The sequence below is a fragment of the Moschus berezovskii genome, chromosome 10, assembly GCF_049115385.1.
Source record: "Moschus berezovskii isolate FMDL1 chromosome 10, NW_MosBer_1.0, whole genome shotgun sequence".
NCBI classification, from domain to species: domain Eukaryota; kingdom Metazoa; phylum Chordata; class Mammalia; order Artiodactyla; family Moschidae; genus Moschus; species Moschus berezovskii.
In genome coordinates this window covers 30,182,885-30,471,242 of record NC_142469.1, presented here as the reverse complement: position 1 = coordinate 30,471,242, position 288,358 = coordinate 30,182,885, and the positions used below count along the sequence as shown (strand labels likewise).

Sequence of the window (288,358 nt, the reverse complement as noted above, 5' to 3'; positions counted from 1 at the left end):
ATCTTGCCCAAGTTAAAAAAAAAAAAAAAAAGGACAGAGCCAAGATTCAAAAATATCCAGTCTGCCGCCTCCAGAGCCTAGACTTTTCATTAGAATGATGCCATGTGTTCTAACATTCTCCCTGCTTAAAATGGGATTTCCCGCCACATCAGATACATGTACAAAGCCTCTCTGATTAGACAGGCCACCCTGGACAACCTGAAAAGATTCAGGAATCTGAGTCTTTGATCTTCTGGGCTCAGGGTGTCATTCACATGTAACCACATATTCTATGAGGTGGTAGCACCAAACAGCCCCTGAGACCACTCTGGCATAAGGAACATTTACTTCACACACTGCTATATTTAAAACAGATAACCAGCAAGGTCCTACTGTTTACCACATGGAACTCTGCTCAGTGTTATGTGGCTGCCTAGATGGGAGGGGGTGTTGGGGGAGAATGCATACGTGTATATGTATGGCTGAGTCGCTTTGCTCTCCACCTGAAACTATCACAACAGTATTATAGGCTATACCCCATAAATAAGCAGGGTGACAATATACAACCTTGACGTACTCCTTTTCCTATTTGGAACCAGTCTGTTGTTCCGTGTCCAGTTCTAACTGTTGCTTCCTGACCTGCATACAGGTTTCTCAAGAGGCAGGTCAGGTGGTCTGGTATTCCCATCTCTTTCAGAATGTTCCACAGTTTATTGTGATCCACACAGTCAAAGGCTTTGGCATAGTCAATCGTGCTGTGATTCATGGGGTCACAAAGAGTCAGACACAACTGAGCGACTGAACTGAACTGAACTGAACTGATACCCCATAAAAGGCTTCCCTGGTGGCTCCAATGGTAAAGAATCTGCCTGCAGTGCAGGAGACTTGGGTTCCATCCCTGAGTTGGGAAGATCCCCTGGAGGAGAGTATGGCAACCTACTCCAGTATTCTTGCCTGGAGAATCCCCAAGGACAGAGGAGCCTGGCAGGCTACAGTTCATGGGGTCACAAAGAGTCGGACATGACTGAGTGACTAAGCACACAGCACATACCCCATAAAAAATAAAAAGTTAAAAAATAAAGACATTTACTTCAAGAATCCTGACAGCACAACCTAACAAAGCCACATTGCAGATGTTTCTACAAGCTCTTCCCCCAAAGCTGACTTTTCATCTTGTTGCTTATGGACATGTATCTTTCTTTTCTAAACTTACATTCTCTTTTCTACAAAAATAATTTGTCATCATCAAGTGTATAACAAAGCTGATCTGTGAAGATTAAGCCTATTGAGAGGAAACACAAGAGCTTTATAATCATTAACAGTATTTGGGAAAATATTAGAATCACTGGTGTTACAAAAACAAGTTTTTAATAGCACCCCCACTATACTATGAAAATGAGACTTCTACTCCTTGCTCACATATGAGGAAAGACACAAACAAAACATGGTAGAAGGAATCCCCAAAAGCGAGCTGGCTTTCTCCAGAATGGATATGTAAAGGCGACAGAATGACACAAAAGGGGTTTTAATCCATGGGGGCTGGAAGGTGGGAAACAGAATGCAGCCACCGAGGGGGAGACTTGGTACAAAGGCAGTGCTGGGAGGTCATGGGACCCAGCTGAAGAAAGGAGAACTTGAGATGGGTATCAGTGAAGACTTCCTGGTGGTGAGAACTGTTGCATTAGAGAATAGCCTCCCCAGGGACGGGCGACGAACTCGTTCCTGCAGGACACTAGGAACCAGACAGAGTACGACAGTGAGGGCCAGACTGAAGGGGGAAACACTGCAGTAACAGAGGATGAACTGGATAACCTGCAAGGTCTTTTCTATCTGGAGTTACTTTGATTACGGTAATACAATCCTTCAGGGACGTAGGAGAGGCGGTAGGGGCAGAGTGTTTTAAATTTTTGAGTGAACTGAATTCTGATGGAAGGTGCTGGACCGACATCCTAAGAGACAAACGCTCCCTGTTGATCCACACAACATTGACAAGAGATACATCTCCCCACTGGGCTTCACCAAATGTGTCCCCAGTCCTGGCATGAAAGGAGAAGGAAAGCTGTGTCCTTTAGCCCCTTGACTCCTGGCTTCTCCTCATTGCCTTCCAACAACAAAAGGGCTGTCAGTTTTAAATGCTGGCCCTTATACTCCCTCCCCTGCTCACCCCACCCCAACAACCACAACACTACGTTTTGCAGGGACCACAGAGAAGCGTTTAAAGCATCCATCTGGGAAGTATTAAAATAAGCAAACTGCTTTCAAAGGCTGCTGTGTGGCAGCATGTCTTGGCCTCTGTTGTTCCCTTCCCTACATGGACAGATGTAAGGAACGGATGAGTATTAATAAATGGATTGGGCTGTCATTCCTCCCTACCCTCCGCTTCTATGTCTTGAATAGGAGCTTTCAGAGCAGCTTCCTGCTCCCTTCCCATTCTTCTTTATCTTCCACTTCCTTCCGCACCTCTCCTTCCAAGGAATACTTTTTGTCCTTCCTTAAATTTGTTTGGAATGTGCCGGAATGGGGGGGATCTCAGTCACAGGAATTTGGAGTTTAGATCTTCACCCACCAGACACTGTGCCAGTTAATTCAGATCTCTTGTGTGTCTCACGCATTTCTCCTGAGTTGCTGGTTTTCTGTTTTCTTTACTTGAATTTTTGCAGAAGTAACCTCAAACTGTTGGCCAGGTTCTGCACGAAAACCAAACAGGAACATTCATCTAAGACCCAGGGCTTTGATCTTCTCTTCTGTGTAAATGTGAGGGTTTAGCTTTCTATCTCTCTCTTTTGCTCAAGCAAGACACCCCTGGTATGTCCACATAGTTACCCATCTTCCTCTTATAGAAAGCCTTGGTCTCTCTATGTCCCATTTTATCTGCTTTTCTAGAAGATGTGTGAGCAGGATGAATGCTGCTTGTTCACTGTTGGGCTGAGTAGACCTGACCAACCTTGCCTCCCATCCTTGTGGATTCAAATCTCAGAGAGGTGAAACTTTTGGTTAAAACAGCCGTGCAGCAGGTGGGACAGAGCCTTACCCGGGTCCTAGTACTGAATTCAGAGATACTAGGGGTAAAGAGAAAGGCTCCTTTTGACTGCCCCCCATTTTGTTCAGTGATTGTTAACAAAATTCCCTGCATGTTCTGACAATGAACATATCCAGTTACTTATTTCCTATAGACAGTTTCTCTTACACCTCAATGGACTTGGGTGAAAACAAGGCCTGACATGTGGCCTCCAAAGGATTCAGAGGGCATCCTGGCTGCTGCTTGCCTTTGGAAGTTGGAACTTGTTTCCCCCTCTGTGTTTAAATAATCAAACGAACATCTACTCCATGACAGAGAGCTGAATTGGTCAGGAAGTAGTTGTTACCTTTGATTTCCTGCCCCTTCATTGTAGACAAAAGCCGGCTATATAGTTACCTCCATGGCGTGTGGTGTGCATTGCAGACCACAATGTAGGTAAGTAATGAATCCTGTGAGAATCTGAGTGACCCGACCCAAGACCCCACTCACAAGTGGGCAGACAAGCTGGAGCCTGTAAATACGCTGATTTTAAGTTACTGAAAAGCAATTTTTAAAACATTAAAAATCACCTAAGAGTAGAACACAATGGCTCTCCAATGAAGAGTGATTTTTTGCATGGCAAATAAGAGGAAAGTAATTCGACACATACAACACCCAAGGGTAAAGCATCATCAAGTACAAGAAATACACCTCTTGAATCCACTTACTGCCCGAGTCTCCTGCTTCAGGACTTGTGTATCTCCAAAGCTTACCCAGCTAGCAAGAGAAAGTTTCCTTGAAAAAGGACCTGACGTAAACTTTGTAATATAGACGAGCTATGATAACCTCTCCATGACCCCAGGAAGAAATGTATCACTCTGTCTGCAGACACTTGGCACACAGACTCCCTTGTACAGCACTTTCAACATTGCGGCCGAATTGTTGGCTTATCGCTTGGTTAGTCCTTCAGTCCCTAAACAGAAGTGCATTTTGCCAGGAGTGCCTCTCCTGAACTCCAGGATCACATCCTTCCTGGGATATAGCAGGGCTAGTACAGCCTGTGTGCTGTCTGTTGGTCAATGAATCTATCCTATGTTGTGGGGTAGATTCTACCCTGGCCCTGCATGTCTAGATCTAGTGCACCAGCCATGAAACGCCTGAAGTCGTATCCTCGGTCTTTTACACAGGGACCAAGTTCCTGGCCAAAACGATCTGATGCCTTTCATTATAATCAATCATTATCACATGGTCTTTATTTTCATTTTAACTCCCTCATAAAGTAGACCTCCCATTCAGCTGGGTCTCCTACATAAAGAAGCTCTTATTATGAGTATACAAAGTAAGTCATAGGCTTATAAGAGATTGCCTATTGCCCCAGAGTCCTTTTGCATCCATATACTCAACCCACATCAATATAATCCCCTTCCTATATAACTTGGGATGGCAAGACCCATTCTGGACATGAAGGAGTTAGGTTCTCTCAAAGCTTTCTTGATTTGAACTAAGGGAATCCACGGAAGCTTATCCACAAGCCTCCCAAGACACCACCTGCCTCATGTCTTAATTGAAAATTTCTTCCTAGAGAAAACTATGCATAACCAGAAGCTCACGGTTAAAATACTGGCTACTTGTCCTTTCCTGTTAGTGTCCAACTTAACCATCCTCTCACTCCCACGTGCAGCTTTTCTACATTGTTTCACAGAAATAGCTTTTAAAATGTTTTATTTCACAGAAATAGTTTTAAAACAATTTTCTAAGACACCTGAAACATGCATACACACACATAAACACGCACAGAGCCTTCCTTTAAAGGCCACTGAGTGACTTAAAGCAGTCACTTTGTTTTGCTCAAAGTTTTGTGGGGAGATCTTGGCTGTGTGGTTCTTCTCTGATCCTGATGGCATCCTTGTGGGGTATTAAGCTAAGAGTTAAGACTCCCCTTCTTTAATGATTCTTCATTCTAGAACCTAGTAACTCCGTGCTCCTTGGACTCTCGCCACATGATGTCACCAGGGTCTCTCCATGTGGCTTGCACTTTTTATGAATGATGGTCTTGAGATGTGCTTTTACATAGATGCTTAGAGTTATAAGATCATTTTCAGTTCAGTTCAGTCGCTCAGTCGTGTCTGACTCTTTGCAACCCCATGAATCACAGCACGCCAGGCCTCCCTGTCCATCAACAACTCCCGGAGTTCACTCAAACTCATGTCCATCGAATCGGTGATGCCATCCAGCCATCTCATTCTCTGTTGTCCCCTTCTCCTCCCGCCCCCAATCCCTCCCTGCATCAGAGTCTTTCCCAATGAGTCAACTCTTCGCATGAGGTGGCCAAAGTATTAGAGTTTCAGCTTTAGCATCAGTCCCTCCAATGAACACCCAGGATTGATCTCCTCTAGAATGGACTAGTTGGATCTCCTTGCAGTCCAAGGGACTCTCAAGAGTCATCTCCAGCACCACAGTTCAAAAGCATCAATTCTTCGGCGATCAGCTTTCTTCACGCCAACTCTCACATGCATACGTGACCACTGGAAAAACCATAGCCTTGACTAGATGGACCTTTGTTGGCAAAGTAATGTCTCTGCTTTTTAATATGCTATCTAGGTTGGTCATAACTTTCCTTCCAAGGAGTAAACGTCTTTTGATTTCATGGCTGCAATCATTTTAAAAGACCCCAAAATGAAAGTGTCAAGGCTTCTTTCTGACTGAGTCTCAGAAATCCCTGAATATCCCTTCTTCAACATCCTATTAATTGAGTAAGTCACAAAGGTCAGTCCAGTTTCAAGCGGTTGGGAGAAACAGATTCCACCTCTTGACTGGAGAATGACATATAGGGAGGAAAGGGATCGATGGTGGCCATCTTGGATATAAACTACCACAGAGAGAATGCCACACTTCCTCCACGAGCGTCACATTTTCCCACAGAGGTGTAAAGAGCAATGTCATTTGTGCCTCACTTTCTTTCAAAGTTTTATTTTGAAAGGGTTGCTTTTTTTTCTCGTAGAGGTCCTCTTATTCATAGACTACAGATATAAATCCACGAGAGGCTGGACTTGGCTATCTATCTGTCAATGACAAACACTATGCTTGACTTCGAAACGCCTCTCTGCTAAGAGTATGTTAGAGAACCAAGTTGTCTAATGAACTTGTTCTTCCCTCAAGATAAGTTCTCTTCCCAGGTGCTTCTAAGTTCTCCCAAACTTCTGGAAGATCCATTTTGCCAGGTCACCAAACGCACCTAGACATTGCAGGCTCCAAATGGTGATGGTAATCTGGGTTCAAGCTGAGACATGCTACACAAGTTAGCCAGCACACATTCTGGCACATCTGCAGATGCCCAGCAAGCATGATGATTCTCTTTCCTTTCCTCCTCTGACTATGTACTAAGACATAAGTTAAATATTGGATTATGGTTCCCACTTGCTTGTGCTCGTGCTAAGTCACTTCAGTCATGTCCAACCCTTCCTTACTCTATGGACTGTAGACTGCCAGTCTCCTCTGTTCACAGGATTCTCCAGGCAAGAATACTTGAGTGGGTTTCCATGCCCTCCTCCAGGGGATCTTCCCAACCCAGGGATAGAACCCACATCTCCTGCGTCTCCTGCATTGGCCAGCAGATTCTTTACTACTAGTGCCACCTGGGAAGCCCATGACTCCCACTTACAGATGGTAAAAAAAAAAGCTAAGAGACCTGCCCAAGTTACCTATTCGGTATGTAATACAGTTGAAACTTGAGCCCAAGTCTTCCGAAGCGTAGTCTAGAATTCTTTCAGCTCCACCAAGGTTTAGCAAAGTGCATTTATTCCTTGAATTCCAAGGTAGAAAATAAAGAACAGATTCTTCAATGGAAAGGAATATAGTATTAAGAAAAATGGGATGCTGGGGTTGGTGGAGATGGTCATTAAAACAGAAGTAGCAGGACTTTCCTGGTGGGCCTGTGATTAAGAATCTGCCTTGCAATGCGAGGGACATCAGTTCAATTCCTGGTCCAGGAAGATCCCACATGCCACGGAGCAACTAAGCCCATGCACTACAACTACAACTCTGAGCCTATGCTCTGGAGCCCTTGAGCCGCAACTAGTGAGACTATGCATTGCAACTACTGAAGCTCGCCGCCTGGAGCCTGTGGTCCACATCAAGAGAAGCCACTGCAATGAGAAACCCACACACTGCAAGGAAGAGTAGCCCCCACTCTCCACAACAAGAGAAAAGCCCACACAAAGCAATGAAGACCCAGCCCAGTCAAAAATTAAAAAAAAAAAAAAAATAGAAGTAGCATACTATAAAAATCACATCACCTACTCATCCGTTTTGCCTAGCAGTAACCTTATTACATTCCCCAGAAATAGTATTCCAGAGGATTTGATTCCCGCAAGTATATACCAAGGGTGCTTTTGATGTTTCCAGTGGAAAATATCAGTGATTCTAGTAGATAATTTTTAGCCTTGTGCAGCCCACTCCAACTCTCTTTTAATCTCTCACATCCTGCTTACAGTGAATGGAATGCCGAAGTCCATCTAGCCCTGTTCTGCAGATCTCCCGGCAGGACGTCACAGCTGTGTATCAGTTACTAGGTGTGGGTTTCCTTTTGCACCAGCTTGTCTGCTTTCCCAGGGATGAAATGAAGCTTTCCCCAAGGAAAGAACCCAATATCATTGCCTCTGGCCTGGTCAGCGTTGCTGCAAGGCCAGTGGCAGCCTTTGCTTCCAGCAACAACAGGCTGCGTATCCATAACAAAGGTGGCAGGAGGCTGTGATCTGGCCATCTTCAACTCTGTCATTTAGCCAAGATGGTTTCCAAACCTTGCCCAGAGCCGTCAGCCTGTGGTCTTCGGTGGCCCTACCACCTGGAGTATACTGATGGGCATACTCAAGAAGAGTCTGGCTTCACCCCTCCTTGATTCCCCAGCTCCCTGTGACTACGCTGAATAAAGGTTACTTCCTTTCTTCAAATGGACAAAGGAATGGCAACCCACTCCAGTATTCTTGCCTGGAGAATCCCACAGACAGAAGAGCATGGTGGGTCCACGGGTCACATAGTGTTAGACACGATTGAGTGACTAAGCACACACACACCCTTACTCAAACATCCAGAGGATATCTGCAAGAGGGTGAGTGACCTTAGACCACAAATGTATATATCACTTTGAAAGGCAAATGCATAAAAATTGGCCAAAATCACAGCATTTTTATGCTATCCTGAAGCAAGAAATTAAGTGTTTCATATTCTGTGATGACTTTATTTTTAATTATAAATTATATTATTTAAGTACACTGTGCTTATTAAAATATACATGTTGAAATTCTGGAAAGAAGTATGAGAATTTTCTCCTTGAATTAACTTAACAGCTCCTTCCTAAGGAAATATGCCTGGTAGGGCCTGGTGTAATAATAAAAGTAGCTCCAACTCTGCAGACAAAGTATTTAATTTTACTTTCATGAAAACAGGGAGGGGTGAAAGCAGAACACACACACAATGTTCACGGATATAAAATAGACAGATCATCAGTTGCAGCCCATCCAGTTAACTAACTTTTTAAAATATACAAGTGAAATGGAATCATTATAAAAATTAAGGAAAACAATCAAATAAAAAAAAATCACCAAAAGTCAAGAACTACATATAAGTGACATCTCACATATATGTGACAACAATGTCACATACAGACATAACAACTGTAAATGCTTTGGGACTTATATCCCTCTAGACCTTTCTGTCGGAGAAGGCAATGGCACCCCACTCCAGTACTCTTGCCTGGAAAAATCCCATGGATGGAGGAGCCTGGTAGGCTGCAATCCATGGGGTTGCTAAGAGTCGGACATGACTGAGCAACTTCACTTTCACTTTTCACTTTCTTGCACTGGAAAAGGAAATGGCATCCCACTCCAGTGTTCTTGCCTGGAGAGTCCCAGGGACGGGGGAGCCTGGTGGGCTGCCGTCTATGGGGTCGCACAGAGTCGGACACAACTGAAGTGACTTAGCAGCAACAGCAGCAGCAGCAGACCTTTCTGTGTGTGAAGCACTTTTAACAAAATTGAGAACTTTGCAGTTCGTAATTTTCTATTTTTAATTAGTAGAGCATGAAAATCACTCTATATCAATAAACATACATCTGCATTTCAAAATATCAGACCACATTAAATTGAAAATGTGCCTTTAAGTAAAGGCACTTACTAGTCAAGCCAAACTTTGCTAATAATTTGATTGCCTCATAATATGTGCCTCCTTACATAATGTTATAGGAGGTACATACATCATCTATGAAGTATTCTTGCCTGAAACATCTAACCTGAATTTAATTACAAAGAAACAGATTAATCCAGAATTTGAAGCTTTCTGTAAGAAGGCTGAGCTGGACTGTTCAAAGGGTTTGATATCATGGAAAGACAGGGGAACAGTGTTCTAGACTGAGGGGAACTGAAGATAGACAGCCGTCGAGACCATGAGTGAAACTTCATCGGAATTTGGGTCAGAAAAAGAGAACAACAAGAATTTTTTTACGACAATTTAAATGATTGTGAATAATGTAATTGAATTAATGATGATTTTATTAGGTGTGGTAATGATGTTGTGAAAGAGAATACTCTTATTCTTGGAAGAGGCATGATGAATGAAGTAGTAAGAGATACAACATCACGATATTGGTAGCCTGCTTTCAGTAGGGTTAGCAAAAGGAAAGAATGTGCATATACATATCTAAGTAGACAGAGAGAGAGAGAAGGAGAAGGTATTGCAAGTTGTTAACAGATAATCAGTGTACCATTCTTTCAACTGTTCTGTGTATTTGAAATATTTCAAAGTAATATACATATTTACCTTTACATACAAATATATAATAAACATATCTCTATCCCATCATATTTAATGACCAAATGTGATTCTATTATGTGGATTTGCAATAATCTAACAAATTCTTGATCGTCAATACTTCATTTATTCTAATTTTTAACTAAAGAGAAGTTTCAAAGAATCCTTGTAGTAAATTGTTTGCACATATTTTTAACTATTTAGGATAAATTCCTAGAAACAATTGCTCAACCAAGTCCAAGGACATTTTTTAAGTTTTTGGCACTGCAACCTACAACACAATTATTTGATTCAGTCCTGAATATTTTCGGTGGCCCTCAATTCCCAGGACTTAATAATTCTTAAAATGGTTAAGTTTGTCAAATGATAAGACTTCTAATGCTGGTATCCTATTTTCTGGGTTGTTTGGTAAAATCAGAGCTCTCAATTCTTGACAACACCTAGTAACTTTATGTGCATAACCATGGACATTTCAATCTCTACCAAAAACTGCTTTGTTGTAACCTCAAGTCTCCCTGTAGAACTTAGGAATTGTCAGTCACCTTTCCTGTACTGTCCATCTGTTCTAAAAAATGTCTGTCTTAATTATTGGCAGTAACATATCTTTGGACACTATCCCAACAAATGTGGCACTACCCTGACCCTACCAGAGATTAGACCAAGCAGTGTGCCAGATTCATTGGCACTGTGTGAGACATCCCTGAAGACAGAGTCTAAATCGTGTCACAGCCTCAACCACTGCTTCCAAGGATACATCTCCCAACACTCACTATGTCATCCACACATCATGAAAATAACACTTACTCGGCAGCCTGAATCGAACCTTAACCAGTCTCAGTGCTGTTCCTAACAGGTTTGGTCTATTGAACAAGCCATGCTTACTGCTATAATTCATTCAGATGCAGCTAATTCATTTGAGTGTGTGCTCTCTCTCTCACAAACACATGCACCCACACATTTTCCCCACACTTGAGTATGTGGGAAATATTTCCCAAGACCTCACTCTGGCTAAGTGACCAAAAAGGAAAGTTTGAAAAAAATAGATGCAATCCTTTTAAGTAGTATATTTCTGCCACTAGAAGTGAAATTGTTGACCCAAGAATCCAGGCAAATTCTGTTTTAGCTGGATCCTTTTCAAATAACAATAGTCAAGAAGCCTTCAAATAACTAGAATCAAAGTCGCCATTTATGGAAGCACTGAGATAAACCCATGCCTGCTTCATGCTGCTCACAAGCTGTAGGATCAATATTTTTTTGTTACTGGTTCTAATGTGGTACCCAAGCCCAGGTTACGTTGACTAATACTAGAGTTCATCCAAAGAAAACAGATAACATGTTCTATTGAAACTCTTAGTGCCTTTCCAAAGCAACTATTTTTCCTAAGAACTCATGGTAGATCCAAGTTCCAGTGCCTCTTTGCAGTGGTTTTGGCTGAAGCTTTTGCATTGAAAGTACATTGGCCCTGGTTCTTTCATTGACTCAATGGTACAACACATAACTTCCTAGATACTAAGGAGCCATGGTGAAATGTTCCTTGGGGTTAGGCAATGTATAAGGAGCACACGGGATATTCATATCCAAGAAAGGGATACGTGAGGCCTGGATCACCTGCATGAATTATGTAACCTCAGGTAAATCTCATAACTTCTCAAAATCATAAATTCCACATTTATGTTCTGGCCACCATTTACTCATACCCACAAAGTTATTGTGTGGAGAGGATGGAAAACTCTCAACTACAATAGTTCAACATTTATTGTGCTTATTATTCATTATGATTATACAGTGGAAGTGAGAAATAGATTTAAAGGACTAGATCTGATAAACAGAGTGCCTAATGAACTATGGACTGAGGTTCGTGACATTGTACAGGAGCCAGGGAGCAAGACCATCCCCAAGAGAAAGAAATGCAAAAAAGCAAAATGACTGTCTGAGGAGGCCTTACAAATAACTGTGAAAAGAAGAGAAGCAAAAAGCAAAGGAGAAAAGGAAAGATATACCCATTTGGATGCAGAGTTCCAAAGAAGAGCAAGGAGAGGTAAGAAAGCCTTCCTCAGAGATCAATGCAAAGATATAGAGGAAAACAATAGAATGGGAAAGACTAGAGATCTCTTCAAGAAAATTAGAGATACCAAGGGAACATTTCATGCAAAGATGGGATCAGTAAAGGACAGAAATGGTATGGACCTAACAGAAGCAGAAGATATTAAGAAGGGATGGAAAGAACACACAGAAAAACTGTACAAAAAAGATCTTCATGACCCAGATAATCACAATAGTGTGATCACTCACCTAGAGCCAGACATCCTGGAATGTGAAGTCAAGTGGGCCTTCCAAAGCATCACTACGAACAAAGCTAGTGGAAGTGATGGAATTCCAGTTGAGCTATTTCAAATCCTAAAAGATGATACCGTGTAAGTGCTGCACTCAATATGTCAGCAAATTTGGAAAACTCAGCAGTGGCCACAGGACTGGAAAATTTCAGTTTTTATTCCAATCCCAAAGAAAGGCAATGCCAAAGAATGCTCAAACTACCACACAATTGCACTCATCTCACACTAGCAAAGTAATGCTCAAAATTCTCCAAGTCAGGCTTCAGCAATACATGAACTGTGAACTTCCAGATGTTCAAACTGGATTTAGAAAAGGCAGAGGAACCAGAGATCAAATTGCCAACATCCACTGGATCGTTGAAAAAACAAGAGAGTTCCAGAAAAACATCTATTTCTGCTTTATTGACTATGCCAAAGTCTGACTGTGTGGGTCACAATAAACTGTGGAAAATTCTGAAAGAGATGGGAATCCCAGACCACCTGACCTGCCTCTTGAGAAACCTGTATGCAGGTCAGGAAGCAACAGTTAGAACTGGACATGGAACAACAGACTGGTTTCAAATAGGAAAAGGAGTACATCAAGGTTGTATATTGTCACCCTGCTTATTTAACTTATATGCAGAGTACATCTTGAGGAACGCTGGGCTGGAAGAAGCACAAGCTGGAATCAAGGTTGCTGGGAGAAATATCAATAACCTCAGATATGCAGACAACACCACCCTTATGGCAGAAAGTGAAGAGGAACTCAAAGGCCTCTTGATGAAAGTGAAAGAGGAGGGTGAAAAGTTTGGCTTGAAGCTCAACATTCAGAAAACTAAGATCATGGCATCTGGTCCCATCACTTCATGGGAAATAGATAGGGAAACAGTGGCCGACTTTATTTTGGGGGGGATCCAAAATCACTGTGGATGGTGACTGCAGCCACGAAATTAAAAGATGCTTACTCCTTGGAAGGAAAGTTATGACTAAGTTGGACAGCATATTAAAAAGCAGAGACATTGCTTTGTCAACAAAGGTTCATCTAATTAAGGCTATGGTTTTTCCAGTAGTCATGTATGGATGTGAGAGTTGGACTATAAAGAAAGCTGAGTGCCAAAGAATTGATGCTTTTGAACTGTGGTGTTTGAGAAGACCCTTGAGAGTCCCTTGGACTGCAAGGAGATCCAACCAGTCCATTCTAAAGGAGATCAGTCCTGAGTGTTCCTTCCGGTCCGGTCCGTCGCTCAGTCGTGTCCGACTCTTTGCGACCCCATGGACTGTAGCCTACCAGGCTTCTCCATCCATGGGATTCTCCAGGCAAGAATACTGGAGTGGGTTACCATTTCCTCTCCTTGGAAGGACTGATATTGAAGCTGAAACTCTAATATGTTGGCCACCTGATGCGAAGAGCTGACGCATTTGAAAAGACCCTGATGCTGGGAAAGATTGAAGGCAGGAGGAGAAGGGGATGACAGAGGATGAGATGGTTAGATGACATCACTGATTCAACAGACATGAGTTGGGTAAACTCTTGGGAGTTGTTGATGGACAGGGAGGCCTGGCATGCTGTGGTTCATGGGGTCACAAAGAGTTGGACACGACTGAGCAACTGAACTGAACTGATGAAGTATCTTAATTCAAGTGAGAGTAGTTAGTGTAAACATTGAGATGATTTTCTGGTCTATTTTTAAGAGAAGATCAACTGACATAAGACCTAAAAGAAGAGTCTTATGTGAAGTTACTTTTAAATCATAAGTTATAAAGGAAAACTTTAGTGGCAAAGAAAGTTGTTTTGAAAATTTTATCAATAAAAGATGATTTTTAATAAAGTATGTGCTATTACCTATTATATTCAGTTCAGTTCAGTTCAGTTCAGTCGCTCAGTCGTGTCCGACTCTTAGCGACCCCATGAACCACAGCACGCCAGGCCTCTCTGTCCATCACCAGCTCCCGGAGTTCACTCCAACTCATGTCCATCGAGTCGGTGATGCCATCCAGCCACCTCATTCTCTGTCGTCCCCTTCTCCTCCTACCCCCAATCGCTCCCAGCATCAGAGTCTTTTCCAGTGAGTCAACTCATCTCATGAGGTGGCCAAAGTATTGGAGTTTCAGCTTTAGCATAAGTCCTTCCAATGAACACCCAGGATTGATCTCCTCTAGAATGGACTGGTTGGATCTCCTTGCAGTCCAAGGGACTCTCAATAGTCTTCTCCAGCACCACAGTTCAAAAGCATCAATTCTTCGGCAATCAGCTTTCTTCACAGTCCAACTCTCACATCCATACATGACCACGGGAAAACCATAGCCTTGACTAGACGTATCTTGGTTGGCAAAGTAATGTCTCTGCTTTTTAATATGCTATCTAGGCTGGTCATAACTTTCTTTCCAAGGAGTAAGCGTCTTTTAAATTCATGCCCACAATCAGCATCCACAGTGATTTTGGAGCCCAAAAAAATAAAGTCTGACACGGTTTCCACTGTTTCCCCATCTATTTCCCAAGAAGTGATGGGACCAGATGCCATGATCTTAGTTTTCTGAATGTTGAGCTTCAAGCCAACCTTTTCACTCTCCTCTTTCACTTTCAAGAAAACATATGCATATCAGATAACTTTATAAAGAAAATCAGAGGCACATTCATTTTACTTCTTAGGTGGGCCAATGGAAGACCTTATTCCATCCTCTTCCACCAGGGCTGATGTATTATCTGGCTGTGATCATGGGTCTACAGTTCAGTGGCAGCAGGACCAGACCCCAGCTATTCCACTTAGAAACTGTGTAACTTTCGGCACTTACTTTAACCCTCTGAATCTCTTTACCTGCATAATAGGGGTAAAAATCCTTTTTGTGTGTATCCTGAGACTGATTTTTATTCAGAACTGACATCTGGGCCCCCAGTTGGAATAACTCTCAAGTATTACTCTAGCCGCAGAACTCCCAGTAGGAGGAGCTGAGGCCTTTATTGCAAAAGCATTATAATTCAGTTTCTTCTCTGCCTAAGCCACTTTCCTCACCTCTCAAAGGCATTGTTGCCAAGAGCACTTCCCAACACATTTACTGTTTATAAATCTCAGAACTTGTATTAGGAGAACCCAAACTATGACACATCTCTTCCATAAACATGGAGGAGACATCTGTGTCATAGGGATTTGTGATGCTAAGTATACCTTCCAGAATACATCAAAACCAGGATAAACAACAAGAAAACCTTGGTGATCTGGTTTCTAGCTTCTTCCGCAACTTCTGCTATAGGACCTTAACAAACAACAACTTAACGAGATATGAGAGCATCTGCTATCAACTGGAAGTCCCCACTCCCAGAAGCAATTTCAGTGTTACTTGTTTCTTTAGATTTGCCTTCCTTTCCCATATAATTTATTCTTACTTTATCTTCTAAATATACAGACAATGTCTGTGGTGGGATCTTGGTATAACCTCAAAATCGACTCACGGTCCATTTTCTACAATTACACACCTGGTTCTGGCAACACCTGTTCTGATTTTATTTCTCCCTCAAATCTCTGTATGCCACAATTAATCCAGTCTCACCACTGTCTCTATCCTCAACCAAGATCAGAAAGCTACCTGACACAGAGGATGGGAAGATTTCAAGGCTGATTTCAACTGGCTCAGGGAACAAGTGCCTCAGAACACTGAGAATGCCGAAAAACTCCCAAGTGGCATATAAAACCCTCTGTTTAGAAATAGAGCCTTTAGGACTATATTTAGCCCAGGACATTATCTCCTCCCATTTTACTGTTAGTTTTTGTCTGTTCTCTCTGAAATCTGGTTCTATCAGCTATCCAAGAAAATGATGGAACTGTCTCAAAGGTATTGCTGATATCCACCTTCACCACTGTTTCCACATTCCTCAAGTTCCAAGTGCTTCAGTCAATTAGGTGACAACAGATGGTGACCATCCAGACACCTTCTGCCCCAGGTGCTGAGCCAGCCATGCTTTTCCAGATGAAAAGTGTAAAGTTGAAGGAGTGCCCCTTTGACAGCACTCATCTTGGCAGCAAAAGGCCTTTTAGAAGCCCAGGTATTGCCAGCTGAACTCTCAAACTGTGGGGTCCAATAACAGTCCAGACAAACCACTAGTAGATTCAACATGTTTTTAAAAGGGTTTAGAACATATAAACTTTTAAATAAACACCTCTGTGGTACAATCTTCATTTTTGAAGTGCCTTTGTGAACACTAGCTTATGTTCCCTTCTGCTCTGGCCACACCATAATGGAGGTGTCCTGTGAACTCACTTCAGGACTGAGTCAGATCCATCCCTGAAGCAAAGTTTTGAACAATGTAGTCGTGGTTATAAATGTCTTATTGTGTATTTTCGCTCACAACTTTAAACAAAGAAATTCCAATGTTTCCAGCTTGTTTTTCTTTTTTAAAAATTTAAATTAGTGTCTCTCTCAACAAAATTTCTAGGATGTCAAGATTTTTCATTATCTCCAGTAAGTAGCAAAAACAGAAAAAGAAAAACCCAAGAGTATTTAGATGAATGCAATATTAATTTTCCATGAGAAACACTGGGCTGGATGAAGCACAAGCTGGAATCAAGATTGCCGGGAGAGATATCAATAATCTCAGATATGCAGATGACACCCTATGGCAGAAAGCAAAGAAGAGCTAAAGAGCCTCTTGATGAAAGTGAAAGAGGAGAGTGAAAAAGTTGGCTTACAGCTCTACATTCAGAAAACTAAGATCATAGCATCTAGTCCCATCACTTCAAGGCAAATAGATGGGGAAACAGTGGGAACAGTGGCTGACTTTATTTTTGGAGGGGCTCCAAAATCACTGCAGATGGTGACCTCAGCCATGAAATTAAAAGATGCTTACTCCTTGGAAGGAAAGTTATGACCAACCTAGACAGCATATTAAAAAGCAGAGAAATAACTTTGCCAACAAAGGTCTGTCTAGTTAGGGCTATGGTTTTTCCAGTAGTCATGTATGGATGTGAGAGTTGGACTGTAAAGAAAGCTGAGTGCCGAAGAATTGATGCTTTTGAACTGTGGTGTTGGAGAAGACTCTTGAGAGTCCCTGGACAGCAAGGAGATCCAACCAGTCCATCCTAACGGAAATCAGTCCTGAATATTCACCGGAAGTACTCATGCTGAGGCTGGAACTCTAATATTTTGGCCACCTGATGCGAAGAACTGACTCATTTGAAAAGGCCCTGATGCTGAGAAAGACTGAAGGTGGGAGGAGATGGAGACGACAGAGGAGGAGATGGTTGGATGTCATCACTGACTCAATGGACATGAGTCTGAGTAAACTCTGGGAGTTGGTGATGGACAGGAAGGCCTGGCATGCTGCAGTCCATGGGGTCACAAAGAGTCAGACACAACTGAGTGACTGAACTGAACTGAATATTAATTTTTATGATGTGTACAGGTCATGGCACCTCTTCAGTTAAAGTAAATACTTTCTGCATCTTCAAAGGGATTATTTTCCTAATTTGCCAGTAATATTAAGTCATTAAGCAAAAAAAGTTGCTTGAACATAGCTTGACTAGGACTAAGGAGACATTACTACCTGTGTTTAAAATCACCTCATGATTAAGAATCAAAACTGGCATAAGATTCATTGAGCTGAAAGAGGTTTAGCAAGAGGAATTTTTATCAGGGATTATCCCTGATAAAACTGTAAACTATATCTGGCATGTAAACTATATCTGGCTCTCCTAAATGTAGATGGAATGTAACTGAAAAATGAACATTTCTGAATGTCACAAAAACATTTGCTTCCATTTTGGCCAGAAACAAGTCTAAAACATTTCCCTGCTTCTTTTCCAAATCCTCTGTATGTAATTTATAAAGTATTAAAAATTAAATAATGTATAGTCCTGACTCTGATAAATGTGAATCGATTGCATTTACAAGATTTACATTTCCTATTCCTGCTAATATCTTTTGATGTTACATCAATATTTTATAATAGTAAACATTGCATTATGGAATGGGATTTTGTGCCCTTAAGGTGAAATGAGAGGGAAAAAAGTTTGAAATTATCCTCCCAACCACTCCTATAATTGCATGTTTATAATTATAGGAAAATGTTCTTAGAAACCAACTTGGGTAAATCTTGGGGAGTTCTATAAACCTTCCACAACTTTTTGAAATGGAAACAATAATTAATTTACAGTAAATGTTTGTTTCTTCATGCTTGTGTTTAAAGTATTTCTCTGAGGGCAGAGCTATAGAAAAAAAGAAACAGGTTAAGAAAGTTTAAAATATCTCATAGAGGTAATTTTAAAACCTTTTAAAAATATTACTTGTAGCTAGAATTCAGTGTCGTTTAATTTTTCATCTAGGGTGTAAGTTACCATAGCTGTGCCTAAGAGATGCAATGAGTTATATCACAAAATACAATAGAACAGGAGTCAGTAATAGGTGGGCAGGACAAGGGACCTTACCATGAGCAAGTTATGAAAGCCAGCTAAGTCCTCGGAGCCTTGATTTCCCATCATTATCAAGCTCTCCTCGTGCTCCAACATTCTGCAATTCCTTATCCACTTGACAAACTTGGTGTGCGTGTGTGCATGCTCAGTACACTCAAGACCCAGAGGACTCAGCTGGCTTTCATAACTTGTTCATGGCACTTGTCATACCCCCATTTCCTGACTCCTGTTCTATTGCTTTATCTGATATAACTCATTGCATCTCTTAGGCACCAGGAGTTTATTAAATGCCAGTTTGCTTTGAAAAGATAATTTGTTACGTTGCCCTTGTTTAATATAGAGCCAATACGCTAGTGGTAATGAACCTGCCTGCCAAAGCAGGAAACATCAGAAACTCAAGTTCAATCCCTTGGATGGAAAGACTCCCTTCAGTAGGAAATGGCAACTCACTCCAGTATTCTTGCCTGGAGAATCCCATGGACAGAGGGGCCTGACAGGCTACAGTTGATGGGGTCCCAAAGAGTCAGACATGACTGAGCACTCATCCATAATGCCAAATATTACATCTTATATAACACTTCACTTTTCACCTCATCTCCTTAGAACCTTATTCAGATAGACAGATCAAGTATCACCAAGCTCATTTTTGGATGAGTAAACTGAGCCACACAACTAAGTGACTCGTCCAGCACCAGTACAGTTAGCAACAGAATTAGTTCAAGAATTCAGGTCTCCAGAGTCCAATGAAATAACCTCTCTATTTGAGCACTCTTCGCACAAATTAAAGTGTGTATCTGGCCATATTACTGCTCCTTTGTTTCTTTCCCACAAGGATATCTTGCATCAGCATTTTAGGGGCGCTGCAGACAGTTATTCGTACAGAATTTGAGATCAGGGCTGTGGCTTGGTCCCAACCTCTCCTTCAACATCCTGGTGACCTTGGGCTAGTGATCCACCCGTGGAATAAAGATCTACACCCATGAGGATACTCTTGGCATTAGGTTATGTTACTGCTTGGGTATGTTGTGGGAGCAAATGTCCATGGAGTCCTTGAGTAAAAGCAACAAACTTTATAAATAGACTTCTACCAAAGTTTCTTTCAATAGAAAAACCGAGGTTTCCAATCGTTGCTTTCTCAAAGCCATTTTTGACTCACATCTCTTGTTTTCCAAGGACACAACAAGGTCATGAAGACTGTTATCATGCTTAGTTCCATGCTATATTCCCCAAAAGGGAGAGCTGGTGCCAGATTCCTGGAGATGCAGGGAGAAGAACAGGAGACTCACAAATGCTTGTGGAGGCACTGAAATATTTTGTGTGCTTTTCATATGTTGAAAAGTTCAAAACAAGTCACACTTTTTCTGTAGCAAAAGATTTCAACAGAGAAATTCTCTAGACTCTACATTGAAGCTAAGATTTATTCCCCAGAACTTGGCTCATAGTTTCAAGCCTATTTTGAGCAATGTCCCCTTCTTCAGCCCCAAGTGGGGAAACTGATCAAACACATTCTGCACATACCTCTGAGCCCACAGACTCAGCCTCCCAGCTGTAGCATTAACCTCACAAATTCAGAGACCATCTCCCATTTTAAAAAATACAGTGGCTTTCTTGACTTGAGATGCACCCCCAGACACACCCACTATTCTCAGCTTGCCTGACGTTTGCATCTCCGTCTCATTGTCACTGACACCATGTTCCTGTCCAATCAGGCCATTGGATAAAAAACGGATTTCTCTTTAGTATTAATAGAAAGAACTTTCCTTCAGTACTCTTGATCTCTCTCCCCACATCACAATTTCATCTTCATATTCAATCCTGCATTACAACAGTTGCCTTATTTCCCTGTCAAGGTCCTGACAGTGATGAGGTGTCAGGACATTGTCATGTTTTAAGTTGAAAAAAAAAAAATTGGCTTTATGTCGTTTGTATGTGAAGAGTTTGGGAGATGAACATTCAGAAAAGCTGCCAATGGGGCAAGTGTTTAATCTTGGAGAAAGCCCTTCACACGAATGCAGCTGACGTAGAGGAAGGGAAACCACAAAAACAACAGGGTAATAATATTAAAGACTGGTTACTATACACCAAAAGAAAAGGAAACTCAGCTGAATTCCATATCCCTTCTTATAATTCATCATAACAGGATGAAATATGCAAATGACGTTTCCTCTATGAAACTTGAAACAGAGCACAAATTTCAAAATCAGATGAACCCAAATGTAGCAAAATGTCTGGCTATTCTTTGCACTTTCATGGTTATCATCCACTTAAGGTTCTCATAACATTTTGTAATAATGAGTCTCCACATAGCTGAGAAAAGTGAGATCCATTCCAGCAAAGTAATTCCTTCAAACAAACAGAAAATCAAAGCCACACATTGAGTTGCACCTCCTTTTCTCACACCTGTTATAAAAGTAACCCTTGGTAGAGCGCTTTCCTCAAAAAGAAACTGGCTTTCACTCAAAAGCATTTAAAACCATTCTATCAGTCAAACAAATTTACTATAAGATCCTTGTAACAAGGACTCTGAATATATGTTTTAAACCAAATCTTAATTCATTTGTAATAATTTGAAAATTATTAATAGGTCTTTCCCAACTCATCTTCTAGTTTCAATGATTCAATAAATTTTCATGGCATAATCACGTCTAATTATTCTGAGAAAAAAGTTTTTTTACTTCTTAATACTGAGACATAAAAATCATAAAACTTAGGCCTAAATCCCTAAAACAGGGAAACAAATATTTCAGATAAAACGTATATCTACTTAAACAAGGTTTTGTATATATACGTTGGAAGTTTCATTTGGTTTGTTCTATGTTTAAATTTTTACCTTGATAAATTGTGAGAGAACTTCTCCCATCCACCTCAAGTTCCTCTCTGTTCCTTTTTTAATTAAATGTATCATCAACCAGCATCTGAATTTTTTGAACCAACTTACCAAAAGTCAGCACCAATTCATGCTTTTGAACTGTGGTGTTGGAGAAGACTCTTGAGAGTCCCTTGGACTGCAAGGAGATCCAACCAGTCCATCCTAAAGGAAATCAGCCCTGAATATTCATTGGAAGGACTGATGTTGAAGCTGAAACTCCAATACTTTGGTCACCTCATGTGAAGAACTGACTCATTGGAAAGACCCTGATGCTGGGAAAGATTGAAGGCAGGAGGAGAAGGGGACAACAGAGGATGCGATGGTTGGATGGCATCACTGACTCAAAGGACATGAGTTTGAGTAAACTCCGGGAGTTGGTAATGGACAGGGGGCCTAGTGTGCTGCCGTCCATGGGGTCGCAAAGGATTGGATACAACTGAACTGAACTGACCAAAAAATCATTCCCATAAAAACTGTACCAAGGTCAGAACTTCCATGATCCAAGGCTAACTCGGAGAGAGATTTCTCCAGAGTGGCTAGATACAGCAGAGCTGGAAGAGAATTTGGGTGACAGTCGAGCAGGGAGCCAAGAGTGTAGCCAAGAAGCTGTGCCAAGCCTGGTCTGAAGAAGCAGAGCAAGATTACTGAAGAGGAGAATGTGAAGGGATGTCAAAAGGTAAGAAGAAGAGAAGGACATGAAAGTCTAGAAGATCAGTAGGTAGACCCTCTATATGGGACAGGGAAAGTCAGTGAAGAAGAGAGAATGAGGGTGGAAATGATGAAAAGCTGCTGAAGTTCCCATTTCAGTAGAGCCAGATGGCTGAATGTGGCACAAAAGAGCCAGTCACATAGGGCCATATAGGTCCAAACAAATAACGCTGAAAAAGAGAAAGTCAGGTGAAGGTCAATAAATGTTCACGTGAAATTTTTTTTAAAAAAACACTGCTGATTCTCAATGCAGAATAAAGATAAAATAAAGACGTTTTTAAAATAGGAAGAAGAACTCCAAAAGAACTCACCACTAGCAGACATGCATCAAAGGAATTCCAAAGGCTGTTCTTCAGACAAAAGGAAAATGGTCCCAGATGGAAAAATAAAGATATAAGAAGGAATAAAGAGCATCCAAAAAATGGTATGTTGGTTAACCTAAATGATTGTGAAAGAATATAACAATGGTAGAGTTAAGCTCAAAGCTCACAAAACATTAGGATTACAGGGAACAGGATAAAATTGAAGTCATTCCAAGAAGGTGAGTGAAGGGATATCCCAGGATGATAAGCAATACTGGAAGGAGAGGGCAATTAGCTAACACTGGAACAATGTGACTCAAGATCTTCTTTTCTTCATGAGCTGAGAATATCTGAGTGATTCCAACAAAATTATTATCTGTACTTGGCTTCTTTTGACTACATGCTGAGTAAGTTACTGCTGTCCACCCCATAGATCAGCTGAAGACACTCAGTTCATTCCAGGGAAGTGTTCTGCTTTGACCTGCTCTCAAGAGGAGGTAAGCTTAGAAACTGAGCAGCAGTAATTAGCTGAGAAGCAAAAAAATAAAAAGCAACTCCCTTTACTATGATTTTCCTGCTAGACATCTAGAACCCAGCTCCCAACACAGTCCTGGTTGCTGGCCCATCTCCACTAGGCCAGCTCAGGGTTTCCCAATAGTCACACAAGACCTTGCCCAAAGACTTCTCCAGATGAAGGGTCTTGTCAGCTTTCAGACAAGCTGTAGCCAGATTGTGACCATGCAGTCCTGGTTACTCATCTCCTCCCAGAAACTTCTATCTCACAGTAGCAGGATTAGGGTAAGGATGCATATATCACTGGTAAATCTATAAAGACGCATAGGAGAATGATCAAAACAAGGCAGGACGATGGTTAACTCTGGGAGGCAGGAGAAAGATATGATTGAGAAGAGGATCACAAAGACTTTTAAGGTATTGGTCCTATTTTTATTTTTTAATCCAGCTGATGAACAATCAAGTGTTCATTTTAGGATAAATCTTTACACTGTTCCTGTGAATTCTATAAACAATCAAAACTAAAAGAAGTATGTCACTTAGCTGCTGTATACTTTCATTTTTCTCTCACCAACTCAAACTAACGCATTTAATGTTTCCCTAGAAGCACTTTCCCTTTTACTATCGTAGTCTAAACCAGCATCATCTCTTGCCTGGAGTATTAAATAGCTTCCTCATTTGTCTCTCTGTTTCTATGCCTGTCCCTCTACACTGCGTTTTTTCCACGAAAGCCAGAGTAACCCTTTTAAACCATAAGCTGGATCTTGTCACGGCTCCGTTCAAAACCTCCAAGGCTCCCACCCAACTCAGACAATGCTGGGAGTTCTTACTATATGCAGCCAAGGCCTGAAATGATCTGGTTCTGTTATCTCTCTGCTTTCACCTGCTGGTTTACCTCTTCTGTCTCTAGCTACACGGGGCTCCCTGTTGCTCCTTGAGTTTTCCCAGCAAACTCCTACCCCAAAGGCTTGCTTTTTCATCTCAAGATAGTCATATAGCTCACTTTTCACTTTATTCTGATTTCAAATCAATGACTTCTAATCAGAAAGGCCTTCCCTAAATAAACATTCTGTTTCAATATCATTCCCCTGACCTGCTTTATTTTTCTTTTTAGAACTTATCAACACCAGACACACATATTTATTTGATTATTTCTTTACCTGTATTACCTTTTTCCCATAACTAGAATGTAAGTTCCATAAGGCCAGGAATTTTGTCAGTTTTGTGAACTGTTGAACAGTGCCTTGCAACATAGAAGGAATTCATTTAGTATCTGTTAAACAAATGAAGGGTAATCCTTATTTATACACCTTCAATCTTAGCCAAATTTCCCCCAAAATCCTAAGTTTACTGGACTTTCATGTTGAATATACTCAGATTCTTATAAATGATAACTGGAAGAATGATGGTATGTCAAATAAGTCACTTGGCGAAAAAAAATGATAGTTCACAAAAGCAAGGGAATATAAAGATATTGGTGAACTTTGAAAAACTCAAAACTCAAATATTAGCATGAAAATGAATAAAATATAAAATAGAAAAATCTGAATTATGTATTTAAGACTAATAAAAAAGAGTATAAAAATATAATTAAAGAAAATAAAACAACTATAAAGCCATGCATGAAATGTGTGACTGACTTTAGTTTAAGTCCACATCTCTAGAGAAACAGGCTGTTGGGCTTACAGAACAGAAAAAGACACAATTTCAGCTATGCCAGCCCAATAACTATACTTAAGTAACTATGAAAAAACAGTGAAAATATATTTGAGATTTAAATCACTCTAGATCTTAATGTATTTAATTGAGATCATAGACTACTAAAAAAATAAAGTTTATTTTAAGAGAAAGATTCATAGGCATATTGGGAACACACACATATACAAAAAAACACAACATACCAAAACGTATGAGATGCAATGAAAGCACTGCTCAGAATAAAATTTATGAAAGAAACTAGAAAAGAGCAAATTGAACCCAAGGTGAGAAAAAAGAAATATTAGCATGCAAATGAATACAATAGAGAATTGAAAAATAGAGGAAATCAACAGAACCAAAAGTTAGTTATTTGAAAAGATCAATAAGATCGACAAACCTTGAGGTGAAGTGACTGAGGAAAAAGAGAAATGACTCAAATTACTGAATCAGGAATAAAAATGGAGGTATTATTTAGTCTAACAGAAAAAAAAAAAAACTATAAGGAAATACCATGAACAATTACATGCTAAAGATTAATAACTAGATGAAATGGAAAAGTCCTAAGAAAACACAATCTAACTAAACTGACTCAAGAAGAAATACAAAATGTAAACAGGCCTATAATAAATTAAGAAATTGAATTAATAGTTAAAAACTTCTCACAAAGAAAAGCCCAGAACCAAATGGCTTCACTGGTGATTTCTACCAAATTTTGAAGAAGAGAATTAACATGAATCCTTCACAAAGTCCTCCAAAAAATACAAGGAAGGGAACACTTTCTAAATTATTCTAAAATCAGACAAAGATATCACAGAAGAAAACTGTAAACCAATATCTCATTCACAAATACAGAGACTGGAAATTCTAACCAGGGCAATCAGACAAGAAAAAGAAATATGATGCCTTGAGATTAAAAAGGAAGAAATAAAATTGTATGTATTTGTAGATTACACACTCCTGTATACAGAAAATCCTAAGAAATCCACACACACAAAAAATTTACTAGAGCCAATAAATGAGTTCAGCAAGGTTTCAGGGTATAAGATCAGTACACAAAAAGCAACTGTATTTCTATACATTTTCAATAAGCAATCTGAAAATAAAATTATGAAAACAATTTTATTTATAAAAGTGTCAAAGAATAAAATACTTAAGGAATGATCTTAACAAAAAAAAGTGTAAGACATACACATTGAAAAATATAAAACATCACTGAAAAAAATTTAAGAATATCTAAATAAATAAAAAGATATTGCATGTTCATGAATTGGAAGACTTGATACTGTTAAGATAGCAACACTTCCCAAATTAATTCAATACTATCCTTATCAAAATTTCAGCTAGCTTTTTAAAATTTTTATTTATTTTCATTGGAGGATAATTACTTTACAATACCGTGACTTGAATCGGCCATAGGTGTACATGTTGCCCTCCATCCTGAACACCCCTCCCACCTCCCTTCCCACTCTGTCCCTCCAGATTGTCACAGAACACCTCAGCTAGTTGATCCCCCAATCTGTAATGGAAATACTCATAATAGCTAAAACATTTTGAAAAACTGTAACAAAGTTGGAGGACTTAACTTTCCAACCACAAAGCTATAGTAATGAAGACTGCATGGTACTGGTGTAAGGATAAACAGATCAAAGAAATAGAATAAAGAACCCAGAAATAAACCTAAATGGTCATGAATAGTTGATTTAGACAAGAGTGCCAATCATTCACGGGGGAGAGAGGGCGGAGGGGGAAAATAAGCTTTTCAACAAACGGTGCTAAAACAGTTGGATAATTTAAAAGAATGGAGTTGGAGCCCTACCTCACACTATATGCAAAAATTAACTTAAAATGAATCAAAGATCTAAATGTAAGAGCTAAACTATCAAACGCCTAGAAGAAAACATGAGATTAAATCTTCATGATCTTGAAGTAACATTTTCCTAGATATGACACCAGAAGTTCAAGCAACTAAAGAAAAGAATAGGTAAACTGGACTTCATCAAAATTAAAATATGTTTTCATCAAAGGACACTATCAAGAAATGAAAAGATAAGCCACAAGATGGGAGAAAATATTTAAAAACTATATATCCATAAAGGATCTAGTTTCCAGAATACATAAAGAACTCTTACAACAGTTAGACAATAAAAGACAATCAAATTAATAAATGAACAAACAATTTGAATAGACATTTCTTCAAAGAACATATGCAAATGACCAATAAGTTCATGAAACAATGCTCAATATCGTTAGTCATTATAGAGATACAAATCAAAACCACAAGATACCACTTCATAATCATTAGATAGTTATAATAAAAAAGACACACCATAATAAGTGTTGGTGAGGATGTGGAAAAATTGGAACATTCATACTTTGCTGCTGGGAGTATAAATGGTGCAGCCACTCTAGAAAATAATTCAGAAGTTCCTCAAAAAGTTAAACATAGAGTTACCATTCAGTTCAGTTCAGTTCAGTCGCTCAGTCGTATCCGACTCTGCGACCCCGTGAATGACAGCACACCAGGCCTCCCTGTCTATCACCAACTCCCGGAGTTCACTCAAACTCATGTCCATCGATTTGGTGATGCCATCCAGCCATCTCATTCTCTGTCATCCCCATCTCCTCCTGCCCCCAATCACTCCCACCATCAGAGTCTTTTCCAGTGAGTCAACTCATCACATGAGGTGGCCAAAGTATTGGAGTTTCAGCTTTAGCATCAGTCCTTCTAATGAATACCCAGGATTGGATCTCCTTGCAGTCCAAGGGACTCTCAAGAGTCTTCTCCAGCACCGCAGTTCAAAAGCATCAGTTCTTCGGTGATCAGCCTTCCTCACAGTCCAACTCTCACATCCATACATGACCACAGGAAAAACCATAGCCTTGACTAGATGGACCTTTGTTGGCAAAGTAATGTCTCTGCTTTTTAATATACTATCTAGGTTGGTCATAACTTTCCTTCCAAGGAGGAAGCGTCTTTTAATTTCATGGCTGCAATCAGCATCTGCAGTGATTTTGGAGCCCAAAAAAATAAAGTCTGACAGTGTTTCCACTGTTTCCCCATCTATTTCCCATGAAGTGATGGGACCAGATGCCATGATCTTTGTTTTCTGAATGTTGAGCTTCAAGCCAACCTTTTCACTCTCCTCTTTCACTTTCATCAAGAGGCTTTTTAGTTCTTCTCCACTTTCTGCCATAAGGGTGGTGTCATCTGCATATCTGAGGTTATTGATATTTCTCCTGGCAATCTTGATTCCAGCTTGTGCTTCTTCCAGCCCAGCATTCCTCATGATGTACTCTGCATATAAGTTAAATAAGCAGGGTGACAATATACAACCTTGACGTACTCCTTTTCCTATTTGGAACCAGTCTGTTGTTTCATGTCCAGTTCTAACTGTTGCTTCCTGACCTGCATACAGGTTTCTCAAGAGGCAGGTGATATGACCCTGAAATTCCACCCCTAGGCATGCATACCCAAGAGAACTGAAAATATATGTTCACACAAAAACCTGTATGCATCACCGACTCGATGGACATGAGTTTGAGTGAACTCCGGGAGTTGGTGATAGACAGGGAGGCCTGGCGTGCTGTGATTCATGGGGTCGCAAAGAGTCAGACACGACTGAGCGACTGAACTGAACTGAACTGAAACATTCAGAACAGAATTATTTATAATGGCCAAAAAGTAGAAACAACACAGATTTCCATCAACTGATGAAAGGTTAAATAAAATGTGATCTACTATGGATTATTATTCAATCATAAAAAGGAATGAAGTTCTGATACATTTTTACAACATAAATGAAACTTGAAAGAAGCCAGTCACAAAAGGTAACAGATTGTGTAATTCCATTTATATGAAATGTCCAGAACAGGCAAATCCAAAGTGACAAAAGGTCAATTAGTGGTTGCTTAGAGGAGGAGAGGAGATCAAAAGTAACTGCTAGAAGGGTAGGGGGTCTAATTTGGGGATAATGAGAAAATCTTGGAATTAGCAATGATAGTTGGATAACCTTCTGAATACATTAAAAGCCAATTAATTGTATTGGTTAAATAAAATTTAAAAAATGAATTTCATGATATGTGATATGTGAATTAACCTCAAGTTTTAAAAAAATCTGAATCTAGAATGTAGCAAGATGTATCAAATGGACTGTATATTCTGGAGTATATCTGCTGTATTCCAGCACATAGTGAGGGTAAGGTGGAAGAAGACAGATAGAAGTATATCACTTTAAAAAGGAACAAAATTAATAATTCCCCCGCCTCAGGGAGAAAAATTCTTAGGCACCCATGACAAAGAGGTTAGTGACTATTTCCAGAACTGACATAGACTTTTTGAAAAATGAAATGATTGGTGCTTAGATATGCCACTGGTGGGTTTAAGACTAAAAATGCAAGGTGATTTGATACCTAGATCACACTTTTTTATTAAGCAAGCAAAAGTCAGGGCACAGTTATGTTTAATTTTAAAACTGTACCCCTCCCCAGTCAGGCCCTCTAGCCAAAGAGGTGCTGTGACATTTTCCATTGCCCTAGTTAGCATAGTCTTCAGAGCTGAGAGAAAAAAACCATGTCACCAAAAAGAGAGAGAGAGCGAGAAAGTTAAAAAAAGACTTTGCATTTAAAAAGTCTCTACTTTTATTAAAAAAACTTTTTTAGTAGTTTTTTGCTTTTACTATAGAGAAAATAGATGCCATTTCAGTATAGCAGTTACCTCCAGAGAGGAAGAGAAGGAAAAACAAAAAGACCAGAGAAGTAGATGGTGGAGGCCTCTAATTTTAACATTATGTTTTCAGAAAGATATAGAGAAAGCTGCAGCATGCATCTCTATTTATTTAATTTTAGTGACTGATACACATGCATCTGTTATTTTAATTTCTGAGCTTTTCAATTCTTGAAATGTTTCAAAATTTAAAAAGTATTTTTAAGTGATTTGATATTAAAACTTGACATATGTATCACTAATATTTTCTCAACCCGAACACATTTTATACTTAATTTTATTTTTAAAAAATTTTCTGGTTGTAGTTAATAATAGCTAAGTACTGCTATCAGCTGGCAGAAAGTCCTTAGAAATACAGTCAGTCATGAAATATTTACTCAGGATCCACGTGGCACCAGGTTCTAAGTGCTATAAAAGTTGCTCACAAGACAAAGTTAATAAGACACAGTCTCTGTTCTCAAAAAGCTCTCATCCTAGTGGATAATTCAAATAGATGAATGCATGATTCCAATACAATTCAGAAAGCACTACAAGAGATATATGCGTGGGAGGCATGGATTCAGAGAAGGAAGTGAAAAAGCAAAATCCATCATATACACTCCCAATTCTCCCCAGTGAGTTAACAAGCACCAGATATATCAACCCTGGGCCGGGGAGAGGGTGTAGGGAGACAACAAAAAAGTGTTAATTCTATCTAACATAATGACACAGGTGGTGCAAGTTGCAAAGAATCTGCCTGCCAATGCAGGAGCTGCAAGAGACCTGGGTTCAATCCCCCAATTGGGAAGATTCCCCTGGAGAAGAAAATGGCAACCCACTCAAGTATTTCTTGCCTGGAAAATTCCATGGACAGTGGAGCCTGGAGGGCTATAGTCCATGGGGTCACAAAGAGTCAGACATGATTGAGCACACATACGCTACATTACAGACAAAAACACAGCATAATGACACAACCCACTGAATGTGGGCTACAACTATAATTTCCCCCCCGCTGTAATTTTTTAAAGCTTTAATTTTATATGTTTATTTTAATCGAATGCATTTAGCCAGCTGTAAAATTTCTGGATACTTATACCAAGGAAACGTTTGCAGCTAACACGTATTTTTCACTATAGAAAGCATTGTGCATGGATTATTTCATTAAATCATCATAACATATCTGGGAGACAGATGCTGTCAGTATGCCCATTTTACAGATGAGAAGACCGAGCCTCAGAGAAACTAGAAAACATGTCCAAGTTTGCAGTTCCAGTTATACAGAGCCCTGAACCATCTGTCCATGCTACATCAATGTTACTTACATAAGGGAGAAATTAAAGATCTATGGAACTCTCTACTAGCATAGAGAATATTTTCATCATGATGCTTGGAATTCCATCCAAATTTTAAAATGAAAAAAAAAGCCCTTGAATTTTTTTGCCTTCTTATATCTTAGAAATAGAGTGCTTATATATTTAATCTTTAGCTCTGTAAGTGTGCAAAGGGAAACCAACTAAAAGCATTCACTTTTTCTGATCATTAACTGGATTTGGTTCTAGTCAATTAAAATGGTCTGCCCAAGGGAATTCCCTGGTGGTCCATTGGTCAAGACTTGGGCATTCACTGCTGTGGACTCAGGTTCCATCCCTGGTCAGGGAACTAAGATCACACAAGCCACGCAGTGCAGCCAAACACACACGCACACATCAGGGGAGAGTTGTGATTCAGTCATGTTCAGCTCTTTGAGACCCCGTGAACTGCAGCACGCCAGGTTTTCCTGTCCTTCACTATCTCCCTGAGTTTGCTCAAACTCCTGTCCACTGAGTCAGTGATGCCATCCAACTATCTCATCTTCTGCCGCCCGCTTCTCTTCTTGCCTTCAATCAGAGGGGAGGGATGGGATGACTTGGGAAATTGGGATTGACGTATATACACTCCTGATACTATGCATAGAGTACTAATAAGAACCTACTGTATAGCTCAGGGTATCCTACTCAGTGTTCTCTGGTGACCTAAATAGGAAATCCAGAAAAAAAGAGAAGGGATATATGTATATGTATAGCTTACTCACTGGAAAAGTCCCTGATGCTGGAAAATATTGAGGGCAGAAGGAGAAGAGGGCATCAGAGGAAGAGATGCCTGGATGGCATCACTGATGCAATAGACATGAACTTGGGCCAAACTTGGGAGATGGGGAAGGACAGGGAGGCCTGGCGTGTTGCAGTCCATGGTGTCGCAAAGAGTCAGACACGACAGGGCGACTGAACAACAACATAGCTGATTCACGTTGCTGTACTGCAGACACTAACACAACCTTGTAAAGCAACTATCCTCCAGTAAGAATTAAATTTCTAAAAATTGGTCTGCCCAGGCTTCTCAGCAGGCTGGTGGTTGATGTTAAGAAAGAGTCCTTACTGAGACCTACAGGCTGCGTTCTAAGGAAAACTCACTCCTCAGTGGTGTTTGGACTAGGGGGACACAGTGCCATTGGCAACCAGCAGGGTGCTAGGAACAAACAAACAGAAAAGGCACGTATAGTTTAACAGAGATCTTCCACTGAAGACTCTTATCAGCACCTCTATGTTCCCAAGGCTGGGAGGATTTGCCGCAGACTCACCAAACAAGAACACAAGCACATCAAACAGAAGAAAAACACAGAAGCCACCCAGGAGGCCAGGGAGATAACCACCTCTGAGTTGGAATGCAGATGATGATGGTCCCAACTGCTCCCGAACTTTGGGGGATGCTCTCGAACTTTGGACTGAAGCCTTGGGGCTGACAAGAGATGCAGAAGTATAGACATTTACATGAAGCCTGAAAGAAAGGGCCAAGCTGCTATATATTTTTATTATTGTAATGGGTTTTAGTTCAGGTCCAGGCTAAGTGGGCTCCTGTGTTTCTTGGTGACCCAGCCACCTTTGGGCTACACACCCACGAGATCCCTTCCTATCCTGCCAAGGGTGGGAACAAATTGGGTTGATTCTCCTCCAGAGACATCTTGGTGATCACACAACAGGTGGTGCCTCTCATACAAAGGCTACTTCCTTGTGTTGAAGTGACCTCTGCTTTTACCCTTTGCTTCCCACCTCTGCATGCCTCCCTCAGATACTCAGCTACATATAACTTTGCTTTGAGGGCTCTCGCGACTTCTTCCATTCTCCAATAAAGAAAGCTTTGACTGAGGCTGTGGGTCACAATGATGATGGTAACTGTGCCCAAAGAGGCCAGGCCAAGGATGAGGGGGCATCCAACTTCCTGACAATTCATTTCACTGGAAACAATGCATAAAGCAGGAATTCTAAGGGGGTGTCCTGAATTTGAAAACTTTGCTTCCCTCCCTTCCCTTTTTTAAGAACACAGATCAAAGGCTAAATTTTGCTAGAGTTTCAGAAAGCAACACTTCAATGGTGAATTACCTAAGCAAAGTGACACGTTTATTCACAGGGACAACTATGGAACTATAAAAAGGAAATCCAAAACAAACAAACAAACAAAAAAGGGATATATGTATACGTATAGCTTACTAAGATCATGGCATCTGGTCCCATCACTTCATGGGAAATAGATGGGGAAACAGTGGAAACAGTGTCAGACTTTATTTTTTGGGGCTCCAAAATCACTGCAGATGGTGATTGCAGCCATGAAATTAAAAGACGCTTACTCCTTGGAAGGAAAGTTATGACCAGCCTAGATAGCATATTAAAAAACCTTTGCCAACAAAGGTGCATCTAGTCAAGGCTATGGTTTTTCCAGTGGTCATGTATGGATGTGACAGTTGGACTGTCAAGAAAGCTGAGCACTGAAGAATTGATGCTTTGAACTGTGGTGTTGGAGAAGACTCTTGAGAGTCCTTGGACTGCAAGGAGATCCAACCAGTCCATTCTAAAGATCAGTCCTGGGTGTTCATTGGAAGGACTGACGCTGAAGCTGAAACTGCAATACTTTGGCCACCTCATGCGAAGACTTGACTCATTGGAAAAGACCCTGATGCAGGGAGGGATTGGGGGCAGGAGGAGAGGGGTTGACAGAGGATGAGATGGCTGGATGGCATCACCAACTTGATGCACATGAGTTTGGGTGAACTCCGGGAGTTGGTGATGAACAGGGAGGCCTGGCGTGCTGTGATTCATGGGGTCGCAAAGAGTCGGACACGACTGAGCGACTGAACTGAAACTGAACTGATAACTTACTCATTGAAAAAGTCCCTGATGATGGGAAACATTGAGGGCAGAAGGAGAGGAGGGTGTCAGAGGTTGAAATGACTGGATGGCATAAAAGCACTCTGTGAAAATGCATATAGCATTGGGAGTTAGGAATGGAACTAAATATTTAGTTTACATTCACTATTTAAAATGCTGAAACCTACCAGGGATAACTAAGATCAGAGTCTAATCATAGTTTGTTTGTCCAATAAGGATGCAATTCAGAAAATGATACTGTGTATGTCGAACAATCTCAGAGAAAATAGGACTCCTAGGTTTGTAGTTTCTTAGAGAGAGAGCTCTTCTATAAAGGCTTAGGAGTCCATGTGGTTGTGATATTTCCAGACTGAAGGACTAAGTCAATCCTGATGAAACTTTGAAAGAAGCCACCAAGTCTAAATGTTTCAAAGCCAACACTTGAACTGCTAAGTCATTCCCTCTGTTTTAAAGGAGTGATTATTTGATTGACAACAGGGGTGGAGAGAAATCCTTCAACAGTAATGCATCTGGGCATATCATCTCCCTGATTACATATGAAAGACTATGGGATGTGGGGGAAGCCTCCTGATTCATTCAGACACACAAATCATCCAGAAGAGGGGCGAACCCCATTTTCTCTTGAACTTTAGTAGGAAATTTCCCATGCCATAATTGTATTTGTTATACTGCAGTGATCAAAGTCCATAAATTCCTCCATCTATCCTCATTCAGAGAAACCAGATGGCATTACTGGGAGAGTCACATGTAAGGCTGGTTTGTTGTATTCATGATTAAATATCCATGTGGGAAAGGAACACTGGGCAGAGCAAAAACATTTAAAAGAAGAGGCTAAAAGCATGAACTCTAAGAGATACGTGGATATATATTCTACTCCTGTAGGATCTAAACTGTTAGGGCTATACAGAAAACATAACAGCAGTATGATCATGAAGGGAAAGGAGGAGGGATTTCTGAAAACAAGTGGTTTCTCTCAGCAGCTGTGCACATAAAGCATGTGTGCTTAGTTGCTCAGTCCTGTCTGACTCTGCCACTCTACAGACTGTAGACCACCAGGTTCTTCTGTCCATGGGATTCTCCGGGCAAGAATACTGGAGTGGGTTGCCATTTTCTCCTCCAGGGGAATCTTCCTGACCCAGGTATCGAACCTGCATCTTTGGTGTCTCCGGCATCGGCAGGTGGGTTCTTTACTACTGAGCCACTGCAGAAGCCCCACATAGGTCTTCATCAAAAAATCTAGAAGGCAAATATGGTCATTCAGAAGTCTATGGATTATCAGACAGTCCTATGATCTTGTGCTCTGTGCAAGGAAAATGATAACTGAAAACAAGGAGGCAACTTTTTTTTCTATCAGATTAGTGAAGATAAAAAAGTTTGATAACGCCCAGAATCTGTGTGGATACAAAGAAATAGATACTTTTGGAGTAAGCGATTTTTTTGAAAATGCTATTCAACCATATTCACGAAGTTTTAAAATTTGCATAAACAATGGCCTCCACATGGTTAGGCACAAGATATAAAAATATATATACACCTAGAGCAGTCATTGTCGGAGAAGGCAATGGCAAGTCACTCCAGTACTCTTGCCTAGAAAATCCCATGGATGGAGGAGCCTGGTAGGCTGCAGTCCGTGGGGTCGCTAAGGGTCGGACACGACTGAGTGACTTCACTTTCACTTTCACACATTGGAGAAGGAAATGGCAACCCACTCCAGTGTTCTTGCCTGGAGAATCCCAGGGACAGGGGAGCCTGGTGGACTTCCGTCTATGGGGTCACACAGAGTCGGACACGACTGAAGTGATTTAGCAGCAGCAGCAGCAGAGCAGTCATTGTATCATTTTTTATTCTAGCAAAATGTGGTGTAAATCTGAATATCTAATAGTAGAGGAATGACTGAATGTATTAGAATAATCCATTCAATAAAAGTACATGCAGCCAGTAAGAAAAAGGTAAATCTACCTATTTCTGTGTCCAAAAATTTTTGAAGTCATAAAGTAAGAGTCTTCTTGTGAAAGGAAAATGAGGAAGGAAGGAAGGAAGAAGTAAGGGAGGGAAGGTTGGAGGGAGAAAGGAAAGAAAAAATTTAAAGCATAAGGCACATCTGATAAACGTGTGTTTATAACAAACAATAGAAATAATGGAGAAAATTTCTGAAAATTTTCTTAAATTGTTTTTAGCAAAATGCCCAAGAAGTGGTATTTGAAGAGAAAAAGATTTTTGCTTTACATTTTATACCCTTCTATTCCATTTTTTTCTTTTAAATAAGCATGTAAACATATAATTTTTAAAAGATAACATAAAAAATCACCTATAGCCTAAATTTTTCTTTCTCCTATAAAACCTTGATTGAAGTACAACTTACATACAATAACATTCACTGTTTCTAGATGAAGAATTCAATGATCTATGACAAATGTATACAGTCATAGAACACCATCATGACTGTAATGTATAGTAACTCCATCACCTCTAAATTTTGCTCTTACCCCTTTGCTACCAATCCCATAACTGGATCCTTTTCTCTCAGGGATTACTGTCCTGAGCTGCCTTTGACTGTTGTCCAAAAACCATTGCTTCATATATTTTCTCTGGTTTTCGAGTTGTTTAAGGTGGACTGTATATCCAGCCCTTCACTCTATAATGACCTATACAAAGATTGATAATTTGTAAATAAAAGGAATACAGATAACACCAAAACTATCTGAGTAAATTTTACTTTTTATGAGACCTCAAAATCTTAGATAGCCTTCTGGTTATATTTTTAACAACCAGTTATCATGCATTGTAGTTCCACAGGATCACATTGAATATATATAAAACTCTGAAAGTGAAAGTCACTCAGTCATGTCCAACTCCTTGTGACCGCATGGACAGTCCATGGAATTCTCCAGGCCAGAATACTGGAGGGGGTTGTCTTTCCTTTCTCCAGGGGATCTTCCCAACCCAGGGATCGAACCCAAGTCTCCCGCATTGCAAGAAGATTCTTTAGCAGCTGAGCCACAAGCAAAGCCCAAGAATACTGGAGTGGGTAGATTGTTCTCCAGCAGATCTGCCCAACCCAGAAATCTGGGAGAGACTATTACATGCTTTCTCCACTATCTCACTGTCATCCCGGTGAAGCCAATACCTACAGACAATTGCTGCAGCTCTGTTTTCACAACACTTTAAAGTGTTGTTTATTTTCTGAGTACCTGTCAGACCCACCTTCTGAGCTTCTCTGCTTCTTTCTGCCTCCTGTTCAGATTTAACCAACAGGAGGTCTTGGCAGGATATCCAAGAGCAGAAGAAGACAGCGATCCCATCCTCACACATTCTTTTCTAACCAAGATTTTGCCAATAGTTTCATTTATCTGGTTATGGCCAGAGTTCTTAGGAACAGTACCTCTCCCATGGCTGTGAAAGTGAAGTCGCTCAGTCATGTCCAACTCTTTGCAACCGCATGGATTGTAGCCTACCAGGCTCCTCAGTCCATGGGATTTTCCAAGCAAGAATACTGGAGTGAGTTGCCATTGCCTTCTCCAGGGGATCTTCTCGACCCAGGGATTGAACCCAGATCTCCAGCATTGTAGGCAGACACTTTACCGTCTGAGCTACCAGGGAAGCCCTCCACCAGCCAAATGTCACTCCTCCTTGATTTTTCAGGCCTAGGGATGAAAATGGCTTGGTTTTCTGTCTCTTTTGTATGTGTGTTAGTTGCTCAGTTGTGTTTGACTCTTTGCGACCCCATGGACAATAGTCCGCCAGTCTCCTCTGTCCATGGAATTGTCCAGGCAAGAATACTGGAATGGGTAGCCATTCCCTTCTACAAGGGATCTTCCTGACCCAGCAATTGAACCTGGCTCTGCTCATTGCTAAATACATCACCATCCTTTGTTGTGGTTTTTTGTTGGTTTGTTTGTTTGTTTTACCAGCTCACACCTCTTGTAAACACTCCTTTTATTAAACTCTCTCTGGTTAATCATTAGTAGTTTATTTCCTGCTGCAGCTTCCACAACCCCAGGCCATACTATTTATGCTTCACCTTTGCCATCATAGTTTCATCGAGTTATAAAAGGCTGCCGTCCATGGGATCAGATTGGTTAGTTTTCTGTGATTGTGGTTTTCAGTCTGTCTGCCCTCTGATGGAGAAGGATAAGAGGCTTATGGAAGCTTCCTAATGAGAGAGACCTACTGAGGGGGAAATTGGGTCTTGATCTGATGGTCGGGGCCATGCTCAGTAAATCTTTAATCCAATTTTCTGTTGAAGGGCGGGCCTGTGTTCCCTCTCTGTTATTTGACCTGAGGCCAAACTATGGTGGAGGTAAACGAAGATAATGGCCACCTCCTTCAAAAGGTCCCAAGCCTATACTGCTACAATCAGTGCCCCCAACCCTGCAGCAGGCCACCACCGACGCACGCCCCCACCAGAGACTCCTGGACACTCACAGGCAAATCTGGCTCAGTCTCTTGTGGGGTCACTGCTCCTTTCTCCTGGGTCCTGGTGCACATAAGGTTCTGTTTGTGCCTTCCAAGAGGCTGTTTCCCCAGTCCTGTGTAAGTTCTGGTGGCTCTATGATGGGGTTAATGGCGACGTCCTCCAAAAGCGTTTATGCCATACCCAGATCTGCTGCACCCAGAGCCCCTGCCCCTGCGGCAGGCCACTGCTGACCCGTCCCTCTGCAGGAGATGCTCACACACAGCTCTGCGCAGTCTCTGTGGGGCCTCTGAGTCCTGGTGCACACAAGGTTTGTTTGAGCCTCTGAGCGTCTCTAGCAGAAAAGGGGTTTGATTGTAAATGTGAATTCGCCTCTCCTACTGTCTTACTGGGGCTTCTCCTTTGCCCTTGGATTTAGGGTATCTCCTCACAGCCACTTCAGCACCACTCAGCTGCCGCTCCAGGCGAAGGCTAATAGAGTTTTGTCAAGAGAATGCACTGATAATAGCAAACACCCTCTTCCAACAACACAAGAGAAAACTCTACACATGGAAATCACCAGATGGTCAATACTGAAATCAGATTGATTATATTATTTGCAGCCAAAGATGGAGAAGCTCTATACAGTCAGCAAAAACAAGATCAGGAGCTGACTGTGGCTCAGATCATGACTCTTTATTGCCAAATTCAGATTAAAATTGAAGAAAGTAGGGAAAACCACTAGACCGTTCAGGTATTGTTATGCCCTGAGTCTGGTCCCCCCATACTGGTAGAATAAGACACTTGCAGCAATGCAAAAGCAAGAATGGGGTTTATTTCTAGCTCGAGCTAGGGCTCATGCCTCCTCCAGCTCAGTGGAGTGGGACAAGAGCCCGAGCCCAGGTCACAGCGGTTTTTATAGTCTCAGGTTACATAAGCACCTATTTCTGTTCAAAAGATCAAGCTGGCAGAAGCTCATTGGCCAGTTCATGCATGCGCAGAAGCTCATTGGCCAGTTTATACACGCGCGGGGTTTTCTCTGGGGGATTTCCCTTTTTCTTCTGATTGGCCCAATTTTGGCACCAGCGGGATTTTTCTAGGGAGGAGTTTCTTAATTTTGGCGATGGCGGGATCTTCTTAGGGAGGAGTTTCTGTGAACTTAGCCTCCACCCTGTCTCCAGAAATTGAAACTTAGGCCTAAGCAAGGTCTCAGGTCTATCCTGGCTACTCAGATGTTAGGGCTCCTAACAGTATGACCTAAATCAAACCCTGTACGATTACACAGTGGAAGTGAGAAATAGATTCAAGGGATTAGATCTGCTAGACAGAGTGCCTGAAGAACTATGGATGAAGGTTCGTGACATTGTACAGGAGATAGGGATCAAGACCATCCCCAAGAAAAAGAAATGCAAAAAGCAAAATGGCTGTCTGAGGAGGCCTTACAGATAGCTGTGAAAAGGAGAGAAATGAAAAGCAAGGGAGAAAAGGTAAGATGTACCCATTTGAATGCAGAGTTCCAAAGAATAGCAAGGAGAGATAAGAAAGGCTTCCTCAGTGATCGGTGCAAAGAAATAGAGGAAAACAGTAGAATGGGAAAGACTAGAGATCTCTTCAAGAAAATTAGAGATACCAAGGGAACATTTCCTGCAAAGATGGGCACAATAAAGGACAGAAATGATATGGACCTAAAATAAGCAGAAGCAGAGGCAGAAGATATTAAGAAGAGGTGGCAAGAATACACAAAAGAACTACACAAAAAAGATCTTCATGACCCAGATAATCACAATGGTATGATCACTCACCTAGAGCCAGACATCCTGGAATGTGAAGTCAAATGGGCTTTAGGAAGCATCACTCCAAACAAAGCTAGTGGAGGTGATGGAATTCCAGTGGAGCTAGTTCAGATCCTGAAAGATGATGCTGTGAAGGTGTTGCACTCGATATGCCAGCAAATTTGGAAAACTCAGCAGTGGCCACAGGACTGGAAAAGATGTTTTCATTCCAGTCCTAAAGAAAGACAATACCAAATAATGTTCAAACTACCTCACAATTGCACTCATCTCACATGCTAGCAAAGTAATGCTCAAAATTCTCCAAGCCAGGCTTCAACAGTACGTGAACTGTGAACTTCCAGATGTTCAAATTAGATTTAGAAAAGGCAGAGGAACCAGAGATCAAATTGTCAACATCTGCTGGATCATCAAAAAAGCAAGAGAGTTTTGGAAAAACATCTATTTCTGCTTTATTGACTATGCCAAAGCCTTGACTGTGTGGATCACAACAAACTGTGTAAGAGATGGGACTACCAGACCACCTGACCTGCCTCTTGAGAAACCTGTAAGCAGGTCAGGAAGCAACAGTTAGAACTGGACATGGAACAACAGACTGGTTCCAAATAGGAAAAGGAGTACATCAAAGCTGTATATTGTCACCCTGCTTATTTAACTTATATGCAGAGTACATCATGAGAAATGCTAGGCTGGAAGAAGCACAAGCTGGAATCAAGATTGCCGGGAGAAATATCAATAACCTCAGATATGCAGACGACACCACCCTTATAGCAGAAAGTGAAGAAGAACTAAAGAGCCTCTTGATGAATGTGAAAGAGAAGAGTGAAAAAGCTGGCTTAAAACTCAACATTCAGAAAACTAAGATCGTGGCATCCAGTCCCATCACTTCATGGCAAATAGATGGGGAAACAATGGAAACAGTGAGAGAATTTATTTTTTTGGACTCCAAAATCATTGCAGATGGTGACTGCAGCCATGAAATGAAAAGACGCTTGCTCCTTGGGAGAAAAGTTATGATAAATATAGCGAGCATATTAAAAAGCAGAGACATTCCTTTGCCAGCAAAGGACCATGTAGTCAAAGCTTTGGTTTTTCCAGGAGTCATGTATGGATGTGAGAGTTGGACTATAAAGAAATCTGAGTGCAGAAGAATTGATGCTTTTGAGCTGTAGTGTTAGAGAAGACTCTTGAGAGTCCCTTGGACTCCAAGGAGATCAAACCAGTCCATCCTAAAGGAGATCAGTCCTGAATATTCATTGAGAGGACTGATGCTGAAGCTGAAACTCCAAACTTTGGCCATCTGATGCGAAGAACTGACTCACTTGAAAAGACCCTGATGCTGGGAACGATTGAAAGCAGGAGGAGAAAGGGACGACAGAGGATGAGATGCTTGGATGGCATCACCGGCTCAATGAACATGAGTTTGAGTAAACTCCGGGAGTTGGCGATGGACAGGGAGGCCTGGCATGCTGCCGTCCCTGGGGTCACAAAGAGTCGAACACAACTGAGCGACTGAACTTAACTGAACTGAAATTTGCCATCATAAACTCACTGTCTCCATCTTTGCCCACAACTTCCTGTCCTTTCAGTTCTCTGTTTCCGTGACTCAAGCTGTTTGTTCTTTCTTCATTCCTGCTCCTGATCCCTCCCTCTCCTGCTTTTCCCCATCTTTCAGCCTCTTTCTGGATTTACTTTCTTCCCAATTCATCCTAGACTCAATAGTCCTTCATTTCACTCATCCTTATGTTCCCCCTTTTATAATAGTTTTCTTCATTTCCAAGAGTGCTGACTCCTCAGCTTAATGTTCAAGTTTCTTAAATGCCATGGGTCTTTCTTTATCTACAAATCAAGGGTTGGATAACATAATCTCTAAGTAGGATAATCTAAGTAGGGCTTCCCTGGTGGTTCAGATGGTAAAGAATCCACCTGCAATGCAGGAGTCCCAGATTTGAGCCCTGGGTCCAGAAGATCCTCTGGAGAAGGAAATGGCTACCTACTCCAATATTCTTGCCTGAAGAATGCCATGGACAGAGGATCCTATGGGCTACAGTCCATGGGGTTACAAAGAGTTGGACACTAACAGGTAGGACAATTATCGCCCCCATCCAGATTGCTTTTGAGGATGAAAAGGAGGAGTTATTCATTATTGCATCAGGATACAACTGAGCATGTGACCATCTATCACTATAACCCTTCCTACTCCAGAATATATGATTATGTTACATACATTAAAACCATTTCTTCTGAAGTCATGAGCTTGACGTTTAGAATACGTTCTGTTTAGTAAATATAACAAAACATTTGGAAAAAAAAAAGATAAGAAAAAGAAATCAAAGGCCAAGAGGTAAGGGTTGTGAAGTGTGAAGACAATGCAAGAAGAAAAGACCCACAAAAACATGTCTCCTTTCAGATCTCAGGCTTACCAGACGCTTAGCCTCAAGGAAAAGCCCTGCTTTTTCAAATAAGCAAGTGGAAGTGAGTGCACAGAATAACCTACACATTCGGGTAAAAATCGAATGCCTTCTTGCCTACTTGTCTCTTCTCTTCCATTTTCAGTTTTCTGTTTCAAACCACACAGAAGCTGATGTTCTGCCCTGTGGGCTGCCTCCCATCCCACAACACAAAGGCTCTTCCGACTGAATGGCCATGGTCACCATGGCAGCTGGGGGTCATAAACTCCTGAGCTGTGGGTCTTGGCACAGTTCCATGCATTATCTGCATCCTGGTGCAGATTAGTCTCTTTATCTAATTAGTAGCCTTACAAATAGCCACCTGCCCCAGAGCTTAACCATTAAAGATGCAATGTTGCTGAATAGCTGGAGACAAGGAGTGAGGATAACAGAAAACTGAAAGCTGATCTTAGTGAGGTCCTTCTCTCCTGGCTACAGACACCTGCAAGCCCTGGCCCACCCACATAGCAGAAGTTCAAAAACAGGCAGAGAACAAATCGCTTCTGTGTTCTTTTCACTGCTCACCTTGAGCGTCTCTTGATCCACCAGCCTCTCAGAAACTGCCTATAGGACATACTTGACCATTCCTGCTCAGAGGCCCAGCCGTTCCCTGCCTCAGAGCGTTCTACCTGAAGCATCCAGGTTGGTCACTATTTCTAGAACTTGACTAATTGCCCTGGCCTGATGTTTCCAAACCCTGGTATGGATACTTCAGAGCTATCTCCCGATTCACCTGAAAGGCTGTATCCTTTCTCATTTGTTTAAGTGCTAAAACTTCCTTGTGCTAATGAAACATACTCCAGACACATATTATCTAGGTGTTTTTCAGGTTCATCTTTTTCCCACCCAGTAAAAACAAAATTATTTTTTTGTTATTTACTATGTAGAAGTAAATATCTATAAAATAATAAATATAGAAGTAAACTTATTTGCTTCTATATTTACTATATTTACTATTAGAAGCAAATATCTTCCTACATTCATTCTATAAATAATAATAAATCTAAACTTATAAAAAATCGAGACCAATGCATTCTGAAAGCGTATAATGCAGTCAATCTAACATTTGCATCCTCGACTGAATTTTAGAAATACCATCAAGTGCTTGGGATGGACAGGGGGGTAGAGAGCTGGCAAAGGAGTCCAGCTACTAGTTTATAGTTGATGCTGTGGAGTCACATTTGAGTGTTTCTATTACAAAGGAAAAGAGAATTCTAATCAGTGTATCCACCATGAGCTTCTGGAATTAAAACAGACTTAAAGCCCACCCAATAGTCTCTTTTATTCTGGGGAATATTTATTCCAGATGTGCAGAGCAAGAACATGCCTCACTGTACTTTTATCGTCATGTAACGATTTCAGACTTTCTTGCTTTTTATTATTGTGCTATGTGTTTATGAGAATATATATCCAATAGAAACCTATTAAACAAGGAAATGATTATTATGAGAGCAATGGTCAGTCAAATATGAAAACTATAGCAGAAAACTTACAGTAGAAAATCTTTAACAAGCCTTTTTATCTATTTTTTTTGTTGATGTAAGCTATTGTTTCTTTTGGTTTACTATCAGATAAGTCACTCCAGTTTGAAATAATACCAAGCACAGGGTTTCTTATACTTCCTGAGACATGCTATTTCAGAGTCTAGCAGATCTGACTGATATCTTGACATTCAGGTATAGTCTCCTTTCTTGAAGTTTCCCTTGTTGCTATTTATTAGTTTATATTTCTAAATAAAATCCCTTCAGGGTCTCTGAAAAGAAGTCAGTGTTTTGAATCTGTGCAAGCAAAAATGAAGCCAGGCCCACACTCCCTCCGTGCCCACTATGACCACCCCCTAGGCCATTCCAGGAACAACCAATTTAAATAGCTATGCCCCGAACCAAAGCCAAAAGGTGATTATTTAGGTTTCTTCTGAGAAAGGGAGAAACTACACACTTAAAAATAAAGCTATCTTTGCAAAAGCTTTTCACTTCTCTTCTCCAATTTTCTTAAGTGAGGATTGCCAAGCAATCACCACTGTACTCAACACAGATTGAAATATTCTTATGTGCATTTATCTCTTTGGCCGCTTCTAATCATTCTTACCTGGTATTAATGTAATCTTATCAAAGAACAGCATTCAGTACTCATGGAGGTGATGTCTTCCTGATACATAAATGAGTATTCAAGGTCTGATTTCTCTCCGGACTTTGAACTCCATGGGAGCAGAGACAGTTCATTCCTTAATCACCATTCCATCCCTGTGAAAAGATGTTTATAACAAGAGAAAAGTGTGCCATGATCTCTTTATTATTTAGGAACTATGAAGAAGAGTGAGCTAAAATTCTTTGGCTTTTGAGAATTACAAAGTATCATTCATATTCTTAGTAACTTCTTAATAATATAAACCAAGTTATCATCAATTAATGAGCAAAAGCAATGTCTGGGTTTCAAATAACAGAAAAGATATGTTTGCAGAAGCTATGACTTCAAAAATGAAAAAAAAAAAAATCCCAAACAACCATTGTGTTGAAAGGATTCCCCATTTAAAATCTGTTGAGTTACCTACTCACTGTTACATGGCAGCCTGGATGAAGGGGAGTTTGAGGGGAGAATGGATTACATGTACCTGGATGGCTGAGTCCTTTTGCTGTCCACCTGAAACTATCACAACATTGTTAATTTGTTATATTCCAATTTAAAACACAAAGATTAAAAAATAAAATAAAATCTGTTGAGTTATTCAAAGAAAGCTGTGTAAGCCTAAACTACATCTTTCAGAAACGTCTGAGATAATCTGTAATTTCTCACATACATGGTCTCTGGGATCTAACTTTTGACTTAAACCTCCCAACTTGACAAATTTATAATTATAATTAATGAATACAAAATCTTTTTTTTTTCCTCCAGACTGTCTTGTCCTCCTCTACAAATCCCGCAGAGGAAATAGCAGAGAGGGCAGGAATGCAAAAGAGGCCTGAAGTTTGGAACTGGCCCAAGCCAAACTGAGTTTTCCTAATATACATTAAACTGTCAGTAAAGAGCACCGGACTCAGAACTTGAACCAAGGGGAAACCCCACAGCCCTCTGACGTCACGAGCTCTGTGAGCTGTTTTAGAGAGAGGGCACACAGCCAGGGATTATTCACGTATTTAAAACGTGTCCTTCCAAGTTCCAACAGAACCTCCTCAGGAGAACACTGAAACGAGCTCCCTTTCTCTAACCCAGCTTCAGTGGCATTCCTCTGAGCAGCGCATCTTTGAGGGCACTTGCTGGGTCTGTGGCTTCCCAGGTGGTGCCAGTGGTAAAGGATCCGCCTGCCAATGCAGGAACACGTAAGAGATGCAGGTTTGATCCCTAGGTCGGGAAGATCCTCTAGAGGAGGAAATGGCAGCCAACTCCAGTATTCTTGCCTGGGAAGTCTCACAGACAGGTGAGCCTGGCGGTCGCAAGGAGTTCTTGGGGTCGCAAGGAGCTGGACATGACTGAAGCGACTTAGCACACATGCAGGCATGCTGGGTCTGTAGATTCTCATATCTGCTCTGAGACTTGCAGGATAGGGTCCCACCTTCACTTTAAAAGAAGGTCTCGGGAAATTGATATCTGAGATCTGGAATTGCAGGATGGTCAGAACCTGAAGGTAAGCAAAGGACCCCAAGTTTTCCTGAAACAACCCCTCTCAGAGACAGCCTAGCCTGCTGTGGAGGTCCCTGGCAGAGGTGTACAGAGACGAGAGAAAGGAGAATGGAGACAAAAACAGCTTCCAGCTCAAGACTAGCCCATCTCCCCTCATTCTGGGAGGACTAATTGGGAAAACAAAGGGCAAGTGAAAACCATCGCCACTCATGTGTTTATTAAACTCTTAAAGAGTAATTCTCTGTTGACTCTATTGGTTTATTTATTTATATCTTATGAATATGAACTTAAGATGGCATCATTGACACAGATAATAAGGAACAGACAGAAGCACAGAGTTAACCTTTATCATCAGAATTCTTTTTTTGCTTAAGTAGCTGTGTGAATATGAGCAACTTAACTTCCCTAGGAACCACTTCTCCATCTTCTGAACAAGACAGATGAGGCCAAAATTTTCTGAGATTACTTCCTGCTTTGCCCTGGTAATAAAGTTTTACGAACATTGCTTGTAAGCCAAGTAGAAAACATATGCAGTAAGTAATAGTTGGTAACAGTACAAGAGGGAATCATGTGGGAGGTGTGTCAGTGAGATTTGCTGCTCTTTTCCAGTCATCCCAGGGAAATCTATGGAAAAAAAAAAAAGAATGTTCTAATGCGTAAGAATGTCTGCTGAACTGAAGTGTACAAGCTTCACAGACATGAGTTGTAGCCAAGGGGATAAAACTTACGGATGGAGTAGAAGTGTTAAGGAATTTTCTTCTAGAAAACAGCAAGGGTAGGGGAAATAGACATTAGTAAACTCACAAGAATCAGAGAGCTAAAGTGTTTTGAAATAGGATGTGAAGGCCCAGACATATTTGAGAAGATATGTTATAATCAAAATGAAGGAAAGGAAAGGTGACTTGAGTCCATCATGATGGATTTATACAGAAGGCTTATGGTGATGGCCATGAATCCAGTGAGGATGAGGAGGTAGTAATAGTAGCTACCATTTATTGAATACTTACTAAGTATTAGAACTTTTTGCTAGGAAATTTATAAAGACCTTGCATAATTTCTAGAACTCTAAACGATATTGTGATATTCAACATGTAGATAAATAAATTAAGGCTCAGGAAAAGTGACTTCTCCAAGGGTAAACTCCAGTCTATCCATGCTATTTTCATAGATCATTACTTTTTGCCCATGAATAAGAAAGCCCTTCATCCAGGGCTTTGGGCAATTAAGAATTATTAAAAAAAAAGTTAACCATTGATGGATCAATTGATGGAAATGTTTCTCCTTGAGCAAAGGGACTGTGTCTTCCTCACCCACTTGTTCCCTCCACTTTGCTCAGGGTCTGGCCCAGAGATGCCCTTTCAGTGACAGATTTGCTGCCCAGCTGCTGGGACTAGGATCTCCTTCCAACTGTCAGCTCCATCCAGAATATTTGAGATGAAATGAAAATGGCATGTCCACTTTCATATACACTGATTTGCAATCTCAACCTCTCTTCAGGCAACTGAAGGGAAATATCTTCTACAACTGAATAGCTAAATGATGTTAAGTTACTTCAAGATACTTTCCATCATTTCTTACCTTGATCTATGGAAGACTGTCACTTCTCAATGTTTCTCCTCTAAGGACAGCGTTAAAATATGAAATAGTTTTGTAAAATACAATGAATTTGTTTCTATTCAGAAAATGTTACAGGTTTTACCTTAGTTTGTTTTATCCAAAGTAGTTTTTTAAAAATATGAGTATATACACGACAGAGAATGAGATGGCTGGATGGCATCACCGACTCGATGGACATGAGTTTGAGTGAACTCTGGGGGCTGGTGATGGACAGGGAAGCCTGGTGTACTGTGATTCATGGGGTCACAAAGAGTCGGACACGACTGAGGGACTGAACTGAACTGAACGGATATACAAAGTAGTCGGAATTAGAAGAAGGAAAAATCACTCTAAGGACTTTGGGCACCCTCATGTCTACTTTGTTCTCCCTGTTGAAACAGTGGCTGGTGATGCTTTTGCCATTTTTTTTTTTTCCTTTCAGCATTTGGGATCTTAGTTCCCTGGCCAGGGATCAACCTGCATTGGAAACACAGAATCTTAACCACTGGACTGCCCCCGGGAAGTCCTGATGCTTTTGTCATCTTATTCATCCTTAGAATTCTGTCCAACTCTCCCTATCACAACCACACTATCACCCCCTGCCATCCTCTATCCGTTCAATATTCCTTTTCACCAATGGGCGCTTTTGCTCCCATCTCTGATACCAGGCTTTGAAGGAAGAAAAAATTTATTGATTTCTTTAACTCTGTATTCTCATTTAAAATCTCTCCCCTCTTCTTCTTGTTCTCACCCACTCACCACATCTCCAGCTCACCTCTGACCCCTACACCTCCCCAGCCATTTCATCACTAACTTGGCCTGAGTCAGACGAATGATTCATGGAATCATAAAACTCAGGGTGGAAGAGACCTTAAAGGTCAGCTAATTCAACCACCCAAATAAGTGGAAAAACCAGCTCTTATTTTCATTTTTTCTCTCCTGACTCCCCAAACTCAATTGCAAACATCAGAACAATGTCTCTAGTTGTTATGGAACTTCTACTTTGGATATCATTTTAATGAAGGATTCCCCTCTCTCTGAGAAAGCTTAGGTAGAGGCTTATCAGTGGTACACAATGGATTACAGATGTGGAAACCTACAATCCTCTGAATATAGAGTTGGTTACTCACTCAAAAAAGTGTTTAAAGATGAGCATGTTTATTTCACTTACTTAATTTATTCCATGGGACAACTGAATATTGGCCCAAGAAAATATAAATAGATTACTTGACAAAAAGAGATATACAAATGGCCCATAAAAATATTAAAATATGATCAACCTAATTCATAGTAAAATAAATAAATGTCAATTAAAATTACAATGAGATTTTATTTCTCATCTATCATACACAAAGATATAAAACAGGCGCACATATTTTGCTAATGGTTATGTACAAAATCTGCATGGACAGGGATTTGCAATATCTAACAAAACTATATGTGTATCTACCTTATGATCCTGCGATACCACTTCTAGGAATTTGCCCTGAAAATACACCTCCAAGAATATAAAAATATATTTGTAAAATATTATTCAGATTATTCACTGAAGTATTGTTTATCATGTTTAAATACTGGAAACAGCCTAAATGCCCATTTATAGGAAAGCAGTTGAATAAACAATGGTGCATCCACACAATGAAGTAGTAGGCAGCTATAAGAAAGAGTAAATAAGATCCTTATGGAAACAACATGTAGTGCCCTCCAAGATACACTGTTAAGTGAAAAAAGAAAAGCATGTCTATAGCAAATTATTTTTGTGTAAGAAAAATTTAGAAAATACACATATATCTGGCCTATATAGGCAAAGAACCTAAAAAGAGTGGATCTATGTATATGTATTACAGATTTACTGTGCTGTGCACCTGAAACTCACACAACATTGTAAATCAACTATACCTCAACAAACTCCTTAGAAAAAGAAAAGATGTATATATATATATAGGCTCTTCACAGCTAAGTCACTATGTATACTCAGACATATAAGGAAAAAAATAGATCAAATGTAAAAAAAAATGACAGGGAGCTCCTATATTACGTTTATTTTCTCCAACAATGCTTATGAACTACAATTTTAAAATAGTAAACATAAACAGGTAAATATATATGAATTCAGAAAAGAAAAAAAAAATATACATGTATCTACTCATCTGTATGTAAACACAGGATAAACTAGAAACCAATGATATTGGTGAAAATTATAAACGGAATGGTAGGAAATTATACCACTTTTTATATAATCCTGACTTTTGGAATCATGTGAATGCTTCACACATTCAAGAAAACAAGGATGAAGGAAAAACTAAAATGGAATACAAACAGAAACAAGCAAATGAACCAAACTGGAGGACAGGGGAGAACAGTAACTCAAGAAACTTTTAAGTGGAATAGCTGGACTAATACCTTCAGGCCAAAGACAAAAAATGTTAACAATTATTGAAGTCCAATTAGCAGGGGTTTCTTGTTATCACTGAAATATAGGTATGGGACTATTTTCTTTATATATATATATTTTTTTTTTTAAATATTTAAACATTTATCTATTTATTTAGCTGCGTTGGGTCTTAGCTGCAGCATGTGGGATCTAGTTCCCTGACCAGGGATCAAACCTTGGCCCCCTGCATTGGGAGCAGTCTTAGTCACTGGACCACCAGGGGAGTCCCTGAAACTATTTTCTGTATATTCTAGGATCTTGCAAAAAAGTAAATCTATGGTGGTCAGTGGAAGCCTGATTTCTCACTGATAATGAAGAGTTACATATGTGGAAAGAAGGAAGGTCTAAATGATCCCTGTGGTTTTCTCCAGTTCTGTCTACTGAGAGGGCCAAAAGGCAATACCTCCTCTCCACCTGCAAAACAAAACTAGTCTGGGGCAGGGAAAGTACAGCTTGAAACTGGAAAATCTTTTTGTGGCAGAAATAAGGAAGTGCTCAAAGAATGGTGGGAGCATACCAGAAGGACAAAGAAGTTAGCTTGAAGAACTTCCCAGGAGTCAAACTCTGAAAATCTGAGCATCAAATGATGATAACAGTAACTTATTGAAACCCATTGAATAAAATAAAAATCCATGAATCTATACTGTTATTTACACATACACACATATAAAGAGAAAGATCTTCTCTACAGTAGAAAATCAACTAATAAATTTAGAAGAAATAGTGGACTTGGAAAGTCACTATCAGCAACCATCATTGAAATAATTAATTCAGGCCAGAAACATTAACGGGTGCTAAACTAGTGTGCGTGAATTTAATGAGTAGCAAAAGTGTTTGAAACAATGTGAGTCGTTCAGTCACGTGCAACTCTTTGAGACCCCATGGACTGTAGTTCACCATGCTCTTCTGTCCATGGAATTCTCCAGGCAAGAATAGTGGAATGGGTAGCCATTCCCTTCTCCAGGGGATCTTCCCAACCCAGGGATCAAACCCAGGTCTCCTGCATTGCAGGCGGATTCTTTACCATCTGAGTCACCAGGGAAGCCCAGTAAGAGTGTTTACATAATTTTAAGTTTCTCCTGTAAGTTTCTTCATTAACTGCAATGAAAAAAAAGCAACTTTTTGGTAAAGAAATCTGGCAGACACCTCTTAACCAAATGATCAGACATTATCATTAATGGTGCATATCAATATCACATGCCTCCTGGTATGATACCTTGGAAAGGAAACAGCATCACTACTGTGGAATTCCTGCTGAAAGTGCATACCCCAAATCTAATCATGAGAAAACGTCAGCAAATTCAAATTGAGGAACATTCTAAAATGTAACTGGCCACATGTTTCAAAAATGTCAGTGTCATAAAATAAAAAACAGTATTGAAGAACTATTCCAGGAAAAAGGAGACTAAACTGTATGCAATGTGAGATTCAGCAGGGTTTTTTGTTTGTTTGTTCTGCTGCTACTGTGTTTTTCCTAGTTTATTTTCTATAAAGGTAATTACTTGGACAATTTGAAAAATCTGTCTGTATCTTAAATAAGAGTTATGTGTCAATGTTAACTTCCTGATTTTGATAACTACACTTAGTTATGTAAAAGAAGGTCCCTGGGACTTCCCTGGTGGTCAGGTGGCTAAGACTCTGTGCTTCCAATGCAGGAGGTGCAGGTTCGATCCCTTGTCAGGGAACTAATATCCCATAAGCCACAATTAAGCCTCAGCGCAGCCAAATAAATAAATATTTTTTAAAATGTCCTTGATTTTAGGATACACAAATAATTAGAGGTAAGTGACCTCATGTCTGCAAGTTTCAGTTTTTATCTTTTTGAGATTCTAAGTGAAGGATATAAGAGAATCCTTTGAAATCACCTTGCAACTTTTCTATGAGTTTGAAATCACATGAAAATAAAAATATATAAGAAGAAAACAATTATCTTCTTGAGGTTGATCCCCCCATTACTTATAGAGCACTTATCACATGCTCTCTGATCTACTTCATTTTGTGTTGCATTCTAAGGGAGCCACCCAGACATCCCAGTAACAAAGCTGGGTTGGATGGGCAGCCTTTTGATTCTCCTAACTCTCAGATGTAAAAAGCAGACATAGCCCCATTTTTATTTAACATGTACCAAAATCCTTCATACACAGTAGTAGTTGTTACAGGTACATGTGCTTCTCTCATTATGTCATCTACCAAAGGTGGCTGCAAGAATACGATGTGAGACATTTGGGCCAATTCCAGTCCTTTTCTATAAATCCATTCTAAAGCAGGAACCCTTAGACACCTGTATAGTCGGTCTAAAGACAACTAAGGGAGACTAAAATAGGAACATTTGTACTTTTTGAAAAGTATGTATACACTTGAAGAAGAGCTTGTCCACACTGTATTTAAGGCACTGTGAAAATGTGTATGACTCATTCATTCATTCAGAAGGCCTTCATGGAAAAACGAGTACTCACCAAGTTTTACGGGTAAGTTCTACAGATTTTAAGGCCAAAGGAAATGTTCCTCTTCTGGAACAGTATTTTCTGGAAAGAATAACATGGTAAGTGCTAAAACTGAATTATATACTAAGTATTATGGAAACACAAAGGAGAGCATGATTAACCTCAAAACAGTTGATATTAAATCACAGAAGCAAGAGTCAAAAAAACCATAAAAGACACCTAAGCTACCTTCCTTTTCCAGATCAATGTCCTAAATCTTGTCCGTGGTATTCCTGACCCCTAAACGTGGAAAGGGACAAGTATCAGGCCCACAACTTGAAACTGACTCAGAGGCAGAGGAAGGGAAAGACGAGGCACTGAGCCTTCTAACTCCACCCATGCAGAGGGCCTCCACCTCAAGCTTTATACACTTGCCACAAAATAATATTTCACTTGGTAAAAAGATTTTAACAATTGATCTGAACATGAATTTTAGCACATGATTTCTCACACTGATATGAATGTGTGTGTACACTGCCAGATGGAATGTGTGTGCACGCTTCCAGCTCTCAATATCTGGCATCTAGGTACACAAAACAATTTGAAGAGGCTGTGCTATTAATAACAATAGTTAGTTTATGTTAAAGGATAAATACTGCCTCAATGTTTATAAGAGTTAAATGCTGATACTACAACTTAAACATCCAGCAAATGGTTAGATAAATGCTACACTGAGCCATATTTTGAAGGGATATTTCTTAGAAGCTTGACTCATATGTGTTCGTCAAAAAGATTGTTCCGAATATGTTTTGAAATATACATACAGTGTTATTATCATTACAATGATAAAGAAATATGAATTTCGATTACAAATTCAGATAGACAGGAAATGTCATTTTTTTAAAACAATGAACTTATTTTCTGTTTTAGCCTTATTTTTATGTGGTCATAGAAAATTAATTCCTGATTCTGCAATTGTGCTCCAGAAAGGCTTATTTAGGGTCAAAATATGGGTAAAGAGACATCTTGTCCTTGATTTTGTCTTCTTGTCAGTACTGGTATCCTGGGGACTTCCCTATAGCTCAGATGGTAAAGAATCTGCCTGCAATGCAGGAGACCTGGGTTCAATCCCTGGGTCAGGAAGACTTCCTGGAGAGGGAAATGGCAACCCACTCCAGTATTTTTGCCTGGAGAATCCCATGGACAGAGGAGCCTGGAGGGCTACAGTCTATGGGGTCACAAAGAGACACAACTAAGTGATAACACGCACACACTGGTATCCAGGGATCCATTCTTACCCTGACCCGTCAACCATGTTAGGATTGTGCCAGTCACTTCTGCCTCCTCCCCTTCCCAAGTCTGGCTTTCCCAGCTTCTTCCATGCCTTTCCCAAGGGTCATTCCATTCATACTACACTGTAGGAAATTCTGAGAGAATGTCTAAAGTCTAGTGGGTCTAGACACATTCCACTGGCATTTCCTGGGGCCTTGACACCAGCCCTGCCTGAGGGACTACCAGGACAGCAGGCATGGCCTGTCCACCTTCAGATCTGCTAAACCTGCTTGAGTCCTGTCTCTCAACCACCAAGTTCATCTGCCTTGAGGAGTCAGGGCAGAGGACCTTCTTTCCCAGGAACCCCTAAGAAAAGATGCTGCAATACGGTTGTGTGAGATGAACACCACACAAAAGTACTTGCTTGAGTATGAGTAAGGATGAAATCTACAAAGTCAATGGCATGGGGCCAAGTTTGCTGGAAGTAGGAGGGGCTTGTGTCTTTATATGAAGGTGTTGTCAGCCACCTAAGCCACTGCCCTGAGAAGGATCTGCTCAACAAGGTACCTTATTATAATTAATTCACCAAAATGTGGTCTTTCTCTAATTTTCAGAATGAAGCTGTGTAAGCTGCTAGAGATCCTTTTTTCCTCTCTAAATCGCTCTCTTCTTCCAAGAATTGATAGCTTTTTTAATCTAGTCTTGAAAGCTCTAAGGCTTCTTTGGACTTATCACATATTCTCCCAAATCTCTTTTTATTCCGTTTCTTTTTCTATTCCCACAAGGGCTCAAAATGTTGAGATTCAAAAGTTGTTGACTTCCTTTTAAAATGCATTCAGTTGGGTCATCTTTTCCCTGAGGCAGTGAATACAAAATGTTCTAGTTTATGGAATGGGTGAAAGGCCAGGACCACCAGGAAATACAGTGAGAAAAAAATCCTCAGTTAATATCTCAAAATGTCATCTTACCATTGCATGGGCATACACCAGTTCTGGAAGGCTGCTCTTGTCTAAACTGTGAGCAGTAATTCTCCTCAGGAGTGAAATTTGGGGATGAGAGCTTTTTTTTTTTTTTTTGCTATATAAATTTCTGCATTTGAATTGTTTTTATAAGAAGTTTGTATGAATTTTGCAAATTTTTTCCAAAGACCGACTTTTTTAAAACTGGGGGAAAAAAATGTTCCAGTGTGCTTTTAGTGATGGTATGCAGAATGATAGCCTGTTTGTTCTCCCTTTTCGTAAGTTCTTTGTGCTATACCTACTTCTCTATAGTGGAGTTAAACTATTTTTAAGTTCTGGATCATTGCATAAATGGTGACATTAGTGTGAGGTACAGAAATGGCGGTGTTAACTGATGGAAACAATTCAGATTAAAATGTACATAACTGACATAATTTAATATGATATATCTTTCAGGTGGGGCCACAAAGGGTCCATGACTGGAATTCTGATTTTGCACTTCCTTTTGTAGATGAGAAAGGGTCAACACTTAACAGATAACAAGAATAATTCCAAAAAGGTAGCCCATAGGAACAGAGTTGGGAGAACCGGGACAAAGCCCCTGGCTCACTTTGGGCTACTTCTTTTCTTTAGTGAATATAGAGAGAATGGTGAGCAGAAGTGAATTTAAGGGAATAAAGTTTAAGCTTCAAGTACCTAACTTGCACGGGCCCTTTCTGAGGCCCTGAGAGGGCCAAAGCATTGAGTTCACATGAGTACATGACTTTGTAAAATGTTCAAAGTAATATGTATATATTTTTCAAGAGCAAGAGGTTCAGGCCACAGTCTCTTTCCACTCCAACTTTCCCTCCTATTAGGTAACACTGGATGGCCATATGCCTTTGGAGGATATGATTAAGGGGTTGTTGATTCAGTTACATACAGATACAGACAGTTTCAGTACATTGTCATATGTAGATGGTTCACAGATATTTCCATGAAAGTCATCACCACCATACAGGTATAGATTCTAAGAATCCTCTTACAACCCATTGTGTCAGCTCTCCTGGACTGCTGACATAGAGGTTCAGGACCAGAGGTGGATTCCTTCGTAGTTCAGGTCTGACAGCATGTGATGGTGGCATGATGAGGTTGAAATGTATGGAGCCAGAAGCTGATCTGTAGAAAATTCTTCAAATATCAAGTATCTAATATTTTAAAAGAGGATTTGGTTCTCATTAAAATCTAATCAGAAAGAGATGTTTTCTCTTACCAGGAATACATTTTAAGAAGCATTTAAATACAATTTTTTTATTTTCCTAGGCTTCAAATTCACTGTGGATGGTGATTGCAGCCATGAAATTAAAAGATGCTTGCTCCTTGGAAGAAAAGCTACGGCAAACCTACACCACACAGGAAAAAGCAGAGACATCACTTTGCTGACAAAGGTCCATATAGTCAAAGCTATGGGGTTTCCAGTAGTCATGAACAGATGTGAAAGTCGGACCATAAAGAAAGCTGAGCACCAAAGAATTGATGCTTTTGAACTGTGGTTATGGAGAAGACTCTTGAAAGTTCCTTGGATTGCAAGGAAATCAATCCAGTCAACCCTAAAGGGAAGCAAACCTGAATATTCATTGAGAGGACTGGGGCTAAAACTGAAGCTCCAATACTTTGGCCACCTGATGCAAAGAGCTGACTCATTGGAAAAGACCCTGATGCTGGGAAAGACTGAAGCCAGGAAGAGAAGGGGGCAACAAAGGATAAGATGGTTGGATGGCGTCACTGAGTCAATGGACATAAGTCTGAGCAAACTCCAGGAGATACTGAAGGACAGGAAAGCTTGGCAAGCTGAAGTTCATGGGATCACAAACAGTAACACATGACTTAGAGACTGAACAACATACAATTATAAAAGGTCCATGTTTCTCACAGTTTACGATAACAGTGTGAGACAGAATTTATCAGAATTCTAGATTTAAAGAAATCCTCAGCTATGTTAAAAATAGAGAGCAGGTTTGTCACAGTTCAACAGTATGACAAAACGTTTTCCCAATTTGACGACAGTTGTAAAAATTTATGACATTACTAACAATGATGGTGCTAAAATTTTAACTAAGCAATAATATTTTTAAATATTCAATCAAGACTAAAATAGCTTTCTTATCTCCCTACAGAGCATAAAATTGATACTTAGTAAAGAAGCAAAGAGCATAGAGTCAAAACAGTAGTTTTTCTTTAAGTAGTATAGAGGAGTGGTTAATTTAAAAATTGCTCTTTCTATAGCTAAGGAAGCAGTTACAATGGTTCCACATCAAGATGATGGCTATGGGAGGTTTCCATCCCATCTTGACTTAAAACAAGGTCCTTAAAACAAGGACCAATTATATCCTGCCCCTGGGGTCCCTAGATCAGGCATTCAGAGATTTTTACTCCCTGACAGGCAGGGTCAACATCCCTACTTGGCCTTGAAGCAATTATAGAAGATGGACCATCACGCTGCTGCTTCCCATAAGAATATGGGAGTAAAACTTCTGAGGGGGGGGAATGAAACAGGAGGGAAGAGGGCAGGGCAAAACCTTTAAAAGAATGAGATAAACTGAGGACACAACATGAACTCATTAGAACCAAATAAGCCTAAGATAGCGAGGAGTTGACTTCTACTAGACCCTGAACCTCAGTATAACACATGAGAGAGCTACATGACGCACCCACAGGCACCATGACAGCTCCAAGGCCCACCATCAAAGACTAAAAAATGCACAGTGACCCAGTTCCTGGAACTCTCCACCCATTCCCCAAAATAGTCGGAATAATCCTTCCATTCATTAGCCTATGAAATTACTTCACGTTTCAAGGCCACTCTTGCCTTCTGAGATGGCCTGTGGAGTGTGTTTCTCTCTACATACATCCACTTATTACTTACAAAAAAAAAGGTTGTTCTTTCTAGATTGTTTTCTTTCTTTTTTGGTATTTGTGGCTTCATAGGCTTTAATAAATTTGGAATTTGCATGTGTTTTTAGAGATATTGAGTTGTTTATGCTTTGGAAAGCCATTAAGCCCAGCTTCACCCTGACAGGGAACATAATTTTAGATTTACTTTTGATGCTTGCCTCTAGAATTTGTTAATTCCTGCCTTTTCCTGACTTCCCATCCCACTTCCCCCTACTTCTTCAATCCCTCATTCCTCATTCTTGAAGGTAGCAGGCACAGAAGTCTTCCCTAGATTCCTCAGCTCAGTTCAGTCGCTCAGTCGTGTCCGACTCTTTGTGACCCCATGAATCACAGCATGCCAGGCCTCCCTGTCCATCACCAACATCTGGAGTTCACTCAAACTCATGTCCATTGAGTTGGTGATGCCATCCAGCCATCTCATTCTCTGTCATCCCCTTCTCCTGCCCCCAGTCCCTCCCAGCATCAGAATCCTTTCCAGTGAGTCACCTCTTCGCATGAGGTGGCCAAAGTATTGGAGTTTCAGCTTTAGCATCAGTCCTTCCAATGAACACCCAGGACCAATTAATGGTTCTTTTCTGTAGGTTTCACAGCAACCAATATTTGCCTCTTTTATCACACTTATCAGAATCTGCCTCTGAATAATTTATATGTCACATATATATTGAGGACCAATTATATACTGGGGTCTGTGCTGGGGCTTAGTACCTGCCTTGGCCTAGATCTTGCCCAGGGCCCTGAATTTTAGAAGGCCCTCCAGCCACAACCCTCCACATGGGCTGGAGTCTGTGGGCCTAGACTATCTGGGCATGTTCACCCACAGCCCCAGTCTACTTTCCTAAATCACATACCTGGGACTCCAGAATTCTTCACTTAAGTCTACACTGAATCTGCTTTTGCATGGGCCTCTTACCCATGCAAAAGCAGATTCTCTGGTTCTTCCTCCAGAGAGCTGATTTGCCTTTGGTATGCTCACTCCCAGAGTCAAAAAGAAGTTATTATTGCAGTGGGGTAGAAGGTATAGAGCTTGAATATAAAGGGGGAGCTCCTCTGTTTTAATGGGAAAAGACAGGAAGAAGCTAAGAGCTTCATTTCTATCTAACTTCAGACCCTACAACTGTCAGTTATGGGCCTACTAAGACTGTAGTTGGATGTCTATGTCTTATTTTTATCCAAGAAGTTCCTAGACTTTTCTGCCTCTGTAATCTTTTAGTGTCTTTATAATTTTTTTCATGGCATAACTAGGACAAAAGAAATGTCTAATGGTTCTATTCACTTGAGTAGGAACTTCCTTGGAAAAGACAGTGTTTCATTCATTATGGCAAATTTTATTTTCCAAAAATGACCACAATCCAGTTCCACATGCTTTTTTAGAAACTTAGCACTCCCATGAGATACGAAGTCTAATATCCTTCTCTTTGAATTTGAAGGGACTGATGACACTCTTATAATCAATGACATGCAGCAGCAATGATACCATATGACTTTTAAGGCTAATCATGAAAGGCGATACAGTGTCTACCTCGTTACCTTAAACTCTTGCTCTGAGCTGTCATGCAAGCAATCCACCTGCCTTGATGCTTCCATGCTGTAAGGAAGTCCAACCTATCCCACTCAAACAGACCACATTGACAGGCCTTAAAGCCCCTTGAAGGAAAACAGAGGCCTTAACTCCTCTAGCTATCTTGCTCTTCCAACTCCAACCACTATCTGACTGCAACCATATGAGACACCCAATGCTGAAACCACCTATCTAAGCCCCTTCCTGAATTCCTGCCCAAAGAACCTGTGGTCATAATAAAATGACTTCTGTTATTTTAAGCCATAAGTTTTGGAGTGATTTCTTAAATGACAGTGGTGACTGGAAAACTCTTTTATTTTAATCACCTTGATAGCATAGTAGCTTGAATATTTTGGGAAGTTAATAAATGTTCATCAAATTGCATGGAAAAATGGAAAATCTCAAAGTACTAGTGATTAATCCAAACATCAATAATGATTGATAAGGACAAAGTTACACATATATATGCTGAAAATATAGAACTTAGGTTATATGTATTCTGATTTCATAGCAAATATAAGACACTAGGATTTGATTTTTTTAGACTTTTAATAAATCCCTTAAATGAGTTCATTTCTTTGTCTTTTGTTTTCGTGTCTTCACAACAAAGGGTAGGAAAATAATTCTAGATACTCATTAGTAAGCTCACTATATCTTGAGGTCACTGTAGGGGTCATGTATGCTGAATTATCAATTCCAGTTAATTGAGGATTTTAATTAGTCAATTCAGATTAAGCAAGGTACTACAATAATTGGTGGGTTCCACGGGCAGCCATCTGTTCCCTTTGCATTAATATAATGTCCTATAGAGTCCATCAAGGAGAAGAATTTGTCAAGTAGAAATCTTAACATGAGAAAAAGGAGAATGCTTAGGAAATGAAAGGGAAGAGCTGGAGAGAAAATAGACTAAAGACAGGACACGAAAGAAAAGAAAAGAAAAAGCCTAGGAAGAAAGGAAACAGTCCAATTATTTGCTATGTGAAGAGAATCAAACTGAATTTAACCTTAGACATCTGTTTCTGCCTGATATATTTTTTCCCCCACTAGAGTGGAGGGAGGTAATTAACATGCCATGTAGCTGCTTGCCTTGTATGCATTTCTAAGCATAATTCAGACTCTTATGAATCTGCCTCTCAAAGAAATAGTTGATTATAGAAACAGAACAAAACCTCTTTGATCCCTCTTGTGATACAACTAGGTCATAAGAAGCAGAATTCCAAATGTATTCTGTTTTGGATGATTCCTCATGAAAAGTCTGACTTGGGGAAGTTTTGAAATGAACAGTGATGGAATCCAAGGCAGAATATAAAGCAAAAGACTTGTTGACATGAAAACAACAACAACTTTGCAAAGGTTACCTAAATGGACTTATTGTTGACATGCCTTTTCTTTTTCTAGCCTCCTTCATAACAGGGTTTTTAACCCCTAAAAGACAATGCCTAAAAGGTGCAGTGATAAATATCAGGTGCTTGTAATAATAGATGAATTGTGCCATGCAAAATCCCATAACATCTCGGGTACTTGTTGGGGGAAAAGGACAACATTTAGGAGTTTCTCATAAACTTCAGCCTGTTTTTCTAGTGGTTTTGTTACCTAAAATACACAAAAGTATCTTTGTCTTCCAGTCAGAGGAAAATTATTGTGCCTTTCTAAAAGCAAAAGTTAAACTATTTTGCAGAGAAACTAGTATTTTTTTAAACATTTCCCTGTAAAATAATATAATTAAGATAAGGCTATATATATCAATTAAGGTGGTTTTTCTCCCTTACAAAGAACAGACAACCTCTAATAAACTAGTTTAAAAACCAAAAAGGACTCACATAACAGTAAAGGTCAGAGTTAGGGATGGCTTCAGGTGTAGCTCTGTCAGGAACATGATTCTTGTTTTTCTACAGTTTTCTTGGTTTTGCCCTTCTCCATAATGTCAAGTTCAGCCTTCCCTCATGACTCCAAAACAAGTCTCCCAGGAAGTTTGTTTCACATGTTCTCACACACATCTCTTCAATCAGCTTGAGACTGAATTTCTGGTGCACCAAAAACAGTGACCTGGGGACTGCTGTACACGCACATGTAAGCCTATAGCAAGCCACAGTCAGGGATGTTCTGATTGGTCTAGACCAATGCAGGTCCAGCCCCTGTACTGCAGGCAATTCAACGCCATCCAACTAAGGGTTACTACACAGTGAGGAGGGGTGGCTCTTCCAAGGAAAACCTGAGTACTGCAAGGAAGGAGAGAAAGGGGTAGGTAATTGATGTTCATTCACCACAGGTAGTTCGTATGAACTGTCATGGCAGCTCTTACATTTTCTGGGCAAACGTAAGTATGGGAAAGTATAAGATTTTCACCAGAAAAAAAATGATCCTTCTAGTCTAAATTATGTTCTTTAAAAATGCAGAACCAATGAGTTTATCAGAAATCAACCGAAGAATCAAATTAGCGAGGATTTCAACTACGGAAAATGATTTATGTCAGTAGCTCTGATTCATTTAGCAAATATTAAGTATTTACATGTACCAGGTACTGTGCTAGGTTCTAGACACCAAGGATATCTTCATAATTTTTCTACACTAATTTTTCACTGCAAAAAAAATTACCTATCAAATAAACCACAAAAGCATTAACTTGCTTTCTCATTTCAAAGATTAACCAGACACATCAGTTATAGGAAATCCTAAAAGGTAAAAAAAAAAAAAGAAAATGATACAATTTTAGATTTAGAGAATGACGTTATGGTTACCAGCAGGGAAGGGTGGGGAGTAGGGATAGATTGGGAGTTTGTGACTGACACGTACAAACTGCTATATTTAAAACAGATAACCAACAAGGACCTAGTGTAAAAAAAAATTTGTTTAAGTCCTAAAAGGTAAACAATGACCAGTGCTGAAACACTGAAGACAGATGATATCTTTACCAGTCTATTCAGCATCATTATGATACAACAGATAATATAATTTCTGTTACTCCAAAAAGCATTATTAAAGTTCAAATAAATAACATACAGGATTTCTCTTAGGCTTTTAGAAATAGTTTCTCCCCCCTCCTAAAAAAATATTCATGATGACCATTGTGAATCACTAGTGATACAGGGTCCAAGATTAGGGGCAATAATCAAAATAAAACAAGCAAAAAGGGTAGATACTAATAAATATGCATAAATCATATACATCCTATAGTGGCAGTGGTTTAGTTGCTAGGTTGTGTCTGACTCTTGTGACCCTATGGTCTGTAGCCCACCAGGTTCCTCTGTCCATGGGATTTCCCAAGCAAGAATACTGGAGTGGATTGTCATTTTCTTTCCCAGAGGTTCTTCCCGATCCAGGGATCAAACCGGCATCTCGAACTTACAGCCCCTTCATTGCAAGCAGATTCTTTACCATTGAGCCACCAGGGAAGTCCATAAATCCTATACACTCTTGGTATTAACTTTAAAGTTCAACCCTCCACTAAATCATTCTATAGCAGGAAGTTATACTCTGAAGAAGGGCTTCCAAATTTCTTATCTACCATTTACTTCTCTACAGGAGTCAGAATGAGCCACCTGGACTCAATTTGAGTTCAACCTGGAGTTGTTTCTTCATGCTATGACATGGGACAACTCAACCCCAGACCTCAGGGTACCATTGAATACACAGTATGCAGAATCAACCCTAAGAATTAATATCTTTAATATGTAAGTAGCTCATGTGCTGTGCTTAGTCACTTCAGTCATGGCTGACTCTTTGCAACCCCATGGACTGTTGCCCACCAGGCTTCTCTTTTCATGGGGATTCTCCAGGCAAGAATACTAGAGTGAGTAGCCTATCCCTTCTCCAGGGGGTTTTCCCAACCCAGGAATCGAACCGGGGTCTCCTGCATTGCAGGCAGATTCTTTACCAGCTGAGCTACCAGAGAAGACCTAAGTAGCTCATACCACTCAAAAATTTTTCTCTCACAGATAATAGCCTGAATTTTATATATTACTCAAAGTCCTAGCAGAGGTGTACACAGCATCAGCCTAGCATGCAGCTGACTTTGTATTAGCAATGAATGCTCTCTGAGCACTCACATCCCACTTTCCAAATTTTCGTCCTGCCCCCACACAGCCAACCTCTGTTCAGATGATCATTTTTACTAAACACTTCACCTCCCACAAAGCAATAGTGTATAAGATTTATCTAATTAATGTTTGTAAGGGACTGCTAGAGCCTGGTCTGAAAGATGCCTTTGAAGAGGAAAGGATTGTTGATGCTATGATGTCCTGGGTTTTTTATCTTGATCAAAACTGCTTCTATGAGGAAAAGCTACAGAAATGATAGATGGGACCATTTTTATTTAGCACAGTTACAGGTGGCAAAACAGTACTGTAGGACTCAGGCAAGAATATGTCCCTAGGCGACATCAACTGTATAAACGTGTATCCTGTCAATCACTAAGAATGCAGGTCCGACACTTTATAGACCAGGGATAATGTTAATTCCATCCTGCTTACAGTATTCTTTGTACTGGAAAAGCTCAAGGCGCTTTGCAAGCACCATAATTTGGCGAAGCATAAAATGAAAGCTACACATAGGAAAGTTGAGGCATTTTGAAAAATTAAGACATTATCTTTATTCAGCCATTAAACAAGAAGAGTTGAATTTTCAGTGCTATAAATGGTTCCCCTATACAGACTATTTTTATTGTTTAGGTAAGGAAGGGAGGAGAAAATGGCAACCCACTCCAGTATTCTTGCCTGGAAAACTCCATGGACAGAGGAACCTGGTGGGACAGTCCATGGGGTCGCAAAGAGTCGGCCATGACTGAGCACATCATCACAGGGAAGAAAGGAAAGGGAAACTGATCTTCACTGAGTGTTACGTTGCTAGGAGGTCTCACACTATTTATCTTGTTTGAACTTTAAAACAACTGAGTGAAGTATATTTTATAGTTGAGGAAACTAAGGATTAGAGGAAACATTAATTTCACCAAGATAACATAGGCTACCAAGTGACAGAACCAAGAACTTAAGCCATTTATACACAGTTCCAAAGCCACTGATCTTTCCACTACACATGCAGCAGTGGACTAATAAACATCATCAGTCTAATAGTTTCTTTCTTCTAGAAGTTTGTCCTTACCTTTGCAAAGACCAGAAGAAATGTATCTTTTTCAAATAAATTATTCTTGAAATACCCATGAAGCTGTCCCATACCATGCCAGCCCTCATTTCTCTTTTCCTTCCCTGAACTATGTACCAGAATACACAGTTTAGTATTTGATTGTTTACAAGAGATCTCTGTTTTAAAATAATACCTGATTTATACCGACTCACTGCCAATCAGACACACAAACTACATCCAACACATCTACTGTCACTGGAGTCAATAATGGTCCTTACTATAGTAGGAAGTCCAACAGAGAATTAAGTTCATATTTCACAAAGAAAATAGCTGACAAAACAGGGATGCCTTATCATACTGTGGATGGGCAGGCAGACTTAAAAAGCTATCAACTCAAAAAAAAAGCTACCCTCCCATAGACAAAAATTTTAAAAGATATTTTGCTATGTTATTGTAAATTTTTAAAATTTATTTATTTTAATTGGAGGCTAATTACTTTACAATATTGTATTGGTTTTGCCATATATTAACATGAATCCGCCCCGGGTGTACATGTGTTGCCCATCTTGAACCCCCCTCCCACTTCCCTCTCCATCTGGGTAATTTTTTTTTTTAAAAAGCAAATCATTTAAATTACAAATAGCCTTTTCCTAAAATACACATTCCACCAAGAGGCATTTAATTTTCACAACTAAGGGATAATTCAGATTCTTTTCCAAATACCTCTATGAGATAAATTGCAAATAAGAAGTTGTCCATTTTTATTGGAGAATGAAGATGTAACGAGTTAACTGTGAAGCATGAGGCAGCTTGAAGGAACTTCAAGGATCAAGGTAGAGTGCTGGCCTGGGCCAGTATGAAGGCATTCTGTACTAGTAACCTGGGAAGACAGGCTTAATAGAACAAAAGGTAGATAGAAAGGGACATGAAAGAATGTTAAGAAGACATTAGAGGAATTTGGGAGAGGAGTTTGACAAAATGATTCCAAAGTTCTTCCAGAAGTATAATACAAGGGACACCACCACTGAATGGATATATGCAGTGTTACATTACCTACCCTGGAATATTATCTAGCTATAGAAAGAAATCAGGCTCTGATACGTGCTACAACATGGATGAACCTTAAAACATGCTAACTGAAATAAGCCAGACATAAAAGGACAAATATTTTTATTTAACTTACATAAAACCCCTGGAGAAGGGAATGGTAACCCACTCCAGTATTCTTGCCTGGAGAATTCCATGGATAGAGGAACGTGGTGGGCTACAGTTATGGGGTCTCAAAGAGTTGAACACGAATGAGCAACTAACACCTTCACTTCACTTTCATATAAAATATCTGGGATGGCAAACTTATTGAGAAAGAAAGTACGTTAGCAGATGATACCACTCTTATGGTAGAAAGTGAAGAAGAACAAAAGAGCCTCTTGATGAAAGTGAAAGAGGAGACTGAAATAGTTGGCTTAAAGCTCAACATTCAGAAAACTAAGATCATGGCATCCAGTCCGATCACTTCATGGCAAATACATGGGGATACAGTGGAAACAGTGGCTGACTCTATTTTGGGGGGCTCCAAAATCACTGCAGATGGTGACTGCAGCCATGAAATGAAAAGATGCTTACTCCTTGGAAGGAAAGTTATGACCAACCTAGAAAGCATATTAAAAAGCAGAGACATTACTTTTGTCAACAAAGGTCCATCTAGTCAAGGCTATGTTTTTTCCAGTGGTCATGTATGGATGTGAGAGTTGGACTATAAAGAAAACTGAGTGTAGAAGAATTGATGCTTTTGAACTGTGGTGCTGGAGAAGACTCTTGAGAGTCCCTTGGACAGCAAGGAGGTCCAACCAGTCAATCCTAAAAGAGATCAGTCCTGAGTGTTCGTTGGAAGGACTGATGTTGAAGCTGAAACTCCAGTACTTTGGCCACCTGATGTGAAGAGCTGACTCATTTGAAAAGACCCTAATGCTGGGAAAGATTGAGGGCAGGAGGAGAAGGGGGTGGTAGAGGATGAGATGGTTGGATGGCATCACCAACTCAATGGACATAAGTTTGGGTAAACTCTGGGAGTTGGTGATGGACCGGGAGGCCTAGCGTGCTGTGGTCCATGGGGTCGCAAAGAGTCAGACCAACTGAGCAACTGAACTGAACTGAACTGAGAGTCTGCGGAAAGGGGATTATAGGAAGTCATTGCTTAATGGACACAAAATTTATGTTTGAGGTGATAAAATGTTTTAGAAAAAGATAGTGGTGATGATATCACAACACAGTGAATATAATTAATGTCACTGAATTATACACTTCAAAGTTGTTAAAATGGAAGATTTTATGTTATATATGTTGTGACACAAGAAAAAAATTAACAAAATAAATAGAAGCGACAAGTCAAGAAAAAAATTAAAGAACAAAGCAAGAGGAATGAAATTAGTTCTTGCCTTGCTATTTATTAAAATGCATTGTTTTAAGATTATGATCATTAAAACAGTGAGATACTGGCACAGAAACAAAGAAACAAATAAATGGTATCAAATAGAAAGTCTGTAAGCAGACCTGATTATACATATGTATTTGGTGTGTAATGAAGGAGGAATTTAATTTCCTCTCAGTGAGAGGAAAGTAATGTACAGACATCAACTAATGAGCCACTTGAAGGAGGAGCTCCTCCTGTGGGCAGGAATTCTGCCTGTCTTGTACACCAATTGTTCACCAAGCAAAATCATACCTGGTACATTGTAGGCATGTATTAATAGTTAATGTTTATTGAATGAATTAAAATTCATTTCTATATAATAAAATATACTGAAACAAATTCTTGATTGGATACAATTTTAACTGAAAAATTTAAATGAAATTTTAATTTCATTTTAGAGACATCAAATTTCATGAAAAAAAATCAAATAGTGATAAACTTGAAAAAGTAAAAACCTCTACACATACATATCAAAAGGTACATAAATAAGATTGAAGAGAAAATGAGAAATTTAAATAACTATTTATGTACACTTGTAATATATGAGACAAACATTGTACCTTAATTTAAAACAGCACTTTTAACTCAATAATGAAACGACAACTATCTCGAGAGAAAAATAAAGTTTATCAAGTCATAAAACCTACTAATAGCCAAAAAGATTATGAAAAAATCTTACATCATTAATAACCAAAGAAACTAAAATTAAAATGATAGATACTATTTCACCTATCAGGTTGGCAACTATCATACCATCTAGTGTTGGTGATAATTCAAAGAAATGAGTATTCTCACACATTGCTGAAAAGGATATAAATTGATCCAACAGTTATGTAAGGTAATTTGTCAGGGAATACCAAAAGTGTTTAAAATGTGAATACCATTTGGTCACCTGATTCTATTTCTAATGATTTAAGCTGAAAATAAAACAAATACACATTTTTTACCTACAAGGTTGTTTATTTCAGCATTGTTCATAATAGAAAAGAAGGTTGTAAACATTTAAATGTCCAGAGATAATGAATGGTTAAGTGAAGTTATGGTACATCCATAACAAAGAATTCTATACTATCAGGAAAAAAATGTTATTGACTAATGGAGTGAGGGAAATTCTCATTATATTTTTAAGTTTAAAAGCAGATTATTAAATATTATGAGGCAAAATGATTCCATGTTTTGTGAAAAGGAAAAAATACCAAAACTGAAGAATAATTATCTAAATATCAATGGCGATTGTCTCTGATTGTCAGGTTAAATGGCAATTTGAATGTAATTATTACTAATAAAATTTACTAATTTTTCTGCAATGAATATATACTGCTGCTATAATATAAAAGCACTGAAAGATGTCCTTAATTTTAATAAAGAAATAAAATAACAAAGTTGGTCCCCTGTTCTCAAAACCCATGCTAATCTGCTTTAAAACCTGTCTCTTTCCCCGTGTCAAGCACATTACTCAGCACTTGGCACTCTTTATTTTATTTGATCCTACTCTTTTATTAGGTATCATTAACCTCGTGAATGAGGTCCTGGGTTTAGAAAAAGGAGTGTGTTCAAGGCCACGCAACCAGTGGCAGAGGTTGGAATTCCCCGCTGTTGTCTGATGCCAAGGCTTATGTTCTTAACCACAAACTTTCCTGGGTTTGTTAGGAAGTAGTTAGGCTTTTTGAGAGTAGACTCAAAAAACTAACCACCAGATATCATAGTTTCTGTAAAAAAAAAAAAAATGTTTGGCATTCTAAACAACACACTTACAAATGGCCTTTGGGAAACAATTTTTTCTTTTTTTGTTTTATTTTATTTTTTAAATTTTCCTGGAGTATAGTTGCTTAACAATATTGTGTCAGTTAACAAATTTTTCTTCAAGTGTGCATCACTTCTACTGATTTGCACAATCTATGTGTCATGTAAATTCTTTTCAAAGGTAATGTCCAGTAATGGGTAAAAGCACTGGCTTAGAATAGGATTTCCTGGGTTAAACCTGGCTTGACCTGTCCCTTAATATGTATAAAATCTTAGGCAGATATTTAACATCACTGGGTCTGATTCCTTACCAATAAGATGAAGACAATGAAACATCTAGTTACAGGATAAGTACTAGGGATGTGATATACAACATGGTAAATATAACTAACACTGCTGTATATTATACATGAAAGTTGTTAAGAGAATAATTTCTAACAATCTCCATCACAGGGAAAAAGATCTTTTCCTATTTCTTTAATTTTTTATCTATATGAGATAATGGAAATTCACTTAACTTATTGTGGCAATAATTCCAAAATATATGTATGTTGAATCATTATGCTATGTACCTTAAACTTATACAGTGGTCTATGTCAGTTATATCTCAATAAAACTGGAAGAAAAAATATAAATAGATAACTCTAAACTCACAAGCATGCAGGCATACACACATACGTAAAATGATAGTCTTACCTCAAGGAGTTTTGGTGAGGATTAAATAAACTAATCCATGTAGGACTTTGATAGCTAAATATCTGAAATAAATCAAGCATTTGATAAATGGCAGTTATTCACATCATTAATGTATTCTGTAACTAGTCAACTCTCCAAGGGCAAAAATTAGATGTCAAATTGCTTTTGAATTTCCTAACGAGTACACTAGATGTTTGTTCAGTGGCCTGAAGTTGAATGTGAAATATTATCTGAAGACAAGTCTCTGCACTTCACGTTCTCTGCTCTCATTCAATTTCAAAGAGAATCCTACCTTGCTAACCTTTGTCCACTAATAGGAACTTTGTTTTATTCTCATCTGCAATGAAGTGACTAAAAGAAAATCACAATGTTAAGACTCTCTTGCATTTCTTAAACAAACATCATTGCTGTTTACTGATAACATATCCAATATTTAAATACAAGTTACTTTCATTTCAACAAGGCTTCTCAGGGAAGGATGGAATTTTACTAGTCTAAAAAATTGTTAATCAAAACTCAAGTTGTAACATCCTTGAATATTTGTTTCTGTCATCCTCTAGAAATGTAACTACAACCTATTTCTCTCCTTCAGCAAGAAAGTAGCAGGAAAGTATTTGACTCAATCTTTCACTGAAAGTATTCAATCTGTATAAATCTAAAATAGCTAGCAACTTTCATGTGATGTGTTGTTTTGAAGTCAATGAAGCTGAAACCTCACTTTAGAAAGTTCTCTTAATCCTTGAGAGTTTAACAGTGTGCTATTTTAATTATGACATGACAGATTGTAAAACAAATGTATAAATATTGACATGCAAGTCCTGGCATAATTCTGTGAATACTCCGCAAAACAGGTAGTGAACATGTTCTTTCATCCAAATCAGGACATATTAAATAAACCCAAAGAACCCAATAAAAAGCAATGAGTTTCCCAAGGACTGAGTTAACAGTCCTATCTGACATTGTTCTTTGGTGGCTAAATGACTTGCACTGAGAAACAAAGATGAAGAATTCCATTTATGAGGGCAAACCACCCTGGAGTTTTTCTTCTATTATAATGTTTTCAACACAAATTAGTGACAACTAAACCAAGGAACAGACTTGACTGGATCAATCTAATGAATTATAGCTCTAAATGTATCACTTCTCTTAAAATCCTCTAGTGCCTCTCAAATGACGTCAAGACACCCATTTGGCATGCAAGCTCCACCATGATTTGGCTACAGCCTAATTCATTTCCCCAAACAACTCTTTCCCTTCCACCCACTTTCCTCCTTATCTCTCACGTCAGCAGAGAATCATCCATCTTCCCCTAAAAATCTAATCGCTTGCACTCTTCAGGTGTCTGGGCGATTCTGATCCCTCTCCATGAGACTGTATTTGTGACTGTAGCTATTCTGCAAACCCCTCAAGGCTCTTTTCATTTTCTCCCTTAATCTCATGATTGCACCAAAGGATAGATGAGGGCTTAGAAACCTCTGCTTCTCGCAATGTTTAACAGCTACACAAAGACATCTCAATAAATACAACATGTAACTAAGAAGACTGTGATTGTTACATAAATGGAAATTGAACACCAAAGTCCTTGGGCCACTCCCACCCTTCCAATGGGGTTGCTGCCCTTAATCTTATACAAAAAATCTGGCACAGACACTGATTCGATCTCCCTTTAAAAATGAATCTTCTTTCACTTTGTGCCCATAGCATGCGGTTTTCCTTTTTCTTTGGCCTTGACTGCATCCCATCTTGGTAACAGCTGTTTGTGTTTAGACACCTGTGTTATTTCCCTTGCGCTTTCCTGAGAGCAGGACTAGAGGCTTATTCACCAGGTAGCATCCACACTGCTTAACAGAGAGCATCACTCGAAGTGGATGTTCAACATTTAGTGGCCTGGAAATGAGAACAAATTATGAGACCAATTATGAGAGGCATAGTCTGAAAAATCAGGCCATGACTAATGAGTTAGCCTTATTCGTTTCAAGTACACACACTAATAGTTCTGTCAGCAATCTCGGTCTATAATCTCCTTGGCTTTACTTTCAGATTATTTCCTCCCACAATTCTGTTTATTTAGTCCCCACTGTGATGTTCCTAATGTACTAGTTCTCAAACTACAGTTTTCAATGAAAATAAAGAGTTTCTTTGCTAAAATTAAAGTATAGATAAGCTTTTCTCAATTCACATAGACACACACAAATAAATTTATGGTTAGTATGTTTCCATTTTAAATCTTGCTCAAATCTTTATTCTCTTAACTAGAAGCTATGCATGCAAATATAGTTATTTATCAATATTTCATGGGTTCATGTAAAGAGAACACGGTTCTTCAGTTGTTCACCTGAATGCCAGAAAGAATCACTCTCCCAACCATTTAACACAACAAAACCCTTTAACATAACTTTGCACCAAGAGGCTCAACTACTACTTTTCTAAGGATCTACATTTTTTAAATTACATAATGAAGGGCTTCACTGGTGGCTCAGTAGTAAAGAATCTGCCTGCTAATGCAGGAAACATGAGTTTGATCCTTGACCCAGACTTCCCTGGTGGCTCAAAAGATAAAGAATCCACCTGCAATGCTGGACACCTGGGTTCGATCCCTGGGTTGGGAAGATCCCTTGGAGGAGGGCATGGCAACCCACTCCAGTATTCTTGCCTGGAGAATCTCCATGGACAGAGGAGCCTGGAGGGCTGCAGTCCATGGGGTCACAAAGAGTTGGACATGACTGAGTGACTAATACACATGCCGGGAAGACCCCACATGCCACAGAGCAATTAAACCTGTGTGCCACAACTATTGAGACTGTGCTCGAGAGCTGGGAACCACAACTCCTGAAGCCCTCTCATCCTAGAGCCCGTGCTCTGCAACAAGAGACGCCACTGCAATGAGAAGTCCATGCACCGCAACAGGAGAGTAACTCCTGCTCACAACTAAAGAAAAGCTGGTACAGCAATGACGATCCCCCCCCAGCCAAAAATAAATAAACTATAAATTATATAAGGAAACACTTGAAATGTAGACAATAAAATTTTTTTAAAAATTCAATATCTAAAATATCAACTGGAATACAGCAAATGTAATTTTTTAAAGTGCAGAAAATACACACAAAAATACATAGTTTGTAAATATCGTGTTACAAATAGTGGTTTAATTACAAAATGCAACATTTTCCTGTGACGTGAGCTACTGGTCATTGCCAGATTATTACCATAGACATTTATAAGTTAACAATGAAATCATGTCAATTAAAAAAAAACTTTATTTTGCACCTTTTATATCTGTATATATAGAGAGATAATATTTATTGGGGTATAATTGGTCTACATTGTTGTGCTCATTTCTGTTGTACAATGGAATGAATCAGCTGTAAGTATACACACATCCCCTCCCTCTTGAACCTCCCTCCTACCCTACCCTCACCCCACCCCTCTGCTGCTGCTGCTAAGTCACTTCAGTCGTGTCCGACTCTGCGTGACCCCATAGACAGAAGCCCACCAGGCTCCCCTGTCCCTAGGATTCTCCAGGCAAGAACACTGGAGTGGGTTGCCATTTCCTTCTCCAATGTGTGAAAGTGAAAAGTGAAAGTGAAGTCGCTCAGTCGTGTCCAACCCATAACGACCCCACGGACTGCAGCCTACCAGGCTCCTCCATCCATGGGATTTTCCAGGCAAGAGTACTGGAGTGGCTTGCCATTGCCTTCTCCGACCCCACCCCTCTAGATCACCACAAAGCACCAAGCTGAGATCCCTGCACAGTCTCAGCAGCTATTTTTAAAAATAGAAGACCAAGTTATGGATAGAAAACAGAAAATCAATATAAACAAAGTACGTAGGAATATATGTATCTGTCTATTTATATACAATTGGTAGATAGATGAATCTCTGTATAATATAGAGATACTTAGAAGAATGTGTAATATAGAGATACTTAGAAGAATCTCTGTGTAACATAGAGACACTTCTATCTATCCATTTGTATGTAGATAGATACATATGCTCCCACATACATCCTTTATATTGGTTTTCTGTTTTCTATCCATAACTTGGTCTACTATTTTCAGACTCTATTTATGTTCCTACTGAGACTGTTATTCTAGCGAAATCCTGATAGCCGGCCTTGACAAGTGTTGCAGTGCTGTGAGTTTAGATTCGCGATTCAATAAAGCCCTAGGATTCTCAGATTCAAAGTGCTATGGAAATGTACATTTCGTGCACTTTTCTCGCATATTCAAGGCAGTACACAGCCCTTCTTCATGCTGTAGTTGAGCAAGGTTGCTCTCTACTAAGCACCATGGCCTTTGCTTCCAGACAGATTGCATTGCCCTGATGAATACTGCAGTTGCTCACAGAACTGTTATTTTCTTTACTCATTTCCTGGGAATAGAATGAGCTATTACTTAAAACCAAAATCTACCTCTAAAAAATTTTAGTCATATGTTACCAATACATTATAGCATTTTTAAATTATTTTAAAGGCTAAAATCAGAAAAAGAAGAAAAAACTTTGGTGATGTCCCCTCAACCAATAGATGCCAAAACTTGCTATTTTCTATGTTTCATGTAAAATATTACTTCAATAGGCTTACAAAGCATGAAGGTCCAAAAATAGCCTGTATTCTTCCAAAATAAATCTAAAATTAGCAACTTCTTATTTCAGTCTGTAAGGGGCTTTCCCCATAAATTCTCTATCAATTTAAAAATAAACAGATAAGGGCCTAAATGTGCACACATCTAATTTATATTCTAATAAAAGTGTGAAGAAAAATATACGTGGTCTGCATTCTAGTGGGAAATGCTTTTAGTCCTAAAATTTTCCATAGGACTTGCTATTTCAGAAATCTGTAGACTCTCTTTCACTTTTATCAAGTAATACCAACCAACCAGATCCAGGAATCTTTGATTTAATTTTTTCTAAAACTGAAATTTTCCTATGGAGAATCCATATTTTCATAACTTTGTGAGGCACTGGTCCTATTAATCTCACTTTATTAAACTTGAGAGCATAGAAAATGACTTATTCAGCTAGTAGGAGATAAACTATTGTCTTCATTTATATATCATATGAATGTTCATGTAATAATTAATGTAGATACTTGGGGAAGAATTTTAGATACAGAAAATAATTGTTCTCAACAAAATTAAATCTTAAAACCTGTGAACAAAGCAATTATGTAGTTGTTTTAGAATTTAGCATTTGGATAAAGTTTTCTTTGACACATAATATGCTTTCTCTTCTCTGATTATAAGAATTAGAAAACTCACTGTTTCCCTTTCTGACTTGGCTGCCAGGAAGCTCAGGGCTGAACTAATGGTCCATCATAATGAATGCTTTCCTGCTCATATTTAAATATATTCTCATCATTTTTTTTCATGATTTTTCACTTCACAGTTGTTTATTTCCATTTTACTATTCTGATGTATCTAATAGATTATATATATGGAAAGAAGCCAAGAATTCATTCATTTCAATTAGAAATTCATTCCAAACCATTTATTGTGCGTCCATTAGGTGTCAGGCACTGTTCTAGTCTACAGGATGGAGATGCAGTTAGTTAAAAAATGATGTCCATGAGAGGAGTGAATATTTCTTACTGTATTCATGAGAGGAAAAATTTGTCAGTCAAACCAACTTCAAGAAAATGAAAATTTAAAAGAATTTTCTTACAAGAAAAGCCTGCCAACATTAAGCTAACCCTCACAAAGAAGAAGTTAATACAGTCAGTATAGTTATCTTTTGATTGTTGCTTTCAGGGATATGGAAAACTGGTTACTTAATTATAAAACCCTCTTTTCAAAGGTCCTCGAATAAAACCAGCCTTTATACTCGGACATGTGCTAAGTACTAATAATATCACTCATGAAATAAAAGTTTTTAAATAAATTGCTCCTTAATAACAGATCAACTTAAACATTCTAACTCCCAAGAAAGGGGATTTTGGGTCTTAAGACTCCCTACCTTAAAACTTCTGATGTAACAAATAACCAGTACGTACTGGGTCAAACCAAGGAATACAATGCACTTTTTGTGGCTAACCAGGCAAGTATCACTGTTAACTGGTAAAGCAGTTCCTTTTTAGAGATGACTTCAAGGTTGGTGGGCCTAAATTTGCCCTTGTTTTCAGCTTTGTTTTGCTCTACCAGCTTGCACACTGACCCTAAGGTGGCCTGCCTGCTGCTGGCCTGATGTTGGAAAAGCTATTGAAATTTACAAGGATCTTGCCCTTGGCCTTCACTCTCAGGGTGCAGCGTTCTCACACACTATACAGTGTTGCCAGCTCACAATAACCTGTAGTCAAAGAAGCCAGCCCAGCAAGGCTGCCTGGAGATGTGGGTCACCTGCCCCAACAATTGCAAATACACTAGCACGCACGTCTACACAACCTGCTTGTCTTCCATTTGCAAGAGAAAGCTGTTAAATAATTATAATTCCCGAAAGGCAAAATATTAGACTTCTCAATTTGAACTATGTACACTTAGCCTTCTCAGACTAACACAAGGGTCTTTAAATGACAGAGTTGTTTGTATTTCAGTAAGAAGTTAAACTAAAACATTTTTTAAAAGTGTGCCATGCCTTAGCGACTTTCTAGTGAACCCAAACGCTGGAGTGGCTGACACTTTTTAATTAACTGTAAGCAGCCTCTCAAAGGATTCAGAGAATCAACAAATAAGGAAGTATGACCACTGATCTTGAAAAATCTGAGGGCTTTAATGAGGAAAAAAGCAGACCAAGAATAAAAAAAGATCCCAGATCCCTTCCCAAAAAATGCTGCAAGAAGAATTTTAGGATGCTGCAAAGTAAACACTTCATTAATTTATGCAACGACTCAAATTTTGTGGGACAAGAAATAACAGGGTCAAGGTGGCCAGGGGTATATAGGTGCAAAAACTGCAACTTTATATTAAATGGTTGAGGGAAGACTTGGGGAGGATGGGTACCACTGAGTCTGATGTTTCCAGATGTCGGCATTGGACATCTCACTCACGTCATTAAGTGAGCTGAATCACAGAAGGACAAAAAGGGACGAGAGGGCCAATTTCGAGAAGGCAGCTGAGTCTCCCCTCCTCCGTTTCGTTCAGACTTGTCTTTCTGGCCTTTCTTTCCTAATGGCATTTCTTTTGTAGGGAAGTTCCTCACATCTTTCGGTCTAATTATCTCATTGTACAAATCTTTGAAAAGGAACGAACTGCAGTTTGCTCTGCGCGCGGACATCTTTTCTTCTGCCGGGGTTCTTAACTAAGCCTTTAACCAACTTTCGCTGAAAAGGATGTCGCTGAGGAGCGATGAGGCTTGAAATTCCGCGGTTTTCTCATTCTTTTTTCTTTCTCTCCGAAGACGCCACCCCTACACCTTGGCCCGCTCCCCGCCACCTCCCGACTCGCGACAATTCACCGTTTTTAAGTGTGTTTTAAGGCATCTCTGTTTCTTCCTCTGACCCGAGAAGCTCTTTCAGTGTTAGGGCGCCTAACTAGGGGATAGGCAAATAGGATACTTAAGGGGAATAAAAGACCTAATTGAAAAATCTCTTGCTGCCTAATTACGATTAAGTATGTTGCAAATAAGTGATCATATTATTAATTTGATCATGTGCAAAACGCCGAGGTCTTTTGCCTTAAGCATTCATGTTTATTTAGCAGATGTATACAGCGCGTACCATATACCAGACACTGTTCCAAACGCTTTTAAAACACGACCCTCTTTGGTTTTAAAAGTATTTCTAAGTGACATTAAATCCGCGTGTGCATTTCGAACGTCCTTGCCATAGTTTTCTTTATAACATGGGTACAGTGGTTAAGTCTTCAAAGACAAATACGGAAAAACTTTAACCAGTTGCAACTTTATTGCAAGTCAGTCATTTCCCTCTTTGCAATTTTTCGCAATTATTATAATTAAATGCAGCCGTATAGAGAGAAAGAACTTTTTTTTTCAATGACGATTTTGCCCCCCGGGCGTTTGGAAGCCCCGGCTAATTTGATCGCGTGGGCAAGGTTAATGGCACCTGTAGGCATTCACTTTGAGAAAAATGCGCAGCCTTCGCTGAAGCTTGCGAAGGCTGAGTTCGCAGGTCGGAGAGGATGTGTGCCCCAGTGGCCTGTGCAGACTGGATTCGGGCGCACCCGCCGGGGAGGAGCGATTGGCCACCCGCGCACACCCGCTCATCCTAGAGGGGCTTTGGAGGACCGGGAGCCGAGTGGCGTCGGGGGAGGTCGGAGCCGGAGGGACGCGAGTCCGCTCGGCTCCCCGCAGCGGGCTCGGGCAGCCGAGCGGCAGCGAAGCAAAGGCCGGGAGACCCGCACAGAACAGAAGCCCACAGCCGAGCTGGGGGGTCACCGTCCCCCGCGGCCCCGAGTTGACCCGGTCCAGCCCCATCAGGCCCCGCCCGGCCTGCCCCCTCCACCCCACACCTCCCCGAGACTGTGTGCTTTGCCGGGTGTTAAGTTTCAGAAGTCAGAATGGAACGTTTCGGGTTTCTGTTCACACGGTTATTGCAGGCGCCGCGGTGGGGACCGCACAAAAGAGACGAGGGCTTGTGGGGAAGGGGTTTTGTGGTTTAACGAGGGCTTAACCCACGGACTGCAGGTCCTTCTCGCTCCCCGCCTGCCCAGCTCCCGCCCGGGCTCGGCCTTCTCAAGTCGCGGCCCTTCCTTTTCTCTTCCCCGCCCCGCGCCGGTCTTGTGTGAGGAGAGAGAATGCAATGTGAGAGGGACACCCTAAGCAGATCCCCAGAAAAATAAGAATCCCGCCGTGGCGCAGGCTTCTGGCGATTGATTGACGCCTCTTTCTCAGAGGCTTTTCCGCACTTAGCACAGCTGCCCGGACGCGATGACTGCAGTCTCGGCTTGACCCCGACCGACCCGGCGCAAGCCTCCCGGTACCGCGGCCCCGGGGCGGGCAAACCGACTCCGGCTGCCCTCGCAGACACAGCCGCGTAGCCGCCGGTTCCAAAGATACTACTTCAGATCATGGAGAGAAAGAGCAGCTTGAAAACGTGTTTTGAGGGCACATCTAGAATGGTATACAACCCACGCTGTCCACTGCACAAAAAAACTGGACACGAATTCGTCTTTTATAAAACAAGTTTCCAAGCCCGATTTTTCTTCTTTTCTTTCACGTAGGTATTCTAATTAACTCTACCGCTGTGACTACCCAAACCAGAGACTGTGGAGAATTGCAATTATCTGGATCATCTAAGCCCGAAAAACTCGAACCTGAAAAAACTACTAAATTTGTGTCCTAAAATACCCGCACCATTGATTTGTCCTTCCTGTCACCAGAGTAGACACAACTCCGACCCAAGGTCTACTCAGCGGGATCTATTATCTACAACCTACAGCCCGGGTGGCCAAATGGAAAGAACTGATTCAGAGCAAATCGAAAATCGTTTGGTGGCCTCTCAGACCCTCCGACCACCAGCGGTTTTAAGTACCTGGTCGGGGAAACTCGCGTCCTTATCTGTTCTCGGCCCAGAGGCCGCGGAAGCAGCCGTGCGAGTTGCCAGGGAGAAAAGCAACTTTGATTTAGGGTTTCCAAAAACCCCAGAGGGCAAATGTGACCGCCAGGGTCAATCAGTCAGCAGTTTTGGTCCAGACAAGGGACAGTCGAGTAGGGCGGTTCGGTTAAGCCACGGCGCCTCCCGACGTCACACACGTTCGCTCACACTCAGCCACGCGCTTGGGGTTATTCTTTAAACACAGGGCTGAAACTTCACGGGCAGACGGCGGGGTGCGGAGGAGCGCCAAAACCCGAGGTCCAGAGCCCGCCCCTCTCCGGCCCGCCCCCGCCGCGCCCGCGCCGGCGCCCGTGCCCACGTCCGCGCGCCTCCCTATCTAGGGTTAGCAACTTCGCGCTCCCGCTCGCCGCGGCGCCTCCCAACCCGCGCTCAGCTCCCGGGCCGCCGAGGCGCTGCGGCGTTCCCACGCCTCGAGCCCGAGCTGCGCGGCCCGCATTGGCCCGCGCGGCCCCGCCCCTCCGCCTCAGCCAATCCCAGGCCACGCAGGCCCCGGGGAGGCGGTGCCCGGCGGAGCGGGCGGGGGCCTGCGCGCGGGTGGCGGGCGAGGGGGCCCCGCCCGCGCGGGGAGGGAGGCGTGGCCGGCGCCGGCTCTTGCGGCCGAGCTGGGCTGCGGCGTGGGAAAGAGCCGCGAGGAGCCGACCGCGCCGCCGCCGGAGCCGCGCCTGCCGGGGCCCAGGGAGGGCGGGCGGGAGGAGGCAGGCAGGGAGGGCGCTGCGTCCCGCTCGGCGTCCGCGGCTCCGGCCCGGCTGCGCCCCGCGCGGTCTTCTCCGCGATGAAGCGCCCTTGCGAGGAGACGACCTCTGAGAGCGACATGGACGAGACCATCGACGTGGGGAGCGAGAACAATTACTCGGGGTGAGCGCGGGCTGGGCGGGAGCTGTCCGGAGCGCGAGGCATCGGGAGCTTTGTGTGCCAGTGGCTCTTTGGACGTCCCGAGGTTCTTCGCCGCCGCCTTCTAGCCGAGCGGGGGAAAGTTTTGCCTGGAATGCTTCTGAGTGGTGGGCGCTCGCGGAGCGCGTGTTGGGGTGGGGCGAGGCATGTGGGTTTGCACTCGAGGGGTGGGGCGAGAAGACGGGGGACGCGGCTGGAGGTGTGCAGGGTCCCCCGGCTGTCAGCGCTGGGCACGCGGACTGGCACGTCCGGGCGACCCGCGACGCCCCCGCCACCGAAACTGCATTGGGGAGCACTTTCAAAATGGGCCAGGAGGAGAGAGGTGGGGGGGAAAGATTGTTTTAATTTTTAAAAGATGACTTGCTTTTTGGAGAAATTAAAGCAATTTGCTACGGCAAGGCTAAGTAGGTTGAGATTTCCAGGTTGGTCGAGTGTAATTTGGTTGACGGAGGTGTGAGTGACAAGTCTTTCGGGCATCTTCTCTCTTACTACTTATTCCTAAGTCTGGAAAAGATCGGGGTCGTGATCACAGAAACCAGACCTCCATTCTGCAGTGACAGAGGTTATGGAGGCGTTTTAGTGCCAAGGCGGGTCAAATGATAATTGCTTCTAATTGGCATCCCCAGAAGCACCTTAATTATTTATCTGCAGCTGTCACTCAAGAGTAAAATTCTTTGTACCTTTGGAAAACTAGTTTTCTTTCAATATTATTCTAACATGTACAGACCTTAGCTTGGAATCAGCAGAAGCAAAGATATTTACTTGAAATATTGTTTCCAAAGTATCTTATAATTATTAAAGTGTTGTTGTGTCATCTTAAAAAAAAAAGAGATCTGAAAAACAAAAGACGTGTGAAAGGTGAAACCAGTTGAGAAGGGGTGGGAATGAGAGGAACAGTTGATTCAGAAATAAGATCCAGAAGTGAGAAGGTGAGGTAATAAGAACCTGGTGTGTGCAACATTTCTAAAATGAAAGAACAAATAACAGGAACCTGGAGAATTTGAGAACATGAAAAAGCAGAGTATCCATGAGTTATGAAGAGAAACAGTTACCAACTAGAATGTATCATAAAAAATTATGTGACATTGTAGTGATTTGATTGAATTTTTGATACAAAGTATTTTATTAGCAAACTCAAGATGGGTTACAACTCAGAGTTTTAAGCTTACATTGAAGGCTGAGGGATACTCACCCAGAGTTCCATTTTCAAAGTAAAATATTTACCTAATAGTTGATCTAATTTTAATTTTTCTATTGGTGGCATAGTTAATTTGGGGTCATTCTTTTGGAAAATTGACACAGAAAACATTGAATTTGTCTTTTTTTTTTTTTCCTGTATGACTAATTGGAGTTTTGAAATAGTAACTTCTGTTTATCTGAAAGACTGCATCTAGGGACAGCAGTTTGACATACGGTGACTATATATCTGTTTGATAATACTGCTAAACATGGTCTTTATTTTACAATAGCATTGCTTTGTTTAGTTGTTCTGACCTCAGGGAGGAGGAGGGATGCTATTAGAGATTAGCTGACTTTTAAGAAACATTTATGAGTGGAACTAGGAAGTACTAATATCTAACTTCTCACCCTGACTGCCCATAATTATTTCATTGGGAGACCAATAAAACTTTAGAGATGATTTCTGCCAGTAGATTTGGCATCTGGATTACTCATTAAAAGAAAAAATGGCGTGATTCTTTCCTGAAAAGATATGAAAGGGCTGAAAACAAAGTTTGTTAAGAATTAAGAATAAAATAACACTGATCTGAACTATGCTCTCTCTCTGAATTATTTCGTGGGTGCCTTCAAGCACCCAGAAGAAACAGTTGTTATGTTCATACAGCACCTGACAAACTCTTCTTATCTTGTAGGCAAAGTACTAGTTCTGTGATTAGGTCGAATTCGCCAACAACAACATCTCAGATTATGGCAAGAAAGAAAAGGAGAGGGGTATGTGATTCTTAATTTTTTTCGTTTCCTGTAATCCTGCCTAACGTGTAGCAGTTGTATTTTTCCATTATGAATCATTTTATCATCTGTGTATTCATAAATTTTTGTTGTTGTTTTGCTTTTTGGGGATAGATAATAGAGAAAAGGCGTCGAGATCGGATAAATAACAGTTTATCTGAATTGAGACGACTGGTGCCAACCGCTTTTGAAAAACAAGTAAGCTGCCCCCACCCCTGACCATCCCACTAAAGAGCTCAAAAAATCTGATTCTCTCATCTGGGAATGTGGGTTCTTGTTAAAGCTCATTAAAATAATGGTGTATGTGCCCTGATCTGGCACACAGCAGCTATTTCAATAAAATGCTTTGTTGTGGCAAAACTATTAAAAACATAATCCATCATGAAGTTGAAAAACATTTCCATTCTCTAGCTTATTTTCCCCTTCAGGGTAACATGTTCATGCTTTCTCTGTTCTTTCTATGAATACCAGTAGTGGTTTAAAACCGAGCTGTATGTAGTAGACTTCTTAAACAAAAACAAAAAAGATATCTATGTGAAATTTCATTTTTTGTCTCAAACTATTTTTAGCTATTCTTTTAAGTAAGCTTTTTATTAAAAAAAAAAAAAAAGCCAAAGCCAAGGAAGTAACATCTCTCGTTCTATTTCCTAAATAATAGTACTAACAAAATTTATTTACCAAACCACTTGGTTTCATTTTTAATCCCTGGGTTAATAGAATCATGTTTATTTTGAAGCATATTTGTGAAAGTTTGGTAAAAGTCAAACTGGCCATAAATTCCCCTTTTCAGAATTCAAGTGTTTCTTTACCAAAAAAAAGAAAGAAAAAGGAAAAGATATTTTGCACACTTGATAAAGTAGGAAGCCAAATGTTTAAATCTTCCTCTGTCATTTTGGAAAAGTTGTGGTTTTCCCTCGGCCTCCATGGTTGACGTTCAGATTTTTAACAGCATCTTTCAAACAGCATGGCATCATACCCTTGTTGAAGATGTTATACTTTCAATTAACTTCAAATAGGACATAAGACATCCATTGTTTGTTTATTCCACTTTGTTGTTTCATGAACCACAAACATTATAAAGCAAGCCCCACAAAGTCCTTGGAAATTATCCAGAAACTACAGTTTTGTTATTAGTCACTTTCACTGAAACTTCTGTTCATCTTCACGAAAAATTGAACATGGACAGAAGTACAAGGTGTCGTATGTTATTGATTATACATTTTTAAAAGAAAAAAGGCACCCACTCTGTATGCTAAAACTGATAAGCTAAATATAATGGGCAAGTTGTAGTTTTGATTAGTAGCATTTCCCACAACACGCTGAAAATGAAAATAGCAGTAATCAATGACATTTTTTACTTTCAGTACTGAAATGTCGACAGTTATGAGGAACAGTTCAGTGATTTTGGGGGAAGGAGGGAGGGTTGTTAGATTTTTCCCCCCCTTAACTGTCGACTTAAACCTTAAAAGCAGACCTCAGTAGTTTGGCAGTTAGTTACCATAAACACAGGCTTTCCCATTTGCTGAGCTTGGCGACCAACCCTGGTGAGCTGGCTGTGTCACAATATGATTAGAAGAGTGTTCTTTTGAGCAGTTTAAATAACTCTGGCACTCTCACCATGCACTTGGTGCTGACAATTTTCACAAAACAAGTAAAGCATAGGAACCTGAAATAAACTTCAGTTTCCTTTTCAAGAAAACATACTGATTTAATTATTTAGCTCTTCCAAGAAATTAGAAGCCACCCACAGCCCTCTGAGACAGCTTCAAGTGGCACATTTGTGTTCCAGTTGGTTTCCAGAGGTGCCTTAAAATGGGGGAATGGGCATAAAATATATTTCCAAGACAGTTTTATTAAGAGCCGTTTTAAAGCGTTCAGATATCCTTAAGCATTTTTGATGCTTACTAGATAAAGAGGTAGATTATGCTTCCTTGTTTATGATCTTGGAATTTACAGTGACACCTGCTGGTAGTTATTGGAGGAAAAAAAACTTTGAAAGTCTCCCTTTTGCACTTTTGGTTCTACTTACAGTAGTGTAGTATGAATTACCTTAAAGGCACCTTAGAATTCTATTTTTGAAAAATATGCTTTTAACAATAATTTGCTGAGATCCTATCTCCTTTTCCTCCAGAGTTGGATTCAACTGATCCAGACTTAAGTGTCAGTTGCCCTATAGTGTTAGTTGCTCAGTTGTGTCCAACTCTGTGACCCCATCAACTGTAGCTCGCCAGGCTCCTCTGTCCATGGAATTCTCTAGGCAAAGATACTGGAGTGGGTAGCCATGCCCTCCTCCAGGGGATCTGCCCCACCCAGGAATCAAACCCGGGTCTCCCATATTGCAGGTTGATTCTTTACCGTCTGAGCCACCAGGAAAGACTATTATATATCGCTTAATAAAGTATATTATTAACCAGGGCAGAGATTGATGCAAAGTTTGAGAATTTTGCAGTTGTAATAGTTTGGGTGGAGTGATCTTGGAGTGTAATTGTTTTTGTGATTAAAAATTACTTATCACGCCTTTTATTCTTTAAGAGTTAAAATGGCAAATATCTGTCACTAGGTGTGACATAATTAGTGTCTTCATGTGAAATTTGGAAGGAGTTCAGATTTTTTTTCTGGTTGAAAAAATTAAACTGAGAATTCCTTAGTGGGAGGGAAAATGAACATTCAGGATAAATTGTTCCAAATTTGTTTCCATAGGATTTATGAGACTTCATTATTTGTTTATTCAGGGATCTGCAAAGTTAGAAAAAGCTGAAATACTTCAAATGACAGTAGATCACTTAAAGATGCTGCAGGCAACCGGGGGTAAAGGTAAGGCGGTGACTTCATTCCACCCCGCTTTCTGCCTTTCTCTTTTCTTTTTTTTCTCCTTAAGATTGTAAGGAAGTCATAGTTGAACAGTTCTTTAACAAGCTGAGATAGGAGGTCCCAGATTAAAGCCGTGGAAATCAATGCTAATGGCAGGATTGAACTCGTGGGAAAGAACTTCTGGAACAAAAGAAGCACTTGACCCTGGGCTTGTGTTTGCTTTCATAGTACTGTGGGAGTAAGGCTTCATTCACAGCAGCCTGGTCCGAGATTTGTTTGGGACTTTCAGAAGTGCATGCTGGAATTTGTACCAAAGACAAAACAAACACGCAAACATCCAAACATAAACAGGAGGTTAGAGGCAATCTTTTTCTCTTCTTCTTTTCCTCCCCCACCGTCCTCCTCTCCACCCATTAAATCAAGGCTGGGATTCAGTATCATGCACCTATTCCAAAAGAAGTGAATTTTCATTGTTGTTTTCAGAGTCTGATTGGTCTTGGATTTAGACCACACAGCGCATTTGAAGTTTAGGTAGTGAATCTCTGACCTGGAAACCACTGATGGAACAGTCATTCCTGCAGAGAGCAAACAGGAGCAGGTGCCCTGGCCCAGTGCCACGGAGAGATGTCTTTTGTACCAGATAGTGATTTAGGGAAGAATAGTACAGGGGTCTCAGGGATGGACCCTCACTTCATGGTATAAATGGACTTGAGATCCTGAACGCTGATTCATTCAGATTTCATTATCTTACTTCTCACATATCACTCAGACTTGATTTTGCCCATTGTATCTTTTTCACCCTCAAGAAGGCCTTCAGTATTCGTCTTACCCAAGGGTGCTAGTTCGTATATTTGATAACTGGCTGAGGAGAGGGTACCAGAAAAACTAAGCCCTGCAGCTACACCCTAGAGGCTTCTCTCTGTTCAGCATTAGCCTTTTAGTGCAGAGCACCAGAGTTTCCCCTAGATCAGGGCAGAAGCAGGGCACTGGAGAGAAATAGCTGTTTACCAATTGGTGCCCAAGTATTTCAGTATTTAACTCCAGCTGAGGACCTGTGGAACATCAGCTCTGAGCATCACCATCTTTCTACCTGTGTCAGGTGGAGGGTGATTATGGTAAAGGGATGCCCTCAAGCCCAGTGTGACTTACCCTCTGTTGTCCCTGGTCAAGGAACCATCCTGCATGAATAAACATACTGAATGGGTTTGGAATTGTGATTTCTTCTCATTAAAATGTAACCCTCCGCAAAGCATGCAAATATTCTTACATAATAGAGAACTGGATGAAATTGTAGATGCCAGTTATCTAGCCCAGCTTAGCCACTGCCCCCACCTTTAAACTGAGACAGAGGTGCTGAGCTCCACGGGGAGGCCTGTACCAGCAGCACTGAATTCTCAAGGGTTCCCGCAGCCCCATGATTCTGTCTCTACATGTGCTCCCTCAAGATATTAGGAGACCAATTGACTTAGAGATGCTACAGGGGAAAGCTGTTTGATTGCTTTACCTCTCTTGGCACTGTTAGCTGTAAAGCTAAGAATTTTTATCAGCGTTTCAAATAGTTGGCATGAGCTATACTTCTAAAGAGTAATATTGTTCTTATGCCTTAGTATAAAAACGGAGTTCCATCTTGGTTGCTATTCTCAGCTACCTGAATGGTCCTAAAATCCGTCCCAAAATAGTCTGTGAACAGACATTTGCGAGCAAGTTCCATACAAGTCGTCTGGCTGCCCGGTCATTAGAGAGGTCACCTCAGCAGAGAATGTGTGGGCCTTGCGGGGAGGGGAGCTGGCAGTGTGGGCACAAGTTGTTAGACTCCCAGCAACTATGGGGCCTCAGAATGTACTGGCGAAGGGCAGAGACTCTGCGATTAGGTTGCCTGGTTTCAAATCCTGGCTCTGCTATTTTTTTTTTTTTAAGCTCTGTGACCCTGGATAAGTTACTAACCTTCTCTGAAGCTCAGTTTCTTCATCTATAAAGTGAGGACAGTGAGAGTGTTTACTTCACAATGTTGTTGTGAGTTTACTCACTTAAAGGCCATAGAGCAGTGATGGCAGTAGTGTGGACCCCTCTGCTATTATTATTGGCCCAAGAGCCAGTCACAGGAAACAGCTGCTCATCATGGTTTCCCTCTGCATTCAGCAGTAGAATAGGAATTATATAATTTATATGCCTTAAGATGCAATAGAGAACTCAGCCATGTGCAACAACATATAGCCAGCAAATCACCAATTTCAATTACTTTGTGCCTAGTCATGAAAATGCTTGGAAGCTCTTGGGGTTCAATTCTTTTGATCTGTTCTTTAGTCTGTTTTGCTAAGGCAGTAGTTTCTAGAGAAGATTTAGAGTAACCGAAATTTCTAGATCCCTCTGGGTTTCTGGACTCTGTCTACTCTGATGATTACCTCCCTTCTCTCATGGAAGTCAAAAGTCTGCAAAGCCTTACAGAGAACCCTAAGGACACTTAATGTGAAATCTTTCTTTGGGGGAATCTTCTTCAGGAAGAACTTTACCTCCTAATGTCAGGAGCTTTATTGCTAACTGTGCTGCAGGCCTGGGATGATAACGTGTTGCTATCGTCCACATTTCATAATATTGTCTTATTTCAGCTTTGTGCTGTTACCTATCTTAATGTATATATTATTCCCCAGATTTCTTTTTTGGGACTTCCAAGTTTCTGTTGGAATTCTAGCTCTTGGACTTTGAAGGCTGTGACTACTATTTTTCCAAAGTCAAACTATAGAATAAGTTAGTTTAAATGTTAATAGATGATAAATGAAACAGGTAATACTTTGATCTATAAAATAGATGAAAATAACCTTGTTTGAATGTGATATTTGTCATTTATATATACACACATCCCCAAAGTGAGTAGACTAAATTTTAATTTGAAAATTGTTTTTAAAAAAAACTTGCAAATGAGAAAAAAAAAAAATCTGGGAAGGATATGTTTGTACATACTAGAGGTAACTAATTCAAAGTGGTGACATTTCCCCAAATCTCTGATTATTATCAGTACCCTAAATTGGCACTGATACTAGTCAGATGTTATTATTTTCTATTCTAATGTATTATCTTTGGAGAAAAAGAGATCCTCATGAATGTGATGGACTTTAGCCATTTTTATGATAATAACCTTATGTGTAGGGGTACATGCATACACACTGACATAATTAACATACATTTTTTTTCTTGAATAAATGCCAGAAAAAACTTAAACTAAGCTAACCAATGAAAGAAATTTATATTTGAGCTTCAGGAAGACTAGGAGTTATAGTAACCTCATGTCAGCCAAGGAGCCTCATATTCAGTTCAGTTCAGTTCAGTCGCTCAGTCGTGTCCGACTCTTTGGGACCCCATGAATCACAGCACACCAGGCCTCCCTGTCCATCACCTGATAGAAAAATCCGACCTTCAAATTAGTACCACATTTTAAAAAATCATTTTGCTTTCTTTAAATTTTTTCCTACAAAAAATGGCGTTTTCATTTTGTTGATTAAAAAAAAAAAGCACCATGGGCCACGAAGCATGTATGACTTTATTAAGCAGTTCTAGCACATTTCTAACAATCTGCTTGAATGCTTTTCACATCTCTGCTACAAATGCCAAGGGAGTGAGGATGTTTCCGATAAACCCTTTAATCTCTAACTCATGTGACAGAGACCGAGAGACTGGTCCTCTGTAATACCGCTGTAGAAGTTTACTAGAGAATTTCACTGCCACCATACAAAAGACACACTATTTTTTTGTTTTTCTGGAAGTGTTTGAAACACAGATGTTCTTAATTTTTCTCCCCACTGTGATATTTGGTTGCAAGAACAGCTATAGTGTATAGCACTACCAGAATTGTCACACATGTGAATTGCAAAGTACACTTTCTTAACGTCTGCAAAACTTACGGCCATAAATAGCTGGCAGCATCTTCAGAAAGGATCGCTAGTTGTACTTAAATCTCTGAAGGAGAGGGTGCAACGTAGTCGGTGGTTACCCTTCGTAATGGTTATCGTTCTGTCTCCCTCGCTGTCTCTCCTGGCCCGCACTGTGCTCCAACCCCCTTGTAGGCTACTTTGACGCGCACGCCCTTGCCATGGACTTCATGAGCATTGGATTCCGGGAGTGCCTGACGGAAGTGGCGCGGTACCTGGGCTCCGTGGAGGGCCTGGACTCCTCCGACCCGCTGCGCGTGCGCCTGGTCACGCATCTCAGCTCGTGCGCCTCGCAGCGGGAGGCGGCGGCCGTGACCTCCTCGCTGGCCCACCACCACCACCCGCTGCACCCGCACCACTGGGCGGCGGCCTTCCACCACCTCCCGGCGGCCCTGCTGCAGCCCAGCGGGCTCCACGCCTCGGAGTCCACGCCCTGTCGCCTGTCCACCGCTTCGGAAGTGCCCCCTGCCCACGGCTCGGCCCTCCTCACCGCCACGTTCGCCCACGCGGATTCCGGCCTGCGGATGCCCTCGACGGGCAGCGCCGCCCCCTGCGTGCCGCCTCTCTCCACTTCCCTGCTGTCCCTCTCCGCCACTGTCCACGCGGCCGCGGCGGCGGCCACCGCAGCTGCGCACAGCTTCCCTCTGTCCTTCGCTGGGGCCTTCCCCATGCTCCCCCCAAACGCAGCCGCCGCCGTGGCAGCTGCCACAGCCATCAGCCCGCCCTTGTCGGTATCAGCCACGTCCAGCCCTCAGCAGACGGGCAGTGGAACAAACAGTAAACCTTATCGACCCTGGGGCACTGAAGTAGGAGCTTTTTAAGTTTTCACGGAACTCCTCGCAGTAGCAACTGAATGTCTTTCATTTCCGAGTCAGCTTCAAACCTCTGCAACCCTGGAAGTAGCCATAGAGATGTCTGCAAACCCCCAAAGCAACAGTCAAGCTGTTTGAGACACAAACCTCACAAGTGGAAATGTGGTATTATCTTTTTTCCCTCTGTTTTGGTTTAAGGCAATTTGGTAACTTGACATCAGCAACTTTTGAAAACTTCACACTTGTTTCCATTTAGAAGTTTCCTGAAAAATATACGGACCATACCATCCAGCAGTGCATCAGGATGTGTGAATTGGGGAAGAAAAATGACCTGACTCAATTCTGTTGAAACTAGATGGGAAAAAATATTTGTGTTTCATAAGTGCCTGAGCTAGTAAAGTTTTCTTTTGAACAAACAACATTGCACAAGTAAAGAAGAATGTAGCGGTTGGGTTAAGAAAGGATAAGGGACAGAAGTCCTGCATTAGGCTGCAGATACTTTAGTACAGTACAAGAGAAGAGCACTCTGTTGAAACCAGCAGGTTTTTATTGGCCAAAAGGATTGATGAAAATAATTTTCAAGTTGAAAGTCCTAGTTTTATCTTAGTTTGCTTTCTTTGTACAGACTTGCCAAGTGGTGACATTTAGCAATGCATTAGTGTAAGCAATTATTACATAAATGCTCAGATTAACAAGCATTTCTGCCCTGCCTGCAAACCCCCAGGCATTTTCTTTCATGACTCAAAACGTGGTGCTTCTTTATATAAACCATGCATTTATAGAGTGCACCTAGAAGCAGTTGCTTACTATGTGCCCCCAGAGGCTATCTGACTCATGCCAACTTGAAAACTCTCCAGTTGTAAAAGTTTAATTTATTCTGTACCATTTGGACAGTTTTTACATATTTATCTTCTTGATTTCATCCCAATAACATGTAAAATCTGTCACCTTTTGGAGAGAAGTTGCATTTCTGGAAGTGATGAGGCAGGGAGAGAATGATGGTTAGAGAAAAGCCACGATTTTTAAACGTCCTTTGTCAAGCTTGTGATTGCATTTGATCCCAAATCAAGATGAATGTATTCAGTGGGATGTACATAAATTATTTTTGTCCATGCCTAGACTAGTGCTACATAATGTGTTTTGGTTTTGTTGTTTTTGTTTTGTTTAACGACAAAATAATCTCTTAATACTTTGAAATTGAGCACATGAGATTTTATGTTTGAAAGACAAAGACACAGCATGTATTATTATGCACTTCATTTCTCTGCTGTGTGGAGAAAGCAATAAACATATGAGAATGTTAGACATTATGCAAAATTATACTTTTAAAAATTACTGTACCTAGTCTTCTATGCATTACTTTGTAACCTTTTTCTATGCAAAAGTCTACATATCACTAATTAAATGAAGTCCTTTTTGACCATTTTAATGTGGATGAGTTGCTTTGCAGAATGAAAGTTTACAGGAATTTAAAGAAAGGCCTTGTTTCACTAACAAATTAAGCCTTGGCTTTTCTTTTTCTAAGTCATTTGGTATAATTCACAGCCTTGAAAATAACGGGTATTTGAGTTTGTAAATCAATTAAGTATAGGTGAGTATGACACCATTTGGAGGCAAGAAGTGATTGGTTTCCTCTGCCTTTTATTTTTAGCATAGTTCTTGGAAAAGTGCAAATACCAAAACGTCAAATAATAGTATACTGAACGTAGGGTAATAAGTTTGTGTCATATGTTTTGTAACTCAAATATTTATAGAGTGTTTTTAAAACATCACATGCATTCATGATAGGTGTATATATATATATATATATATATATGTTGATAAATCCTCTGTACCTACCTCAAGATTCTTTTGATGCTATAGAAGCTATGCAGGGATCCCTCCGTCAATGAAGCCTAAACTAGACTATCTCAGAGTTTCTGAAGCTATTGGGCCAAACATGGGAAGAATTTTTTAATGTTCTTATTCACTTATGCTTAGAGTTAAAGTAAAAAGTGGGAGACCTCTTAAATAATTTTATTTTGAAAAATCAAGCATATAGTTTATTTATTTTTCCTTTCTGTAAGTGGGTGAAAAAAATGAGCCAAAACAGATCACCTTTGTTCCTTGTCTGTAAGCTCTGTGGTTATTTTATGCCAGTTAGCTCTGATGGGATTAGGTAACAACAAAATGGGTTTAGTGGTATTTGGAGTTTGTTTCTTGATCATGATTTGTGGATAACAGGCATAGAAATAATTTTGATTTAGGATCTAATAGTTGATTCTGTGCCTGTTGTAATGACAGCATTCAAATAACTTTTTGTAGATTGTAAACTTTTAGTGATCAGGATTTTTAAAAATTTGAATTAAATATTGAAAGTAAATCCTCTCTTCCTTCTTTCATCTTTTTCTCTTCCTGTTTTTTCTTCCTTATGCTGTTTTCTTTCCAGTTAGATATTGGTTATTATTTTTCGGTTTAGTTGATTAAAATATTTGCCAGCCAACATGTTACATAATTGCTGAGGGTTGTCAGTATTCCTAAAGATAATTGTTAGTAATTTCAATCATTTAAATTTCATTGGTTCTTGATCAGTGTTTTACATCTTCAGTTTTACATCGTATTTCATTCTATTAACTTTATCATTGAGTTTTCCCTCTCTGATTCAGTGTTCTGTAAAAGCAGTGTTCTGCATTTAAGGGTGGGAATTTTCAGCATTCACTACCAAAATAGTAAAAAAAAAAGTTTTTAAAGTTTAAGGGAAAAAGAACTTTTAGGGTTTGATTTATTGGTGGCTTTTAGTTGGGTAAAAGTTGGTCCCAAAGTTAACTCAAAGGATTTTTGATGGGGGAAGAAAAATGAAAAAAAAAGGACATTTTTAGAAATTTTGTTTTCCCCAGATGATGAAAGCTATATGTGTGACTAATTAGAGCCCAGTTTTGTATTTCACATCAGTGAACCAGAAAGCATTTATTGAATAGCTCCCGTGTGCCCAGCGTTGTGCTATGTAGACTCACTTTCTAATGCTGTGTGATCTTGCAGCCTGACAGTGGTGGGTACGACTGCCACCCTAGCTATTCACAGGGACCCTCAAAAGAAACAGGTGCCCTGAAAATGAGGAAAGGGGTTTCTAGAAACTAGCTGGGGAGGCTCTTTCTCTCCTTGGGATCTTTTGCAATTACAAATACGATATTTCCTATCATTTGGAGAAGTCTAAGGGACTTTTAAAGTAATATTTAAACATAGAGTCCAAATATTAACTAGACTGTTGGCTTATAATCCACATGTACAAATGTATCCTCAGTCTTAAAGATGCCTTTTAAATTATCTTTCTTATTATATATTTAACTTGTCCCTTTTACCAATAATTAATGCAAGGTAAGAGTAATCACAAAGCAAGATGATTTTAGAATTTCATCTCTGTAAGTCTAAGACTCCATCAATTACAAAGTACACTAAAGTAGCACCACAACATAATTTTGTGAAATTTTTAAAAATTGCATCTTGTATTTGAGGTGATAGAATAATAATATATTCAAATGTGATTTTAAAGATCTGTGGCTAGAAATGTACATAGATTAAAACGTGGGGGATTTAGCTTACTTTAAAAATATCAGCAAGGGTCTTAGTCAAATCAAAGAATCTGAATTGACCTTGTAATGGTTTAATGATCTAAAGATAGATCTAGTTTTTTAAGCTTTTCACGTTTTTATTGCCCAATGGAACTATTCCTAGTTCTGCATTTTACTGAAGAAAGGAGTGTGATTTCCCCTTGTAATTCCTTTAAGATATAAGCAATAACCGAAGTTGTGAATATTTTAGCAACTACACCAAAGCATTACAGCAAATACGACATCATAAACTATGACTATAGCTTGTGTTCTTTGGAATGAAGGATAAGTCTTTGAACTTGAATGAGATATCTTTAAAAGAAGAAAAGTCCCGTAGCTTCCATAGACAGTCTTGTACAAGAGGTCAGAGGCAGATGGGAAATGGTTCTTCAGGTACCAGGTGGCACTTTCTCCCCCTCTTCAAACTTTAGAAGAACAGACTGGAATGGGGTTGGCTGGTCAGGGAGTCAGGTCCTCTTTTAAGACTGACAGAATCAACAACACACTGTAAGTCACTAATCTAAAAAGAAATATAAGACATAATACTATTAATACTGTTCCATTTTCTGTGCTAAGCTCCATGTCAAGTGCTTGAAATCTGTTACCTCATTGAAGCCTGGTTAAGTGTCCTATAGAAGAGATAGTCTTATTATCGTTATGTGTTAGGAATGGAGAAGAGGTTGATTTTCAAGGTCAAACCTAGCAGTCTGAGCTGTGAGTCAGCCCAGGCCTCTGATTCTTAGGCCCATACCTTTGACCTCCAGGCAGTAGCTTCTGGCAGTACTTTTGGACTCACTCATTCAGACTAACCAAAAGTTTCAACCTGCCTGAGATCACTTTAAGCTAAAGATGAGTAAATTAGCATAAAAATCACTATTCTCTCTCCTGTTTAGTATATGAAAGGATAAAAAATAATAACTGCACTTTATAATAATGCAACATAAAAGGAAATTATTTTGGCAGTTCCCTGGTTTTAACTTTCAACTGTCAAGCGGTTGAGAGTTAAAATTTTAAACTGCTTATCTTAATCAGTGAAGTTACCCTCTGTAAAAGCTATCAAAAAATATTCTATGATCTCAGTCAAGGTGGCTGACAAAAGCGAGGCAAAGTAGTGACTAAATAGCTGAGAGAATTGAATTTGAAAAAAATTCCTGTCTTCCATTAGAAATAAAAGTTAAGGGATTTTTTTTTGTGGCAGGAAAAATGATGGATTATTCTGAATGTTTATACATTCCAAGTCCATCATGTCATAAAACAACGCTCTTTGTGTGGCCTATGAAGACCTGCTCAGTAATCCACTCACTTTAACAAGTCTTGTTATCAGGAAGGGCTTTTTAAGTAACCTAAAATTTTCCACCTGCTGTTAAGCATGCTTTCTATAACAGTTAACAGTTTATATGTGTATGATTTTTCAAAAATCTTCTATCCAGAGACATGTTTATATGCCTCTAAATTCTCAGCCTTCTGAGAACTGAATATTCTGTATCCTTGACCTCTGTTGTCATTCTGTTAGTCTGTGGGAATGAAGAGATTTATGCATATGAAATGAAATATGCATGTAACAGAATGCCTCATAAGCTTTTTTTTTTAAGGGACCGAAAGAGGCAAGTTAACTCTAAAGTTTCTTGCCTTAAGCTTGCATTGCAGTCATTTTGTGTTTTCATTGCAGTGAAAACAAAGTCAAATTTTCTCATGTGGAAGAAAAGCTATTTTGCAAAGAATGGCTATTATTCATAATGTTTCACTTGTGTAAATGGGATGATAAATTTTATATTGCTCAAAAATTCCTAAAACAACTGAGTATTTTGAGTTAATACTGCCTGTTCTGATTATGAATTGTTGAGCTGAATATTATTTACCACATTATAAAACCAAAACTCTGCCTGCTTCCTAGGTCTTTCGTTGCTTTTTTTTTTTTAACCTTTTCCCTTAAGTGCAGAGAACCAAAGACTTTTTTCCCCCCAGCAAAACAACATGACCAGAGCTTTATGTAGCTGCTTGTGTAGACTTTCTCCTGGGCCAGCAAAGTCTGTCGTCTTCCCATATCCTAGCCAGTCTGTCCCAGGACAGCTGCTTTAAATAGGCTTCCCATGGAGATGTGGCCACAGTCAGGAGGGCAAAACACAGAGGTACAGAGACCGTATGTCAGCATCGTCATAACACATTTTTCAGTCACAGTCACCAGCCACCTTCCAAACAGGAACTAAGCCAGCCACTTTTTTGTCTCAGAGGCAGCCACTGTCAAATTTATTTTGTTTTTTGGACATATTTCTGACAGCAGAAAGATAAGCACAGCATAGTGCAAATGGTTGAGGGTGGTAACATCAAAACCCACAGACAGCCCGATGACGTTAGATAAGGGTACTGTTGTCTCATGATACTATCAAGCTCATCGGGCAAGCATTGTCTCTGGTGACAACATCCTTTACTGCTACAATAAAGAGGCTTGATGGGACACTGAGTCCCCCTTCAAGGTACAGAAAACCCCCCAAAAGATATCCAAGAGTCCACAATTGCTGAGGCTTTAAGCAGGCTTAAGGCATATGTGTTACGCCAAGTGGGCTTACCTAAACACCAAGGACCACCTGACCTTGACTATCAGAACAGGTCTCAGCAATAACCCCATGAATTATCTGGCTCATGCTGACCAAGTCTCTCAACACAGTCTACCAACTTTGATGTGACCTTCAAACCCCAAGTGTGCCCGGCAGCGGGAGCCACAGACAAAACAACACAGGAGCAGTAACTCAGGGTAAGTGCCTTTAGTCAGTTCCCAAGACTCTGACGTCCGGCAGCCAGCTTTCTTGCTTTGGGTATCAGGAACTTAAGACAGAAGGATAAACAAAATTCAGTACTGTTTATTTTCAAGATATGACAAGCCAGAGAAGTATAAAAGTTATTTGTTTAATGTTCCCTTTAAATGTATGTATGCAAAGTGCAAAGTTTTTTCAGTTGTACCTGACTCTGTGCGATCCTATGGACTGCAGCCTGGCAGGCTCCTCTGTCCATGGGATTCTTCAGGCAAGAACACTGGAATGGGTTGTCATACCCTCCTCTGGGGTATCTTCCTGACCCCGGGATTGAACCTGTGTCTCTTATTTCTACCTGCATTGGCAGGTGGCTTCTTTACCATAGCGCCACCAGAAAGTTTAAATGTATAGCATAGCCGTTTTCTGTAGGCAAATCCCCGATTGATACAGAAAAGACATACTAACATATATGCTAAATGACACTGCCACTTCACAACACTATCCAGTTTACCATATGTTTAACTACTTAAGTCTAGTAAGCAGTTTTAAGATGTGGTAGCTTATTTAACTGGAGAAGGAAATGGCAACCCACTCCAGTGTTCTTGCCTGGAGAATCCCAGGGACGGGGGAGCCTGGTGGGCTTCCGTCTGTGGGGTCGCACAGAGTCGGACACGGCTGAAGTGACTTAGCAGCAGCAGCAGCTTATTTAACGGAGAAGTTAATGGCAACCCATTCCAGTACTCTTGCCTGGAGAATCCCATGGATGGAGGAGCCTGGTAGGCTACAGCCCATGGGGTCGCTAAGAGTCAGACACGACTGAGCGACTTCACTTTCACTTTTCACTTTCCTGCATTGGAGAAGGAAATGCAGTCCACTCTAGTGTTCTTGCCTGGAGAATCCCAGGGACAGAGGAGCCTGTTGGGCTGCCGTCTATGGGGTCGCACAGAGTCGGACACGACTGAAGCGACTTAGCAGCGGTAGCAGCAGCAGCAGCTTATTTAAAATGTTGGTACTTACTCAGATCACTTATTAATAACTTGAAATCCATATTTATAAGTCTAGTCAGTTTCTTTCTATTCTATCAATATTGGTCAGTCATAAAAATCTCACCTCTTCAGTGAGTAGAGTACATAGTATAATGACTAAAAGGATGAGTTCTGAAGTCAGATCTTGAGATGTATTGACTGTGTGACTTTGGACAAATGAGTGTATCTGTGTCAGCTTTTCCTCATCAGTAAAATAAGATTTAAAAAGCAGCATCTGGGGCTTCCCTGGCAGTCCAGTGGTTAAAACTTGGTAATTCCACTCCAGGGAGCGGGTTCAGTCCCTGGTGGAGAAACTTAAGATCCTGTATGCTGTGTGCAATGCCCCCCAACCAAGAAAGAAACACCTATCTCACAAGGATTTTCTGAGGATTAAATGAGATACTGTACTAAAGACCTGGCACATGGTATACTATCAATAAATAGTAGTGTTGCTCATTCAAATGTATTTTGTGAAAAATGTCTTAAGATCCAGAATAAGTCTCACTTGGCTCCATTCATACAACTTTATTCAAATACGTGCCCAGGTAGGCCACCGAGACCTATTCCCTTTACATTAAATTAGTGGCGTGTACATATTTATTTTTGAATGTATTTACAGGTGGATAGAATTTCAGACTTAGAAGAACATAATTTAGACCAGTGCTTCATTTACCGGGTGAAAAATACAGAGACTCAGCCAAGTTAGATAATTTTTCCCACAGTCATGTAACCCAGGTCTCCTGATTTCTAACACATGATCATAAACTAAACCTTTTCTTTCATACCTTTTATATTTTAGGTGCCGAAGGTTTTTATTCTGTTGTGGATGTGCAGAATCGGCCTATTTATTTGTTAAGAAGTACACTTTACATTTCCTGTCTTCAAAAGCAATGGTTTTTAGTTTGGTTCAAAACAAATATGATGGAGTCATGTTTCTTTAAAAGAAAAATCTGAAATCTAACAGCTGAGATTGAAATTGTATTACTGTTTTTTAATGAGGGGACTTCCCTGGTGGTTCAGTGGTTAAGACTCCACGCTCCCAATGCAGGGGGCACAGGTTTGATCCCTGGTTGGGTAACTAGATCTCACATGCTGCATGGTCCAAAAGTAAATAAATAAATAACATCCTTCACTATAGAAAAACTAATCACTCGTAGGTGAACAGAGTCGTGCCACCATCTAGCACTTAAGGCAGAATCTGTCACACACACTGATGAAGCTATCTCACTAGTAACGGAGCAGGGGCTTTGAGCAGCTGGCACCCTCTTTGCTATGCTGCCCTGTTGCTCTTGGAATGAAGACAAAATCCTTAACCTCAGGCCAGGAGGCCATGTAGATCCGACCCCAACCCACTTTTTAGACCTCTCCTTACCTCTCTAGAGCAGGGCATGGCTGCCCACTCCAGTATTATTGCCTGGAGAATCCCGTGGACAGAGGATCCTGGCGAGTTACGGTCCATAGGGTTGCAGAGAGTCCGATGTGACTGGCGCGTCTTAGCAAACACACACACGCCCCGTCTCTGCTACTTCTGACTCACCACCCAGCCATCTGCCTTTTTTCCAGCCCTTTTCTCATTGCTCTCCCCTGCTACGAGGTCTTGTACATATTCCTTCTACTCGGAATGTTCTTTTCTCTCCTTCTTACCTAGGTAACTTATCTTACTTTTCAAACCTTGAGAGATGGATCACTCCTCTTAACAGCTCCAGTTGGTTCAAAACCATATTGTGAAATGGCTTGAACCACATCCTTCCCCTTCACCCAATGTATGAGTTGGGATTTAAATTTGTTACTATATGATTACTCTGTCTCCACCACCACACGGAAAGCAAACAGTAGTGACTATGTTCGCAGGTAGCACAGTGGTAAAGAATCCGCCTGCCATTGCAGAAGATGCAGAGATGCTGGTTTGATCCCTGGGTCAGGAAGATGCCCTGGAGAAGAGAATGGTAACCACTCCGCTGTCCTTGCTGGAAAATCCCATGGACAGAGGAGCCTGGTGGGCTACATACATGGGGCCGAAAAGAGTCGGACATGACTAAACAACTAAGCACAAACATGTTTTGTTCACCATTAAGTCTCCAGGGCCTCTTTGCCCTGTGTCTGGTATAGAAGAGAAGCTCAAAAAATACGTGTAACATTGGATGAATAACTGAACACACAAATGCATGACTGAAGAATAAGTGAATAAATGGCATACGCTAGACCTGCATTCTTGTTGCACTGAGTTTATCTGAATAGTTTTCCCCAAACTTTAATCTGATAGCACAATATATATGCAGGTAAAATCACCCATACTTGATGAAACAAGATGAAAGACGCTAAAAGAACTTTCTGTTGCTCCTTATGAATATAATAAACTCTAGATTTTGACCAGGTCCAACATTCTCAACTGGTTCCAAATAGGAAAAGAAGTAAGTCAGGGCTGTAAATTGTCACTGCGCTTATTTAATTTATATGCAAGAGTACATCATGAGAAACGCTGGGCTGGATGAAGCACAAGCTGAAATCAAGACTGCCGGGAGAAATATCAGTAACCTCAGATATGCAGATGACACCACCCTTCAGGCAGAAAGTGAAGAAGAACTAAAGAGCCTCTTGATGAAAGTGAAAGAGGAGAGTTAAATACTTTGGCCAGTACTTTGGCCACCTGATGCGAAGAGCTGACTCATTTGAAAAGACCCTGATGCTGGGAAAGATTGAGGGCAGGAGGAGAAGGGGACAATAGAGGATGAGATGGGTGGATGGCATCACTGACTCAATGGACATGAGTTTGAGTAAACTCTGGGAGTTTGGTGATGGAGAGGGATGCCTGGAGTGCTGCGGTCCATGGGGTCACAAAGAGTCGGACACGACTGAGCGACTGAACTGAACATTCTCAAAGTAACTATGGGGGGTGTGTGTGTGCTAGCTGCTCAGTCGTGTCTGACTTTTGTGTTCGACTCTTTTGCCACCTCCTGGACTATAGCTGCCAGGCTCCTCCCACAATGCAGGCAGATTCTTTACCCGCTGATCCAAGTATGGATTACTTGGATTAAATGTGTCTGAATGAAACACATGAGGCTAGGGCGCCACCTTGTGGTTTATTTTCACATTTACAATTTTCAATCTTCCCAGAACTTTTCTGTTAATACTTGACTAAGTTTTTTACTTTAAGTATTAACTTTTCTGTTAATACTTAAAACTACAGCAACAGAGAGGAGTGGAATTTTTGGTCAAATAAATATTGCTTTCATATCATTATCCCAAAGACTTTATTCTAATATTATCATTCATTCCTTTTTATTTTAATTAAATATTGAACTGATAGAAAAAAATAGTGTAACATATGTTATAAATAATCAAATGAGAATTAATACTTGTGCACTCACCTCCCAGATCAGCACTGCCAGTCCTTAGAAAGACTCCTGTGTGCCTGTGCGCCTCTCACTGAATCCTTTCTCTGTTTTCTCCATTAACCAGGCATACCCACTACCTTGTTTTTATGTATAGTTTACCATCCATGTACCTATCAGTGGGGCTTCCTGGGTGGCCCAGATGGTAAAGAGTCTGCTGCAAGGCAGCAAACCTGGGTTCGAACCCTGGGTGGGGAAGATCTCCTGGAAAAGGAAATGGCACCCACTCTAGTATTCTTGCCTGAGAAAACCCATGGACAGAGGAGCCTGGCGGGCTACAGTCCATGGGGTCAGAAAGAATCGGACTCAACTGGACAACTAAGCACACATGTATATATACATATCATTAAGCAATAGTTTTCATTTAGCATTTAAAACTTCATATGAAATGATACATTCTGTATTGGATTTGGTTTTGGAATTATACAGTATTTTTCTGCAATTCATGTTGATAAGAGAGGCTGTGATTCATTTGTTTTCACTACTCTGTAGTAGTTCATTGAATGACTATACCACAATGTATCTAGATGTTGTACTCTTTTTTTTTTTACCTTTTTATTTTCTCCTGGAATATAGTGATTAACAATATTGTTATAGTTTCTGTTGGAGCATAGCCGATGACAGTGTTGTGATAGTTTCAGGTATGTCTGCCAAGGGAATTCAGCCATACATATTCATGTATCCATTCTTCCCCAAACTCCTCTCTCATCCACGCTGCCGCATAACTAGTTCTTCTACTCTTGATGGATATTTAGCTTGCTTCCAGTTTGGATCAATTATGATGGTGCTACTATGAACATTCTAGTATGTATCCTCTGGTGCTTACGTGAAGATTTCTCCCAAGGATTTGAGTTGCTAGGTATGAGAACCTCCAACTTTACTAGATTATAAGTTATTTTTCATTTATTTTACTGCACCAATTTGTACTCCTACCACTGGTGTATACACATTTCAGTTCAACATCTTTAAAAGCACTTAATATTGTTAGATTTTTCTCTAGTTTTTATACTTTATGGGTATAAACGGAATCTCTTTTATTTTAATTTGCATTTCTTGATGACACAAGAAGTCCATCCTCTTTTCAAAGGTTTATTGATGACCCATGTTTCTTCTGAAAAGTGCAAGTTCCGATTTTTTGCCTCATTCTTTCATTTATCCACTCGAGTCATTTTAACTGCTACTAGGTGCCAAGTACTGTCATCATTTAGAGGATACAAAGATGACTATGATAATCCAAGTCTATGCCCTACCCAGTAATGCTGAAGAAGCTGATGTTGAACAGTTCTATGAAGATCTACAAGACCTTCTAGAACTAATACCCAAAAAAGATGTCCTCTTCATTGTAGGGAACTGGAATGCAAAAACAGGAAGTCAAGAGATACCTTGAATAACAGGCAAACTTGGCCTTGGAGTACAAAAGGAAGCAGGGCAAAGGCTAATACAGTTTTGCTAAGAGAATGTACTGGTCATAGCAAACACCCTCTTCCAACAACACAGGAGAAGACTCTACACATATACCAGATGGTCAATACCAAAATCTGATTGATTATATTCTTTGCAGCCAAAGATGGAGAAGCTCTATATAGTCAGCAAAAACAAGACCGGGAGCTGACTGTGGCTCAGATCATGAACTCCTTATTGTTAAATTCAGACTTAAGTTGAAGAAAGTAGGAAAAACCACTGGACCATTCAGATATGATCTAAATCAAATCCCTTAATGATTATACAGTGGAAATGACAAATTGATTCAAGGGATTATATCTGATAGATAGAGTGCCTGAAGAACTATGGATGGAGGTTCATGACATTATACAAGAGGCAGTGATCAAGACCATCCTCAAGAAAAAGAAATGCAAAAAGGCAAAATGGTTGTCTGAGGAGGCCTTACAAATACCTGAAAAAAGAAGAGAAGCTAAAGAAAAAGGAGAAAAGGAAAGATATACCCATTTGGATGCAAAGTTCCAAAGAATAGCAAGGAGAGATAAGAAAGCCTTCCTCAGTGATCAGTGCAAAGAAATAGAGGAAAACAATAGAATGGGAAAGACTAGATATCTCTTCAAGAAAATTAGAGATACCAAGGGAATATTTCATGCAAAGATGGGCTCAATAAAGGACAGAAATGGTGTGGACCTAACAGAAGCAGAAGATATTAAGAAGAGGTGGCAAGAATACACAGAAGAACTGTACAAAAAATTCTTCATGACCTAGATAACTACAGTGGTGTGATCACTCACCTAGAGCCAGACATCCTGGAATGTGAAGTCAAGTGGGCCTTAGGAAACGTCACTACAAACAAAGCTAGTGGAGGTGATAGAATTCCAGTGGAGCTATTTCAAATCCTGAAAGATGATGCTGTGAAAGTGCTGCACTCAATATGCCAGCAAATTTGGAAAATTCAGCAGTGGCCACAGGACTGGAAAAGGTCAGTTTTCATTCCAATCCCAAAGAAAGACAATGCCAAAGAATGATCAAACTACCACACAATTGCACTCATTTCACATGCTAGCAAAGTAGTGCTCAAAATTCTCCAGGCCTGGTTTCAACAGTACGTGAACCATGGGCTTCCAGATGTTCAAGCTGGATTTAGAAAAGGCAGAGGAACCAGAGATCAAATTGCCAACATCCGCTGGATCATCAAAAAGCAAGAGAGTTCCAGAGAAACATCTACTTTTGCTTCATTGACTACGCCAAAGTCTTTGACTGTGTGGTTCACAATAAACTTTGGAAAATTCTTCAAGAGATGGGAATACCAGACCACCTGACCTGTTTCCTGAGAAATCTATATGCAGGTCAAGAAGCAACGGTCAGAACTGGACATGGAACAACAGACTGGTTCCAGATAGGGAAAGGAGTATGTCAAGACTGTATATTGTCACCCTGCTAATTTAACTTATATGCAGTACACATCATGAGAAATGCTGGGCTGGAAGAAGCACAAGCTGGAATCAAATTTGCGGCGAGAAATATCATGGTAACCTCAGATATGCAGATGACACCACCCTTATGGCAGAAAGTGAAGAAGAACTAAAAAGCCTCTTGATGAAAGTGAAAGAGGAGAGTGAAAAAGTTGGCTTAAAACTCAACATTCAGAAAACTAAGATCATGGCATCTTGTCCCATCACTTCATGGCAAATAGATGGGGAAACAATGGAAATAGTGACAGCTTTATTTTTCGGGGCTCCAAAAATCACTGCAGATGGTGAGTGAAGCCTTAAATTTAAAAGACGGTTGTTCCTTGGAAGAAAAGCTATGACCAACCTAGAGACCATGTTAAAAAGCAGAGACATTACTTTACCAACAGAGGTCCATGTCGTCAAAGCTATGGTTTTTCCAGTAGTGAGAGTTGGATGTGAGAGTTGGACAATAAAGAAAGCTGAGTGCCAAAGTTCAAAAAGTTCAAAAAGCTGATGCTTTTAAACTGTGGTGTTGCTGGAGACTCTTGAGAGTCCCTTGGACAGCAAGGAGATCCAATCAGTCAGTTTTAAAGGAAATCAGTCCTGAATATTCATTGGAAGGACTGATGCTGAAGCTGAAACTCCAGTACTTTGGCCACCTGATGCGAAGAACCGATTCATTAGAAAAGACCCTGATGCTGGGCAAGGTTGAAGGCGGGAGGAAAAGGGGACGACAGAGGATGAGATGGTTGGATGGCATTACCGACTCAATGGACTTGAGTTTGAGTAGGCTCTGGGAGTTGATGATGGACAGGGAAGCCTTGCATGCTGCAGTTCATGGGGTCGCAAAGAGTCGGACACGACTGAGCAACTGAACTGAACTGATGACACAGAGCCGTCCTCATGGAGATCCTGACTTTCTATCACTTCATTGCCTTCAGGGATCTAACTGATTATCAAGACCAAGAAAACAACTATAATTTGAAGCACAATTCTGTGATTATCACTTTGGAAGACAGAAGAAGTATGTTTTATGAACTCTGAAATTCAAGGAATTTACAAAGTCATAACTTACACAGAAGAATAGCAAATTATTGAAAGTACTATATATTATTGTTTTTTTAAAAAAATTTTATTTAATAAATGGTACAAAGCACAATGCCAAAAACATTAACAGTTAAAATTTCACCAAATGTGGAGAAGGAAATGGCAACCCACTCCAGTATTCTTGCCTGGAAAATCCCATGGACAGAGGAGCCTGGTGGGCTACAGTCCTTGGGTTGCAAAAGAGTCAGATATGACTGAGTGATTGAACAACAAAAAAATAATATAACTACAGTAATCAATTGCAATTAACCACCTTTTATCCCCTCCAGCTTCCATGACAGATGCATCTACTACTTACTCTCTTTGTGCTGGAGCTCAACCTTTTTCTCTCTTATTATGGATCTAGGGTAGAAAGTGAATCAGAGAGGAATATGCTAAAAATATGTTCTGATTTATAAATGGTACCCCGGTGGAAACCTTGTTGATTATATTAATAATGATGGGTTACTTGTCACACAGTTTACAGCTATTGACAAAAAAGCTGGTAAGACTTTCATGTGACTCCATGTGGCAGAGCTCAGACCTATGGGAAAATCAGGGTAACATCTGGGGAGATGTCATCACAGAACCATCCAAAGAATGAATGGGCAGAGAGGCAAAGTCATGAGCTCCCAGACTTCAGATATACTGAAGCAGAGATAACAAGGGGTGAGGTTTAGAGAGGACAGTTGGGTTGTGGTCAGGCACATCATCACTAAAATCCCTTTAAAATATAAACTTTTTGGACTTTTTAAGTCCTACCTCAGTTTACTGTGACATTATCCTTTGGGAAACAAAACTTTTCTGTAAAACTTTTTATCGGAATGTAATAAATATCACTTGCTTAACTTTTTCTCCTCCTTGAACAGTCTCAACCTTTGTCAGGACCCCAGTATATGGAAGATGTATTTTTTTCTTCCCCTGCATTAAGAATGCAATAATTTTTAACTAATGAAGTTCATTCTATGTCACACAAATTAAGCCCATAAGTCCAGGCAAGAGAACTGCCATGCCAATCGGTAAATAAGAATTAGTCCAGCACTATCTTTTCAATCCTGGATTGTGCTGGAATGACTTGAGGTGGGGTCTAGCCATGAGGGATTTTTAAAGTCGTCTTGATTCTGAAACACAGTCCTGAAATGGGACACCATTATTTTATTTTCATAGTAGCCTGTAAGGTGAATGGTGTTATCCTAATTTCACTTAGAAGTAAACTGAAACTCAAAGACCAGGGGTCTGTGTGACTGGAGGTACAGCAGTAGTTGGGGGAAGGTCTGGGACTAAAAACCCGTAATAGTTTTCTGCAGATACAAAAATCTCCCTACCAGGCAACTTTTTATACAACACTATAACTTTAGGACTTATTTGGAGATTGTTAATTATTGGTTATGTGTGCAAGTTCTTGTGTAATTATAATAAAAACAGCATTCTTTTATTTAAAAAAAATTCACCAAATGAAAAAATACTATAGAATACACAGTTGTAAAAAGCTACATTAAGTTTTGTTTATTATTGTAATATATTATAAAAATTGAGAAAATGTAATGAGCAGAAAAAATAATTGATCAAGTGTGTCCATAGTGAAACAAATTGCTTTTGTTTTGTGTAACCAATGTAAAAACATTTTTTTCTATAGCCTACTCATTAAAGGAGGAAAATGAAAAAAAAAGAACCATTTTTATTTAAGTCAATAATAGTGATCTACATGGAGATGTGGCAAAGATTAGTTTTAATTAAATAAAAATTAAATTGAAGAAAAAAGCACTTTCACAAATCAATGTGTTTATTCAAAAACTGCAAGTATGCTGTGTTTTCTATTAAACTTATTTCTTGATAAGATTTCCTCAAGTTTTAGGGAATTTGGTAGCTTCCAGTAAGCAGCTGCTAGGGTTGACTCTAACTAAAGTTGTAATGCGTAGAGTTCAATTATACATTTGAAAGAGAACCTTAAATATCAAATACTTTCTTTTTCTTTCTATGGAACACCCCCCATGAATCACCCTATTTGTAAAGACTGCTCTAAAGAACACTCCATAGCATGACCAGAAAATCGATTATCACTAGAGAATCTTAAAGAACACACAACTTAGGCTGGGCAAGTCCAGGTTGGAATCCTGGTTCCCTGACATAATTGTGGACTTTAAGTTACAAACTTTCTAAATTTCCTAAACTACAAACCAAGGATAATTATAAGAATTGATTCTAATATTGTGGATAAAGTGTTTAGTTCAGCGTTCAAAACCATAACTTACACAAAATAATAGCAAATTATTAAACGCACTATTGTGTTAAATATGTCATAGAAAATCATAGAAATAATTTAGAAATCATCTGAAAGAACATAGTAGCGATAGCCATTATTCAGGATGATTCAGTTGAATTCTTTTTCTACTTTCTGCTCTCAGTGGAAATATAAAGGTGTGATTCATAAAAAAGTGTGTTATGAGGGGTTAGGTTTTAAGTGAAGACTTAGCAACCTACTTCCTGGCTCAACTGATTAGTTAATTCATTCATCTAACACCAACCACATGTCAGGCACTGTACTAGATGCTGTTGAAAGTCCCCTCCCCCATCCCCACCTGTGGTTACTTTCAAACATCCTTATAATTTTAGAATTTGTCAGCCCAAGTTAAAGTCCATCTTTGGATGAATGACGATTATTTAAATAAAGCAATTTGACAGAAATACATCTTTTGGTATACAGCAAATAACCCTTGCTATATTTTGTGCACATTCAGTTCAGTTCAGTCACTCAGTCGTGTTTGACTCTTTGCGACCCCATGAATCACAGCACGCCAGGCCTCCCTGTCCATCACCAACTCCCGGAGTTCACTCAAACTAGTGTCCATCGAGTCGGTGATGCCATCCAGCCATCTCATCCTCTGTTGTCCCCTTCTCCTCCCGCCCCCAATCCCTCCCAGCATCAGAGTCTTTTCCAGTGAGTCAACTCGTCGCATGAGGTGGCCAAAGTATTGGAGTTTCAGCTTTAGCATCAGTCCTTCCAATGAACACCCAGGACTGATCTCCTTTAGAATGGACTGGTTGGATCTCCTTGCAGTCCAAGGGACTCTCAAGAGTCTTCTCCAACACCACAGTTCAGAAGCATCAATTCTTCGGCGATCAGCTTTCTTCACAGTCCAACTCTCACATCCATACATGACCACTGGAAAAACCATAGGCTTGACTAGACAGACCTTTGTTGGCAAAGTAATGTCTCTGCTTTTTAATATGCTATCTAGGTTGGTCATCAGAGAAGGCAATGGCAAGCCACTCCAGTACTCTTGTCTAGAAAATCCCATGGATGGAGGAGCCTGGTAGGCTGCAGTCCGTGGGGTCGCTAAGGGTCAGACATGACTGAGCGACTTCACTTTCACTTTTCACTTTCACACATTGGAGAAGGAAATGGCAACCCACTCCAGTGTTCTTGCCTGGAGAATCCCAGGGACGGGGGACCCTGGTGGGCTTCCATCTATGGGGTCATACAGAGTCGGACACGACTGAAGTGACTTAGCAGCAGCAGCAGCAGCAGGTTGGTCATAACTTTCCTTCCAAGGAGTAAGCATCTTTTAATTTCATGGGTGCAATCACCATCTGCAGTGATTTTGGAGCCCAGAAAAATAAAGTCTGACACTGTTTCCACTGTTTCCCCATCTATTTCCTATGAAGTGATGGGACCAGATGCCATGATCTTAGTTTTCTGAATGTTGAGCTTCAAGCCAACCTTTTCACTCTCCTCTTTCACTTTCATCAAGAGGCTTTTGAGTTCCTCTTCACTTTCTGCCATAAGGGTAGTGTCATCTGCATATCTGAGGTTATTGATATTTCTCCCGGCAATCTTGATTCCAGCTTGTGCTTCTTCCAGCCCAGCGTTCCTCATGATGTACTCTGCATGTAAGTTAAATAAGCAAGGTGACAATATACAACCTTGACGTACACCTTTTCCTATTTGGAACCAGTCTGTTGTTCCATCTCCAGTTCTAACAGTTGCTTCCTGACCTGCATACAGGTTTCTCAAGAGGCAGGTCAGGTGGTCTGGGATTCCCATCTCTTTCAGAATGTTCCACAGTTTATTGTGATCCACACAGTCAAAGGCTTTGGCATAGTCAATGAAGCAGAAATAGATGTTTTTCTGGAACTCTCTTGCTTTCTCCATATGATGTATAATAGAATCCCTCCTAAAATTATTTTCCTCCTCTTCTTAGTCAAAGGAACTCCAAATGAACAAGGCTCGATAAATTAATGTTTGTATACACATCCAAATTATCTTCCAAAGCTGGAAAATGCAGTTTTCTAAGTGGCTTAAGTTGTATTTAGAGTATTTTAGAATCAGAGATCACTTTGTTGTTTGATTGCAATTATCTGTTAAAAGGTATGGTGTGTTTTAAGTCTTAGATTTAGTAATATTAAAAAAGAAACGAATTGAATTTTTATAATGAAAAAAAATCGGTAACAACTATAGTGGGAGAGAAATCAGTAACTCGAAAGAGCAATAATTAGGGGGAAAAAATCAGTACAGTCAACTGCAAGTAAGAAAACATGTGTTTCCCTGGCCGGGAATCGAACCCGGGCCGCGGCGGTGAGAGCGCCGAATCCTAACCACTAGACCACCAGGGAACCTAAATAGGTTTTCTCTCCAGGCCTATTTGGTTCTTTAAAAGTCTCTACGTAAACCGGACCAATGGCGGGAAAGATTGTTGACTCTAAACCCTGCCTACTTCTTTCCGGTTTCGGATTTCAGTCTCTGAAACTCCGGCAGATTCTCGGCGCTCTCAGGCTAGCTCAGCGACGGCTCTCGAGGGGACCTGCTGGAGCCTCCAAATCGAATCCTTTTCTGACTGCCACGCTGCAAAAGATGCCTGGGATTGTATCCGAATTACGTGACGTGTAAATATCTCTACCTGGACAATGTTAAAAGTACTGCCCAGAACCTTGTATTTGCTTTCTTATTTTCTCAGTCATCTAGCGGCTCCTTCTAAATCTAACCTCTTTCGGTATATGTCTTGCTGTCGTTCCTTCTCACGCAGTTGTTAAAATCCCACTAAACTTTTTAGGAAATCGAACGTTTGGTTGCCGCGGGCGGAGAGCGTTTCCCGGCGTAGAGCTCGGTGCGACCCTGCACACGACCTCGGCCCAGAGCACAGGCGTGTCCGCCTGGACAAGGAAGGGCTGCGTGGCCTTTTAGGACGCGACTGTTTTATTTACTGGGGAGTCAGATTAACGAAGCTAGGACGGCTGCGGATGTCTTGCTTAGTGAAGAACCCGGGCCTGTGCACTCGGGTCCAAGTAAACCGTTTTGCTTTGTGCTTCCCTTGCCTCCTGTTTTTCAAGCTGTTATTATCTGGGCAGTTGCTTCACTTCTTATTATGTCGAGAAAAGGCCAGGGAATGATGCAATTACCAAAGGAATCAAGATTTCAGCCCAGCCAGTTCAGAATCCCTCATGAAATAGGAGCAGAAGGCAATAGCATGTAACTCAGCTTTGCAAGTGACAACCGTTCAGGACTGATGTAACCCTAGAGACCCCGCTCCGCTGCAAGATGGAAGGAGGCTTAAGTAAAACATATAAATTTGTAATGAACTTGCTCGCAACATCCGGCGCCACTTAAAATTACAGCCTTCTTTCATCACCGTAGACGTTAGGATTTTTTCTTGTTTTCAGCAATTCAGAAATGGAGTTTAGATTCTTGATAAAATTTGTCAAAAATTATATAATAATACACTAACAGGAAGATTAAAATGACTTAATAAATAAAGATGGCAACCTCACCAGAAGAAATTTCTAAACGTAATTGCTATATTTTAGATGGGACCCACACTCCTTTCCTGTATCCAGGAATTTTTCGGAAATCGGGCGCTGTAGGTGGAGCTCTTACGTCTCAGTTGGGGATTTTCAGCGCTTACATGATAAGTATCTGGTTTTGGATAAAAAGATAAAGCAGATATTACTTTTAGAATGATTTTAAGTTGTAATAGATTTGGTCACAATCTTGTACAAAGCGTTAGAAAGAGCACAGCAAGAAACATCATTCCTCTTTCATCTCTTAATCATGTTTTCTGTCCAGAGCTGACCATTGTTAACTGTTTCTTCTGTATCCTCCTGGAAATCGTCTGTGCTATTTTAAATTGTTTTTATTTTCTATTTCCTGGAAATATCTATTTCTTTTTCCTCAAACTCTTGAAACATTCCAAACCTACAGAAAACTGCACGTATGGAACAATGAACACACATTGACCCTTCATCCATCTTGTGCTGATTTAGTGGCACCAGCATCCACTGTGTGACTTGTCCACTGAAATGTGGCCAGTCAGGGTTGAGGGGTTCCATAGCTGTTGAATGGATACTGGATTTGTAAGCTTTTGTATGGAAATAATTGTAAAAACTCATTAATAGTTGAGTACATTTTAAATGCTAATTGAATATATGAATTAAAATATTAAAACTTAAATTATTAATTTCTCTTTATTTTTTGTTTTTAATGTAGCTGATGGAATATTTAAAATTATACCTATAGCTTGCATTATATTCTAATTTATAGTACTAATCTGGATTCAACCATTGTCAATATTTTGCCGGAGAAGGCAATGGCACCCCACTCCAGTACTCTTGCCTGGAAAATCCCATGGACGGAGGAGCCTGGTAGGCTGCAGTCCATGGGGTCGCTAAAAGTCGGGCACGACTGAGTGACTCACTTTCATTTTTCACTTTCATGCATTGGAGAAGGAAATGGCAACCCACTCCAGTGTTCTTGCCTGGAGAATCCCAGGGACAGGGGAGCCTGGTGGGCTGCTGTCTATGGGGTCGCACAGAGTCGGACACGACTGAAGCGACTCAGCAGCAGCAGCAATATTTTGCCATGTTTACTTTCTGTTGATCTTTTTTCTGAACCATTTGAGGGTAGTTGCAGACACTGTGATATTTTCCTTTAAAATACCATACCTAAGAACAAGCAGTACAATTATCACACTTGGGGAATTTTAATTTTATACAATATTATTTATTATACAGTTCATAGTGAAATTTTCCAATTGTCTGACACCTTTTATACTTTTTTGTTTTTATTCAGGATCCACTCAAGGATTATACATTGTATTTGTCTTATTTCTGTAGTCTTCCTTTAATCTGAAACAATTCCCCAATTTTTTTTTTTTAACAGCACTGAATACTGGAGGACAATTGCTTCAGAAAGTCCTTCCGTTTAGATAAGTATTTCTTTTGTCAGGAAACTACCTTAAGTGATGTGTTATTCTCAGTAGGTTACATCATGATTCAAATAATGCTAATGCGTTATTTCTAATGGTAATTGTGGTAGACAGGATAATGAACCCCATGGAGATGTCCCTGTCCTAAGCTCCAGAACACATGGATATTACTTCATGTGACAGTAGGAATTTTGCAAGTATGATTAAATTAAGGAATTTGTGAAAGAGGGAGAGAGAAGATTATCCTGGATTTTACTTGGGTGGGCCCAGAATCATCACAGGGGTCCTTTTAAGTCCAGAAGCACTTTTAAATTCCAGTGATGTGATCCTAAGAAGACTATACCAGCCTTTACTGGCTTTGAAAATGGAGGAAGAGGCCCATGAGGAATGCAAGGGGCCTCTAGAAGCTGAAGAAGCCAAGGGAAAGGTTCTCCCCCAGAGCTTCTGGAAAGAAAGACAAACACCTGGATTTTAGCCTAGTGAGACCCATGTCAGAATTCCGCACTCCAGAACCATGAGATAATAAATTTGTGTTGTTGTAAACCAGGAAGTTTGTGGTGATTTTTTCACAGCACCGGTAGGAAACAAACACAGTAAGTTGGATCATTTGGTGAAGGTGTGTGCTATATTTCTCCTTTGTAAAGTTACCCTTTACACTTGTAATTAACAAATATTTTTTAAAAGAGCAAACATCACCCATGGGAGTAATATTTTGAAAATGTATGAATTTTCTCTTCCCCTGCAAAATCTCACCCAGTGGCTTTAGCATCCACTGATGATCCTTGCATGAATCAGTTACTACTGTGGTGACTGCAAAACGGTGTTATCATTCTCATGTAAAGAACTTTGCTTTCTCTCCTCTGTCTTTTTATTCTTTATTTTTAAAATAACAGTTTGGACTCACATTTTTTTATTTTTGTGCTTTTAGTCAATGTGTCATAATCTACTGCTGTCGTTATTCACTTAATAATTAAATTGTCCCAAATATGGCCACAATGAGTCCCTTTAAGCTTTCTCCAGTATTCTTTCAACATGTTCTACCTGTAAATTTTTTAGCATTTATTTGCTTTCTGACATAAGGTAGTCCAGGCACACCCAATACTTTGTAAATGATTTGGAATATTAACATCTTTAATGCTTATATCTTTTTAAATTTCCTTGTTTAAATTTTTACATAAGAATGGGCATCCTCTACATACTTTTCTGTAACCTTTTTATTAATTTCTTTTGAAAAGGTGTCCATTCTTTACATAGTTTTTTGATTATTTTATTAACTGTATTGTATTCCATTGTATAGATATTTTATCAAAGCAGTTTTATATCATTGGCCATTTAGATTATTTTCAATTTATTGCTGTTAAAGTACTACAGCAAATAACCTTGGCCTGATGTAATTTGGCGTTTATTTTTTATTGATTAATTGAGCCACAAATGACTTACCTTATAGAGTGCCAATTTCTAGCTGGAAAATGTTATATATTGGAAAAAAATCATGGTATCCGGCTCAAATTCAGTTCTAGTTATAATTTATGGACAACTCAATTTTTCACTTTGATTTCAAACAGATTCAGCTATTCTTTTTCTGTTCATTAATTTGTTGATTTGCTGAACAAATATTTACTGACGGTCTAATATATGTTAGTCACTATATTAGGCACAGGATGCCTGATCTTGAAGTTTAGTCTGTCAGGATTCAAGTAAACAAGCAATTACAGTTAGCAGAGTAGTGGATAGTATTGATAAAAGAAACATTTGACTGTACTTCAATTTAATAAGTTCATTTAATAGATCATCAATACACCATTTATCACACATATTTTGCTGATAGGAATATAAAATGGTACAACCACTTTGGAAAATAACTTGGCAGTTTCTTATAAAACTAAGTATGCACATTATATAATGACCCAGTCAGTTGTACCCTTAGGCACTTATACCAGAAAGTGAAACCGTATGTTCACATAAAATCTGCACATAAGTGTTTACAGCAGCTTTATTCATAATAACCTAAAACTGGAAACAACTGAAACACCTTCAGTGGATGAATGGTTAAACTGTGGTACACCCACACAGTGAAATATTTATTTAAAGAAAGAAAAACTATTGATACATATAATAACTTGGATAGATGTCAAGGGAATTATGCTGAATGAAAAAAAAGACAATATAAAAGGTTATATACTATAGATTCCATTTATATAGAATTTCTGAAAGTATATAGATGGGAACAGATTAGTGATTTACAGGAATCAGATGTGGTGGGGAGGAAGATGGAGGTGATGGTAAAGTATCTTTGTGGGAATGATAGACTGGTCCTGTATCTTATTGTGGTGGTGGTAGAAGGATCTGTACCGATGATAAAACTGCATAGAAATCACACACACACACATAAACACACAGAGGCAATGAGCTCTAAAGATTAAACCAGTGCCATTTTCTTGTTTTCATATAGTACTGTAGTTACACAAGATGTTATCTTTGGGGGATAAATAGGGGAAAACCCGGGCCTTCCCCGTACATTTTTTGCAACTTTTTATGAATCTCTATTTCCTTTGAAAAACTCCCTTTTCAACTTGAAAAAAGTGAAAGTGTTAGTTGCTTAGTCGTGGCTGACTCTTTGTGACCCCATGGACTATAGCCTGTCAGGCTCCTCTGTCCATGGAATTCTCCAGACAAGAATACTGGGGTGGGTGGCCATTCCATTCTCCAGGGTATCTTCCCAACCCAGGGATGGAATCCAGGTCTCCTGCATTGCAGGAAGAGTCTTTAGCATCTGAGCCACCAGGGAAGTCCCCTTTTTAGCTTACTGCACTGTAAATTTCTTTGACTCAAGTCCAAACAACAGTCACCACTTAACATCACTTTGAGTTTAGGGATTCATTTCAGAATTTTAGCACTATGTTATTTAAATAAGTTTTTCAGAAATTACTGAAAAATATAATGAATTCTTATATTTGGGCTTATTCTAAATAATCAGCTATAAGTTCTGCTCGCTAACAGGCACCTAGACAGCAATTCATTCCTATATATGTCAGTATTTCTTTCCCAATACGCTCTGGCAGGCTCTTCCTCTTTTAAAATGACAAGAAAATTTCCCGCTGCTCTTTAGACCTCCTCTTTATAACAGGCTGAGAGAAGCCCTGAACCTAGGCAGACCCACAAAAGAAGCTGTTTGCATTCTCCTCAAAACTCAAGATGGTTATCTATAATATTCTGGACCAATGACCCCAGTTGTGAAAAAGAGCCACTGCCTTCAACACTGTTAAACAGTGAACTCTAATCTGCTTCTGTAGGTGCAAGTTAACTTTCCAGCAGACCTCCCAGAGGTGGTATTTCCCTCCTATGGAACTCCTGTGTCTCAACCAGCCTAAGGCAGATGTGTGAAAGCAGGTATGTTTTTCTCTGTGCTCGAAAAAGCAGGATTGGTTTAACCACTAGAGAATGAACTGTCTTAGTGCTGGTAGATTAAATTTACTACCCAGTAAAAAAATCTCTTCAGGCCCTGTCCAGAGAATACTCCCAAAGAAGTTTCTTTCTGTGGTTGTGAGCTCATTACTTACTAGGGGGTTTTCATTTTGACAAAGTGCTGCAGCAGTATTTGCTTCTGTTTCTGGAATTCCCATTTCATGAGAGGTTACTAGTGTTGTGGTTAGAAACAGACACACTGGTCATACTTCATTACAAAACTATTCTTGGATAACTGTATAAGAAAAATACAGAACACAGTTGCAATAATGGTCGCTATTGTTTGGTGATGTTCTCTTAGCTGTGGAGTTCCTACTCACACCTCTGGAAAGTCCCTTGGGAGAACACCTGATGCCAGAACTCTGGGATAGGGGTCCCACTATCCCATTCCTACCCTGAGGAGCAAAAAAGAGGCAGACAAGTGACTCTGTTTTCCTCCTTAAGGGCTGAAGAAATCTCTGCTTCTATCTGCCCCAAAGTCTCAGCATACAGGGTTCTTTACCCCAGGAAAAACAACATGATAGTTCTACCTAAATTGTTCTATAATGGCCTCTACCCTGCAATAGAGATGAAAAAGACTGTTTTCATATTTAATAGAGGCCCTCAAAGACATAAAATCAGTGTTGCCTTATAATTTCTCATCAACTCAGTGTTTACTAAGCACTTTCTATTACCCATATACAGTGAGGAGAGTTAGGGTATAATTAAAAACAAAACAAAAACTTCCTTATAATAATGTATATTATAATAATACTATAAAAATACCTTTCTTGGAAGTCATGTTCTAGAATTTAGTCTAAACATCATTCATGGATTATCTCATGTAATTCCTATTGTTTTTGCTGTTGTTTAGTTGCTAAATTGTGTCTGACACTGGACTGCGAGGAGATCCAACCAGTCAATCTTAAAGGAAATCAGTCCTGAATATTCATTGGAAGGACTGATGCCGAAGCTGAAACTCCAATACTTTGGCCACCTGATTCAAAGAACTGACTCATTGGGAAAGACCCTGATGCTGGGAAAGATTGAGGGCGGGAGGAGAAGGGGTGACAGAGGATGGTTGGATGGCATCACTGACGAGATGGACATGAGTTTGAGTAGGCTCTGGGAGTTGGTGATGGACAGGGAAGTCTGGTGTGCTGCCATCCATGGGATTGCAAAGAGTCAGACACAACTGAGTGACTGAACTTGTGACTCAGTGGACTGTAACCTGTCAGGTTCTTTGGTCCATGGGATTTGCCAGGCAAGAATACTGGAATGGGTTGCCATTTCCTTCTGCAGGGTGTTTTCCTGACCCAGGGATTGAACCTGCTTCTTCTGCATTGACAGGCGGATTCTTTACTCCTGAGCCACCTGGGAAGCCCTTAATCGCTATGTGTGCTGTGCTGTGCTTAGAATTAGAAGCTCAGTCTTTTCCAACTCTTTGTGACTCCATGGACTGTAGTTTGCCAGGCTCCTCTGTCCATGGGGATTCTCTAGGCAAGAACACTGGAGTGGGTTGCCATGCCCTCCTCCAGCAGATCTTCCCAACCCAGGGATCAAACCCAAGTCTCCCACATTGCAGGTGGATTCTTTACCATCTGAGCCACCAGGGAAGCCCTATATTAACCTTGATATTTGGTACTGGTATCATCTGCCTTTTACAGATAACAGCAACAGAGGTTAAATTATTTACCCAAGGTCAGCATGTGATGGAGCTGAAGTCTGAAGCCAAAGCCTGAACTCTTAGAGATTACCCTGTTAAGAAGTACACATTCTACTGAGGTTTGATTTGTACTGTACTAAGACTGTACTAAGATTTCTGCCTAGTCAAGGCTATGGTTTTTCCTGTGGTCATGTATGGATGTGAGAGTTGGACTGTGAAGAAAGCTGATCGCCGAAGAATTGATGCTTTAGAACTGTGGTGCTGGAGAAGACTCTTGAGAGTCCCTTGGACTGCAAAGAGATCCAACCAGTCCATTCTAGAGGAGATCAATCCTGGGTGTTCATTGGAAGGACTTATGCTAAAGCTGAAACTCCAATACTTTGGCCACCTCATGCGACGAGTTGACTCACTGGAAAAGACTCTGATGCTGGGAGCGATTGGGGGTAGGAGGAGACGGGGACGACAGAGAATGAGATGGCTGGATGGCATCACCGACTCGATGGACATGAGTTTGAGTGAACTCCGGGAGTTGGTGATGGACAGGGAGGCCTGGCGTGCTGTGGTTCATGGGGTCGCTAAGAGTCGGACACGACTGAGCGACTGAACTGAACTGAAGATTTCCCAAATAAGTTTATATACTAAATCTTTTATCTCAATTAAAATTTCACTTTCTACTTAGAGCAGTGCTGTCCAAAAGGATTTCTTGTAACAATGGAAATTTCTATTCTCTGCTGTCCAGTAAGTCGTCTCTAGCCACGCGTGGCTCTTTAGCACTTGAAATGTGGCTAGTTGAATGAAAAACTACATTTTAAATTTAGTTTAAATGGGCACATGTGGCTAGTGGGCACTGTTTGAGACAGCACAGACCTAGAGCATAAGGAAATGGTTTATTTCTTTGGATTTCTCTGTAAAGACAAGGCTTAGGCAAATCAGTAAATGTCGAGTAAATGAAAAAGAATGAACAATAGTTAAGGGGGAATTTTCTCCCTCTTTAAACTGAAGGGCAGAAGTCTTTATTCTACCGAGACTTTCACTGTAATAAAATGTTATAATAAGCATGTGATATAGCCTGTAGTTCTAGAGCAGTTCATGAAGATAGTAAAGAGGATCCTTAAATTAGAAGCAATGTTTTTGAAAGGCTGAGAAACATTTTATAATTGATGGTTATTACTTTTAAAATATGTTTGTCTAATAAAAAAGATCACTGTTTAATTTTTTTCTTGACAAAATCTGGGGTCCATAGAGAGTAAAACAAAAGGGGACTCTTGGTGGAAGGATGGAAACAGTCCAGAATTGCAACTCAAGGGACATTTCCTGTACAAACTACAATCTAAAGCAGACCTCTTTACAAATGTTAAGAGTAAGCAACTGCCAAACCTCACTGAGTGACTTCATTCTTTCACTTATTCATCACATATATACGTATGTTAGTCAAGTCATTCTGAATATGGGGCAAAATATCATGAATAATAATAGGTACTTTTGAAAATAAAATCGGGCTGAAGATCAAATCAGAGTGTCTGGATGTGACCAAGTCTTGTGGCCTGTGTTTCCTGACCCATACACAACGCAGCTCCTACCCCGCTGGAAGTCTACTTAGAAGAATTCATCTCAAAAATTTTATCACGATTTTATCACAGCTTGTACTGCTATGGAACGTGTCTTTGCCAGTTTTTACATTAATCTTAGATTTCAAAAACGTAAAAGAAATGTGGGAGCCTCTCCGTTTCTCTGGAGGTCCCAAACCACGTTCTTCTGATTCAATGAAATCAGCTCTTTAAATTGCAGAAGTCTTATTTTCCCTTGGAAATCATTTACAAATAACATAATGCCTAAAGAAAAAAAAAAAGAGGAAAAATTCCAATTCCTTACATTCAAAACAAAAAGATGTAAACCCGAGGTCCAGTTTTATACATGTTCGGTGCAGAATTGGGTAATTATTCCATATTTTGCAAGACAGTCTAACGTGACAAGTGGCAACTGAAATTCCAAAGCCATCTCTGTGAAATGCTTCGCTTGTCTTCCACGAGAGGCTGTTACAGCATAAGCAGCAACAACAAGCCAGAGGAGGCCGCTATCTCTTGGGCCTGTGTGTTTGGCCTCTGACACACTAGTGTTATCGCAGCAGCTGCAGGCTCCACCATGAAGTCTTTTCCTTACATAAGGGTCAACTTCACGGCCAAATCCTCCTAGTCATCTTGCAGTGCTGGTCATGGGACCTTAGAAGGAACAGCTCCCCAGTGGGGATGGGAAGCTCACAGGCACTGGCCCGCAGCTGATGCCAAGCTTCCCAACCCAGGCTCCCTCGGGTCTTTGCCAAGAGTCAGCCTGGAGGGCTCAACTGCTGCAATGACAGCAACTTGGCAGCACCCCGGATGCTGTGCGGAGGATGGGAGCGGGAAGGGGGAGGACATGGGGGCCCCTCTGCGAAACACAACGCTGGAAAGGACAGAAGGATGAATTTATCGTGACCAGCAGTCCCCGAGCTACAAGGAACCTCAAGGCGTTAATGCTCGGGGAGACAGGAACTCGAGCTCTGCTCTCGAAGCCGTATTCACACTAAGAGTGGTGGCCAGCAGTAGGGGATTACCCGCCGGGGGCGAGGTGAGAAGACCTTCTTAGGTTCAGCCGCCGGCCGGCCGGCCGCGGGAAGCGCCACGAGCTCGCTCCCCCGGAGGCGTCACAAAGGGCCGCGGCCTGCGGAGGCCGCGGGCGCCGCAGCTCTCCGGGGCGGAGCCGCGGGGCCGGGGCTGGGGCTGCCAGCCGTCGCGGGTGCCCCCCGCCTCCCGGCCCGGAGGTCGCCGGGGCGGGGAGCATGCGGCAGCTGCAGCCCGAGCCGCCGCGCCGAACCGCCGAGCTCCCCGGCCCCGGTCGCGGCGGAGGGGCGCCGAGCGTGGCGCGGGCCGGGCGGAGCTAGAGGTGGGCGTCTGCCCCGCGTCGCACCACCCGCAGCTGCCCGCCTCCGGCCGGGCCCGGCAGCCTGTCGCGGCCGCTGTCCGGAGCCGCGGGCGGACCCGCAGGGCTGGCGCGAAGGGGAGCGGCCTGAGGAGTCCGGGCGGCGCTGGCCGCCGCGTCCACGAGCCCGGGCCGCCCGTCCCGCGGGGCGCGCGCCCGGGCGCTCCTCCCTCCGGCCCGGCTCCGCGTCACCGCGCGGTCCTCCCCCGACCCCTCCTCCCCACCCCGGAGGATGCGCTCCCCCGCGCCCAGCGGCAGAGGCCACGGCTCCCAGAAATGCGAGCTCCCGACGCCCTGCTCCGGGACCCGAGGAGCCGGCGCCCCCGCCCTGTAGTAGGTAGGTGGCGAGGCGGGGCCCAGCCCTGGCCGCCGCCCGCGGCTGATGCCGCCGCTGGGGAGGCGCGGGGGGCCGGGGCCGGGACCCGCGAAACTTGCCTCCCGCCGGAGCTCGGTGCGGCGCCCGGAGGTGTTCTAATGGCGCTGGGCGCAGCACCCCCGCTGTTAACCTGACGGCCTCCTCTGGAGCTCCGGAGGCCGAGCGGTGGCGAAGGAAAGCGTGACCCTTCCCCGTGCAGCCCCTGGGCCCGCAGGGGCCCGCGCTGCTTGCAGGGGCGGGGAGGATGGATCGGTGTGAGGGTTATTGGGGGATGGAGAGGGGGAGCAGCGCCGAATTTTCAGCCACTCAGGTGGATAAATGCCACTGTATTTTTTCGGCCTGATGAACAGATGCCTTCTTCCTGTTTTCTCCCAATGTGCAGCCACGCAAAGAGGTATTCTAGCGGCAGGTAGAAATCACTCAGGATTTTGATGTATTTCGGAGCTAGCTGATTGATACGTGAAAGTGACGTCCCCGATTCTTATAGTCAGTCATTTAGGGCCAGTTGGAGAAGGCCCCTTTAGAAATCAGATATTCAGGAGCGAGATGAGGCTGGGGAATTCTCGTGCTGCCTACCTGGGAGCGAGCCTTCCAGCTTTCGTGAAGAGATGTGTTTGGGAGCATGGCAAGTTTGATACAGGTGTAGGGAGTTTAGAATCTGCTGGAAAGATGCTCGGAGTCGGCCAGCAGAGGCAGCCTTGGGCGCAGCCTAGCTTCCAGCTAGATGTTAATAAGGTTTGTACTTTTGAGAAACTGGCTATAAATTGTTTCTTCTCTCCCAGGTGTAAAATCGTACATCAGAACGAACGATAACCTTTTGGCAAGATTATCTCTTCACAAGCTATCATTTTTAAATTGCGCATTAAACAGTAAAGTTTAGAGTCTGGGAAAGTGGATCATTGTACTCTCCGATTTTATTAACGTATTAAGGTTGAGAGCTCCAGGAGGACAGACTTCCTCTTGTTCGGTCTCGCAATCCCCTGGTCTGGTGCATAATTGGTGCTCATGGGTTATTTGTTGAATGAGCTGTGTTTCAGGCTTCATCTGAAGACAGTTTAGGTTTAAAACATATTTGTTTATTCTATGGTGGTTGAAGTTTAACTGTATTTTAAAAATTACTTCTTTGCATAAATAGTCAAATCAGTTATCTCAGCATTTAAGTTGAATTTTGACATTTTTAGGACCATATGTTTTCCTTTTTTAATATGTTATTAAATAAGGTTATTCTCCCCAAATGGTAATATAAGTTGATTTCATTTTTGAGCTTGCACTTTTTTTCTAATGGGTAATCAAACCTATTTTAATTAAACTCTAAAACACAGTTAAAAAGTGCAACTTGTGTAAAGGAAATTTCGGGTTACTCCATGAATAACAATGATTTGGTTAATAAGTGACATATTAACTTATTTTTCGGGTTGAGTTGTTGTGGTTGACCTAATTATAATGTATTTATTACAGGTAAAGGTAAAAATAAAACATTTAGAAGAGTCTGTGATTCCTAAATGATTCAAAATACATGATATAGATACGCATTTACTACAGTATGGGTTTCTCTCACTATATAAACATATCAGTTTTCAAGTTTGAGAACCAAAGTGGTTGTGAAATCGAGCGTTGGAAGGTTTGTTTCCTTTCTCCTTTTTAATTTTATGTTATCTTGAAATCATCAAGGATAACTGCATTACATTTCATTTGCCTTATTTTTGCACTATGCTATTTCCAGTTTTGTTTTTATTTTTCCATTATGTAAGTTTTATGAGTCAGTATTAACCTTTTTTCACTTTAACAAAATTATCTGAAATGATCCAGTCACTTATTATCTTTCCTTTTTTATCATTTTAATACTCTTCACCATCCTTATTACATATTACCCCAAAGACTTATTTCCACAAAAGTATGGTAAACCCTAGTTTATTACTATTGCTCCTCCAGCCTGCTTGGGGCTCTTCCTAGATGGGGAGGAAATAACACTTTTATGTAAAAGGTGGCGAGACTGGGCGAGCCAACAGTAGGAGGGAGTTTATGAAAAATACGTTATGATTTATTTGAACAGAGCAAAAATTCTCCCATGACATAAAGATAGCTACGTTTTGTGCATGTTAGATTTGTAATAAAGAATATTGAGCAGTTAATTTACATCAATCTTTTTTTGCTCATTCTAAACTTCTTAAAAGAACCCTCCCCTGCAGTTACATTAAACTCTCTTTGTTGCAGATAGCTTGATTGTGCTGGCACTCTTGGCCTTGGAATCAGTTCCTAATGTCAGAATGAAAGAGGCGTTTTTCTCTCTGAGACCTGCATCCCAGTGCACCGCGCCTCTGCAATTGAATGACTCAGTACCTGGGTCCCGACCACTGAGCCCCCTGGCACCTTGCCTCCACACGCACCACTGTAATTCAACCCTAAGACCTGGATTTACTCTATCTTATTTTTCTTTCTTTCCTAAGGTTTTATTACCAAAACCCCTATCTCTTCCTTGCTAAATGTCACTTGTGTGCATGCGTCCTAAGTAGCTTCAGTTGTGTCCAACTCTTTGCGACCCCATGGACTGTAGCCCTCCAGGCTCCTTTGTCCATGGGATTCTCCAGGCAAGAATACTGGAGTGGGTTGTTATGCCCTCCTTCAGGAGATCTTCACAACCCAGAGATGGAACCCACATCTCCTTTGCCACCTGCATTGGCAAATGGGTTCTTTACCAGTAGCGACTGCTGGGAAGCCCACTAAATGTCCTTACTGTCCTTTTTTTTTTTTTAAATCTCAATCCATAATTTTGTTATTGTTTACATCCGGTAACATCCACTCAATTCACCTATGTTAGAATGAGCATTGTTATGGTTGCAGAAAAAGTAGAGAAAAAATTTATATTATCTTGAGTTTCAAATGTGGGGAACTAGTGGATGAAGAATAATTGTTGTATACTAATCTCTCTTTAATGGTGGTATAGAATGCCAGGGACTATGACTTGTCTGCTCATAAATTTGATCAGAAGCTTATATGAAAGAACTGTTTATATAGAGAGCGGCTGAACAAAGGCTGTGATGTCCACCCATTCCCCTCCAGTTCTAGGTGTTAGGCCATGTGTGAAGCCAGATCTTCAGAAACTGTGTACTTTGCTTACTTTGTTTTGCATTCTTTGCACCCCTCCCCCCAAATTGTGCTCACAAGGAAGCGTTCTATTAATAAAGACAGTCATAAGAAACCTACTGTTAAGTTACTTAAGAGATGTGGTTATTAAGATCATAGTTCATTCTACAGCTCCTATTTGAAGACTCATGCAAGAAATTCCATTCAACTCTAAATGCCAAAGAAAAGCTTTACCTCCCCTGAATAATTATTGAGTGTCCTTTTTTCTTTTCATCATGAAGAACTAGAATTAGATAATCGATTAAGTTTCCCTTTCTGCTTTGCAACTAGGAAACACAGAGTCAAATTTGCAACTTAGTTTTAATAACCCTGTAAAAACCTATGAGCTAATATTGATGATCTAACTCTCCCTTTGGTCTTGAGTTTCTGTTCTACCGTCTTTTCTTATTCTGATTTTTTTACCTAATAGAGTTTCCTGTTTTATTGAATTTATTATTTTAAACTGACTGAGAACATCTTTTGTAGAACAAGTCAAAATATAAAACATAAAAGCAGTGAATGGAAACATTTGCAGAATTGATCTTTGGATCAGTATGTTTTGATTAATAAGTTTAATAGGTACCATTAAATATGCTTTGAACAAGTATTACAAGTTTAGTATATTTGAGCTTTATGGCCAAATGGGAAACAGTGTTCCTATTTAGTTTTGCAAAGCTAAGATCCACTTATTTTTTAACTATTAAATTTATGTCTGCTATTGGCTAATTTAAAATTGGTCAAACCATTCACTTTAAGTCAGTTATTTCTGGAGTACCTGCTTTATATGCTGTCACCAGGCTGAATAGGAGATTCATTCTATTTAATTAAAAAAAAAAAAGCTCCAATACTTTGGCCACCTCATGCGACGAGTTGACTCACTGGAAAAGACTCTGATGCTAGGAAGGATTGGGGGCGGGAGGAGAAGGAGACGACAGAGGATGAGATGCTGGATGGCATCACCGACTTGATGGACATGAGTTTCAGTGAACTCCGGGAGTTGGTGATGGACAAGGAGGCCTGGCATGCTGTGATTCATGGGGTCGCAAAGAGTCGGACACGACTGAGCAACTGAACTGAATATAGGCTAAATAACTGAATAAAGCCTATATTAGCTCAACACTCACCACACTGGACCTCATATCTGATCTCTTTCACATCAGTAATTTATTTGATTCATCTTAGTTTTTAGTAAATCATAGAGATTCTTCTTTGAGCTCTTATCTTAAAATTGAGAAGATTGAGCTCCCTGAGTTAATTGATCAGACTTTCTTCATTCTGGTATTTTGACAACTATGTGTTAAGTTGATTGAATGTAACCAAGGAAATAGTTGTTTATTTACATCTGTATGGTGTCCACTTCAGTTTCATACATTTATCACCCCGGTCAACAGAGAGACTGGCCCTTCTCACAGAACAGTCATGGGTGCAGTCCAGGAGCCTTTGAGGTAAAAATAATCTGAATTCAGAAGTGCGACTTGAAACACTGAGAGGGGGTTTGGAGAGAAAAAATTAAATTTTTAAATAGAGGCATCTCATTATGATAAGCTCATGTCTTTTTAAAAAACGTTTTATTTTTATAGTAGGCAATACCTTCGTGTGATTGAAAAGGTACCAATGGGTAGACAGTGGGAAGGATGCCCTCTCGTCCTCTTTCTTGGTTGCCCGCCTCGCTTGACCACTGGCAATCAGTGTTATCAGTTAATTGAGAATCCTCCCAGAGACACTCTGTGCATACATTGATACAAGCAAATGTGAATGTTCAGCCTGTTTGTCTCCTAATCATTTCTCTGATTCCCGTCTCTCCATTCCCACTGCTCTTGTTTGGCTCCTGAGATGCTTTGGACTGTTGCCTGCACTTCACTTTCGCCTACATTTCAGCCAGTCTTCCTTTTACACATCCCTTTTCATTCTACTAAAGGATCCCAGTCTGCACAGAAAGGAGTCCAGCATGACTCAGCCTGGTCTTGTGGCCCCCGAGGAATTCATCTCTTATCCCCTGCCCCTCCCTGTCATGCATTTGGCGCACAGTTTTTCTTAACTCATCTCCCCATCCCCAATCAGGGATACTTAAAAAAATGTATCTGATGAAAGCTCGTGGTCTCATCAGACACTGAACACACTGCTTTGCCTCTGTGTCCTTGTTTACAGACCCCAAGTTCAGAATCTCTATTTTGGTAACACAGAACTGTTTGTCACTTCCTGCACATGCATTGCATATGATTTTTCTTCTCCAGGCCATTTCCTCTGCGTGGAACACTTGTCCTACTATTTTCATTAGCAGGCCACACTCATTTCTGTTATCATCTCTACAGACCATTCTTGGTTGAGATCCCAGAAACTCATGGAGCCTTCTATATGTAGTGTAGCAGGTAGGTGCCCATACTGGGAACAGGCATTTCTCATCAATAGCAGAACTGCCTTTATAGTAGAAAAATAATTGTGATTTTGGATAACATGCTCTGATGGGTCAAAAAAAAAAATTGAAGGTTGAAGCTTTATTTAACTAGTCATCTCTCTACTACTCATTGCCCAATGCTCAGTAAAATACATGTCCATACGATTTATTTTCTTTAGCATCCCTACCTTACTTTACTAATTCTCTTCTCAAACTTTGTGTTAACACTCACTTAAAAAAAAACCTCCATATTTATTATGTCCCTGAGAGAGAGAGTGTGTGTGTGCATGTGTGTGTATGTATTGCCTCTGCCTCTGTAGCTGGTACATAAAGGAGTGGAACTCTCCAAGTATGGGGTTACCCTTAGAAAATCAAAAGTGTTAACCGTCAGTCCTGATAGATGACATGAATCGTCTGGACTGCTAAGTATGCAAATGTGGTATTTTTCTTTCCAAGCCAGGTAATCAGAGGGTGTCCTATTGCAGAGTGTCTGGTATGAGGTAGATTGTTAACTGATTAACAGAGGGTTTAGCAGGTAAGAATTTAATCGCTTTCGTTCCTCACTGTTCCGGTAGAATCCTCTGACTAGTGGATGATTCTGATCACCAACCACTCTAGCCATGTAGAACATAGGAAACATTTGTGAGACTGCTCCGTAGGTGTGAGATCCCTTGAGAGCTTTGATTTTCCTTCTGTAATTCTGACTTCACTAAGCAAACATCCCTGGTGGCTCAGACGGTAAAGAATCTGCCTGCAGTGCAGGGGACCCAAGTTCGATCCCTAGGCCGGGAATGATCCCCTGGAGAAGAGAATGGCATCCCACTCCAATATTCTTGCCTGGAGAATTCCTTGGACAGAGAAGCCTGGCAGGCTATAGTCCATGGGGTTGCAAAGAATCAGACACGACTGAGCAACCTACATACACTTACAAGCAAACATCAGGTTTACTGATTTGTGTTCCCAGACATGTTGATATGAGAAATTGAGTGTCTCGAGTACCGTTAATGACTGTGCCAGCCTTTGGATAAGTACAGCCCCTGCTGTGTGGTATAAAGCACAGTTTCAGGCTGTTAGTGTGTTGGGTGGAGAAGGCAATGGCAACCCACTCCGGTGTTCTTGCCTGGAGAATCCCAGGGAGGGGGGAGCCTGGTGGGCTGCTGTCTATGGAGTCGCACACGACTGAAGTGACTTAGTAGCAGTTTGCTGGGAGAGCCTGCTCAGTCCTTATGGCCCCAGGTGTTTACAGCTGAGCCTTCAGCCCTGGGTCCTGGTGATTCCCCTGAGGTCCTTGCCTGTCTATAGGCTCCCATTGAAACAGCTAGTTAGCAACCCTCTGGTATCTTTTAAAATAGCTTCAATTGAACACATTTTACTAAGAATTCTAGGAAGGAATCCTTTGAGTCCATTTGGGCTGCTATAACAAAATCCCATAGACTGGGTGGCTTATAAGCAGCAGAAATTTATTACTCACAGTTCTGGAGGCTGGAAGTTGGAGATCAGGGTGCCAACATGATCAGGTTCTAGTGAGAGCCTTCGTTGAGTTGTAGACTCAGGGGCTTCTTATTTGTGTCCTCACATGGTGGAAGGGGCTGATCATCTCTCTGGCCTTCCTTTGTGAGGGTGCTAATCCCATGAGGGAGGGTCCCTTAGGACCTAATCACCTCCTCAATGTCCTACCTCATGCCATCACCTGGAACATTAGGTTTTCAGTGTATGAATTTGGGGGTGGGGATGGCGGACATAAACAATCTACATAGTGGGAATAGAAAGCTCACAAAGCAGGGACTACAAAAGGCCAAAACATGAAAAAGTATTCACCTTCATTACATCAAAGAAATGCAGATTATAATTAGATTATAGAAGTCCATAATAATGGTGAGATTGGGTTATTTTCCTTTTCACAGGTGGTAAGAGGTTATATGGGGATATTATGCCTTTGATGGAGAGCAGTTCAGCTTGTAGACTCCCTTGGCCCCCGTGACCCCAGTGATTCTGTTCTGTTGCTGTTTACTCACTAAGTCGTGTCTGACTCTGGGCCCTATGGACTGTAGCCCACCAGGCTCCTCTTTTCATGGGATTTTCCAGGCAAGAATACTGGAATTGATTGCCATGATTCTGTTCTGAGTACATCCTTAAAGAAATCAAGCTTAGTTTCAGTGATAAGTACATTGTCTCTGGGAGGCAGGTGGTATGGTAGATGGGTTAAGAGTGAGGATGCTGGAGCCAGTTACCTGGCTTAACGTTCTTTTTCACCGTTTATCAGGTAGGTGAGCTTAGGCAAGTTAATTTCTCTTTGATTTTCTCATCTGTGAAATGAAGATAATAATAGTATCCACCTCTTGTGTTGAGAATTAACTAATAAGTTAATATATATAAAGTACTTGAAATTCTGTCACAGAATAAGCAACTATATAAGTATTAGTTATCAGCAAAGTTGATATTGTAAAAATTGGAGTTTTTTTTAAGAGATAGTATACCGAACTGTATACACAAAAAGACCCTAATTTGCTTCATAAATGCAGCTGCATAGCAGAAAAGACAGGGAAGTGACAAAACATTGAGACTTTTGTCCCCAGTAATGGTATATAGCAATTTCCATTTTCACAGTTTATTTGTGAAATATTTCACATTTATTTATCGTAAGTATTACAATGATAGTTGTTAGAAATAATTAAAATTAATATATCATAGGACTTATATTCTTGAGTTTTCTTTATAAAATGCATATTCATTTTGACATATTTTACTTTCTCTTCCTCTTTTCAAAGCTGCTAATATTTCACTTCCTCCACATGTTCACCCACACGCCATCTGCTTGATATTTTCTTGCATTTAGCTTGCTTGCTTGTTTTATGTATAGATCAGCCTCAAGGCTAGTTCTTCAAGAATAGGTAGACCAAGTGAAATGATTTATGAGACATTCATTGTGGTGGCTTTCTCATGGAAACTGAAGCCAGAGAATGCTGCTTAGGCAGTGATGGCATTGTATCCTGGCATTATATCATCTCCGCATCTTGGGCTCCCAGCCTTATCTCTGTAGCCCCACCTGCATACACTCAGCAAGTTAGTAGGATCAGAAGGCTTCTCAGTAACCCTGACAACCATGTGGTAATTCCTGCCTTCAGGCTTTTGACTGCCTGCTCTATCTGAATTTCCTCATACATGTCTTCCTTGAAAGCCAGTATTCTGTACCAGGTTGCTATTTAATTCCATCAACACTTTCTAGGACATCTACTTTACCCCTAATTTCATTTTCTTTCGGCACTTATGATTTGTACTACAAATTAAATACAGGTTTGCTTTACAGCCTATAGCTCACCGCAGTGACTCAGCAGTAAAGAACCTGCTTGCAATTCAGGAGACCTAGGTTTGATTCCTGGGTTGGGAAGATCCCCTGGAGAAGGGAATTGCTTCCCACTCTAGTATTCTTGCCTGGAGAATTCCATGAACAGGGGAGCCTGGTGGGCTACAGTCCATGGGGTCGCAAAGAGTCGGACATGACTGAGCTATTAATACTTCCACATTTATCAGCGTACTGTGAACTAAGCTATAAAGCAAAGTAAAAATGCTAGAGGAACTTGGTGGGCTACTTTCCACGGCATCACAAAGAGTTGAACACGACTGAGCAACAAACACTTTCACTTTGCTTTATAGCTTAGCTCTACAGTAAGCTGAAAAACGTGGGTGTATTAATCACTCAGTCATGTCCGACTCCTTGCTACCCCACGGACTATAGCCCACCAGGCTCCTCTGTCCATGGAATTCTCCAGGGAAGAATACTGGAGTGGGTTGCCATTCCCTTCCCCAGGGCATCTTCCCTATCCAGGGACTGAACCCTGGTCACCTGTTATTGCGGACAGATTCTTTACTCTCTGAACCACAAGGAAAGCCCTAAGGACTACAAGGGAATCCCTAAGCTAATAAGGGGTTGTGTTTTATAATACTCTCTGCCCTTCAGGTTTCTAGCAAAATGTTGCCCACGTGCACACAGATGGAACATAAGAATATTGGTTTTTGATGTGTTGATAATGTTCTTAGTCAGTGACGTATGAGTTTTCTGTTCCATCTTCATTTTGCCCATCTTTCTACTTCTTGCTCATGTGTATAAAATACCACACACTCCCTGCCTTTTCAGAGCTTACAGTCTGACTGAAAGGAATGTGGGGCAAGAGGTGCCATTCATTAGAAAATGGTACAGGATACCATAAGTGTGTGTTCGAAACCTAGCAGCGTGAGTTTGTTAGACTGAAATTGCTGCAGTACGGTAAGAGTGCCACAATACATGGTGAGGCTCCATTCTCCCAAGATTTCAAAACTCCTTTTTTGTTAAGAATTTTCCTTGATAATTAGGTGAGTTCTTAGTCCACTACTCAATAAAGTGTACTTGAATTACCTCCTGGGTACACATGTTAACTGTGTGAGCTTTCTGCTCTAATATTCAAAATAATATTTACCAATGCTCTCAATTGCATGTGCAGATTTCCTTTAAAGTATAAGAGAAAGTGGCAGAATAGACATGATGGGGAAGTCATATTTCTGATGCAGTATCCTTTTGGAACAGTTATAGTATGTAAGATTTAAGACAAGTGAATTGGTTTCCTAGGGCTGCTCTGACAAGTACCAAAAACTGCATAGCCTAAAACAATAGGAATTCATTGTTTCACAATTCTGGAAGGTAGAAATCTAAAATCAGGGTGTTGTCAGGGCTGTGATCTCTCTGAAACCTGTAAAGGGATCCTTTCTTGCTTCTTCTGGCTTCCGGTGATTCCCTGGCTGCCTTTAGCATTCCTTGGCTTATCACTGCCTAACTCTAATCTCTGCTCTGTTTTCTGTGGTGTTCTCCCTGTATGTCTTGATCTTCAGACGCCAGTCATTAGAGGCCCACAGTACTCCAATAAGATCTCATCTCAACTGAATGTATCTGCAATGACCTCTTTCCAAATAAGGTCATATCCTGGAATAGAGTGGATACAACTTCACTGCATTTGAGGGGATTGTGGGGTGTGCAGTGATGCAGTTCGACCCCTAATGATAAATAATATCAAATTCCATGGACAGAGGAGCCTGGGGGGCTACAGTCCGTGGGGTCACAAAGAGTCGGATGTGACTAACACTCCCTTTTGGACTTCCTGGTAGCTCAGATGGTAGAGAATCTGCCTGCAGTGTGGGAGACCCTGGTTCAATCCCTGAGTTGGGAAGATCCCCTGGAGAAGAGAATGTCTACCCACTCCAGTATTCTTGCCTGGAGAATCCCATGGACAGAGGAGCCTGGCAGGCTACAGTCCACGTAGTTGCAAAGAGTTGGACATAACTGAGTGACTAACACACACAGATAGATGAATGTACCAAGATGTACATAAGTCTCGCTTGGTGTTAAGTGATGTCTTCTTATAATTAAACTTGCATAGCCGTGCACATTGTTTATGGGATAAATGAGAACTGGAAGGAAGGGATGCTTTCTTGGCTGTTTTTGTTATTGACTGCTTTTGTCTCGGCTTTGGTATTCCTGACCTTGGTAGAATTATGCCATGGATAGTAATATGTACTATGTGGCTTTGATCTTCTTGGTAAAAATCCACAAAGTAATTTGTGGATCAGGATACTTCTAAAGGTGTGTTGATTTTGTTTCTGTTGTTGTGATGCTATCCTGCATGTGAAAGTGAAAGTGTTGGTCACTCAATCGTGTCCTACTCTTTGTGACCCCACAGACTGTAGGCCGTCAGGCTCTTCTGTCCATGGGATTCTCCAGGCAAGAATACTGGAGTGGGTTGCCATTCCCTTCTCCAGGGGATCCTCCTGACCCAGGGACTGAACCCAGGTCTCCTGCATTGCAGGCAGATTATTTACCGTCTGAGCCACCAAGGAAGCCAGATACTACTGCCTAACACTATCCAAAGCTTAGCATCTTAGAACCGCAAATGTTTATTTCACATTTGTGAATCTGCAGGTTGGCAACTGTTGACTGTGGGTCCAGAAGGGCTGGGCTGGGCTCCAAAGCTGAGGCAGAAGTTCAGGTCTGTTCCCTAGGTCTTCATCCTGGGACCCGTGTGGAAGAAGGAAAAGCCGCTACCTGGGAGGTACTTTTCTGATAGAGAGCAGAAACTTGCAGGCGTCCTAAAGCCTTATGTTGAAATGGGTACACTGTTTGTCCTCAGTCTGTTGATTAAGACAAGCCATGTGGCCAACTGGCTTAGAGCAGAATGTTCTGGATGCTAGTGCAGAGCACCACTGAGGGGCATAGCGGAAGGTGTGCGTGTGTAATTCTGTTACAAGGAAGGAGTACATACCTGAGGACAACGGTCTGGCCAAATGGCCCAAGAGCCCTTTTTCTTTGGAATTCTTCAAGAATTTTTATATCAAACAACTGAATAAACCTTTAAAGGAAAGCATACTTAAACTGTAGACTTGGTTTCTTAACCAGATCTCTTGGAAAATTGGTATTGACTACTCTATGCATAATTTTTTTTCCTGAAGAAGAGGTCATAGTACCTCCCAATGGTGGTCTAACTTTGGGTTGGGCAGATTTCCTGCCCCGAAGACACTTTTCATCCTGCCTTCTTCCTGAAGGGATGTTTGTGTTTGTACCACATTTTGTACTGTGCTAACCAAAGCAGTGCAGGCTTCTCTCCATCTTTGTCCTGTATATCTGAGAGGAAGGTAGAATTGCAGTCTTCTTGAGCATGCTCTGATAGAGAACTTTTTCATTAAGGATACATCTCTTTCTGGATTACAAACATGACTGTCCATTGTGTAGCAGTGTTGAACTACCACCATGAATGGTTACTTTGGTCATGTCTCAACTTTACACACCTCCCTAGGAACACTGGCCCATATGACCTGGCCCTTTTCTTTTGGTTGCTACTTCTCTGTGTGAAACAAGTTTTATTTGGCACATCTTTTGAATCATACCCCTTTTTTTTCTGATTTATGTCAGTTTTATTTCCTTGTTAAAAATTAAAGTTTTCTTAGTGTATTGAGTCCTTTTTATATGCAGAGGTTTCAGATTATAGTCCAGTGGTAGGCATAAAACAGGTTCTTTATAAATGCTTACTCACTGAAGAGATGGCTTGTCAGTATGTGACAAGGTACAATTTTGGAGTAAGTGTAAATTGTTTATTGCCACTTGTACATTTATATTTTTTATTTGGCATTTTCACATGTATGAGTACATGCCAGTATATTTTGAAGATGGCATTCAATTGCCAGTACCGTCCACATGAAAACAAAGAGGCGTGTGGCTTTTCCTTAGTGGAATGGCAATTTACCTGGTAAAGTGAGCATTATGTCTCTTGATTGTCTCAAAAGACACTCAGATTTAATTCTTGAAAACTAGTGCTTACAGCCTATATGTTCTTTGTAAAGGCATTCCATTAATAAATGGAATTACATCTTCCATCTGTCAAATTTTATTGGTTTTGTTTGCATCAGTTAATCCTGATTCAGATTCATCTAACAGATAGCTCCCACCTGATAATAGTAATAATAATAAGAAGAAATAGAAGTAGTAACCACTGCCCATGTTTATTCCTGTCCTAAAATTCAAGGAGTTGGGGCATGATGCAAGAGCAGGCCCCCTGCAGTAGTAACGGCATTTGCTGTCAGCAAAGGCAGCTGATGCAGTGAATGATATTGGTGCCTACTCTTTGGGAGGCCTACTTTTTGGGGTGTAGGCTTGAGTTCTATACTAGTAGATAGAGACCCCAGAAGACTCTGGAATTTTTTTTTCTTTTCTTTTTTTAAAAATTCCTTTTGGGCCTGGGCTAGAAAGATAATGGCAAAAAATAAAACAACCAAATAGGCCAGAGATCCTAGGATTTTAGTAGTGGGTTTGTCTAATAATATTAAAATGAATGCCAGAAGTAATTGAAGACAAATTTTTCTTCCTGTGTCATTTTTTAAAAATAATATTTATTTATTTGGCTGTGTCAGGCCTTAGATGGACACACGGGATCCTTTGTTGCAGGGCATGGACTCTCTAATCATGGCACCCAGGCTGAGTTGCTCCACAGCATGTGGGATCCCAGTTCTCTGACCAGGGAGGGAACCCGCATCCTCTGCCTTATAAGGCAGATTCTTAACCACTGGACCACCAGGGAAGTCCCTCACCTATTTGTTTGTTGCTGCTGTTTGGAGCCTGCCACCTTTGGACTCACCTTAGAGATGATCCGAAGTGATCTTTCAGTGCTGGAGCAATAATAGGGGGTGTCCCTAGAAATCATCTCGTGATATTCCAGGCATCAGATTTTTTTTTTTTTTTCAACTTTTGTGGGTTTTGGACCCTCATATGCCTGGAGCAGACACCCAATAAATAGTGACTGATGGTGAGAAAGAGGAAGTTTTCTGGTTGAGACATGAAATCAGTAGAGCAGACTCTGTTCTGTTTTCATTGTCGCCAATAACTTTTTACATGACTTTCTATGTATTTTCCCCATTTAATTTATGTTTGTGTACAGATAGAAAACTGTTTAAATAGTTATATCTTTTTAAGTATTAATGAGAAAATGCATGCACTATATTAAAGACCTCTGGTAGAAGTTTTATAAAATCATAACTTTTAGTTCTAAAAAGAATCATCAGTCTTAGTCCTTAGGCGGAAAAAAAGGTACTTTTGTAACTTTAAATCTATAAGGAAATTTTTTTTGAAGATCAAAATTCCATCGTTAAATTCTGATGCTGTGTGTTTACTAATTTCAGTGGAGAAATAATTGGATTGGCAGACAATTACTTTTCATAACAACAGAAACAAAAAATATGCCAACTGCTAAGGGATATATTTCTGGCATAGTCAGTTATATCATTACTTCAGTCCTTAATATTTAAGAGGTATTTCACTTAATTTAATGAAGTAAGGGAATGTGCATTCCAGTTAGCTTTTAAAAAGCAGTAAATGTTTATTAAATGGGTGAACATGTTTAGTGCACTGCATTTATTAATGAATAGCAATGACTAACTTGAATGTGGTTCAGAATCAGTGTCCTGAAGGATGAATGACAAGAACGCTGGTGTTCACCCTCTTCTTCTTTTGAATGGTGGGTAGAAACAACGGCCAGGAAGAACCAGGCAACTGATGTGAAAATTATGTGTAGTGTTACAGCCTCACATTAGAGATCCATTATGAATGGTTCTGAGTTTGGTGTCAGGCAAAACTGATCATTCTGGCTCCAACTTTTATGGCTGTTTGACCTTGAATAAATGTTTTAACCTTTCTGAACTTCAGATTCTTTATCTAAAAAGGATCGAGAAAATGAACTCTCATAGAGTCATAAAGATTAAACTGTGTGTATGATAGCATTGAACAAAAAAAATCTGGTGCATATGGTTAATGTTCGGTAAATGTTTTGACTATTGCTGCTTACTCTCATCTCTGCATTCTCCTGGGCTGCCTGGCTTGAGTTAATTCATGATCTGACATGTCTGTTTAGGGGCAAATTTGAATCTAACTCTGCAGGCGCTGATGAAGATAGGTGTAATTTTCGTGAACACAGGAACATTTGGGCTTGTTGAAATCTCAGTGGAGGGAATTTTTTGTTCCATGGGATGCTAGACTCGATAAACACCTCTTAGACATGTTTCATCTCTAGACCAACCCTTTCACAGATAAGGAAACTGGAAGCTAGAGAAATTGAGTAACTTGCTCAAGGCTCTATACCTTGGAAATGCTGGAGTCTGAATTCCAATAGGGTCTGTCCAGCTTCAAAGGTGCCTGCCTGCTAAGTTGCTTTAGTCGTGTCTGACTCTTTGCTGACCTTATGGACAGTAACCTGGTCACACTCCTCTTTCATGAGATTTTCTAAGCAAGAATGCTAGAGTGGGTTGCCATGCCCTCCTCCAGGGGATCTTCCCGACGTAGAGATCCAACCTGCATCTCTTAGGTTTCCTGCATCAACAGAGGGTTCTTTACCACTCACGCCACCTGGGAAGCCCCTTTAAAGGTGCTGTGCTGCCTTAACATGAGTCAGAGGGCTTAGTCAGGTAAAGCACAGAGATTTCTTGAAAACAGAACTATTCAGGTGTGTGAAGTTTGTAAAATCTCAGCTTTGAAGGAATTTTTGACATGAAAAATTTTTGATAAAAAATTAAAAATATTAGTCTATCCATGTGTTGGCTTCTGCCATACATCAGCATGAATCAGCCATAGGTATACATATGCCCCCTCCCTCTATGACCTCCCTCTATGAAATTATTTCTGATCTCATTTCACCTATAGCTAAACTTGTGGTGCTATAAGCATCTGAGCATTTGTTGGTCTTCTAATGAACTTCTGCTTGAGAATTTACTTTATTATTATAAATTATTCACTTATGACTTACCTGTTATAAGTTACTTGTCTTTTGGCATTATATTGATTTTTGAAACCTGGGAATTTATATATTGAGCTACCTGTGATCAGTCGCTTTCCTTTAAGGCATTATGTCAGCTTCATAAAGTGGTGTTAAATGGGTTATATTGTTTATCAACTTCATCTTAGCATTATAAAAAGGGCATGTTATAAAATACGTACATACAAATTGACCATTGGAAACTGTGAGAGTAGGGGTGCTGACCCTCCGGGTAGTTAAAAAAAAATGTGTGTAACTTGCAGTGGGCTCTTTGTACATGCAGTTCTTTCGTATTTTCAGATCATGTGATACTATCATATATTTACTGAAAAGATCTGAATATAGGTGAACTCACGAAGTTCAAACCCCTGTCATTCAAAGGTCAGCTGTATTTATTAGGTGAGGGGTGTTGATGTTTGGTAGAATTGAAATCTACCAGTCCACAGCCACCCCACAAAGTGGTTCAGTTTGTGCTGTCATCTCTGGAGATTAGGAAGCTGCTCTCTCTGGAGGCAGCTCTTTGCATCAAGCCCTTATGTTGAGCCAAGACATCTCTCTCTCAATACCCAGTGCCTGGTTCTAGGTAGACCCTTGAGGGTCTGTTGGTACAAGCCTAAATCCTCTACTAGATAAGATCCTTGAGATATTTGAAAATAACTGTCCTTTCCTCTAGGGCTTCCCAGGTGGCTCAGTGGTAAAGAACCCACCTGCCAATGCAGGAGATGCAGGAGACTCTGGTTCGATCTCTGGGTCAGGAAAATCCCCTGGAAGAGGAAATGGCAACCTGCTCCAGTATTCTTGCCTGGAAAATTCCTTTCCTGACAACTCCTCTTTCACATCCTTTCCTCTCAACTCTTTCCATGCTAAACCTGACCAGCTCCTTTGACTAATATTCTTAAAATTTGGTGGTTCAGATGGTCAAGAATCTGCCTGCAATGAGGGAGACCTGGGTTTGATCCCTGGGTTGGGAAAATCCCCTGGAGAAGAGCATGCAACCCACTACTCCAGTATTCTTGCCTAGAGATTCCCCATGGACAGAGGAGCCTGGTGGGCTACAATCCACGGGGTCACAAAGAGTCGGACATAACTGAGCTACTAAGCGCACAGCACAGCTTAAAGTTTAGTTTTAGGTTATTTTAATCATTCTATTTGTTCCAGTTTCTTTCTATTTCTTCTGTATGAGGAGATCCAGGGCTAAATGCAATAGTCATGATATATTATAACCCTCAAAAAGGATGGGACAGACCATCATAGTCTTTTTTATTCTGGGTTGACTGCATTAGTTTTTTATTTTTATTTTTTGGCCTCGGTGGGTGGGGGGAAGTGTTGTGAAGCAGTGGAATCACACCACTGGGTCTGTGAATGTTACTGTCACCCCAAACATGATATGTGCCTGTCCTATTCATTTGTGCTAATGCTAGGTTCTACCTCTCCCAGATGCAGAACCCTCAGTTGATCTACAGACAGCTGACATCTGTCTGAACTGAAGTGCTTTTATCCAAGATGTTATTTATCTATTCAAAAGTCTAGTAAGCACATATTTTCATTCAAGTCATTGGTAAATTTATTAATGAGGACAAGGCTTAAGAAAGAACACTGCATTAAGCTGTTAACATCCTCCCTTTAGGTTGAAGTTGGAAGTCTGCTCCCAGCTCCAGATAGAGGCCAGTCAGTTGGTGAGCACATAGCTGTTGGTATAGTTGCTTTCTGTAATCAATCCAATCATGGGGGCATTCATTCATGTCTAGGCCACATTCTCAATCATATTTATAAGCAGATCGAGAGAAACTTACCAAGTGCCTTGTAAGTACAGTTACACTATATTTGCCTCATTTCCCTGTTGCACTAGAATACTGTGAACAAGAGGGAAATCAGGTCAGTACAGTTTGGGTGGGCCCCATTCTTTTTTTTTATGTGGGAATTTATTTTATTTTATTTAAATTTATTTATTTTTTATTGGAGGCTAATTATTTTACAATATTATATTGGCTGGTTTTGCCATATATTGACATGAATCCGCCCCAGGTGTACATGAGTTCCCCCTCCTGAACCCCCCTCCCACCTCCCTCCTCCCCTTATCCTCCCTCTGGGTCATCTCCATGCACCAGTCCCGAGCATCCTGTATCATGCATTGAACCTGGACTGGTGATTCGTTTCACATATGACAACATACATGTTTCAGTGCCATTCTCCCAAATCGTCCCACCCTCACCCTCTCCCACAGAGTCCCAAAGATTCTTGAACTTCCTTCTCTCTAGCAGCCCTCCACGCCCACCATTCCAGACCACCGGGCCTCCTTGAGTACCACACTTGCCCCGCCAATGGCTTGTACATCTTCATTCTGCCTGATGAGACCAACCACTTCTGCACTCAGCATCAAACTCTTGTTCCTCCCTCACAGTCTGGCTCTGACTCCCCTTCCCTTCCTGGCAGAGTAGCTGCTTCCCCTCCGTGCTGTGTGGCTCCTTGTGCCACCGATATCAGACTGCTTGCCACTTGCCTTACCACCCAGTGGATGTCAGTTGCCTGTTTCACCTGAGCTTCCTGGCCTGTGAATGCTGACTTCCTCTTTGTATCTCCAGTGGAGTACTTGGTCCCTGGGAGATGCTTCAAAAAGGCATCTGCTTGTTTGTTGTTTTTCTGCTAAATGGTTGATTTTCTGTGAACATCGTGGATCTCAGGGTTCACTGCCTCCTCTTGTAAGTCCTTCCCAAGCTGCCTTTAATTATCACGTCTAAAGTTTTGCTGGGGATTAGTATGATGTTCTCCAGTGTGTAATTTGCATACTCCCTTTTCTAACTTTTGTTGAAAATTAAAATATATTTGCATCTTGTTAGGCTTTTGACCTTTTCCACATATTCAGCAATTCCTGACCCTGCCAGCGATGCTTTAGAAATCTTATTTGCACATTCTCTTCCTGCTGCTGCTAAGTCACTTCAGTCGTGTCCGACTCTGTGTGACCCCATAGATGGAAGCCCACCAGGCTCCTCCATCCCTGGGATTCTCCAGGCAAGAACACTGGAGTGGGTTGCCATTTCCTTCTCCTGCTGCTGCTGCTGCTAAGTCACTTCAGTCGTGTCCAACTCTGTGTGACCCCATAGACGGAAGCCCACCAGGCTCCCCCGTCCCTGGGATTCTCCAGGCAAGAACACTGGAGTGGGTTGCCATTTCCTTCTCCAATGTGTGAAAGTGAAAAGTGAAGTCGCTCAGTCGTGTCCGACCCTTAGCGACCCCACGGACTGCAGCCTGCCAGGCTCCTCCATCCATGGGATTTTCTAGGCAAGAGTACTGGAGTGGCTTGCCATCGCCTTCTCCGTTCCTTCTCCTAGAGGGAACTAAAAGAGTGACTGTCAAGCCCAGAGATGGATCTTTCTTTAGAGTATCAAGGAGATTTGATGAAATCTCTGTACTCATTTTGGGTAAGAGAGCACTGATACCCACACTTGTTTAATTCTTTTCAGATCTAATTTCAGTTCCCTTGACAAAAAAATAATGGAATAGGAGTTGATGAGGTCTCCATTTTGCCATCCATTGGCTTTGTCCCATTCAAGTGGTAGACCTCTAGCCTGTCCTTGATCATCACCTTGATTCAAGTATAATTTTGTAGTTCTTTGTTGCTATTAAGTTCTGTTTTGTTTCTGACACACATTTGTTTATCTGGGAACATCATCTCCTAGATGTTTCTCTTACATGTTTGCAGCATGCTTTTCTATTTCTATGTCTTTCTTCTCAGACTTTTTGTTAGAGTATTCAAGTTTCTGACCTTTGTTTAACACCTATATTTCTGAATACCCTTTCTGTGTTTAGATGACAGTAGAGCTTTGAGAAAGACTGAATTATTGTCATATTTCAGCATAAGTGTAAGTATTTTCTAGAAGGAAATGTTTGCATATAAAGGTACATTTTGGTCTGTTCCTTATGTGGCCAAGGCTTACAGCATGTTCTTGTCATTATTTCATTTGTGTAATAGGAAACATGTTGTTGGGAAAACAGCTGATGGACATTATGTGTGCTCTGGTGTTTTCCTAGTCTCCACTGGTCATACTTGAATGAGCAAGGAGCTGCAGTGTGTTTGATGGGAAGCCAAAAAGCCACCCTGGGCTGTGTGGGTCCACACTGGTTTGATGGAGTTAGGGAGTCTGATAGCTCTGTCCTTAAGTTCCTTCTGAGTGGTATCACGGGGAGCATCAAAACATTGGTTGGTAATACAGAAAATACTTTGTCTTTAACACAGCTCTTACGGGGTAAGGGGTTGGTATACGCCATTTTTAAAAAAATAATGAACTAAATTTAAATTGACTATACTGATTTAAGATCACAAAAAGAAATATTTAGGTAGAAGATACATCTTGTACTCCCTCGTAGCATTCTTCTTGGTCTGTAATGCACTCTGAATGCAGGAGACTCTTGTAAGTCAGTGTTTGGATGAATCTAGGGTTTATTGATGTGAGGAGAAAGCAACAGTAAATGGAAGGAGGGCTTTTAAGAAGCCCATTATAACCACTTATCATGGAGAATGTAGTTCCCATTACAGACTGATTTAAGGAGCTCTGGTTCTTCAGTGAAGCATGAAGGCTGCTGGGTGGTGCTCTGTGCAAATCATTTTTATAGCATCCTTTGCTGATCTCTTCCGGTTAATCTGTTGGTGTGTCCAGACCTGAAAGGGCTGCATCCATCTGGTTTAAGAAATATATCAGTTCCCAGAAATTTAAAAGAAACCAAAGATTTGGATTTTTTTTTTTTTAATCTGTTGAATAGAAAATGGAAAAAGAGCTCCACTAGTTCTAAACAGACACAGCAGCACCAGATGTCAGATCTTGGATCATTTAATCTTTTTTTTCCTTGTGTTTATTTTTTGTCAATATTTTTCCACTAGAACCAAATATTAGTTTCTGGCTCAGCTTGCAATATAAAAATTTTCCAATTAGGTGGTTATGACTTCATTTTTATTCATGAGGGGAAATCTAATAAATAGAGATCATCACATATGATGGCATGCAGAAGCGAAACTTTAAAATAAACCACCTGGCCCAGGGCAGGGCAGAAAGCCAGGGTTCTAATTCTTTCTGGAGTTCCAGAGGGGCTGGCTTGAACCTACAGTCCCCATTTCCAAATAATAATTGTGTATATATATATATATAAACCAAGCAGGGATTGAACCCATGCCCCCAGCAGTGGAGGCACAGAATCTTAACCACTGGACCACCAGGGAAGTCCCCAAATAACTGTTACTTTGGGAGGAATCTTTGGATTGATATCTGTTTACCGTGTCATTAATCTTATCCCCAGAACTGGATTAATTCCTTGCTTAGCTTTTATGTGGTTTTTCTGCCTAGTTCTGTGTCAGATATTTAGGGAAGTATAAGCAGAGTATGAAACATGATGGTTTTTGACTTGAGGGAACCTTGGTTGTTTTGGGGCTGAGGAGGCTCAGTGAAGTGTCACTGTCACATGGTGTAGGATCAAGTGCCTCACAGTGAGTGATAAGTGACACGTGAAGTACACTTATAAGGCAGAGAGAGAAGGGCACACAAGTGGCCAGGGAAGCACGACTGAATCTTGTGTTGGATCCGGTCAGAGGAAGAAGAAGTGTAGCAAGAGTACCTCGAGGATGAAGGTACCAAGCTGGCAAGGAGCCCCATGGGTTCAGGCCACATGGGAAATGGAGGTGATGAGAGTTGGACCCTTGGCTGCTGTCTCTTTCACCTTTCTTTGGCTCCCCAGATTTTCTGATGAGTACTGTCCTAGTTGGTGAAGGCATGGCTTCCACCCCCACCACTCCACTTTGTTGTTGCTTAGTCTCTTCAGTCGTGTCCGACTCTTTGCGACCCCGTGGACTGCAGCACGCCAGGCTTCCCCTGTCCATCACCATCTCCCGGAGTTTGCTCAGACTCATGTCCATCGAGTTGGTGATGCCGTCTAACCATCTCATCCTCCGTCGCCCTCTTTTCCTCCTGTCATCAATCTTTCCCAGCATCGGGGTCTTGTCCGCTGAGGCCGTCCTGTTGGAGGTCTCACTGGCCCGCTGCCCCTCTGCTGTGTCAGGTACATTTGTCTTAACCTGAAGGAGCATATGTCGAGGCCTTAGATGCTGCTGATTCCAGACCACTTTTCCTAACTCATCTCCAAAGCTTTCTGGCCTCGCAGGTTATCAAAAGGCACGGAAAGTTACACCAGACTGGATCTAAATCTCCGCTCCACCCAGGCTGGGAGGGTTGAACTAGGGAAATTAGCATCTCTCAGTCTCAGTTTAATGGAAGTAAGGATGCCTAACTCATAATGTGGTGTAGGGATGAAAAGAGAGAACATGTGGAAAATGTTGAAATGATGACTTATGGAAAGGAGAGGTGGTTTTCTTTCCCTGCCCTGGCCACTCTGCCCTTTCATGTCCAGACTTCACGCTCGGCCAGTCTCTCTTCCTGAAATCCTTTCTTTGTTCCCTCTTTACCTGTTGAAATCCTCTCCATCCTGAAAGGTTTACTTTGTTACCTCAGAGTTGAACTTTGTGTCTTCTGGATTCTTGGTGTTATTTTGGACAGCTCTAAGTTACTAACTGTCCCTTTTAGTTATGGACACACATTTTTTCCCTATTGGTTGGTAAATCCCTTGAGGGCAACCCCACATCAGGGGTTCGGAGATGAACTAGTGAGAGTGGAGCCCATGCACTTCATCGTTTCCACACAGGGCCTTGTGCATAGTTCTCGTGCGTGCAGGGTGTTATCATCATATTGTTTTTTGTTTTCCTCAAGTACAACCATGTGCTGTTAATTTCTCAGTCTTTTTCTCTAGCCCTCTCTGCACTCCTGTGCTTTATGAAATCTAACATCTGGTGAATGTCTCCAGCTAACAGTCCCGTGGGTACTCAAAGGCAGTGTGGCCAGAACTGATCTTTCATCTCTTTCTGCTTCTGCACCCCGCCAGGTGCCTGCCCTTTTCCTGTAGACCGTATCTTGTCTGTGGTATCGTAGTCTGTCTGACCCCTGAGGCGGAAGCTTGGAAGGCGTTCATCATTCCTTCCTGTCCCGCGTTGTCTTCGTGGAGGGCGTCACCACGTTTGGACTCATTTGCCTGCTTCGTATGTCTGGAACTCACGCCTCTTCTTTCTCTGTAAATACCGTTGGCCCTCTCTCAACTAGTCAGTCTGTGATATCTTCTTTAAAAAAATCACGTATCATTATCATCTTTAAATTTTATGTATGGCTGTGCTGGGTCTTCATTGCTGTGTGGGGCTTTCTCTGGCTGCAGCAAGCAGGGGCTACTCTTCATGGCTGTGTGCGGGCTTCTTACTGCGATGGCTACTCTTGTTGCAAAGCAGAGGTTCTAGGGTGCTCAGGCTTCATTAGTCGTGATGCACGGGTTTAGCTGCCCCATAGCAAGTGGAATCTTCCCAGACCAGGGATCAAACCTGTGTCCCCTGCATTGGCAGGCAGATTCTTAACCACTGGACGGCTAGGGAAGTCCACCGTGATATCTTCGAGCAGAGTCTGTTCACCCTCTTGTCAGTCCTCTGAAGCCCATCCTCTGTAACCTGTGAGTGTTACACGCCCTCCCTCCCTGCGGCGATGTCTGTCAGGAGGGCGGCTGTGGGGTCAGCCTGAGCCCTTGGTGACATGGTGCTCTGGCAGAGGTGCCGGGAAGGGGAGGCAGCACATGGTGGGCAGCGAGGATTAAGTTCCAGCTCTTCGCATACCATGAAAGGTCTTCACAACCCTAATCCTGTTCATATCTTCATCCTCAGCTCCCACCACTCTCCTGCTTCACATTTGATCCTGGGGCAGCAGAGAGAGACTGTGTCTACACGTCGCTTTTGTTCAGCCAGACCTGCTTCCCATGTCCTTTAACTAGGAACCCATGCTCATCTTTCAGATCTTGGTGTGCGTGGGACCTGCAGTAGGGTGGGCCCTGTGGAAGGCTCGGTGTTCTTCCTTTAGGCTCTGTGCCTTCTCCACAGCTGTTTGTATCCCACAGAGCTGAAATCCTAAGTGTCTCCCTTGCAAGACAGTGAACACGATTAGGGCACGTCTCATGTCTTATGGGGCTTCCGTGGTGGCTCAGACGGTAAAGAATCTGCCTGCAGTGCAGGAGACCTGGTTCGATTCTTGGGTCAGGAAGATCTCCTGGAGAAGGGAATGGCAACTCACTCCAGTACTCTTGTCTGGAGAATTTCACGGACAGAGGACCTGGCAGGCTACAGTCCATGGGATCGCAAAGAGTCAGACACGACTGTGTAACTAACTTTCCTTTCCTTTCCATGTCTTATTTATCTTTGGTCTCTGATACTTATCGCAGTGGGGCTTCCCTGGTAGCTCAGACGATAAAGAATCTGCCTACAATGCAGGAGACCTGGGTTCCATCCCTGGGTCAAGAAGATTCCCCTGGAGAAGGAAATGGCAACCCACTCCAGTATTCTTGTCTGAAGAATCCCATGGATGGAGGAACCTGGTGGGTTACAGTCCATGGAGTCGCAAAGAAGTGGACACAACTGAGCGAGTTTCACTCATTCATTTCACTCATTTATCACCGTACCTTCCTTGTAATAGGGATTGTGAATTAAATTATTTATGGAGTTAATATAAATTAGTAAATAATTTTGATTGATGAATTTTTTTTTTTAACTTTGAGACTCATTCAGGGTAAAAAGGCAAGAATTTAGGAAAGGCGAATGCTATGCAGAAAATTTAGATTAGTGCTCCAGGCAGTAAGTAGACTTTGGGAATTTTTGAGCAGGGGCATGGCATGATGTTCAGTTCAGTTCAGTTCAGTCGCTCAGTCGTGTCCGACTCTCCGCGACCCCATGAATCACAGCACGCCAGGCCTCCCTGTCCATCACCAACTCCCGGAGTACACTCAAACTCATGTCCACAGAGTCGGTGATGCCATCCAGCCGTCTCATTCTCCGTCGTCCCCTTCTCCTCCCGCCCCCAACCTTTCCCAGCATCAGAGTCTTTTCCAGTGAGTCAACTCGTCGCATGAGGTGGCCAGAGTATTGCAGTTTCAGCTTTAGCATCAGTCCCTCCAATGAACATCCAGGATTGATCTCCTTTAGAATGGACTGGTTGGATCTCCTTGCAGTATAAGGGACTCTCAAGAGTCTTCTCCAACACCACAGTTCAAAAGCATCGATTCTTCGGCGATCAGCCTTCTTCACAGTCCAACTCTCACATCCATACATGACCACGGGAAAAACCATTGCCTTGACTAGACGGACCTTGGTTGGCAAAGTAATGTCTCTGCTTTTTAATATACTATCAAGGTTGGTCATAACTTTCCTTCCAAGGAGCAAGCGTCTTTTAATTTCATGGCTGCAATCAGCATCTGCAATGATTTTGGAGCCCAAAAAAACAAAGTCTGACACTGTTTCCACTGTTTTTCCACCTATTTCCCATGGCATGATGAGAGTGGTATTTAAGGAAGACTGATCTGGAGACAACCTCTTATTATAGGTTTAAACCAGGTTACTCCTGGGAAGCAGAGGTGAGAGTTGCACAGGTCAGATAGTGAGGTAGAGGCAAGCATATAAAACCTTTCTGAGGGATAGCTTCCCGAGGCTTTGTGCTTTCATTTCCACATTTGCTCGAGTGAGATGTATTGATACTTGCTGGCATGATTCCAAAATAAAGTAGAACGCTGATGTTATTTTTATTTTTAAAGGAAGAACATTCTTGTAAAACACCCAAGTGATCCATTTTTTTCATCATTGTGGATGATGGCTTGAAAATAGTGATTATGAATTCAAAGATTTTTTAAAAATTAGCTTATGCATAGCCAGCCTAAAATCTTCCAAAGTCAGCAGTTTTTCGTTTCGCACACTTTGAAATAATTGTTAATTTTGAGGAAAATATTTCAATTTATTTTTCCAGCTACTTTTCATTTTGTTAGTTTTAACACCTCCATTCTAATTATAGTTTCCTGCCCCCCACTTCCTGCAGGGGCACTTGTATTTCATATATGACTCATGTGACTGGTCATACTCACTGGTTAAAGTTTAGCTTCCATTTGTTGGGCCATGTAGCTCTGTTTTGCTTCTTTCTTCATATTGGCCATTATGAACTTCTTAATTTACAGTCACTGTGTTTTTTTTTTTTTTTTACCAGGGTTATGACTCATTGATTAAAAAGGAATTTTCCAAATATTTTGCACTTTTGATCTCATATTATGGATACCAAGGAAGAGAAGAAGGAACGGAAACAAAGTTATTTTGCTCGGTAAGCATTTGTTTGGCAAATTTATACCAGTATTGAAAAATGTTTGAGGGGATTTTGTCCTTAAGTATTAAGGACATTTGGCTTTTTTTTTAATTTGTGACTGTTTCTAAAGAGAGCACGTAACCAGGAGCAATTAGATGGACTTTGTTTCATCTTTTTCTTATTTTTACTAGAGAAATAACATTTGGTTCTTCTCTTTCTATCTTTGACAATTCTCTCAGGCCAGTGCTGCTCAGAGAGTCTAGCCGGCTGTATACATCACACTGCAGGCTGCTCAGAATCCTGTGTTTAGCAAGCTACATTGAATTTTAAATCTTAAGTACTTAGTTCCTACTGCTCTTTAGCGTCATTAGTTGAGCTATAACTAAAAACCTATGACATATTTAAAGTCTATTACCTTGTGGGTGTGTCAATTACTAAAAAGTGTTTTTGTAGGTAAATGGAATGGATGAAATTATATCATTGTAGTCCCTGTCATTTTTAAAGCTTGAACTCATCCAACTTATACACATATGTTGGTATCTGAATAGAAACAATCTACTGTATGATTGGTTGCTATTGATAGATTGAAACATCTATATGGCAGCCAGTCACTATTCATAATAACATGAAAGGTGCACTAAAACATTCATAAACCATTTTGATGGTTGGACTGTTTTCAAGCTCAGAGTGAGAACATGGGTTTAAAATGATGATTATAATCTCCTAAACTGAAATGTTTCTTAAGAACTGATTCAGCCTCACCACCTCCCCAGCTCCTAGCATGCTTGTTGAAGATGCATTTCCTGTTTCCAAACAAACGTCTTGGAAACTGAAAACCAAACTTTTTGTTGATATTTTTATGTCTGGATAGATTTTCAATGGGAAAATGAAGGGAATGAGCATTTAAGGAACTACTCTGTGCCAAATACTTTACTTATTATTTTATTTAGCTTCACAATAGACTTATGAAATAAGTTTTACCACCATTTATTAATGAGGTAACTCAGAAAATAAGTATTTTGCCTATTTCATATAGTGTAAGAGTCAGTATTCAAATATAGGTTTATATTCAAGGGACATGTTTCAGTTAGTAATACTAAACCGTGAATAAGAATTTTTGGAAAGCAAGAATTAAACTACCAATTTTAGTGAATTGTTTTCCACTGTTAGGACCCCAGAGAGTAGCAAGGTTATTTAGGGAAGGAAGAAATCAGGCATCTAATGGGTGAACCATAGAAAAACAGGACACTTAGAATAAGCACAACAATATATAGTGATTTTTTTAAACGTTTGAGATAATTTTAGATTCACGTGTAGCTCTAAAAAATAATATAATGATATCTTATACCCTTCATTCAGTTTCCCACCTTAATGACTATTGTATGATAAATGTCACAACTAGGAAATTGACATTGATACAATCTTCTAACCTTATTCAGATTTCACAAAGGTTTACAAATACAGGCATTCATTTGTGTATGGGTGCATGTGCATGTTTTAGTCCTGTTCAGTTTTATTACATGTAGATTTGTGTGGCTACCATCGCAATTAAGATACAGAACAGTTCCATCAAAAAGATTTCATGTGCTACCCTTTGGAAGCCATATTCACCTTCTTCCTTCTGCCCATCACTCCTGACAACCACTGCTGTTCTCCATCTCTATAATTTGTCATTTCAAAAATATTATATGGATGGAATCATACAATAGCTAACTTCTGAGATTGTTTTCTTTTCACCCAGTTCAATCCTCTTGGTATCTTAGTCTATTTGTACTGCTGTAACAAAATACCACAGACTGAATGGCTTATAAACAACAAAAATTGTTTCTCACAGTTCGGGAGGCTGAAAGTCCAAGATCAGGGAGCCATCATGTCTGTCTTCTCACTGTGATTTCGATGTGGTAACAGAGGCAAGGAGCTTTCTCAGGCTTCTTGCATAAGGGCGCCAATTCATGAGAGTTCTGCCCTCATGACCTGGTCACATCCAAAGGCCTCTACTTCCTAATAAATACCATCACATTGGGCACTAGGTTTCAATATATGAATTTTGGGGATACACGAAATTCAGATCACAGCACTTACGATCTGCCCAACATGTTGCTTGTATTATGTAAAAATTATGTAATAATTTTTCGTTTTTATTGCTGAGTAGTATTCCATGATGTATTACAATTTTTTAACCATTCACCCATTAAAGGACATTTGAGTTGTTTCTAGTTTGGAACTATTGCAAATAAAGCTAGGATCATTTGTGTAAAAAAATTTTTTTTGTGAGTATCAGTTTTAATTTATTTGAAATGAATGCTCAGTGGAGTGGCTGAGTCAAATGATAAGTACATTTAATTTTATAAGAAATTACCATACTCTTTTTTCAGAGTGGCTATACCATTTTCCATTCCTTCCTATCTGCAGTGTATAAATGATCCAGTTTCTTGGCATCCTCATCAGCATTTGGTATTCTCACTCTTTTTTTATTTGAACCATTCTGAGAGGTATGTAGTGATATCTCATTGTGATTTTAATTTGCATTTCTTTAATGACTAATGAGATGCAATGCTTTTTCATGTGTTTTTTAGCTATCTGTCCATCTTCTTCAGCACAGTGTCTATTCCTATCTTTTGCCTATATTCTAACTGGATTGTTTTCTTATTGTTTAGTGCTGTGAGTTCTTTATGCTTTCTAGATACTAGTCCTTTGATAAATAGTTTGCCAGTATTTTCTTTCAGTGTGTGGCTTTTCCTTTCAGCTTCTTAACAGAGTCTTTTGCAAAGCAAAAGTTGTCAGTTTTAACTTTAATGACTCAATTTACTAGGTTTTCCTTTTATGGATTGTGCTTTTGGCATTAAGTCTAACAACTCTTTGCTCAGCCCTGGGTCCTGAAGATTTTCTTTCATTTTTTTTCCAAACATTTTATAGTATTATGTTTCATGCTTAAATTGGCTATCCATCTTGAGTCAATTTTTATGTAAGATGTGACTTTAGGTCAAGATTCTTTTTTTCCTTTTGCATAGGGATGCTCTAAATAGTGATTCCACAAGCTGTAGCGCCTTCTCAGGCTGCATCCAAACTGATATCAACAGTAAAGGTGACTGTGGTTCATGAGCAACCTGCTCAGGGTTAACAGCGTTTTGTTCCTAAGATGCAGGGGGAGGGGAGCCCCTTAAACTGAGAATGCAGGGTGAAACTTGTGGAAGAACAGCCCAGTATTTTTCAACTCGGAAATGCAAAAGTTAATTGTCACGCTTGCCTTGACCTCTTGTGGAGAGTATTCTAACAGTGAAAAAGAAAAACATTCAAAAATGGGGTGTGATCCTAGGGGGATAGAACAAGGCCAACAGTCAGCGGTACTATTAAATAGTAAATCACTGTGATGAGTTATTAGGAAATGAAAGAGGGAAAAGTTTAAACTGCTTCAACCTGCATTTTAGCTATTATGATGCTGTTGTAGCCCCAAATGGTCAAGCTTTAAAAGCAAACAGCAAATAAACAAACAGAAACCTGAAAACTTTATTATCAGAAAAGAGGCAGCCAGAATCATAAATCTTTTCAACTGCCTCTGACAAACCGTAGAATTCCGTAAAGTGGAATTACCAACAGGATCTGCTTGAAAGCAAGTTTCTGACCACCTCGGGCAGTTTGCTCCAGCGTATAAATTTACAGGTGCTCCAAGCAAGATCTGTAGGGAAGATCAGAAAGTCAGGCCAAGGGTACAGCCGCAGTGACGTGGCCACACCACCGTACACAAACGTCTGCTTGTGAAAGTGAAGTTGCTCAGTCATGTCCAACTCTTTGCGACCCCATGGACTGTAGCCCACCAGGTTCCTCCACCCGTGGGATTTTCCAGGCAAGAATACTGGAGTGGGGTGCCATTTCCTTCTCTACTGCTAGTGTGCAGAGGAGAGCAAAAGCAAGATCTGCCTTGATTTCTGCCTGCTACCACAATATGTATCAGAAATCCTGAAAATTGCTTTTAAACTCTCGTCCCCCATCCCTTTACCCTTCTGAGTAGTTAAATAGCCTCTGTTTTTTGGTGCACTATTTTCCCTTGTGGTTTCATAAACATTGTTTGTTTGTATTTAGTCAATAATCCTTTACCCACCCCCTTTGTTGATGGTTCTCTTTCTTTCTGAAATTAACATCAAAGCAAAGTTAAATTTAAACGACCCCATTTTAATAGTTTAGGGTTGAAACTAGTTACTTGAGGATCACCCAGTCCTTCCTTTTCTTTATCTTGAAATAATGCTGCGTAGCTCTAAATGGAAGGGTGAATCAGCATCACTGCTCTATAAATCTGTTCTGGATGAGCCCTAAGGAGCTTTCAGGATCTCCTGGCTCTGGCGCACTTGGTTTCTTAGCATCTTCAGTGTTTTTTTCTAATTTTTTATTCCTGATCACATGATTCATGAGACATTTTCCCACACTTTTGCAAATAATTTGTAAATACACAATTCATATATATGTGGGTATTAATTCTGTGATGCTTGATAAGTCTTGAAACCAAACGAAAAACTGCGTTATTAAAGGAAATTATACATTCTGTACTATCTCCAGGGTCATCATTATTCCTTGTGGTCTCTGCTCCCTCTTTCTTCCTCTCACGGTTAGAAGGCAGGTATTTTGTATTTTGTTTTTTTTTTTCCGATCATGCCACAGGGCTCCCTTCTTTCACACTCATTTTGACATTATTTGGCCCTTGCAGAATTTAGTGTCCTTTCAGTGATTTTTGTGTAGGTTCCTTTTGTGCTCTTCGTGTATGTGGTTCATCCCCAAATATGATTTGACTGCTGTGGAAATTTGGACTCAAAGGGTTTGACTAGCTTCAGTGAGATTACATAACAGGCAGGGGAGGCAGCATTTGAGCCCAGTTTTGTACTTAACAGGGCTGCCCAGGGTGGTGTGGCAACTTGGCGGCAGAATGGTACCCACAGAACACAGGTACCTGACCTGCTGCCACTCACATTATGGGCTGAGTAGATTTCTGTGGGTGGTCCTGACAGCTAAACATTAAGTTATGCCACTGTAAATTAATATGCAGAAATGCATCATGGATTCTAAAGATCTGCGTTATAAGTGACCTTTTCTGAAAACAACTTGTTTATAAACTGCAGACATCCCATAATCCATGTGTTATTTACTTTGTGCTGTGTGCTCAGTCACTCAGTCAAGTCCAACTCTGGTGACCCCATGAACTGTAGCCCACCTGGCTCCTCTGTCCATGGGATTAATCCAGGGAAGAATACTGAAGTGGGTTGCCATGCCCTCCTCTGGGGGATCTTCCAAACCCAGGGATTGAACCCATGTCTCTTGTGTCTCCTGCATCGGCAGGTGGAATCTCGCGCCACCTGGGATCTACTTTATCCATCCATAATACAGTTAATGTCAGAGTATTAACCAACCAAGGCAATATGAAACATACAGTCTGTATACCCAACCTGTGTAAGTCAGGTGTGTGCATTACAGTGATCCAGTTTATACCCTAGAATTGCACCTTGTCTAAAAAAAGTAGTTGCCCATAATAGGAATGAATGCAGAGCTACATTTGGACAGACTATCTCAGCTTGCCTTCTTCGTCAAGTTCAGAGTCTAAGATTCAGTGGAGAGCGTCACCTGGGTGGGTCTGGCTGGTTGATCTGAGGCACTGCTGAGGACCCAGGGGGTGCTCCCTGCTCCAGCCCCACAGAAGCACTCTTTGAACCCTAGGAAAGAGCCGTCTCTCTGTGGTACAGCTGGGCTAAGAATGCGTGTGCCACATGGGTGGAGTGGTGTGATGTGAACTCTTGCCCTTCCTTTAATTAACAGTCTCTAGGTTGTTTTTTCCTGCTGGCAAGGGCCATTAGAGAAGAACCTTAGTATGTCCCAGATTTGAGGGAAAACCTCATTATTACCAGTTGCTAGATTCAGATATTACCATATTGCAGGCTTTACTTGAGCTGGTGTATGAAAAGCAAACAGATCCATTTTAAGTGCTTGGTATGTGTTAACTCTAAACCTTCTGAATATTTGGTTAATATCTTTTCAGTTTTACTATGCCTACTGATTCTAATAAAAGTTAATAATAATAGCATTGTGGTGCTTTATTATGCATTGGGGAAGGAAATGGCAACCCACTCCAGTGTTCTTGCTTGGAGGATCCCAGGGACAGGGGAGCCTGATGGGCTGCCGTCTATGGGGTCGCACAGAGTCGGACACGACTGAAGCGACTTAGCAGCAGCAGCAGTGGTGCTTTATAAAGTGCTTTCAGGTGCATTCCCTCGCTTCAGTTTTACCATGATTGCATGAGTAGATAGAGAAATGCAGATGGTGAAGCAGTAGTTTCAAGGTTAAATAACTTGCCTCCAATCGCTGAGCCTGTAAGTGGATGGTCTGGACCCTGTATCCCAGTCTGCTTCATCTGTATCTCTGGTTGTTTTTCTTCATTCCATATTGTTTCAGTTTAAATTGCATTAAGTGTTTAGTTTTACATTGTCTGAGAAGGGATTGGAACATATTTGTAGCATCATACTGTGATAAGTAGGAAAAGTTGTTTATAGATTTGGAAGTAGGATATTTTCTTTGACTTCACTGGAAACTTTATCTGATTTCAGCTTCTAAGAACCATCCGAGAGGGCTGTTGGGGACACACGCCTGTAGTGATCCATAGCCCTACACAAGAACACTCCCGTGTGTGATGTTCTTAGCTCCTGTTTGTGTTTATGTGTTTACATTCTGCCCCTTGATGGGCCATCTGGAGGGAAGGGACTCAGCAATAGTTCATTCTTCCTTCCTTATGCCTTCTTAGATACTGGTTGACATATGTTGTTGTTCAGTTGCTCAGTCGTGTCCAACTCTGCAACCCCATGGACTGTAGCATGCCAGGTTTCCCTGTCCTTTACCATCTCCTGGAGCTTGCTCAAACTCATGTACATTGAGTCAGTGAAGTGCTAAGTATTTTTTGACCAATCAACAGACTGAGGATATTCATTTAAAACAGCTTCTTTAATGTAGGATGTAAGTGGTTTGTGAGCCTTAATTTTTTATCACCTTACATTTTTCAGTATTCAGAATTTTACTAACCTTAAAAAATTAAGAATCCTTTCAGATAATTTCCTGTGAAAAAGCTGCATATGCCTTATTTGAAAATATTCCTAATTACCAGTTAAACTCTTGTGTAAGCTGTAATGTTGTTTAAGACTCGTTTCCTACTTTCTTGATTTGAATTCAGAGCAAGTGGCTCTTAAGGGAATATTTACATATTGCTTGTCATTCATTACTGGGAAAAACAGCCATGGTCGAGTTTGATCTGCTAATGCTTTCAGGAAATCATTAACTTTTTTTTATTTTTTAACAGATTTAAAAAAAAAGACATATAAACATTTAGCCAGTAGTAGACTCGTGCTTTTTACTTCATTTTTAAAGAACAGGCAGACTTGATTTAATTGAAGAATACTGCTTTGCAAGCTGTAGGTTACCAACCTATTGGGCATCGTGAAATCAGTTTAGTGGATAGGAACCAGCATTGTTTTAATGGAATAGAATAGAAAAGATCAGTCAGGACTGAGCTAGACTGAATAGAAAATAATCAGTGTGTGTTGTATGTAGTCAGACTAAATATTATTTCATGCAAATCTTGTTTTAAATATTTATAAGGATGTTTATATTGAATCTCAATTTAAAGTGTTTTTTTTTTTTTATCGTGTACCATATTGAACAATGACTCATTGATTTAGAAAATTCTTCAGTGGTTGGTATACTGGCAGTGAAGTTATTTTTCTTCCCCGAAAAACAAATTTCTTTGATCTAACACACATTAAGAAATTGTTCAAAGACAGGTACATAAAATGTTTGTGATGATATAAATGTGCTTTCCCACAGTGCACTGTAATGGTTCTAACCAATTTGGGCTTCCCTGGTGCCTCAGCTGGTAAATAATCTGCCTGCGATGCAGGAGACCTGGGTTCAATCCCTGGGTTGGGAGGATCCCCTGGAGAAGGGACGGCTACCCACTCCAGTATTCTGGCCTGGAGAACTCCATAGTCTATTCCATGAGGTCGCAAAGAGTCAGACATGACTGAGCAACTTTCACTGTCACTTTCAAAGAGAGCTGAACATAAAATGCTTGTGATGATATAAATGTGCCTTCCCACAGTGCAGTGTAATGGATCTAACCAATTTTACGGATAAGTGACAAGCTTGTCCCTGTTTAACCTGAAATTCCCTTGCTGATCTGGGCTGTCCCAGATCCTGGGGTGAGACCCAAGGAAACTGTAATTCAGCAAAACTACCTGATGAAACTAAGCTTATGCAGCTTCTGCTTTGGGGCCTCCTGTGGGTTATTTCTTCTCTGTAAGACTACTAGCTGTGGGGTTGTATAGTTTTCTTTTCTCTTAAATGAGAATAATAATAGTAGTTATCTATTTTTTAAGATTGTTGAGAGGATTGACTGAATTAAAATACATGAAGTCTTTGGAATAAGCTCCATTGAAAAATAAACACTAATGAATTTTAATATAAGTTTATACTGCCTAAGAAAGGAATACAGGAATAAATGAAAGACTGAGAAGGAACAAGAATAAATATATAGGCATGAATTTTGTGTACATTTCAGGGAGTTTATCTATCCCTTGAAACTTGTCCAGGCTCTAGTCATGACTCTCAGTGAAAGACCTAAGACAGGACTCCAAGATACATAAAGACCAAAGCACATGAAAAGTAAATTATTTAAGCCGCCTCCCTCCTTGCCTGCTGTTGCTGACAGTCAAGAAAGACTTCAGCTGAACTGACTCCTGAGTTTGGACTTAAACTTGTCACTACTGGCTCCAGAGACTTTTGTCACATGCATTTGAAACCTTTCCTTGCTGTTGGTCTGGGAATTGGTGAAGGACAGGGAAGCCTGGCGTGCTGCAGTCCATGGGGTCGCAAAGAGTCGGACATGACTGAGTGACTGAAGAGCAACAAATTGCTGTTGGTACAACAGTATTCTTCCGCAAGAGAAAATTGAGCTCTGAACTAAAAAATGCTTTGTTCTCACAGCTCAGGAAGTTCATCACTTATGCTTGTAATCCAGCTGTCATTGATTTTGGTGGAAGTTTTCCTTTCTTTCCCCCTCAGATTCCTATCTGAAAATTTATACAGTCTTCACCCCCTCTAACTCATAAGTCAGATGCTGATTGCATACCCTCCCACACACCCTCCCAGGTTAGTCTCTCCGAGGCACACTTCAGATATGTCACTTCCCCATCCCCAGTCTTCCCTTGAATTTGAGGTTCTGAACAAAATGGCTCATTCCTATCTTTTTGTCTGAATCTCTTGTTTTGATTTTCTGTTCATTTCTTACTCTGCCTCCTCAGGCCTCTGCTTTCATTATGCAAAGAATTGCTCTTTACGATCCACTATTAATTTACAGTGACGTCAAACCTGTCACTCTGGCATCCCCATCTTTAATTATCTCCTTGAGGCCTTTCCTGTTTCATCTAATCCTTCACCACCACCCACACACATAACTAGATGTGCCCTCCCTTGCCACTTGACCCAAGGCATTGCTAGATTTTCTAATCCCTTCTCTTGGAGCACTGAACACAGTTCATCTTTGGATACACCCAGTAGTACTGTCATCTTCTCTGCCTTATTTGCTTGTGTTATTTATTGTCAGTTCTTGTTCATTTTTATATTCCTCGCAGGGTGTAGGTTCATGTCCTACTCCTAACAGTCATTCACTGTGAATGATGACCAACATGTACTATGGAACAGGGACTTATTTGTATACTCATCTAGTCTCATAATTGCCCTGTTACTATCCTAATTACAGACAGAGATGCTAAACTCTATCACAGATGTTATGTAATTGACCCAGGGTCACGTAACGATGAAATAGCAGATCTGGGACTCAGCCCTGGTATGCTTGACCTCACAGACTATGTTCTTAATTATTATGTTGTATTCTTCATTAAACTATGTTGAATTGAATTTTATAGAACCTTATCAGTTACCTATATAAAGATAAGTAGGACTCACTGATCTAAATGATACAATAATTAAAACTGATATTTTCTGCTTTCTACTGTAAAGGAATTACTAGGAACTTTGGAACAAGCTAGGAAATCTCTGTGCTTTCAAGGAAACTTTGCAAGTGCCTACATAACAATGAAAAAGTCAGCAGTCTCCTGAACGTTCTCTATCTTTGGGGCATATATCAAGGATTCCCCTATGATTTCTTCTCTTGATTCAGAGCTGGCAGCCCTAACAGGTGAAAGTCCCCCAGCTTGGTTGCTTTTGTTGTAGAGGCAGTGACCTGGTGCTTTTGCCACAGGACATGTCCGTGTTCATACATTTTTTTCAAAAGCTTTTAAAATTAATTACTTTATTTCTCTTTTGGCTGTGCTGGGTCTTCATTGCTGGGTGGGCTTTCTCTAGTTGTAGTGAGCAGAGGCTTCTCTCCAGTTGCAGTGGCTTCCCTTGTTGCAGACCTTGGGCTCTAGGGCACATGGGCTTCAGTCGTTTCAGCACCTGAGCTTCACAGTTGTGGCTCCTGGGCTCCAGAGCACAGACTCCGTAGTTGTGGCGCATGGGCTTAGTTGCTTTGCAGCATGTGGGATCTTCCCGGATCAGGGATCAAACCCTTGTCTCCTGCATTAGCAGGCAGATTCTTTACCACTGAGCCACCAGGAAAGCCCTTGTTCATGCATTTTTACTTCCCTCTTCCTTCATGTACCGTTTAAAATAAAGTTTGCATAAGCAAAATGGTTAATGTCCCTTTTTTTTTCTGTACCCATGTTTGTGTTACACCAGTGAGCATGCGCTGGGCCTGCCGACTTCTTTTAGCTTTTTGCTTCTCACATGTAAATGAAAACAGTATTGAAAAGGATAATGGGCCAGATTTAAAGAGACCGAGCAGAGCAAGACGTAGGGTGGCCTATGGTTTGCAAATGTGACTCAGCACCAAATAAAGCAGACAGATGAGTCAGCACCACGGAGCCTGAATCAGAGTGTCCCAGGGATGAGAAAGGAAGATGCTAGTTGAATTGAGGAACCTCCTGGATCTCTTCCCAAAGCAAGACATGGTCTAGCATCTGCTGAGGCAGAAGGTTGTTGGCAAGCATGAAAGAGGGCTTTTCTTAGTGGTTCTGTTACTAGAACTGTGCGGTTGATTTCACTTGAACCATGTAAAGGTGACTGAGGTGGGTATATCATGTACTGAAATGAGAAATGTAGCTTTCTAGTTTTGAGACAAGGTTTCTTTAGGTATGAACTGAGAGTGTGATGCGCCTATAGAGGAACCAGAAAGCCAGGCTGTGGATCAAAATTTAAAAGTAGTATTTATCGATGTACTTACGGAATACTTGACAAACTAGATAGCCAAAATATGAACCTGGGAATGTAGGAAACAGTTAATTAGAAGCCAGTTATTCATGCTTAAAATATTCTTTTCTATACTTAGGGAAAAAAAAACAACCATGAACCCTAATTCTATTTCTAAATCACTCTATGGCATTTAAACACAGTTAATACATACATGTCCAAGAGCACATCTGTTGTATAAAGAGGACTAGATTCAAAATGGATTGATCCTGCTTTTAAATAGGTGGCATGATTTGAATCCAATTCCTGTTATAGATGCTTTGAGCTAAGTTCTTAATCTTTCCATTAATTTTTCCAGTGCATGTGAGAATGTTACTGTTGATTATGACAACCTTGCTGTGTGTTCTTCACCATTTGAAGAGGTTTTGGTTTAGAAGTTGTGTAATGTATAATTTGAAGCAGGTGAATTTTGATATTTCAGGTTAATTTTGTTAACACAGCAGAAAGCTGAACAGTAATTTGGTTATTTCATTTTCAGAAGGTAATTGAAGCAGATGCTGGTGAGGTCATTGGGGAGTGAGCCATCTCCATTTCAATGGCTCCCTCATTTTTTTTAAGTGGGAGGTATTTCCTTTTACTTTGCTAAATCAACTGCTTTCTCTCAATAACAAGAGAAATTTAATTTCTTTTAACCATAACTCTGAGCTTCTATAATCAGGATTTCAAGATATTTTTCTTTTTTAAGAGTAGATGTGTTTTAAATGTGAAAGTGAGCAATATGTACACATTAGGTATATTAAGACATAATTTTTCTGAAAGTATATGAATTTTTAAAATAAAAGAATTAGTTATAAACACACATATTTACCTTTAAGTGCAGTTTGCACTGTCTTAACAGGTCATTGAAAACTTAAAATTATAAAGCTGGTTGAGTTATAAACCTAATCTATATAATCTTTACCTTCTTCCTGTTTATTTTTAACACATAGGAAAATCTTTCTCTACTTTGACTTTGGTTTCCATATTATCTGACTAGTTCTTTCACCTAATCAAAAGCAGACTTCATTTGTTGTTGCTGTTGTTCTGTCACTCAGTCATGTTCAACTCTTTGCAACCCCCTGGACTGCAGCCAGGCTTTCCTGTCCTTCACTGTCTCCCGGAGCTTGCTCAAACTCATGTCCATTGAGTCAGTGATGCCATCCAACCATCTCCTCCTCTGTTGTTCCCTTTTCCTCCTGCCCTCATTCCTTCTCAGCATCAGGGTCTTTTCCGGTGAGTCAGCTCTTTGCATCAGGTGGCCAAAGTATTGGAGCTTCAGCTTTAGCATGAGTCCTTAGAATGAATATTCAGGGTTGATTTTGTGTAGGATTGACTGGTTTGATCTTCTTGCTGTCCAAGGGATCTCAAGAGTCTTCAAGAGTCCTCAAGAGTCTTCTCCAGCACCACAGTTCAAAAGCATCAATTTCTTGGTGCTCAGCCTCCCTTATAGTCCAACTCTTAACATGCATACATGACTACTGGAAAAACCATAGCTTTGTCTAAACAGATCTTTGTTGGCAATGTAATGTCTCTGATTTTTAATACACTGCCTAGATTTGTCATAGCTTTTCTTCCAAGGAGCAAATGTCTTTTAAATACATGGCCATCCACAGAGATTTTGGAGTCCAAGAAAATAAAATTTGTCACTGTTTCCTTTCCCGCATGACATCTTCACTTGTCATGAAGTGATGGGAATGGATGCCATGATCTTAGTTTTTTGAATGTTAAGTTTTAAGCCAGGTTTTTTACTCTCCTCTTTCACCCTCATCAAGAGGCTCTTTAGTTCCTCTTCACTTTCTGCCATAAGGGTGGTGTCATCTGCATATCTGAGGTTATTGATATTTCTCCCTGCAATCTGAATTCCATCTTGTGTTTCATTAAGCCCAGCATTTCTCATGTTGTGCTCTGCATGTAAATTAGATAATCAGGGTGATAGTATACAGTCTTGACATACTCCTTTCCCAATTTTGAACCAATTCATTGTTCCATGTCCAGTTCTAACTGTTGCTTCTTATCCTGCGTATAGGCTTCTCAGGAGACAGGTAAGGTGGTCTGATATTCTTATCTCTTTAAGAATTTTCCATTGTTTGTTGTGATCCACACAGTCAAAGGCTTTAGCATAGTCCATGAAGCAGGAGTAGATTTTTTCTGGAATTCCCTTGCTTTTTCTGTGATCCCTCAGATGTTGCCAATTTAATCTTTGATTCCTCTGCCTTTTCTAAACCCAGTTTGTACATCTGGAAGTTCTTGGTTCACGTACTGCTGAGGCCTAGCTTGAAGGATTTTGAACGTAATCTTGCTAACATGTGAAATGAGTGCAGTGAGTTCAAACAGTAGTTTGAACATTATTTGGCGTTGCCTTTCTTTGAGATTGGAATGAAAACTGACCTTTTCCAATCCTGTGGCCACTGCTGAGTTCTCCAAATTTGCTGGCATGTTGAGTGCAGCACTTTAACAGCATCATCTTTTAGGATTTGAAATAAGTCAGCTGGATTTCCATCACGTCCACTAACTTTGTTGTTAGATATGTGTATTCTTGCCTCTGCTTCTTAATCTCTTCTGCTTCTGTCAGATTCAGGGGATTAGTTTTGGTAGACAAGTACCTGAAGAACTGTGGATGGAGGTTCATAACATTGTACACAAGGTGGTGACCAAAATTATCCCCAAGAAAAGGAAATGCAAGAAGGCAAAGTGGTTGTCTGAGGAGGACTTACAAATAGGTAAAAAATAAAAAAGAGAAGAGAAGCAAAAGGCAAAAGAGAAAGGGAAAGATATACCCAACTGAATGCAGAGTTCCAGAGAACAGGAAGGAGAGATAAGAAATCCTTAAATGAACAATGCAAAGAAACAGAGAAAAACAATAGAATGAGAAAGACTAGAGGTCTCTTCAGGAAAATTAGAGATACCAAGAGAACATCGCCTGCAAAGATGGGCACAACTCGGATAATAGCCGGTAAATTTATTTTCCTGCATTCAGAAATCTAATGAGTGTCTCCATGGCTTGCTTTTTTTAAAAATAATTTTATTCGTTTATTTATTTATTTAGTTTCATTCTTCCTTGGTACACAGCTTCTCTCTAGTTTCCACGCACAGGCTTTTCATTTCTGTGGCTTCTCTTGCTGCCGAGCCTGGAGCTCCAGGCAATTAGGCTTCAATAGTTGGGGTATGGTGGACACAGTAGTTGTGGCTCGGGGGACCTAGAGCACAGGCTGAACAGTTTTGGCCCATAGGCTTAGTTGCTCCAGGCATGTGGGATCCTCCTGGACCAGGAATAGAACCCATGTCTCCTGCATCGCCAGGCCATTCTTTACCTCTGAACCACCAGGGAAGCCCCTCCATGACTTTCTTTTAGTGCACAATTTCATAACAACTGAATTTTATAGGCACATCATATGAGAATCTTCAGTCCTCTCTGAGCAGTTTTGAGATGCAGAAGCACCAGGTTATATAGTAACTTGGCAATGTCCTGGAGACTTGAAAGAAGTGATTGCGAGATTAGAAAGAGTATAAGTGTCAGGTTTATGTTGTCTTGATGTCTCATTTTCTTCCTCCATTCCTCCTCTTATAACACAGGCACCAGAAACATAAAATCTTTGAGTTGAAATACAGAGGTCATCTGGGCTACCACCCCATGGCTGGAAACTCCATTCCACCCAACAAACTGGCCTTTTCCAGCCTGGATTTGAGCTTTCCTAGTCAGCGGCATGTCCCAGGGACTCCTAAGGATGTTTCTTGTTTAAAAAGCTCTTATTAGTCAACAGTTGCTTTTAAATTTTTAGTTAAAATTTATTTCCTTTCAGATCTTAGAGGAAATGCTTTCAGTTTTTCACCATTGAGATGAATATTTGCTGTGGGTTTGTCATGTGTGTGCATGTGCTCAGTTGTGTCCGACTCTTCGCGACCCCATGGACCACAGCCTGCGGGATTTCCTAGGCAAGAATGCTGGAGTGGGTTGCCATTTTCCTCCTCCAGGGGATCTTTCCGACCCAGGGATCAAACCCATGTCTCCAGCACTGGTAGGTGGATTCTACCGCTGAGCCACCTGGGAAGGCCAGGTAAGACTGAGCGCTCACTCAGATTCTCAGTCATGTCTGACTCTTTGCTACCCCGGGAACTTTAGCCCACCAGGCTCCTCCATCCATGGGATTTCCCAGGCAAGAATACTCAAGGGGGTTACCGTTTCCTTCTCCAGGGGGTCTTCCTGACCTGGGTTGTCATATGTGGGCTTTATTATGTTGAGGTAGGTTCCTTCTATGCCTACTTTCTGGAGACTTTTTTTTTATATCATAAATGTGTGTTGAATTTTGTTGAAATCTTCCTCTGCGTCTGTTATGGTTTTTGTCTTTAAGTTTGTTAATATGGTATATCACATTTATTGATTTGCATATATTGAAGAATCCTTGCTTCCCTGGGGTAAAGCCCACTTGATCATGGTGTATGACCCTTTTAATGTGTTGTTGGATTCTGTTTGCTAGTATTTTGTTGAGGATTTTTGCATCTATGTTCATCAGTGACATTGGCCTGTAATTTTCTTTCTTTGGTGGCATTTTTGTCTGGTTTTGATGTCAGGGTGATGGTGGCCTCATAGAATGAGTTCAAGGGTTTTCCTTCCTCTGAAATTTTCTGGAAGAGTTTGAGCAGGATGGGCGGTAACTCTTCTCTAAACTTTTGGTAGAATTCACCTGTGAGGTCATCTAGCCCTGGGCTTTTGTTTGTTGAAATATTTTTTTTTAAATCACAACTTCAAATTCTGTGCCTGTGATTAGTCTGTTCGTATTTTCTGTCTTTTTTTGGTTCCATTTTGGAAGGATATAGTTTTCTGAGAATTTGTCCATTTCTTCGAGGCTGTCCATTTTATGGCATATAGTTGCTCATAGTAGTTTCTTATGATGCTTTGTATTTCGGCATTGTCTGTTGTAACTTCTTTTTCATTTCTCATTTTATTGATTTGAGTCCTCCCTCTCTTTTGTTTTTTTTGATGAGTATGGCTAAGGGCTTGTCAATTTTATCTTCTCAAAGAACCAGCTTTTATTTTATTGACTTTTGCTATCGTCTCCTTCATTTCTTTTTCATTTATTTCTGCTCTGATTTTTATAATTTCTTTCCTCCTGCTAACTTTAACTTATTTTACTCTTTGCCAGTTACTTAGGATCCACACAAAATAAATCCCTCTTTCATATATTATTATTGTATGTATTTGAAGATAACGTCGTATTCTCTCTGAACCCTCTCTTTTTCAGGCTGGCTATCCTAAGTTTCTAAGTATCCTCACTTAAAATAGTTTTCAGATTCTTCACTATCTTGGTATGGTTTTGATTAATGTATTTAGAGAAATATTAGTTGTTATACTTTGGTTAATACAGCGGTATACTTCATTAGTTTATTGACAGTCATTCACACTAAGGGAAAAGAGTGTTTTCCTTGTTAATTAGAATTTTAATTTTATCTATTTTTCCATCCATTATTCCAGTTTTACAGAAAATTTGAAGCCTGATTTTTAACATCAAACATATCTGCTGTCTATTCTAGCTTGGGTCAAATTATACAGGCTGAACAACAGGCTTGCTATGTCCTTATCCACATAGTTGGTAAAAATGCTGAATTGAAGAGCTGTATGCATTATGGCATATTTGTACTGCTGCTGCTGCTACTAAGTCACGTCAGTTGTGTCCGACTCCGTGTGACCCCATAGACGGCAGCCCACCAGGCTCCGCCGTCCCTGGAATTCTCCAGGCAAGAACACTGGAGTGGGTTGCCATTTCCTTCTCCAATGCATGAAAGTGAAAAGTGAAGTCGCTCAGTCGTGTTCGACTCTTAGCGATCCCATGGACTGCAGCCTACCAGGCTCCTCCATCCATGGGAGTTTCCAGGCCAGAGTACTGGAGTGGGTCACCAGTGCCTTCTCCGATATTTGTACTATTAGTAGTTAAATAATTATCTTTAAGTCTTTCAACTTGCTGTGACTCAATTTTCTCTGTTCACTTAACCAAAATCTCTCACTCAGCTCTTTCCATCCTACTTTCATTAATAAGAAGCTAGCCACAGACATTTTCAAGAGCCTAAGTGAAAACTTGTTACACTGCCTCCTGTGACAGTATGCCAAATCTAGCAGCCTATTAAAGAGAGAATTATTTTAGTTCATATTCATTCATTTTAGCATACCCATGGTGTCTCCCAGCAGCCAATAATTTATCTTCAAGTAATCCCAAATGATTTGTCTAATATCTGTCAGTTTATTTTTCTGGGAGTTGGTATCAAGCTTCTTTGAGCGTGTCATTTCTAGAATCTGTTTTGTTCCTTTTTTTAAACCAGGATCTTTTTTTTCTTCTAATCGTTCTCCATGATTCTTCGGTGATTACTAGTAATAGTTTTACTGCTCAAGGAGTTACTGTTTATAGGGCTAGAGACTTCATCCTGGGTTTCTCTTTTTCCTTAACCATGGGTGCTCTATGCTTTTTAGTTTTATACTTAGACTGTTTGATAGAGCTGCAGATTAGGATTGAACTAGATCTACTTTCTCTCTCTTGTAACTCTATTCAGGGTGCCATAGGCAGTGGGTTTATTACTTCTTGTCTCTTCATCCTCTCAACATCCCTGAAATTTTCCTGTTACTTTTTCCTTTGCATTGTTTACAAACTTTTGTTAACTCTGATCTTCAGCTGTCCATCGTTGTTCCTGTGGGTTTCTGTCATTTGCTTTTTGCTTTTGTTTGAGTTTCATTATATGCCTTTCTGCATCCTTTATTTATGTCCATTGAAACCGTGGGTTCATCAGGAAGCATTTGTTTCTGGATATGCTTTCTGCTTTGCTTCTTCAACAGGCTCATCCGTGGAAGAGTTGGCAGAATTTGTTTTGAAAGAGCATATGCCTCTTGAGCCATTTCCTTTTTAGACTCTGGCCTTGAAGTCATACTCATCTGCCCTCAGCAGACATTTGTAGGAATGCACAATCTAGTGTAATAACAGGATACTTGTAAAGTAGTAACATTGGAATAATACTGGAAGCGATGTGACTGTCACGTGCTCTGAGCGTGAGGCAGAAGTGACTGCTCAGAAGAGCCAGGGTATCATCCTCAAAGAGGTGGCGTGGGGCTGTCTTCAGATACCACAAGGAGGGAGTGAAGGAGGAAACCCCGTGCAGATGCGTGGTCACGTGAATGTGCCCAGGATTGCATGTGACTGGGACACTGAGACAGAGTTCCTTAGATTAGCTGTGTCAGTAGCTAACTGTATACTTCAGTATCTTCCTTTTGAGTTACAGTCACAATCTTCAGCTGAAAGGTAAGGAGAAAACGTTGCTGAAGATCCAAATTCACAATATTCCTCCCCAGAACTTCCAAGTCACTCGAGAATTGTTTCAGGATTTTTCCCATTGTAGATCAGTCCCTTGACCATGTGTCTGGACAAGTTCCTCCTGGTTTTGACACATGTTAGGAGGATCTCTGCCACTTTGTCCTAACTAACCCAGCCTGGTCAATTTTTGGTTGCTTCCAGGTGCTTTACTCTTTGTCTTTTAACTATTATAGCAGTCAGTAAAGCAAGCACTGAATTAATTTATCACTTGCTAGATAAGAAATCATTCACTAATTTATTGGTAATGCTAATGAAGGATTGAGGTTTGCCTTCTGAGGAGGAAGAATAAGCCCACAAACCATTGGTTTTAACAAGTCCCCTTTATCATTGATCAGTTAAGAGGCTTCATTTATGGACCATGAGGGTCTAGTGTACCAAAGCTGCTCACAAGTTGAGTTTTTAATTTTTTTAATATTTAAAATTTTATTGGTGCATAGTTGGTTTACAGTGTGGTGCTAATTTCTACTGTTCAGCAAAGTGACTCAATTATACACATATCTATTCTTTTTCATAAGTTTTTTCCCATTATGGTTTATTACACGATATTGAATATAGCTCCCTGTGCTGTACAGTAGGACCTTGTTGCTTCTCCATTCTGTATATACTAGTTTGCATCTGCTAATTCCAAACTCCCAATCCTTCCTCCTACCCTGTACCCTCTGGGCAACCACAAGTCTGTCCTCTGCGAATCTGTTTCTGTTTCTTAGATATGTTCATTTGTGTCGTATTTTAGATTCCACATGTAAGTGGTGCTATCATATGGTATTGTTGTTCCCTTTCTGACTAGAAGTTGAGTTTCTAAAATCAGCTGTGGCTGATGGACTGCTCAAAATTCACAACCAGTGATAGTGAAACAATGCACTAAGTTTATCTGCTGGGAAAGTGCTGCTACGAGTGGGAAGTTCTTTGGCAGGACTCCTGAAGGACAGTTAGGATCTCAGCAGCTTCTGCTGTTTTCCCATAGTCAGGCTGGTCCAGGCCTTACACCAGTGTGACGGCATCACCCTGTGTTGCCCACGTGGCACAGTCTCTGAGCCTGCTCCTCACTCCCCGCCCTGCCGCATGTTCTGCCCACCAAAATTCTCTTACTAGTTTTGCTTCTGTCTGGAGCCACTGAATACCGTTCTTTCTCACATCTCATATAAATGATTTTCCAACTTCTAGAAATTAATGTAGCAAATTAATTTTTTTAAGATAAAATTTTGCTCCCATCTTTGTTACTATAGAGTGAATTGGTTGGTCCTAGAAATCCAGTGACTTGTTAATAATTTGAGGTCGTAGATTTAAGTGAGTCTCATAGTTTGACCTCATTGTGGAAAAAGTGATAAATTAAGCAGAAAGCAGAAACCAGGAAAGACAAGTGTGATCACATGCAGACACATAAAAAATTTTGTTGTGTAGGCAGACAGCTAAACCGTTTGAAAGGAATAAGGGGGGCAGGTCTTTTGTGTGAGGGTGGAGGCAGGAGCTGCTAGTGGGGGCTTCAGTACCCTCCCCCATGCCGCTGCCATCAGCATGCCCCCGTGCCACCCGAATAAACCTGCAGTCCTGATAAAAGGAGTCTGCCTGTTTAGCAGGTGCAACTTAAAGGCAACTCCACTTTTGTGAAACTTTTTTACAAAAGTAAAAAGTGGAAGTGGTAGTCGCTCCATCGTGTCCGACTCTTTCCGACCCCATGGACTGTAGCCTGCCAGGCTCCTCTGTTCATGAGATTCTCCAGGTAAGAGTACTGGAGTGGGTTGCCATTCCCTTCTCCAGGGGATCTTCCTGACCCAGGGATTGGGATTGAACCTGGGTCTCCTGCATTGCAGGCAGATTCTTTACCACCTGAGCCATCAGAGAAGCCCAAGACAACTCCCCACATCTTCCTTAACTCCTCCAAAATTCAGTTCTGCTCCTCAGTCCTTGTAGAGAAATTATAAAGTTAGGCCTTCAGTAAGGCCTCTTTCCCTCTCTTTCTTCCTTCCTTTTTTTTTGATTCCACAAAGTTGCTTCCTCTGAGAAATAATAATGGCCCTTAAAAGAAAAAAAGACTGGCGAATTAAGCTGTGATGTTTTCATTGTTTTTTAAAAATCATAATGCATACAAATATATTTGGTAAGCAGATTATCAAGAAACCATAAAGAATCTTTAAAACTAAGATATACTTTGATACATAGTAGAGTATTAAAAGGAACGTGTAGGCGGCTTTTGTTTTTTAATAAGCAAAAACTATTTGGCTTTAACCGTGGAAAAAAGCTCTCAGAAAACACATAGCTCTGTGTCTGAAATCACTAGATGTAACTGAAGTGACTTAAAAATACAAATAATACTTATTAAATATGTGTGGACATAGGACAGTCCTCTGCAACTGGAAGGAAATTCTAAGAAACTTCAAAAAATATATAATGAAGGTGTTTTGGTTTTCTGAGTAATCAATCTCCATGTGATTTTTTAAAATTTTATTTACTTATTTATTTAGGCTGTTCTAGGTCCTTGTTGCTGTGCATCGCTTTTTCTCTTGCTGCAGTGAGCAGTGGCTGCTTGCGGTTTGCAGGCTTCTCACCGAGGTGGCTTCTCGTTGTGGAGCATGGGCTATAGGCATGCGGGCTTCAGCAGTGTGGCACACGGGCTTAATTGCCTTGCAGCATGTGGAATCTTTTTGGACCAGGGATCGAACCCATGTCCCCTGCATTGGCAGGTAGATTCTTAACCCCTGGACCACCAGGGAAGTCCCTCAATATGATTTAAATTTGTTATTTGCTTTGTTGTTTTTTTTAATTTTTTTATAGGCATTTAGGGCCCCAAAACACCTCAGAAACTACTTAAGCTAATTTTTTGGTAGAGATGAGTTCCTGAGTCTTGAAAGGCTGTTATTTAACCAGGGTCAGTTAGTGATTAGTTAGGGAATTTCCATTCATTCATTGCACATATGTATATTTTGATTCTGTTGTGTATCCTGGATACCATGCAAAGAAAGCCCTGAGTCTACAGTGGTAGTTAAGACATTGTCCCTCATCTCACATTCTTTTGGAGGAATCAGCTATTAAACAACTAATTGCAGTCATCATCACTCAATTACACTATTGCTGAGTGCTGCAAAGTAAAAGCAGATGGCAGCATAGAGTCTGTGGTGCGGAGACCTAACCAAATCTGAGCATTAGGGAAGGCTTTCTTGAGGAAGTGACGTTTGGTCTCTTGAGGGATGAGAGAGATGAGGTAGCCAAAGAGCGATGGGATTCATTCTTGATGGAGGGAGAGCTTGTATAAAGACGGAAGGTACAATCAGTAGGAAATAGCAATAGTGGGATGTGGAGATTGAAATGGAGCAGGATCCAGGGTCCAGTGTTCCATGTGAACAACTTAGTGAATAGTGGTACCTCCAGTAAGATAGGAAATACCTCCAGGAAACCAGGATCTGGGGAGACAAGCTGTCAGGTTCAGTTTTGCTCAACTTGAGTTTGCTGTACTATAGGAAGAGTGCATAGAGTTACAGAGTAGGTGATGGCATCCACAGAGAAGAAGCTCGGAGCAGAATTCTGAGCTGGAGGTATAAAGCTGAGAGTTAGCATTTGGGGGATGAAAATGGAAGCCATGGGCAGTGGGTCTTCTGAGAAGAGTGTGAGGAGGCAAGTCCCTAAGCTGATCTATTCTTGATCTTCTCCATCACAGCTACTAAGTAAGACCACCCATTAGTTTCAGCTAAAAATCTGGGAATCCATTTTAACCTTTTTTCTGTGCTCAGATGGTAAAGAATCTGTCTGCAATGCAGGAGGCCTGGGTTCAATCCCTGGGTCGGGAAGATCCCCTGGAGAAGGGAATGGCAACCCTCTCCAGTACTCCTGCCTGAAGAATCCCCATGGACAGAGGAGCCTGGTGGGCTACAGTCCATGTGATCGCAAAGAGTCAAACACTACTAATGAACTAACACCTTCATTGTCTTTCAGCAAAGCTAGTGGACTTCACCTCTAGAACATAATCTGAATCTGTCCACTTCATCTCCTAATTCCCACTGCCTATCTTCTGGATTGCTGCTGTAGCCTTTGACTAGCCTCCTCACTTCCACTCTTGCCCTTAACAACCCATTCTTCACAAAGGAGCTAGAAAAAAAGCTTATAAAACATACATCAGGTCATCCCATTCCCTGTGTTAAATCTTCTGGTGGCTTTTCATAGCCCTTGACATAAACTCTAAACTCCTTAATCTGGTACCAGGCCTGCATGTCTCAGCCTCTGACCTCTCTGGTCTCATTTATCAGTGTTCATATGGGCACCTGCTCTCTGTTGCCGGCGATCTTCCTCCTGAATACACACACAGGGGGACAGAGATGAAGAGGCCCCTCCACACCAGGAGGGGAGGTGTCAAGAAGGCCGGAAAACATCTGGTTAGTAGTGTTGGTTACAGCTGAAGGGTCAAACGAGACCAGAATTAGAAATTACCTACTGAGGCCTCACAAACCCTGGCCCCTGCTGGCTGCATCATTAGTGCTGAGCCGTGTGCGGGGCATTTCCTGAAGCCAGCTGCTCTGTGACTGCACTGTCCCTCGGAGGAGTGTGTAATCCTGTGCCACCAAGAAGCTTGGTGTCCTCACTGGTCAAGGTCACTGCACACTGAAGCATTATTCTTGGTGGAACAAAAAATAGGGAATAGAGGAACAAAGGAGTAAGTGAGAAAGACCTCGGATTTTACCAGTTGCAGAGGCTCACCCTTTTTTCATGATTCGAAACAATAGTGATACCAGTAAGAAATTCAAATGGTATAAGAGTGCAACGCACATGATTTTTTAAGTCCTCTGACCTTCTTTTCTCCCCCTCTCCTCTGCAACTTGGAGAACAGAATTATACCCATCTCTTCAGAAATATCCATGCATTTGTAATCATGTTTTCTCTTACTTAATACTATGTATAGACATCTTTCCATGATGCCTCCTTTTTTTTTTTTTTGCCATTACAGTGTTGCATTGAATTGCATTGTATACATATCTCTGTGTTTTTGTGCAACTATTTCTGTAGAAGCAACTCCTAGCAGTGATCAAAGCCTATATACAGTTAAAATTTTGATAATGACTGCAAATTGCCCTCCAGAAAGTTTGTCTGAGTTTGCACTCCCACAAGCAGGATTTTTCATAGGATATTACCATTCTTCTATGAAATGCATGCTTTTTGAAAGTGGTTACTTGGAAATGTCTTGGTCTATTACGTTTCTCCCTCTTCCTTCCTTTCCTTTTCCTGTCTTTTTTGTTTTTCTTTCTTCTTTCTCTCCTTCCTTTCTTTTTGCCCTACCTCCTTTTCCATTCATCCAGTCATCAGTATGTGCTGAGAGGCTCTTCCATAGTGGGCAGTGTGCTGTGACAGCCCTGAATGGCCTAGCGTTTCCTTGAGGAGATGAAAACAGATTCCGTGCCTGCCTGCCCAGGCCCCAGAGGAGATTCTGCAGGCACTCAACTGTGTCTGTTTGAGAGCAATGAGCATAATAGAAACCCATGCATATCTTGTGTGAAGAGAAATGGAAGGGAATGGAGGTATTTAGCTGGAAGAAGAAAAAAAAAACTTGATGTGAGATTGGGTGTCCTCTCTGTCTCATATTTTGAAAGGAGCGGGAATCTTAGTTTTCTGTGGTACAAGGAGAAGTCAAACCAAGGCAGGGATACTTTAGAGGCAGGTTCCGATGCTCAGTCTCATCAAGAACTTTGTAAATGCCTTTGATTTACTTACAAGTCCTTCTTGTTCCGTTAGTGTTCTTTTTCACACAAGTGGGAAAAAAAATCTCCAAGAGTAGACAGGACACGAAGAATGGAGGACTTCTGGGTTCAGCCACCACCTCTCTCAGCTGTTCCCTCTTCACTCTCAGACCCCACAGGGAGCTGCCGGGGTGGCTGTAGACCCGCATTATGTGGTGACGAGCAGACTGCCTCAGCTCCAACCTCACGTCTTCCTCGGTGGGAAAGAGCTCATCTAGTGGTTCAACTCAAGAGTTGCCCTGACTGGACTGCAGTGAAAACTCCCTTTTGGAAAAAAGTCAAAGATAAAAACCAAACAACTCGAGTTTGGGAAAGGCAGCTGGGAAGGAGCACACACGGTGGCCAGCGGTCTGCTGTCCTTGGCCCGTCTTGCTGGACAGGAAGAGCAGGTTCTGCTGCTCTGGGAGTGGGTCAGTTCCCTGCACAGCCTGAGGGCAGCCCCAGTTCTGCCCAGAGCCGCTTGTCCACTGTTTGGACAACAGGGGGGAAGAGTCTTCTGGGAATTGGACTTCTCTAGCAGCCGTCTTCTGATGGCAGAGATTCAGGGACCAAGCACTTCCTTTGGGAGTTGAGCAATTACAAGTCCATTTTGTTTGACAAATCAAAGATTTTTTTTTTTTCCTGGCAATACAATTCCATTAAAACATTTAGCAGGCTTTCATTATGTTTTCATTGGCCAAGCACCAAGGCTGAAAACCAGAACCATAGACTTGGCGGAGCCATGGTCTTTGGTTGAAGATAGAATTTGGCTTGGGAATTTTGGGTTTCTCAGGGGCTTCCCTTATGGCTCAGCTGGTAAAGAATCCGCCCGTAGTGTGGGAGACTTGGGATCGATCCCTGGGTTGGGGAAGATACCCTGGAGAAGGGAAAGGCTACCTACTCCAATATTCTGACCTGGAGAATTCCATGAACCATATAGTCCATGGGGTCACAAAGAGTCGGACATGACTGAATGACTTTGACTTCACAGCTGTGAGCTGATCCTCAGCCCATTTCCTTACCCTTGAGGACAGCAGAGGATGAGATGGTTAGATGGCATCGCTGACTCAATGGAGATGAATCTGAGCAAACTCCAGGAGATAGTGGAGGACAGACAGGGAGGCCTGATGTGCTGAAGTCCATGGGGTCACAAGGAGACGGACATGACTAAGCGACTGAACACAATGGCAACAACTGAGTCTCTGCTTCAGGGCAGTGAAAATCAGTGACCTGACTTGGAGAGGCACTGCTGATTTCCTCCTTAGGAGCCCTGCACTGTATTTCTGCTGCACCTGTACAATGGGGCCATCATCATGTGTGTCTAGCAGAGGGAATAAGTTGGAGGTATTTGGGAAGGACTTCTCACAAATACTCATCTGAGAACTGCCGAGTCCCCTACTTTCCTTGTAGCAACTTTAGATTGGGGCAGATGCTTTGGCTTTCCCACCTTTGCAAGACTCTAGATCACCCTACTCTTAGTGGCTTTCCAGGTGGCACTAGTGGTAAAGAACCCACCTACCAGTGCAGGAGACTAAGAGACACGAGTTCGACCCCTGAATCAGAAAGATCCCTTGGAGAAGGGCGTGACAACCCACTCCAGTATTCTTGCCTGGAGAATCCCATGGACAAAGGGTCCTGGCAGGCTATGATCCATAGGGTCGCAAAGAGTCAGACACGACTGAAGTGACTTAGCACACATATACTTTTAGTGACTGAAATCACAAAGATTTTCTCTTAATGGAGCTGTATTTTTATCTGGCTCTAATTTTAGCAGATCAGTTATAGCCTAAACTTGTTTCTTTTTGTAAGGCTAAATGAGTGGACAGTTTAGTCCAGAATCCTGAAAATTCTCTCAAGTCCCTTAATAATGTGGTCCTTATAGACACATGATCTAGTTTTAGTATACAGCGGGCATCCATTTTATTGTCACATGACACAGATGGCCAACTTCCCAGCTGCTGTCCAACAGCAACTCAGCCAGTCCACGTTTTGGGGTCATTCATGTATTCACATAATAGTCTGAACTCTCTTTTGGGGGTGGTGATGTCAAGTAAACATAAAACCAGCTTAGGGGAAAAAAAGTAAGGCTTCCTTGGTGGCTCAGATGGTAAAGAATCTGCCTGCAATGCAGGAGACCCGGGTTCGATCCCTAGGTCGGGAAGATTCCCCTGGAGAAGGGAATGGCAACTCACTCCATTATTCTTGCCTGGAGAATCCCATGGACAGAGGAGACTGGTGGGCTACAGGCCATGGGTTCTCAAAGAGTCGGACACGACTGAGTGACTAACACGTCCACTTTCATTTTTATAAGTTAAAAAGTCCTGGGATAGATTTTAGATTTGTCTTAAAGAATACCTTAATTTGGGACCCAGATAATGTTATCCTGACTCAGTTTCTCTGTAGATAACCTCTTCCATTCTTTTGACTTCCTTCCCAGGTTTCACTTGATAAACCCTGAGAGGATTTACACAGGATCTCCTCTGTGTAACAGTAGGCAAAGTGAGTGTGTTACCATGAGTCCTGAGATTCACTCTAATCAGAGCAGCTTAGGTCATGTGCTCTTTCTAGGCTGCTGTGTAGATGGCGCCTCAGTAGCTATGAGGCTACTCATGGTGCCTGATTGGCCTGGGTGGGATTCAGTCGACCTTTTACCAACATAGGAGTTATGGGCACCAACCTTCCATGTAGTCAAAACCCCTATATAACTTAGAGTTGGCTTTCCACATTTGCAGCTCCTCTGTATTCGTGGTTCTGCATCCATGCATTCACCCCGCCTCGCATCATGTAGGACATAGTACTATCTGTTGAACAAACCCCCATATAAGTGGACCCCTACAGTCCAAATTTAAATTGTTTAGTTGTATTGAACTATAGTTTTTGTCCTTGGATCTGGGGGGGAACCTTCCCCAGATATAGTATTAAAAGTAGGGGGAGGGTATATTTATTGAAAATTGGTCCTTGATGACAAAACAAGGAGGAAAAGATTATAGGGGAGGTCAACAAAAGTCTACTATAATTATCTGTAGTGTGTCAGATACTGAACTAGGTGCTGGAGTTGAAGTTTTAAAACGAAGAGTAATACATGTTGAATCTTGATGAATTTCTGGGTACTGGAGTGTATTGAAGGAGTCTGTAAATATAATAATTAATCCCATCGTTGGATAATTCAGTGAGCTTTCCTACCTGAAGTATTATGATTTGTGCTTCTTGGAAAACAAAATAGAAAAGATACTTTTTTTTATTGGCTTAGATAATTATTTTATCATTTTAAATTATTACTCTTTCACCATTTTAGAATTTTTAACATTGTGACAGCTTTCTGTAGAATTCTGAAACTCAGTTCAGTGCTTTCTTTAGTATCACAAGCCCCCTAAAACAATATCTGAATATAAAGAAATAATATATATTGATGAAAACACCTTATTTTTTATGTGTATAATTGTTTTACTAAGGATATAATAATTGATAAATACCGAATTTTAGTTTTTGCCCAAGGTCTTATAAAATTGTAATCTGTAACACATGGGTTAAATATTGGGCCTTGCTTTTTACTGGTTGGGGCTTCTTTGCTCTAATCCATGTAAATAGCAGTGAAACTTTGACTTTCATTTGAACTGTAGCTAGTATACCCCCTGCTGAGAGTCTCTGTGAGAGTTAAAAAACATATTTGTCTTCCATCATCTTATGAAATATTGTTATCATGATATTTTGATTTTGTTCAGAAGCCTTCTTTCAATCTCAGCCAAAATAAAGTCCAGTTGAGTTTTCTTATGGCTTTACACAGGAACGTGCAAATCCACAGGAAATTTGATTGATTATTATTCCAATATTATAAACATGTAAAAGAGTTCTATAATATGTTTGAAAATTAAGAATTTCTCAGATCAGAATATTTAAAACTACATAAACAAAGGCAAATATATATGTGAAATTACTTTGCCTTTTATCAACTACTATTAAAAAATCGAAAATGTAATAAAGTAAAAGTTTCTTGGTAAAGACTGCCCTTGGAGAGAGGATGGTTTGATTACTCAGTTAATGGCATATAACAAATTTTGTTTCTCTTCCCTGTGCCAAGTGACGTATTAGGTATGAGGAAGAGTTAATGTTGTTACAGTCCACTTGTCTTTCTCTGGGGAAATGGGCAAAGTGTTCAAGTGATGAGGGAGTTGTTAGGTCTCAGTGTAGTTCTCCCCCACCAAGCACCTTCCAGTCTTTTAAATTAGTACCTTGATGTTGAGTGGAGTTTAATTTCTGTCGTATGAATATCGAGCAACTTCACTTGTGGTATTAGTCCCTTTTAGTGTCCGTGACATGATGGGACTCAAGGATTGTAACAATTTGTGGAATTTGACATAGGTAACTTATAATCAACCTGCTTTATTATTGCAGCCCTTAGTTCTTATCTATTCATTGATTCACACCCCACCTTATTCCACAGAAACTCCGGATACCTTATAAAAACTACATTTATGAATCCCATCTATATGGACAGACTTGTTTTGGTCCAGTCCCAGCATTAAGTCATATTCAAAGAAATAAGTATTTACTTCACCTCTCAGAAAACATCCAAAAGGGGAGAAATGCATTATATATCCAGAACTTTAAAAAAATCCTCTTTCCCCATCTCTCTGAACATAGCTGTCAGTTATCCTCCCAAACTATCTCTGACTTCTTGAAACACAATGTTCAGTCATCCAGTGATGTCCGACTCTTTGCGACCCCACGGACTGCAGCATGCAGTCTCCCGGAGTTTGCCCAAGTTCATGTCCATTGTATTGGTGATGCCATCCAGCCATCTCATCCTCTGATACCCTCTTCTCCTTCTGCCCTCAATCTTTCCCAGCATCAGGGTCTTTTCCAGTGAGTCAGTTCTTTGCATCAGGTGGCCAAAGGATTGGAGCTTCAGCTTCAGCATCTGTCCTTCCAAAGAGTATTCAAGGTTGATTTCCTTTAAGATGGACTGGTTTGATCTCTTTTCTGCCCAAGGGACTCTCAGGAGTCTTTTCCAGCACCACAGTTCAAAGGCATCAGTTCTTTGATGCTTAGCCTTCTTTACAATCTAACTCTCAAAACTCTATGTGATCAGTGGGAAGACTGTAGCCTTGACTATACGAACCTTTGTTGGCAGAGTGATGTCTCTGCTTTTGAACACACTGTCTAGGTTTGTCACAGCTTTCCTGCCAAGAAATAACCATCTTCTGAATTCATGGCTGCAGTCACCATGGGCCTCTGCAAATCCAGGCAGTCCTCTCTTTCCCCTTCTTTCTTAGGTGTCGTTTCTTCTCTCACTATATGCTTGTCTCCATTTCTCTCCTTCTTCTAATTTATTTCTCACGCTTCTGTCAATAAACCCAGAACCAAAGAAAGGGGGAAAAACTGAGACTCAAACCCAGAGTTCCCTTTAGGAGGTGCCACAGGGAGTGAGGTTGCAATTATCTACATATTGGTACATTTTTTTCTTTGTCTCCCTTATAAAAAAATTGTAAAATACTAATTAAAAACTGAAAGTCCTGTCCAGGGAACATATAAATTGAGAAGAAAAATAGAATACTAAGCAGCGTGGTTGTGTAGTTGACTGAGAACTACAGTTGACCTTTGAGCAAACATGCATTTTAATTGCTCTGCCCACTTATATGCAGATTTTTAAAAAATAAAGGTACCATCAGATCTCTGAATCTGCACATTCTGCACCCCTGGATTCACTCAACTGTGGATCTAAAATTTAATACAGGATCCAAGGTTGGTTGAATCCACGGATGCAGAACTAGCCAATATGGAGGGCCAAATGTGGGATTTTCACATCCATGAATTTTGGTATCTGGCTACAGATCCTAAATCACTCCCCCGAGGATACTGAGGGAGGAGTACTTGATGGTTGGTGATATAAAGGGACTCCTCTCCAGGTTGTTGTTGTTCAATCGCTAAGTCTTATCCGACGCTCTGTGACCTCATGGACTGTAGCACGCCTGGCCTCCCTGCCCCTCACTGTCTCCCGGAGTTTTCCAAGTTCATGTCCATTGACTCAGTGAGGCCATCCAACCATCTCATCCTCCCTTCCATACATCAGTGGCTGCTGCTGCTAAGTCGCTTCAGCTGTGTCTGACTCTGTGTGACCCCATAGATGGCAGCCCACTAGGCTCCCCCATCGCTGAGATTCTCCAGGCAAGAACACTGGAGTGGGTTGCCATTTCCTTCTCCAATGCATGAAAGTGAAAAGTGAAAGTGAAGTCTCTCAGTCGTGTCCAGCTCTTAGCGACCCCATGGACTGCAGTCTACCAGGCTCCTCCATCCATGGGATTTTCCAAGCAAGAGTACTGGAGTGGGGTGCCTGCCTTCTCCGATACATCAGTGGAGCATATACCAGTTCCCCAGATGACAAAGCCCTTATTTCTAAAATTATATATGATTTACAACCTAGATAAAAGGAACACTAAAAAAATTTAAAAAGTATGGGTAATGTCTTTAACGTCCATAATAGCAGTTTATTGCAGTGACTGTGAGTGAAAATAGAGGATCTGATGCCAAAACATAACTCAAAGACGTTCTGTAGTAGGCCGACACGATGTAGTCTGAGACTGCAGCTTCCTGATAATCTGAATTGACTGAAGAATAAAATCTTATGCTCTCTGTAGCAAAACATGCAAACAGGGACTTTAGGGACCAAAGTGGTGGTATAAATGAGTGGGTGCCAAGTGGTGGCTGCCAGCCTTGGGCCTGGGGTCACTGTACAGATGGAAGGGGCTGGTGACCACACAGCACGGCCGCTCTCACAGAGGAGAGCGGCTTGTTCTCTGTGCCAGCCTGTTTTGTCATTTGCGGCTCTAGGCCAGTGCCCCTGTGTCTTCTAATGCTTCAAGGTGAACCTGAAACCCAGTTTACTCTTTGACCTCGGATTGTGGGGTCTTAGTTCCCCAACCAGAAATCGAACCCACGTCTTCTGCATTGGAGGCACAGAGTGTTAACTGCTGGACTGCCAGGGAAGTCCCCTGAATTCTGGATTTTAATGTGAAATATCCCCATTTTAAATGCTCAGTCATTAAGTCATTTGGGCTTTCCTAGTGGCTCAGTTGGTAAAGAATCTGCCTGCATTGCATGAGACCCAGGTTTGATCCCTGAGTGGGGAAGGTCCCCCGGAGAAGGAAATGACAATCCGCTCCAGGATTCTTGCCTGGAAAATTCCATGTACAGAGGAGCCTGAAGAACTACAGTCCATGGAGTCTCAGAGTTGGACGTGACTAGTAAACCACCACCTGGGCTGAGCAGAACTTGCAAGCATGCCTTCAGTCATCCAACTCTCATCATAGGAAGTGTAGCCTGCCTGTTTTCCGTGCAGATCTTTATCAGTCTCAGCACCATTGTCTCTGCTGTGCTCAAAGTTGGCTCTCTGGCAAAGTCTAGAATCTGATATTCTCAGATTGTTGGATACCATCTGGGTGTCCAGCCATTCAATTCAGTTCTGGTCCTAGCACCTCTCTGAGTCAGTATCAGACTCCACAGGTCTGACAAGGGCTCAGTGTCTCATGACTGCCCTCACTCCAGATGCTACTTGTTAAGTTCCACATTCCTGGTTAACCCATATATAAAACCAACTTGGCTACGTGTTTGGTTCCCATGATCCTCTGCTCAGGTCTGAATTCACCAGAATGACTCACAGGACTCAGGGAGACACTTTACTTATATTTGCCTGTTTATTATAAAGGATGCAACTTAGAAACAGCCCAATGGAAGAGAAGTGTCAGGCAGAGTATGCAGATGGGGGTAAATAGAGCATCTTTGTGCTCTCTGGGTTTACCACCCTCCCAGAACACTGATGTGTTCACCAACCCAGAAGCTCTCTGAACTCTGTCATCTAAGGGCTTTTTATGGAGATTTCACTGGGTAGGCTGCCCTGGTGGCTCAGATGGTAAAAATCTGCCTGCAATGTGGCAGACCCAGGTTCATTCCCTGAGTTGGGAAGATCGCCAGGAAAAGGAAATGGCAACCCACTCATGTGTTCTTGCCTGGGGAAATCCACAGACAGAGGAGCCTGGTGGGCTACAGTCCATGGGGTTTCAAAGAGTCAGACAAGACTGAGGGACGAACACACACACACACACACAGGCGTGATTAATTGAATTATTGGCCATTGGTGATTGAACTTTCACCTCCTGGCCCTCTCCTCTTTGTTTTCTCAAGGTCCATGGGTGGGGCTGAAAGTTCCAAGCTTGTAATCACATTGTGGTGTTTCTGGTGACCAGACCCTATCTTGAAGATATCTGGCCTGCTCCCCTCCACACACATAGCAGGAGTTACCTCATTAGCATACAAAGATACTCACATCACTCAGGAGACTGCCAAATGTTCCAAGAATTTTGAGCCAGATAGGAAAAAAGATCAAATACTATGTTTTTATTAAACCACAGGTGTTCTTTCTGGTTGGTTAAGAGCAGACTAGTATACAGTAAGACCCCTGCAGTGAACCTTCAAGTCGCAGACTCTCAAAGGTGTGAATCAAGTCACGCATAAGTGAAATTGCAGCTTGCCCTCAGTGTCTTACTGTTGATGATCCTTCAGCTCTGCCACCTCTCACTGCCGCTCCCTCCTCCCATCAGTACCTCTTCTTTCCTGTTCACTGGATGCCAGCCCCCGTATGCCAGCTGTTGTACTGTGCTACTGTACTTTTCAGGGTACTGTACTGTAAGGTTAAAAAAGTTTTCTTAATTTTTTGTGTTTTTTGTGATATTTGTGTGAAAAGTATTATAAGCCTATAAGTACAGTACTATATAAGCTGATTGTGTTGGTTCAGTACCTAGGCTAACTAACATTGTTGGCACTTAACGAAGGCACTCTTGGGACATAACTCATTCATGTGTAGGAGACTTCTTGTACTTGAGAGATGACCACTGATGAGGTTTTGTTTTTATTTTCTTTTTGAATCCCCAGACAAAGACTGCCATGTGGTTGGAAGATCATCACCCTAGAGATGGGCCCTCAGATAAATAAAAGCAAGGCCAGGATTTTTCTTCAAAGATCTGTGTTTGGTTCACCCTGACACACAAATGAATTACCCCAGAGTTCTACACTAATTTTAGAAGGGAAATATTTCAAAGTAGATGTTACTAGTCTCCCACTCTCCAAATCCTAGTTTTGAACAAAAAGTGTCACTTCCCAAGGACACAGACAGTATATATTCATTGGAAAAAATGCATCTACATACTGGATGGTAAAGCAACTAAATTGTGGGTATCTGTGAAACTAATTTTTTAAAATGTATGCCTGATATAAAGTTATTCTTTCTGAAAGAATCCAACTACATAATGGTAGGAGGAGTTGTGATGCCATGTCTAATTTATGACATTGAAATAACATTATCAGAAAAGGATATGTGTGTATCTAAAGTTGTTTAAAAGCAGTTAAAGGTTATTAGAATATATTTTAAAAGTTGGAAGGAAGAGAGAAGTTGAGTTAGAGCGTATTATAATTTCATGCCACTCATAATTGTTTTTTGTCAGTGGACCATTTCTGCTGATCATAAATGTTGTGTTTCACTCACTAGGCCTTTAGGAGAACATTACTGTATATACTGAACTTGATTTTTTTTCAGGATTGTATTTTTTCAGCCTTATTTTTCCTCCATTTTTCTCTAGAGACTTAGATCTGAGAATAAGATCCCTGGCATCTTTATATTTCTGCATTTCTGCTTGAAAATTTTCAAAGTAGCTATGCTTTAGTTGCTTGTTTTGCTTAAACGGCTTTAATAAATCAAAATTTTCTATTTCTTCAGAAGAACTGTATCTCTGAAATATTTTGTTGTTATGCTGAAATATGTACATTGTTGAATTATATATCCCAGTGCTTTTTTATGCAACTGTCACTGGAAAGTCTGAGCATATGATTCATTTTGAGTAAAAGATATTTTAAAAAAATATTTAACCGACTTAAAAGATTTCTGGGTATGCTACAGGGCTCTCGTAAAAGAAAAAAATATTTGGAGGGTTTTGTGGCTTTGGTCATAAACAGTGACTGATTTCAGTGACAATTTAAAGAAATCAGATATGAAAATGAGATGAACTCTTTAGAAATCCCTCCTGTTAAAATTTTTCCTTATAATACCTACACTTCCAAGAAGCTATCTTGGGGTCACTGAACAGAAAATGAGAGCTTGTGTCTGTAGTATTTTCATTGCTCCTTTAGATTTCAGGATAGTTCTGAGTAAAATTTTGAGGTGTTTTCTTGAGAAATACGTGCTGTCAGTCACTGCCAGGAATGAACTTTAACACAGAGAATACAGCGCATGGACGCAGGAATGATTTAGATATGGGAAACTAAGACACTGCACTGACATGCCGCTCATTTTACAATTGTTTATGACACAGAAGCTAATTTATCCACTGTGGCAGACTAAATAATGACCCCCAAAGACTTTTGTTGTTCAGTTGCTGAGTCATGTCCAACTCTTTGCAACCCCATGGACTGCAGCACACCAGGCCTCCATGTCCTTCACTGTCTCCTGGAATTTGCTCAGACTCATATCCATCAAGTCAGTGATGCCATCCTACCATCGCTTCCTCTGTCGCCCTCTTCTCCTCCTGCCTTCAGTCTTTCCCAGCATCAGGGTATTTTCCAGTGAGTCGGCTCTTCGCGTCAGGTGGCCAAAGTATTGGTGCTTCAGCATCAGTCCTTCCAGTTAATATTCAGGGTTGATTTCCTTTGGGGCTTCCCCGGTGCTCAGACTGGTTTGATCTTCTTGCTGTTCAAAGATGTATGTTAGTTTCTCAGTCGTGTCCAACTCTTTGCAATTCCACGGACTGTAGCCTGTCAGGCTTCTCTGTCCGTAGGATTTTCCAGGCCATAATACCAGAGTGGGTTTCCTTCTCCAGGGGATCTTCCCAACTGAGGGACTGAACCCACGTCTCCTGTGTTTCCTGCATTGCAGGCAGATTCTTTACCCACTGATCCATTGGGGAAGCCTGTTCAGAGATACCCAGGTTCTAATTCCTGGACCTGGGAATGTTAACCTTAAAGACCATGAAGATAAGATTACGTTAAGACTCTGGAGATGGGAAGATTATCCTGGATTATCTGGGTGGGCTTCTGAATGCAGTCTCAGTGTTCCCATAAAGAGGAGGAGATTTGACTGCAGAGGGAGATTTGACAGTGAAACCATATACTGCACTGTTGGCTTTGAAGATGGAAGAAAGCAGCTCTCGCCACTGGAAAAGGCAAGGGAAGAGAGTCTGCAGGGAGTGTGTGACTGATTTTGGACTTCTGACCTCCAGAACTGTAAGAGAATATGTTTGTGTTGTTTTAAGCTACCAAGTTTGTAGTCATTTGTGCCAGCAGCCCTAGGAAGCTAATACAGCTAATTAGTTGATGGCAACCCACTCCAGTACTCTTGCTTGGAGAATCCCATGGAGGGAGGAGCCTGGTGGGCTAGTCCATGGGGTCGCAGAGTAGGACATGACTAAGCGACTTCACTTGGACTCATGGACTCATAAAGTTAAATAAACTATCAATACATACATAATACCACTGTAAACCAAAAGGGAGTTTACAAGCTACTAAGTACTTAGTCACTTCATAGCATTTGTATTTGCAGATTTTGGTTAACTTCTGCATTGCTGTATTTATCAGCTCATTTTTAATTGACAAGCAGTAAAAATTCCTAATACGTAAATGTTATATTTATAGGACTTGACTGATTACTCTTTGCAGAATGCAGTTCACTTATCTCCCAGAGCAAGTTCCCATTTCTGCTTCCCTCTTCAGTTTATAGCTGAGGTGTATATTACTATTGTCGGTGCTATTGACTCCCCTGGAACTTTATCAGGCTGTGACTCAGCATTCTGATTTTTCGAAAAGGGAACCAGACTCCCACACGGGCAATCTATAGATGCAACAAAAGCCTGTCTTGTTTTATAAATACAAGGCACACATTCTACACAGTAGGCATCCATTTTGTGGCAGTACCATTATCATCCTGGTACTGGGGGGAAGCATGGAAGGTTCTCTGAAACATCCATTATGAACCCACCCCAAGGCTCTTCTGAAAGTGTGACAATTTGTTTACATTCACTCCTGGCACCTGCACTTTGATTACCAGAGTCCGCTCAGATCTGCTGATTCCGCACTGTTATAGAACAAAGAAATCCTAGAAAAGGGAAAATTTTGTGATGTGTCCCTGATTGGCGTTCTGTTTAGCAGCCTTTATTGGAATGCACTTGTTTCTAGAGGCCAAGGGAAATTCTGTTGTGGTGTTCACCTGTGTGGGCATATTGCTGGTTATTAAACCTAAAGCCAAAGGATTTCTTTTTCTAACTGTAGGTTCTTTGGAGCTGGAGTATTTCCATTTGAGCTTGATGAATTCTCTTGGGGGAGAGGGAGATTTCAAGATCAAAATTAAACTAAATGAATAAATGAATGCACATTTCAAAGGTGGCACTTTAATCAGGTACAGGTACAGCTACAGATTTTTTTTTTCCCCAGGGATTACTGGAACTTTTAGGTTTTATTTGATCATAATCCCAAGACAGGATATTCATTAGGTGTTTGTTTTGTTTTTCAGTGATTCCCACCCTCCCCACCCACCCACACACTTTAAGTTTGATTTTATTTGGAATCTATCCCAGTTGGCAATTTGCAGTGGAAACAGGAAGCTGACCTTCCATTTGTGAAATCACAAAGTGAAATGGAATACCGGAAGTGATGTTGTCCTAGAAATAATAAATAGCTTTCTAGCTCTGTGCTGCTGTCTAAATTCATAACTGAAATTAATATTTATGTATAGTGAGAAGAATAATGTCTAGACTTAGGTACCTTCGTGGTTGTAATATATTACTTTATATGTTACCTCATTTTCTTGGATTCTTAGAAATCCTCAAGTAGAGACAACAGCAGTGGCATAACCAAGTACTAGGTTGGCCAAAAAGTTAATTTGAGTTTTTCCAAATTTGGTTAATTTGGGTTTTGCATCTGGGAAAAACCCAGATGAACTTTTTGGCCAACTGAATAGTCACATCTGGTTATTGAGCTCCTACTGGGAACCAGACACAGGTTGTGTTTAATAATACAAGTAAGCTTTCCTTGAACTACTTAGTTTAACCATCAAAAAAAACCCATCTGAGGCCATTATTTCCCTTGCACAGACAAGGAACCTGAGGTTGAGATTTAGTAACTTGCTTAAAAATCCCATGGACAGAGGAGCCTAGCAGACTGCAGTTCACAGGGTTGCACAGAGTTGGACACGACTGAGGGACTAAACAATAACAACTGAGGATGCATACCGAATAAAGGATAATGAGTGTTAAAACACAGATGTTTCTAGCCCACATACAGACCTTATTCTGTGGCAACAGCCCATTCCTTGAGTCTGGAGATGGCAAGAGTCACGTTTAGGCAGCCAGGGAAAAAACAGCCAAGACTCTGAAGGTCAGAACAGTACAAAAACAAAGATGCAGTGGACAGCCCAGAACAAGAACTAAGAGAAGGTTCCCTGCGGGCCACAGAGCAGCTCTGCCTTGATAAAGAAGGGGATTGGGGCTGCAATGCAGCAATTCACTGTGATAGCTGGACTCAGGAGAAGGAATGAACCTCTGAACAAAATGTAGTGAAATTTTGTCATGGTTGCAGATGTTTCATTTTTTTAAATTAAAAAGTTGGCTCATAATTACAAAATAATATATCCTTCCTGTGCAAAAAAAAAAAAAAAAAATCAGCACCAAATTATGTAAGTGTAAAGGGCCATGAATTTGAGCAAACTCCGGGAGATAGTGAAGGACAGGGAAGCCTGGCGTGCTGCAGTCCGTGAGATCGCAAAGAGTCGGACACAACTGAGTGACTGAACAACAAAAGTCAGAGTTGCCTCTCTTCTTTCCTTCCTCATTGACCCACCATTTCCCCATATCTGTATGTGTAAATCTCATATATATTTAGCTAAATGGAATAGCTGTTGGTCTTGGAGGGTTTCCTTCTATTTATTTTGTTTGTTTGTTTTATTTCACAAAAATAGGGTCATACTATCACTTTGGCAACAAAGGTCTGTCTAGTCAAGGCTATGGTTTTTCCAGTGGTCATGTATGGATGTGAGAGTTGGACTATAAAGAAAGCTGAGTGCCAAAGAATTGATGCTTTTGAACTGTGGTGTTGGAGAAGACTCTTGAAAGTCCCTTGGACTGCAAGGAGATCCAACCAGTCCATTCTAAAGGAGATCAGTCCTGGGTGTTCATTGGAAGGACTGATGGTGAAGCTGAAACTCCAATACTTTGGCCACCTGATGCGAAGAACTGACTCAGTGGAAAAGACCCTGTTTCTGGGAAAGATTGAAGGTGGTAGGAGAAGGGGACGACAGAGGATGAGATGGTTGGATGGCATCACCGACTCAATGGACATGAGTTTGCGTAAACTCCGGGAGTTCGGGATGGACAGGGAGGCCTGGCGTGCTGCAGTCCATGGGGTCGCAGAGTCAGATACGACTGTGTGACTGAACTGAACTGAGCTGAACTACTGTTCAGTGACTTTTTAAAGGAAATAATAACACATCTACATCTTTCATGCTAATACTCTTATTTCCCTGTGGAAGCAGTTTTGAGGAGAAATACTTATATTAAAGAAGACTGTATTGGGGGATGGGTGAAATGGGTAAAGGTTGTCAAAAAGGTGCAAGCTTCCAGTTATAAAGTGAGTTCTGTGGATATAATGTATAGCCTGGTAACTATAGTTTATAGTACTCTATTGTATATCTGCAAGTTACTAAGACAGTAGATCTTAAAAGTTCTTATCACAGTAAAAAATTTGTAGCTATGCATGCTGATAGATGTTAACTAGACATTGTGGTTGTCATTTCACTATATATATCTACTGAGTCATTATGTTGTACACCTGAAACTTATATAATATGTCAGTTATATCCCAATTACAAAAATACACAGGGTTATTCCATGTGGTTCGGGAGGTCACAGCTTGGACCTGTCCTGCTTGAATACTTCCAGTGACAGGGAGTTCCCTTCTTTGTGATGCAGCCAGTTCGTTTATTAGATTGCTCTGTTACCCTGACCTAATGTTTATTTCTGTGACTCCCTATAGCTCATTAATATGTTCTCTGGAGTTCCACAGACCAAATCTTATCCCCTCTTCACCTGTAACTAGATGAAATGAGACACCAAAGGGTTTGCTTAAGATAATTTAAAAAATGAAAGAAGTAAAAAAAGTAAAAAAAAAAAAAATTATATTTCTTCCATGGCTGGTCAGTTTTCTCATTTTCTACTTTTTTTCATGGAGCTATTAGCTCCAAACTGTAGAACAGAGCCTCTTTGCCTTTAAAATTTTTTTGGTTTTATTTTTGTTATTGTTTTTAAACATCCTTTGTCTACAAAGGGTGTTCTTTCTTGACCTCTGGATTTTTCCAGGGCTGAAGGCACTGTCGTGGAAGGAAGATGTCATCAGATATGAGGGAGCACAGGAAGTGCAGACTCTTAGGAAGGTTTAGTTTGGATTTAAGAGATTTTTTTTTAACCTCAAAAATAGTGTTAGCACATTTCCTAAATCTCAGGCAACTGTTAGAGCGAGACAGACCTTGAAAATCATGTCAACCTCTTGCTTTTGTTTACTTTAGAAGTCCTAGAGAGTTTATCTTATTTCCAAAGAGGGTCATGACTGATTATGAGACAGCCAAACCCAGAGACTAACTCTTTCCTTCCCGTGAGCATGTTTCTCCATAGCAGCCTACTAGATTGCCAAACCATTCTTCCCCAAGTAGTTCCGAGAATTTCCAAAGTCCAGTGGATTTTAAGGTCGCTGTATATATACATCTGCCATAGAATACTTTCAGGAGAGATCTTGTGAATTCCTGTTCCACAACTTAACGAAGCCCTGTGACCTTGCAAAATGGCCCTAATTTTTCTCAGCTGTCCTTTTCTTATCTGTAACACAGAGATAAAACCGCCTATCTTGCTGGACTTTTATGAGGATAGGATAATATTTGGAAAGTATGTAGCATAGTGCCTGGATTCATTAGTCAACTCAATAGTAGTTGCTGTTAGAAAAAAAGTTCTTTCAAACTTTTCATGATAATCATTTTTAAAAAGTAAACTCAGTTTTTAAAATCTGATAATATATATGAGTTAAATTATTGTAGGAAGGAGACTTCAAAGACTAAATATTAAAATTATTTTTGACTAGCTATTGTACATGGTTTAAAATCTAAAATATAAAAAAAGAGAAATTAATTTTTTTTACTCTCGCTTTTCCCACAACTTTTACCTTTCTTTTGCTAGAAAGTCACCAAATTTTTTGTTGTACCCTTAGATAACAGGATGAGATGGTTGTATGGCATCACCGACTCAATGGACATGGATTTGGGTGGACTCTAGGAGTTGGTGATGGACAGGGAGGCCTGGCGTGCTGCAGTTCATGGGGTCGCAGAGGGTCGGACATGACTAAGCAACTGAACTGAACTGTAGATCTTGTATTCTATGCACATACTCGATAAGCTTTAAATATGAAAACATTTCTATCTTCACTCTTTGTCTCTTGCTAATAGGGTTGTTTTTTGTTTTGTTTTGTTTTGCCATACCTATGGTTTGCAGGATCTTAGTTCCTTGACAAGGGATTGAACCTTCAGTGAAAGGGCAGAGTCCTAACCACTGGATGACCAGGGAATTCCCATGTTGAGGTTTTAAAATATTGCTCTTATAACTGAAGAACTGAATTTAAACTTTTTTATTTAAAATTTTATTATATTTTGTCTATGAAACTTTTTATAGAAACAGGTGGACCTCAAATTGTGGAATTAAGTAAGAGTCACACAGAACCACTAATTTTAAATTAATGAAAGAAGTCTATTTGATATATTTTTAATTATATATGGCTAATATATTTTCTTTTTAAGTATCTAGATAAAGAGAGGGGGCTTTCCTGGTAGCTCACAGTAAAGAATCTGCCTGCAATGTGGGTGACCTGGGTTCGATTCCTGGGTCGAGACTATCCCCTGTAGAAGGGAGTGACAACCAACTCCAGTATTACTGCCTGGAGAATTCCATGGACAGAGGAGCCTAGTGGGCTACAGTCCATGGGGTCACAAACAGTCGGACATGATTGAAGCAACTTCAATTCAGTTCAATTCAGTCGCTCAGTCGTGTCTGACTCTTTGCGACCCCATGATTCACAGCATGCCAGGCAACCCTGTCCATCACCAACTCCCGGAGTTCACTCAAACTCATGTCCATCTAGTCGGTGATGCCATCCAGCCATCTCATTCTCTGTCCTCCCCTTCTCCTCCCGCCCCCAATCCCTCCTAACATCAGAGTCTTTTCCAGTGAGTCAACTCTTTGCATGAGGTGGCCAAAGTATTGGAGTTTCAGCTTTAGCATCAGTCCTTCCAATGACACCCAGGACTGATCTCCTTTAGAATGGATTGGTTGGATCTCCTTGCAGTCCAAGGGACTCTCAAGAGTCTTCTCCAGCACCACAGTTCAAAAGCATCAATTCTTCGGTGCTCAGCTTTCTTCACAGTCCAACTCTCAATCCATACATGACCACTGGAAAAACCATAGCCTTGACTAGACAGACCTTTGTTGGCAAAGTAATGTCTCTGCTTTTTAATATACTATCTAGGTTGGTCATAATTTTCCTTGCAAGAAGTAAGTGTCTTTTAATTTCATGGCTGCAATCAGCATCCGCAGTGATTTTGGAGCCCAAAAAAATATAAAGTCTGACACTGTTTCCCCATCTGTTTCCCATGAAGTGATGGGACCAGAATCCATGATCTTAGTTTTCTGAATGTTGAGCTTCAAGCCAACTTTTTCACTCTCCTCTTTAACTTTCATCAAGAGGCTTTTTAGGTCCTCTTCACTTTCTGCCATAAGGGTGGTGTCATCTGCATGTCTGAGGTTATTGATATTTCTCCCGGCAATCTTGATTCCAGCTTGTGCTTCTTCCAGCCCAGCCTTTCTCATGAGGTACTCTGCATATAAGTTAAATAAGCAGGGTGACAATATACAGCCTTGACGTACTCCTTCTCCTATTTGGAACCAGTCTGTTGTTCCATGTCCAGTTCTAACAGTTGCTTCCTGACCTGCATACAGGTTTCTCAAGAGGCAGGTCAGGTGGTCTGGTATTCCCATCTCTTTCAGAATGTTCCACAGTTTATTGTGATCCACACAGCCAAAGGCTTTGGCATAGTCAATAAAACAGAAATAGATGTTTTTCTGGCACTCTCTTGCTTTTTCCATGATCAGGATAGCATAATAGCAAACAAGCATTTTTGTACTTAGATTTAATAAAAAAGTTTTTAAACATCAATGCTGTATGTACAATAGCCCTCAAGGTTTGGAAATAGTAATTTGGTGATAAAAGGCTCTTTCATGGTTTTTCACATTTATTTCTCATATTCCTCTATGTTGGGCTGTATTACAGAAGAAGAAACTGAAGAATTGAGCAAGTTAGTAAATTACCAACAGATCAAGAGATGAGAGTTTGAGAAACTGTTGCTAATCAAAGCTGTGAAATGGCATATTTGTAGGAGAGCGACTCTCAAACAAATCAGAACATAACCTCATTTATCCACTTATGTATTCAAGAAGTATTTATTGAGCAGCTGATGTTTAATGCATAGACCCTGGGAATATGGCATTTAATAAAACCTGGACAAACCCCTGCCCTCACGAAGCTCTCACTGTCGCCACTGAAACCCGCATCTCTCCATTTGGTGCCTTTTTGTGTTGCATTCCACTGGAGTCAACAAATAGCAGAGGAGACTGTTGCAGAGACAAAGAAAGGAACTTGCTCTGGGTCCTTGACTTTGGTGGCTGCCAGTGCTCTGAATGTATTTCCTTTAGTAAAGGAAAAAGCCTCAGAGGAAAACAGTTTTTCCTGAGCTACTAAAAATGCTTTCTTTCACAGCATTACTTTATTTCTTTAGCTCTGGGTTAGGATATGAGTAGGGGAAAAATGCGGAGAAGGCAATGGCACCCCACTCCAGTACTCTTGCCTGGAAAATCCCATGGACGGAGGAGCCTGGTTGGCTGCGGTCCATGGGGTTGCAAAGAGTTGGACACGTCTGAGCGACTTCACTTCCACTTTTCACTTTCACGCATTGGAGAAGGAAATGGCAACCCACTCCAGTGTTCTTGCCTGGAGAATCCCAGGGACGGGGGACCTGGTGGGCTGCTGTCTATGGGGTCGCACAGAGTCGGACACAACTGAAGTGACTTAGCAGCAGCAGCAGCAGCAGCAGGAGAAAAATGAAGGGTGCGTATGTCTTACAGGTGCGTATGTCTTACAGTTGCATACAATTTTAATGTAAAAAGAGCCAAAAGATTCAAAAAAGTCTTTCAATATTCCTTTTTTTAAAAAGATGGCAGTTAATTTACAATATTGTGTTAGTTTCCGGTGTGCAACAAAGTGACTCAGTTATAATACAAACAAATAATATTTCAGATTATTTTCCACTCTAGATTATTATAAGATATTGAATATAGTTCCCTGCACTATACGGTAGGTCCTTGTTTATCTATTTTCTGTGTAGTCCTTTAATACTCCTTTATGGAAGGGTACATGTAAGAAGCTCAGAATCCTGATGGTGAGCCACAGTGCCTCATTCCTCTGCCCTTGGGGAAAGTCTGACTAGTGTAACTGCCCCTACTTTCCTTTTCTCCCCCGAACAATGATTGCTTCTCAGTGTTAGCATTTCACCTTAGAGTTCTTTCTTTTTACTTTGCTGCATTTTCAAACTTTGCTACTATGAACATGCATTATTTTCATAATAAAACTGAGAATAAATTATATTGTAAAAACAGTTCAGTCAGAGATAATGAAAGCCTAAAATCATTCCATGGGAGCAGAGACCAAGAGCAGTAGGTGAACTTGAGAAGGAGAGACTCAGGAAGCAGAGTTGACAGGGCTGGGTTACGGCAGTGACGGGGGATTGAGGAATAAACACTCATTTTATGTCACTGTGGCCTTTCTTTTTTTTTAAGACAAATAGAACAAGAGGTTTTTTTTTTTTAGGGTTTTGTTTTTTTTTCCCCACATTTACAGCCATCAGATGTTAAACATGTTTCATTATTTTCAATCACCTATCTGTTTAAGATAACTTTTCAGGTGATTTTTTTAGTCCACCATGTAAATGTGTACATTTGGGGTCATTAAAAAGCTTTGGTGAAATAAAGGGAGTTTATTGTAGAACTTTTTGTTTCCAGTTTACCTTAATTTAGTGATAACAGAACCCTTCTGTGGGAATGTCTTGCAGTGATATTGATTTGAAGAACAAAAGGAAAGGCCTCAAAGATAAAAAGTCCTAAAAAGGAATGTTTGAAGAGCATTAACTATACCACATTGATCAGACTGGCAATTATTCCCCCTTCATTTCAGTTCAGTGGCTCAGTCGTGTCTGACTCTTTGTGACCCCATGGACTGCAGCTCACCAGGCCTCCCTGTCTGTCACCAACTTCCGGACGAGAGTCACAAACTCTCCATGTCACAGACTCTTGTCCATTGAGTAGGTGATGCTATCCAACCATATCATCTGTCATCCCCTTCTCCCGACATCAGTCTTTCCAAGCATCAGGGTCTTTTCCAAGGAGTCAGTTCTTCCCATGAGGTGGCCAAAGTATTGGTGTTTCAGCTTCAGCATCAGTCCTTCCAATGAACACTCAGGACTGATCTCCTTTAGGATGGACTGGTTGGATCTCCTTGCAGTCCAAGGGACTCTCAAGAGTCTTCTCCAACACCACAGTTCAAAAGCATCAATTCTTCGGCGCTCAGCTTTCTTTATAGTCTGACTCTCACATCCATACATGACCACTGGAAAAACCATAGCCTTGACTAAATGGACCTTTGTAGGCAAAGTAATGCCTCTGCTTTTTAATATGCTGTCTATGTTGGTCATAATTTTTCTTCCAAGGAGCAAGCATCTTTTAATTTCATGGCTGCTGTCACCATCTGCAGTGATTTTGGAGCCCCCAAAAATAAACTCTGTCAGATTCCATTGATACCCCATCTATTTGCCATGAAGTGATGGGACCAGACACCATGATCTTAGTTTTCTGAACGTTGAGTTTTAAGCCAACTTTTTCACTCTTCTCTTTCACTTTCATCAAGAGGCTCTTTAGTTCCTCTCCACTTTCTGCCATAAGGGTGGTGTCATCTGCATATCTGAGGTTATTGATATTTCTCCTGGCAATCTTGATTCCAGCTTGTGCTTCCTCCAGTTCAGCATTTCTCATATACTCTGCATATAAATTAAATAAGCAGGGTGACAATATACAGCCTCGACGTACTCCTTTCCTGATTTGGAACCAGTCTGTTGTTCCATGTCCAGTTCCAACTGATGCTTCCTGACCTGCTTACAGATTTCTCAAGAGGCAGGTCAGGTGGTCTAGTAGTCCCATCTCTTGAATTTTCCACAGTTTGTGGTGATCAACACAGCCAAAGGATTTGGCATGCTCAATAAAGCAGAAGTAGATGTTTTTCTGGAACTCTCTTGCTTTTTCAATGATCCAGTGGATGTTGGCAATTTGATCTCTGGTTCCTCTTCCTTTTCTAAATCCAGCTTGAATATCTGGAATTTTCACAGTTCATGTACTGTTGAAGCCTGGCTTGAAGAATTTTGAGCATTATTTTGCTAGCATGTGAGATGAGTGCAATTGTGTGGCAGTTTGAGTATTCTTTGGCATTGCCTTTCTTTGGGATTGGAATGAAAACTGACCTTTTCCAGTCTTGTGGCCACTGCTGAGTTTTCCAAATTTGCTGGCATATTGAGTGCAGCACTGTCACAGCATCATCTTTCAGGATTTGAAATAGCTCCACTGGAATTCCATCACCTCCACTAGCTTTGTTCATAGTGATGCTTCCTAAGGCCCACTTGACTTCACATTCCAGGATGTCTGGCTCTAGGTGAGTGATCACACCATCGTGATTATGTTGGTCGTGAAGCTCTTTTTTGTACAGTTCTTCTGTGTATTCTTGCCACCTCTTCTTAATATCTTCTGCTTCTGTTAGGCCCATACCTTTTCTGTCCTTTATTGAGCCCATCTTTTCATGAAAAGTTCCCTTGGAAACTCTAATTTTCTTGAAGAGATCTCTTGTTATTCCTATTCTGTTGTTTTCCTCTATTTCTTTGCATTGATCGCTGAGGAAGTCTTTCTTATCTCTCCTTGCTATTCTTTGGAACTCTGCATTCAAATGGGTTTATCTTTCCTTTTCTCTGCGTTTTGCTTGTCTTCTTTTCATAGCTATTTGTAAGGCCTTCTCAGACAACAATTTTGCCTTTCTTTTTATTCCCCCTTGCTGCTACTAAGTCGCTTCAGTCATGTCCGACTCTGTGCGACCCCATAGACAGCAGCTCACCAGGCTCCACTGTCCCTGGGATACTCCAGGCAGGAACACTGGAGTGGGTTGCCATTTCCTTCTCCATGTGTGAAAGTGAAAAGTGAAAGTGAGTCACTCAGTCGTGTCCGACTCTTTGCGACCCCATGGACTGCAGCCTACCAGGCTCCTCCATCCATGGGATTTTCCAGGCAAGAGTACTGGAGTGGGTTGCCATTTCCTTCTCTGTTTATTCTCCCTTGCTGCTGCTGCTGCTAAGTCACTTCAGTCGTGTCCAACTCTGTGTGACCCCATAGACGGAAGCCCACCAGGCTCCCCCGTCCCTGGGATTCTCCAGGCAAGAACACTGGAGTGGGTTGCCATTTCCTTCTCCAATGTGTGAAAGTGAAAAGTGAAGTCGCTCAGTCGTGTCCAACCCTTAGCGACCCCACGGACTGCAGCCTACCAGGATCCTCCATCCATGGGATTTTCTAGGCAACAGTACTGGAGTGGCTTGCCATTGCCTTCTCCGTTATTCTCCCTTAGGTAAATGTTAAAAATGTATTTCTATGCTTTGAAGATGGATTTTACAGTGGGCTTCCAGAACTCACAATATGATTTCCAGTTACAGTGTCAGAATGCTCCACTCATAACCTCCGGAGATGTAACTGATTGTAAAATCACCGAAGTGTTAAATTGTACTCTGTCTTCTGTTTTGCAAGTTTGGTATTGCTATTATGTAGCTTTTTTTTTTTTGAAATATCAGTATGTTTGGCTCTATGGCTTGACAATAAATGTCTGTGGAAAAGGGGGAAAGTGAATGAAACATTGTATCCCATTTTGTTATTTCCACCTGTGAAAAACAGTCTCTAATGAGATGTCCCTGAACAGTGCTGCTGTTCATCAAAACATGTGCCCTAGATCTGAGTGAGTTTAATTATAATGGGAACAGTGAAATGAGGACATTTAGATCAACTTACAGTGGAAAAATTCAGAAGATTAAGAAGCAGCAACTATCTCAGGCTGCAAAGAACTAATTTTGGAAATCTCTTTTCTCTCCTCCCCGGAAGAAATCATTTTAGGAAGTGGGCAGTAACATTCATCTCAGGCATGTTTTTGTTAAAACAATATATCACAACAAGATTAGGGTGTCCTTCTAGATACAGAGATCAGCTGTCTGCATAGACCTCCCTAAGCAAAGAACTGATCTCTGTGTGATACCTAGGTTGTGCATGCGTGCTCAGTCATGTCCAGCTCTTTGTGACCCCTTGGACTGTAGCCCACCAGGCTCCTCTGTCCATGGGAGTCTCTAGGCAAGAATACTGGATTGAACTGCCATTTCCTTCTCCAGGGGATCTTCCTGACCCAGGGATTGAACCTCCATCTCCTGCATTGGCAAGTGGCTTCTTTTACCACTGAACCACCTGGGAAGCCACCACTGCATATTAATTTCAACTTCATACAGAAATCTTGATCAAGAAATTATTTTATTAGGAGTGTTATCTGACTCACCTTTGCAAGAGCTACATAGTGTTTTACGTGAAAAACAGTTTAAAATATGAGGGTACAAAATAAAAATATGTTTATTGTGTATAATTCCTTTTTTATGAGTTTCCAATTTTGTTTAGATGGTATTCTTGTTTGTTTTGTTTGTTTTTTAACAAGCAAGCCTAAAGAGATAACTAAACTCAGATATGTGGGGTATATCCATCTATGATTTTTTTTTTTCTAGCTGTGCTTTCTCTTAGGCCATACACTAATTTATTAGCCAATGAAAATGTAAGAACTTGCCTGCTCAGTGTTCAGTGAATGACAGCCTAGTTGAAATATTTGTTAGAACATGAGACTGTTATCTCAAAAGCTAAGTGTGTTGTATACCATGCCATACCTAGGTCTCATGTCATCATATGAATGTATTTGGATATATTCTACTGTTTGTGTGTGTTCTATTGTTGACACGTATTATTTCAATTTATCCTGATAATAGATTGCATTAGATACCCAAGCCACAGCGAGGGACCTCTTTAGACTATTAAATTGGTGTGGCCAACATTACAGAGCAAAGCAGCATAAAATCAAACTTTAGTCCCTTTCTGATCCTAGTTATCTCATTTTCCTCCCAAAACATTTCCTCATCCATTGCCCAACATCAAATTGTATAGATGCTCAAAGGAGTAAAGGAAGTAGACTTGTGCGTGAGAAAGGTGACTGTGCCTCGATCGAAGAACAGGAAAGGATCCTAATTTTAAAAATGTTTAAATATGACCAGTCTGTCTCACACAGTGGAGGCCAAGGCCCTTACTCTTTACCTTCTGGGAGGTAAAAACATTCTTAAGAAGGACTAGTGAGTACAGAGTGACATGTCTATTAATCAGAATGATACATCAGCTGGAAAATATTTTGAGTTACTGGATTTCAGTGAATTATGGTAAACCTTTTACACGTCTTTGAGGAGTGAAAAGTTGAAAATGTCAAATAAGTTAATGTATCAGTCAGCTTTTATAATAGTAATTATACTAAGTTGATATTGTCATTATGGCATTGTCTATCCCAGGAAGTTCAGCTCTTTCTTACTACTATCATAGGTATAAAGGAAAAGAATTACTCAAACCTGAACCAGCTCACACTTTGACAAACCTTTATATTCAGTGTGTGAGTCATTTATAAAGGATTTGTTTTTTTATAAATATGCTTGCTTATCAGTCTAAAGGTACCCTTGAGACCAGAAACACTTAAAAAAGTAACACACTAAACATGGGATGATAGTAAAGTAGCTGTACATTTTGATGAAAAACATACCCAGTGTCTTATAGCCTATAGAAGAATCTAGTATTTCCTCAGGTCTGAAGCATTTCCCAGTGATGTTTTTGAGACATAAATATTGAGGACGTAAAACAGAGGAAAGGCCACAGATCTCCATATAAGAATTTTTAAGTGATTAAAAAAGAAAAAAATAACAGGAAAGTATAATTAACAATAAAATATAAAAATAAACATGGAAAAAACAAAATACTACAAAGTGTTTTCAATATCAGTTAATTAGTTTCTCAAAGCCCAATAGCATGAAACTAATATAGTTTCTCTTAGCAAATTATTTTTCTAATGTTTTTCCTTTTTTTTCCTTCTCACCCTTAGGTTGAAAAAGAAAAAGCAAGCCAAACAAAATGCAGAGACAGCCTCAGCTATGGCTGCAAGGACTCATTCTGGAAAAGAAGATGCTAGTAAAGTCATTTTAGAGCAACACAAGTGCAACATTGCTGTGGAAGAGGAGTACATTACTGATGAGAAAAAGAAGAGAAAAAGTAACCAGTTAAAGGAGATCAGGCGTACAGAACTAAAGAGATATTATAGTATTGGTGAGTATTGGTGGCAACTCTGCAGCATTTTCATTTTAAAAGTGTAGTAATTTTTAAAAGATGATAATTTGTAACTGGTAATAGTATGTCATATTATAGTAGTGTAGTGTTAGTTGCTCAGTTGTGTCTGACTCTTTGCGACCCCATGGACTGTAGCCCGCCAGGCTCCTCTGGTCCATGGGATTCTCCAGGCAAGAGTACTGGAGTGGGTTGCTGTTCCCTTCTCCAGGGTGTCTTCCCAACCCAGGGATCAAACCTGGGTCTCCTGCATCGCAGGCAGGTTCTTTACCATCTGAGCGACCAGGGAAGCCCACATCATCATAATAATGTATCTATAATATTATAATATGTATATAATGGTAATGAGAGCGAGAGGTGGAAATTGAGGACTTGAGTATTTGTTACGCTTGCACATGCGTGCTCAGTCGTGTCTGACTCTTTGTGACCCATGGACTGCAGCCCACCAAGCTCCTCTGTCCATGGGATTTCCCAGGCAAAAATACTGGCGTGAGTTGCCATTTCCTTCACTACGGGATCTTCCCGACTCAGGGATCTAGCCTACATCTTCTGAGGCTCCTGCATTGAGCCAGGTGGGAAGCCTGATACAATAGTTTATTGAGCAGCTTCTATGTGCTGCCAGGCCTTGTTTTATTGATAAAATCTTATATAAAGAAAAGTACAGTTAAATAAGATTGATGTGTCTTATTTAATGTTATCTTCCAGCATCTAACACAGTGCCTAGCACATAGTGTCTGCTCATAAATATTTATTAAATAATGGTCACTTACCCTGTATGAGAAGTATTTTTCTTAATGTTTATAGACATATCCATAGAAGTCTTGGTAGAAATGCCTGCACAGTTTGGTATCAGCTGCTGCTGCTGCTGCTAAGTCACTTCAGTCGTGTCCGACTCCGTGTGACCCCATAGACGGCAGCCCACCAGGCTCCCCCATCCCTGGGATTCTCCAGGCAAGAACACTGGAGTGGGTTGCCATTTCCTTCTCCAATGTGTGAAAGTGAAAAGTGAAAGTGAAGTCGCTCAGTCATGTCTGACTCGTAGCGAGCGACCCCATGGACTGCAGCCTACCAGGCTTCTCCGTCCATGGGATTTTCTGGGCAAGAGTACTGGAGTGGCTTGCCAGTGCCTTCTCCTTGGTATCAGCTAGGCAATAGGAAATGGAGGAGACACGGCCTGGCATCCTTAGATTAAAAAAAAACAAACAAAGGACCATGATGGTGATGACTTGGAAGTTATAGTTAAGAGGCCTCTTAAGATGAATCCACAGTGTCATACAGTGTCTGAGGATGATCGTTGCATCTGAGGTCGTGTTAGCACCAGTGGCTTGTCTAGCGTGATGGAGGTCGTGCTCCTGTTTTGCTTTACCATCCTTCTCATACCTACTGATCCCATCACAGGCAAGCCTGGAGTATGTTCAGAGCTCTTCTGCATTGCAGGCAGATTCTTCACTGCCTGAGCCCTTAGGGAAACCCCCTAAAGAAAGGGAACCAGGAGATGAAACTTGATGTGACACAGATTGCCATGTCCTGAAGATTGCGAGGCTCAGAAGACTAAGGAGGTTTCTAAGAATGAACTGCAGTCCAGTATATGAAACCTGGGCTGGTAGCAGGCACTTGGTCTACAGGGCCCCAGACTTGGTCCCGGCTATTGACAGTTACCGGGGGACAGATCTGGTCTGTGTGTTTAATATAACTTTCTACTAGCTCTCATCAAATATACAGGTGGGCTGCCACTGAGATGGTTATAAGTGAGGTTTTGCTAACATTGCTCCTACAGAGGCAAGTGAGGTTTCTGTAGCAGGAAGCCTGTGGCTTGTAGTATTCACTGGGTTCCTGTGATTTGTTATGTATCACATAGTTTCATGGATGCTTTTAATCTGAAGCCATCCAGCATTTTATAAAAAGCTGTAACTGTGAACCTTTTGAAAAAGACTTCTGTGTGATTAATAAACTCCCTCTTAAAATTTTCAGTGCTGAGTATTATCCCAAAAAGAGAAACAGGGGTAAGGAAAATGGCTTCTCACAGCTTTTACAGTGTACATATTGGACATTTGAAAATGTGTGGTTTTTACAGTCACGCAGTTTAAAACACTCTCTTCTCATCCTCCTTTAAATGCTGCTGCTTACAAAGTATTTTAAAATTGAGACATTTTCCTCTGTAGAGTTTCCCTGAAGGAAGCTGACAGAGTCCTTTCCATTGAGATTTCTCTCTTCACGATGCTGTACTAACTTCAGCTGATGCATTAGGCTAGTTTTCTAATGTGCTGCACTCTGCTATGTGTGTAGCACTTTGAAGCAATACTGTTCACTCTGTTGTTGATCAGTTGCTAAGTTGTGTCCAACTCTTTGTTACCCCATGAACTTCAGTATACCAGGCCTCCCTGTCCATCACCAACTCGAGTTTACTCAAACTCATGTCCATTGAGTCGGTGATGCCATCCAACCATCTCATCCTCTGTTGCCCCCTTCTCCTCCTGCCCTCAATCTTTTCCAGCTTCAGGGTCTTTTCCAGTGAGTTGTCTCTTCGCATCAGGTGGCCAAAGTATTGCACCTTCAGCTTCAGCATCAGTCCTTCTATTGAATACTCAGGGTTGATTTCCTTTAGGATTGACTGGTTTGATCACCTTGCAGTCCAAGGGATGCTCGAGTCTTCTCCAACACCACAGATCGAAAGCATCAGTTCTTTGGTGCTCAGCCTTCTTTATATAAGTCCAACTCTCACATCCATACATGACCACTCGAAAAACCATAGCTTTGACTAGACGGATCTTTGTCAGCAAAGTGATGTCTCTGCTTTTTAATACTGTCTAGATTTGTCATAGCTTTTCTTCCAGGGAGCAAGCGTCTTTAAATTTCGGGGCTGCAGTCACTCTCTGCAGTGATTTTGGAGCCCAAGAAAATAAAGCCTGTCACTGTTTCCTTATTTATTTGCCATGAAGTGATGGGACCAGGTGCCATGATCCTAGTTTTTTGAATGTTGAGTTTTAAGCCAGCTTTTTCACTTTGACCTTCATTAAGAGACTCTTTAGGACTGTTCTCTCTACTCTTTACTTAATTTTTTAAAAATTTATTTATATTTTAATTGAAGAATAATTGCTTTACAGAATTTTGTTGTTTTCGGTCAAATATCAACATGAATCAGCTATAGGTATACATACTTAATTCTTACTAGACTTCACCAGCCACCAGAGTCATCATTTCTTCCAGGAACCCCACTCTTTCCCTGGACAGATTAAATTCCCTTCTGTATTATCATCATGGATTTATTTACCTTCTTTCCTGTTTGTAGACTGGTGTGGATTAGACCCTGTATTATTAGCTTTGTTAGTATCTGCTTTACAAGTGCTCTTTACATGTGCATTGAGTGGATAAATTATATACAAATGAATGAATACTGTGATTGTTTGGACTTTCATGAAAATTCTTGGAGGATATAGGCAACAAATAAATAGTTGATTCAGAATTATCCTGTGATTTTATTTGGTGACAATAATTAAGAGATGCCATTATAACTTTTCATCTTCTTTCGAGAATGGCACTAATAACTGGTTTGGAGGTTTCAGGCATTTCCTTATGAGAACCCAGTGCTTACAGAAAACTACGAGGTGGGCCATTGAGTCCCAGGGTCCCTTGTCTTTTCCACATCTTACTTTAGCTGTTGGACACCGGTGTTGGCAGCTTTGCTTGATCTCACAGGGTGGACCTGGCGTATTCCCTGGATTTCCACCCAGAAATGTTGTCTTGTACCACTAGGTGGAGCTTAGACTTCAAGTCAAAAGTAGTTCCAGTTGAAGTTCTTTTGATGGCACCAGTCTGGGGAGGAGAAATGCTAAAATGGGAGGATCTTGTATGCCACATTTGTTGTTGTTTAGTCGCTAAGTCGTGTCCACGTCTTTGCGAGCCCATGGACTGTGTGACCCGCCAAGCTCCTCTGTCCATGGGATTTCCCAGGCAAGAATACTGGAGGGGGTTGCCATTTCCTTTTCCAGGGGATCTTCCCAACCCAGAGATCGAATCTGCATCTCCTGCCGTGGCAGGCAGATTCTTTACTGCTGAACCACCATGGAAGCCCTAGCCACATTAAGGATTTGGATTTTATCCTGTATCTGTGGAAGCCGTTGAGGGAACTCTGTAACTCTCTGTTTTAAGAGGATAAATCTAAGGACAGTGAGTGGAAGTGAACCTGAAGGCAGGTTGGAGACTGGGGCAGAGGAGAAACAGAACCCTCGGGAGAGAATTTGCCCCTAGAAACAGCATCATTTGGTACGGTGTGTGAGGGAGAAAAAGGACAGAGTCAACAAGTGACAAACTTGAAAACTCAAGAAGGAAAATAATGAATTTGTGTTTCGAGATATTTTAGAGGTACCAAGTAGATTTGTCTAGAGGGGCCTGAATTTCAGGTGAAAGGTCTGGAAATTGCTACTTCAAGGTGTAAGGTAAATACATATAAAAGACACAATCCAGGGAAGACACAGAAAGTCAAAACAAAAAGTTAATGGGTGACAAATGATAATGAGTTTATAGAAAAACAGACTGGAAGGATCTGTAAAGGGGAGCTGATTTTTGTTTTCTCTGGGTACAGAAATTACAGGAGAGTTTTGTTTTCTTCATTTTTTTCACATCACACAGTTTAAAGTTATTTTTAATACCAATCAGAAAATTATAGAGAACTGAATAATAGAGCAAACCCAAGGGCTTTAGAAAAAGAACGTTAGACAAATGTAAAGTTCTATCATCAATGTAAAATAATTACTTCCTGTTGGTATCTGTTTCCACATCTGTAATATTACCTACTTGATTTAAGGAAGCACATTTTGACAAAATAATATTTTTAGCTCTTTAGATTTATCTGTGCCTCACGTAAGCCTTAGAGAGCAATTCCTTACTCCTACCACTTAGAAGAACACAAGAGCTAAGATGCTGATAAAAGATGTTATGGAAAGACTGAATCATGAGAATTGCCTGTAACAAAATGATGCCACCTCCAAAAATGCTTTGTTTTTGAGGAGGGGAAATAGGAGTAATTTCCTTGAGGCAGATGGCATCAGATAAATCGAGATCTAGCACTTACTGTAGCACCGGGCACATGGTAAGCATCGAAACAAAAGCTTCTGACATAAGTGAACTCAATTCTTCTGCACCTGCCCTTGTATTTACTGATCCATAGAGCTCCTTACTCAGTTATCCTATAATTTATATAAACCATTAAGGAATTGTTTGATCAGAGTATAATTTTTACAGTTTTATATTTTAATAATATGTTAATATATTTTTCAAATTTTGCTGTTAAGTTATAAATTTGACACAAGTAGTAGTAATGTTTACATATGTTTCAAAAGATGTTTGGTGCATATCACAGTATCAAAATTACTGAGTGGCATGAATTAAATATATCTCAAAATTCTCTTATATTAAAGGAATACATTATTCCTTCACATTAGAAGAGTATACACCTTTGCTTCTGTGGAAGTGAAGATAGAAATGGGAATTTTATAAATGTGGATACTGTCTCAGTGGGAGGTTCTTCAACCTGAAACATAGATATATAGATGTAAGGCTGGGAAGAGAAAAGTTTTATAAATATGGGAGGCAAGACTAAATTGGAATAAAATAAATCACTTTTGTTTTTGTAGTGTGTTTATGTAAAAGATTAATAAGAATCCTGAATGGTAAAGTAGGTATTTTAAGAGAATTGGGAGGTGATTTTGACAAACAGAAAGCACGTAGGTATGAATATGGTTGGTTTTGTGGTTATAGCAATAAAGATTTATTTAGAGAAAACCTCTGCAGTATAAAGAATGAATTTAGCTTTTCAACAATAAATCTGTAAAGTCTAAAGCATTTCAAATTGTAACTTTCCCTCCTGAGTTCAAAAGAAACTTAACAAGAGTAAAAGAAATGAAATTCTCCACTGTTCCTTTGTTAAACATTTTTGGGGTTTGCCACCCAATAAAAGTAAACAACTACTGAATTATTTCTCACGATGGCAACCCTAAGACTTTTCCTCATACAGATTATTTTTCCTTGGGGTATTTTTTAACCATACATGTGAAGATTTCCCATCTGGTCATTTATCTTTGTTTCACTTTGCAAGTTCAGAAAGCCAAAGCTGTGCTATTTTGGTAAGTTAATTCCTACACATAAGAGTAGGTCAAACCACAGACATACAATAGCATTACTCTTCTGTTCAAAAATAATGCTCATTCTCGTACTTCAGAGTTCAACGTGAAGGGTTAAAATGGACTTTGATGTGGAAAGAGGCTATCAAGACCCTAATTCATAATTTTTTAAAATCAAGCAGGATACTTGAGGGACTGGGGTATAACATAAATTGAAATGATTAAGGTGGAAATAATTGGGCCTGTGCTTCTTGGGGCCATCAAGGAAATCAGACTAATGTTTAAAGTGAAGTCTTCTCATGAAAGCCTAGGTGGTGAACAGGTCCAATCTGACGAGTGCCCCAGAAGAGGGCTTTCATGAGCGGAAACTTACAGTTTACTTCAGTTCAGTCGCTCAGTCGTATCCAACTCTTTGTGACCCCATGAACCGCAGCATGCCAGGCCTCGCTGTCCATCACCAACTCCTGGAGTTTACCCAAACCCATGTCCATTGAGTCGGTGATGCCATCCAGCCATCTCATCCTCTGTTGTCCCCTTCTCCTGCCTCCTTCAATCTTTTCCAGCATCAGAGTCTTTTCCAGTGAGTCAACTTGTCGCATGACGTGGCCAAAGTGTTGGAGTTTCAGCTTCAGCATCAGTCCTTCCAATGAACACCCGGGACTGATCTCCTTTAGGATGGACTGGTTGAATCTCCTTGAAGTCCAAGGGACTCTCAAGAGTCTTCTCCAACACCACAGTTCAAAAGCATCAATTCTTCTGTGCTCAGCTTTCTTTATAGTCCAACTCTCACATCCATACATGACCACGGGAAAAACCATAGCCTTGACTAGGTGGACCTTTGTTGACAAAGTAATGGCTTTGCTTTTTAGTATGCTGTCTAGGTTGTTCATAACTTTCCTTCCAAGGAGTAAGCATCTTTTAATTTCATGACTGAAATCACCATCTGCAGTGATTTTGGAGCCCAAAAGAATAAAGTCTGACACTGTTTCCACTGTTTCCCATCTATTTGCCATGAAATGATGGGACCAGATGCCATGATCTTAGTTTTCTGAATGTTGAGCTTTAAGCCAAATTTTTCACTCTCCTCTTTCACTTTCATCAAGAGGCTTTTTAGTTCTTTTTCACTTTCTGCCATAAGGGTGCTGTCATCTGCGTATCTGAGGTTATTGATATTTCTCCCGGCAATCTTGATTCCAGCTGGTGCTTCTTCCTGCCCAGCATTCCTCATGATGTACTCTGCATATAAGTTAAATAAGCAGGGTGACAATATACAGCCTTGATGTACTCCTTTTCCTATTTGGAACCAGTCTGTTGTTCCATGTCCAGTTCTAGCTGTTGCTTCCTGACTTGCATACAGGTTTCTCAACAGGCAGGTCAGGTGGTCTGGGATTCCCATCTCTTGAAGAATTTTCCACATTTATTGTGATCCACACAGTCAAAGGCTTGGCATAGTCAATAAAGCAGAAATAGATGTTTTTCTGGAATTCTCTTGCTTTTTCCATGATCCAGCGGATGTTGGCAATTTGATCTCTGGTTCCTCTGCCTTTTCTAAAACCAGCTTGAACATCTGGAAGTTCACGGTTCACGTATTGCTGAAGCCTGGCTTGGAGAATTTTGAGCATTACTTTACTAGCATGAGTTGAGTGCAGTTGTGCAGTAGTTTGAGCATTCTTTGGCATTGCCTTTCTTTGGGATTGGGATGAAAGCTGACCTTTTCCAGTCCTGTGGCCACTGCTGAGTTTTCCAAATTTGCTGGCATATTGAGTGCAGCACTTTCCCAGCATCATCTTTTAGGGATTTTAAATAGCTCAGCTGGAATTCCATCACCTCCACTAGCTTTGTTCGTAATGAGACTTCCTAAGGCCCGCTTGTGAGAAGGCAACGGCACCCCACTCCAGTACTCTTGCCTGGAAAATCCCATGGACGGAGGAGCCTTGTGGGCTGCAGTCCATGGGGTCGCTAAGAGTCGGACACGACTGAGCGACTTCACTTTCACTTTTCACTTTCATGCATTGGAGAAGGAAATGGCAACCCACTCCAGTGTTCTTGCCTGGAGAATCCCAGGGACGGGGAGCCTGGTGGGCTTCCATCCATGGGGTCGCACAGAGTCGGACACGACTGAAGCGACTTAGCAGCAGCAGCAGCAGCAAGGCCTGCTTGACTTCAAGTTCCAGGATGTCTGGCTCCAGGTGAGTGATCACACCATCGTGATTATCTGGGTTGTGAAGCTGTTTTTTGTACAGTTCTCCTGTGTATTCTTGCCACCTCTTCTTAATATCTTCTGCTTCTGTTAGGTCCATACCATTTCTGTCCTTTATTGAGCCCATCTTTGCATGAAATGTTCCCTTGGTATCTAACTTTCTTGAAGAGATCTCTAGTCTTTCCTATTCTGTTGTTTTCCTCTATTTCTTTGTAGTAGAGCTCGTTATATTTAAGCAGAATTACTGGGAAAACTGCACTTAAACTGTTGCAAATGTTTGCAGGTTATGAATTAATGGTAAAAATAGGCAAAAGAATAGGCAAAAAAATAAAAACCTTAAGAAAATGTTCCCTACAAAGTAGCAAAGAGGAGAGCACAGACTTCTCCACAGCAGCGAACAGCAGAGGAATTAACCTTCTTCAGAACTGTGAAGTGAAAGTTGTTTTCTGGGTTCAAAGATAACAGGACATCCTCAGACATACTAACGTCTCAGGGAACAGAACTTTTGTGTCATACCTTTCTTAAAATAAAGTTACTGTGCGGGAGTGATGTTCTTTTCTGAGATGCATGTTGAAATGTAGTCCTCAAGAATGAAAAAGTCATTGTATAACAGAATTGTTGGTGGTCAGCATTGTAACTAATTAAACATAAAATTAAAAGTACATAATAATCATTGTAAATGTGGTTTTAAGTGTGAGTATAAAAAGGCATCACCGTTCTTTTTTCCAGCTTTATTGAGATATAACTGACAAAATTGTGTAGGGTTATGGATATATTGCAAAATGATTATCACCCTGGCATTAGCTAATGCCTTCATTTGGTCACATAATTACCATCTCTTTTGTGTGGTGGGAACATCTAAGATCCAATCTCTCAGCATCTTTTAAGTATAACGTACGGTATTATTAACTGTGATCACCACGCTGTTTACTAGATCCTCAGAACCCATTTGTCTTCTCATATCCCTGGAAGTTTGTACCGTGATCAGCGTCTCCCTATTTACCCACACCCTACCAGTTCCTGGTAATCTGGCTGAGTTTTGCTCAAGGGAAACTCCTTCCTTTTCCTCTCACAACTCCAAACCTCCCACTAACACAGTGTATTGTGATCCGTTCTAGTCACTGAACATAGCAGCTGTGTCTGACAGAACCCGCTGTACTCTGAGTTCAAGCTGAGAATCTAGTCCTTTTATGATCATGGTGCTCTGCGTCATGCAAATCTTGTTTCCTGCTCAGTCATTGTGTGATATCCCATTTGTATTATGAGAAATCTCATTGTTGGTGAGACACTCAAATGCGGTTTGGGCTGAGAAGGACAGCGGTTCAGACTCAACAGGGTTAGTGATTTTTCAGTTTGAGTGATTTTGAAAAATTGGAAGTGAACTGGGGAGTTTGCAAGGGAAAAATACTGACAGGAGGAATGTGGTTGGGTCTTTTTTGGAAGGCAGTCTGGTCACTTTTATCAGGAGTTTTACTTTTGCACACTCTTTGACCCAGCGATTCTGTTTGCAGAAGCTTGCCCTAAGGAAATGATCGTGTGTGTCGATAGATTTGACCACAGAGACTGTCACTGCATTGTTTAAAATAGTGGGAAAATTCAGATAACATCAATAACTTAAAATGGGATACTATGTGTCATTTTTTAATGATGAAGAAAAACAGTTGGATGTGGGAAATTTTCACAAAATACTGTTTACAGTGGAAAGGCGGGTTGGCAGTAGGGTATAGATTATGACTCCATTTTTGTTTAAAAGAAGGAGAGCTGCTGAAAGTACATTTACCAGAAATCAGATGTTTCTCTCTGAACCAGGGTAAAATGGGTGATTGGTATTTTCTTCTTTTGTTCCACTGTATTTTCAAATGACCACAGATAGTTTTGATTCATATAGAATTGTTTTTCACATTTCCTAAAATTTCTCCTAAGGCAGAAATTTACTCAGTTAAGCCCTTGATCTGTTTATAAAAGGAAAAAGATATTTTGAGAATTTTTTTTTCAGAGGATGGGAAAGAAGGTGGGAAGGCGAGGAGGAGCAGCATCAGACACGAGGGAGAGCAGAAAGAATGTTTTGGGTGAGTGTCTCCTGTGGGCGCGATGCTTTAGTTCGTTATTTAATTTTCTCATCGTCACGATCTACTGCAGGCAGTAGTAGCCTGTTTTGTAAATGAGAAAATCTAGAAGCTGAAAAACTTTCAGAAGGTCCCACTGCAGCTCATCATGAAGCCGGTTCAAGCCCAGCTCTGTGGAACCAAAGCCCGAGTGAAGCCTCCCTCATCGTTCTTGCTTCCCCCTCAATCTACTCTGAGAGAAAAATAAGGCAAGAGTTAAATAACATTTTCATGTCTTCTTTGCCCTAAGAACATTGTTATATCTCAGTGAGGAATAAAAAGGTGACTGTGCATGGAATTCCCTTTTCCCCTGAGCTGTAATGAATGTGATGATAAGGTTGAAGGTTCTCACTTAATTACCTGACCTAGTCACATACGTAGTTACATTGAGAACACTCACTGATTTTACAGCTAAATCAAATGCAGAGAGGAATAACTGGTTCCTCGGAGTCAGAATGAGACTAGTTCATTTATTCCATAGCATCGTGTTGGTGGTATCGTGGTGAATCTTCATTCATTCTGCACGCAGGTGAGGGTGTGATCAGAGCTGAGGGTGGTACTGGGCTCTGAAGTAGAATGTTCTGTGAGAGACAGCTCCTCCTCTGCCCTTCTTACAGCCTAGGTTTTACTTCACCGTGACTCATTTTAATCAAGGACTGTAGTGCTTGTGATGTGCTTGAAGGAAGGAAAATAGCACCTACTGCAAGACATTTCCCTTTGTGTCAACAGAGGGTGAAACATGATGTTCACACTGAGTACAGAGTTCTTCCTCACGTTCCCACCCTCTCCAGGCCCTTTATGGCATGGCTATCTAAAATTTTATTAATGGTTTATGATCAGGTATTCCAGAAATTACCCTTAGAATGCTAAACAATAATACTGAATATTTTAATTGCACTCTTGACTGAGGCAGGCTAGAGATTCGGAAAGTGTGTATCACCAACAGAGAAAATGTGACATCTTTAAGCAAAGACAAGTCCTATATTTGAATATTTATGACTTGGCATTTTACTGTTAAATCTTTGATCCATCATCTGCTTTGACCTCAGAGTGATATGGTTTTATATATATGTGAGCTAGTGCTTACCATTATCATTTAATAATAATCCTTAAGGTTTCCTGAGCCCTTTCTTTGCACTTTGTGGAGTGCTTTACCTGATTGAATTGCCTTATCTAATCCTTACAGTAACTCTCTGGGAGAGTCCAGTTGGCATTCCCATTTTACATCCTGGGAAACTGCCTTAAGTCACTTGTCCAAGGTCACGCAGTGAGTCAGGGACAGACAAGGATTCATTCTATGTGCCTGATGACAGAGCTTCCACTATAACACGAAGATAGATATTTATGTGAAAACTGAGCCTTTTCTTACTGGTTTGTAAAGGTACCTTTATTTCACATGAAATTCTTTCAATACCAGGCTTCCCTGGTAGCTCAGATGGTAAAGAATCTGCCTTCAGTGCAGGAGACCCGGGTTCGATTCGTGGGTTGGGAAGATCCTCTGTAGAAGGAAGTGGCACCCCACTTCACTATTCTTGCCTGAGAAATGCCGTGGACCGAGGAGCCTGGCGGGCTGAGGTCCACGGTGTCTCAAGGAGCCGGACACAATTAAGCGACTTAACACACACTCAAACTCATGTCCACCGAGTCGATGATGCCATCCAACCATCTCATCCTCTATCACCCTCTTCTCCTCCTCCTCCTGCCCTCAATTCCCAGCATCAGGGTCTTTTCCAATGAGTCAGCTCTTCGCATCAGGTGGCCAAAGTATTGGAGCTTCAGCTTCAGCATCAGTCTTTCCAATGAATATTCAGGGTAGTTTCCTTTTGAATGATATAGTATACCTACCCTCATTTCTCTTTCAAAAATAATTTTGGATAATCTTCTGTATTATGCTTCTAGTCTTATATATTTATACCTAGTTACCAATTTGACATATTTCCCTTCTCAGAAAGTTTGTTTTAAATTTTTACCTAAATTACATATAATTTAAAAGTTAATTTGAAGAGAAAAATATTTATAAGAATGATATTTCCTATTAGGAACATTATATGTACCACCCTTTATTCAAGCTTCTGTTATATACTTCAGAGAACCTTTAAAACTTTCTTTCTACATCTCTTGTCATTGCCTGGCTGTATTTATTCCTAGATATTTTCTAGTTTGATACAATTATGCCTGGGACTTTTCCAAATAGTTTCTATCACAAGTATAAAAGACTGTTACATCTGGTCACCTTACTGAACAATTTTACGATTCCTGGATTTCTTAAAAAATGTATTTATTTAGGCTATTCTGGGTCTTAGTTGCTGTGCGGGCTTTTCTCTAGTTACGGCGAGTGGGAGCTACTCTCTAGTTGCGGTGAGTGGGCTTCTCATTGCAGTGACCCCTTGTTGCAGAGCGATGGCTCAGTGGTTGCGGCTCCCAGTCTCTAGATCCCAGTGGTTGCGGCTCACGGCCCTAGGTGTTCTGCAGCATGTGGGATCTTCCTGGATCAGGGATCGAGCCCATGTCCTCTGCATTGGCAGGTGGATTCTTCACCACTGAGCCACCAGTGGATGTTTTTATGATGTTGGCTCTATAGGTAGATAACTTATCTGCTAATAATCAAATTTTCATTTCTTTCTTTTCAGTATTTAAAGTTTTTTAATGTGTTGCTTTGAATGGAGATTCCAGGGAAAAAAGTCGAGTATAAACTGATAGTAGGAGTTCCTGTATGTATTTTGGTTAGTGTTTTACTTTTTATATTTGCTTTTGATTTCTGCTACAAGAATGTGTCTCAGTTTACTGAGGTATGACTCAGGAGGGTTTAGAATAGAGTTTCTGGTGCTTAATTTCTAGAGACCATTGGGGAACCAGTGGGTGCCTGGTGTTCATTCTGCACAGGTGTTGCCTTTCAGGGCTCTGAAAGGGGACCTCCAGTAAAGGGCAGGGATTCCCTCTTGGGTTTCCAGGCTGTCTCCTTATATTTGAAGTGTTTTTGTTTTCATCTCCACTACAAAGTTTATTCTATGACTGTCAATACTTGTGGTTTAGCCTTGCATCACATTATGTTAGCCTCTTTGTTGTAATTTCGTGGGCTGGAAGATACTCTGCCCAGAAGCATTAAAAGCTATGCTGAAAGTGCTCTCAGGCACTTATCTTCACAGGACAACAGGAGAAAGAAGAGTGGATGGAGTTTATTCAGTGCCAGTGGGTGTCTCTCCCACTGCAGGCCCTGGAATCCTCTGTAAGGCTGGTTTGGGGGCCTCACTCGTGTGTTAGTTCAGGCTGCATTTAGGTAATTAACAAGCCACTGCAGTCCTGAATGATGTCATGAGGTCATTCCATTTTCATTCTTATGAGGAAATTGTTTTTGGTGTATATAACCTTTAGGGTTTCATTGCTTTTTCAGAAGCCTATTTCTAATGAATGTCACAGAGTAAACATTCTCCATCATGTTAAGGAAGTTCACTCCTATTCTAACAGGTGGATTTTCTAACAGTTGGATTTTTTTAAATGTTATATTTTAAAAAATATATAATAATGGCTATTTAATTTCATCAGTTGCTTTTTTTTGTCATGTACCGAAGTGATCAGATAAGGCTTTTCTCCTTTAAACAATTTATAACCCTCTATCGCGTTAATGCTATATCATTCTCATATTTCTGTATTCAGACTTTAACATTATTAACGTCACTGTTGTTGTTCAGTCACCAAGTCATGTCTGACTCTTCACGACCCCATGGACTGCAGCACACCAGGCTTCCCTGTCCTGCACTATCTGCCAGAGTTTGCCTAGGTTCATGCCCATTGAATCAGTGATGCCGTCCAACCATCTCATCCTCTGTCGTCCCCTTCTCCTTCTGTCTTCAATCTTTCCCAGCATCAGGGTCTTTTCCAGTGAGTCAGCTCTTTGCGTCAGGTGGCCAGAGTACGGGAGCTTCAGCTTCGCTGTCAGCTCTTCCATTGAGTGTTCAGGGTTACTTTCCTTTAAGAATGACTGGTCTAGTCTCCTTGCTGTCCAAGGTGGCATTTGTTAAACACTCTGTGTCAGGCTCTGAGATAAACTGTGCCCATTATCTCACTTAATCTTTTGAGCAACATTGTGAGATGTCCATTTTATAGATAAGGGAATGGAGGTACAAAGATTTTAAGTGACTTGTTCAACATTGCACAGCTATGACGGTTGATTGGTGAAGCCAGCTCGTTTTGACTCCAAAACCAAATTGTAATCGGAAAAAATGTGGGGTAACATAAGGGATTGCATCCAAGTACTGCATTTCGGACTCTTTTGTTGACCATGATGGCTACTCCATTTCTTCTAAAGGATTCCTGCCCACAGTAGTAGATATAATGATCATCTGAGTTAAATTCACCCATTCCAGTCCATTTTAATTCACTGATTCCTAGAATGTCTACGTTCACTCTTGCCATCTCCTGTTTGACCACTTCCAATTTGCCTTGATTCAGGGACCTAACATTCCAGGTTCCTATGCAATACTGCTCTTTACAGCACCGGACCTTACTTCTATCATCGGTCACATCCACAACTGGGTATTGGTTTTGCTTTTGCTCCATCCCTTTATTCCTTCTAGAGTTACTTCTCCACTGATCTCCAGTAGCATACTGGGCACCTACCTGGATGGTATCACCGACTCTGTGGACATGAGTTTGAGTGAACTCAGGGAGTTGGTGATGGATAGGGAGGCCTGGCGTGCTGTGATTCATGGGGTCGCGGAGAGTCGGACACAACTGAGCGACTGAACTGAACTGAACATAAGGGAAATGGGACATGACCTGACTGATTGATATCAAATTGTGCCATCTCTTTCCGGTCTGGGGCTGTGTCTGTCATTGGAAACAGCTTTTCCTGTTTATGTATCAGGATGCCCTTTTCTTAGAAAGCTCTTGAGAGACACTGGAGAAGGAAATGGCAACCCACTCCAGTATTGTTGGCCTGGAGAATCTCATGGACAGAGGGGCCTGGCAGGCTCCAGTCCATGGGGTTGCAAGTCAGACATGACTGAGCAACTAAATTACCATGAGGCAGGCATAGACAATTACCACTGCACTGGATCCCCCTCTTTTGGATGGCATGGAAGCCATCCTTCCTCTTTGGACAAGTGTGTAGTGAGTCCTGTGCCATCAGCCTCGTGTCCCCCATTCAGATGGTCTTGTGATAAGGATGCAAGGAAGGAAGAGAACTGATCTAGAGTATGGGAAGAAGGGACACACACAGTAAGGGGAAGAAGCCCAGAGCAAATTTGATCCTGATACAATTTGAAAACCTGGTAATTTTCAACATTCTATTTGTGCTTGTTCAGATAGTTAATAAGAGGAAAAACAAAGCTACTTACTGTCTTTTCTGTCCTTCTTCTGTCTATGTAGAGCTTATGGAACCAAGAGCCAGGGAATTCACCAGTGTCTCTTGTTTCTGTTTTCTAGGACAGTAATGGATAATGTCCACTGTCCTGACTTCACTCAGTCTCCAGTGGTCTGTGCCCGGAGCCACATGCCCAGGTTTCAAGGTCATGGATAGTATCTCATTTTTGCTGGATTTTTTTCAAAACCAAAACACCTAACCAAAGCTGCTTTCCCTAACCCCCTCTACCCTTTCTCCCTGCCCCCACCCCAGCACACTCACGTACCTGGGTTACTACTTGAATCATCAAAAATCCCCTTTTTGGATCTGAACTTCTTTTGTCTTTTCCCGCAAGCCTGTTCTCCATTTCTGGTAGGCAGAATAATGTCCCCCACCCCTTCACAGAAGGTGTCCATGTCCTAATTCCTGAAACCTATTAGGTTATACACAGAGGTGAATTCAAGCTGTGGATGGAATTAAGGTTGCTAATCAGCTGACCTGAAGGAGGAGAGCATCCTGGATTATCTCGGTGTGCCCAGTGTGAACACCAGAGTGCTGAAGAGTGAGAGGGGGGTGGCAGGAGGAACTGGAGAAACGGCAGTGTGAGAGGACTCGGCTTGCTGTTACTGGCTCTGCCGATTGAGGGACGGACCTTGAAGCCAGGAAGGCGGGCTTGTTCCGAGATGAACAGGCAAGGAAGACAGTCTTCCCCTAAGAGCTGCCTGCTGACACCCTGAATCTTGCCCAGCGAGACCCCATGTTAGACTTGAAATGTATAGAGCTATAAGATCAGAAGTTGGTATCTGTTTAAAATTCGGAACCACTCGATTTGTGGTAACGTCTTACAGTAGCAGCAGATACATCGTGCCATTCTCCTAACACGGGTGGCCATGACGGAGGGGGCTTGTTTATTCCTTCCACGGTCTGTCACCTTGGTGTTGAGACCCAGCCCTCAGGGAAACCCTTACTGCTTCTTCCTAATGCTTCTTTCAGTATTTATATATCATTGAAACCTCATCTTTGCCGCAATAACTCTTCCAAGTTTCACAGCCCCTTAAGCCCCCAGTCCTATCTTCAAACTCCTTACGTTTCAGCAGATGACCTTATCCCTGCTTTACTGAAAGGGTCAGCACATCTGTCCTGAGATCCCTTCCGTTTTCACCACAGGACCTCTGTGGCCTCCCAGTTACTCGTTTCTAGGTCTCCAGCTCCCGTCCTCAGAGGAACATTTGACAGTTTCAGTACAACCTTCCTTTAACTTGGTTTCTGTGCTTTTGTGACATGACGCTCGTTTTCCTTTCATTTCAATCTTCCCCATCCCCTGTCAGCCACATTTCTTTTTACCTCCCCCGCCCCCCTTCCAAACTGCAGACTTCTGTAGGTTCTGTTCTCAAGCCTCAGGTATTCTCTTAAAATGTATCCCCTTGGCCATGATAAGATTCCTTTACATCCAGCCTTTCCAGGCCCTGGACTTTCTCCTGAACATCAACTTCTGTTAGCCCCACCACATGGAGAGAGAAAGGAGTCTTTCAACAAAAATTATAGCCATGTGTTCCAGACACTCTTGGCCCTCCTGTGGGCAGGGAAGGGAGGAGGAGGCAGGGCCTGTGGGCAGGGCACCAGGTCAACGCTGACTCCCCCGTTGCCCATTTCAACTCTTCTAGGATTTGTGAGGAAACAAGACCATTTAGGCAAAAGGGCTTGTGTTTCATTCTTCTAGGGTTTTGTTCAGTACACTTACTGGACTGGGAAAAACTTTCTCTGAAAACTTTTCAGAGGTGGGGCAAACAGGAGGTACAGTTGCTTTCCTCTGAATGGCGTCTGAGGACCACTTGGCCAATGTTCTCCTCTGGCAGTACATAGTTCTAAATCATTTGCTTTTGTTAGCAGGAGGAGGACTTGAATTTGGGCAGGTGTAAAAGATCTGAGGCAGAAGGAGAAGGGAGCAGCAGAGGATGAGATGGTTGGATGGCATCACCAACTCAGTGGACATGGATCTGAGCAAACTCTGGGAGACGGTGAAGGATAGGGTAACCTGGCGTGCTGCAGGCCACGGGGTTTCCAAAAAGTCAGACACGATTTAGCGACTGAACAACAGAAACGTCTAAGGAGGCCTGAAGCTTGAAATAGAGATGTCAGGTATCATTGGGAGATAACTGCATCCTTGAGGGTGGCCCTGAGTCCTCACCTGACATGCTGGCAGTAGAGCCCCTCCTGAAACCCGGCAGAGAAGTTCTCTCCCCAGGCAGTCGGGGGCTCTGCCCCACTCTCCCCAGTGCTTCGTGGACCATGTGCTGCAGAACTTGTGGAGGTAACGTATCCAAGACTTCACTTACTGAGAGGAACAGCAGGCCGTCTTGAAAACTTACTGCAAATTAATGTTCAGGAAACAGTATGACCGTGTGGATCACAACAAACTGTGGAAAATTCTTAAAGAGATGGGAGTAGCAGACTACCTGACCTGCCTCTTGAGAAATCTGTGTGCAGGTCTGGAAGCAAAAGTTAGGATTGGACATGGAACAACAGACTAGTTCCAAATCGGGAAAGGAGTACATCATGGCTGTATATTGTCACTCTGCTTGTTTAACTTCTGTGCAGAGTACATCATGAGAAACGCTGGGCTGGAGGAAGCACAAGCTGGAATCAAGATTGCCAGGAGAAATACCAATAACCTCAGATATGCAGATGATACCACCCTTATGGCAGAAAGTGAAGAAGAACTGAAGAGCCTCTTGATGAAAGTGAAAGAGGAGAGTGAAAAAGTTGGCTTAAAGCTCAACATTCAGAAAACTAAGATCATGGCATCCGGTCCCATCACTTCATGGCAAATAGATGGGGAAACAGTGGAAACAGTGACAGACTTTATTTTTGGGGGCTCCAAAATCACTGCAGATGGTGACTGCAGCCATGAAATTAAAAGACGTTTGCTCATTGGAAGAAAAGTTATGACCAACCTAGACAGCATGTTAAAAAGCAGAGACATTACTTTGCCAACAAAGGTCCATGTAGTCAAAGCTATGGTTTTTCCAGTGGTCATGTATGGATTTGAGAGTTGGACTTTAAAGAAAGCTGAGTGCCATAGAATTGATGCTTTTGAACTGTGGTGCTGGAGTTTAGAGTTCCTTGGACTGCAAAGAGATCCAACCAGTCCATTCTAAAGGAAATCTGTCCTGAATATACATTGGAAGGACTGATGCTAAAGTTGAAACTCTAATACTTTGGCCACCTGACGCGAAGAACTGACTCATTTGAAAAGACCCTGATGCTGGGAAAGATTGAAGGCAGGAGGAGAAGGGTACGACAGAGGATGAGATGGTTGGATGGCATCACCAACTCAGTGGACATGAGTTTGAGTGAACTCCAGGAGCTGGTGATGGACAGGGAGGTTTGGTGTGCTGCAGTCCACGGGATCGCAAAGAATCGGACACGAATGAGGGACTGAACTGAACTTAATTGATGAATCCTTACCTTGGGCTATAATTGTATGAAGACAGATTGGGTCCTTAGAACGTGTCAATTACTTCTCAGCTTTATGTATTCAGTCAACTTCAAAACCTAATGTTTGGTTTGTGGCTTTGGTTCCGATGATGTTCCTGGTGTGATGTTCTATCAGTGAAAACATTGCCCATATTCAAACTCATCAGGCCCATTGATTTGTATTGGTAAATTTCATGCAAGCATGTGTAATGGGTATCACACTAGGGCACATGACATTCAGAGATGGATACATAATGGTCCTCACCTCAAATATTTCAAAATCTTAGACTCTGGAGGAAAGATTGTTAGTTTTTTTTTTTTTCCTTCTAAATATATCATTACCGTGTTTGCCATTTTTCTGGCCTATCCACCTGTGTGGAAGAAAAGTAATTTTTGTACTAAATCAGTTGTACATAGGCAAGTTTATCCTGAAAAGTTCAGCCAGCACCTGGTTTTCTTTGGCAGCTGAGTAATATGAAAACTCTCATGATTTTCTGGCATACAACAGGACCCCCACTGGGACCAGAGATGTCTATGTACAGCCTGTGGAAGGGCATGAGCTGAAGCTGCCACAGATGGGAAGAAGCAGCAGATTAGGCTTTAGAAATAGGAAGCACCTACAGAAGGATATGAAGAGACTGTGCTGAAAGCAGGAGGATGTAAAGGGACAGATGTTTATGGTGGCAAAGAAAAGGGCAGGAATGTGGGGCAGAGCATGGAGCTAAGATATTAAAAGAAATGAACACCATGCAGATGATGAGAGTTTTAAAATACTCTCCTTGATTTTTCACTAGACTGTGTGGAACCTCCAGATTCTCCTCCTACAGAATCTGGAGATCTGAAGACCACAGTCTCATCTTCCAGAAATAATTTAGATGTGATCGATCACCTAAAGGAAGAGAAACCATTTTTTTTAAATAGTCTAGAAGATTTTTGGGCTTCCCTGGTGGCTCAGACAGTAAAGAATATGCCTGCAGTGCAGGAAACCTACGTTTGATCCCTGGGTTGGGAAGATCCCCTGGAGGAGGGCATGGCAACCCACTCCAGTATTCTTGCCTGGAGAATTCCATGGACAGAGGAGCCTAGCAGGCTACAGTCCGAGGGGTCACAAAGAGTTGGACACAACTGAGTGAATAAGCTTATAATAGATTTTAAGAGTGTCTCTGGTTCTACAAAGGACTAGAAAAGGACTCTAATAGCAATCTGGTTTTTTAATCTTGGTTCTTAATTTTAAATAATATAAAAGAATTTCTTAAAAGGCAGAGAAATCCCATGTACGTTAACTATCTTCACATTCCTATGTTCCCTTCCATCCTCATCCAGCTTATCCGTGTTTGTTAGGTAGTTGAAATGATACTGTTGGTCTGCGTGTGGGTGTTGGGGGCTGTAGGGTCTCAGATGGAGAGGTCCTCATCTCCCCCTCCTGATTCTCTCCCCCTCCACTCAATTCTATTGTATTCAATCTGTGTGGGCTTTTGTTTGGGTGTAGCCTTAAAAAATGTATCTAGCTGTCAGAAGGCTCTTTGAAGAGATCAGAGCTGTAATTCATGGGTTCCCTCAGCCATCCAAGCAGAAGTCAGAAATAGAGATGGAATTTCTTGGAAAGATCTGTAAATGAGCCTTTTGTCTAATGGACAGGAGACCTCCAAGTTCTTGAATGTTATACCAGCAGGAACATTACTACCTTGAACTGAGGGGAATGGAAAGAAGATAAAATAAAATAAGACTGATCAACTCCTCAAATTCTATAAACAGAGAACTGAAAGAAGATGAAATAAGGCTGATCGACTCCCCAAATTCTGTAGGCAAGGAACAGGTTGATAAAACTGTTCAACCACAGGGACTTCCCTGGTGGTCCAGTGGCTAAGACTCCATGCTCCCAATGCTGGGGGCCCAGGTCAGGGAACTAGATCCCACATGTCACAGCTAAGAGCAAGTGCAGCCAAATAAATAAAAGTATTTTTTTTAATGTATGTGTAGTTTTGTGTGCAGCTGCTTTTAGTATACATAATGGTACCACTCTGTACATACCATTCTGTTTCTCTCTAAACATGTTTTGGTGTATGCTTCTGGCGTGTTATGCTCTGGGATTCTAGGCAGTACTTAGATATATTTTGCTCCCTCCTGCTCCCCAATGCCACAGATAACTCTGTTTTATGCACCCTCCAGCAGGTCACTTTCTGATATCTCCTGGGAGAGGATATGTATCTGTGGGTCAATTTGCTGAGTCGTACTGGTGGCTCAGTGGTAATGAATCTGCCTGCCAATGCAGGAGATGTGGGTTTGATTCCTGGATCAGGAAGATCCCCTGAAGAAGGAAATGACAACCCACTCCAGTATTCTGGCCTGGAAAATCCCATGGACAGAGGAACCTGGCGGGCTCCAGTCCATGGGGTAACAAAGAGTCAGACACAACTTACCGACTAAACAATAGCAGCAGGCTGTATATAATTAATTTGCTGGAATGGCTGTACCAGTTTACATTCCTTGTAGCAGCTTGCATCTTTGCCAACCCTAGAATTATCCAGCTTTCTGATTTTTGCCATGCTAATAGCTGTAAAATGATAGCTCGTCTTAATTTACATTTTTCTGATCTCATGCAAGTTAGAGCATCTTTTCATAGTTAGTTCAATCTTGTACTCTTTGTTACTTAAATGTATATCCATTGATATATGTCTCTCTGGTTTTCAGTGTCCGGGTTGATTATATTAAGAGGTATTTCGTCATAGCAACTAGGTTGAATCATTCGTAGCTGCCAAACTACTCGGTTGACTGGTTTTGACCTTTAAAAGCAGCTCAATCTGTGGTCCAGATTAATGTGTTGTTAAACATAGAGGTCTTTCCAAGTTTTCAGTATTATAAATGATACTGCGGTAACCATATGCTGTGCATAGCATTTTCCTTGTTTTGAATTTTTCCTTCGGATAAGTAAGGTAATAATTGCTGAGTTATGGACATTTTTATGGCTATTGTTACATATTGACAAATCACTTTCTAAAAGGGCTGTACTGATTTAGGTTGTATATCACTTATACCACCATACTAGTTTACTTCATCATTATACCTTATCACGTAAACATACTTGGATAACTATAAGGCATAACCTCATTGTTATTTGTACTATTTAATTGCAGTTAGCATTAATCATTTATTCAAGTATACATTGATGACCAATATGTTTTTATGAGTTTGGTCTATTTGTGCCTTCAGCCCATTTTTCTTTTAGTGTCTTTTTGTTTTTTCAGTCATTTTGAGAATGGGTTTTAATATACTGTAATTTACCCTATCCTCAATTCCTGAAAATGAAATCATTCACTTATATCATTTTATTCCTCAGATGACAATCCAAACAAAACACATGATAAAAAAGAGAAGAAGATGGTGGTTCAGAAGCCCCATGGTACTATGGAATACACTGTAAGTATAAACAGGTAGTACAAACGTTTGTTAATACCGCTAGATTTACATGATGTTTCTCCCTGACACATCCTGCCCCTTAGCTGTCTTCCTCTTGTGTAGCCATTAAATAGAAAAGCTTCTTAAGACCTCAGTCATTTCTCCTTTCTGTAATTTTTCCCTGAATAAACCTATTACTTGAATTAACCTTTGATATGCCGGTGATGAGTAATCCTAGGTCTCCTTCCTAGACGTGCTTTCTGACTTCCCAAACCATACATCCAGTTGTCTACTCTACACATTCACTTAGACCTTCAGGCTTGGCCTTTTTTCAAGAAGCAGTGATCATCCATACATTTCTACGAACCAGAACCTCAGCCTGAACATCGTCTTCCTACCACTCTCCACGTTCATTCTTCCTTTCTGTGACCATCCTGCAAGTCTAAGGCCCATCCCTTTACTGTACTGTCTCAGAGAAGTGTGTTCTTTTGCATAACCTTTATCAGTTTAACAGTGTTGATGCACTAGTTTAACTGTTATCTTTCAATGTCTGCCTGGAGAGAGACCAGATCCCATTTTGGTTGCATTCTAATTCTGGTGCTTGCAGGGTTTTAGACCTCCATATGGTTGAATCAGCAGACGAACAATGCAGTGCCTCTGTCCCTGTGACTGCACCTCACCATTATGTACTCATCTCTCCCATCACACCATGAGTTTCTGGAGGCCAGCAGCTGTGCATGCTTATCCCAGGCCTGGCACGAAGTGGGCACTCAGTTACAGATCTGTTTTCATTAGTTTGAACTGGCATTGCTGAGGAGTGGTCTCTGATTTCTAGAAAGAAATTAAGTGCTATTGCCCCTGCCCCCTGTGTTTTCCTCATGTGTATTTATTTTCTACTCATTATTTGTGTGCAATGCCTGGCCCTCTATATAAGGCAAGCAGCAAGGCCTGTCCCTCCCTGGCATTTCTTCTAGAATGGTGAATCTTCTCCAACCTTCTGTAGCATCACATTTGAAAAGTTGTTGCTGAACCATGGAAAGACACCGGGATTCTTGGCCTCCGGAGGAGAAGAATTCAATCCGGGGCCAGAGACAAGGTTTAATAAAACTTTAAGTATTGCTGACGTATAAAGGAGATAGAGAAAGCTTCTGACATAGATATCAGAAGGAGGCAGAAAGAATACACCCTTCTAGTCTTTAGCTGGATGGCTACTAGCAGTCTGCTAATGAAAGGAAGGAAATGTCTCAAAACTCAGAGAATGGCACCAGGCCCCTCACCCACAAGATGCATTTTGAGATAATCTTGGCACCAGGCGAGTCATCCCAGGCCATAAAACGATTGACATGAATCTTGAAGAAAAGCAGATTCCTATACAAATATATAGTTTCATTAACATAGATTAAGAGAACAAGTGTGAGTATAACATACTGGTTTGTCAGGTCAGTTCTGAGCCTTTAGGCAAACCGACTTGAAGACAGAGTCTGGGGTAAATGCATAGGACATTAACATAGCTTAAGACAAACATTTCCATAAGAAAAATGCATTGGTTAACTCAAGGTTTGAGAAAAGTTAAGTTCAGGTGGAACCAGGTGTCATTATGGCAACACAGTATTTTAAGAGTAACCTCTTTTTAAATTTATATACAGAAGGGGAAAAAATATATCACTGGTTTGTTTCCTCCTGTTGCTTAAGAGAAAGATAAAAAATGTCTGACCCTTGCAGCCTATTTCCTCCATTTGGAGACCCCTAGCCTTCCTGCCTGTTACCCTCTCACATTGAAGGCCCTGGCACTGGCATTTCATGCTCAGTGCTCTGTGAACATCTTTTTAGGCATCTTTCTATGGTTTATAGGCCTGGGGCTTTCCAGGAACGGTTTGGGGGTGATTATATATGTCCCATTACCACTGACTACAATATGTTGTTGATCCCCATAACACCTAGCACAGTGCCTTTACCTCCTGCAAGATCTTGGGAAAGTGTTGGATTGTTTATCACTAATAACATCATAGATTCTAAAGCCTTGTGTGTATCCTACAGTATGACTCATAAGCACCTCCAAGGAAATAAGAAGTCGTCTTTGCTAGGAGATGCTTCACACAGGGTGTACTAAATGATTCAGTGAGCATAAAAAATCAACCCCAAATTAATTCATATAAACAGGCAATCAAATTAGTAATGCAGATCTGTCCACCTGATTGATTTATGTTATGGAGATTAGTTGGCCAGTTATTTTGTGTATTTCTCATTATTAAAAGGTGATCCATAACTTTGTGTTTAGAGAACCATGACCAGAGCCACTTACACAATTGCTTACATTGTTCCAGTGCTGTGGATGTTCAAGCATTCTGTTTAGTTTCAAACATTTAATGATACAACTATCCCTCCTGCGGGAACTTCTCACTGCAGGGCCTTCAATGTGAGAGGTGGGTTCTTTACCAATGAGCCACCAGGGAAGTCCAGTTTCATGTCTTCTTACAGCCCTTTTTATTCCTGTTCCCCCTCTATTAGAGAAGGACAGAGACATGAACAGCTGAGACATAGCACAAATTTTATAGATTTAAGGAATAGCACTAATTTGGCTGACTGTGGGAAATTGTCATGTTAGTGTCAGTGAACAATTTTTGGTAGCTAATCTGAGTCCTTTTAGATTTCCATGCCTTTCACTGTATTCATTCATCAACTATTTAAATGCCTTCTATGTGTCAGGCACTGTGGGGAAAATGGTCTTTAACAGGCCACAATCCAGGAGCCTAAAGTACAGTAAAGAGACAGGCAAATAGAAAAATGCAATTCAGGAAGGGGAACTCATGTACACCCGGGGCGGATTCATGTCAATGTATGGCAAAACCAACCAATATAATATTGTAAAATAATTAGCCTCCAATAAAAAATAAAAAAAAGAAAAATGCAAAGAGATAAACTAGCTCCATTTCCCCTATGAGTAGTAGTATGTGTAATATTTCTTTTCTTCTTAGCTTTATATTATACCTCATAGACCCTCTAATCTACACACCTAAGTTGTTCCAGAGTAAGTTTAGAAATCTATTAGTGGACAGTGAAATTTGCAAATAAGGGAGCCCAGAAATGAATAATATTTAAGACTTTTTTGTTAAAAATTGAGAATCTGTTTGCTTTTTTCGTAATACATTTGGATGTGTGTGTTACTTTTTTATTGACTCATATCAAAAATAGATTAATGTGACTATCAGGGGAAAGATTTTGTCTGTCTTGTGCTTGATGTATTGAATCTTGTTTGTTTGATTATTCTAGGCTGGAAGCCAGGACACCCTAAACTCCATAGCACTGAAATTTAACATCACTCCCAATAAATTAGTGGAACTGAATAAGCTTTTCACACATACTATTGTTCCAGGCCAGGTAATGATTTTCTTATTGAATTTTCCTTTAGAAACATTTTACTTTTAGAAATTTATTTTTGCTGCCATTTTTAATGACTTGTTCTTAATGTCTTAGGACTGTCATCATTGTTATTGTGTCTTGGTTCAGTCTCTTAGATCCAAGACTTCTGAAAGCATCCTGATGCTTATGAACTGTTCAGAGATAAATGCTTTGCAAATGATTAACACAGTTGATTTAACTGCCCTTTGTGTTAATAGATGTTTCCATCAAGAATAGTTAAATTAATGTAATTTTTTTCCCTGTAGAATTTCATACAGATATTCTTCAAATGTTTAATTTAGAATTGCAGGTTTCAGTTTAGTCCACTCATAGGGTATATTATGGCCATCGTTTTATTTTAAATTAGGCAAAATTGTTGTCATTTTGGCTTTCATTTGATACTATGACAAAAGTAATCAATCTGGCCAAAGAAGGAGACATTCAGTAGGATCATTAAGAAAAGGCCACAGACACATGAAAAGACTTTCATCATTGCTAATTGTTAAAGAAATGCAAATAAAACTACAATGATATATTACTTCACACTGGTCAGAATGATAGCCATCAAAAAGTTTACAAATAAATTTTAGTGACATTGAGTTCTTTGACAGCAGATGCTGCTACTTCTAAGAATAACTTCATTCGGGCAATGGTAGTATTCTTTGCATTTATTTCAAGAGCAGCAAATGAAGCCACCAGGCTATATAAATTGGCCAGTTTGTACTACCATGCTTTTGGTATTTATGTCCTTGTCATAAATGAGAGAAATTAGTATCCTGCCAGTACCAGGTAATCAAGGGCAAATATGAATTAAAATTTTTCAAAAATTAATAAATTTTTATCTCTGGGATGTTAATAGATTTTAGTCATTTTTATTGGGTTTCTTATAGTCTGGGATGTTGCTGAATAATGTGTTAACTGACCCATAGCAGAGAACCTAGGCATATCCTTACTAATTCAAGCTGTAGCCACTGGAACTTACTAAGATAATTTAGGGTGATTCTTTATTCTTTTACTGAGTCCATGAACAAAATAGTTTGTTGGTACTGGATTAAGGCCCAGTACTAACAGGAGGTATAGGAACTGTCTCAACATGCCCTGTTGTTGTTATTCAGTTGCTCAGTCATGTCCAACTCTGTGACCCCATGGACTGTAGCAGGCCAGGCTCCTCTGCCCTCCACTATCTCCTGGCGTTTGCTCAGATTCACGTCCATCTAGTTGGTGATGCTATCTAACTACCTCATCTAACCATTTTAATATGCCTCCTTAAGGATAATAATACAAAAATAGGTGCCACAAAGCTTCATTTCCTTTGACCCTTTGCTGCTGCTGCTGCTAAGTCACTTCAGTCGTGTCCGACTCTGTGTGACCCCATAGACAGCAGCCCACCAGGCTCCCGCATCCCTGGGATTCTCCAGGCAAGAACACTGGAGTGGGTTGCCATTTCCTTCTCCAATGTGTGAAAGTGAAAAGTGAAAGTGAAGTCGCTCAGTCATGTCTGACTTGTAGCGACCCCATGGACTGCAGCCTACCAGGCTCCTCCGTCCATGGGATTTTCTAGGCAAGAGTACTGGAGTGGCTTGCCATTGCCTTCTCCGCTTTGACCCTTTAATAGCTATTAAACTTGGGCAAATCACTGCCTTTTTGACCTTGGTTTCATCTCTGAAATTAGGGGTTGGGCTTCATTTACGCAGATGGTCCTTCTGGCCTTTACTATGCTGTGTAGCCCTCATATAACTAAACAGTTATGTGCTGTTAGTTGTCCCAAGATCTGGCTATGCTCATGATTTTTCTGGCAAAGATGAAGAATTAAGAAGAGTGATCCAGACTCACTTCCATGTTGAAGGAGGATATATAATGACTGCGCTTCTCCCTGTTAACACTGTCACGTCTGTCTACAGTACAATGGGCTATTTAAGCATAGGAATTATCTCTTTGATTTGACATTTAGAATGCCAGGCAATAGAATCTCAACCTATGTTGCCTAACACTTGTCAAGAGCTCAGGTGCAAAAAGAAAATATTAAGAGAATATCAAGAGCATTGACATCTGTTTGGAAGAAATCTGTTTCTGTCCTAGCCCAGAAACATACAATAAATAAGAGCTGTACACCAAGACCATGTAATTTTAGCCTTCTGTAAATTACTTTCACGCAACTCTAACCTTTTGACATTTGCCACCAACCCATTTTGATGCTGTTACAAAGAACAGTCCTTCAAAACTGGTTATTGCATTTACTGTCAATGTGTCATTAGGATAAAGGGTTCACTGTGAGACACATTTTTTTTTTAATGAGACTTCATGGGAGACTAGTAAGTCTAGTAGTAAGTAGTTTCTTACTAGTAAGAAACTGGTTTGTTTTTATTTTATGGACAGTGAATTCAGTTGATTCATGATGTCTATATCTTTGCATTGGTTATTTGGAAACTTATACCAAATTTTATGGCCCACTTCTTAATGAATGTTTGGTAATTTGAGAGCTCATATTTTCAGTATTATCAGTCCTCATCTTATTTCTCCTTGATGATGATTTTTCCACCTTATCTCAAGGTGTGTTTCGTTCTTGGCTCACTTTTTTTCTGGACTGAAGAGAGATTTAAAAGAACTAAAGTTAAACTTTGTGACAAACCTAGACAGTGTGTTGAAAAGCAGAGACATTACTCTGCCAACAAAGATTCGTATAGTCAAAGCTATGGTCTTCCCTGTGGTCACATACGGTTGTGAGAGCTGGACCATAAAGAAGACAGAATGCCACAGAATTGATGCCTTTAAATTGTGGTGCTGATGAAGACTCCCGAGAGTCCCTTGGACAGCGAAGAGATCAAACCAGTCAACCTTAAGGGAAATCAACCCTGAATACTTGTTGGAAGGACTGATGCTGAAGCTGAAACCCCAGTACTTTGGCCACCTGATGTGAAGAACTGATTCATTACTCGGGAGACCCCGAGTAAGTCAGAAGTTCAGTGCCAGCCAGTGAGGTCTTCATCCCGCAGCCAGCATGGTACTGTGTGGAAAGTAACTGCTCTGAACACTGCCCTGGTTCTTGGGACTCACCTCGCCTTTCTTTCCTGTTCTCAGGTTCTTTTTGTGCCAGATGCCAACTCTCCCTCGAGTACCTTAAGGTTTTCATCATCCAGTCCTGGTGCTACGGTCTCCCCTTCATCATCAGATGCAGAATACGATAAACTGCCTGTATGTATTTCATTCTTGCACTGAAGCTCACATTTATCGGCACCGGTTTTTGAGTTATTACAGAAAATAACTCACGTTGTTTTTCTCAAGAGTTTATCGGAAACTCTCCTCCCTCCCTGAAGAGATGGGGTTAAAATCATTTGTCATTAGTTGAGAGAAGAAGCCAGTTCACATTTAAGGTCTCAAAGGCAGAAATGCGTGTCTTGTTTAGGTAGAAGTTAAACTCTCAGTGAGGCCAGTAGTTTCTTTGTACCACTTTTACTCCTTTTTCTACAGAATTTGAATGAGTTCAATATGAATTCTTTCATTTACATTATTTTCTAAAGACATGTGATGAGGCATTTTTTATAGGTTCATACATATGTGCTTTAAAAATCTTAGTTTGATTTGGATGATTATTTTTGAAGGATGGAAGACATTTGCCTTTTTTAAATATTCAAGTTTAATAAAAACAGGTTACTTACAGGAAACTTAGATAACTGAATTCATATAAATTAATAATCTTTTTCAAAAAGTGCTTCTATTTGATTGTGGGAAATTTTGCTTTCTAAAGGATGCTGACTTAGCAAGAAAGGCCTTAAAACCCATCGAGAGAGTCTTATCATCCACTTCTGAAGAGGATGAGCCAGGAGTGGTAAAATTTTTGAAAATGAATTGCCGGTACTTCACTGATGGAAAGGTATATGGCTATGCAGTTTGTTTGTTTTTTTTTCCTTAGAATCTGTGGAAAACTAAACCAGTTCCAAATTACCAAAGGCAGACTACTTAAAAATATCTTACCTAAAGTTTCAGCTGCAAGATTTCACAACTGTGCATTTGTTTTTTCCTCTTGGATGCCTGACTAAGGGAATAGTAACCATTGAGTGGACATGTGATTCTTTGTGATCTTGGGTTTATCACTCATATTTTAGTTCTTAGCCCATGAAGTTTTAGGGAGACAATATAGAATATGTTTTAACAGCAAATGCTAGAGTCAGAGTCACTGAACTTAAATTACAGCTCTTCGCCACTAGCTCTGAGACCATGGGCAAAATATTTACATTTCCTAAGTTTCCATTTTCCTCATCTATGAAGTAGGAATAATAATAAAATTTAATTAATAGGGTGTGCTAACTAAAAGATAATTCATGATAACCAACAGGGACGTACTGTGTAGCACATGAAACTCTAGAGCTCAGTGTTATGTGGCATCCTGTATGGGAGGGGGTTTGGGGGAGAATGCATACATGCATGTGTATGGCTGAGTCCCTTTGCTGTTCACCTGAAACTATCACAACATTATTTGTTGATCAGTTATACCCCAGTGAAAAATAAAACATTAAAAAAAATTAAAAACAAAAAAAGATGATTCATTTAAGGAGCTTAGCACTTGACCTGGAAAATGCTAAGTTATCAACTTGTTTGCCACTAGAGATGCTGGTATGAAAATGTCTGTTATATAATTTTTTAGTTTTTTGCTTGTTGGTGTTTTGTTTAAAAAACAAATCTGACTTTTAGTGAGCCTCTGAAGAAAGGATAATGTTGATATAGAGCGAATTCCTGTGCTCATAGGAATGGTAGGTTCCAGTGATAGGAAAAACTTTTGCAACCAAGAATAGGTAATGTCTGAAAGGCAAAACTTTTTGCTAAGGTGATCACTAAACTCATTAAGAGTATCAAAATAAATAATTAACCTAAAGGGAGTCATTTGTGTCCTACTGTGCCTGGTAGACAGTATCCCCGTGGTCAACACGGTCTACCATGTAAACTGACAAAGTTTCAGACAAGTTCCACCATTCTACTGTTTTTTGCTTTTTTTTTTTCCTTTTAGGCCACACTGCATGGCTTGTGGGATCTTAGTTCCCCAAGCACGAACTGACCCCAGGCCCTCAACAGTGAAAGTACTAGGTCCTAATCATGCCAGGGAGTTCCCAGCTGTTCTTTGCTTTCAGTTTCCATAGTTTGAACATATTCACTTCTGTCTGTGAAAGTTTCACATTCCTATTTGCTGAATGGGCTTTCTGAGCATCTTAGAGCAAAATACTAGGGGTGTTCTTTGGCACTGAGACTGAGATAGCTGCCCCCAGAGCACAGTACCATGCACTTGCTGGACACGTGGCGAATACGTGCTGAGTGGATTGTAAAGTCCCCAGTTCTCAGTCAGGAAACCACCTGGGACAGCCCTTCTCATTTTACCAACAGGGAACTGGGGGATCTGAGACATACATGTGAAACCCAAGATCCCTGTACTGTTGAGCAGCCATGCTCGAACCAGGCTCAGCTGATGGCCACAGCGAGGCGTGTCTGTTTCTCTGACTCAGCACTCCGCACCCAGTGATGCAATTTCTTCAGCCTGTTCTTCTAGTAGAAGGGTTGCAATTGTCTTGTAAGATACCGGGGTTCACGAAGTCAGTGGAATGGCAACGTGAGTTCACTAAAGCTACTATGCTGGCTGCATCTCGCCTGTAGCGACTCTGTTCTGTCTTTTTCCTCAGGGTGTGGTCGGAGGCGTCATGATTGTCACTCCTAACAACATCATGTTTGACCCTCACAAGTCCGATCCCCTGGTCATTGAAAATGGGTGTGAGGAGTATGGCCTCATCTGCCCCATGGAAGAGGTCGTTTCCATCGCCCTCTACAACGACATCTCCCACATGAAGATCAAAGATGCCTTGCCATCGTAAGACAGCTTTCTTTGTTTACCAACCAAGGGAGTATTGGGAGAATTAAATGCAATTAAAAAGTGAGGGCATTGGCAAAAGTGAGAGACTGTGTAGTGGTGAATTTGAAGGTAGAATATCTGTGCACTAAATTTTTAAAAAATAGAAAATGGAAATGATAAAGTCAATAATAAGGAAGCGTAGAACGTTCACAGAGGAAAAAATCAAAAAAGCCAGCATGTAAAAATGCTGTTTCTTTAGCTTATTTTTCTGAATGTATGTTCTTAATTTATGAAAGAATAGGTGAAGTTTCTCTGAAAGAGTTTGTCTGATTATCAAGAGTTAATCAGGATTTTCTATTCGGCTTAATTGGTAAGCAGAGTTATACTCTTCCTCAGCTTGTTTTTCCTTAATCCTTTGTGGAGAGAGATTTGAGTGGACAGTGCAGAGACACTGCCTTGTAGCCAGACTGCCTTAAGTGGTGCGAAAGAGAAGAATAGTAGTTTATTTTGTCTCTGAAGTGTAGGTGGATATTGCTTTAGTTCTGATTACTTTTGTCTTCTAAAACTGAGTGTTTTGATTGAAAAAAAAGAAGCTCCCCATGAAGAAACAGCTTAAGAAAACTTGTGGAGCTAATCTGATTCTTTGTCATTTGTCAGTGTGCCTAATTCTGTATACTGTGTATGTGCTAGCAGTAAACATCTTTAGCAGCTGTCAGCGATAGGAAAGTAGAGACAGAGCAGTGGGTCCAACAGTACAAAGAGAAACCAGCCCCTTGGACTCATAAAAAGAATGAAAGGAAACTAGGGAACTAACCCAGAAACAGAGTCCCTAGGGGTTTATGCCGGCAGGCTCCCCTGGACTTCCACAGTCCTTAGCATCTGATCCACTAGACCCTGCAGTAGCCTGGCCACTGAAGGAACCAAGGGAGCATGGCCACTGAGGTCTCTCTGAGTCCTGGAAGAAGTGTCTAAGTGAGAGGTTTTAGGAGGCAGTATAGCAGGCCAGGCAGTTTTACGTGACAGCGCCTGAGTTTTCTGTCCCTATGTGGCTCCACGACCTTCCTGAGTAACTCAATCTTGAGCCTCAGTTTTCTCATCTGTAAATATTTACCAAAACTCTTAGAAAATAGCCTGGTGCCTAATATGAATAGGTTGTTTATTTGAACCTTCCGTGCATATCTGAAGCTCTTCATTATTCTGTGGGAATCTTCTATTCGTGCAGATTGGGGGTTCTAATACATCTTAGTGCACGCCTCTTGTGTGGCAGGGATATGTTGTCGAGTGAGTCACAGCCACTGTCTCGCCATCTGCTGGGTACAACGGGCAGGCAAGAGTGGTGCCTGGACTGTAGACGCAGACGTGAACACCGCGTCCCGTGAGAGCCGTGTGAGGGAGTGTCCAGCCACCTGGGAATCTTTAGATGAGGAAGAGGAAAGGAGTGAAAGAGTTAGTTTTGAAAAGAAAGAATGAACATGGTGATGAGAGGAAAGAAGACAAGAACAGGTAAAGAAACAGTTAAGTTTGGAAGTGGATGGCCAGGCGGTTAGGGGCATTTCCTGCCCAGTGATGGCTTCTAATGGAGCAATTCTATTGCACATCTTCAGGGTAGGATGTTAAGTGTTCTTTTAGTAACAGGGAAGATACATCCTTACAGAAAGATTTCTCTCAATGTGAGATTGTGTTTCATGATCCGAGGCTAATGCTGTAGCTGGGGGGAGAGGGAGGAGTTGAGAATTGGCTCCTAGTGTGCTGAAATCATTTCAGAGTTGTACAGTGATTGTTCCTGTGGATGCAGGGATCTAAAGGCGTTTTTAGTCTAATGAAGAGTATGTGCACCAATGAGCAAAATAGAATGAGGTAGTAGAATCAGTGTCAAATGATTTGGTACTGACCTCAGAATTCCATCAACTGTTGAAAAGTTTAAAGTAGTTTAAATTTCATTATTTAAAGTTGTATGTTAAAACCAGAAGTGCAAATTATCTGGTTGCCACGTGAAAATAGTTTATATTTATTTTTATTATTAAAAAAATTTTTATTGGAGGATAATAAAAGTATGTGTGTGTAAAACCTCTGGATCTTCACCTTCAGGCCTTATATACTTTGTGCAAGACATTTTGTAGCTCCAGCTGCCATGGAGACTAGGAAGGGAACAACTGAAGGGATTATTGGTCATCATTAGGTCCCTGGTTGAGTCTAGAAAACATTAATTAACAGCAGAGCCAGTTGACACCACTGTGTACTTTGCCCCAGAAAAGCTTGGCGGCTGCAATACAAAGAAAAAAAACAAAACAGAAAAAACAAACAAAACAGATGGCTAAATTAATCCTGGCTTGGATTAGGTATAACACGAAGGGAGGGGTAGATGAGTAGGTAATATAGAAGGCTGATTTGCGGTCATATGCTTTCTTTGTGGAGGCCAAGCTAGCCAGGGAAGTAAGAGGTGAGGAAGGGACTTAGGTGTTCATTGGAAGATGGTTTTGCTTATCAATTTGCTCATTAACTATGTGCAAAGCTGGGCTTCTTTGTTATAGGACTGACTTTGGTCTTTAATGTGCCAAATTAAATTTGGGGTCTGAAAATGGAAATTATGCTACATTATACTGGAGTCTAGGATTGAAACATCTGTAACATCTCTTGAGATGCTCATGGTGAGCAGACCATTTTTGTGTCTGCAGGCAACTGAAGTGACTTAGCAGCAGCAGCAGCAGGCTTCTTCCAAACCAGAGATACTGTCACGATTGTCTTTTAGCATATATGGTGTGTAGGGGCTCAGTGAATGGTTATTTAATTGAAATGAATTATGAATTAGAGGCCTCTTAAAGCATTTATCAGAGCCTAACAGTTACATGGATGGAGGAGCCTGGTAGGCTGTGGTCCATGGGGTCTCGAAGAGTTGGACACGACTGAGCGACTTCACTTTTGCTTTTCACTCTTCTGCATTGGAGAAGGAAATGGCAACCCACTCCAGTGTTCTTGCCTGGAGAATCCCAAGGATGGGAGAGCCTGGTGGGCTGCCGTCTAGGGGGTCGCACAGAGTCGGACACGACTGAAGTGGCTTAGCAGCAGCAGCAGCAGCAACAGTTACATAGGCTTTTATTTTATATTGGAAAAAACCTGATGCTCCATGCAAGTGATTTATTCAGTAACTTTGGGGAGACAGTCTTGTAACTTGAACTTCCTAGGACTTTGTTGAGTATTGTCATAATTATTTCAAAGCCAGAATAATAAAATATTACCTGAATATAATCTAGCCTTTTTAGAAAATTTATTTCTGAAATCCAAACATGTTATTTTTAAAAAGGGTTTTATATCTGTGTTTTAATCCATATTGACAGTAAGGTAAGTAAACTATGGAGAACTTTGGAGAACATATTTAATCAATATTTTTTGTATAATTTAAATCTGGGTAATAAAGCATCTGTCACTAAGGAAAAATAATTGACCATGTCCCAGGAAACTGTTTCAGCTGATTATTGCCATAAAGTAAAATGATAGTGTAATAAAATGAAAGATATGATAACAACTGTAAACCAGTTGTTGTAAGTAAGAGCTCATTTGACTTAATTTTCATAAATTTTTAAACTGTAAAATGGAGCTGGTGCTATATACCTGCAGTAATAGGGGAAATAATCCTCTTATATCTCCTTTAGGAGTAGAAGGATGTCTCTTTTTGAAAGCGTTGGATCTTAAACCATGAAACCAAAATTATGGTTCCATGTCAGTTACTTTACAAAACAGTTAAATGAGTAGCTACTTGGTCAATGAGCCATTCAGAAGTAATGTAGTTGGTTTATGTACTATTTTATGAAAAAAGGAAAAGCCTTGAATATCTAAGGAATTTTAGACATAGTACTAAACATTCCCTCTCCTTTGTCTTTCATGAAAATCAGAAACTTTATTTCATCATTAAAAATCTGGTGGGTGACATCTCCATGTTCATAAATGACCTCAAATACCATTCATTTGCTTCTAATAGGATATGCAAGCAACTCTCATGGTTCTTATTTTGCCACTTTTTATGGTTGATTTTATTTTTCATTTTGAAGTCAATCTCTTGATTTTATTTCCTTGCTTTAAAGTCCTTTAAACATAAATTTCAGTTGTGGTATATTTATGTTTTGGTTTTTGGCTGGATTTTGTTTTAGCTTTTTTTGCCTTTCATCCTTTTGCGTTTGGTTTTGTTTTTAACATTCCGTGTGCACCCACCATTTTTCCCCCTGCAGTGACCTACCTCAGGATCTTTGTCCTCTGTACAGGCCTGGAGAATGGGAAGACCTGGCTTCAGAAAAGGATATCAACCCATTCAGTAAGTTCAAGTCTCTCAACAAAGAAAAACGGCAGCAGAACGGAGAGAGAACCATGACTTCAGATTCCACATCAACAGGACCTTCAGAGAAGTCAACAGAATACATAGAAACGAAGCCCTCAGACAGCTCTGTGTCAGACAAGGTAAAGAAACCGGAATCCTCTGCAGAGACAACGCAACAATCTACCCCAGTAGCTAACGTCAGCAAGGAACCTTCTGACACTCGGGCTGCGTTTGAATCTATAGCCAAAGAAAATTCTCTTTTAGGGGAAGATGATGACTTCGTTGACTTGGAAGAACTTTCTTCTCAAACTAAAGGTGGAACGGACAAAAGAGACACCTCAAAGGAGTGCCTTTCTCTTGACCCAGAGGAACTAAGGAAGACTAAATCACAAGCAATCAGTTCTACTACGGAAATTCAGTCAGCCCTGAACTTTTCGGGAACAGAATGTGATGCTGAACTGAAGGGAGCCCTAGACTTAGAAACCTGTGAGAAACAAGATATAATGCCAGAGGTGGACAAGCAGTCTGGGTCCCCAGAATGCCAGGTGGAAAACACACTGAACATACATGAAGATCTAGATAAAGTCAAACTCATTGAATATTACCTTAATAAGAACAGAGAAGGGTCACAGTTACCTGATAATGTGCAGAAGGCAGAATTAAGCGATGGCAAAAGTACTGAGCCAGTGGGAATAGACATCACCCTTAGTAGTTCTCTTCCGCAGACAGCTGATCCCCCAATTGAGGACAAGGAAGAGCCAGATAAAACCTGGGCGAAAGAGAGAGCACCGCTTCCATTGCAACAGAGCGCCTCTACAGAAGAAAGTATGAATAAAGAGTATCCAGACTCCTCTTTGGAATCTACTCTGGACAACAGCTGCCAAGGTGCTCAAATGGATAATAAATCTGAAGTTCAGTTGTGGCTATTAAAGAGGATTCAGGTACCCATCGAAGGTAGGCCATTTTTAATTTCTTTCTATTCTGTTCTATAGGCATATCTTGTTTTATTGTGCTTAACAGAAACTGCACTTTTTTACAAATTGAAGATCTGTGGTAACCCCGCATCAAACAAGACCATTGGCGCCCTGTTTCCAACAGTATTTGTCTACTTTATGTCTCTGTTTCACATTTTGGTAATTCTTGCAATATTTCAGACTTTTTCATTATTATATTTGTGGTGATCTGCGATCAGTGATCTTAGATATTATCCCTGAAGGTTCAGATGGTGGTTAACTTTTTTTTTTTTTAGCAATTAAGGATTCTTTAATTACATTGTATTCTTTTTTTAGATATAATGCTATTGCACACTTAATAGACTACAATAGAATATAAACAACTTTTATAGGCACTGGGAAACCAAAAAAAAATTGTGTTACTCACTTGATTGTGATATTTGCTTTATCTTGATAGTCTGGGGCCAAACCCACAATATCTCCAAGGTATGCCTGTATAGTTGCCTTTCTAAAATCTGCACATGCAATAGCAAAAGTAGTACAGTTATTTGAGAACAGTTTCCTCAATAGAGCATATCTTTATTGATACACAGAAGGGTTTGAACTGCACAGGTCCACTTGTATACAGATATTTTTTCCAGTAAATTTGAAATACAATATTGCACCATCAATAGTTGGTTGAATCTAAGAAGGAGGGATATGGAGAGACAGCTGTAGAGTTTTACGTGTATTTTTAACTGCAGAAGTGTCAGCATCTCTAAACCCTGTGTTATTCAAGGGTCAATGGTAATTGGGAAGAATCAGCAATGCATGGTATCTATTTTGAACATTGAACTATGACACAGAATTCTATAACAAAAGTAGTGTGCTTTTTTTTTTAATCTTTCAAGGAACTTTTCCTTTTTCACTTTGGCTTTTGAAGATATTTCAGTTTTAAACTGAATGGCACTGTGGTATGATTTGGTCCTCAGTGCCATTCATTAATATGTATTCTTGCAGGTTGTCACAAATCTTTACTCTTTGCTGTGATGTTGGTTTATATCCTTATTCCAGTTTGTAGCATCTCATGTGATGCAGACCAACATGAAACATCCAGAACTTTTGTGCTTAAGAAGGTCTGGAAGACTTAGTTAGTCCTAATCTAACATGATCATGTTATATGATATTTATGCCATATGTTTTGATTTTCCATCACTAAGAGGGGACTGGAAATTCTTTGTAAGTTGAAATGTTTCAGCATCACCAATCTTATTACTAATGAAGATTTTTTTTTCATGTGATTCAGATATACTTCCTTCAAAAGAAGAGAAAAGCAAAACTCCACCCATGTTTCTGTGCATTAAAGTGGGAAAACCAATGAGGAAATCCTTTGCCACTCACACGACAGCCATGGTTCAGCAGTATGGCAAACGAAGAAAGCAACCGGAGTACTGGTTTGCTGTTCCTCGGGAGAGGTGAGTGTGGGCTGGAATAGGAAATCTGTTGGTCAAGTAGACTCTAATTGCATCTCAATTTTTAATTTAGTCTTGAAATTCTTGATTTTATTCTTGAATAAGAGATTTCTCTTCATAGTACATCTTAGAATTTCTAAAAGGATATTATTTCAGTAGCTTTCGGCTAAAGGGTGGTTTCAATATAGCAAATTTGAAGTCATCTTTGGTCCTGTGTGCTGAACCACTTTCAGAACTTTCTACCCAGTTGAATTTTAAATGAAGGAAGATTGAGGTATTTTCAGATGCCAGTAAGTGAAAGTGCTATTCTGTTGGGAATAAAGAAATTGATGGAGCAGAGCTAAACCCCAAGTGCTGCAGAAAGGCATGATTTTAATTTTAAAGTGCCTGTTATTCTTGGGGGACTAAAGATTGCTTTCCCCTTATGGAGAAAGTGTCTGTGAGTCAGCAGCATGAGAAATGTGACTGAAACCATCTGGGTGCACTTGGGGGGCTACATAGACCTCTAAAGAGATTTGTATTTTTAAATTGCCAAAGAAGTTTTATTGGTGATGTGACAGTCTAGGACAGCAGGGACAGTGGCATGACATTCTTCAGCTGTACATCACTGAGCAGTACATCTTTATAACAGAAATATTTAGGAAACATTTTTTAGAAAAGAAATTTTCTTTTGTATGTGATAGAATGAAAATTTCTTCTCAGAGGCCTTGAAACTAGTCTTCAAAATTGTTAAACACACATGTTTTTCCTTTTCCTAACTAGTCATCAAGGCATGCTTTTCGGTTAACATACCTGCCAAGAATAAATACTCAGTGAGCTTCCTTAAGCATGAATGTTTATTTATTTAAGTGAACTTTTCCCCAGATATCTCAATATTGAAGAGGTAATTTCATTTTACTTTAATTTTTGGCCATGCCACTAAACTCGTGGAAACTTAGTTCCTGACCAGGGATTGAACGCAGTCCACGGCTGTGAAAGAGCCAAGTCTTAACCACTGGACCTCCAGGGAATTCCCAAGCATGATTTCTTAATAAAGCAAGATTAAATTCCAAACACAAGCACAACTGGCTGATTAGTGCCCAGAATGGTAATTCTCATGAAGAGTTGCCTGATCTTAATAAATCATAGTTTAATGTGAAGCTAATGAATAGAATTTTAATTAAGGAATTTGCTAATATTTTTTCTGTTTGGGATACAAACTCATGTTAAAATAGATGTTAAACATAATTTGTTTTGTGTTTACAAGGTGTACTCCTCTCCCTGTGCTTACAACCCCAACACTGATTCCTTCAAAGTTTATAGATACTGAGGAGATACAAAGAAAATGTGTGTCTTTTACATTTCTTCTTCTTGAAATATTTACACATAATTTCTGAAGCCCTGTGAAAATCAGAGTTCTAGAATCATATGTCATAGATGTATAATATCTTAGAGGTTTAGGCAAATTCCTGATTTTATTGGTGGAGATAACAAAGTACTGACTCTTTCAGCTATATTTAAGTTATGTGGATTCCTGGTCTATTGGGAAACCTGCCTATGTCATTTTCTCTTTGGAAAAATGTATTGTTTATAATATAATGAACTTAGGTTTTTTCAGTTTTGTTATCTTTGAGATGTATGTGCACCAAGGAATCTTACAGAGTAATTTATTTGCAGTCTCACACATGTGGTTATTTTACTGTCGTTCTTTAAGCCAGAATAAGTCTGTAAAGCTGAAATAGCGCTTCTCTTTGACCTCACACACAAGTAGTTGTTGCGACCTTTTTTAAACTGGGTCACTTGTTGAATTCTGTTACATTGTATTTTATAGTGTCCCTGATTTGTTTTGTTTTGTTTTTTGTTTTTGGCTAGCAAATAACCTGACATACTTAATTGTCTCTCTTAAACTAATCATGAATTGACCAAATATTTTTCTGGGAAATATTATATCTCACTATATTAATGATTTTTTCATGTGTAGATGTTGGGAAATTTTTTTCAGTTGTTCTTTACGTATTTCTGTCTCTACCTACCCTAAGGGAAGCCACATTTTAGTTTAAGATTGGGAAATGGAATAGAATGGAAAGCCCCAAAATAAACCCACACTTTTATGGTCAGTTAATCTACAACAAAGGAGGCAGGAATATAGGACAAAGACTGTCTCTTCAATAAATGGTGCTGGGAAAACTGAATCGCTTTCTTACACCACAGAAAAATAAAATAGGTTAAAGGTGTAAATGCAAGACTTGAAACCATATAACTCCTTCAAGAAAACACAGGCAGTAAGCTCTTTGACATCAGTCTCAGCAATATTTTTTTGGATACGTCTTCTTAGATGGGAGCAACAGGAACAAAAATAATAGGACTGCATCAAGCTTAAAAGGTGTTTTCACAGTGAAAGAAGTCATAGAAAAATGAAACAGCAGCCTACTGAAAGGGGGAAGATATTTGCAGATTATATGCCTGATAAGGAATTAATGCCAAAAATACATAAAGAAGTCAAATATGTAAAGAACTCATACAACTTAGTATCAAAAAAATTCAATTAAAAAGCAGGTGGAGGATCTGAGTAGACATCTTTCCAAAGAAGACATACAGATGGCCAACAGGCATGTGAAAAGATGCTCAAGTCACTAATCATCAGGGAAATGCAAATCAAAATCTTGATACCTCACACCTGTCAGAAGGGTTGTCATCAAAAAGACAACAAGAGTTGGCAATGATGTAGAAAAAGGGAAACCTCATGCACTATTGGTAGGAATGCAAATTGGTGCAACCACTATGGTAAACAGTGTGGAGGTTCTGCAAAACATTTAAAAGGGAACTACCACACAGTCTGGCAATTTCACCTCTGGGTATTTATTTGAAGAAAACAAAAGTCAAAAAGAAATATGCACTCCCATGTTGTGTTGCTGTTCAGTCGCTCAGTCGTGTCCAACTCTTTGCAATCCTATGGACTGTAGCCTACCAGGTTCCTCCGTCCATGAGATTTTCCAGGCAAGAATACTGGAGTGGGCTGCCATTTCCTTCTCCAGGAGATCGTCCTGATCCAGGGTTTGAACCCGGGTCTCCCGCATGGCAGGCAGATGCTTTACCATCTGAGCCACCAGGGAAGCTCAGAGACAATTGTTTCAAACAAAAGAACAAGATAACTCCCTGAAAAAACAACTTAATGAAACAAAGATAAATAATTTACCAGGTAAAGAGTTCAAAACATTAATAATAAGAATGCTCACTGAACTAGGGAAGAGAATAGATGAACAGAATGAGAATTTTAATAAGGAACTTGAAAAAACAAAAGCCAGTCAGAACTGAAGACAGTAACTGAAATGGAAAACGCACTGGAAGGAATTAATGGCACACACGGTGATACAGAACACATGAGCAATCTGGAAGATTCAAATAATGAAAATCACCCAATCAGAACAGCAAAAAGAAAAAAACGAACAATCTAAGGGACCTTTGGGACAACATCAGGCATACTAACATCCTCTTTATATGGGTCCCAGAAGGAGAAGACAGAGGAAAGGGTTAAAAATGGATTTGATAAAATTATGACTGAAAACTTTCCAGACCTGAAGGAGAGAAACATATATCCAGGTACAGGAAGCAGAAGAGTCTCCAAGGAGTCTCAGATAAACCAAGGAGATCCACCCCAACACACCATAATTAAAATGGCAAAACTTTAGAGAATTCTAAAGGCAACAAGAGGAAAAGTCATGAACAAGGGAATCCCTGTAAGGCAATCAAATGTATTCTCTGCAGAAACTTTGCAAACCAGAATAGAGTGGCATGTTAAACTTGAAGTGCTATAAGAGAAAAACCTATGCAACCAAGAATATTCTACCTGACAAGATTGTCACTCAGAATAGGAGAGAGAAAGAACTTCTCAGAGAAGCATAAACTAAGAGAGTTCATAAACACTATACCAACTCTTTAAAAGCAATGTCAAGGGTTTTCTCTAAGTGGAAAAGAGTAGGCTCCAAACTCCAATAAGAATTTATAGGAAAGGAAAAGGCCCACTGGTAAAGGCAAGTATATAGTAAAAGCTGTGGATCAACCACTTACATAAGGCAGTATGAAATTAAAAGAGAAAAAAAATTGTAAAATTGTAACTATTGGTAACACTTAAGGGAAAAACAAGAGAAGATATAAGACATGATATATAAGACAAGATATAAGATATAAGACAAGATGTAAAATATGACATCAAAACACAAAATGCCAGGGAGGTGGTGGTAAAGATGCAGATCTTTTAGCATGTGTTGAAACTTAATGACTAGAGGCTTAATACAGATTGTATTCCAAACATTTGGATACTCTTCTATATAAAAAATACATTTGTCTTTTTTCCTCTACTGAGATTATTTCCTTTCTTAGAAAGAACCAATAACTCCTATTCAAATTAAAAATGTTCTCTTTTTCTTTCAGTTATTTAGGGCCTCTTAATCTGAAATATTTCATAATAATTGATTTCATATTATTTAGCTTTTAAAATCAGTAAGATGGAAACATCAGGAATTATGTAGAATTGGCCAAATCATGTATAAATGTTTAATTCATCAATCCAGGATGAAATAACTGGCAAGTGTGATTTGTGTAATAAGTAGGCTAATAAGAGAGGGAAAGGGAGAGCCCATGAGTATTTTTCAGTCAGTTCAATCACTCAGTCGTGTCTGACTCTGCGACCCCATGGACTGCAGCACACCAGGCCTCCTTGTCCATCACCAACTCCTGAAGTTTACTCAAACTCATGTCCATTGAGTTGGTGATGCCATCCAACCATCTCATCCTCTGTCGTCCCCTTCTCCTCCCACCTTCAGTCTTTCCCAGCATCAGGGTCTTTTCAAATGAGCCAGTTCTTCACATCAGGTGGCCAAGGTATTGGAGCTTCAGCATCAGTCCACAATACATATTTTATCTACACTACCACTGTGTACAATTGAGTGTGCAACCTTCTTTGCTTTCCCTGCCTCCACGACAGGAGACGCAGGAGACTTGTGTTCGATCCCTGAGTCGGGAAGATCACCTGGAGGAGGGCATGGCAACCCATTCCAGTATTATTGCTGGGAAAATTCCGTGGACAGAGGAGCCTGGTGGGCTGTGGTTCATGGGATCTCAAAGAGTTGGACATGACTGAAGCGACCAAGCACATGTGCATACCTTATATAGTATTTAGAAGAATATAAAAAAGCAAAAGGAAAATAAAAAGCTCATAATTTTGTTACACAAAGCTAGCTACAGTATATTTTCGTTTTTGTAGCCTTTCAGCCTTTTTTTCTATGTATGCATTAAGGTAGTAAATCTATATATACACAAATACACAATATGCACATACACACTATTTTGTAAACTGCTTTTACTTCTCTGCCATTAAATATCCTATCTGCATGCATTTAGTGAGCCTGCATTACTTTTGTTAATGAGATATCAAATTTTAAAAATTGATTCTTCTATTAAATTCACTTTACAGTGGGAAGATAATCCAAGTCCTAAGTACCCTCATGAAGACTAAGAAAAATGCTCTTAACATTTTCCTTAGAGAAAAGAGTGAATTAAAGGAATCACAGACTGACTTAGTTTTATACCATGAAATCTTGAACCATAGTTAATGCTGCATTTTCTGATCAAAAGTCATCTTTTGCTTGCTTTTAAGGGTATCAGAGCTAAACTGAAATCTTTAATAACGGTCAGTGCCCAAAAGACCATAGTTCTCAATAGTCTTTACTTTCTTGAATAATCTAGGCTCTACTTAGCCAAATCAGGTATATTTCAGAATACAAACCTGGTGATTTTTATGTCATATTGTAGTCTTATAATAATGTTTTAAGGTAAGCATATCACTAATAAAGAAAAAATTCAAAAAGAGCTCCAAAATAATTCCTAAAGGAATTATCTTTCTCTCTTTGTCTTAACACAAGTTCTAACTTTGGGGAACCTACTGAAAAAAATGTAAGCTATAGGATAATTAGGTTGCTTATGTAAATATTCTCACTTTATTTTTTTAATACTTCCAAAGGTTTTGCAGTGGTCTTGCTTCCTCTCATTCTGTCCCTGGCCATTTTATTTTTTGTTTCGCCCACTTAAAGTTCTAGCAATTCATCATCGTTTTCCAGAAGCACCTTGGTAGGCAGCCACCCTTCAGTAACTTCACTAACCAGCTTTGGCAAGTGCCTTGAGTTAATCAGTGACTCTCCAGTCGAGCCTGAAGCACGTGAAAAAAGAACACCCTTTTTAAAGTGAGCCCTCTACTCCGGTGGCTCTGTTTTCTGATGGAAGAGTGAGAGCCAGCACTTTGGAGAGTAGTTTGTTGCCTATTTCCACTGCAGGATAATTAATCCCGGCCAATGGGTGCTGCACATAGTGTTCAGGAGTAAGTATGCAGAAACAGTAATTACTGCAACCTACATATTTGCAGGGGCCAGATGGAGGGATGGGGGAGGGATGCTCAGGGCCCCATATTAATTATCTGCTCTGGGAATCAGCTGCTGAGTAACTTGGTACATCCAACCTAATGTGGCTGTGTGGGAACGTGAGCCTGGTGTTGCTCAATCTTCTCATCTCTTTCAGAAGAAATTGAATTATGGATTATATGTGGCAAATCCCCCTAATTTTGCAGTATTAGCCACTGTTTATGGGGAATATAAAGTAGTAAGCAGTGCAAAAAGCACTTCCCTACTGCTGAGTCCAAGTGATAGGCTGCTGACTGAAGGCCTTCACCTCTGATATTAATATCAACCTTCAATTGTTACTTATTTGTGAGTGATCTGTATTGTAGCTATTTTGTTTTGATGAATGATTCTCAAAAGGACTTTCCTATTATTTTTGGTGAACTAGAACAAAGAAGCTTGTTTAGTTGGTGCTTTGTAAATAAAGTTTTCTATTGTAGATACACAAAGACGCTTTAAGAATGGACTTTGTATCAGGGCATTACTAACCATTGATTTCATTTGAAGTTGTAGAATGTTGAATCCAGAAGGGACCTTACCAGCAAGTAAAATGACCCCTTTCATATAAGAGTTGAGAGGGTAACAGGCAGGAAGGCCAGGGGTCTCCAAACAAAAGAAATAGGCTGCAAGTGTCTCTTAAAATTCTGTGTTGCCATGACAACACCTGGTTCCACCTGAACTTAACTTTTCTCAAATCTTGAGCTAACCAATGAGTTTTTCTTATGGAAGTGTTTCTCTTAAGCTTTGTTAATGAAACTATGTATTTGCTTTGGAATTGCCTTTCTTCAAAATGGTTCCACCTAAGACTAACTTTTTTTCCTCTTCTCTAACTTTGGGCTGATAATAGCTCAACAATTCATATCAGTTGTTTCATGACTGGGGGATGACACACATCATGCCATCAGATCTCAAAAATGCATATTGTGGGAGAGGGGCCTAGTGAACTCCTTAGCCTTGAGGTGTCTCTCTTATCTTATTAATAGCTTTGTAACAGACATAAAACATCCAGCTAAAGACTAGCAGAGGGACACTCTCTGTCCCTCTTCTGATGTCTATGTCAGAAGCTTTCTCTTTTTCTTACTTTAATAAAACTGCTACACCAAAGCTCTTGAGTGATCAAGCCTGGTTCCTGGTCCCGAAGCGAAATATTCTTATTTGGAGATCAAGAATCTGACACCATTCACCCTAAGCTATCAGGTCCTTAGGTCAGGCCATTGAGGATGAGTTTTAAAATTAAATGATAGTTTTCTAGTAATAACTTCTGTGGTCAAGAGTGCTTTGCCTCAAAAACAAATGAAAGCATTCTATTTTTTAATGACCAGTCTACTCTAGAGCCCACACAGCTATTCTATTAATAAATAGCACACACACAAATTGTTGTGATTGTATTTAAATCAGGAAACGTTATACATTTCTCTAATGATTTAAATAAAATGCTTGTGTAAGAAGAAAGCAAGATATTAAAAACAAACAGGAAAAGAGTGCTTTGACTTACTGGGTTTCTGTGGCTGTATTCAGAATGAAAAAGTCTGGGAAGGTTTTAGGCTGAAGTGCATAGAATATCTTTAATTTACCATTAATAGAGCTGAACAGTGGGACCTCATATGTACTCCGTACTCTCTGGGTCACATTCTTTCTTCTTCCCTTTCTTGTAGTATTATTTCCTGTTCTCTGTACTATAATGTACTCTAAAGTATATCTTTAATGTAATAGCCATTAAACTGTTTAATGGTTCTGCTTAGTTTTTAAATTAAGTGCGTGGTTTGCAGGTTATATCTTGCTGTTTGTTGCCCCAGTTTCTTTTCGTACCAGTCAAGTGACCTTTGATAAGACGAGAGTGCCTAACTGCTTCTAGGTCATTTTGGTCAGGTTTGTTGGTCTATGTGGTAGCACGATTTTAGAGAATCACGTAAAGGGGACTTTCTGAAAGATCTGTTTAAGAGTAGAATGAACTTATGCATTTAACGCTTCATACACCAGAATGAGGAGCTAGGTTTTCTTGCCTTCATTTTAAGAGCTCAGAGAGGGATTTCCCTGGTGGTCCAGTGTCTAAAACTCCTCACTCCCAATGCAGGGGGCCCAGGTTCGATCCCTAGTCATGGAACTAGATCCTGCATGCTGCCACTAAGACCCAGTGCAGCCAAATAAATAAATAGATTAACAATAATAAAATAAAACTGCAGAGAGATTAAGGAACTTTCCCAAAGCCTCCAGCTGATAACGAGTGGAACTAACTTGGGAGGTCAGGTCTTTAACTTAGAAATGGTGCTTTTATTTTTTACCTCACAATTATGTTAAATAAAAAAAGCATCAGTAAATAAAATCCCACCATAACTAGTAGTCTTGTTTGATAGCATAAGTGATAATCATACCTAAACCCTTTATACCTAAACTATGAATAGTTGGGATAATGTTTTGTTCCAAGCATCATCTCTGAGTTGTCCTCACATTTTATATCCCTCATCCCTACAGCTTGATCAGTGATGGGCTTTATGAAATAGTAAAATCAGAACAGCAAGACTGACATAAAGGAAACAGTGCAACATATGGGTTGAGACCATGAACTGACCTGAGGTTAATGCCAGGTCCGCCCCTAACATACTGTGTGGCTGTGGGCAAGTTAGGTAACCTGTGTAAGAATCTGTTTCTTCCAGCACTAACTAGGAGTGCTAATTACAGTGGCTACCCCCTGAGGTTATCATGAGAAATAACTGAGCTTGTCTGTCCTCTAAATGAAAGTCAGTTGTTGCTGCTCTGCGGTTTCCTTTCCTATAGTTGGCTGTACTTTGTTGCCTCTAAGGTAAACCTGCTGCCTTCTTAGAACCTTTATCATTGCCCTTCTTCGAAATTCTTTCTCAGAGATGACAACTCTTTCTGCTAAATGCAGATTTGTAACTTGAATATGGTGTCTTCTTTGGGATGAATCTCTAAAGGAGCCTTGAGGCTTAGGATGAAATCTCAGTTCAGTTCACTCAGTTGTTTCCAACTCTTTGCGACCCCATGGACCACAGCAGGCCAGGCCTCCCTGTCCATCACCAACTCCCAGAGCTTACTCAAACTCATGTCCATTGAGTTGGTGATGCCATCCAACCATCTCATCCTCTGTTGTCCCCTTCTTCCACCTTAAATCCTTCCCAGCATCAGGGTCTTTTCAAATGAGTTAGTTCTTCACATCAGGTGGCTAAAGTATTAGAGTTTCAGTCTCAGCATCAGTCCTTCTAATGAATATTCAGGACTGATTTCCTTTAGGATGGACTGACTAGGTTTCCTAGCTGTCCAAGGGACTCTCAAGAGTCTTCTCCAACACCACAGTTCAAAAGCATCAATTCTTCTGAGCTCAACTTTCTTTATAGTCCAACTCTCACATCCATACATGACTACTGGAAAAACCATAGCCTTGACTAGATGGACCTTTGTTGGCAAAGTAATGTTTCTGCTTTTTAATATGCTGTCTAGGTTGGTCATAACTTTTCTCCCAAGGAGTAAGCATCTTTTAATTTCATGGCTGCAGTCACCATCTGCATCCAAAATCACTGCAGATGACGAAATCTGATTAAGCCCAAATTTGGAGTTAGACAGGAAACCTGAACAAATCTCGAGTGCCGGGTTTTGGTATCACCAGTGACTGGATGGGTGGGAACTATTCTTGTGCCTGGAGGAGTGAAGATGACAAGCTTCCCCCTACGTCCACCACTTTGCCTGGACTCTGGTCTTGATCGCCTCTTGGCTGGATTGCCATTGCTGCCTTCTCCACAAAGTCTTTGTTTCTAGTCCATCGCATCTCTTCCTGACCTTCCCTCCTTGGCTCCACAGAAGTCAGTTTAAACTGCAGATCTGGCTGGGCCACTTCCCTGCCGGAGCCCTGAGTATTGCCTAGCGGTGCTTCTCAAACTTCGGTCATTCACTTCCTTTCCAAATACCCCCATGTCTGCAAACCATCTGTACTGCTGTTTCCTTAAAAGTTGTCTTCAAAGGATTTAGATCAGCTCTTTTCTTTTTTTTTTAACTTAGGCTTTTCCTGAGCAGTAATATCTATAAAATTTAGGAGCTAATAATATGCTAATTGTGTTGACTCCCAATGCTCTTTAAATAAATACATAACTTTGGAATCCTCTGAAGTCACTGAAGCTGCCCCTGCTACATTTTGGGGAATGGTGGCCTCGGAATAAGGTCAAAGCATATTATCTTGTGCCCAGGATTTGTTGTGACCCAGTGACCCAGCTCCTCTTGCTTTTTCTCCCCACCTCTCCTGCCAGTCCATTAAGAAAGAATAAAACTCTTTTTCCCCACCTGGCAGGAATTCTTCCCCTCCCTGATGAGTTCTTGTCCTTCATGGACATCCCAGCCCTGATGCCCACTGGCTTCTGCCATTGTGTTGTTGGAACTGTGTTAGGCACTTTTGTTGGCTTCTCCCAACATGATTGCTTGAGGGCAGGGGCTGTATCACTCTGGGCAGGCACTGTGTCTCAGTAGCCTGTCCCAATTACAGAATCTACATCAAGAAGCCACCAGGGACATGATTGCATTGTCCCTCCTTCCTCTGCCATGTCCAGTTTGACCTCCTTCCAGCATCACCCTGCCCTTACGATGCACACGTCCCCGCCCGTGGAGTACTTCTTCCCTTCCTCCTGTAACTGACTCTTCCTTCAAAACTCAGCTGGACCTGGGCCCCTGGGAGGCCTTCCCTGACCCCAGTGTGAAATGATTCTCCACTGGGCTTACCTTTGTTGTCACTCTTCTTAAAATAATAAGAAAGAAAGAGGCAACAGATTGAGCATGGAGGCCAGAGTGGGATGTTGGAGCAGAGAGATACAAGAGCATGTGGCTGCAGCAAAGAGCCCATTAGGGAGACTGACACAAAGCAAAGCGCTCAGGCAGCCCTGAGGAGTTTGAAATTATCCTAAAACCTCCAGGGAGACAGCGGAAGGATTTTGCACAGCTGGGTCAAGTGTCAGATTTGTATTTTATCACCTCGCTTCTCTTCTCTGCCTCTTCCTCTTGGCTTCCTTCCAGGACTTCTCCTGCTGCTTCCTCCTCACATACCAGGTTTTTCCAGGACCCCGTCCCCGAGTTCCCTGCTCACAGGTGTTACCGCCCGTGTTGCCTCATGACTGCATGGTAGCCAGCAGGGCGGTAATTACTGGTAATGCAGTAACTGTGTGGGCTTGGCCAGAGGCCATGGGTAGTGTTCTGAGGTAACTGAGGCCGACGCTTGGTGACTCACGGAGACCACAGGGTGAGTCACTGTGCTTCAAAAATAAAAGCCATCAGCGGGCTGTCAGGGGTCAAAACAAATGATGAATGAGGTACCGTTGAGTTTCTTCACAGTAGGTCAAGTTCGAGGAAATCAGCTTCACTAAAGTAGTGCGGGAGGGAGCAGGATGTAAAAACCCTGCCTCCATCCACACAGTTTCTGAGGCACGTTTCTGCTGCACTGTGCTAAGTCTTTTCAGTCGTGTCTGACTCCTCGCCACGCTATGGACTGTAGCCGCCAGGCTCCTCCGTCCGTGGGATTCTCCAGGGAAGAATACTGGAGTGGGTTGCCATGCCCTCCTCCAGGGGATCTTTTGGACCCAGGAATCGAACCCTCGTCTCTTATGTCTCCTTCATTAGCAGGCAGGTTCTTTACCGCTAGCGCCACCTGGGACAAAGGGCATATACGAGAAGGTTAACAGAATCAGGAGTAAAAAGGAGTTGCGAAAAAAATGTTTAACCCAAATGTTAGCAATATAGCCTAAAGGGAAGATGAGGTATGGGAAGGAAGCCTTAGAGAGAAACAAAATCTTGAGGCTTATCTTTTGTTCGTTTGGGGGTTTTTTGACCACTGCAATGCATGTGGGATCTGAGTTCCCTAACTAGGGATCGAACTCATACCCTCTGCATTGGGAGCTTGGAGCCTTAACCACTGGACCACCAGGGAGGTCCCAGAGGCTTATATATGTATTTTTAAGAATGGGGAAGTGCAAGTAAATTTGTGGATTAAGATGAAGGAGATGAGTTGGTGGAGAAGTGAGATGGGAATAATGTAGGGAGACCACTCAGGGGTGGGACTGTCTGAAGTTCTGAGAGGAGGGTTAAAACAGGAGAGCAGCTACTTCTTCTGAACCGAAAGCTCACTAAGAGGGGAGCACCTTATTCGAATGGTACAACAGAGAGTCCTCTCTTCTGAGAGGCAGGACGGATAGAAGAGAGACTGAATCTGGACTAGCTGCTGAGTGGAGGAGCCACGGAGAAGGGGCGCTGGAGGGGAGTGAGAGCCCCACGAGGGCGGGCTTCTTCTGGCACATGTTGGGCGCCCTTGACTGGCAGTGGACGCATTAAGCTCCAATAAGCAAATTCATCGTCTCACTAGAGGAATTAGAACGGTGACTGTTTCTGTGACTAGGTGTTTGGAAGGGCCAGTGCAGCAGGAGGATGAACGCTCTGTGCCTTTAGGAGGCCCTGGTGGGGTCGAGGTGCAGACTGGCCTGGAAGTGCATATATTCCCGAGGGGCTGATGCTGGGTAAAGGCGAAGGGTGAGGGTCAAGGTGAGGGCGGATCTGGTGCAGTCATGGTCGTGAGAAACACGAGGGCGAGGGGAGGGCCGAGGGACAGGGAAGGGGTTTTCAGAACTTCAGGCCTGTTTCCAGAGGGCAGGATTCGGTTCTGGGAACTAACCACCAGGAAAATCCAGTTAAGCCAGCCAAAAAGAAGTGTTCCAGGAATTAGGTTAGAGAAACTTAAATAAACTCAGGGCCACTCTAATCTAGAAGGAGAAAGAAAAATGAAGTCACACCCTCTTCTCTTTGGTCTCCAAGGATCTAAGAATGAAGCAATCAAACTGGCTCCAAATGAGCTTTAATTTTCTCCTGTAGAACAGGCCTTTTTAACTGTTCACCCCTGCCTTTCCCTCAGAGGCATAGCATGAAAACCTCTCTTCTTGAGACAATGAGAAGGTTTTACGTGTGGGAGGCTATGGTTGAGGGACGCTGGGGTGCGCCAGGGTCCTGGGCGTCTGAGAGAAGAGACTCGAGCACTTCCCAGCAGGTTGCCCAGTTGCACAACCTACTTTGGAGGTTTCCCATATCCCCTGAGGCTTCTCGAGGCTGGGGAGACTGTTGGCTGCAGACAGAGAGCCTGCCACCTGAGAGAGGCGGGAGGCTGTCCAGGGCTGTTGCCCCACCCGTCGTTTCCGGCAGTGTGGCTGAGCGGAGTAGGCTGCCCTGATGTTCCCCAGGCCTGGAGCTGAGTGCTGTGTGCAGTGCATGGAAGTGTGGAGGAGGAGGTATGGGGGGTGTGCCCCCATGTGACCTAAGGGCCACTCAGGGCATCTCACACCTACTTAAGCTTCGTTCAAAAAACCCCAAACCAAGGAAGTAGCCGACCCATTCTGTGAGACCCTTGACTGGACAGTTGCAAAAGTGTACCATCCCCCTTGGGGCTCAGCATTCATTAAAGAGGAGGCAGTCAGCTTAGACTGGCTGGAACATTTCCAGTGATGGGGTATTCAGGCACATCATTCAGTCTTCGGAGCCCCAGTTTTCTGATCTTTAAACTGGGCCTAATAACACTTGACTCTTAGAGCTCTTGTGTAATGTGAAATCCTCAAGGCGGGGAATCCAATCTTTTCTCTTTAGGCAGCTGATATATTTCATCAGCATTGCTTAAAACATAAGGTTGCTTCTGCGTTTAACAGTAAAATTTTTCTGACACTGACCTTCTTTTCTGTGGTATTTTGAGACTGCCTTTCCTCTCCTTTCTAGATACTTCCTTTTGTGGTAAGTTCAGCAAGCCCAGGGATTGTCCAGTTTAAAGGGATGGCCCTGTCTGCTCTTGACCTGGCTACAAAAGAGGCCACTCTGTCAACCAACGATCCCAGAGGTTTGATTCACCTCTCAGGAAATCTATCCATCCCAAGAGAAGAGATTGGAATAAACCTCTCTTACTTGGTCACCACAGATTCTTGCCCCAGGTTGACATAGTTCTTCTAGAGAGAAAAGTACATGGTGGCAAGAATACTTTGTGCCAAAACTCACCTTTCCCTCCCCAGCCCTTCACTTGCTATAGCTCCTAGGGATCTCATAGTAAAGGAGAGGTAAGCCTGGCGTGCTGCAGTTCATGGGGTTTCACTCAGCGATGACTAAGTGAACAATTACAGAGGGAACTCACACATATATGTATGACGTGTCGCCATTTCTTCCCATCATATCCCCTCTGTGGCAAGGGAACTGATCTAAGTTCTTCCATCAGCAACACAACATGCCCAGTTTAATCTGCTCCTGAAATGACCATGGCATTCATATGGATCCCAGGTCATCAGTCTAGATTAGACTGTTACCCCCACCCGCTTGAAGAATTTCTCTTCTAGAAGGAAGTGGTGGAAGAGGGGATATTATCCTTTTCAGAGAGCTTACCTCTCTTCAGTTCAGTTCAGTTCAGTCGCTCAGTCGTGTCCGACTCTCCGTGACCCCATGAATCACAGCACGCCAGGCCTCCCTGTCCATCACCAACTCCCGGAGTTCACTCAAACTCATGTCCATAGAGTCGGTGATGCCATCCAGCCATCTCATTCTTGGTCGTCCCCTTCTCCTCCCGCCCCCAATCCCTCCCAGCATCAGAGTCTTTTCCAGTGAGTCAACTCTTTGCATGAGGTGGCCAAAGTATTGTAGTTTCAGCTTTAGCATCAGTCCTTCCAATGAACACCCAGGATTGATCTCCTTTAGAATGGACTGGTTGGATCTCCTTGTAGTCCAAGGGACTCTCAAGAGTCTTCTCCAGCACCACAGTTCAAAAGCATCAATTCTTCGGCGATCAGCTTTCTTCACAGTCCAACTTTCACATCCATACATGACCATGGGAAAAACCAGAGCCTTGACTAGACGGACCTTGGTTGGCAAAGTAATGTCTCTGCTTTTTAATATACTATCTAGGTTGGTCATAACTTTCCTTCCAAGGAGTAAGCGTCTTTTAATTTCATGGCTGCCATCACCATCGGCAGTGATTTTGGAGCCCAAAAAAATTAAGTCTGACACTGTTTCCACTGTTTTTCCATCTATTTCCCATGAAGTGATGGGACCAGATGCCATGATCTTTGTTTTCTGAATGTTGAGCTTCAAGCCAACCTTTTCACTCTCCTCTTTCACTTTCATCAGAGGCTTTTGAGTTCCTCTTCACTTTCTGCCATAAGGGTGGTGTCATCTGCATATCTGAGGTTATTGATATTTCTCCCGGCAATCTTGATTCCAGCTTCTGCTTCTTCCAGCCCAGCGTTCCTCATGATGTACTCTGCATATAACTTAAATAAGCAGGGTGACAATATACAGCCTTGACGTACTCCTTTCCGTATTTGGAACCAGTCTGTTGTTCCATGTACAGTTCTGACTGTTAGGACCAGCTTAATTCAACAGAGATGCTCTGATAATGTTGAACTTTGAAAAAGAAGGTTTTAGGCATGAGAGTCCTCCTTCTTAGGAAATCTTTTGGCTCTCATACAGATCTTCCATCCCACCCACCTGCCCAGTGCGTTATAGGAACAAGCTGTGGTCATCAGACAGGGATTGTTCAACTCTACCCTCCTCTAAAAAATATGTCCTACTCACCTTGAATCTGCATAACAACAAGAATTGCTCAAATGGTTTCCCAAGCAATTTATTGTCTTGGTCACCAAAAATGGAAGTGACTGGTAATTGCTGAGATAGGAACTCACCTTAAAATCTTCACTGACCTGCAGTTGTCACAATTTATATTTTCTTATAAGAAAATTATAATTTATAAAATTATAAATTTTCTTGTAAGAGAAATAAAATTATATTAAATTTTCTTAGAAATAAAGTCTTCAGTTTGAATCTCTGCCTCATCCCTTATTTCCTTGAAGTCTTACACAGGGACATATGCCATCTTGAGCCTCTAGCGTTTCTTAGGAGGCTTCTTCAGTGTTTATACTTGTACAATGACTTCTCCTTTGAGAGTAACCTGTTAGAAGATAAATAAATAAATGAGCAGTCCTTCATGTATAGTTGGTTCAAAAAGTGATGAAGAAAATGTGTCTTGTGTCATAACCAGGACTTTAACTGGGAACCAACGCAGAAATCAATGTAGGATACATATGGGGAAGACTTTGCAGTGTGATTCAAAGAACCCTGATTGTCAGCTCAGGAGATCTGGTCCTGGCTGTGAATGCCCTCATTCTCTTATATCAAGAAGAGTCAGCTGGATTAAATGATACCTTATATCTCCAACCCTAATATTCCAGAAGGTAGCTCCTCCAGGGCTGGGTCACTGGCGCATAGTGGGTGCACAGGGAGTATTGTTTAAGCAAGTGATGCCCTGCAGCCAGGGACCACCAGGAACACCCCTGAAGTTGAATGAGCTGGCTTGACTTATTGTATTGAAGTAGAATGCATGGGATTGAGGGCCATCTTAGGACCCTTTCTAGGTAGAGGGTGCTAGAAAGGGGTCACAGGATGTATGTTAGGTGATTTGAGGGAGAACTTTAAGTCGGACTTTGCACTGGATTAGAAACAGAAATCCCATGTTGAGAGAGGGAAAACTAGAGAGGCTAATGCCATAATTGGTGAAGTAGCACAGTCATTTATATTAGCCAGAGTAGAGGGATGTTTGGTCATTTTTGTGGTTGGACACTGTGTTCAGATATAAGACCTCAGCAGTCTCATCTCTGTCATAATTCATCATGGTCATAGAGTGTCTTTGCCTGATGTTAATATTCTGTGGAATTGTTTATGGTCAACGGGAGATTACCAGAGCTGAGCTGGGAGTGCTAGGCCAGCTCCTCTTGCCATTGGGACCTGGCCGATAGGAACAGACCAGCTCCCATGTATCAGGAACTGCTTTCTTCTTTCTCACAAATAAGCTAACCCACATATATTTAGGAAGCCATTTTATTTGAGGTGGGAAGAGTTGACTCTCTGGAAAAGACTCTGATGCTGGGAGGGATTGGGGGCAGGAGGAAAAGGGGACGACAGAGAATGAGATGGCTGGATGGCATCACTGATTCAATGGACGTGAGTTTGAGTGAACTCTGGGAGTTGGTGATAGACAGGGAGGCCTGACGTGCTATGATTCATGGGGTCACAAAGAGTTGGACACGACTGAGCGACTGAACTGAACTGAACTGAAGCATGTAATAAATGTGTACTTTTACAAAAGTTAGAGTGAAGCATATTTGCTTCTCAACTTTTTTCTAAAATACACTTAAGATGGACTGAATTTTAAGTGTTAGAAAACTCAAAAAGAGTTAGAATTGTATACTTATCAACCTTTCTGGAGTCATGATTTATTTTACTGTTTCTAAGTTAACTTTTAATAGGAAGTGTCATATTATATGATAAAAATAGTTTGGAGATTCAAAAGAGCAAACATTGCTGATGGGAGGGCAAAATATGATGCCATAAGTGAATTGCTCCTTCGATAACACAATCTCACTTCTGAGAATACATTGTACAGCTCTATCTGTAATACATGCAAAAATGACGTTCCAAGTTACTCATAGTTTATGACAGTACTGTCTTGAAAATAAGCCAGGTGACCAGGGTAGAAAGGATGGTTACATAAACTAGGGTAAATCCACACAGTAAAGTACTGTGTAGTTATAAAAGATAGACTGTGGAAGCCATCTCTATACTGCTGTGCAAGGATATCCAGGCTCTACTGTTAAGCAAAAAAAGCTAGAGAATAGTACTGTTTTTCATAGAAACGAAAGAGGAAAAGAATCTTTATTCATGTTTATTTCTAGCTATAAAAATAGATATAAATATCAAACCAGTCAGTCCTAAAGGAAATTAACCCTCCATAGTCGTTGGAAGGATTGATGCTGAAGTTCCAATACTTTGGCAACCTGATGTGAAGAACTGACTCATTGGAAAAGATCCTGATGCTGGGAAAGGTTGAAGGCAGAAAAAGAAGAGGGTGACAGAGGATGAGATGATTAGATGGCATCACCAGCTTGATGGACATGAGTTTGAGCGAATTCCAGGAGATAGTGAAGGACAGGAAGGTCTGGTGGGCTGCAGTCCATGGGGTCTCAAAGAGTTGGAGACGACTTATCGACTGAACAACAGTGAACAACATACAAATAGCAGCACAAGAACACACAAGGAGATAATAAAGTGGCCACCGAAAGCGGGAAAAGGTGGACCCAGAATGTGATGGACAGGGATATGAGTAAGACGGAAAGTTCTCATTCTTTGCTTTTTTTAAAATGTAATTTTAATTTTCAAATTATAAAAATGTACTATCAAGTCCCAAAAGGAAAGCTATATGTAATGTATCTTTCTTCTACCTCATTCCATTCCCCAGAGATAACCATTTACCTCAGTTTCTTACATAGCTTTTTAGTGTTGTCCACTTGCTTTTGAACTGTGGTGCTGGAGAAGACTCTTGAGAGTCCCTTATACTGCAAGGAGATCCAACCAGTCCATTCTGAGGGAGATCGATCCTGGGTGTTCATTGGAAGGACTGATGCTAAAGCTGAAACTACAATACTTTGGCCACCTCATGCGACCAGTTGACTCACTGGAAAAGACTCTGATGCTGAGAAGGATTGGGGGCGGGAGGAGAAGGGGACAACAGAGAATGAGATCACTGGGTGGCATCACCGACTCTGTGGACATGAGTTTGAGTGAATGAACTCTGGGAGTTGGTGATGGACAGGGAGGCCTGGCATGCTGTGATTCATGGGGTCGCAGAGAGTCGGACACGACTGAGTGACTGAACTGAACTGAACTGAACTGTCTTAGTCAAAGATCTCAAGAGAAACAGAACTGAGAGGATGTGTGTATGTGTAGGTGTGTATATATGTCTGTATGCAGATACACACAAATGCAGAGAAAGGTTTCCTTTAAAGAACTGGCTTACATGGCTATAGGGGCTGCCAAGTTCAAAATGTGCAAGGTAGGCTGGTAGGCTAGAGGAACAGGGAGGGGTTGATATTGTAGTCACAAACCCGAAGGGCATCTAGAGGCAATTCCTTCCTGCTCTGGGGACTTTAGTCTTTTTCTCTTAAGGCCTTGGACTGATTGGATGAGGCCTACCCACATTATAGAGAGTAATCTGCTTTATTGAAAGGCTGCTTACTTGTTAATCACATCTTTAAAAAGAAATATCTTCACAGCAACATCTAGACTCGTGTTTGACCAAAAACTGGCCATGGCCTAGCCAAGTTGACATATAAAGTTAACAATCACAGCCATGTACAGTTATAATATATAGCTATACTTTTTTTTTTTTTTTTTTTCAGAAAAAAATAGAAATGGTTAGCACACTGATACACACCTTGTCTTGGGTGCCAACTTCCCTTGTTTTGAAGGAGTAGAAGTCTCAAAGGAACTATACCTTTAAAGTATACGAAAATTAGAATTTTATATTATGAAAGAAAAGACATAATTATTATAAAACGGAAAAAAACAGCTTAGAAAAACATTTGGTAGTGGTGGTTAATGTTTACATTATATAAAGTCTCTCATATGGTGAAAAGAAAAACAAAGACTCCACAATCACAGAGCCAATTCATAGAAGGCAGCCAGGAAGAAAACATTTGAAAAATGTTCAACCCACTACCACTCAAAGAAATACAGAATCAGTGGGGTAAAACTTAAAATATATATTAAATTCATTTAGAAAAAACAAGGATAAGCAAGATTGTTACCTTAGATGCAAACTACAATGCTCCTGTCAGAGTAAATTAGTCAGGCTTTCAAGAGCAGTTTGGGATCACAAGCTATAAAACCATGCCCTTTGGCCTAATAATCCCTCTTCTGCGAACTAATCCTGAGGAGATATTTCAAAAGATGACAAAAGGCATGGATCATGAGGATATTCACTGCAATGTTATTTGTACAGTCAAATAAAAAGAATTGGGAACAAACTAAACATCCCAAGGACATAGATCCCCTTGGATAATTATGGTTTATTACTTGTGTGAAATGTAGCCATTGCAAGTCAGTACAAAGATTAGCAACAATGGCAAATATGCACTATTTAATGTTACATATAACAAACAATCATGGCTTAGCCCTGATAACAATGGAAAGAAAACCTTGTACATATGATCAAGAACAGGTTAGGCCTATAGAAACCTAAAGGCAGTTGGGTCCATTAGAATGTTAGAATTATGGTGACGTTTTTGTTGTTTGTTTTAATCCTGTTAATATTTCTCAGTTTGTTGTCGTTGTTTAGTTGTTCAGTTGTGTCTGACTCTTTTGTGTGGGACTGTAGCTCACTAGGCTCCTCTATCCATGAGATTCTCCCGGCAAGAATATTGGAGTGGGTTGCAATTTTCTTCTCCAGAGGATCTTCCTGACCCAGGGATCAAACCTGAGCCTTTTGCAGTGGCCGGGCATTCTTTACCCCTGAGCCATCAGGGAACTGTTCAGTTTGTTGCTATAACAGAATATGATAGACTGGGTGGCTTTTAAAGAAGAGGTCTATTCGCGACAGTTCCAGAGTCTCGGAAGTCCATGATCAAAGTGCTGGCAGATTCAGTGTCTGGTGAGGGCTTGCTCTGGTTCCATAGATGACTGTCTTTGCACTGCGTTCTCACGTGGCACAGGGGGCTGGCCAGCTCTGTGGGGTCTTTTAATCCCAGTCATGAGGGCTCTGCCTCATAACCTGAGCACCTCTGAAAGGTCCTACATCCAAATACCATCACATTGGGGATTAGATATCAACATACGAATTTGAGGGGGACACAAATGTTTAGTGTACAGCAAGAGTTTTACAATATTTTTACAGTTAGAACTTTTATAAACTTAGCAATGAGTTAACACTGTACCAAACAGGAGACTCAAATTGAAATTATCATTTTGTAATTATTAAAGACTTTAAGAATCATTTGATCCTATCTGTTTTTTATGCCTGCACTGTGATGGTTGCAGGTCAGAGAGCTTTTGACTCTTTCACATTGGTGCAGGGTGGGGGGTATTTTAGGTGCTAAGACTGAGAGCTCCCAGTCTTTTCTTGGGAACTAGCCACCTGTCTGTTGATTAAGTCTGGAGAGATGCTTCAGATGTTAAATATGTATAAGAGAACAGAGATATTGAAGGCAAGACTGCATTCCTAGTATTGGTTAAATTAAGTCTGTTTCTAATGTTAAAATGATAGCTAGTATTATCCCTGATATTTTCTAGTTATTAAAGATATTTTATTAAAATTATAATAATGTTTCAGTCTACAGAAAGACCCATTGGAATATTGCTTTGTTCCCATCTAAAGTTTCAGGTGAATTTTTCCCCTGTGAATAGAGACATCCAATAAATGAGGATCCAGTGAAGAAAAAAAAATTTGGTGTACATATTCCATTGTGTTTTCTACCTTTAAGTCCCATTTCTTGATCTTTTCCTCAAACTGAAGGACATTTTCTCAGTGTCTGTGGACTTTTGCTTGCATTTATTGACTTATTTTCCAAATTTGGAATGCACAAGTAGAGATTATCTTTAACATGGGAGATTTCCCAAGTAGCAACATGGACTTGCCAAGCAGGAAAAAGATAGTTGTACATGCCCAAGTTCCTACTTGTGCCTGCCAGGAAAGTAGATTTGGTGTTAACCCCTGTGGCAAACGTGTTTTTCAGGGTGGATCACTTGTACACGTTCTTTGTCCAGTGGTCTCCTGACGTCTATGGGAAAGATGCCAAAGAGCAAGGTTTTGTGGTGGTGGAGAAAGAAGAACTGAATATGATTGACAACTTCTTCAGTGAGCCGACCACCAAAAGCTGGGAGGTGAGACTCAAGAGGGTTGGATTGTGGTCCTTAAAGTACAAGGCACAAACCAAATGTTCTCGTGTCCAAAATCCAAGCACTTTTTGGCTGGCAAGAAGTTAAGATTTCCTGTGCACCTTTTAAATCCTATGAGGAAAAACCTTATTCCTCTGTTTGAAACTAGTTTTGTGTATCAGAAAGACACTATCACCACACCTACCAGCCAGTAATTTCACTTCCCTTTTTTGAAACTGCTGCAGGGTCCCCATTACGTATGTGATGAAAGTCAGGCTTCTTAATTTGGCCTGAAAAACCATTCATAATTTATTTTGTGAGCACTTAGCAAGCCTTTCTCATGTTAGGAGCACAATGGTTTGGGCTAAATAGAATTTACCATCAAGGAGTAAGGGTACATCATTACAACAGTGAAGTGAAGTGAAAGTCGCTCAGTCGTGTCCGACTCTTTGCGACCCCATGGACTGTATAGTCCATGGAATTCTCTGGGCCAGAATACTGGAGGGGGTAGCCTTTCCCTTCTCCAGGGGATCTTCCCAACCCACAGATCGAACTCAGGTCTCCTGCATTGCGGGCAGATTCTTTACTGGGTGAGCCACAAGAGAAGCCCAAGAACACTGGAGTGGGTAGCCTCTCCCTTCTCCAGCGAGTCTCCCCAACCGAGGAATCAAACCGGGGTCTCCTGCATTGCAGGCTGAATCTTTACCAACTGAGCTATGAGGGAAGCCCTGATAGCTCAGTTGGTAAAGAATCATTACAATATAGTGAGGTAGTTGCCATTATAGGTGAAGTGCCACATGCTGTGGAAGCATGTACCCAGGTACCTGAATAGAGCTTGGGGATCAAAGGAAGTAACCTAGAAGGAACTGAGATCAGAAGTGGGGGGACAGGCAGCTGGGGTGGAAGTGGGACACAGAACATGTTCTGGCCAGAGAGAAAAGTCTGCTGTGCAGACGGATGACCCAAGGGAGAAAGAGAGTGTGGGGCTTTTGATGAACTAATAAAGAGTTCAGTGTGGCTGGTTCATAGAGTGCAAAGCTGAGGCAGTGGCAAGAAACAAAGCTGGAGATAATGAAATGGCCGATCACAGAGGACCTATGAACTGCTTGTTAAGAGTTTGGTTATTTTCCTAAGGGCAGTTGGAAGGCACTGAGCTGTTTTGAGCCTGGAGAAGTAAACACAGACACACATTTTGGAGAGCCTGCTCTTGCCAGCAGATGCTCAGTTGATTGGAATGGGACAACACTTGCAGACACACTAGGAAGCTCTTAGAATAGTCGCTGTTGAGAGTGAGCAGTTGCTGAAAGAATGACAGTGATGACAGAGGAAACCAAGTGCTTTTGAAAGACAGGAGGAGGAAGATAGGATTTTGTGAGTAATTGATTACATGTGGAAAGTAAGAAAGATGTCAAGATTGATCTCTTGGTTTTTAGAATGGAAACTGGAAAGGATCGAGGTACCAGCCCTTCATTGTGATAAGGAGCATAGCAAGAAGAGTAGGTTTAGCAAAAAATGCTCTGTGTTCTGATCCCAGGGATCAGTCAACAGGAAAGAACTAAGGTTTATCTTTTGGATCTAAAACCAAGGAGGTAGTAGTCGGCGACTTCAGCAAAAAAGCAGATTCATTAAAGTGGCAGCTTCAAAATGTAGCTTCTAACATTCAGTGAATGTATCCGGGATGAGTGAATGGAGCTAGTGGATGTGGGCCCACTACTCAGATTTGGTTTTGGAGAATAAAAATGAGATGGAAAGCTGGGAGAGAATGTGAGGGTGGGAGGTTTTCCTTCTCATGAGAGAGACTTGAACCTTTCGGAAGAGGTCAGCAGGAACAGTGGAGTAGAGGGTTCAGAAGATAAGAAAATAAGAGAGGGCATAAGCCAGGGGCTGGATCCCTGAGAATTGGCAGGAAATGTAGGGGTGGGGATAGGATTGGTCTTAGGTGTTCAGGCAGCAGAAAAGAATAGGATGTGTGTGAATAGAATGCAGATTCAGTGGCGGTGTTATGTAAGTCATGGTATTGCTCATTGGATGATTTCTTGGTAACAGCAGAAGGGGGCATCTCCTAGAAGTGAAGAAGGGAGGACTTGGAGGAATACGGAGAAGGTCTGAGTAGGAGCTATAGAAACTAGGCATAATGCGAGCTGACGAACTGCAGAATAGTTGCCTGGTATCGAAGGCCCCGTTGGGGTCTGGCATCAGGCTGCAGTGGGGGGTGGCGGGGGGTGAGGTTTCTCCAGCAACACTCCCGACCTGGATGTAGATTCATCAAGCGGCTGTCAGACCTTCCAAGACTGGAGCCCCGTGAGACCGGGACGGTGAAGGGTGATGAGGCTGGCTCCTTTTGACACGCCTGATCCTTTCATGTGTGTTTGCCCTCACTCGTCCCCTTCTCATTCACGCACTTCCAGCCCCGATGCGTGCACACACACGGCTTGCTGTGGCAGGCTCCTGTCATCCTTCAAGGGTCCCACTCATTGGTCGCTGCTGCGAGGCTTTCAGTCGGCCACTCCTCCTGTGTCCCTCGGCCCCCTGTCCTAGCTCTGTGGTCTGTGGCCCAGCACTTGACTCGTTTGCATGTTTGTCTTCTTGTTCCTAAGCTTCTTGTTTGAAACCACTGATTAAAAATAGGGTTTCCCAGGTGGCGCTAGTGGTAAAGAACCCGCCTGCCAGCGCAGGAGATGTGAGAAACTCAAGTTCGATTCCTGGGTGGGGAAGATGCCCTGGAGGAGGGCATGGCAACCCACTCCAGTATTCTTTCCTGGAGAATCCCAAGGACAGAGGAGCCTGGCGGGCTACAGTGTATGCGGTCACAAAGAATCAGACACAAGTGAAGCAACTTTAGCGCAGCACAGCACAAGCATACTAGGCTCTCCTTCCCTTGGCTTTTCTTATCATTTCTGTTTTGTTTTATTTCTATCTCTGGCCAGCTTTTCTGAGTATACTTTTTAAAAAATATTTCTTTGTATTTAGCGGTGTCAGGTCTTAGCTGTGGCACATGAGCTCAGTAGTCGTGGCTCGTGGATGTAGCTGCCCTGGGGTAAGTGGGATCCTAGCTCCCCAACCAGGGATCAAACCCACGTCCCCTGCGTTGGCAGGCAGGTTCTTAACCACTAGGCCACCAGGCAAGTCCCCCAAATATACTTTGCTTGTTCCTTTTCTCATGGTGTTCCCCAAGGGTTTATCTCTGACTCTTTTTTCTTCTCATCTATTACATCTTCCTTGGATGAGCTCCTCAGCTTTTGAGATTTATGCTGCAGATTCCCACATGTCTGCTTCAAATGCTTCTTTCTTTCCAAGCTGCCTCTCTCAAGCACATAGATGCCCCACAGGCACCCCTAGGCCTCCACGAGGCAGAGATGGTGTGACACTGGCAGGCATCAAGGATTATCAATTCCTGTCCTCCTCACCTAACCATCTGTGCCCAAGCGGCCCCCATGGGATATGTGCACAGAGGAAGCAGAGCTAGGAAAGGTGTATTTTCTTTTAAAGGCTATGGTCTCTTGCCTCAGTATGGAGCCCTGGAGAGAGGGTTTCAGTTGCCTTGGAAATTCAGTCCTTTCCTGACTAGGTCTGGATATCTTGAACTGAAGCAGCCCTCGTTTAGGCTGTTCTGCCTCTTTCCACTAATCCCAACCCCGAATCTCAGCTCCTGACAGCTCCAGTGGGAGAAGCGGCTGTGCCCACCAGCAGACAGAGAAAAGGGCGCTAAGGAGGCATGCGGAGAGAGAAAAGTCTGCTCCCGGTCTAGAGTCGAGTGGGCCTGAGTGAGCCTCTCAGACCGAGCCACTGAGCAGGATGAAAGAGAGCGCACATCCCTCTAGAAGGTGTGTCTCTAGACCTGTGGTGGAAAAGGAAGAAGAGAAGAGGGGATGGAGGAAGAGGAAGAAATGGGGTGGCCTCCTCCAAGCCCCTCGGGCTCTCGTTAACACTTGGGGCACATGGAAGGGAAAGATACCTGGAGACAGAGGTGACTGGACTGTTATCCGGTTTCTTGCCACATGGACAAGAAAGTCCAAAAGTACAGCGAGGAGGAGAATGCTGTCCAGGCTCCTTCCCGTGTAGGAGCAGACTCGGCTTCCTAGCATTGCCTTAAAGCCGGGCCCCTGGCATCCCATTGCTTCTCCTCCGTGGGTGGGGAAGAGGATCCTTCACTCCCCTAACAGGTGTCTGATCCTCAGCATGTCCATAAAGTCCCGTCATCCTTCCCCCAAGCATGCTTGTCCTCATGCCTTCCCGTCTTAATTAGTGGTGCCCCAAGTCAGAAACCTAAATATCATCCCAGATCCTTCTCTTTCATCCTAAGTCATCTCTAGTTAGAATTTGTTGATTCTGCCCTAGTCAGCTGTCTGCATCCTTTCAAGGGCACCTCCAGCCAACCCAACCACCAGTCCACCCTCCTTACCAAGCTCTTTAAATAAGCTTTATTTCCTAATTTTATAAAATACCTGCTTATTATATTAAATTTGAATGCTATAGAAAAGTACAATGCAGAACATTTTAAAAATAATATCTAACCACACAACACTTTTGTACATTTTTTGAACACTTTCTATCATAGAGTATTTTTCTAGGGGGTAAGGGTAGGGAGAGTGAGTCTTTTACTTTTTGCAAAATGGGATCATTTTTATGTATACTCTGGTATCTGGCTTTTCTTACCTGACATCTTGTGAGAATTGTATCATATTTAAAGATTTTGAAGCCTCGTTTTAATGGTTACATATTTTAAACCACAATCAAAATTTAACAGTTCTGCCACTTGTAGGAATTGTGTTCATTCAAGTTTTTCAGAAGGATGAGATGATGTGTAACTCTGACTCTTTTCCTAATTTCCTGAAAGTGAAATTACTTAGCATAAGGGTATTACTTTTTTAAGTCTCCTAATTTTGTATATAATGACAGTTTGCCAGAAATGTGAGGAATACCCTTCTCACTGTGCTTCTGCTAACAGAAAGCCTTATTAACTATTATTCCTTTCTTAAAAGTTCTGCTAATTTGAAAAGCTGACAAATGATATATTGTAATTGCTTGTGTCATGCCTTGCAAAGCAGCTGGCACTTGGGGTCACATAGAAAGCACTCAGCAAATGTTAGCTGTCATGAAGCATCAGGCACTGAAGAGCATGCCAGCTCACTGGCACAGAGTCCAAGTGATTCTGCCCTAGATTGTGTCCACTGAGAATAAGTTCTGGCCAACCTGAGACTGGTCACCAAATATCCTCCACAGTCTCATGACCCCTGGGATGATCTATGTAGTAGCACTCAATCCCCCAAGGGTACCGGAGACCAAAAGGCCATTTTTTGACCTAGAAAACTCACAGAAAGATCCTGGAAAATTGATCCAATGGTGATCTGCATTTCTTTCCAACCCCTAGAAATCTCATCTGGGCAGTAGAGGAAGACTCATCATGCTTATTTGTCATTAAGATTAATATTTTGAAAGGTTAAAGGGTAAATATTACTTTGCCAACTCTTTCAAAAAACCGAATCTAAAGTAACATTTTTCTCAGCTTCATATAAACCAGATGTTCTTCCTTTCTTTGACGTCTCTCATACCCAACAAACATAACAGGGTCTTGAAGTGAAATGCCATTGTTCTAAATGTAATGAACCTACCTCCGGTAAAGCCTCCTTTTCATCTTTCCTTTGAGATTCAAACTGATGTCAGCGAGCACACTCAAAGATTTTTTAAAAAAATTTTTAATATAAATGTATTTATTTTAATTGGAGGCTAATTATTTTTCAGTATTGGTTTTGCCTTACATTGCCATGAATCCACCTCGGGTGTACATGTGTTCCCCATCCTGAACCCCCCTCTCACCTCCCTCACTCAAAGTTTTAAAATGGAGATTTCCCTTCAGAGAAGATGCAGGAAAAAAAAAATCTGAGAAGGCAGGGCTAGAAAAAGCTAGCTCAGGCAGCCGGAGGACAGTTGGGAAGAAAAGTACAAGATGAAGAAGAAGGGGGAAAAAAAAACACGCAACAATGAGGTTTTGTTGTGCTGTTAGGAAACCACCACCGTTTCAAAGGTGAAAGTGTCATTTTACAGCCTCACAGCTATGCCTAACAGGAAGTGTGTGTTTGCTCGAAATCCTAATTTGGGTGTGTTCCTGTAGAAATACTGAAAGCTCTCCTAAGGGAAACAGAAACTCAATCATGCAGGAAACTAGATACTGCATAAGCAGTTGTAGCTCCGCGTGGCTGTAACAGTGCTGTGGAGGCAGACAGGCAAAAAACCTGTTCCTCTTCAGAGAGCAAGCAGGCAGTTCCCACCCCTTCAGGATGCGAGTCCGAAGACTGCCTCCGGACATTCAGATTTTCTATTATGCCAGACCGGACCAAGAGCCTTTTGTGAAGGTATGTTGGAGTCCTGGTAGCTAATCAGGTGCCCGCGGACCCTCTGCCCTCCGCCACTCAGATGTTTTGAAATGCTTTCTAATTAGAAAGGATCAGGCTGCTCTCTCAGCCAGAGCAGGTCTTTTATTCACTTTGGAGAGACACTGGTGTGGTTTGCCCCTTCCCTTTGGAGTCAAAATTCCACACTTTATTTTTTCATTCTGCAGCCCCATTTTGTACTTGTGTTAAATGCAGAGGTCCCCCCAAACATGTGCTTTACTTAACACATTTAAAATGCTGAATTTGTGATTCTTTGACAGTGTGTTCTTTAGGTAAATACCCCTTAGAAAACGGTAAAATTTAAGGGCCAATTTCCTTACCTGTAAATCAGGCTGAGGGGACAGCATTCTGGAAACTCAGTAGTCACTATCTGGCAACTTTTCACTGAGGTCATACATGCTTTTTCTCTATAATGCAAAAATCGTTCCTATTTGTACTCAGGTATTTTAGTGTATTAGTTCCCTTCTCTCTATACCCTTCAATTTCAAAATAATTTGGTGACTTATCCAGATTTTCAGAGAGGCAGAAAGCGAAAAGATTCGAATCTGGTACCTGATAAGTGTATTTACAATGAAATAAATGGTGTGTACCAACATCATGCTTCTGTTCTCAGCTTTGAAGGAAATACTACTTTGATGGCTTCTGAACTGTCCATAAAGAATCATAACATAATTATAATTTAGACTAAAGCTTGATGCCTCTTTGTTTTGTTATTTTCCATAGATGTTATCCTTCGCTGTTGCTATGATTGCTTGTTGGTTGCTATGTGCCTGGCCTTGAGAGGAAACATTAGGAGTCTTGATTAAAAAGCTATCCTTAATCTTCCCAATTTCCCTATTTATAGAAGACTTACTCATAGTATGATCTCTAATTACCCCCTTAATAATTCAAGTTTAGGTGTAGGCTAATGGAGAATCATTTAGGGCATTTCAAGGGTATGAATCGCTTGTGAAATTATACATAATTCTTACCTGATGACCAAGATTAACAAAACTGGAAAACGTGTGACTTAATTTGTACATATTAAGTGTTGCAGCCACACTGTGTTAAACTCTGCATTTTCTCGGAAATTGAGATTATAATTGGCCATTCCCCTCAAGAGTCTTGGCTCAATTTATGTCCTGCTGCTAAACCTGCTGGTTACAGGCAGTCGTGTACCTGAGGTCCTTTTTGTTAACAGCAGGTGAAGGAAAAGCCAGAATATCATTGTTCTTGGTTTGCCTGGCTTCTCTGTTTCAGATCATCACGGTCGAGGAGGCAAAACGCAGGAAGAGCACGTGCAGCTACTACGAAGACGAGGACGAGGCCGCCCTGCCAACCCTGCAGCCCCACAGCGCGCTGCTGGAGAACATGCACGTTGAGCAGGTGCTTCTCCCGGGGATGCGGGTAGGGGCCTTCCAAATCTTAAAGCCATTTGCTCTTCTCACTTGGGGTGGAGAGTGAGTCCAGTTTTAAAGGAAAACCCCAACAGCCTGACCAAGGCCCCCTGTTTCAGAAAGACAGTGTCCCTGCCACCCTCTTTGGAGAAGGAGGACTTGGCCAGACACCTACATCCATTTCCCGAGACCTGAGCAAAAAGCCATTTCTTGTCTTCAGAATAATGTTTGAAGTGTCCTATTATAGTCCTAACATATTTTAAAAGGATCATGTATCTCAGAGTTCCGATGGTTTTAATTGACCAGGCTCAGTAAACATCACCTAGCAAGTACACTTAACTTGCTTTATGAAAACCATCTATTACTACTAGGAATAACTTTCCTTTCTCTTAGTTTTGTTTTGTTTTGTTTACTTTCTATTTCCTGAGCATCTCTTAATTCCGTTTTCATGAAATACTATGTGCTTGAGTTTGAACTTTAGGAAAGGACGTCTTGTACTTCCCCCATCAATCAGCTTAGAAAGTGAAATTCAGAGACCTTAAAGAGTGACCAAGTTCAAGTCCCTCAATTTATAAAAGCATCTGTGATGGCCCATAAAGCTAAGTGACATGACCAAGCAGTTACAGAGACAGAGTTCATGCTGATTCGAGAACTATGCCAAGCATTCTGAGGACTTCAACAGTTTACATAGCCTCCGTTGTTTGTATTTTTTAAAAGATATGCGTTATTGATATTTATGACAGCTACTGTGCTAAGTCACTTCAGTCGTGTCCAACTCTGTGCGACCCTATGGACTGTAACCCTCCAGGCTTCTCTGTTCATGGGATTCTCTAGGCAAGAATACTGGAGTGGGTTGCCATGCCCTCCTCCAGGGGATCTTCCTGACCCAGGGGTCAAACCTGCATCTCTTACGTCTTCTGCATTGCCAAGCGGGTTCTTTACCACTAGCTCCACCTGGGAAGCCCTACGACAGCCAAAATCAAGTTAAATATTAAAGTTAGTGAAAAATACAAGTGCAAGATGGACAAACTACATCTCATTACTGGCATAAAATACCCGTGCTTTCTTGTGCTCAGTTTGGTGGGACTCTTCAGTTGTCAGTAACAGCTCTGAGCCTTGGCATGTTTAGAAAGATCAGCTGGTAAAATACAGATTGAAGTGTACAGAAGACAGCATGAGTCTAATTCATACCTCTTAATCAAGCTCGGTGCTCTACCTTCAAATGTATAGTGGCACAGTAACCCTTCAGCATCATCCCTGAGAGGGAATACATGCTCTGGGGAGCATCCCTGCCAAGGTAAACAACGTCAAGCAATGATGGTTTTGCCTTCTCAGTTTATAGTGGCAAGTGTTTGCTAGAGTAAAGGGGAACAATGTGGAAAGTCATGTGATTTTTGAGTTTGAGCCACAGGCATCTGTTTGGTGCTACAAGTTCATGAGTGATGATTTTCAGGCATCCTGTATATTTACATCTCCATCCTTGGATTCACAGCTGGCCCGACGCCTTCCAGCAAGGGTGCAGGGGTATCCATGGAGACTCGCATATAGCACGCTAGAGCATGGGACCAGCTTGAAAACTCTCTACCGGAAGTCAGCAGCACTAGACAGTCCTGTCCTATTGGTCATCAAAGATATGGATAATCAGGTGAGGCTTATTCCTTTTACAGAGAAACATTTTTTCAATGAAGTTTCTCAAACCTACGCAACAGGAGAGAGACTGATGCAATGAACTCCCATCAGCCAGACCGCAGTTAGCAGGATTTTGCCACAGACACTCCGTTCTTTTCTTTCCTGAAGAATTGAAGTACATCTCCAATTATTATGTTGTTTTACCTCCTACTTACTTCCGAATGCATCTCTAAAAAAGAGAATGGAGCGTGTCTCCAAATAGAGTCGCATCAGTTTTCCCTGTTCTCATCATAGAGTAGGAAGCTACAGGGATATCCTGCGAGCTGAAACTGGAGAAGTTGGAAGAATTCAGGTCGAGATTTGGAGATAGTGGCAGAAAGAAGTTTCAGTGCCATCCCAGAACTCTTTTCAGGTAGCTGAGGTAGTGGCCACCAACCTTGTCTGCGTAGCTCCTGAGATGGAGAGCCGGTCAGGCACATGATGTGCTGGACCGTATGGGCCTGGTTGTTACGAAACAGGAGATAATGCTGTGGGCCACTGCTTGTTACACTTTCATCTCTCTCACTTTCATCTCTGTTTCACCCCTCTTGGTCTTGGAGGCCCTGATGAAATCTGTTAATAGATATTACTCCCATCTACCCTACACTAATAATTCTTGGCTCAGTCAGCTGGGAGTTTGAGCGGAATCTGTCCAGGTTTCTTTTCTATACCATCCAGGCCGACTTCTGCATTACAAAAAGAAGAAATCTTTCAAGTTTGCTTTTCATCTTTCAAGACCATTTCAATTTGGTCTGTATTATAGCAAGAAGAAATTTCTTCGCTCTTTTAAGATGTAGATATCATCATTCTCTGTTTCTGGCATTTGGAAGCAGGGTTCACTTGACAACCATTTATTTATGCATCCATTCAGAAAATGCATGAGTGTCTGTTAGGTGTGGGGCACTATTAAACATTGAGGAGCTTGCTGAGAAGCCATATAATTAGGGTCAGTTTAGGGGAAATAGATTTTTGCTGTCATAATTTGTCTTGGGAAAAATGAGTGATGGCAGTACTAAAGGCACTGTCTGTCTCAACTGTGATCTTTCCTGTGAGTAGGTTACAGTATAATTATAGATTAAGAGTTGTGGGGAATGGTTAACTATTATCATTGTTCCTACTGTTATTTACATATTGAGAATACTTTATTTAATCATAGTCCAAGCTGAATAGTAGAGCGAGGCAAGGTAAAACAAATTTAAATAATAACAACAAAGATTTAAAATGGAATTTACTTGGCGATTTAGTGAAATGTTTGCAAAGTTAGGTGCTATGTTTTAGATGAGATAGGGCTAGATGGGGTTAGACCATACACAAACCTGCACTGTACGTATAGATTAGTTCTCCTGTTAAGTTACTAATAGATAGCAAACTTGTTGGGAAATCTGTTGGCCTCACAGAGCAGGTTTTGATGATACATGGTTTTACTCAGCTTCCTATCAGAAGGTATGTAAAGGAGGCCTGCCTGTTAGTGAAGATTACACTATTTGTCTCTGAGGTGTTATCCCCCTGAAGGTATTTGTGTTATTTGAAGGCAGCTGGACACTAAATCTGCTTTCCCCATCCCATCTACCCCCAAGGCAAGGATGCAGCTCTGCTGTGTTTGGGAATAGCACAACATCTGTATGTTTTTCTGGAAATGAACCATATACAATTCTAATATAAAAGCATTACATATGCAGACTGGCAGGCATGAGGAATTCTACAGAACCAATCCCCAGTGAAACAGCCATTACTGATGGGAATTATAAAAACAATAATCACTTAAAGTCTCTGGATATTGTCCTAAGGGCATACAGCAAGTGAAAATTCATTTAAAGAATATCTAATAAATCTCGATAATAACAATGAGATTCCGTGGCACTTGTTCCTAGCCCCCCTGCCCGCTGACCCCAGTCCCTGTTCAGACACAGGCTTTGTTCTGGGCACGCGTGGACAAGAAGATGAGGATCCATCAACCCCAGCTCCCAGGCAGGTCCTCAGCATTTCTTATCCCCTACCCACCATTCAGCTTCAGAGTCTGAATTGCAGGCAAGGGCAGCCCGGAGGTAGGGGGCGCTCTTCCCCTTACCGGCCCCTTCTCGGAGGACGGTTGGTCTACCTTCAGCGCAGCAGGCTGAGAATACAGGGGTCTCTACTGCCCTTGCTTCAGCACAGAGCAGAAGTTACGTAGGAGAGGGGAGCCAAGACCAGTCGCTACTGCCCCTGCCCAGCACTCTGCTCATAAAACAGGATTGTACCTTTGAGAAAAGCGAACCACTGTCCAGCTCGCATCTCCAAAGCCAAGTCCCTAGCTCCCAGCTCCAGGTGAATGGACAGACCATAAAGCATACAGCTCAGAAGCTCTCCCCAAAGGACCAGACATTATTTAGAAGAACATGGGGGAAGTTCAAGCTAAAAGGAAGTCTAGAGAACAATACAAATGTGGTGGTAAACAATTAAGAGGAGGCTAGTAGCAGAATGAAGGCAGCAGACTAAGCTATAGACCTTCCAGAAAGAACCAGGGCAAGAGACAGCTGAGGAGAGCCTTCCTCGAGTCAGGATAAATCACATAGACTAGCCAAGGAAACTGCCCTGGCAAAGGGAATGAGAATTACCATGGAGTAATTTATACCACAAGGCACTATGGAAAATAATAGAGCAATCATCAGTTAACAGAGTCTGATTTATACTAACTTAATTCCAGTGAGGTATAGAAGTGTTATTCCTATATTGTTCTATTACATCTTTCCACTTTTTATAGTAATTTTGTGGTATACCATTGATATATATTACAAAGTCAACAATAAACTGTTATTTATATAGTTGTGTAATTTTTATCTACTAAGAAAGTTGAGAGAAGAAGGAGAGCAATTATGCATTTATAGGTTTTGTCATACTAACCCTCCTTTTACCACTTCTGGCTATTTTCCTTCCCCTCCCTAGATTCCTTTGTTCTATTATTGTCAAATATATTAAATTTTTAGATGCTATAGATCCAACAATACAATTATATACATATTATACTTCTTTCTAAATAAATTAATATAAAAAATAAAATGAATGTTTTCTTACATAACCATAATGCTGTATATCCAAAAAGTTAACAGTCATTTCTTAGTATCATCCTATCTCCAGTGCTTAAACAAATTTCTGTGATTGCTAAGAAAATTCGTTACTGTTTTTTCTTTGTTTTTAGCAGCTCTGCGGAGAGATTTTGGTATGAGGAACATGGGTTAGAAAGAGTTTCAAGACTTCTACTCTGCCTAATTTTTAGTATTTCAAGGAGCTGGGAACTGAAGCAGAGATTCCATGGTGATAATAATCAGATTTAAATTATTTTGAAAAATTATAAGACATTTTCTAGATAGACTCCATTTGAAGCATTGTTTCTCAAGTGGAATTTGGAGAAGATATATCAGAATCACCTAGGGACATTTCCAGAATATATATGCTCGTTTTTACCAGTCTTCACCCCTGCAAATACTGATTGGGACCTGAGGCGGATAACAGGCTGAAGCAGTGGGATGGTCATTCTGAAAACACTTCTCCTTCCAACCCCAACAGGAAAAAATAGACAAAATCATTGATTCAGATACATCTAAACCACCTTGAAAGCCCACAGTATTATGGAATTGTTACTTTTTTTCTTAAAAGTCATTTTGAACTAAGAAGTATTGGATCAGTCACATTAAGGATACAGTTCTACTAAGCATATTGAAAACTCATTTTTACGAATCAACAGAGAGGAAAATTTATTTTCTCTGGGGAAATATCTGACCATGATTCTACTTTATAAAACACATCAGAGACGGGCCCTCACTCTCTCAACCACTCATTTCTGTGTGCAAGATGTATGTTGTAGTTGTTTAGTGAATACAGTCTGTCACCTGTATTCACTGGAAGACTTTTGTCTCTACAATGGACTTGGGAAGTCTTTTTAAATTGAAGCTATTTCTGACCTTTGACCAATAAGTTCTCTAAGCCCCTTGGGTACTTGTAAGAACCAGGGACATTTTATTTGTTGGTTGGTGGTCTTTTTTACTTAGAAACTCTGACTTAGTATTGCTCTTCGTAATAATCTTACTGAAAGAGATATAATGAAACCTCAGAATAGGATTATGCTAAAATATTTCAGAAGGGCTTTCTTTGAGAGTTTTGTGTTTGAAAGCTGCTAACATTTCTGTTTTCTTTTGACAGATCTTTGGAGCATATGCGACTCATCCTTTCAAGTTCAGTGATCACTATTATGGCACAGGCGAAACTTTTCTCTACACATTTAGCCCCCATTTCAAGGTACCTTGATGGAAGGAATACTGACGTCCTAGTGTCATGGTGTCAGGAGGGTGGGTGGGGCTGGAGGTGGGGGGCTGTGGTTGGAGCGGTAGACGTCCCATCCCATAACCTCACTTGGCCTCACTCTAGCCTGCTCAGCACTTCATGACCACAGCACAGAAACTGCTTGGTTCCCTTCCTGGGCCTTGGGAACTTTTGTATGAACTTCTGAGATCCAGGGTGGAGTTGCAGGTCAGAGCCAACATGTGTGTGAGAGACCTTTCCTGCCTTGTAACCCCTTCGGAGAGCTCATCCTGGTGTGGGAAAGGTCTAGAAGTCAGGAGCTCCCTCAGCCTATGGGTGGTCCCCTCCCTCTTTGCTAATTTTCCAGATTGAAATGTCTGATCTCTCTTTGTCTTGTGTTTCTACCTAAGGTCTTTAAGTGGAGTGGAGAAAACTCATACTTTATCAATGGAGACATAAGTTCTTTGGAACTTGGTGGTGGAGGGTAAGGTTTTTGTTGTTATTAATTTACTGCTTGACCAGAGTGGGTCTGTTTTAATCCAGGTAACTGAAACTTTGGTGTCAGCTGATTGTAGTTAGTCCATGTGTTGTTAGTCGATTATTTAGGACAGTGTGGTCTAACACACATGACACTAAGAATTGAAGATAAAATGACTTATTTATGTGTCCAAATGAGGGACCACCTGAAAGACAGGTCATCTAAATGAAATAAAGGAAATGTTTTATAAGCAGTTTAGGGTTTTGACTACAGCATAAAAGAAAGAAGTTGGGACAAGGGAGGACAGAAAGTGTGTCCATAAAATTGAGATGTTTTCCCCATTTTGCTTTTTTAACCTTTTTAGGGGACGGTTTGGCTTATGGTTAGATGCTGACTTATACCATGGACGGAGCAACTCCTGCAGCACTTTTAATAATGATATTCTTTCCAAAAAGGAAGACTTCATAGTTCAAGACCTTGAGGTATGGACATTCGAGTGAAATTTAGACTGCCTTAAAATAGAACATTTAAAAGACTGGGTTCGGTCAGCCCTGCTAAAGCTAGCTGGAAGACGAAGCCCCAGCCCGGACTGCCTCATCCCATCGTAGTGCTTTCTTTCTGCCATCATCTCAGAGCGCAGCTGCAGTGCAGAGAGACTCTGAAAGGGACATGTGGGAGGCAGGCGATGAAGAAGGAACTGGAAGTTCAGGTCGATGAAAGACTTTATACTCTCACTTCTTCAGACCCACAGAGTGAGGAGTCAGAATATTTATAGATGTGAGTTGAATGCAATTTTTATTTTTGGTAACTGTGAAAAAGAAAATACTGTAGAAGTATATACATTCCTTGTATATTTATCAACATAATTTTCATTACCAAAATGTACAGCATACTATTGTTTGCCATTGAAAAGTTTAGTCTCATTTAGAAAAATTGAAAGTGCACAGCACTTAAAGGGAATATATGATTTTTTAAAACTGTTTTATTTATTATTTCTAGTATATTGTTTGAAATGTGTTGGCAATTTTTTTCTTTTAATGTGTCAAATCTTGAAGTAAAGAAATGTATACGTTTTGTGCTGTTTTGGCAACAAATCCATTTGATTTATATAGTTTTATATTAAATTTTTTTTGCCCTGATTGTTTAGGGTGATCTGTATATGTATGTGCTGCTTAATGTCCATATATATATACACACAGATATATATACACATACAGAATTCTGAATTTTTAAAAACTCATTATCAATGTTTATTGATTTGACTGTTGTAGGCCATCTTTCCATTTTGTCATTGAAAAGGTCCATTTTTAGTTATTTACTCTGAACATAATTGTGTAAAGAAGAATAAGCCATTTCTCACAGTCATAAATTGATATTTACAGTAATATATACTTTTATGATCCTGGATTTAGAACCCTGCTTTTGAAAAGAAATGTTTTGCTTCTTATAAAATCTCATGTGTTAGTCACAAAAATTGTATTTTTATTGGATTTTTTTGCATAATTTTCTCCAAGTTTTTACATTAACAGGCTTCTGTTTTAAATGAGACTGAATATTTTAATTTCTGTATATTTTATATCAAATGAAAAATGTCCATTATCCCAATTGTCTTGGTTTCTACACTCTTTTATTTGAAAAAAATTCAATGCAAAGAAATGCATTTATACCACAATTGGAATAAAAAGTAAAAAGCAGTTTTTAAATATCAACTCACTTTCACATCATTAAACACTCTTTTATGAAAGGTACTAATAAAACCTTGTTAAAATTTTAACAAGTATTATTGATTGTCAAACTTTTACAAAAGCCAAAGACTGCTAATGGAAAAAAATGTCAAGTAATAGCCAATGCTGAGAAAGTTGTCTGTCATAAATTACATTTCCAGTGATCTTTGAAAGGAAAAATTAATAGAAAGTAGTAGTTTATAGACCTGCATTTTAAAAATGTAAACAGTGCTTAGAATGTTGGCTTTAAGCTGGCGGAATACTTCCTTTAGCTTATTCTCTTACTTTAGACTATTTATAAAAGAGAACAAACAAATTGCCATGTGGCCTCCTGTCAGATCAACAATTATTTTACTCCACTCACATTCCATATAAGTTTCTTTGAATGCTATAAAATCTTAAATCTGTAGCCTGGGTGTACTTTCACCCAAGTTCTATTGCGAACTCTTCATTAACAACTTATTGGCAGTTGAACCTTATTAATCTGCTTGTTACATAATGTGCCTGTGTGAGATTCCAGGAATGTCTCAGTATGATCACGTTTACCATTTATGCCATTTGCAACCATATGCTATTAACAAAATGGTCATTTTGCATATAGTTCACTCTTACCTAGTTTAGTCCATGATATTATACTTGTGAGAGCATATTCAGATGCTGTGTTCTCTATTTAAAACAGTATTGTCCAATCAGACATGTGTGGCCTCTCATTTATGGATATTGAGTGTATGTAATGCAGTGCTAGCCCAATATTTTCAATAAAGGAATTCATGCATTCAATGTGATTTTCTTTCCGGAGGATTCATTCAGCAGGTATTTATTGCATGCTGGAGCTTTCACTTGCGTGAGAGGATAATGAAATAACCAAGACTAAATAAGTAAGGTTGAGTGCTCATGTTTTTATTGCTACCTTGGAAATTCCCTCTTTGTTCCCCATACCCACACTCCTATTCAGTTCATGAAAACTGCTCCTGTTATAGTTACTAGAGACACCTCCTGGCTCTGTTGCTAGTTTCTCTGTTCTTAATCCTAGTTGTTCTTTCAATAGTGACTTTCTTTTTAACATCTCTCTCTTGACCTACTTCCTAACGTCCATGAGAGACACCTTACCCTCTGATCAGTTTTCTTTAACATCCTGTCTCCTATCTCCTGAAGATGAAGACCTCAGACAGTGTTCTTTCCTTCCCAGTTCCTCAGTTCATGAGGCTACATCAAAAGACGTAGATGGAAGATGGCAGCCAAATGTCTCACCACTGTTGAAAGTGACTTAGCTACACCCTTATGTGACAAGCCACTGGGGAAATCCTGAACTCTTGTGAGAGGTATTATCAGCCTTCATTTGATTTCCCTTTCCTTAAGTCCTTTTAAAGTTTTAGAGGCATATGAAACAGGAATAATAAATACTTTCCTTTTGAGGAAAGCATTGAGAATCTCTTAAACCAGAAAAGAAAGCTGAGATTCACCTTCTTAAGTTGCCTAACCTATTTTTAGCAATATAATCAGATAAAGAAAGGTAAGGAGGTCGGAAACCAAAGGAAGTTCCAGAAACTAAATAGCCATACTTGCCCTTTGTGCAAGTATCAAAAGTACCTTTGCACACCGCCTCCTGCCCAGTCAGGTCACACGCTCCTCATTCAGGGTAAGCCCTAACCTTTCAACATCCTCCTACCTACTTGCCTATGACCTGTGCCCACAGTGATCTGCCAACAGAAGGTTATCTTTACGGAAAAAATTGGGCTTTACAGTTCCCACCCAAATCTAAAACCATACTGCCTCCACCCTTCTATCAATCCTTCAGCTATCTAGTGGTTCAGAATAAAAACTGGATAGAATCTCCCTGGTGTGACCAATCAAGCATCCAAATGGTGTTTTTTGATAGACTATCTTTTGAGACCTACTTATTTTCTAGATCAGTGCTGTTCAATAGAACATTCTACTCCAATAAAACTGTTCCCCTGAATTTGCATTGACCTTTGTGGTAGCCACTAGCTACCATACTACTGTTGAACACTTGAAATGTGACTTGGATGACTGAGGAGTTGAATGTTTTTTAATTTAATTTTTGTTAATTTCATTTAATTAAAGTATGTATCTAGCCACATGTGGTCAGTGGCTGCCATGTTGAACAGCACAGCTCAGGATCAAGATTTGGCAAAACTAAATCATATGTTATCAGCAATGAACTCAGCCTGTTACTCCATCACCAGAAGGGAACCATTAGTTCTAAGTACTTTGATTTGTCCCTGCCATTATGGATCTTCACAAAAGTAGGTACCACCTAAAGTAATAGTGTCTCATTGTTTAGGTGGTCCACTAATAACCAGAAGGTTCACTTCCCTGAGAGCCTTTTCACACCGAAAACCTAGATCTCTATAGGATAAATGATGCTCATCTTTAAGGAAAAAAAAAAAAACAACAGTGCCGGACCTTATCTTAAATAAATTTCCTCCTTGGCCATGAGTATGTGTTTTGTTCCTGTCCTGGACATTCTGGTGCCCATGGCAGTCCTATAGGATGACATATCCCTCACCAGGCACCCATCCACAATGCACAATGAATCACAGGAAGGGAAAAACACTTATTTCTCACACAGAGTTGTGCATCCAGTTTCAGAATCCTCAAGGAACAATGAACCACCCAAAATTCCTCAAACAGTTCTGCTCAGTGACTGGTCTTCCTTATTGAGCTGCCGGCTGGGATGCCCAATGGCTGCACGCACACCCAAAGAACCTGCTGCCTGTGGAGAAAGCTTTCAACATCAATCTGTTAGAATGACGGGCAATCCAAAAGCTTAAGAAAAGGGATGATTAGATAAACTTGGTGTCTTATTTACCCATCAACAAGAACCCATCATTTCATCAACCAATCCACTTTTAGGGTTACAAAAAGTAGCCTTGATAGAGCTTAATACAACTCTGAGGTTATACTGAAGAAAATGGTAAACAAGAAACACCTACAAGGAACATTCACATTCAACAAACTTGGATGATAAGGCATGCCTTTTCATGTCTCTCCAGCTAAAAAAATCCTCTTTACCTTGACATATGTTGAAAACATTGGAATTCAGCCGATCAATTCAGCCTTTAATCTCCACAGCAGTCCTTCTTGGTTAAACAGTCTCTACCGGCTAATGGATCAGGCACATTTTACCTAACAACTTTCATCTTTGAAGATGCCAATTAACAGTAAGAATATTTCTATAAAGATATGCTGTGTTGAGGTATTGGGTTGACCTTGAGAGCTGCTAAAAGGTCCTGTTATTACTCCATGCCCAGCAGGGCTTAGTCTTGTTCTCCTACAGCGTTTGTTTCCCTCTTAGATCCTACAAAGGGTCAGAAATATGGGTAGGTTGGACCTGGGGTGTCCCAAGGAGAGCTGGGGGCTATGCATGGCATAAGTTCCTTTCAGCAGATCATACGACCAGATTACCTGGCAAGAACTCAAACTTCTAAAGACTTCCAAAAGCAACAAAAGCATGGATTAAGGCATGGCTTCTCTAGAGCCAGACAGTCTGGGTTTGAATCTTAGTTCTAGAGCTTACTAGCAACATGACCCTAGTTAAGTAATTTAACTTCTATGTGCCTCATCTTCCTGATCCTCACTATGGGGATAATAACAACCACCTCATGATTGTATCATGATGAGGGCACTTAAAATAGTGTCTGACATAAAGCAAGCACAGCTAAGGGTTAGATAAGTAAACGAAGAAATGCTTCCCTCAAATGGAGGAACCAACTAACGACGTGAGAGGTGCACAGGAAAGTTCGTCTTCTAAGGCGGCAACATATTTAGTGATGAAAACTACTTTCAGACATTGCAATGGTTCCCATTTGCTGTTTAGAATTTTTAAGCTGAGGTTTTGTTTCTTTCTTTAATTATAAAAGTAAAACATATTCGTGTAAAGTTTTCAAACAGTACAGAGAGAATTCAGTAAAAGGTAAACATTTCCTTCCTATATCCCCAGAAGTAACCACCACAGAAATTCCTTGTGTTTCCTTCTGGAGCATGTCTATGCATATATCTTTGTTTGTATCTTCTTTTTTTTTAAACAGAACCATACTATGCACACTGTTCTTTGTCTTTTTAATTTAACAATGTACTATGAACAGCATTTTTTAATCAATATATGTAGACTTACCTCATTATTCATTGCATGGGTCAGTCATTGTTTAAACAACTATTCACTAACGAACATTTTTTTGGCTCTTACAAATAATTCTTAGTGAACATCCATACATATATGGCAACCCACTTCAGTGTTCTTGCCTGGAGAATCCCAGGGACGGCGTAGCCTGGTGGGCTGCCATCTATGGGGTCACACAGAGTCGGACACGACTTAAGCGACTTAGCATACATATAGAACTTTGTGCGATATGAATTTGTATATCTGTAAGATCATTTTTCGGAGAAGGCAATGGCAAGCCACTCCAGTACTCTTGCCTAGAAAATCCCATGGACGGAGGAGCCTGGTAGGCTGCAGTCCATGGTGTCGCTATGAGTCAGACATGACTGAGCGACTTCACTTTCACTTTTCACTTTGACACATTGGAGAAGGAAATGGCAACCCACTCCAGTGTTCTTGCCTGGAGAATCCCAGGGATGGGGGAGCCTGGTGGGCTTCAGTCTGTGGGGTCACACAGAGTCGGACACGACTGAAGTGACTTAGCAGCAGCAGCAGCAAGATCATTTTTGCTTCTCAGGTGGCTCAGTGGTAAAGGATTCACCTGCCAATGCAGGAGACATGGTTTCAATCCCTGAGTCTAGAAGATCCCCTGGAGAAGAAAATGGCAACCCACTCCAGTATTCTTGCCTGGAAACCCCATGGACAGAGAAACCTGGTGGGCTACAGTCCATGGGGTCACATGTATTGGCCAGATTTGTGTCTTTTTTCCTAAATAAGCTAAGTATTTTATCCATTTTTCTACTGAGTTACTCACCATCTTATGTATTTGTAAGATTTCTTTAGTAAATTCACAAAGCTAGTCCTTTGTCATATACATAAATGACAAAATATAGCAAATATTTTTGCTCAGTTTATACTTTTGAAATGCATGCATTTTTAATACATAAGAAGTTAATTATAATTTCTTTATAATCATATTCATCATTCATTTCTGATATAATTCTGGACCACAGTTTTTTAGATTAACTCAAATTTATTCAGCATGATTTTCACTCTTCATTTAAACATCTCCCCAAAGAATGTACTGACCCATCCTTAGTTTAAAATGTATCCTCTTGCTTATTCTATGATTAATTATACCTCCTTTCATATTTCAGAACATTTATAAATAACCTCCTCCAAAATCAATTGCACTTTGCACTGGCCTGTAATCATCCTGTTAAAACAGGTCAACATTTTCAGGAACCGTCTTGGGACAAGATCTGAATATCCATATAAAGTACCATCCTCCAGCTAGAGCCAAGCAAGACAATGGACACCTTCTGTCTAAAGCTCCAAACTCTGTCACAGTGCCTTATGAAGAAACAAATGATGTATTAACAATAATAATATGAAGAGGAGAATGAAGAGGACAGGTAACATTTATTTATCATGAATCTCAACCTCCTTTTATATGCATTTATCATATTTGATTCTCAAATTGAATATAGTATAATCATAGTATATATATATAGTATAGTGTATATATATATATATATATATATAGTGTAATATAGTATATATAGTATTATCTGTTTTAGACATGAGTAAACTGATTCTTCCAAATAGGAAAAGGAGTACGTCAAGGCTGTATATTGTCACCTTGCTTATTTAACATATATGCAGAGTACATCATGAGGAACGCTGGGCTGGAAGGAGCACAAGCTGGAATCAAGATTGCTGGGAGAAATATCAATAACCTCAGATATGCAGATGACACTACCCTTATGGCAGAAAGTGAAGAGGAACTAAAAAGCCTCTTGATGAAAGTGAAAGAGGAGAGTGAAAAGATTGGCTTGAAGCTCAACATTCAGAAAACAAAGATCATGGCATCTGGTCCCATCATTTCATGGGAAATAGATGGAAAAACAGTGGAAACAGTGTTATATTTTTGGGCTCCAAAATCACTGCAGATGCTGATTGCAGCCATGTATTAAAAGACGCTTACTCCTTGGAAGGAAAGTTATGACCAACCTTGATAGTATGTTAAAAAGCAGAGACATTACTTTGCCAACAAAGGTCCGTCTAGTCAAGGCTATGGTTTTTCCCGTGGTCATGTATGGATGTGAGAGTTGGACTGTGAAGAAAGCTGATCGCCGAAGAATTGATGCTTTTGAACTGTGGTGTTGGAGAAGACAATTGAGAGTCCCTTGGACTGCAAGGAGATCCAACCAGTCCATTCTAAAGGAGATCAATCCTGGATGTTCATTGGAAGGACTGATGCTAAAGCTGAAACTCCAATACTTTGGCCACCTCATGCGACAAGTTGACTCACTGGAAAAGACTGATGCTGGGAAATGTTGGGGGCGGGAGGAGAAGGGGAGAACCGAGAATGAGATGGCTGGATGGCATCACCAACTCTGTGGACTTAAGTTTGAGTGAACTCCAGGAGTTGGTGATGGACAGGGAGGCCTGGCGTGCTGTGATTCATGGGGTCGCGGAGAGTTGGACACGACTGAGCGACTGAACTGAACTGAACTGAACTGAAACTGATTCTTCAGGAGGTTAGGTAACTTGCCAGAAATCACAGAGTTCATCAGAGTTAAAGCCAGGATACATTTAGTTATAACTGACCCCCGATGTAAGCTCTTAACCATTGTATGCTGACCCCCGATGTAAGCTCTTAACCATTGTATGCACCATTGTCCAGTCTCTACATCTCCACCACAAGGTTACCCACACTCTGCTTAACCATCTCAGGCACCAAGATAACACAGGTTTACACTCTGGAAAGAAAGCTCCTTAATGGCTGGGAGGTCGTCTGTAGCTAACAAGGTCTTGTGCATCCCTACAGTCCCAGTGTTTGTCAGGGTACCATGCATTCGATAAACGCCTGTCAAGGCTGACTGAACAAAGTGCATAACTAAAGCAAATGAACACCAGAGAATTTGAATTTTCCAGTGTTGTACAGCAAAATAGTAGAACTTGAGATTAAAATTCAGGTTTTGGATTCCTGGCTCTCCTCCCCTTCCTGCTATATAGTGCTTAGTCACAGGTTTACAAGCATCATTCTTAAGATTGTCATGCAAGAAGAAATGACCTTCCTCTAGCTGCTCAAGTTCCGTCCTTTGAGTCTTAGGAGTGTCACATAAAGTCTAGTGTGGAGGGCAGGGTGGTGTGTGAATGCTTCCTGGGAATAAAATTCCTTCATTTTCAGACCTCTTAGTTACTGGCATTATGAAAAGTGTAGACTAAAGGGAAGTTCAAGGCTTTAGGGCTTTAGGGTGTTGACAGTGAGTCACACTCTGTTTCCAAGTGAGAAATCTAGAAAATAGTTCAGAAGACCATTTAAGTAAAGATCCAACTATCCAGTGAGTTTGCACTTTGGTGATAGGGTTAGGAGAAGAGTGCAAAGGCATATGATAAACTGGTGAATTCACTGCTAACTCACTGTTGATTTTGGAAGAAAGATTAGGAAAAAACTAAATAAAGGACATTTTATGTGGAGCATTTCTCATAAAATAATAACCTAGGAAAGTACATGGTGTGGTAAGCATGAAGTAAATGTTAGCTAGATCCTGGCACCTTCCCCTTGTCAGCAAGCTATTCAAACTCTCTGGGCCTTCCGTTCCTCACTTGTCAAATGAGAGCAATGTGGGAAGAATTAAGTGGATTGATAAATGTAAAATGTCATTATACTATTCACTTGTTAGAGATATGCTTTTTTCTTTTCCCTTCATTGTTTTTAAGATTCTCTCATGTTGTTATTGCTTCTCTATTTCATTTCTGTGTGTGTTTAATGTTCTTCGGTGTGAATGTACCACTATATCACTATTTAATCCATTCTCCTATCAGTGGATAGAGTTGCTGGCAGTTTTGTCTGGTTCTGAACATTGTCCTGAGACCCACGACAAAGGGGTTCATGGGGATGAAATGGCTAGTCTATGGAATAAGTATTTGGCTTTACAAGATAATGTCTCAATGTTTCACAAAGTGACTGTACCATTTATATGCCTATTAGAATATTCTGTCCAACACCTGACATTGTTAAATTTCTTAGTTTTTGCCAGTTTCAGGAATATGCAATGTTATTTCATTGTAATTCCAATTTGCATTTTCCTATTAATGAGGATATGCATCTTTTAACATATTCCTTAGCCATTTATGTTTTCTCCTTTGTGAGATGTCTATTCATGTCAATTCCTGTTTCTTCTAGTCTGTCTTCTCGGAAGTAGTCACATGAAATCCTTCTTGTTATTGCCTTAAGAATAAAAGAAATTAGTCAGTCTGCTAATCCTATCTACCTTTGATGAAGAGGACAAATAATTAAAATGATGATATCAGAGGTCCTTGGGCTTCCCAGGTGGTAAAGGATCCGCCTGTCAATGCAGGAGACATGGGTTCAATCCCTGGGTCAGGAATATGCCCTGGAGGAGGAAATGGCAACCCACTCCAGTATTCTTGTCTGGGAAATCCTATGAAAATAGGAGCCTTGTGGGCTACAGTTCATGGGGTCGTAAAGAGTCAGACATGACTGAGCGACTGAGCACAGACACATGTCTCAGAGGTCCTTAGGCCCTGCAAGGGTATTTTCTCAAGTGTCTCCTTTCAGTGGGCAATATCTAGGGAGAGAGGTGGAAAAGGGGGATGTTTGTTGATTTGTGTTTTGCTTTGCAGATTTGGGCATATATTGGCACTTATTCATTTAATTATGTGATTCTTTTAAGCAGCAGCATCAAGCAGTTTATTTGTAATAACAGTAAAGATTTTTGAGCACTTAGGTGTGAGGCATAATACTATTCTAAGCACTTCACGTACATTATCTCAGTTAATCTTCATAATAACTTGTGATGGCCCTAAGTACTCTATTATTATTTCCCAACTGAGGAACTGAAAGCCCTGAAAAATTAATGATTTGTCTAAGATGGAATCACTACTAAATGGTAGAAATTGAGGAAGTCTGACTCCCCAGCTCGTGCCTTTAACCACTGAGATAACCACAGGCAATAGCAAGTTAGTTGGCAGTACAGCAAAAATAGAGGGAGGGCATGGTGAGTGCCCAGAAGCAGTTCTGGGAAATGATGGGCTTTGGGGGTTTATGCTGGGAAGGGAGAGAAGTGAAGGTGGGAATCCAACAGAAAGCGCTAAAGAAAGATCAAGAACAGAAATCACTAAGAAGTCAGGAGAGAGTGAAAGTTGCTAGGACGGGTGCTTTCAGAGTTGTGAACAGTCATTAAAGTTTAGCTTTTTCAGAGCATCCGGAAGATGTCAGGTTGGGATTCTGCTACAGGAATGAGTTGTGTTAAAGAGGAATGGAGGCAAACGCAGTCCCTTTGGGTGAGTGAGAAGCTGTGAATCATGGGTGCTGGGGTTATCTGAGATAACATGGGAGTTTGGCAGCATTTGTGGGCCAGGTGCTAAAGCTCTCTGTTTATCTGAGGGAGTGACCAAGAAGCTGGTGGGCAAAGTGATTATGCTTCATGTTACAACATGATACTCAGAAGGGCGCGGAGGGTGGGGAGGTGCATACAGGTAAGAATGGAATCAACTGGACTGGCAGTTAGAAGCTAGAGAATGCCAACATTGCTTCCAGATTGCTTCAGCATGTTGGAAGCAGGGCAGAAAAAGCAGTGTTTGTCAGGGCTCGAGGGGAGTGATGTCCTTAGGGGAATGCCAGATTTCAGTCAAGGCAAGAAGGTGAAGGTATGGTTCTGTGAGGAAGTTGTGGGTATAGATTAGGGCGCTTACAAAGAAATTGTGGCTATTAGAGTGGAAAAAGATTCAAAAGGACCAATGGTGGAAAAAGGGGAAAAGGAAGCATAAGACAGTTTGGGTATGAGTAAAGACAAAAAGTGCTGCACTCAATATGCCAGCAAATTTGGAAAACTCAGCAGTGGCCACAGGACTGGAAAAGGTCAGTCTTCATTCCAATCCCAAAGAAAGGCAATGCCAAAGAATGCTCAAACTACCGCACAATTGCACTCATCTCACACACTAGTAAAGTCATGCTCAAAATTCTCCAAGCCAGGCTTCAGCAATATGTGAACCGTGAACTTGCAGATGTTCAAGCAGGTTTTAGAAAAGGCAGAGGCACCAGAGATCAAATTGCCAACATCCACTGGATCATGGAGAAAGCAAGAGAGTTCCAGAAAAACATCTATTTCTGCTTCATTGACTATGCCAAAGCCTTTGACTGTGTGGATCACAATAAACTGTGGAAAATTCTGAAAGAGATGGGAATCCCAGACCACCTGACCTGCCTCTTGAGAAACCTGTATGCAGGTCAGGAAGCAACAGTTAGAACTGGACATGGAACAACAGACTGGTTCCAAATAGGGAAAGGAGTAGGTCAAGGCTGCTTATTTAACTTCTATGCAGAGTACATCATGAGGAACACTGGGCTGGCAGAAGCACCAGCTGGAATCAAGATTGCTGGGAGAAATATCAATAACCTCAGATATGCAGATGACACCACCCTTATGGCAGAAAGTGAAGAGGAACTAAAAAGCCTTTTGATGAAAGTGAAAGGAGAGTGAAAAGGTTGGCTTGAAGCTCAACATTCAGAAAACAAAGATCATGGCTTCTGGTCCCATCACTTCATGGGAAATAGATGGGGAAACAGTGGAAACAGTGTCAGACTTTATTTTTTTGGGCTACAAAATCACTGCGGATGCTGATTGCAGCCATGAAATTAAAAGATGCTTACTCCTTGGAAGGAAAGTTATGACCAACCTAGATATCATATTAAAAAGCAGAGACATTATTTTGCCAACCAAGATCCGTCTAGTCAAGGCTATGGTTTTCCCGTGGTTATGTATGGATGTGAGAGTTGGACTGTGAAGAAAGTTGATCGCCGAAGAATTGATGCTTTTGAGCTGTGGTGTTGGAGAAGACTCTTGAGAGTCCCTTGGACTGCAAGGAGATCCAACCAGTCCATTCTAGAGGAGATCAATCCTGGGTGTTCATTGGAAGGACTGATGCTGAAGCTCCAATACTTTGGCCACCTCATGCGACGAGTTGACTCACTAGAAAAGAGTGATGCTGGGAGGGATTGGGGGTGGGAGGAGAAGGGGACAACAGCGAATGAGATGGCTGGATGGCATCACGGACTTGATGGACATGAGTTTGAGTGTACTCCGGGAGTTGGTGATGGACAGGGAGGCCTGGCGTGCTGTGATTCATGGGGTCGCGGAGAGTTGGACACGACTGAGCGACTGAACTGAACTGAACTAAAAGACAAAAAAAAATTTAATAAGAAAAAGAATGAATGGTAAAGATGAGATTAATTCGCCTTGAGATTATGAAAAAATACATGTGTGATTTGACAAGGAAATTGACATTAACTTCAAGATGATGGGAGTGTGCCGATTTATGCGGTAACTGTTTTCTGTTGATTTGAGGAAGAAACGAAGTACCTCTGGTTCTGGTTCTACTGAAAGGTCTGAAAGATGGGCCCCTCTATTATCTCCCACGTAAGTAATCCTGAGTTGGCTGATTCATCTTCCTCTGTCCCATTTTCTCCATTTCCACAATAGAGGTAATAATATCGTCTTCTCTGATGTGTCAAGAGAATCAATTTAATTTACATGTGTGCAAGAAGTAAAAATGTGAAAGTGTTAGTTGCTCAGCTGTGTCCAGTTCTTTGAGACCCCAATGGACTATAGCCCACCACACTCCTCTGTCCATGGAATTCTCCAGGCAAGAATACTGAAGTGGGTAGCCATTCCCTTCTCCAGAGGATCTTCCCAACCCAGGGACTGAACCCAAGTCTCCTGCGTTGCAGGCGTGAAAGTGCCTTCAGTTCAGTTCAGTTCACTTCAGTCGCTCAGTCGTGTCCGACTCTTTGCAACCCCATGAATCACAGCATGCCAAGACTCCCTGTCCATCACCGACTCCCGGAGTTCACTCAAACTCATGTCCATCAAGTCGGTGATGCCATCAAGCCATCTCATTCTCTGTCGTCCCCTTCTCCTCCCACCCCCTATCCCTCCTAGCATCAGACTCTTTTCCAGTGAGTCAACTCGTCACATGAGGTGGCCAAAGTATTGGAGTTTCAGCTTTAGCATCAGTCCTTCCAATGAACACCCAGGATTGATCTCCTTTAGAATGGACTGGTTGGATCTCCTTGCAGTCCAAGGGACTCGCAAGAGTCTTCTCCAACACCACAGTTCAAAAGCATCAATTCTTCGGCGATCAGCTTTCTTCACAGTCCAACTCTCACATCCATACATGACCTCGGGAAAAACCATAGCCTTGACTAGACAGATCTTGGTTGGCAAAGTAATGTCTCTGCTTTTTAATATGATATCTAGGTTGGTCATAACTTTCCTGCCAAGGAGTAAGCGTCTTTTAATTTCATGGCTGCAATCAGCATCTGCAGTGATTTTATAGCCCCAAAAAATGAAGTCTGACACTGTTTCCACTGTTTCCCCATCTATTTTCCATGAAGTGATGGGACCAGAAGCCATGATCTTCGTTTTCTGAATGTTGAGCTTCAAGCCAACCTTTTCACTCTCCTCTTTCACTTTCATCAAGAGGCTTTTGAGTTCCTCTTCACTTTCTGCCATAAGGGTGGTGTCATCTGCATAGCTGAGGTTATTGATATTTCTCCCAGCAATCTTGATTCCAGCTTGTGCTCCTTCCAGCCCAGCGTTCCTCATGATGTACTCTGCATAGAAGTTCAATAAGCAGGGTGACAAGATACAACCTTGACGTACTCCTTTTCCTGTTTGGAGCCAGTCTGTTGTTCCATGTCCAGTTCTAACTGTTGCTTCCTGACCTGCATACAGGTTTCTCAAGAGGCAGGTCAGGTGGTCTGGTATTCCCATCTCTTTCAGAATTTTCCATAGTTTATTGTGATCCACACAGTCAAAGGCTTTGGCATAGTCAATGAAGCAGAAATAGATGTTTTTCTGGAACTCTCTTGCTTTCTCCATGATCCAGTGGATGTTGGCAATTTGATCTCTGGTGCCTCTACCTTTTCTGAAACCTGCTTGAATATCTGCAAGTTCACAGTTCACATATTGCTGAAGCCTGGCTTGGAGAATTTTGAGCATGACTTTACTAGTGTGTGAGATGAGTGCAATTGTGCGGTAGTTTGAGCATTCTTTGGCATTGCCTTTCTTTGGGATTGGAATGAAGACTGACCTTTTCCAGTCCTGTGGCCACTGCTGAGTTTTCCAAATTTGCTGGCATATTGAGTCCAGCACTTTCACAGCATCATCTTTCAGGATTTGAAATAGCTCTATTGGAATTCCATCACTTCCACTAGCTTTGTTTGTAGTGATGCTCTCTAAGGCCCACTTGACTTCACATTCCAACATGTCTGGCTCCAGGTGAGTGATTACGCCATCGTGATTATCTTCATCATGAAGATATTTTTTGTACAGTTCTGTGTATTCTTGCCACCTCTTCTTAATATCTTCTGCTTCTGTTAGGTCCATACCATTTCTGTCCTTTATCGAGCCCATCTTTGCATGAAATGTTCCCTTGGAATCTCTAATTTTCTTGAAAAGATCTCTTGTTTTTCCTATTCTGTTGTTTTCCTCTATTTCTTTGCATTGATCGCTGAGGAAGTCTTTCTTATCTCTCCTTGATATTCTTTGGAACTCTGCATTCAGATGCTTATATCTTTCCTTTTCTCCTTTGCTTTTCGCTTCTCTTCTATTCACAGCTATCTGTAAGACCTCCTCAGACAGCCATTTTGCTTTTTTGCATTTCTTTTCCATGGGGATGGTCTTGGTCCCTGTCTCCTCTACAGTGTCATGAACCTCCGTCCATAATTCATCAGGCACTCTATCTATCAGATCTAGACCCTTAAATCTATTTCTCACTTCCACTATATAATCATAAGGGATTTGATTTAGGTCATATCTGAATGGTCTAGTGGTTTTCCCTACTTTCTTCAATTTCAGTCTGAATTTGGTAATAAGGAGTTCATGATCTGAGCCACAGTCAGCTCCTGGTCTTGTTTTTGCTGACTGTATAGAGCTTCTCCATCTTTGGCTGCAAAGAATATAATCAATCTGATTGAAAGTGCCTTAGAAAACTGCAAAATGCCAGACAAAGGTAACGGAGTGCTATTATGGTGTTAGTCACATCAAACTTTGCTTATTCTGCATTCTCTATCAGAAATGCAAAGTCTAACTGTAATGTTTCTGATAAAAGTAGAAGTTACTTTCAATGCTTTGAAGACATGGCTTTCAGGAAAGGATTATGGCAAAAAGCAGAAGTGTCTGCATTATATTCTGTAGACAAGTAAACAAAATATCTGGGAAATAGAAGGACTGGGAAAGTTGCTATAAGGAGATGGGATTTTTTTTTTTTTTTTTTGGTCATCCTATCCATTACAAACAATTTACCAAGTTTCCACTTCAGACAACAGATCAGGACTTCCCTTAAAGTCCTTCAGCAGAGCTCAAACAGTCACAAGTTAGCATCCTGGGCCACGTGCCAATACTTGCTCAAAGAGAGCTCTAAATAAGGCAGTTTAATAATCAGAAACTGGAAACTTTTCTCCTTTCCCACACACAAGCACTTCTTCCTCCCCTCTTTTGCCTGCTAGACATTTCACTCACTTCAACAGTTGGAGGCCAGCATCATACAATATTTAGTACCAAGCAGTGGCCACTTTAGCCTTAAGTATTTCCTTTTATGGGCATACCAGGCGGCTCAGTGGTAAAGAATCCTCCTGCTAGTGCAGGAGATATGCGTTCAATCCCTGGGTCAGGAAGATCCCCTGGAGAAGGAAATGGCAACCCACTCCAGTATTCTTGCCTGGAAAATCCCATGGACAGAGAAGCCTGACGGCTACAGTCCATGGGGTCTCAAAAGAGTCGGACATGACTTTGCAGCTACACATACACTTACTTTTACACTGGTTTTCTTAGGGAGAGGGAAATGTGCCCATGCTTATATTTTATCTCCAGAATAATCTAAAATTCTTGAGACACTGGTGAAGCAGTAAAAAGTTATTCCTATTTACTCAATATAAACCATAGAAGGTTTTTGTATTTATATTCAGGAAATTTCTATTTAGGATGTGGAAAAGAGTGTCTACTGTTGAGACAACATTTTATGAGATTAAGACAAACTCACCAACACACTTTCTATATCCTCATTGTAAAATGGACTTAGCACTGCGCTGTATCAGACATATGGCTGTAGTAGCTCCATCGTCTGTCTCTGCCGGAAACACTAAAAAATCTGCCCTAAAAATGCCTTGTGATTTTTGACATCATGGTTGAACAACTTAAAAAGTGTATGGAATGAGATTATTTATGAAACAGAGAATGATGAAATGAAGTTTATCTGGAATCCTGAATTTTAAGTCTGTCAAAATGTTTTCTTTATGACAAAAATACTATATTTTCATTGTTGAAGATGTGCAATATATAGATAAACTCTCAAGTCATAATATATCCATCCAGAGATAACAGTGCAAATATATTTGGTATATATTCTTTCAGGAACCTTTCTTATAAATTCATTTGTATATCTGATAAACATGGACTCATATTAGGTGGATCATCTTGTAACCTACTGAACACACATCTATGTCAAAGGACTATGGTTTAAGAGTGCATGTTCCTATTAGAATGCTTGGATTTGGGTCTCAGCTCTGTCACTGACTAATGTGATGACATTGGGCTGCGGGAGGTCACCAAGGCAGTGAGTACAGTTAAGGGAAGAGTTACGTGTTAAATATGTACAGCTCTGTATGTGTGAGAGGGAGGGAATGAGAGAGAGAAGGAGGGAGGCAGACAGAGAAAAAACCTAGGACCAAGCCCATTAGTGAAGACAGAGGTCTGGAAGAAGAGGAAGCAGCCAAGCAGACTGGAGAAGAAACAACCAACCCAGAAGGAGGAAAGCGGAGGAAGTGTGGGGTCCTGGAAACAAGAGAAGACGTTCATTAAGAGGAAGATAATAACCAGCTTTTGCTGAACAGATGACCACTGAACCGTTAGATTTGGTGACATGGAGGTCACTGGTCCTCTCGGCAGAATAGTTTGGATGGAATGATGGCCGTGAGAGCCTGGTGGAGACAGTGTGAGAGGGGGGCGGGGAGGGATTGGGAAGAGCATGGTCAGCTCTTGAGGGGGAGTTTGTTTGCGAAGGAGAGAGAGAAAGGGGTCAGTAAGTGATGGGGAAAGCATGGACAAATGAAGTCTTGTTTTATTGTGATATGATGTTCAAAGTTGGCTCTTAATAAATATTTGCTACTGATAACAGTAATGCGACTTACTCCATAGTGTATATTATTTTTGATATCAGTTATTTTTTATTAAATTCTAGTTAATTTTACATTATATTAGTTTCAGGTATACAGCAAAGTATTTCATATATATATATATATCTCAGAGAGAGAGAAAAAAACTTAGCCCATGTCTTCACA

The 288,358-nt window shown here is 40.9% G+C and overlaps 2 protein-coding genes and 1 non-coding gene across 10 annotated transcripts; 2 read left to right on the top strand and 1 right to left on the bottom strand.

The window, feature by feature from the left end:
• The first annotated feature begins 79,045 nt into the window (after positions 1-79,045).
• On the top strand, positions 79,046-91,282 carry HEY2 (hes related family bHLH transcription factor with YRPW motif 2). The gene is made up of 5 exons (XM_055433409.2): positions 79,046-79,260; positions 81,168-81,246; positions 81,379-81,462; positions 83,997-84,078; positions 88,134-91,282. The coding sequence occupies exons 1-5, from the start codon at positions 79,178-79,180 to the stop codon at positions 88,817-88,819; spliced, it is 1,014 nt and encodes a 337-aa protein (XP_055289384.2). The 5' UTR covers positions 79,046-79,177; the 3' UTR covers positions 88,820-91,282.
• A 16,804-nt stretch (positions 91,283-108,086) lies between these two features.
• On the bottom strand, positions 108,087-108,158 carry TRNAE-CUC (transfer RNA glutamic acid (anticodon CUC)). The gene has a single exon. It is a non-coding gene; the product is annotated as a tRNA-Glu (tRNA).
• Positions 108,159-118,146: 9,988 nt separating this feature from the next.
• NCOA7 (nuclear receptor coactivator 7) lies at positions 118,147-272,642 on the top strand. 8 transcript variants are annotated; one of them, XM_088840562.1, is made up of 17 exons: positions 118,321-118,457; positions 145,116-145,226; positions 147,621-147,700; positions 194,992-195,212; positions 217,810-217,889; positions 221,139-221,246; positions 224,346-224,459; positions 225,013-225,138; positions 226,934-227,118; positions 231,324-232,363; positions 233,648-233,816; positions 255,808-255,955; positions 263,581-263,706; positions 265,210-265,362; positions 269,562-269,657; positions 270,071-270,144; positions 270,503-272,642. In XM_088840562.1, exons 4-17 carry the CDS (start codon positions 195,041-195,043, stop codon positions 270,636-270,638), a joined length of 2,727 nt encoding a protein of 908 aa, XP_088696688.1. In that variant the 5' UTR covers positions 118,321-118,457; positions 145,116-145,226; positions 147,621-147,700; positions 194,992-195,040; the 3' UTR covers positions 270,639-272,642. The 8 variants fall into 8 exon arrangements, with proteins under 8 accessions (XP_055289803.2, XP_088696687.1, XP_088696688.1 ...); XM_055433828.2 differs by lacking the exon at positions 147,621-147,700 and having other exon boundaries at positions 118,147-118,457; XM_055433824.2 differs by lacking the exons at positions 118,321-118,457; positions 147,621-147,700 and adding an exon at positions 119,020-119,145.
• Positions 272,643-288,358: the final 15,716 nt, after the last annotated feature.

Coding starts and splice junctions, on each gene's coding strand:
- NCOA7 (XM_055433828.2), top strand. CDS start 145,177: ATGGATACCAAGGAAGAGAAGAAGGAACGGAAACAAAGTTATTTTGCT. Junction 255,956..263,580: donor CGACCACCAAAAGCTGGGAG/GTGAGACTCAAG, acceptor TCTCTGTTTCAG/ATCATCACGGTCGAGGAGGC. Junction 270,145..270,502: donor TTGGAACTTGGTGGTGGAGG/GTAAGGTTTTTG, acceptor TAACCTTTTTAG/GGGACGGTTTGGCTTATGGT.
- HEY2 (XM_055433409.2), top strand. CDS start 79,178: ATGAAGCGCCCTTGCGAGGAGACGACCTCTGAGAGCGACATGGACGAG. Junction 79,261..81,167: donor AGCGAGAACAATTACTCGGG/GTGAGCGCGGGC, acceptor CTTATCTTGTAG/GCAAAGTACTAGTTCTGTGA. Junction 84,079..88,133: donor GCAGGCAACCGGGGGTAAAG/GTAAGGCGGTGA, acceptor ACCCCCTTGTAG/GCTACTTTGACGCGCACGCC.